The sequence below is a fragment of the Ranitomeya variabilis genome, chromosome 7 (assembly GCF_051348905.1).
Source record: "Ranitomeya variabilis isolate aRanVar5 chromosome 7, aRanVar5.hap1, whole genome shotgun sequence".
NCBI classification, from domain to species: domain Eukaryota; kingdom Metazoa; phylum Chordata; class Amphibia; order Anura; family Dendrobatidae; genus Ranitomeya; species Ranitomeya variabilis.
In genome coordinates this window covers 42,463,701-42,704,583 of record NC_135238.1, presented here as the reverse complement: position 1 = coordinate 42,704,583, position 240,883 = coordinate 42,463,701, and the positions used below count along the sequence as shown (strand labels likewise).

At 46.3% G+C, this 240,883-nt stretch overlaps 8 protein-coding genes, 2 long non-coding RNA genes and 1 pseudogene across 22 annotated transcripts; 4 read left to right on the top strand and 7 right to left on the bottom strand.

Moving 5' to 3' along the window:
* Positions 1–4,752: 4,752 nt before the first annotated feature.
* On the bottom strand, positions 4,753–41,992 carry REXO5 (RNA exonuclease 5). 6 transcript variants are annotated; one of them, XR_013218094.1, is made up of 20 exons: positions 41,850–41,992; positions 39,525–39,693; positions 38,996–39,114; positions 37,560–37,686; positions 37,168–37,279; positions 35,973–36,092; positions 35,553–35,641; positions 34,495–34,610; positions 24,257–24,395; positions 24,074–24,168; positions 22,376–22,478; positions 21,979–22,106; positions 12,356–12,473; positions 11,473–11,574; positions 10,047–10,184; positions 9,512–9,604; positions 9,216–9,412; positions 7,901–8,034; positions 7,398–7,504; positions 4,753–4,903 (listed from the first exon to the last, which is right to left on the bottom strand). XR_013218094.1 is itself a non-coding variant. In XM_077274953.1 (20 exons), the coding sequence occupies exons 2-20, from the start codon at positions 39,663–39,665 to the stop codon at positions 4,855–4,857; spliced, it is 2,250 nt and encodes a 749-aa protein (XP_077131068.1). In that variant the 5' UTR covers positions 39,666–39,693; positions 41,850–41,992; the 3' UTR covers positions 4,753–4,854. The 6 variants fall into 6 exon arrangements, 3 of the variants coding, with proteins under 3 accessions (XP_077131068.1, XP_077131070.1, XP_077131069.1); XR_013218093.1 differs by having other exon boundaries at positions 4,753–4,900; XR_013218095.1 differs by lacking the exon at positions 41,850–41,992 and adding an exon at positions 41,717–41,849 and having other exon boundaries at positions 4,753–4,900.
* Positions 41,887–52,656, top strand: ERI2 (ERI1 exoribonuclease family member 2). Of its 3 annotated transcripts, none has more exons than XM_077274952.1 (10): positions 41,887–41,997; positions 43,013–43,055; positions 43,152–43,222; positions 43,314–43,394; positions 45,193–45,320; positions 45,641–45,797; positions 48,799–48,899; positions 49,951–50,032; positions 50,149–50,237; positions 50,406–52,656. In XM_077274952.1, exons 2-10 carry the CDS (start codon positions 43,033–43,035, stop codon positions 52,086–52,088), a joined length of 2,415 nt encoding a protein of 804 aa, XP_077131067.1. In that variant the 5' UTR covers positions 41,887–41,997; positions 43,013–43,032; the 3' UTR covers positions 52,089–52,656. The 3 variants fall into 3 exon arrangements, with proteins under 3 accessions (XP_077131067.1, XP_077131065.1, XP_077131066.1); XM_077274950.1 differs by having other exon boundaries at positions 41,953–42,052; XM_077274951.1 differs by lacking the exon at positions 41,887–41,997 and adding an exon at positions 42,031–42,200.
* LOC143785818 (acyl-coenzyme A synthetase ACSM3, mitochondrial-like) lies at positions 52,604–64,911 on the bottom strand. 2 transcript variants are annotated; one of them, XM_077274956.1, is made up of 15 exons: positions 64,786–64,911; positions 64,117–64,215; positions 63,458–63,681; positions 63,123–63,333; positions 62,416–62,620; positions 62,198–62,341; positions 61,164–61,320; positions 58,650–58,729; positions 58,354–58,477; positions 57,834–57,914; positions 56,704–56,805; positions 55,753–55,880; positions 54,884–54,983; positions 53,653–53,772; positions 52,604–53,571 (listed from the first exon to the last, which is right to left on the bottom strand). In XM_077274956.1, the coding sequence occupies exons 3-15, from the start codon at positions 63,659–63,661 to the stop codon at positions 53,485–53,487; spliced, it is 1,743 nt and encodes a 580-aa protein (XP_077131071.1). In that variant the 5' UTR covers positions 63,662–63,681; positions 64,117–64,215; positions 64,786–64,911; the 3' UTR covers positions 52,604–53,484. The 2 variants fall into 2 exon arrangements, with proteins under 2 accessions (XP_077131071.1, XP_077131072.1); XM_077274957.1 differs by lacking the exon at positions 64,117–64,215 and having other exon boundaries at positions 52,665–53,571.
* A 20,196-nt stretch (positions 64,912–85,107) lies between these two features.
* On the bottom strand, positions 85,108–160,709 carry ACSM3 (acyl-CoA synthetase medium chain family member 3). Of its 3 annotated transcripts, none has more exons than XM_077274945.1 (14): positions 160,633–160,709; positions 98,512–98,735; positions 98,195–98,405; positions 95,749–95,953; positions 95,516–95,659; positions 94,840–94,996; positions 93,817–93,896; positions 92,714–92,837; positions 92,061–92,141; positions 90,296–90,397; positions 89,554–89,681; positions 88,168–88,267; positions 85,887–86,006; positions 85,108–85,806 (listed from the first exon to the last, which is right to left on the bottom strand). In XM_077274945.1, the coding sequence occupies exons 2-14, from the start codon at positions 98,713–98,715 to the stop codon at positions 85,720–85,722; spliced, it is 1,743 nt and encodes a 580-aa protein (XP_077131060.1). In that variant the 5' UTR covers positions 98,716–98,735; positions 160,633–160,709; the 3' UTR covers positions 85,108–85,719. The 3 variants fall into 3 exon arrangements, with proteins under 3 accessions (XP_077131060.1, XP_077131058.1, XP_077131059.1); XM_077274943.1 differs by lacking the exon at positions 160,633–160,709 and adding an exon at positions 105,206–105,318 and having other exon boundaries at positions 85,140–85,806; XM_077274944.1 differs by lacking the exon at positions 160,633–160,709 and adding an exon at positions 118,818–118,925 and having other exon boundaries at positions 85,192–85,806.
* Positions 116,205–118,811, bottom strand: LOC143785813 (E3 ubiquitin-protein ligase TRIM39-like). 2 transcript variants are annotated; one of them, XM_077274947.1, is made up of 2 exons: positions 118,189–118,811; positions 116,205–118,041 (listed from the first exon to the last, which is right to left on the bottom strand). In XM_077274947.1, exon 2 carries the CDS (start codon positions 117,931–117,933, stop codon positions 116,380–116,382), a length of 1,554 nt encoding a protein of 517 aa, XP_077131062.1. In that variant the 5' UTR covers positions 117,934–118,041; positions 118,189–118,811; the 3' UTR covers positions 116,205–116,379. The 2 variants fall into 2 exon arrangements, with proteins under 2 accessions (XP_077131062.1, XP_077131061.1); XM_077274946.1 differs by having other exon boundaries at positions 118,080–118,219.
* LOC143785814 (THUMP domain-containing protein 1-like) lies at positions 119,011–134,210 on the top strand. Its single transcript, XM_077274949.1, has 4 exons — positions 119,011–119,221; positions 122,197–122,377; positions 131,678–131,926; positions 133,669–134,210. The coding sequence occupies exons 1-4, from the start codon at positions 119,021–119,023 to the stop codon at positions 133,911–133,913; spliced, it is 876 nt and encodes a 291-aa protein (XP_077131064.1). The 5' UTR covers positions 119,011–119,020; the 3' UTR covers positions 133,914–134,210.
* Positions 157,891–159,704, bottom strand: LOC143784915 (E3 ubiquitin-protein ligase TRIM39-like). The gene has a single exon (XM_077273545.1). The coding sequence runs from the start codon at positions 159,613–159,615 to the stop codon at positions 158,062–158,064; it is 1,554 nt and encodes a 517-aa protein (XP_077129660.1). The 5' UTR covers positions 159,616–159,704; the 3' UTR covers positions 157,891–158,061.
* Positions 160,710–167,958: 7,249 nt separating the features above from the next.
* LOC143784914 (uncharacterized) lies at positions 167,959–182,950 on the bottom strand. The gene is made up of 3 exons (XR_013217905.1): positions 182,696–182,950; positions 178,633–178,922; positions 167,959–168,193 (listed from the first exon to the last, which is right to left on the bottom strand). It is a non-coding gene; the product is annotated as an uncharacterized LOC143784914 (long non-coding RNA).
* Positions 182,951–182,974: 24 nt separating this feature from the next.
* On the top strand, positions 182,975–194,786 carry LOC143786196 (THUMP domain-containing protein 1-like; annotated as a pseudogene). Its single transcript, XR_013218246.1, has 4 exons — positions 182,975–183,145; positions 184,581–184,759; positions 192,231–192,476; positions 194,263–194,786. The product of XR_013218246.1 is annotated as a THUMP domain-containing protein 1-like (transcript).
* Positions 194,787–209,598: 14,812 nt separating this feature from the next.
* Positions 209,599–222,855, bottom strand: BRI3 (brain protein I3). The gene is made up of 3 exons (XM_077274941.1): positions 222,590–222,855; positions 214,269–214,377; positions 209,599–210,119 (listed from the first exon to the last, which is right to left on the bottom strand). Exons 1-3 carry the CDS (start codon positions 222,768–222,770, stop codon positions 209,987–209,989), a joined length of 423 nt encoding a protein of 140 aa, XP_077131056.1. The 5' UTR covers positions 222,771–222,855; the 3' UTR covers positions 209,599–209,986.
* A 258-nt stretch (positions 222,856–223,113) lies between these two features.
* LOC143785809 (uncharacterized) lies at positions 223,114–225,992 on the top strand. The gene is made up of 3 exons (XR_013218090.1): positions 223,114–223,278; positions 224,273–224,586; positions 225,248–225,992. It is a non-coding gene; the product is annotated as an uncharacterized LOC143785809 (long non-coding RNA).
* The last annotated feature ends 14,891 nt before the right edge of the window (positions 225,993–240,883 follow it).

The window sequence follows — 240,883 nt, the reverse complement described above, 5'->3', positions numbered from 1 at the left end:
CTCTCAGTGATCACTGTTCTCCTCCAGTAAGCTACCTCCGGACTAGAAGGTGCACACTTTCTAGCAAGTTTTTTTTTTTCCTTGCTAAAAAGCACATCTTCTAATCCAAACACACATTGATGGCAAGTGACAGGTTCTCTTTAAGAGGCTTGTTTAATGCAATTTCTTATTTTTGTCTATAGAATAAACTGATTTTATGCTGGGAAAAAAGAATAGATACTGTCTTACAATATAGTCCTCCACACTTTAACAATGCCCATGGTGCTCTTTATACCTATGATAGCGGTCATGTAATTATGCAAATGCACAGTTAGTGTAACCCCCACCTCGGCACAGGTCCTAACTGTGACCATCACTTGTATAGGAGGACATTTGTGCGTACCGCCAAGAAGGTGGTAGCCTCATCTAATGACATGGCCACTTTCATCTTTATAGAGATAAATAAAAGTGCAGAGTTGGGCAGCTGAAGGTGCTGACTGGCAGAGCAAGGGTGCGATATTATCTATATGTGCCCCCCCTCCCTGACGGGTGCAAGGCCATGTGATCCCAAAGTTAAATCAGGTATGTCATAATGACTAATAGGCTTCAAGGGTTACTGTCACATCTACACCGGTTTCCATATTTTCTAACTTCAGAAGGGCTCTATCACTTCATGCTGGAAATTTTCTCTTGCGGAAAGGTAAATGTGTAACTGAGGGTCCACACACGGCTCATTTACATGATGTACCTGGGGGCAAGGACTATCTGCCTGTATAGTAACACTCCCCGGCAGAAGATTTAGTGGGGATATTTGTCCTATCCTTTCACCCTTTTAGGTCCTTGTATATGAGAACTTGGCCTGGTGACGTGTTCCCTTTAAGAAGGACAGAGGTGCCTAACTGGAAGGCTGCGGCTATGCAAAGACCTGACCCCAATGACTTAACAAGGTGGCGGAGTAAGTAGCCGGACCTGTACTGATGATGACTACCTGCCTTCTACCACTAGAATGTCCTATTTGGGCTGGATCACCATTGCTATTTTCGCCAGCTCCTGGAGTTTGAGTTGTCCAGTTTTGCAGCTCCGCATGATTCCAGTGATGTGTCACCTACTGGGCTGCTTGCTGCTGTTTAGATAAAATCACTCTGGAGATCTAACGGTTCTCTGAATGCTGAGCCCTGTATAACCCCGCCCCCACCCCTGATTGGCAGCTTTGTGCACACTAGAAGAAAGCTGCCAATCAGTGGTGGGGGCGTGGTTACACAGCAGGAGGACTACCCAGCATGAGACAACTAGTCCTCTAGTGATAATCTTCTGCTGATAAAACACTGATTTTTATCAAAGCAGCCCAGTAAGTGACATCCCTGCAATCGGAGTATCTGCAGAGAACCTGCATTGTGGATGATATTTTACTAAATCTTATCCAGATACTGATGGGGAATATAAAATCTGAAGCTTTTTCTCTATGGATTTCAATCTGTGCAAGGCAAAGGGTGAAATCTGCAGCATGAGTTGCTGATTTTACCATTGTTAAAAGGATGTAGCCTTAAAGAGGTTGTCTGGTCCAAATTGCAAAGTGCAGTCACTTGTATGGAACGAGGCCGTGTTGCGACTAGTGACGCGCCCACTGGCCGGGAGTATGTATAACTCTACATACCAGCTGGTCCTGGTTCGGAAATCGGCACAGTGCCTGCACTGGGGGGAGTCCTAAGTCTGCAGTCACACAGAGTGACTCCAGACTTATCGGTGTGGACCGGACATCCCCTTCGAAAGGACTTGTCATCAAAAAATGACTTTTTTTTTAAATATTTTTTTTGTTGAATGCATTATAAATAAATATTTCTAATTCCATTTTCCATATCACTATATATATTAAAATGAAACCATGCCACCCCCCAAATTTAGCAATTTTCATTCTGGAACACTAAGTATATTTGTAGACTCACACTTCTTGCCGTTTCTTTTCAGCAGTCTCGTTATCATCACAGCCAGGGTTACAATTAGAAGTAACATCTTTATACCCAGTAGATATCACAGGATCCACCATTCACAAGAAGTGATGGCACAGCTCACCTCCTCCACTTCCCGTCACAACGACCTTTTGAACCATTAAATTATTGAACTTTTTTTTAATCTACAGTGTGTTAATTTTCAGTGGTATTTAACCTATTCAAATGAATGGGAAATAAGTGTTTTTCCTGCCAAAACTCTGTGCAGAAAAATCTGCTGCAACTACGCAACGTGTGCACATACTTTAAATGGCATGTTCGCATCTGGTGGAATTTTGCAGTATTTTATTTTATTTTTTTATGCATTTTTTCCAGGTGGATTAAAGTCATTTATCAACAGTATATTCTGTACTTACTTTTAGTAACCAAAAACACAGCACAAATGTTTTGGGTTTTCGGCTTCTCGTTACTTTTAATAGGTAAAAAACAAACAAACAAAAAAAAAAACGCTGAAAATTGACACGCTGCACATTTTCAAAGACACAGTGCTCAAATTCAGCCTGGGGGGAAAAAAAAGCCGCGTGTGCGCAAGTTCTGGAATCTCAAAGCTTTTTCTGCCGGGGGAAAAAAGAAACGGTGTGTGAACATAGCCTTACAGTGTCCATGATCCGAGCCTCATTAATGACTGATCCAGTGCTTAGTTACCGAGCAGCGCTACCTCCAATTTCTGGGTTTTCCATTGGTTAAGTAGAGTGTGCAAATTCTCAGGGCTAATGACGATTTTGTAAGGAACGTTCAGCGCCATTGTGGTAGGCGAGGCCGCATCCATCCGCCATACCTGGTAGGGGAGGCCATAAGCGGTAGGCAAGACCGTATTCATCCGCCATACACTGTAGGCAAGGCCGTGTCCATCGTCCCTATGCGGTAGGAGAGGCCGCGTCCGTCGTCCCCATGCGGCGGGAGAGGCCGCGTCCGTCGTCCCCATGCGGCGGGAGAGGCCGCGTCCGTCGTCCCCATGCGGCGGGAGAGGCCGCGTCCGTCGTCCCCATGCGGCGGGAGAGGCCGCGTCCGTCGTCCCCATGCGGCGGGAGAGGCCGCGTCCGTCGTCCCCATGCGGCGGGAGAGGCCGCGTCCGTCGTCCCCATGCGGCGGGAGAGGCCGCGTCCGGCGTCCCTATGCGGTAGGAGAGGCCGCGTCCGTCCGCCATACCAGGATCGCGTCACATGAAGGTAACGCTATTAACACCTGCAGACTGCAAGTCCCTATTGGGCTGGGGACTAATCCCGATATTTTTGCACAGGGGCACCATCTTTAACAAGGTTTATACTTTTATGTTTAAACATTACTTTAAATTGTGCAGTTACCAATTTATTGTTCAAATACAATTTTGCAAAAAGAAGTCTTAATTTTTATTTTGGAATAAATGTCCTTACACAGTGGAGCTGCAAATTGTTCACGTATGGTCTGTTTTCTTCCCGTGATTCCCACTACATTGTTGCACGAGGAATTTTAGTTTACTTAAATATAATCCCCTGCACATGTGATTTATTCTCAGTTCCGCTTTGTAGATACAGAGCTCCGAATCCCCTGCAGAACTGTAGATTAAAATAATAACTGTCACTGCCGGCAGCCACCACAAGAGGGCGCTGTGCGTATGATTTATATTCTGAACTGAATAAAACCGTATACAGTGAGCTCCCTCTAGTGGTGGCTGCAGGCGGACAAAATTTTATAAGTGAGATGGTCCAGTTTAATTAAAAAAAAAAATAAAATTAGTATATTGGTTTACAGTCATAAACTTGAGGCTTTTTTTAAACTTATTTGTGTTTTCTGTAACAGTTTTCAGCAGGCTCCTTATCATCAGAGGCAGGATTACACTGACACACAGGGAGCGCCACTCCCTCTTTCATTTTGCCTTTTAGATTTACTATTTTCATCTGAAATTTGGGGTAATTTATAGTGCAAATCTACTTTTAATTACTGGCCCAAAAATAACCAAAATTATTTAAAAGGGAATCTGTCACTAGGTTTTTCGCTACCTCATCTGTGAGCATGATATGGGGGCAGAGACCCTGATTCTGGCGATGTATTACTTATTGGGCTGCTTGGTGCAGTTTTTATAAAATCTATTTTATTAACTGCAGAACTCTGAATGCTGAGTTCTGTATATCCCGCCCACACCACTGATTGGCCGCTCTCTGTGCACACTGCGAAGAAAGCTGCCAATCAGTGTTAGGGGCGGGGTTACACAGAGCAGTTGACTTGAAGGCACGGGCCACCTAGTCCTCTAGTGATAATCTCCTGTTGACAAAACTGTGATTTTATGAAAAATACACAAATTGGCTCAGTAAGTGACACAGCGCTGGAATCAGGGTCTCTGTCTCTACAATATGCTGAAATGCAAAAACCTGGTGACAGATTGCCTTTAAGAGGCATGTTAAACACCGGTATTAATACACTTTCCTTTCCAGAACACTCTTAGGAAAATTAGGCTACAGGGACATTTTTTCTACAGGCGGCCAATGGTAAAAAAAAAAACCGGGCACAGGGATTTGAAGTATTTTGTGACCAGCATTGACCTCTTGTCTCTAAAAAACAAAAATAATAATGAGTGAGACATGAAGCGCATCCCACCCGGTGGCTCAGATTTCTAGGAAAGTGGACATAGAAAAAGGCATAAAGAAGTTAGGAGGAAAAGTAGTGGCCTGACCTGTGACCCTAGAACAGGAAGTGGGTGACAGCACCGGTGCAGCTAATGGCGCAGAGCGGGTGCTGTAGAGATCATGAGCCTCCCGCTCCAGATCATTCTACACTCGGACACACGTCATAAAATAACTAAGGCTCTGCGGCCCATTTATTATACAGCACTTATGGAAGAACATTCTGTACATTAAATATTGATTCAAATGCTTGCGACTGTTCAATGCGGTCAGCGCTTTATCCCCATCACGCCGAATCCTGGCAGAGGTCCGCTGCTGCTGAAAAGAAAGAGAAGTGTCACACTATGGCGCCCAGGAAGCGGATAGCTACAGGCAGACCTATACAATATATATTCATTGACTGTGCGCCTCTCCACTTTACACCAAAGATCCTTTTTTTTTTTTACTTTTATAGAATTTAAACAAAGGGGTTGTCCGGCCTTGGGGGTACAAGTCTGCAGTCACTATGTGCGCCTGTAGACTTGTAAAGTGCGCACAGTGCAGGCTGTCAGGATTCTCCTATGCTAGCAGGCGCTCTACTAAACGTGATTTCATTCCTATGTGTTGTATCATTGCTCATAAAATGCTCTAAGTCTATAGAACAGCGCCCCTAGTGGCTGGACTTTGCTTAGCATACTTCATTGTACAGGACTGACTGCATACAAGCTTTAGAGGAAGGAAGAGCTTGGTACATTACAATATAAGAAGGGTTTCCTAAAAAGAGTATTAAGGAATAATCAGATATTTATGGCATAAGTGTCTAATAGGTGTAGATCCCACCCAGCGCCAGCGTAGACACCTGGGCAGTTGCAGGGGCGCTCACTCGCCGTTGAGAGTGGCAGGTGACGGGCCCGCCAATGCCTTCAGCTGGATGTTTGTCCTTGGGCACAGATTCAGCTGAAGTATACTGCAGTGCACAGACCCATCAGGTCCGTGCGTAGCAATGTCCTGACTGGCCAGCTGAGTGTAACAGCCGACATCAGCATGCACGTGACTGGAGGCTTGGGAGTGGTTTAATTTTTTTTTTTTAGATTACATAGTGGCCATCATACTACACGGATGACCGTAGGCTGTGCATCATACTACACGGATGACCGTGGGCTGTGCATCATACTACACGGATGGCCGTGGGCTGTGCATCATACTACACGGATGACCGTGGGCTGTGCATCATACTACACGGATGACCGTGGGCTGTGCATCATACTACACGGATGACCGTGGGCTGTGCATCATACTACACGGATGACCGTGGGCTGTGCATCATACTACACGGATGACCGTGGGCTGTGCATCATACTACACGGATGACCGTGGGCTGTGCATCATACTACACGGATGACCGTGGGCTGTGCATCATACTACACAGATGACCGTGGGCTGTGCATCATACTACACGGATGACCGTGGGCTGTGCATCATACTACACGGATGACCGTGGGCTGTGCATCATACTACACGGATGACCGTGGGCTGTGCATCATACTATACGGATGACCGTGGGCTGTGCATCATACTACACGGCTGACCGTGGGCTCTGCATCATACTACACGGATGACCGTGGGCTGTGCATCATACTACACGGATGACTGTGGGCTGTGCATCATACTACACGGATGACCGTGGGCTGTGCATCATACTATACGGATGACCGTGGGCTGTGCATCATACTACACGGCTGACCGTGGGCTGTGCATCATACTACACGGATGACCGTGGGCTGTGCATCATACTACACGGATGACCGTGGGCTGTGCATCATACTATACGGATGACCGTGGGCTGTGCAATATTATACTTTATGAATGAATATGGGGTTGCATTATAATACATGGATGACTAGGGGGGTGCATTATACTTTATGGATGACTGCGGCCTGTGCATTATACTACATGAATGAATATGGGATGTGTATTATACTTTATGGATGATTATGGGCTGTGTATTATACTATATGGATGACTATGGGCTATACATTATACTTTATGGGGCTGCATTATATTACATGGATGACTATGGGATGTGCAATATTATACTTTATGGATGAATATGGGCTATGCATTACTCTTTATCGATGACTATGGGGGTGCATTACACTATATGGATGACTATGGGGGTGCATTATACTTTATGAATGATTATGGGCTATGTATTATATGGATGACTATGGGCTGTGCATTATATTACATGGATGACTGGGATGTGCAATATTATACTTTATGAATGACTATGGGCTGTCCATTATACTTTATGAATGAATATGGGCTGTGTATTATAGTACATGGACGACTATGTAGTAGTGACATCGTTGGCATTGTACTATACCTATTTTTATTTTCTGTGTATCATGATTCGTGGTATATGTTAAATGGGCCCACAGAGACTCTGGCCTGGATCCCATGAAAACCTGGAGCCGGCCCTGATCCCACTTACCAGATCTGCAGTGATTTTGAATTGCATGCACATCTGCAATCAAGTTGGCCAGAGAGATCCCATTCTCAAAATAAATGTGGACCCACCTCTGGGGCTAATTGGGGTCGCCTGCCTCCCCGCAGTTGAGTTCTCCATTGACCATAAGTGCCAGTCCTAGAGGTGGGACTTGCAGCTGTCAGATACTTATGCCAATAATTTGTAATTGTGAAGGAAGAGGCGGTAGCTGGAGCGTCACGGTCACAGCTCGCGGAATAGTTAATATCCAGCAATCTACTCCTCCCACACTCCGCTCCTTATTACCAATCTTAATAACATTATCCAGCGTCTGAGACTATGTACCCATTGTTTCCAGGGAAGACGATGACGCACAGGGTGTTTTCTAGGAGGCTCTCGTACAGCTGGAGAATTCTCTGGTCCAGATCCTTAATAATCTCCGTATAATCCTCCTAGAAAGAAGAAGACAATGTGATTATCACTAGACGATGTGAAAAAAAAAAAAAAAATCATCCGATGCTTATATATTGTCGATGATGTATGCACAGATAGTACTACCTTCCTGTCTCGCTCTATATCATTATATACCGTAGATACTAGGACTACTTCCTCCATGTCAGTAATGTATTACTGCCTCCCTCTGTTCTCTTGTAAGTGACTCGGGCACAGACAGTACTGTCTCCTAGTTAGTAATGCAGGCACAGACAGTACTAGATCAGAGCTGCAGTTCTTCCACATGTTTTCCATTACTCTTCTCTATGTCTAATCTTCCCTCATAATGCTATGACCAGTAACACAGACTGATGGGTACCACAATTCCCACATAAGCCCGGACAAGCGCTTCTTACCCGAGACCCGATCTGTTGGGCAGCTTGTAGCCAGCGATGGAAGTGGCAGGAGGTGACGGCTTTCATGCTCCTCAGTCCTCCGTGTGCCTGTATAAGCCGTACAGCTGCGGCAGCGGCATCCGGGCTGTGAAATCCTGCAACGGGCACAGCACATTCAGCCCGATATATGCCGAAAATCCAAAATGTCATGTGTGTTGGTGAACACTAGTGATGAGTGAGCGTCCTCAGGTGCTAATCGACGGTGTGCGGCGTTATCGAAAAACATGTTCGAGTCCCCGCGGCCGCATGAGCTGAGGCTGTCGATCAGCCGCGAGACAGTCAGCCATGGGGACTCGAACCTATTATTTCAGCCCGCCGAAGACACTCGGGTAGCACCCGAGCATGCTCAGATAACACCTTATCCCACCAGCACGTTCGCTCATCACTAGTGGTCACCTAATAACTACTACAGGCGTCACCCATTACATGTACAATGGGACTGATCTGTTAGTCCAGGTCGCTGCTACTGAAAGGCGTTGTCCCAAAATGGAAACGGCGTTAAGTATTGTGTTTCTGATGATGCAGCAATGAGAGGTCACCCAGTGGGACACCCAGCAGTGGTCCTGAGTGCATGTGTGCGGACGCTCCATTCATTCTCGAGACAGCCGGGTACAGCGCTCTACCATCTCCATCAGTCCCATAGAGAATGAATGGGCAGGACATGCCCTCCCTTCTCAACGTCACCGGTGGTCCTAGAAATTAGATCCCCTCGATGATCAAAAACATCCTATGGATGGGAGAAAAGATTCCATTTTAGGACAAGTCGCCGTATAGAAGAAGCAGGTAGTAGTCATGATTGGGATGATCACCTAAATCCCAGACCCACAGAGCCCAGATCCCCCCTGCTGTGATTAGGTCATCTGAACTGTAAAAAAGGACAGGTCCACTTTCAGACAGGAGTGTTTGGTCACATACTTACATTCCCAAGGAATATAAAGGCCAGAGCGACTTTTCATCGAGCCCTGCATTGTACCATTCCTGTTATTCTTCTTGGAAACATAAAAATCAAAAACTCTGTTACCCTTCCTTTACTCAAGAATGCAGTCCGCGCAGATTGGGAAATATCAGGCTCTGTAGGGATCTACCCGTTTATCAAGGGGACGAATCGCACACAGTTTCCAATGTATTCATTTCCAGGAGGAAGAACAGAGGAACGGTACAATGCAGAGTTCTTAGAAAGGATGCTCCGGAAATATCATTTCACATAGAATGTAAGTTCTGCATTTCAGGTAGAAGCTATCTACATTACATACGGAGGTAACAGTATTTTGCTTGCCGTCGGCTATATGGATGTGTTGGCACAAATACAGATTTGATTTCCTTAAAATTCTTAAATTGATTTTGAAGAAATTCCTCCGTCAAGGGGTTCGCAAATCCGGAGACGTAGATTGTGTTTTCATTTTCTGGATCTTCTCCCATCTCTTTAAAAATGTCTTCATAGTCGAGGGTCCTCCCTGAGATCATCCTCTGCACCTAATCAGCGGGAAGAGAGACACAAGTCAGCGGGAAAGACCCTGGAGGTCCAGGCCAGGGGTCCGGATGAGAGACTTCGCCTGCTCTCCAGAGACGCACCTTTATAGGACTCCCATCAATGCATGAGCCGTTGAGAAGCTCTACAGCGAGGTGTGCCGCTTCTGGGACACCGTACTTGATGCAGACATATGGCTAGGCAGGAAAAGACGAGGTCAGTATGTGGCAATGAGTAGTGATTAGTGAAGGTTCCGGGATAAGGTGTTATCTGAGCATGCTCGGGTGCTAACCGAGTGACTTCAGCATGCTCAAATATGTTCCAGGTCTTGTGGGTTGCATGTCTCGGGGCTGTCTGACAGCCACAACACATGCAGGGGTTGCTTGTTTGGTAGGCAATCCATGCATGTGTTGCGGCTTTCGATCAGCCGCGGGGACTTGAGTATATTATATGAGCACGCTGAAGACTCTCAGTTAGCACCCGAGCATGCTCATATAACACCGATCCCAGCACGTTCGCTCAGCACTAAGTAGAAGACATGATGTCACTACTGTACAGACACATGGATATGAGTGGGAAAGATAATGGAGGCCATAATAAAACGTGACCTAAACCCACCGCACACAGGGCTGTGCTCACCTGACGAGTGCCCGATACCGCGCTTAGTGAGAGAATAGGACCGCAGCTCCCAAAATGCATCTTCACAGACCTCAGGCACACACCGTTCCCAAAAGGCCCGGCAAACACAGTCATCATTTCTCCAAACTTGCAGGTTACCTTAATGATGAAAACATGCACGTAATAAGATGGCAGCGCAGTGATGCGGGGGTGGCGGTAAATGTTTTCCAATTTGAGGAGGACTACAAAACCCAGAGACCAAAAGAGAGACGGCGTGCTGGGAGCAGCATTATCTCTGCAACCAACGGGGCAATGATGGGAGCTGCACCGCCGCCAGCTGGGACCAATCCCAGTTCTGCTTATATTTGGCCGATGATGAGGGTCCTGAGAAAGGGAACACAACCCCACATACACAACTTTTTCAATGAAGGAGTTTGCAAGAGTTTCAGTATGTTCACACTGAGGTTTTGTCTGGTGTTTTTGGATCCAAAACTTTCCAGAAATCACGAGAATAGATTGGAGAGTTAAAGGGATAGTCCGACTCTATGTGAATCCGCACATCTTGTGCACGGCGAGGATTCTCCAGTGGTGGTGGTCTCCGCGAGTGGCGATTTGCATACTTCAGGCCACATTCAGACTAGACTTGTCCGGCCTCACTTAATATACTTGTATTGAGCGAGGCTGGGCCCATCTAGTCGGCATGTGACCGTATACATGCAAATCACATACTTGCAATCACGAGCCCAACGCTTCGGAGCATCCTCACAGTGCGCAGGGTGACTGCAGACTTGTAGCCTAAGGGCGGACATGCCCTTTAAGTGCGCTCTGATCTTTCTGCTGGGTTTTTTCACTGGAAACGTAGGAGGAACTGCACATTTTTAAGGAGGATTTAGAAAGGTTCCGCTTAGATCTGGCTCCAAAAACTCACCCTTCGGGCTCTTCCACACATCCGTGTAATACAGTCCGATGTCAGATCCCAATGCACGGAGTGGGCGTCCAACTCCTGACCCGAGCGGGACAGCTTCATATATCTCTATGGGCGGCCAGTCCGTGTGTTGTGATCCGACTGAATTGAGCCCTAAGAAACGGTCTGCTATTCCATAAACAGCGCCACTCCTGCCCTTGGGCTGTGCCTGGTATTGCAGCTCAGTCAGTTCCACGTGAATGGTGATATGTTACGATACTGAATGTTTTTTTCTAATCCTGGGAAACGTCTTTCAATGCAATCTATGGGTTTCTACTTCTGCGTCACAGACCTCTACATGACGGCGGTGTTGCCCGACACGGCAGATGCTCTCTAGATACATTTAGGGTGCAATTCCTCACCCGATTTGCGCCATTAAATCTTTTTCTTTGGACCCGTTGCACAAAAATGTTGCTGTGTTTGGCGTTTTAGCTCAGCTACAAAATCTTTGTGAAAAAATGGCGCCATGGAGCGAGCGCTTACCTCTGTGCCAGCTGCAGGGACTTTACTGGGAATGCTTCCATGCTGGAAGTGGACGATAGTAACTGGAGAGAGGGGGACAACGCTGCAAACCGTCTCCAGGAGCTGCAAGGAAAATGGTGCATTACTATTCACAAGAACAGAGGAGCGCTGCAGATAGTCAGCGTCACACTAAGGAATCGCCGTCCGTGCACAACTACGGTATATGGAGCCGCCTGATGGAGGCACCATTGTAACGGTACAATTTATATTTGTACACCGATGACCTTCCCAAGTTCCATCTTATTGGTAAAGACTCTGCAGAAACCCTTTAAGGGACTTGCCCACATTCATGAATGACCACAGGGGTCTTCTCGGGAATGGTGCGGGCCCTAGCGGTTGATCCCCAGCTATTGGGACATTATTACCTCTCCACTGGACAGGGTATAACTTCAAACCTTGAGTTAAACCTTCTAAATGCATGTATTGTGTGCTAAATATAAAAAATGTCATTGTTTTGCTCTCACAGGCTCTTTGTTACACCTTGCCATTCCGAGCTGCAGATCGAGTTAACTGAGAATCGGTCAGCGAGCCAGTTTGGATGAGGACTTTGTAAACCATGCCTGTCTTTTCCAAAACTCCATTGTGCCGATTTATGACCACAGTCCACATCAATGTTTGGGAGGAGCTCAGAAAAAGACAGATAAAAGGGTTACAAACTCCCCCATCTGAACGAGCTCACTGACAGATTCTCAGTTAACTCATTCAGCAGGAAAACAGAGAGTCCCAACAATTTTACTGAAACACAATTACAAAAATAATTTTTAACCCAAAACAAATGGAAGCAAGTAGAAAATAAAATTGCCCCTGAAGGTGTCACCAGTGCAGCAAGGGTCTTCGTTCTCACCTCTGCATTTGAAGCACATAACAAGGTCTCAAACTGTCTTGAAGACACAGGGTTTCTCAATCTGTCCCTTGACACGTAAGTAATCTTCTTGCCCGCCTTGTCAAGCGCTTCCAGAAAACTGTAAAATGGCATTAAGAAAATATATAAATCAGTAGATATATGGTACTCAACGTAGGGACACAAAAGCATGGTACAGTCTGCTGCCACCTGGAGGCGGACACTATTATTGCACTTAAATGGTCGCTTTAGAGGCGGCCTGACCCTTACGAGGGCCCTCTGGTATAACAGACAAGGAGTCAGAACGCCTGAATGAGGCAGGAGCCGATAAATCATATCTCATGGCGCTAACGACATCCAACCTGCGCAGCGTCTTCTCAATAGGATGAGATCGTGCCGGACAAAAGGAAGGTAAAGGAATATCTTCATTAAAAGGGGAAAACTCTAAACCACCTTCACGGAAAAAAGATGGAACTTGACTCAACACTACTATATCCTGATAAAGAGAAAGGTAAAGGGCGCGACAAGACCGAGCCGCAAGCTCAGAGACCCTCCTAATAGCCATTACGACTATGAGGAAAGCTACCTTATAAGAAAGAAAAAGCGGGGACATCTCTGATTGGCTCAAAAGCCAGAGACAGAAGAGCCTCCAAAACAAGACTCAGCTCCCAAGGATCTAAGGGGAGTCTGATAGGGAGGCGTAACGTGTGCCACCCCCTGGAGAGATGTCTTAGCTTGGGGTTTAGATGCCAAATCCCTCTGAAACAGAATAGCCAGAACAGACACCTGACCCTTGAGGTGGTTAAGCACCAGTCTTGCCACCAATCCGGACTGTGAGAAGGAGAGCAGAACTGGCAGGGAAAAAAAAGACATTGGTGAAATACTAAGAGTCAGTGATGAGCGGTCATATAGGAGCGCTTAGGAAGCAGCCCAGGGGTGGACAGGATGTCGGGTCTCCACCACAGCTCCAGCCGAGAACCTCCAATGGAGGATGGGAGCAATGAGACAATGAAAAACAGTCTTAGGAGCGCAGGAAAAAGAAACAGACGAGAGATGGTCTTCATCAGGTGGATGTTTTTTCTCCGTGGATCGATCCTCCGTCAAAACGCGTTGTGGTTTAGCCCCATCTCTCGTCTGCGTCTCTTTCCTGCGCTCCTAAGACCGTTTTTCATTGTCTCATTGGTGAAGTACTGGTAGGCTCACACCAACGAAAATAAGCCCTCCAAGTGTGATGGTAGACTGGCAATGAGGATGGCTTCCGGGCGATAATCAGAGTCTGGATGACTGATTCAGGCAGAACTGTTGTCCTCAAAATCGCGACTTCAATAGCCACGCTGTCAAACGAGCAACCGTAAATTTGGATGGAAGAACGGACCCTGGGACAGAAGGTCCGGGTGGTTCAGAAGAGTCCATGGCACATCCGCCAGGAGATGGACAACATCGGAATACCAGGTCCTAAGAGGCCAATCTGGGGCAATGACAATGACTGGAATACCCTCTGCCCCGATCTCCTTGAGAAGTCTGGGTGGAAAACGATGAGGCAGAGAGAACTGGGACCAAGAGAGAGCCTGAAGGTCCCGGTATCTTGCCACAAAGTTCAGCAACTCATGGTTTAGTCTGGATGCCGATAGATCGACATCCATTGTAAGCCACCGCCGACAAACCTGCATGGACACCTACGGGTGACGAGCCTATTCTTCTGTGGGTAGCTACTGACAACTTACAAAGTATCCCGGCTGTCTACCCCTGGTATATGAACTGCCAAAATTAGATGAACCTTGTCCTGTGCCCACTCCACAATCCCTGCAACCTATGCCATGGCGGTGAGCTTTGTGTGCCTCCTTGGTGATTTACATTGGCAGCACTTAGTCCAAGAGTTGTCCATCAGGATTCAATCAGACAATGCTACAGCTGTGGCCTATATCAAACTAACAGACCGACAGCTCTTGGCTCCAGCAAGTTGATTGGGAGAAGTCTCTCCTGACTGCTCCTGACTCCTTGGACTGTTAAATGATGGAAGATTGCTCCCCAGCCAGAAAGGCCGACATCTGTGGTGGGCACTGAACTGTATGGGTGTGGGGTCACTGGAGGATCCCATTCACTTGCAGCAGTGATCGGCGTTCCTGGGGCGGTAGTAGTCACCGCCAATCTTTCGACAACTGATAACAGCGTTTTAGACATCCTGTTTAATTTGGCCACAGAGTGAGCTAAATGGTTAGCGCCTAACCTAAACAGGTCTGAGACAGACCTCGCCTCCAGCTAACACTGCAAAAAACTGAGGAAGCTTGAGTCCAGCAGGCGAGGTACAGTCTGCTGGGGAGGAGCCAATAACAGTGTCAGCCTCCAGGGGGCAGCAGACTATCCCATGGTTCTGTGTCCCCCAATGAGTCACCAACTAAACGCATCCAGTTCAAAACAACGCCAATATTCCCAATTTAGGACCAGACACATTTTTGGAAGGTTTTTTCATACATTTGGTTTTAAGACCTGTAAACAATTTTTGCTATATTTTTTTTTTTTACTAACATTAAGAGAAAATGTAAATACAAATGTGAAATTGTCTGTTTTTCACATTTTTTTTTACAACCACAAAAATACATATTAAAAAGGGCTTTCCACTTTCAGGAAAATGGACCCTGAATGCTGTATTATACCTAAAATAACAAAAAGAGCGGGTCCTCGCCATCACCGGGTCCAGCGCCGGTTCTCCAGTTCTAGGGTGTTTTGGAGTGATGTCACTGCTGCAATGAAAACCCCGAAACACGAGCAGTAAAAAAAGAGCCAGCGCTGGACCTGAGAAGGGGGTTAGTACCCAGATTCTATTATTTTAGGCATTTTGCAGCATTTGGGGTTGACTTACCTGTAAGTGGAAAAACCTTTTAATTCTGTTTCCTATCCGTAATAATTATTTTTATATATCGGACGTGTGGGGTTTTTCTTGCCAGAGGCAGGGCTAGAATCCGCAGCCAACACTTTTTTCCTTTCCTTTTTTTATTTGACATAGTATGCCCCCTGTAACATCATAAAAGAGCCTTGAGGACATGTCAACATTAAACATTTTTTTTAATTATTATTGTTGATTTCCTCTGTAACTGGGGCTGGCGTATTAGGGTGAGTTACAGGGATAATTCGGTCTCCGGCCTCTTTTTGTAGCGCCGATATGTGTCCGGTGTGACCTAGCATCTCCTCCCTTCTGGCATCCGGTGATCACAGGATTTCTAGGACAGGAGGAGGAAGCCTAGTTTCTGCTTCCTAATCTGGACACACAGGTCGCTGTATACAGCGATCAGGAAGGCAGCGAGGGTAATAAACCATCTCTGCCTTCTCTATGGGAAGTCCAGCTTCTTCCTCACTACTGTAGTTACACGATCCCCATACAGCTGCTGACTCTGCAATGATCTTCTAAAACATAGCTGTAAAGTAATAAGACGGACTGCACAAATATTTTAAGTAGCTCGGAGGTCACCAATTAATTAAACGCGTTGTCCATTTTTAAAAACAGGATTTTTGGTTGCTTACCGTAAAATCTGTTTCTCGGAGCCTTCATTGGGGGACACAGGAACCATGGGTGTATGCTGCTGCCACTAGGAGGCTGACACTATGTAAATAAAAAAGCTAGCTCTTCCTCTGCAGTGTACACCCCACCGACAGGAAGTAGGATATTCAGTTAGTGAGAAAGCAGTAGGAGAAACAACGTGTAAACGAGAAAGAATAATATTATAATAATAATAATAATAATAATAATAATCTTCAAATATACAGCGCCAACAAACTTAAGCAGCGCTTTACAGTCTAACAGTTTCAAACACTCAAAGAGCGTTCAAAGAACACAAACGTTAACAGTATAACACAATAAACAGAGCTGTTCAACTTGGGAGGGTGCTGTGTCCCCCAATGAAGGCTCCGAGAAACAGATTTTACGGTAAGCAACCAAAAATCCTGTTTTCTCTATCGCCTCTCATTGGGGGACACAGGAACCATGGGACGTCCCAAAGCAGTCCCTGGGGTGGGAACAGCAGAAAAACTCCATTCAGGTCGGAGGAATCACCACTGCCGCCTGCAAGATCCTTCCGCCTAGGCTGGTAACTGTCGAAGCGCAGGTATGGAGTTTATAACCCTTGGGAAAAGAGTGAACGGAACACCAGGTTGCCGCCTAGCAAAGTTGTAGGGCGGATGCCCTATGGTGTACTGCCCAGGAGGCGCCCATTGCCCGGGGCAGAGTGAGTCTTAATACCAGGAGGAATCACTCTGTTCTTGACCCGGTGAGCCTCCAGAATGGCAGGTCTGATCCAGAGAACAATCGTAACCTGGAGGCCGGCAGGCCTCTTGACCTATCGTCTGGAATGACAAAAAGATAGTCAGTCTTCCTAAAGAAGGCGGTCCTAGACAAATAGATCCTCACCGCCATGACCAGGTATAGCCTGTTCAGCGAACGCCCCAGAGCAGGACAAAGGTGGGAAGGACGATCTTATTCAACTAAAAGGAGGACACCACCCTGGGAAGAAAAGGCGACGAAGGCCGTAAAACTACCTTATCCTGGTGAAAAACCAAGAAATGGGGAGACAGGAGAGAGCCACCAACTCCGAGGCGCGCCTAATGGAGGTGATGGTCACCAGAAAACGCCACCTTGCGGGACAGGACAGTGAGGCCTCATGGGGGGTTCAAGGGAGGAACCCCACTGAGCCTCCAGAACAAGATTGAGGTCCCATGGATCCGCAGGAGTCTGGTACGGGAGAGCCGCATGCGCCACTACTTGAAGAAAAGTTCTGATCTGAAAACGGGATGTATATAAATCTTTGTACCGTGATAGCCAGTAGCTAAGGACCTCTGAAAGGGACTTCAGAAAAAGGATGGAAAAGGTCGCTATCTGACCCTTCAGAGAACTAAGGGCAAGACCAGCATCAAGTTCTGCCTAGAGAAAACAGCCAAAATGGAAGGTTTCAACAGCAAAGCTGTTAACTTGAGCCAACAAGAACTCCGCGGCAGATGGGTCCCTGGTACAGAAGATCTGACCAGACTGGGGGCCTCCAGTGGGAGTCCGCGAGAAGATGGACGATCTCAGCGAACCAGAACCTCCTGGGCCAATGTGGTGTGGTCAGAATGACCGGCACCCCCTCCGCATTGATCTTCAACAGCCTGGGAAGAAAGGGAAGAGAGGAACAGAAAGGGAAGTACAAATTGCGACCCAGGAATGGTCAAAGTATCGGTATCCACAACAAGAGGATCGCGGACTTGGAAACAAACGGTGGAACTTTCCTAAGCAGACGGGCCGCCAGTAGATCCGTGTCCGGAGTTCCTCATCAAAGGCAAAATTGAAGGAAGACCTCCTGAAGCAGGAACCCCTGTCCTGCCGCAAGGCCGTCGCGGCAGAGAAAACACTGCGGCCTAGTAATCCACGCCGGGGATATGCACAGCAGATAGTGCAGAAAACCGTTGCCTCTGCCCAGAGGAGGATATTGGATACCTCCGCCATTGCCAAGAGACTGATTCCCTCCCTGGCGATTGACGTAAGCCAGAGCTGAAGCATTGGACGTCTGGACTCTGACTGGCAGACCTCTGAGAAGCCTTTCCCAGAGACTCAGGGATAGAAGAAAGGCCCCTATCTCAAGGGTATCGATCGGCGGAGAGGACTCTTGCTCCGACCAAAGCCCCCTTCAATGACGGATGGTGAGAAAACGCACCCCAGCCAGGGAGGCTGGTGACCGTCGTCACCACCTGCCTTGGGAGGACCGGACCTGGGGAATGAGAGGGGATGACAGCCACCAGTTGAGAGACTATTAGAATCGGTCGGATTGGAGGATCCAGAGACAGTACAGACGTGTCCCACTGAGGAATGGGCTGCTGAATTGGTTTCAAGTGGAACAGCGCAAAAGAGAACGCTTACGGAGCTGTCACCATGCATCACAGTAACGTCGTAGCTGAACGGTAGGAAGGCAGCCGAGGACCCTGCAGAGAGCGAACTCCGTATGGAGAATTGCCCGCTTCTCAAGAAGAAAAACCCCCGGCGGTGTCGAACAACATGCGTAAGAGGACGAGACGCTGACTCGGAACAAGACAAGACTTTGTTCTGTTGGCCAGCCACCAGAAACGGAACCGGGAGTCGAGGACGATGGTCAGACTCTTCTGGGCCTGAGACTTGATGAGGATGACTTCAAGGTATGGAAAGAGCACTAGGCCCCTGATCCTCAAAGAAATCAGGACATGGAGCAAGGCATCTAGGATATCCATGGAGCACAGGATGCCTGGACTGAAGAGAGGAACTTCATCCTGAAATGCCGCAGGCGGAGCCTTCTGTTCACTAACTTCAGAGACAGAATGGGTCGAACAGCACCGCTCTTCTTCGGCACTACAAGCAGGTTTGAATAGAAACCTGTGAAGCGTACCTGCTGTAGAACGGAAACAATAACCTCCGAACAAAGAGAGAAGGAAATGGACGCAAAGAAACCCGAGAACAGAGGAGGACTTTAGAGGTCGGGATTCGAAGAAGCAATTCCGGGCCGCAAAGCGAACCGTATCTTGTATCCGGAGGATACCACCTCCCTGATCTAAGCGTCCTCCACCGAAGCTGGCCAAACATCCCTGAAAAAGACAGGAGATGCCCGCCCAAACTGGAAGAAACGCTGGGCCGTTGGCACGAGTTATGCCGAGGAAGATCTGCCAGGTCTAGGCCTGGTGGACCAACCATGGGAGTTGCGGGAACGCCGGGAAGGGATAGGCGTAAAGGGAGCCTTTTCTCTAGCCAGACGAGATAGCAGTCTGTGTTAGCTAGAGGAATATTCTGACGCCACAAAACAAAGGACAAAGGGAACTCGTGCCTCCCGTGGCGTCATTAATAATTTGTTCCAGCATGTAGCTAAAGAGACAGGCCCCCTGGAAGGGGAGGCCGGTAAGCGACTTCTTGAAGACAAGTCCGCCTGCTGCGTCAGATGGCCACCATATTGCTGGACGCGTGAGCTGCACAAGCCGCGCATCTAGGGAGGCAGATACTAAATATTTCCCTGCATAGGAAATTTGGTCCGTCAGGTCAGCTAGCTCCCCCGGAGGAGCTCCAGCCGGGGTGCTCTTACAAGGCTGTTTGGTCCATCTATCTATGGTCCCTGAGACCCATGTAGAGGCAATGACCGAGGCACAAAGTAGAAGCAGCCGTTTCAAAGGCTAATTTATCCAGCGGATCTATAATTGTATCCTTTGAACCCATGCCAAGTTGGCAGACAGTCTGGGAACTGACGAGTCCAGAATTGCCGAGGAATCAGTCCAGTTAGCGATGAGCTCAGGAGAGAAGGAATATAGGATGCTGAGACGCTTCCCTGTCTGAAAGCATCTGGTATGGCTCGCATTTCCCCTGGTAAGTACCACTACAAATTCAGTGTGTGGGGCAAAGACCTTGGAAGGTGGTTTGACCGTCTAAACGAAAACCGCCTATTCTGCGGGTTCCGTAGAGGTATCCATGATGCTTAGGGTCTGGTTGATCGCATCTGAAACTTCCTCTGCAAACATGCCCAAGGAAGTCCGTTTCTCTCTCGAGAGAGGAGGGTCAGGAAGAGGGATCTCACTGGTCCAGACCAGAGGGCAAGATGGAGCGGGAAAGAAAGTTGTCAGACGTCCATGGGGCTGATGGTGGACGTCCTGGTCTCCACCAACCGACAGGCTCTGGAGGGCGAGTGGGTGGGGAATGGAGCTGGGACCGAACCTCTAAGCACGCTTGTGTGCTAGGATCATGGTCCTGTTGTCGGATCAGTGAGGATACGGGGTGGCGGTAAATGCCGTACTCATAGTCCATAATGTGGGATTGCAGGTGTGACTGTTCACCCTGTATCCCTTCTTGTGGCCTGAGTTGAACAAGGCTCGTCGGAAAATCCTGTGACCCACTAGCCATTGCGGTCAGTCACGGACACCAAAGGCTTGACATCCTGGTGAGGTCCGCCCCAGACTGAGACAGAAGGAAAGCCCACCCAGGGATAATCATGGGTCTCGGTCTCACCCTTGGTAGGGACTCCTGCAGCTGACAAGAGGAAGCAGGAGGACGGGAACGCTCTCCTTATAGGATTAGGCCTGGGAGCAGACCTACTAAATGATGCCCAAAGGTTAGGGGAACAGGAGAGAGGAGTAATAGACTGCATAGCAGAGTTACTCACAGTAATAGTAGAGTCCTGTAGACTGCTCCCGGCTGTAGCTGCGACCGGCATCATGGCAGAGGTCCAGGGCACCAGCGATGAGACGGCAACCTAAGGAGGATGCAGGGGACCCCGCTGGAGAAAGCGTGTGCTGGCCAATGTGGTGACCGCTGAAAAGGTGCTGGAACGTGCGCCCTCCTGCAAAGTAGCGGCAAGCAGCGGCGTAGAAGTCATTGGCCCGAGAGCACCAAGCTGGCGCCGGTGGGCGGGGAGTAAAGAGATTGTCGGGCGGGAGAAAGCCCGCCCGAAAAAAACGGAAGTGGAGGAGCGCGGTACCGGAAGTAGGCCCCGGCAGAAGCCGGGACCTAAATTAGAGGCCGCCGCCGCCGGAGAGAGACCGCGGCTCCGGAGCAGTGCGCCGCAGAGCAGCGCGGCCGCCTGCCAGGGCCGACAGGGGGAACGAAATTGCCAGGGTCGCGGCGCCGAAGTAGGTCGGCGCCGCCGGATATAGGAGACGCCGCCTCGCAGTGCCGAAGCCCGTAGGAGCCGCAGGGGGAAGTGGTGCCCCTGTAAGAGGTGACATTGCGGCCGCCGAACAGAGCGGCCGCAGGGATGAAAGGGATAGGAAGGGGGAAGCGCGGCGGCCTTTACCGCGCGAGATAAGCTCGTCTAGGGGCCCCTGGGATCCCTATTAAAATAAGATCAGCGCCGCCATAGAGGGTCGTGCAGCGCGCCTATAGGAACTTCTACTCCCCCACACTGTGAGGGTGGGCAGGGAAAGATCTGGGGGATAAAGGGAAATACTCACCAAAACATCCCACGTCGTCCGCTACTAACCTGAGGGGGACGAGACGTCAACGGCTCTGTGATGGATGTCCTCGTCTCCTCCAACCGACAGGCTATGGTGGGCGAGTGGGTGGGGGACGGAGCCAGGACCGGACTTCTAAGCATGCTTGTGTGCTAGGCTCTTGGTCCTGGAGAGGGATCTATGAGGATACGGGGTTGGCAGTACACGCCGTACTCATAGTCCGCTTTGTGGGATTACAGGTGTGACTGTTCACCCTGTATCCCTCCGGAAAATCAGAAAAGAAACGACGCACATTGAGGTAGATAAGGGTCTAATGAAAGACCCGTGTCCACCTCCTACTGACACTAAGCTAAACTGGATATCCTACTTCCTGTCGGTGGGGTGTACACTGCAGAGGAGGAGCTAACTTTTTTATTTACATAGTGTCAGCCTCCTAGTGGCAGCAGCATACACCCATGGTTCCTGTGTCCCCCAATGAGAGGCGATAGAGAAATAACCTTTATATTAGGAAAGACCCCACATTAGCTAATGAGAGGTTGATCCTCTGTTGGGATCTCCATCTATAAAACCTGGAAGAGATTGGTGTCACATGTTTTATTCCCCAACATTGCCATCACAGGGAGCCTTAAATGAAGCCAATAGAAAACAATAGGCTGCCCCCCATAATTCAGGCAGGCAGGGTCCTCCGCTGACCCAGCTCTTACCTGGGTCCTTCTGGTGGCAGGGGATGAAGCATCCCATTTGGTTTAGTCTCAGAGGATTTTGTGTCGTCCGATCTACTATGCAGGTTGTTAGTCTTTAGAAAAATATCCTCCAAATTAATATCTGCAACCTAGAAAAGAAATAGGAACTAAGTAAATAATGAATAGGGACACACACTGCACTGTAAAGTATGGTGGCTCAGTGGTTAGTACTGCAGCACCGGGGTCCTGGCTCAAATCCCACCAAGGAGTTTGTATGTTCTCCCCATGTTTGGTGGGTTTTCTCTCACACTCTAAAGACATACTGATAGGGAACTAACTTAGATTGTGAGCCCCAATGGGGACAGGGATGATAATGTCTGTAAGGCGCTATATAAGTAAGGTAAATAAAGACACTCGCCTTCTCTGGCCCATTCTCAATAAAATACTGAGCCAAGTTCAGAGCGGCCGCGGCATCTTCTGAGGGGTCGTGGCCAAGAGTGCCTCCACATTGAATGTCCCTCCTGCAATAACAACACGTTATCTATGGCGCTAGCTCGGTACTGCCATCGTTACAAGGATTAATCAGAATTAAGCCACGTTCACACGGTCAGTATTTGGTCAGTATTTTACCTCAGTATTTGTAAGCCAAAACCAGGAGTGGGTGAGAAATACAGAAGTGGTGACGTGTTTCTATTAGGCCATGTTCATACAGTCAGTATTTGGTCAGTTTTTTACCTCAGTATTTGTAAGCCAAAACCAGGAGAGGAACAATCAGAGGAAAAGTATAATAGAAACACGTCACCACCACTTCTGTATTTATCACCCACTCCTGGTTTTGGCTTACAAATATTGAGGTAAAAAACTCACCAAATACTGACCGTCTGAACATGGCCTGAATCCATTAAGAGCCACACGTGACTTTGTTAATTTGGTGCATGTTCTGTGTACGCAGCACCAGAAATACTGCAGTCCCTGACTTCAGTGTCATTCCTGGTATACAAAACGCCTGTATTTTAATGGATAGTTGGGCGTTGCCACATCCCATCCCAGGTCATCCAATTTTAGGAAAGCTGATTTAAGCAGGTGTAAAAATGCCGAAAGTTGCAAAAAAATTAGCTAATTTTTTTTTTAGATTTTTCAAAGCTTTTCTGGCATAATGGCTTTGATGGATTGGCTCCTTTGAAGGGCCGTGGAGTCGGTAAGCCAAACCTCCAACTCCTCAAATTCCCAGACTGACTTCCCAGCACTGCCTCACTACTGAGCATGTACATAAAGTGCAGCACAGGCTCATCTCCATGACTCCGACCCCCAGCACTGCCTCACTACTGAGCGTGTACATAAAGTGAAGCACAGGCTCATCTCCACGACTCCGACTCCCCAGCACTGCCTCACTACTGAGCATGTACATAAAGTCCAGCACAGATTCATCTCCACGACTCTGACTCCCTAGCACTGCCTCACTACTGAGCGTGTACATAAAGTGCAGCACAGGCTCATCTTCATGACTCCGACCCCCCAGCACTGCCTCACTACTGAGCATGTACATAAAATGCAGAACAGATTCATCTCCACGACTCCGACTCCCCAGCACTGCCTCACTACCGAGCATGCACATAAAGTGCAGCACAGATTCACCTCCATGACTCTGACCATCCAACACTGCCTCACTACTGAGCATGTACATAAAGTGCAGCACAGATTCATCTCCATGACTCTGACCATCCAACACTGCCTCACTACTGAGCATGTACATAAAGTGCAGCACAGATTCATCTCCATGACTCCGACCCCCCAGCACTGCCTCACTACTGAGCATGTACATAAAGTGCAGCACAGGCTCATCTCCACTAAAAGCCGAGATCCTTAGATACAGAACAGACATTTATAGGGCATTTCATAACTTTCCCAAATTCTTATGAAGACATTTACCGCAGAACCTGCACTGAACACCCATTGTTTCTAGGTCTGGTGTTCCTTTGATGAATGTGACTTCGGATCAGTTATAGCTTACAGTTATATATTCTGCACAGTATTAATATAGAAATGTGACATTAGGGCAGAAATCCAAACCAAGACATAACAAGCCTGTAGGAAGATAGAACGGAAAGCTTTGTACTTTAGTATCACTTGTGCCAGGAACTTTAATCTAAATCTCCTTCCGTGGCATCGTGCGAAAAGTAGCGACGTGTCAATAACATGTGGATGTATCATCTGGAAGAAAAGGGAAGAAAGAATGGTCGGGGTCACTCGGCTAACACTAGATATACGAGCGATGCAATGCGTCACACTCACTGCTTACCTGCAGAGCTCGCAGGTCATTATTTAACGAGTGACCCACCAAGACGGCATTTGGAGGAAGGAGACCTTTTACTTTTTCCTGGATATCCTTCAATTTTGTTTTTACAGGATGAAGTTTCTTTTTATTAATCCCTGAGAACCTGACCAAACGGAAAGGAAACAAATATGAAATATTGCATGGTTTACAAAATAAAAATACAAATTATATCTCTTATGGAAAAGATTTACCTTAATATTAAAAGGATCTGTTTTAGTAACTCAAACCTATGTCCATGCTATTAAAGAGGAACAGGCACCAGATCAAAAGTGACCATTTTTTGCTCTTATTTTATTCCTGCTGCTCCCCTGAATAAACCCACTTTTTTTCCTTAAATACAGCAAACTGTTACAAAGATACGCGCCTTTTTATTTTGTGATCATTTTTATGGTGTTTACAAAAGGGCGTGTCTCACAGAGCAATTATGCAAAGCTGTGAAAGACACGCCCCCGAGGATCCTATGAGGCACGCCCCCTTAGAAAAGACCATAAAGAGGCACATATTTCTGGAACCATATAGGGGATTTGAGGAAAAAAAAACTCGGGAACAGCAGGAGTAAAATATGAGCAAAAGCTGGCCACTTTTTACAGGACTTCTTTAAAGGGAAGGTGCCATGAAAAAAAGGAGATTTTTGTGTACTCACCGTAAAATCTCTTTCTCTTAGCCTCTAATTGGGGTACACAGGACCATGGGTGTTATGCTGCTGTCCACTAGGAGGCGACACTATGCATAATCTGAAAAAGATTAACTGTGGCTCCTCCTGTGCAGTATACACCCCTGGACGGCATCAGCCTTCTCCAGTTTTGTGCAAAAGCAGTAGGAGGAACGTAACATGAATAACATAATTATGCCTGTAAGAAGGCAACTATGTACGAGCTCAAGAAACAATATGAGAACTCAACAGTTACAACAGCCCGGAAAGGGCAACAGGGTGGGAGCTGTGTCCCCCAATTAGAGGCTAAGAGAAAGAGATTTTACGGTGAGTACACAAAAATCTCCTTTACTCTGTCGCCTCATTGGGGGACACAGGACCATGGGACGTCCTAAAGCAGTCCCTGGGTGGGAAGCAATGGACGAATATTGTGCAGACAGGCCCGTATACTTAGGGCACCGCCGCCTGCAGGACACGTCTACCCAGGCTCGCGTCCGCTGAGGACTGGGTATGAACCCTGTAGTGTTTAGTAAACGTGTGTAAGCTAGTCCAAGTGGCCGCCTTACACACTTGTTGTGCCGAAGCCTGGTGCCGAATGGCCCAGGAGGCCCCTACCGCCCGTGTAGAGTGTGCCGTAATACCGGCTGGAAGAGGAGAATTCTTAAGGCGGTACGCCTCTTGTATGGTGGATTTGATCCACCTGGCAAGAGTAGCTTTGGAAGCTGGCATACCCTTGTGGCCGCCTTCCGGAAGGAGGAAAAGGGAATCAGACCTCCGGAAGGACGCAGTCCTAGACACGTATATACGCAAAGCCCTGACAAGGTCAAGCGCATGCAGAGCCTTCTCCACTCTATGAACCGGAACCGGACAAAGGGATGGTAGTGAAATTTCCTCATTGAGGTGGAAGTCGGACACAATCTTCGGGTGGAAGGATGGGACCGTACGAAGAACTACCTTGTCCTGGTGAAATGCCAGGAAAGGCCGTCTGCAGGAGAGTGCTGTCAGTGCAGACACCCTGCGTAGCGAGGTGATTGCCACCAGGAAAACCACCTTCTGGGAAAGAAGGCGGAGCGGGACCTCCTTAAGAGGTTCGAAGGGTGGTTCCTGCAATGCTGTCAGGACCAGGTTGAGGTCCCACGTTTCTAGTGGTCGGCTGTAGGGGGGAACCAATCGGGAAACCCCCTGAAGGAAAGTCCTTACTTGCGGCTTGGTAGCAATGCGCTTTTGGAAAAGCACTGAGAGGGCTGACACCTGGCTCTTAAGCGAGCCCAATGACAGCCTGGCCTCCAGACCCGATTGGAGAAAACCAAGTACTTTGGGTATGGAATAAGGGAGTGGGATCTGGCCACGAGATTCGCACCAGGTAAAGAAAGCTTTCCAGGTACGGTAATAAATCTCGGCAGAGGCTGGTTTCCGTGCTCTGATCATGGTTCCAATGACATCTGCCGAGAGCCCTGCCTGGGTTAGAACCCAGGTCTCAAGGGCCACGCCGTCAAATTGAGAGCCCCTGAGTTCTGGTGGTAGAACGGCCCTTGTGATAGAAGATCGTGGCGGTCGGGGAGACGCCAAGGGGCGTCTGCTGTGAGTTGTACGATGTCGGCGTACCCTGTGCGTCTGGGCCAGTCCGGTGCAATGAGGATGGTTGGAACTCCCTCTTGTTTGATCTTCCTCACCACTCTGGATATCAGGGGGAGAGGTGGAAAAATGTACAGAAGCTGGAACTGGGTCCAGTCCTGAACCAGAGCGTCTGCTCCGAGCGACCGCGGATCGTGTGTTCTGGCAATGAAGTTGGAGACCTTGGCATTGAAATGGGATGCCATTAGGTCCACATCCGGGGTCCCCCAGCGGAGACAGATCTGTTGAAAAATTTCAGGATGGAGAGACCACTCTCCCGAGTCTATTCCTTGTCAGCTGAGGAAGTCTGCTTCCCAGTTGTCCACACCCGGAATGTGGACCGCCGAAAGAACCGACCCTGTGTCCTCCGCCCAGCGGAGGATATGTGACACTTCCCGCATCGCCTGGGTACTGTGGGTCCCCCCTTGATGATTCACATATGCCACAGCCGTGGCATTGTCCGACTGTATCCTGATGTGAGAGGCTGCCAGTAAGTGATGGAAGGCCCTCAATGCCAGTAGGATGGCACGAATTTCCAGGATGTTGATGGGCATGGTCGCTTCCGCTGGGGACCACTTGCCCTGTGCCCTGTGGTGTAGGTGCACCGCACCCCAACCCGTCAGGCTCGCGTCGGTGGTCAGGACCTTCCATTGACCTGAGAGAAAGGATTTCCCCTTTGCTAGCGAGGTTGGCTTGAGCCACCAGTGCAGGGACCTCCTGGTTGACGACGTTAGCTGGAACTCCCTGTCGAGAGAAAAGGGATTCCGTTCCCAGGACTTGAGAATGGCTAGTTGGAGAGGTCTGAGGTGAAACTGGGCAAATGGGACAGCTTCTATTGCCGCTGCCATCTTGCCGAGGACTCTCATGGCAAACCGGAGAGATCGAGGGGGTTGGCGGAGGAGGGTGCGAACTGCAAGTCGGAGAGCCAGTGCCTTGTCCTTGGGAAGGAGCACTAGACCCCTGGAGGTGTTGAATAACATTCCCAGGAAGGTCAGGGACTGACTCGGGGTTGGTGATGACTTTTGTAGGTTGATTAACCAGCCCATGTGACTGAGAGTATCGGTTGTGATTGAAACGCTGAGCTCGCAGTCCTTGAAGGTGGGAGCCTTGATGAGTAGATCGTCCAGGTATGGAACGACTACTATGCCTCTGGAGTGCAGGACGTCCAAGGTGGCTGCCATGACCTTGGTGAACACTCTGGGAGCCGTGGCGAGTCCAAAGGGGAGAGCCACGAATTGGTAGTGGTCCTGGCCTATTGCGAACCTGAGAAACCTCTGATGGGCAGGTGCAATGGGTATATGCAGGTATGCGTCTTGTATGTCTATGGAGGCGAGATATTCTCCCTTCTCCATGGACGCAATGATGGACCGAAGGGACTCCATGCGGAAATGACGGACCCGTACTAGTATGGGCCGTACACTGCCTCCTTTCTTGGGAACTACGAACAGATTGGAGTAGAACCCTCGGAAGCGGTCGGTCGTGGGTACCGGTACTATGACTCCTGATTGACAAAGCGAGGAGACCGCTTGGTGGTAGGCTCGAGCCTTGGCTGGCAGTTTTGGGGGGACAGAGAGGAAGAACCGGTCCGGTGGGTTGGAGGTGAAGTCTATTTTGTATCCGGAAGACACTAGTTCCGTGACCCACCTGTCTTCTGTAATAGGCAGCCAGACTTAATGAAAGAGCAAAAGTCGGCTGCCTACTGGTGTGGTGTCTTCCGGAGTCCGTGAGTCATGAGGAGGAGAAAGTCTGAGATTTTCCTCCTCTGGGCTTAGACTGGCCTGCTTTTGACTGCCAGGTCTTGTCCGACCTTTGCGTCGATCGTGAGTTGTCCCTGCGTGGGGAACGGTTACGATTTTGTACTGGACGTGAGACGGACCAGCCGGAGGAATTCCGAAAGGATCGGAATCGAGTTTGGTTACGCTTCTTGTAAGTGCGTTTAGGTTTCAGTTGGGGAAGAGAAGTACTCTTACCCCCTGTGGCGTTGGATATCATAGTGTCCAACTGTTCACCGTAAAGTCTCCCACTGAGGTAGGGGAGGTGCGTGAGGGACTTCTTTGAGGCTGCGTCCGCTTTCCATTCCCGCAGCCAGAGGATACGCCGAATCGTGATGGCGTTTGATGCTATCCCCGCGACTCCCCTTGCTGAATCCAGAGCTGCATGGAGCATGTAATCTGCTACAACAGCAATTTGAACCGCTTGGTCCGACAGTTCAGGAGCGGATGCTTGGAAGGCTTGTAAATTGTTTGCCCAGGCCAGGATGGCCTTGGCAGGCCAAACTGAGGCGAACGCGGGAGCCAGGGATGCGCCTGCTGCCTCGAAAATTGAACGAGCCATGCATTCTACCTGCCGGTCTGCTGCGTCCCTTAGGGTTGAGCTATCTGGCAGTGAAAGGAGGGGACTCCCCTTTCTGTGCTGCTAGCCTGGAGACTGGGGGATCCACTTCAGGTGGATCTGTCCATTCCTTGGTGTCCTTCTGTGGGAAGGGGTACCTCGCCTCCAGATATTTGCGATTAGCGAATTTTTTCTCAGGCTGTGAGAGCTGTTTTTTTAAGGATCGCCTTAAACTCTGGATGGTTAGAGAAAACCTTAGGCAGCTTCAGAGGTCCTTCAAAGGAAATCTGATGTTCTGGGGCCTCTGGTGGCGGATCAGAAATGTCCAGCACCCGATGGATGGACGATATTATGTCCTCAACTAGCGCTGTATTGCTAGGAGGGATTGGGATCAGGGACCCCTCGTTTCTCTGTCTGAGTCAGAGTCGCAGATGCCTTCGAATCCTGTGTATCACTGAGGCGTCCCCTGCTGGGTGAGCTGGGGAGGAGGCCTTCTCTGGTTGGGGATTGCAGAGATCTGCATTGTCTGTCCCTGGAATGGGATGGTCTAGATGACCTGGAGCTACGGTGTCTCTCCCTAGAGGGGGATGACCGTGTGCTATGGGATGACGCAGATGGACTTGATGTATGGATCCGCTTGCGTCCTGACCTAGACGTGGATGTGCCAGGGGCATCTTGTTCCTGAGTCAAGCTCTCCCGTTGTTGGGTAACGGTCATAGCCGGGGCATGACCCTGCAGAGCCTGAAGCAATGTGGAAGTTAGGTTATCTATAGACTGCGTCATAGATTACGATATCTGAGTAGCCCATTCCGGCGTGGCATTAGACACCGAGGCATTGGCAGGGGCTTTTTGAGGCTGTGACACAGTAGTTTGTATACAGTTCTGACCATGCGGGTACGTGCTACTACTGGGGAGAGCGGTCCCGCAGGCTGTGCAGAATGCATAATAGCAGATCTGCCTGGTTCTCTTGGACCTTGAGCCCTGCATAGTGCACAAAGTGCAGAGGTGCTGCCAGCAGATGGACCTTACAGGGGTAGAGAACCTACAGGGGAGCCTTATAGGTAATATGGATTCACAGCTGAGTAAAAATAACCCAGCTGTGATCTTACCCCACCAGTGTGCCCCGAGGTCCAGCGCCGAAGATCCACAGTCCTGTGCCCCCCGGAGACTGGCTGCCTGGTCCTGGTCCTGCAGACCGGGAGATGCAGGGTTAATCTGCAGCCGAAAATGGCTGCAGAGACAGAGGAGAGAGGAGGAGAAGGGGGCGGAGAGCTGGAAAAAGGCGGCAAGGCTATAAAAAACCCGCCCTTTCTGTCTCGATCCGCCCCTTGTATGACACTGTAGAGTGTCATATTTGTCATCCGGGGGGCGGGCCGGGGGGCGGAGAGGAGGCTGCTGCTTCAGCTAGGCCGAAGCCGGGGCCTAAATTAGATGCCTGAGGCCCAGAAGGGCTCCAGGCCGGCGCGAAAGTCCGGGAGGGGGTCGGATCTGAACCGGACCCCTCCGGATTTAAAGGCAGGATAGCGGTGGGGCTGTAAGCGAGAGGGGAGCCCTGTGAGGGGTCCCCCTGAGGCAGTATAGAGCTGGTGCTGCCGCAGAGACAGGGACGCTGGGAGCCCTGTGTCTGTATGTGCCATGCCTGCCTGCACTCCCCCCGGCCCCAACAGGAGCCCGCAGCTAGGCTGGGGTCCCTGGATGCAGGCGCAGTATGCTGGCCCATTGCTGGGAGCTGTAGGATGCTGCCTGTACAGGCCCTACCTGAGGTGTCTCAACCTAATACCCCCAGAGGGGGATAGGGAGGGTGCTGTTGTCACACCTTCAGGGGCCTTTATCCTCGCCTCGACCTCAACCCAGAAACCAAAAGGAATTGGGGAAGGAGGGGGGTCTCGACTTCGAACCAACACCCGAGGGGCTGGGGAAGGAGCAGCATGGGGAATAGCCATCTCAACTTCAACTGGGCACCCCATAATAGGGGGCCGAGGAAGGAGCCATGCCGGGGGTCTCACAGGAGACCCTCTTTTCTTCATCTGTAATCCCGTCGGGAAACGGAGTAAAAATCTTTAGGTGTGCCTCCTTTGCGACACTAAGCAAAAACTGGAGAAGGCTGATGCCGTCCAGGGGTGTATACTGCACAGGAGGAGCCACAGTTAATCTTTTTCAGATTATGCATAGTGTCGCCTCCTAGTGGACAGCAGCATAACACCCATGGTCCTGTGTCCCCCAATGAGGCGACAGAGAAAAATTTTTTCCAGTGATTGAAAAAGTGCAAAGAATTAATGTTTAAATTTTCTTAAAAAAATATTATCATTTGTTTATAATTTAGTAAAATATGAAAAATAATTTTAAAAGGTTTGGCGTTTCCACTTTTAAACACTAGGGGGAGCAGCTAATGAAATTTGACAAAAACCTAGTGTACAACGAGCTCACATTACTGCACTGCAGTAATTATGGGCGGAGTCTGCTGACATGGCTGTGAACACAGTGAGAAGCCATTTTGTTGGTGACTGCAAAGTTATACTGACAAGAAGACAGTCACCGAGGATGGCAGACAGCAAGGATTCTGGGAGATCTATGGTGGAGGGAGCAGGGTGACAGCAGCACAGAGTATTTCAGGAGAGCAGTGTGCTGGTCTATGGGGGGCACCCTGTTCAGTGCGCGGAGCAGCCAGGGATTGTACATAGTCGCTGTCTTTTATACACATGGATGGACCGTCTGCTCCACAGAAATCCAGGAAACATTTCTGCGGATTGATGGCCTGTTCTGATCCAGACATTGCATGCAAAGACCCCATTCCCCTCCTCAGATCCTGTCTTCTCCATCCTGTCCTGGCGATGTGTGAAAGTGAGGTGAGTCGGGGTGATGCTGGGAAGGAAATGTAGTCATATAGTAATGATAAAAATGAGACCCCTCTCTTCAGCTGCCTTACCAGCCCTCCCCTGAAGGCACCTAACTGGAGGTCATGCTGCCCCCTCTATTACCCCAGACCCGCGTGCAGCTGCTCAGCCAGAACCACCCTAGAATGGGTCCCCTTTCTGAAGAGAATATTGCCATAGTGTTCTCACATAATACCGCCATACAGATCACACAATACTGTCTATAGTTCTCACATAATACCATCATATAGATCGCAAATAACGACGCCATAGTGTTCTCACATAATACCACCATATACTTCACACATAATACCGCCACATGCTTCTCACATAACGACGCCATATACTTCTCACATAATACCACCAGTGTTCTCACAATACCGCCATATAGATCACACAAATTGCCGCCATATACTTCTCACATAACGACGCCATATAGATCTCACATAATACCACCATATACTTCTCACATAATACCGCCATATAGATCACACATAACAGGGGGGAGAGGAGTGCATAGGAGAGGATTAGATACACGGCCCAGCAGTCAGTGTCACACAGGAGAGGATTAGATACACAGCTTAGTCAGTATCACACAGGGTAGGATTAGATACATGGCTCAGCAGACAGCATCACGCAGGAGAGGATTAGTTACACGTATCAGCACAGTATCACCCGGGGTAGGATTAGATACATGGCTCAGCAGACAGTATCACACAGAATAAGATTAGATACACGTCTGAGCAGTATCACACAGGATAGGATTAGATACATGGCTCAGCAGTCAGTATCACACAGGAGAGGATTAGATACACAGTCAGCACAGTAAGGGTACTGTCACACAGTACCATTTCCATCGCTACGACGGTACGATTCGTGACGTTCTAGCGATATCGTTACGATATCGCAGTGTCTGACACGCAGCAGCGATCAGGGACCCTGCTGAGAATCGTACGTCGTAGCAGATCGTTTGGAACTTTCTTTCGTCGCTTGATCACCCGCTGACATCGCTGGATCGTTGTGTGTGACAGCGATCCAGCGATGTGTTCGCTGGTAACCACGGTAAACATCGGGTAACTAAGCGCAGGGCCGCGCTTAGTAACCCGATGTTTACCGTGGTTACCAGCGTAAAAGTAAAAAAAAAACAAACCGTACATACTCACCATCTGCTGCCCGTCAGGTCCCTTGCCGTCTGCTTTCCACTCTGACTGTCTGCCGGCCGGAAAGTGAGAGCAGATCACAGCGGTGACGTCACCGCTGCACTCTGCTCTCACTGTACGGCCGGATCTCAGTCAGAGCAGGAAGCGGACGGCAAGAGACCTGACGGGCAGCAGATGGTGAGTATGTACGGTTGTTTTTTTTTACTTTTACGCTGGTAACCAGGGTAAACATCGGGTTACTAAGCGCGGCCCTGCGCTTAGTTACCCGATGTTTACCCTGGTTACCGGGGACTTCGGCATCGCTCCAGCGCCGTGATTGCAACGTGTGACCGCAGTCTACGACGCTGGAGCGATAATCATACGATCGCTGCGACGTCACGGATCGTGCCGTCGTAGCGATCAAAATGGTACTGTGTGACAGTACCCTAACACACATGGGAGGAGATACACTGCTCAGTCAGCATCACAAAGGATAAGATTAGATTGTCTCTCCCCCTCCCCCACTGATACTTCACTGCTGCCAGCGCTGCTCCTTTCTCCCTCCCGTCCTTGGTCTCCTCCTCCTCCTATATCCGCAGGGCTCCTGCGATTATGCTGGGAAACTGGAGCTCACAGACACACTGTGAGCCCCAGAAAGATGGCGCCGATCTCCTGCCTCTGCTGTGATGTGGACGGCTCAGGGGGCGTTGCCAGATCACAGCAGGGAGCTGCTCAATGCAAAGTATAGGGTCGGATGCCGATCGCAGATGTCTATGCCCAGGGCTGCCGTATTTGCAGAGTGTAAGTGTCGTGCAGCTACACTTACACTTCTGCAAAGCAAAATGGCGGCGCCCAGTGGTTGAAAAAATAATAATTAAAAAAAAAAATTTTAAAGTAAAAAAATGTAAATTTGTATTAAAAATAATGGTTTATATAAACAATCATTTTTAATACCAAAAATAAAATGTGGCACCTTCCCTTTAAGTAACTCCTCCGCCGTCCTTATGAGCCGTACCGTAAGAAAGTACCAGTCAGCCAGTTCTTGTATTACTTGGACAGCCATTCATATACATAACTGGATGCTATATTTCCTTTACAGAGGCAGATCACTGAGGCAGCTAAAAGTTTGCCATGGTAAAACTTCACCTTTACAGGGGATGCTCATAATTAGAAAAATATGGTTGGGCTTTTCCAAAACCAGCGACATACCTGTCCTCAGTGTCTATGCCATGTTGCCTCTAGGCCCCAATCACTACAATGGGGCTGAGCAGCGGCACCAGACACAACCCCCGGACGTATGGAACGCTGTTTTAAGAACAAAGAAGCCGTCTTTTCTTATCCTGTACAACGTTTTATCTATAAATTACTAAAAAGTAGGTGACAAATGAAGGAATAGTAGCGCAGGTCCAGACTACATAAGAGTTGTTTGTAGTCTGTTACCATGGAGATAAGTATTCCAAACAATCGGAGCATCACTGTAAAATAATATGTGGGCCGGCCCAACATTTTAAGTCGTGCCATTTTTGATAAAACTATGCAGATCATACATTATTAGAGAAGAAAGACAAATCTATGGAAAAACAGAGCGAATACCTGGTCATGTAATTTATGATGGGATTGTCCGGCTTCACCAGTTCGTCCATAATACACTGGCCTTGTGCATCCACTAATGACACTCTGGTCAGCTCATTCCCCTTACACGTCATACACTGCGGACAGAAACATTGGCGTAAGAAATCGATAAAACTGCCGAATACGAGTCTCTCAGAGCATCATGGCGTATCAGTACATGACATGGTAAAGCGACCGGCGTCACTCAAAGCTGCAAATCATCCCACAAATAAAAACAAGCCCCCGTACAGCTACCTGGATGGGAAAAAAGTAAAAAAAAAAAAATTGGATCTTGGAAGAAGAGGAGGAAAAAGTTAACTGCAAAAAAACTAAAATTTGCTGCATCTTCAAGGGATTAATATACAACTATTCTGATGTGGATTTTCAAAGTAAGCACGCCAGTATCATCAGGTCTAAGATCTATAGAATAAAGTATACCTTTTGCATTTTGAAAACATGGAGACAGAGGAGCTTTAAATAAGCAAAGCCAAACTAGTGTATTTCAATTTACACTTTTAGTCCTATCAAACCAAGACTGCTGTATATATCTACTGAAAATAAAGAGTGTACAGGGGCTTCCCTAAAAAGGATCAGTCATGTTGGTTTTCAGCAAGCCCGATCCTTAAGCAGTAGGAATGAGCGCACGTGCTGGGATAAGGTGTTATCTGAGCATGCTGGGACCAGGTGTTATCTGAGCATGCTCGGATGCTAACCGAGTGACTCCGGCGTACTCGTATACTATGTTCGAGTCTCCGTGGCTGTATGTCTCGCCACTGTTCGACAGGCGCAACACATGCAGAGATTGTCTGTTTGTTAGGCAATCCCTGTATGTGTTGCGGCTGTCGTACAGGGACTCGAACATACCAAAGTCACTCGGCTGGACCAGAGCATGCTCAGATAATACCTAATCCCAGCATGTTCGCTCATTACTAATAAGCAGCTGTCAATCAATTCTGACAGCATCCCACCGCTTTCATGGTTAGGGTTATGTATTTTTAGTATGGCCAACCTTACTGGCTGCCAGGTCGTTATATACTCGCCATTTCACAATCCAGACCATACAGAGGGCTGCTGTCTGTAGGTTCCTCAGTGCAGTTGGTATGAATGTAATTTTCTGTATCCAACGATCCTGCAAATAATAAAAAAGGGAAAAAAAACTCATACAGTAAAATGTAAAAATAAGGTAAGAAGAATGAAAAAATAAATAAAAATAAAATGATATCTATATGGAATCCCAGCCTTCTCGGGAGCATCACTGGGGACACAAGAGCCATGGGTGTTTGCTGGTTACACCCGCCCGCTGGCACCTTGCTACTCAGTTTAGCTTACTGACACAGAGACCCGTGTTTGCCTCCTGAGATCCAGACTTGGGTTTTTTCTTGGTACAAAGCCATTAAGTTCAATTATTGATATTCCTGCAAAATAAAAAGGTGAGCCGAGAAACTTTACTTTACACTGACCTACAAGTGGAAAATCGTTTTTCTTCATCTCCTCGTCAGTGAGTAGATACCTGGTCAGGCCATGGATCCTGGTTCCATAGTTTTGTTGGACGGTGTCAGGAGAGTTCATGGGTTTTGATCCTGTAATGAAAGGAGACGTCTGATGTGTAACACCTAGAATATGGCATCAGATTTTTATATTTCCGGCCATCTGCTTTGAGGCACTTTATCTTTACAAGAATTTACATATAGTGAGCTATAGCTGTGCTATAAGAAAGCAGTGTATAACACGGGGATCCAAGAAGGACGATGCAAAAGTAAAGCGCTGCCCACTACTCGGACAACCCCTTCTCAATCACTATGTCCCCCCCTTGTAAAACAACAACAACACATATACTCGCATCAGTATCGGCCTTGAATCTCCTGGGACTCACATGACACTTTTATATCACCCGATCCCTGTGCTCAATCAGCGTCCGCTTCACTTTCCCCCTCCTTCAGACAAATCACATATCAGGAGGAAGTAAGAGCAGCAGCAGAATGAAGGAATTCGAAACTAATGGGTGTCTATTAGTGAAGAGCGAATGTGCTGGGATAAGGTGTTATCTGAGCATGCTCGCCTGCTAACCGAGTGTCTTTGGCGTGCTTGAATAAGGTTTGAGTCGCTGTGGCGGAATGTTTCGCGGCTGTTCGACAGGCAATCCTGTTTGTTAGGCAATCCATGCATGTGTCACAGCTGTCGAACAGCCGCGGGGACTCAAACATATTATTCGCACTCCGAAGACACTCGGTTAGCACCCGAGCATGCTCAGATAACACCTTATCCCAGCGCATTCACTCATTACTAGTCTTGCAAAAAATCCGGGCCACCCAAAGACTACAGATACATGAATGCAACTTTACGAGAATGTAGGATAGCGGGAATGACACCAATGTTGCACTGGCCTCCACCATAACCAGATCTCACACCCTGTGACTTCATCAAGGTCTCGGAGTATTTGCTCTCCTCTCGACCACAGGATCAGAACAACCCGAGACAGCATATCACTGAAAAAGAGGAGTCCATAACTGGCCTGGAGTGTCTTCACGGTAATAAATTTGCACTATGTTCTCTTGGTTATGATAATTTTGCACCATCCTTTCTGAATCTCCTTACATATAAAAAACACAATGTTATAACGGTAATGTTGCTGCACACATATAGGCCGTACAATACCTTCTGAGCAGCGAGGATCATCCACGTTGTCCTTCTGGTCTGTAACATCCAGACCGTTTAACCCAAGAAGAGAGGACGTAAAGTCACTGGTCGGAGGCGGCATGCTGAACCGCTACAGGGGAACCGAACAACAAGATGCCATAAATGAGAAAATCCATTAAAAAAGATCTGTCACTTCACCCGCCATGTCTAAACTACCTCCGTTATTCCTCTTTACGAAAAAATTGACAAATGGGCGTTTCCATTTCCCTTCTGAAAAAGGTGTGTCCCCAATCACTGGACAATGTGACTGTGTAAGTGCCTATGTTAGTGGCCGAGCCACCGCCTATATGTCTAAGATCTGCAGCAATAGTCACGGACACTGCTCTCCCAGCTTGTATTTATGTACTTACGTGTCTGAACAATCTCCTGAGAGAATGGAAGTGCAGATAATACTGGTAGAAATGATGCTGAGCGAGATCCTGAAGCACGACCACCATGACTCCTCGAAGACGCTTCTGATGGTGAAGGGTGCACCAGCTACAAAGCAGACACAGAAAATGGCATCACTGGGTCAGGAGCCCGATGTATTCATTATATGTGGCTCCCATCCTCCAGCCACTGAGGCTCAGGCTGCGTTCCCAGCCGGGCCTATGAACTGCGGCGACCTCCCTCCTGGGAGACCACCGCTGGCACAATGAGGAAAGTCTCACAGTGCAGAGTCGAGTTCACTGCAGTTCACCGCTGCTCACTGACGCTGCGCTCGCAGCACCTCAGTCACCAGTGGTTCCCAGCCGAGATGGTCGCATCTTGGCACAGTCCAGGTTGAAAACTATTTATCCCCAGACATGGATTACGGGGACGGAAAGGTATGGTATATTGTTATTTTTGTTTTATTACAGGATATAAGGGTTTCAGTGGAATTAGGTATCAGGTGAGGCTAACTGTGTTTCTTATATTTAAATAAAAAAAATATAGGATTAGTAATGGATAGGTGTCTTATAGATGCTTCTCCATTAGTAATCCGTGGGTTTGATGTCACCAGACAATACAAAGGTGACATCAACCCTACCAATATGAACCTCACTTGCCTCTGCTAAAGGGGCAAGTGGAAAGAGTCAGGTAAAGCGCCAAAATTGGCGCATCTAATAAATGCGCCATTCCTGGGCGGCTGCGGGCTGCTATTTATAGGCTGGGGGAGGCACAATATCTGTGGCCCCTTACCAGCCTGAGAATACCAGCCCCCAGCTGTCTGCTTTAGCAAGGCTGGTTGTCAAAAATGTGGTGGAACCTATGCCAGACAGTTTTGCCTGGCTGGTTATTAAAAGCACAGGGGAACCCACTTTTTTGTTTTAATTATTTACAGAGCAGGCACCGGCTGATGACTACTCCCATCAGCCGCTCTTGCTCTCACTATTTTTTAGCGGCAGCAGGTGTCAGCTGATGGGAGCAGTAGTCCCATCAGCCGATACCAATGACTGGACGTAAACTTTATACCTCCGATCACAGATGCGGGCTCATGCTGTCATCTGACAGCATGGGAACCGCGGCCGTCTGATAGGCGGTGATGATTTGCACATGACAGCGTGACAAACACCCGGTGTTCGGGGGGCCGAACCTGAACAGTGACATGGACTTCCTGGTAACATCTGTGCTCGGTGTCCGTGCCCAAACAGTAGTTGTTCAGTACAGATGCCGAACTTTACTTTTGGGGTTCGCCCATCTCTACTGATAAGTAATAAAAGATACAAGTATGTAGTAAAACAGACAAGTCAGGAGAGCGGACGGGTCCTATTGTGACGTCACATATAATAAAGGCCAAAAACCAAAAGGTTAAAGTTTAGCGCACCTTGCTTGCGTGGCACTGCCCCCTTTTCCGATAGCAGCGTACTTCAGGAGCTGGTGGAGTTGATGCTGCTGAATTTCACAGTTATTACTAAATAACGCAGGCGATAATCTGGGAGATTTCTGTAGAAAAATACAATTATCAAAAACATAATAAAAACGGTCTGAGCAATTTCTTAAGAATTAACAGGTCACTGACTTCTGCTAGCGCCAGCTCTCCTGGGTATAAGATGGCAGAGACCACAACTGCTGGGCAGAGACCAGGCAGCGGCTACAACATAATGACCCAGCATGAGATGCCACAGCAATAAGCCACATGCACGATGGAGTGATGGCACCTCGACGGCGCAGGAGGATTTCAGAGGCGACTTATGGGCATTTTAGTATTTTATCACATCACCTGTGGCAAGGAAAATTCCACACAAGCTTTGTACCCCTCTACAGTCTGCATTTCTAACAATTTCTCCAAAATAAAAATGGACGGCACATTCTAATTCGTTACACTTATAGACATGAAGCCACTATGATGTCACCTTGACCCTCCGTGGGTGGAAACCGTTGATTGCTTCATGGCTCCCATCACCCTCGACCCTTCTCTTCTTGCCGCTGGTCTCTTCTTCTTCTTCATTGCTCAGTGATCTTTTCCGCTGCCTCGAAGACTTGATTTCATGCATTTCTTCCTACAGCAATGGAGAATGTGAACTATACAAGAAAAAACAAACATTACTTGTATCACTAGCAGTCCTGTCTGGATCAGGAATGAATATACAAATCTGGGAAATTAGGGAAACGCTTTCAGATTGGTCAATGTGGCATTAAGACATTTTATTTTTTTATGCCACCTCATAGCTGTCATATATCATCTCAACTTGTATGTTTAAAGGGGCAGCAACGAGCTAACGACCTAACGTCGACAGTGGGCTCATACATAGTAAAGGAACCGGTCACCTTGGAAAACTCTATTTAGCTGCAGATATTGGGCTAATGTGCAGGTGAATAGCACTGCAATGCTGCTCGGCCGCCTTCATTAAATAACATATTTTCTCCTAGGAGCCGCCGGCTTTCAGTTATAGAGGTGGGCATGTATGACTGCTGTCACCGCTCACTACACTGTGAGCAGCAGCTGTAAACACGCCCGGCTTGCTTTGTACAGATGCGCGGCACAGAGAGGTGCTGAAGTATTGGGGCGTCTACAGCTGAACTCACAGTATAGCGAGCGGTGACTGTATCCGCTCTGTGCACGCCTCCATGACTGAAAGCCGGCGGCTCCTGGAGAAAAAAAAAAAAGTTCATTTTGTCCCTGTAGCCTGTCTAAGTAAGGTGGCCGGGCAGCATTGTAATGCTATTTACCTGCAGATTAACCCTATATATGCAGGTAAATAGAAAAAGACTTGCTTTAAAGAGAATCTGACAACACAGAACACTCTTCCCTGGCTGGAAAAGGGGAAAAGACTGAATCCTAATCGGTAATGTGTCTCTTTGTGCTAGTTTGCAGTCAGCCCACTACCAGGACTCCTGATCTCCCTGATTTCAGCAAAGGAGGACTCTTAAAAAGGTTTCCCTTTCAATGCAATTGATCAGCTCTCCACTGGATAGGCGATAACTGACAGATCAGTGTGTCCCGCTGCTGGGATCCAGGAGAGGTGACCAGAGCTGCAGGGCGCATGCGTGCCATGGCTTGTCACTCGATTCAACTTTTCCTGAATGTGGTCTTACGGAGAGGAGGATATAATGGATGACACAAGTCTCTCGATTTGGCGATTAGTGCGCCCCACTCTAAAGCCCCCCATACATTTCAGATAGCTTACGGCTAAATGATTGTATAGCCAACAGCTCTCTCATCCAACCCTTCCATACACAGGAGTGCACATGATCCCGACCACGACGGTCCAGCCTGTAACAGTCCTAATGTATATACATAAGCATGGACCCCACTGCGACAATGCTGCTATGGTCAATAGAAATGTAGGATTGTCACAAATTGGTCGTGACCTATGACCCCACCAGCCGGGATAAGACCACCTGTCTTTGGTGGGATAGTAACAATATCTCTAGAGCAAGCCTAGATTTCTCATAAACCGGTGGTCACTTTATAGGGGCAGCTCAGGGAAAACCTGCCGAGGCTACAGTACTATTACATGGCTTTCATTTAAAGGGGTTTTCTGGTTTTGAAGACCCTCGGCAGCAATTTGTTAAAAATAACCCGTATTTTAGTCACCCACCAGCTGCCGGTATCTGTCTGCAGCCAATCAGTGAGCTGCTCGGCGACTGTGCTCAAGTTGATGGCACGAGACGCTCAGAGCCGCCGAGCTCACCGATTGGCTGCCGACGTGACATTAGTGCTGCAGAGGGGAACAGACCCCACTTGAGACTTTGTGCTGGACCCAGGGAGGGTGAGCAAAGCACAACCATGCTTAAATCAAACTGCAGCCAGGGTTTTCTGACCACCCCTTTAAATAAACGGCTGTCCGTGTAACGATGGCTCCAGTCCAGTCATAAGGATCTGCTCTGGTTCTGGCACATGCTGGGGGTCCTGAGAGGGGGTCCCTCACTGTTATTCATATTCCCTAACAGTACAAGCAAAGGGTAAAGTCTGCACAATTTAGTGTTGATTTCCTGCTGTGCATTTCAGGCTCCTGTGGATGCACATAGGAGAAATCCGCAGCACAATATCTCCAGGTGTGAACGGTCCCTGAAGCAAAAGCTGATCGAGCCTTAAAGTTACCAGAAGATGAAGCGCCAATAACTGGTAGCCGGGTGACAGTCCGCAGCCAGGACCCCGCCGGCCCTGCTGTCCTAGCACCACGGCCCCCAGTCCCCTATTATCCCCCCAATATCGTACACAGCCGGATACGTACAGGAAGCTCCGCAGCGTCAGGCAGTACAGTGTGACTACACGTGCGATCCATCTATCTGCTATCGATTCCACAGCCCGGGAGCAGCCTGGGGACAGACAGGAGCAATCGATGACCGATGTCGGCGCATGATGATGACGTCAAGGAAATGGTGATTACAGCGGGGAATTTGAAAAAAACAAATGTCGCTGCTGCGGGACGGAGAGGTGGGAGAGTCATGGGGGCGGGGATGTGTGGTGGGCGCCTGTGCTGTGTTGGGGGCAGTTACTGCAATATCTCCTGTGTAGGACCGTCGCTTACTGAGTCCTGAGGGGCTCGGAGCAGTCAGAGGCGTCCACGGAAGACACCGTGGAGGTGAGGCTGTGTGGTGGCTCCCTGTTATTGGAAGAGGGGGGAGGGGGGGGGGTCTGACGGCTGCCTCTGTTATTGGGGGGTCTGACGGCTGCCTCTGTTATTGGGGGGTCTGACGGCTGCCTCTGTTATTGGGGGGGTCTGACGGCTGCCTCTGTTATTGGGGGGGTCTGACGGCTGCCTCTGTTATTGGGGGGTCTGACGGCTGCCTCTGTTATTGGGGGGTCTGACGGCTGCCTCTGTTATTGGGTCTGACGGCTGCCTCTGTTATTGGGGGGGTCTGACGGCTGCCTCTGTTATTGGGTCTGACGGCTGCCTCTGTTATTGGGGGGGTCTGACGGCTGCCTCTGTTATTGGGGGGGTCTGAGGCCTGCCTCTGTTATTGGAGGGGTCTGAAGGCTGCCTCTGTTATTGGGGGGGGGGTCTGACGGCTGCCTCTGTTATTGGGGGGGGTCTGACGGCTGCCTCTGTTATTGGGGGGGGGTCTGACGGCTGCCTCTGTTATTGGGGGGGTCTGAGGCCTGCCTCTGTTATTGGGGGGGGTTGACGGCTGCCTCTGTTATGGGGGGTTTCTGACATTTAGGACAATAATACAGGAATGCAGCCTCTAGTAACTTGTTGCACGCTGCCCACTTGTCCCCCCTTATTGCTGCTCTGGGAGTGAGGAGTCAGGACACATCGTTGTTTGATACATCACTGGGCTCCAGTTTTGCTCCAGATTTTGCAAATAATAAATTGTTCACCCTTTTACTGAATCATCTCATTTAGTGTCTAAACGTTTCTCAATTTAGATATTGTTCTTTTTCCTTTCCCAGTTTATAGGCCTGCAGTCAGAATGACCACAAAGGAGCTGGCAAAGTAAGATATGATGAATTCTTCTCTGTTGTTTTGTTGCTATGAGCAATGTTTCCTGGATTTGCAGAATAATAAAATCTCTGCTTTGCTTTCATCCAGGCAGCTCGGTCTTATAAGGAGGAGCTCCAAGTTGTCTCTGAAGGCAAAGAATTCCAGCAGCCCCAAAACTAGTAAGTGTCGCTTCTCGCCTTCTCTTAGTTTTTCAGGGGCTCATGCATTTTCTTAGAGTTGTAACTTTTTTTTTTTCTTTATCTGTTGTAGATCAATTTTTTGACTATTTGATTGTCATTGACTTTGAGTCGACTTGTTGGAAAGATACAAAGTGTTATGGTCAGGAAATCAGTGAGTATTACATAATACAAGAGAGGTCTTTATTATAGGGGTCTTCTCTTTTTAGATTAAATGGGTAGAATTGCAAAGTGCTTGTATAAATAAGCAAGTTTGTAATTTACTTGCTGTTAAAAATCCTCCATTCTCAAGAGGATGTGGATTTTTAACCCTTTGCTTGACATAAAACATAATGGTATGTCTTATTTGGGAACTTGTTGTTCAAACAAATTGACTTACATCCAGATGATCGTGTGGGCACAGGAGCTCCTGCAGCAACAGCCAGTGTTGGTTCAAACGCCATCCCTTGCAGTGCAGCGTGTACAGGTTTATCCAGCCGCCAATAGCAATAGCTGCATTTAGAAGGCTATGAGAGGGAGGGGGCACCCTCTCTCGTGCCACTAGCCTTCCCTCAACGTAATTGAATGGTTTTGATGGTTGTCATGGCAAAGAATGACTTCAGGGTCTGCCACGTATGGTGGTCTGTTAGGCCCTGCCACAACCATGGTCTCACAGGCCTTCAGTGAGTGTAACACTGGCAAGTGTAATACTCTGCAATGCAAAACTATTGCTGGGTATTAGACTACTGATCAGGTAAGTGAAAGTTTAAGTCCCATAGAGGAAATTAAAAAAGAAAATGTTATGCCAATAAAAATGCATTTTGTTGTTATTATTGTGCAAAAATGAACCCCAAAAAAGTACATATTTAGTTACATCTGGAATGACCCACACTATAAAAGTCACATTATTTAACCCATATAGTGAAACAAATACAAAAAATAAGCAACTGTGCTTACCATCATCATATTGCCACCCTATGGATTTAGACCAGAATAAAAAGTCATATGTGAAAAAAATAAATTGTATCATTGAAAACATCATCTCGTCCTGCAAAAATCAAGTACTGACATGGCCCAGTCAACGGAAAAGTAAAAAAAGTTAAGCTTCTTAGAATATGGTGATGCATAATAAATAAATAAATACATTTGTTCTTGGTGTAGAAAAGTATTTGCAAAATATAAGAAAATATATAAATTTGGTGACGTTAATTATACTGACCTAAAGAATAAAGCGGTTTCCTCACTTGCCTGGCACAATGGTGTAAAACACTAAACAAGAAGGAAAACTATTCTTTAACTGCTCTTGACTTGTTCATTCTGCCTCCCAAATATCGGAATAAGGCTCAGCTGCTAGCTATTCTGCGATCTACACTGAGTACTTGCATCAGGGTTTCATTCTAAATCTCTGAAAAAACAGGACTCATACAGAACCCCGGACAGAGTCATTCACTGTCATGAGGCAGATGGAGTTTGCTAAATCCATATTCCCCCTCCCTTCCGAGCTCTACAGGGTACCCAAACCACAGTTATCATTCACATGTGTCATTACTGTAGAGGGGAGAGCCTGCCTAATGTACAAGGTACGTGTCTTCAGAAGCACTAGCTGGGCACTACAATGTATTGGGCACTGCAACAACATATTTGCAATTTTCACTCTGCAACAGCAACTGCTTACTTATTTCTGGAAAAACTGTAGCGTCAAATTAGTCACTGCATCCGCAGATTTACTCCCAGAGGGGGTGTGATTTCTAAAATGGGGTCAATTGATGTGGTAATGGGGTAATTTAGTGGCACTGCTAATTGCACCCACAGAGTATTTTATAAAAATCTGCACCAAAAGTCAATTTACGCTCCTTCCTTTCCGAACCCCTCCGCTGGTAGTATGCGACCACATATGGGGTACTGGCGTACTTGGGAGTAATCGCATTCTGTCATACACTCATGTTATATATGTTTATATGTTCTTATTTCAGTTGAGTTTCCAGCAGTTTTATTAAACACAACCCGTGGAGAGATTGAGTCAGAGTTTCACACGTATGTACAGCCACAAGAGCACCCAGTTCTTTCAGACTTTTGCACGGAGCTGACTGGAATAAAGCAGGTACATGCGCTTCCTTCTCATTAAGGGGTTACTTCCGTACGGCTGACTTCCACATTGGGAAATGAGTGGCCCTGGCGGCGTCACATTGATGGGTTCCTGCCAGGCAGGTATCGTGCACCTCTCCTAGTCATTAGAATAGAACGTGTGCATGTTACCTGACACGGCATCGCTCACCTCTTCATCCCTTTATCACAGAGCCATAATGGAGAAAGGAATATGTATTTTTGTCGGTTGATGTCAAGACTCACATCTGGGTTTGTCTGTCTCATATTTCTTACCTCAATGCGTTTATATAACTCGCTGGTTCTGCTTTATAATAGCAACAAGTGGATGACGGCGTGCCTCTAAAGATCTGCTTATCCCAATTCTCTACATGGATTCAGAAACTTCAGAAGGAAAGGCACATTATCTTCCCTGGGGTCTTACCAACGCCTACGTCCTCCGAGCAGAAGATGTGTGGATTTGTAACATGGTCAGGTACAGTGTAGCTATTATTGTTATCCTATAAATACAGCGGGTGAAATAAGTATTAAACACATCACCACTTTTCTAAGTAAATATATTTCTAAAGGTGCTATTGACATGAAATTCTCACCAGATGTCGGTAACAAGCCATCCAATCCACACACGCAAAGAAATCAAACCATAGATGTTCTTTAAATTGTGTAATAATGAGAAATTACACAGGGGAAAAAGGATTGAGCTAATGATGAGAGAGGTGCAAAAAAGTCATGACACCTGCTGAAATCTATCAGTAATTAGAAAGCATCCTGATGCTTAGTGACAAATAATATCAGTTGGATGAACTGATGGTCTATAAAAAGTTGTCTAATTACCAAGGTGTGCAACACAAGAAACCTCTCATGATGGAAAAAATCAGTGAGCTGTCTCAAGACCTTTGCAACCTTATTGTTGCAAAACATTGAAGGCATTGGTTACAGAAGAATTTCTAAACTCAAGGTTCCACTGAGCACTGCTGGGGTGTGTGTGTGTGTATATGTATATGTATATATATATGTATATGTATATATATATATATATATATATATATATATATATATATATATATATATATATATATATAATGTAAAGCACCATGAAAAAAATGGCGCTATAATAATAACAATAATATATATATATTTTACACATTATACAGCCCCACTCTAACTCCATAAAATACCTTGAGGGAGGTTAAAATTACATAACAAGTTTGATGAATTAGGATATACAGGGCAGGATCTGGCTGTCAGTGTTGTTGCCAGCACATTTATCCTACCCTGATGCCAGGAATCTAATCTAAAGAGGAATCGTCCTGTGCCCAGTCACCCTGTTATAGTCATCAGGCTTCACTCACATCTATAATATAACGCTGGGAGCGTCACTCTGTCCGAAGCCTCTATAGACTGCGCAAGCGCAAGCGCCGGCGCAGTCTGGACCGCACAGAGCGACGCTCCCAGGAGATCGCGGTATGCGTAAGCGCTGAACGCACACCGCGATCTCCACCGGACAAGCAGGGACGAGCCAGGAGGCGGAGGGTGAGTATACTTACCTGACCCGTTCCACCGACGCGCTTCCGGGCCGTGACTGTCCCCCTGCTCCCGGAATCGGCGCCTGCGCAGTCCGCGCTTTCCGGCGCCATTTTCTTGAAGACACATTGCAGTGTCTTCAAGAAAATGGCGCCGGAAAGCGCGGACTGCGCAGGCGCCGACTCCGGGAGCAGGACCAAGAAAATGGCCGCACCCAGCACAGCTGCCGCGCCCAGCACAGCCACGCACAGCCGCCCACAGCAACGCACAGCCGCCGCACCCAGCACAGCCGACCATAGCCGCCCACAGCCACGCACAGGCGCCCACAGCCACGCACAGCCGCCGCACCCAGCACAGCTGCCCACAGCCACGCACAGCCACCCATAGCCACGCACAGCCGCCGCACCCAGCACAGCCGACCACAGCCACGCACAGCCGCCGCACCCAGCACAGCCGCCCACAGCCACGCACAGCCGCCCACAGCCACGCACAGCCGCCCCCGGCACAGCCGACCACAGCCACGCACAGCCGCCGCACCCAGCACAGCCGCCCACAGCCACGTACAGCCACGCATAGCCACGCACAGCCGACCACAGCCGCCGCACCCAGCACAGCCGCCCACAGCCACGCACAGCCCACAGCCACGCACAGCCGCCGCACCCAGCACAGCCACCCACAGCCGCCGCACCCAGCACAGCCGCCGCACCCAGCACAGCCGCCGCACCCAGCACAGCCGCCGCACCCAGCACAGCCGCCGCACCCAGCACAGCCGCCGCACCCAGCACATCCGCCGCACCCAGCACAGCCATGCACAGCCGCCACAGCCACGCACAGCCGCCTACAGCCACGCACAGCCGCCGCACCCAGCACAGCCTCCCACAGCCACGCACAGCCGCCCACAACCACGGACAGCCGCCGCACCCAGCACAGCCGCCGCACCCAGCACAGCCGCCCACAGCCACGCACAGCCGCCCACAGCCACGCACAGCCGCCGCACCCAGCACAGCCGCCCACAGCCACGCACAGCCGCCGCACCCAGCACAGCCGCCGCACCCAGCACAGCCGCCACAGCCACGCACAGCCTCCGCACCCAGCACAGCCACGCACAGCCGCCCACAGCCGCCTACAGCCACGGACAGCCGCCGCACCCAGCACAGCCACCGCACCAAGCACAGCCGCCGCACCCAGCACAGCCGCCCACAGCCACGCACAGCCGCCGCACCCAGCACAGCCTCCCACAGCCGCCTACAGCCACGCACAGCCGCTGCACCCAGCACAGTCACCGCACCCAGCACAGCCGTCCACAGCTGCCGCACCCAGCACAGCCGCCCGCACCCAGCACAGCCACGTCACATACAGCCGCCCGCACTCAGCACAGCCACATACAGCCGCCCGCACTCAGCACAGCCGCCCGCACTCAGCACAGCCGCCCGCACTGATGGGGGCGCAGGATGGAGCAGCACGTGATAGGATGGGGGCGCAGGATGGGAGCACATGACAGGATGGGGATGAGGATGGAGCAGCACATGACACGGTGGAGTGGCACATGACAGGATGGGGGCGCAGGATGGAGCAGCACATGACACGGTGGAGCAGCACATGACAGGATGGGGGCGCAGGATGGAGCAGCACATGACACGGTGGAGCAGCACATGACAGGATGGGGATGCAGGATGGAGCAGCACATGACACGGTGGAGCAGCACATGACAGGATGGGGGCGCAGGATGGAGCAGCACATGACACGGTGGAGCAGCACATGACAGGATGGGGGCGCAGGATGGAGCAGCATATGACAGGATGGGAGCAGCACATACCAGGATGGAGACCATATTCCAATATAAATGCTCGCCACCCGGGTGTAGAACGGGTTCAATAGCTAGTAGTTATATATCTGGAGAAACTTGCGGTGTAGCATTCTCATGTTCGTCATCTGTTGCTGGTTGGTTTCAGACTGGGATCTTGGGGTTTGCTTATTGTATGAATGCAGAAGGAAACAGCTGAGGAAGCCGGACATTCTGAACTCCTGGATTGACCTCCGATTAACTTACAAGGTGAGTTAAATACCCTCAACACAGATGTAGGGGCAGAGATGACATACATATATATGTAAAGGTAATGGAGTGCCCTATGGTCAGGCTGCCTACGGATATTTTCTCTAGTCTAGTGTCAAGCAATTGCTATTTACACTTATACTATAAGAAACATTCTCTTTTCCTGTTCAGAAACTTTTCATGGAATCTATGATGTAAACATAAATATGATTCAATACGATGGTTTAAATATAAGGGTTAACATCTTGCGTTGAGACGTTCTTTGCATTTTAAAGGAAACTGTGATGTAAAAGTTAATAGCGTTCTAAAGCCGTGCAACCGCCCATTGAGGGCCCACTTGCCAGGAGGAAATTAACTTTATTCCTCCCGGCTGCCTCTGGCTTTCAGTCGTAGAGGCGCGGCTTCAGTCACGGCTCAGTACATAGTAAATGGTGGTTGTAACTGCTCCCCGGCACTGACTGACAGCCAGCTTTGTGCTGATGCACTACTGAGCTGGCTATCAGTCAATGCCACCGCATGGTTACAGCCACCGATCATTGTAGTCTGAGCAGTGACGGAAGCCGCACCTCTATAACTGAAAGCCGGAAGAATAAAGTTTATTTCCCCACAGTAGCTGGGCCTTCAGTGCAGCAGCCGTCAACTTTAGAGATCTAATAACCTACAGATTTACCCCATATCTGCAAGTTAACAGTGTTTTTTGACATGACCGGTTCCCTTTAAGCAATATGTCTGCTCATATTTTTAATTATTGATATTGCCTCTATCCCATCATCCTGCAATAAGTACATGCAGCTTATTTAATATGCCGACATTCTACATCATGGTGGTTACATATGCTACCAAGCAACAGAGAATGTGATTAATCAAAGCCCTTAACGAAACTCCAACCTGTGGGTTCACAGCCCAGCAAACTTTGGAGGCTCACACATTAGTAAAATGTCATGTAAAACACCTCATCCACTGGATACAACCCGTTGTATGCCCTAGCAGTATATATGACTCCTTGGTTGCTGAGAAAATAATAAGTCTTGCCTTTAATGTTCCCTTTCAGCTTTTCTACAATCGCAAACCCAAAGGTTTAAATGGAGCTTTACAAGATGTTGGCATTGAGTTCTCAGGCCGTGAACACTCTGGTAAGGTTGTTTTTGTATGTGCATAAAGTGAATGCGGGGTTTGGAAAGAGATCTGATTACAGAACAACTTTTTGTTCATCTATTGTAAGTTTCACATTTTTTTCTTTTCTTTCAAGGCCTAGATGATTCCCGGAACACAGCTCGTCTCGCTTGGAGAATGATCAGTGATGGTTGTGTCATGAAAATCACTAAATCTTTAGACCAGGTCAGTTGGTTTTTCAGGTCTCCATTTTTTCTTCATTCAACTAATCCTGATGAGTAGAAAAATAAAAAATAACTTGTGGAGACAAAATGTGAAGAAAAAAAAAACTTCTGTGGTGTTAATTATTAAAATTTTATTGAAGAATTCTGAGCTTTCTTTGTAAAAAACTAGGCACCTCCTAAATCTTCTGTAAGACCGGGGCCACCATCGGCTGCTCAAGTACATAAATCCAGACAAGGTGACGTCAAACAGGCATCGGCTATAGCTAAAGACGACGGACAAGACTTAAAGGATGATAAAACCAATAATCTGAAATCATGCCAACTACGTGACGATGCCAACCAGGACAGTGCCAAACAACTGAAGGACGTGCCACCGCACCAGACGTTAATAAATGGGCTTTCTACAACACTTGGTAATGATAACAAATACAGGTTTCCCATACGAACATCACTCAGTCCTGTAAACTATGGCATCCAGATTGGAGCCTTCTCCTCTACACCCCTAGATCGTTCGCTATATAACAGAAGTCATGTTTTAATGTCTACTACTGTCCATACGGTGAATGACTGCTCTGATCTGGATATGGATTCCTGCTCAGATTTGTCCATTTTAGCTGAGTGGGAAGAAGCCGCTGTTATAGAGGATTCTCAGCATGAGGGTCCTGCAAAGATGGAGGAACAAGATCTGTTACCAGTTGATTCACCATCATCCGCTGTCCTAATGCTTAGAAATAACCAGGAAAATCAGAATAGCTGCCAATCCATGCACAATATCAGGACTGGAAATCTCCACCGTAAATCTGTGATTTATCAGAGCCCGGACACCACTATTTATAATGTTAATATGAAGAAACCAGCATCTAATGGCTCAGCTTTTAAATTACCCAGTGCATTGGGAAGTAGAAGAAGCTTTCCAGCTCCATCGACGGGAGAGCCTAGAAGAAGCGTCCCAGCTCCATCAACAGGAGTGCCTAGAAGAAGCGTCCCAGCTCCATCAACAGAAGAGCCTAGAAGAAGCGTTCCAGCTCCATCGATAGGAGAGCCTAGAAGAACCGTCCCAGCTCCATCGATAGGAGAGCCTACAAGAACCGTCCCAGTTCCATCGACAGGAGAGCCTAGAAGAACCGTCCCAGCTCCATCGATAGGAGAGCCTAGAAGAAGCATCCCAGTTCCATCGACAGGAGAGCCTAGAAGAAGCGTCCCAGCTCCATCAACAGGAGAGCCTAGAAGAAGCATCCCAGTTCCATCGACAGGAGAGCCTAGAAGAAGCGTCCCAGCTCCATCAACAGGAGAGCCTAGAAGAAGTGTGCCAGCTCCATTGACAGGACACCGTAGAAAAAGCGTCCCATCTCCAACTACAGGACAGCCAAGCAGGATGCCTACCGTGTTGGACTACTTTCCAAAAAGGAAACTTGCAAATGTGAGCTTCTCCTCCCCTCCCAAGAAACTTCCATTTACAATATATGAAGGTAACCGCACATTACCAGTCCCGACTAATGGCTCCCACGTCCTGTCAAATGCAGGATTAAGCTCTACAAATAAACTAAATAAGACAATCGGGGCAACAAAATGGGACCGTATTACCGCTCCGACGTGCCAGTGTGGCCGCAGGGCAAAGAAACTCACCGTTTCGAATATGGGCCCCAACCATGGCAGGGTTTTCTATAGCTGCTCCGTACGGAAGAGAAACGACGAGAACGGCAAAGGCTGTAACTACTTCAAATGGGAGGACACACTGCTGAAAGAGAAGACTTCAAACGCGTCGGCCTGCCTGTCCACCAGTTTGCTTTCTGCTGGGTTTTCTGCTGCTCACAAGCCTTTTTTCAAGCTGAGACCATCGATGAGAACCTAACTTTTACATTTGCTACCATGATCATGGCCTGACGGCGCCTTTATCTAATACCAGTTGACTATGTGTTGTCACGTTACTGGTATTTACCACCAGTGGAAATCCTACACCAGTGGTTTTTAGAACTGATAATGAATTTTGGACTGGTAAAATTATGTGAACTTTGGCCAGGAGTATGACAGCGGCATTGGTGACTTTGTGCCACCCCAATGGCTTCAGTACAAGCTAAGCTCTCAAGACTTGTGACTGGGGATGTTGGGACCGTTAATACCCCCTTTGTGCCCACCCTCATAGAATCAGTGGCAATAGGAACCAATCACAGTAAATCTTAGAAAAAAAATCAGTGATCATAAAAGCCGAGCTCTGCGTGCTGTGGACATGGGGGGGGTCCTGATGTGACATGGACATTGTACGTCTCCTGTATACGTTATTGTATTATTTTAAGCTAATTTTATTGAATGGACTTACTAATTCTGTGTATATCAAGTTCACCTTTTTTTTTTTTCTATAAGTTGCCTGGCATTCAAATGTCATTTTATTAATGCAAAAATAAAAACCTATTTATATTTTTATTTTGCCTTGTGAAATGAATATTTTTCTTTTATTTATTTATTTTTTTTAAATGGATGTCTTCTGGTGAATGCGGTCTTTCCTGACCAAGAACTAAAGGAATTGGTGCCAGGTTTTTGCTCTCCCCATCTTAGAGTAGCATGATGTAGAGGCAGAGACCCTGATTCCAGCGATGTGTCACTTGCTGGGCTGCTTGCTGCAGCTCTGATAAAATCACTGTTTCCACTGCTGCAGATCTAGCAGTTCTCAGAATGCTGAGCGCTGTATAATCCCACCCACACTGATTGGCAGCTTTCTGTGTACGCTGTGCATAGGCAGAAAGCTGCTAATCAGTGCTGGGGGAGGGGTTATAAATAACTCATGAATATGGAGGACTATCTGGCTGCAGGTTTATTCTTTCTCTAATGATTTCCTGCTGATAAAACTATGATTTTTATGAAAAACACAGCAAGCAGCCCAGTAAGTGACACATTGCTGGAATTCCGGCCTCTGTCCCTACATCATGCTGCTCTTAGACTAGAGGTTTTTGCCACCTATTTTATCACCAATACTATTAAGAAAATTTATATTGCATGAATCTCATATCCCAACCATCGGAGTCCTTGGTCTCGGTGTGCTCTCGCTCAGTTATATCGCTCTGGTCTTCTTTGCCTAGGAAGAGGAATAGGGCTTCTCCATTCTTTTAAAAGAAAAAAGAAAACTTGAGTATCACGGTGTTCGTGTGCACATGAGTTGTCAGGATGGTCACATACGGGTGGAGTCGGGAATCTTAAAGAAGACTACTTTATGTATATTAGTAATGGAAAGTTTTGCTCGTGGTAACTGGTCTTCAGGCTTTTCCCCATTCCTTATTTCTCAGCTCATTTCTCCGAATCTTCCCGCTGACTGTTTTGGGCAATTGTTGAACAAATTCAATCTATGAATAATAGAAGAATAATTTCAGGACAAGTTTCAGCAGCTTCTTGAGCGACTGTGCTGGGGTCATGGAGCTACGTACCTTCCTTGGGTACTTGTACGGGGCGGTCACCTTCTTTACATGTTCTTGTAGTTCTTTAGCCAGTGTCTCCTGGTCGTGGCCAGTGTATGCAGGGGACAAGACAACAAAAGCCTTCACCACCTGCACATTAAACATACGTATTGGGTATAAAACAGAATCCTTTGTAGATTTAGGGTACTCTGCCCACCACAAGAAGACTCATTTAGTACCAAACATACTTTTTGGGATATGTGCTGTATTTGATTTAAATATTTCTAAAAACTTTAAAAGGGGGGTTGTTTTTAGATGTAGATGAATTCTTAATTGTAAGGGTTCTCTCCTTTAGGAAGCTTCTGGACCGTTCTTCTAGAAACAAAGGTGTTCCCTATTCTCCCGATAGGTGTTAGACAACCCTTAAAGGGGTTGTCAAGACTTGGGATACAAGTCTGCAGTTAGTCTGTGACTGCAGACTTGTGAATCCTCACAGTGTGCACTGCCAGAAGTTGCTGGGAGCAGATGTCATGTGACGACAGGGGTGCAATCAGGGCACATTCCGACTAGACATGTCTGACCTTGCCCTATACATTTGAGTGAGACCGTGCACGTCTATTTGGCATGTGACTGTATGTATACATATCTCATACTTTCCAACCAGCATCGGAGAATCGTGACGACGTGCACAGTGGTGGATCCCAAGTCTGCAGCCGCACAAATTGACTGCAGACTAGTACCCCCAAGTCTGGACACAACCCCTTTAATGGATGGGCATAGATCCAGCACATTATTTTCTATCTACAGAACCTATTGATCACTACAGGACCCTACTCCTATTGACATGCTGAATTCATTTCATTATTCCAGCATCTACAGACCAGTGAACGATACACGGTGCAGAGGACAAGACCTAGATCGATACCTGTGGTGTGTTGGCCACAATGTCGCTGCATTTTTGTCCATATAAATGGAGGTTTTCAAAGATTTTATGAACCAATGTAATGTTTTAACATCCTTTTCAAGTGTAGGAATACTTTATTTGTAGGGTAACCTCATATTATTGCTTTTTGGGCTGTTTATGAGAGATGTTGAAGTTTCTAGCTGCAGCTTTCAAGCACCTTTTGGTCTGCACAGTACATGTTATAGACCGTAGTTCTCGTTGGACATGAGCATCCTATATTTTGTGTAAATTTTGTTTCATTCCTGGACAAAAAAAAAACATTTTGCTGTATTGTAGATGAGTTGGGTAAAGGGTTACCTCTCCTCTGATCGGGTCCGGACTGCTGACCACTGCAGATTCTACGACGGCCGGGTGCTCTATTAGGGCGCTTTCTATTTCAAATGGTCCGATACGATATCTGAAAAAGATCCATGAAAAAAAGGCTTTGCACGCACACTGCCATTTTATGGATCGGTGATTTAGCACCTATAAAAGTCCATCAACCAACACTGTGCCTCAAATTGAAAGCATTGCATACTACTTGTACATGACGTCTCTGGTTTGGGCCCTGTGCTGCTGTACCGTGTCCGTACACATAGAGCCAAATTCATGATATCTACACTTACACTCAAAACTTTTAGTGCAAAATCTAAATTTTTGTGATCAAGGTATCAACAGAATACAGCTACTCTCATCATATATATAATTATTTATGAAATTCTAGCCCTTTATATCCCCTACACCATCAGATCAAGTCCATATTAAAACCCAACTATGGCCAAGGACCTCTGATGTTCTAAAATATAAAGACAACCATTATACAATTGAATCCTAGTGCCTTCTCCCTGGTGGTTTCCATCTGCTTACAATGATGTTGTCCCATCCATCAATCACGTGACTACTGCAGCCGATCAGTGGCATCGGCACTATTGATTGGAAGCAGTGGTCACTTAGCCGTTGGCTGAGACATCATCACGGAAGGAGAGCGGGACCACTAGAGTGACGACGCTGGAGCAGTGATTTCAATGGGTAAGTAATGTTGACTTCCCTACTCTTGCCTAACTTTTCAAAAATCCCAGGAAATCCCTCTAAAGCAGCGATGAATTACGGTAGTTTGCATGAGGAACGCTTTTTACGTTATACAGATTTGAGAAATTAGGTAGATTATGCTTAGTCCTTATACTTACCCCGAAGATAAAATTAGGTCATCTGATCTTCCAACAAAAAAGAAATAGCCATCTTCATCTTTTATAGCTTTGTCTCCAGTAAGATAAAAGTCTCCTCTGTGGCTTGATGCAGTTTTCTCTGGGTTGCCCTATTTTTTTTTAAATGGATTTATAAATTATCTGTAAAGGCTAAATCATTGTGTTATGTAATGGATTGTGTGCTGTAAATTGCAGTTTAAGCAGGTCTCTTTTACACTTTATTTTTAATTACTTTTTTTTAATCACTATAAAAACCTTTTTTTAAAAGTTAGGCTTAGTTTCTCTCTCTCTCTCTATCTATCTATCTATCTATCTATATATATACATCTCTAATGCTCCAATACAGTGCAAAATAAAGCAACTTACTTAGTAAATGGTCTTGATTTAAAACAGAATTGTAGTTTCCAAGCGATCTCCATGGTAACAGACTACAAACAAAGCATTTGTAGTCTGATCTTCCATTCATACTTTTTTTTTTTTTTTTTTCTTCTCCCTCTGCAGTCCCTTATATTTAGCAGCTTAACAAGGAGTAAGTTAGCAAAAAGTGAGGAAAATGAGAGTATGATTGCAGGCTCAGATGACAGTTGTTTTTTTTTTTTTTTGTTTGTTTGTTTTTTGTAGTCTGTGAAAAAGTCAGCACTCCGTCCTACAGGATGAACGCATGTTTTCTATCCAAAAATCACGTGCATAGACCACGTTTAAAAAATACGTAACCAAACATTTTACGCATTTCGGAATAAAATTCCGTAATTATAGCTGCTTTTTTTTTTTTTGTAGTCTGTTACGATGGAGTCGCATAGGTCTGCGCAGGAGCTGTAGACTCGCAACAATACATTTTCAATGAAAACTAGTTGAAAGATTTTTAAATTAAAATGGACCGGGACTAAAAAAAAAATAGGATGGCAGACATGGCCAAGTTTAAAATAAACCTACTGTATATTGAGAAAAAATACAAAAAGGTCTTTGCGGTGCGATGCGGATTCCAATTTCACCTTCCTGATTTGGGGGTAATATGTTGCCATCAGGATCAACTACCTGGAATGATAAAATGTACATACAAATACAATATTAAAGAGACATAATAAAAAATATTACCAGCAAGACAAACTATTTCACCGTCTAGAATTAACAACTTGTGAAAACCTGTAGAGATGACGTCAGCCACTAAATCAGAGCACAATATGGTAATTAGCACAGATTTATGGCAGTACTGTGGGGAAACACTGCCCCTATTTCATAGATGAAGCCTTCAAAATTAATTTTGATTACATCTGAAATTTATAATTTAACCCACTTATCTACTTTAGAAGAATGCCCATTCCTTCAGGAAGCGATTCTGCTTACCGACTTCTAACGGTGAGTAACGTACACACCATTAGGATCTGGCTTTTCTCAACAATTCCAGTATTCGGCCAGTCAGAATTCTATTGAGAAACGAGGCCAAGGCTCTTGTCAGCACTTGCGGTCACTTGATAACAGCTGAAACCAGGAAGCCGAGATGCATCCTAACTGTGTGTGCATTACACACCGTCAGGATTTGGCAAGCCGAAGATTTCGCCAAATGTGGGCAAACCTTTTGAAGGAGACCTATCAACTGCTAGTGGACATACTCTGGGTATCTTACCAATTAGGCAAGCAATGTTTAGTTGTAGTCGGTCGCTCACACTGCTGTATAACACGGACGATTTTTTGTCCGATAGTATAACATTGGGTTCTGTGCTATCAACATGAGAAAACAATCGCAGCATGCTGAGGGTGCGTCCGATTCTCACGCATGAGAGAGCTTGGAAAACATCGGACGCAAACAATGGAGAAGATGGAAAAGTTAAGTTCTCCATCTTCTCCATACCTGTGCTGCGATTCTCGCATGCCTGAGAATCGAATCAGGCTAAGGTGACACTAATAGTTTGACATTAGCATAATCGGCCTGATTTTCTCGCATGTAAGAATCGACGACCATATGACCCAAAAGTTCTCGAGATCTTTCTATTCATGTTTACTTTGCTGATTTGAGCACAACCTTCAGTTGTCCCATGTTCATACCACCCTAGAGACAGAAGTACCTGGACGTCATAGGATGGAGAAGACTTTCCCATAGAGCCTGGTTTTATTTTCATTCCTTTAAATGTTCCACAGATCAGGACCTAGAAAATAATGGTGGTGATTAGCGGTGATGTTTTATCCCATAAGGCCTCATTTATACTTGCATCTGACGGTGAAATATGCCTCTGATATTCTGCATGGACACTTCCCCACATGTAAAGCATATTTTTTCCTATATGAAACATGTTCAATTAGATGCTATGTAACATAATATACTCTAAGGCTCCAGTATGGAACCGCAAAGGGAGACGGCACTGAATATAAGAGCTTATGATGTGGTCAAGATCAGGGCAGGAGACCCGTGACGGGTTCCTGCACCATGGTCCACACTTGGACCATGATACATGAATGTCTGAATGAGGCTTAGTTTGAGTTTATGGTCTTCAGCCAGAATAGTACCATCAACTCTTGGACTAGTAATATGGAAAATGCCCCAGTACTTGGCTGCAAAAAAAAAAGTATAGTCAAGTTATAACTTACCGTCTCCGTTTGACCATAGCCTTCATAAAGGTCAAGCCCCGTGTTCGCTTTCCATTGTTCCATCACTTGAGGGTTGAGCGGTTCTCCACCAGTCACACAATGCTTTAGAGTCTTAAATTTGTAGCTTTATAAATATACCAAAAAAAAAATCAATGATTATGTATTCATAAACGTAAAAGAAAATACATTCAAAGGGAGGAAGTAGCCGAGAATCGGCGCTCACCAAGGCTTCCCCGAATAATAGCTGTATGCCAGAGGTATCAAATATTTTATACAGTAGTGTACGGTGTACGTACCTTGCAAGGTCGCATATCACCAGCATACGATAGGCGGTTGGAGGAGCACAGTATACAGTGATGGGGTATTTGGCCAATGTCTTCACGGAAAAAAGAAAACTGTTTTAGTTCAGTTCGGGTAAATATATATTCACCTAAAAAGATTATTTCCACTAAATGAAAGATGTATTTCACATCTCCAAGATCCTATCCCAATATGTAGTAGGTGTAATATAATAATATTAGCAAATACTTCCATTTAGAAATGTAGCATAGTATCGGAGAGGCTTTGTAATTTATTTATTTCTTTATCCATACCGAAAAAGTACGGATGACACTGATGGTAAAAACGTAGACATGGATGACACACTGATGGTAAAAATGGAGACACAGATGACACTGATGGTAAAAATGGACACACGGATGACACTGATGGTAAAAAACGGACACACTGATGATACGCTGATGGTAAAAACATACATGGATGACACTGATGGCGAAAACGGAGACACGGATGACACTGATGGTGAAAACGGAGACACGGATGACACTGATGGTAAAAACAGGGACACTGATGACACACTGACGGTAAAAATGAGGACCCTGATGGTAAAAACTAAGACACGGATGACACTGATTGTAAAAAGGAGACACGAATGACACTGATGGTAAAAACGGACACACTAATTAAAATCACTGACACAGGTAGTGTTTTTTCACATGCGTGTTTTATACGGATGTATGAAGGAGGTCTTAGTCATGGCAGTGTTATGCTATGAGGTGCCAGCAGAGCACCCTGGCCGAAATCTCACAGATGCCATCATTGCCAGGGGTTCGGCATGTGCAGTGATTTCCAATTGATGTCTTTCAGCTGAGAAATCCATCTGCACATACGTTGTCCCAGACAATGCCAGCGCCTGTGCAAAATTTCGGGCACAGGAGAGGAGGCAGGTCACTGAAAAAGCAGTGACCTGTCTGTTATGAGCGGAGGATAATACTCAGACTGGCAGAAGAACACCAAGTGCAACATCCAGCCCTGCTGCACTTATGCCTCATTAAACAAGAAAAATAGAACAAAAATTATATATAATGCCAAAGAATTGTCAAGGACAACAGGTATACTCCAAACCATAAATGTGTACACAGAAATAGAGTATAAAAAAAATCCGTTTAAATTATCAAAAGATTTTTTATTAAATTGCATCACAACATCATATTCAAAACGAAAACAATTATATGGACCAAAGAATTAAAAAAAATGAAAGACGCGAACAGTCTAAGGTCAAAAGCAAGCACAAATCATTTGTGGACCGGGAAATTAATCCCTGATAGTGCAATATTTATTGGTGTCTATTAGGGCTCATACTCACTTGTGTGAAATACGGCCGAGTCTTGCATGGTAACACCTGGCTCTGCCGTCTGCACTCAGGAGGGAAGCGTGCAACTCCATGTATTGCTATGCGGCCGCACGCTCCGCTCTGGAGTGCCGGCGGCAGAGCCGGGTTTTAACATGCGAGACTCGGCCGTTTTTCACGCAAGTGAGTATGAGCCCGTAGGGTCACACAGCACACTGGCAACTATAATAAAACCATCAAAATAGAAAAATTTCATATGCCCACACGAAACGCGCGTTGGGGCTGCATGGTCTATTTGCGCACAAGGACTTATATGGGTAAGATCCAATCTGTTGGCACTATGACACTTTGATTCACAGTGATGTGTAGGGTCCCAAATACAAATATAGCACTAATGGCAACTTTAACTATTAAATTTTTCTACTTTGATGGTTTTATTACCAATATTTATTGGTGTCCATCAGGGATTAATTTCCCGGTCCACAAATGATTAGTGTTTGCTTTTGACCTTAGACTGTTCGTGCCTTTCACTTTTTTAATTCTTTGGTCCATATAATTGTTTTCGTTTTGAATATGATGTGATGCAATTTAATAAAAAATCTTTTGATAATTTAAGCGTTTTTTTTATACTCTCTATTTCTGTGTACACACTTATCCCTCATTAGTATAAAACTCCCACTACTGATTACAAAAGAACAGGATTCCCTTTGTGTTAGACGATCCCCGCATGTGTTGCATCTGTCGAACAGCCCCGAGACATGCAGCAACGGGGACTGGAACATTTTTCGAGCACGCCGAAGACACTCGGATAACCCTCGAGCATGTTCGCTCATCACTAATGCCCATTAGTGAAATCACAATGAAGTATTTTGGATTTTAATTCGCTTTTTTTGGATGTAAAACCCTGTTTTAACAACTACTAAAAACACTACTGACATGTTCTCTTTAAAAGGTATGGATGTGGCCAAAAACCACGCTGGCATAAAGTCAAACTACAAATCTGCTCAGTTTTTAAAACTCAATGTCCTGCGTTTTTTTTTCATGAATAATCATTAACAAGCAATTGAGGCCGTTATACATGGCCTTACCCAACCTTTCAATCATATACAGCCACTTTGCGTTATTTGTGAATTTTTTTCCTTACTTTGTACAATTTGAAATACGTTCACCTTAACCTTACCTCCAACGTTAGAGTTGGGTCAAATCGGGGCATGTAATGAGCAAACACACATGAACCTTGGATCCAAGGAGCAAAAACACTGCTCCATGCAGACTTTACCCAACCCGTGTCTGATGAATTCCAAAACACGTCTGATGGCGTTAAGGCCAGCCAATACCTGTATGGGGGAAATACGTACTCAATTATTTTATATCTACATACTTTTTAGTGAGAGACATAAAAGTGAAAGGGAACCTGTCAGCAGAATTGTGCTCAGTAACCTACAGACAGTGTCAGGTCGGCGCCATTGTACTGATTACAATGATACCTTGGCCGCCCCATAGCACGAACATATCATTAACTCAAAACTGAAAATAAAGATTAAACAACAACCACAAGACGGATTTCATCAACCAAGGTATCATTGTAATCAGTATAACGGCGCCGACCTGACACTGTCTGTAGGTTACTGTGCACAATCCTGCTGACAGGTTCCCTTTAAGTACATATAAACTTCATTGTCACTTCCTTCAACCTTATGGACTATGCTGGAAGAGTTATAAATTGTTAAGACTCCCCAATCTCAGACTTTTATTTCCTAAATAGAAGCAAAGTTCTACCATCCCAGTGGAGGCCAACGGAGAACTTTTTGTCCTCTGTTGGGTGAAAGGAGTCCTATGGATACATTTGACGTATACTCAGTTATACCAATCATAAGGCTCAGACACACAGTGCACAAAGCCAACCATTATTTATATGAGACAAAGGCTGCAGAACAAAACAACTTCACAAAGACAAGATCGGGGTGACAAATATGAAGATTATCCTCCTAGGCCAGCTTCAGGTGTCTGATGGCCATCAAACAAACCTGCTAGACCAGGTCCTCTGTTTTAGAAGCATATCGCATGTTTACTCCAATCTTCTTGAGCTTTCCCATGACTAGTTGCCCCTGACCCATTCATAGATGTGTGATGCTTTTGTTGTCTCACCTACTCCTTCAATTTGTAGTTGAGAAGAATCCTAAGCAACTATCTAATATCTTCATGCTTACTTACTTTCCACATATAGTCAGTCCTAGCCCATAGCTGGAGTGATTGTGTTCTGCCATTTTTGGAGAACCCGTTGTCCCACTGGTGAAGAAAATGGTCATTGGATCTGTACTCCTTGTCCTCACACACATGTGCTTGTCACTGGCCGCCCTTAAATAAATGGAAATATTTATTACATGATCCTTGGTGACTCTATCATTACAGGCCAATAGGATGGGACATACATATAGAGATCTTGAAAATTCAGCCACCCTTCTCTCTTTCCGGCCACGGTTATTTTGGTTTTTAGTTCTGGTACTTGGGATGAGATGGCGTCTACATTTGGGGCCAGTTCTTGGCTTGTGATAATGCACCTTGCTTCTGATGTTTGAAGCCTGTACAGAATATCCTTTGCTGTAAGTTGTGTTGTCCCTGGGATTAGAACTAAACCTGTGAAGTAATGGAAACTTTAGATGGAATTCGTTGTAATGGTTTTACATTTTATCTTTGAGGAAGGAACCATCGGACGATGAATTCCTCAGAAGGCAAGCGTCCAGGCCGTAACGGAAAATCTGTTATGAGATCCCCACCCCAAAACCTCATGACATTAATAGGACTACTGTCCTCTTCCAGGTCAAAAGGACCTTTGGGTCCTCTTTTTGCTTGGGTGCAAAAACAATAGCTATAACACTTTCTAAAAATTTTCACTAAGCCATGTATCTTTTAGCTATGTTATAAATTAGCATTTTATCGTTGTATAACACACGGTTCTTGCTGTTTTTGTACTTGAAGCTTTACCTCTTCACAACAATTGAAGAAGGTGAGAACTGTATCACCAGGCATTATAGGAGTATTTCAGAAATTATATATTAATCGGCTGTCGTTCGGACAGGTGGAGAGTCGTCAATGTGTGGTCACGAAGGTGGTCCAGGTTTCCTTTAAGACTACTTACCGGCTCTAATGCACGCAACGTTTAACAGCCACCACTCCGGCACCCGAGGGAGAATCACAATAACTCTGTCCCCTGGTTTTAAGTCACAAGCATCAGACAGAAAATTCGCAACTTTCCTGGAGTGAAAACCCAACTCATCAAAGCTCCATTTCACCTCTTTTCCTTCACCATCTATCCACCACAGAGCAGGATTGGGATTTCTACTGCCATCCTGGGAAAAGACCATCACTATTACTACTTCTTCGAATATCTCATCATATTACGCAGTCCTGTAGAATATACACCCCCAATTTTAGTCAACCTGTGAGGTTAGACAAAGAATCATAGACTATTACCTTATCAGCAGCCGTCCATTTGTCTAAGATGTCACTTGCGAAGTTGAAGTATTCTGGTGGATCCAGTTTGTAACTGGACCTAATATCTTCATAATCGGCGAAAGTTTGAGGGGCAGAAAACTTTTGGCTGTTGCTGATTAATCTGGAGCAGACCCTTGGGGTAATATGGCAGGTGAAGCGTCTTACTTTAATTAGAATTGTCATGACCGACACAGATCTGGACCCTGTCCAAGAAGAAATCACACTTTGTAATAAACTGAATACGAGTACACTAAAAATATCTATGCGTGCTGAAACTCTATCTTTTCACCCTCCTTCACACTTTATGTTTCGAGTCTTCCATGGATCTGCTATCTTATCACTTACATCTGTGGTGTAGGTTGTGTTTAATCCAAAAACTACCAATCCCTTCTCCCAACACAAATAATAAATTTTTGTCCCATGCACAGGGCACAAAGCCCGAATAAAGTCATATAGGATTCATGTGTGATCCTACAATGATGGATCGGGTGTCAAATTAATGGAATTACTCTCCCCTAAAACTGGACACTCCATGCCCCTCTGTGGGTGTCCTATTATTATTGCCCTCCATACATCCAGAGTTTTCCAACTTTAACATTTGGCGGCATAACAAACCCGCATTCATTAGTTATACTCACAGCCTGTCCAGTGAAAGCTTCAGGGCAAACAGATATCCGATTTCTTCTCTATTCTGGATCTTTGTAAATGGTTGTTGAATTTTTAGCCAGAGACGAGGGCTGGCTCACACAGGATCGAGGAGAAAAGGTTAGTTATTAACTAATATTAATCCTTGTTTTTGTCATCTTTCTGATGTCATCTTTCCTTATGTTAAAGAATTTGTTTTACGGCAGCTCCCTAATATATATTTAATATGGCAGAAAAGGAACTTGGTTTTTGTAGAATTATCTGATATTCTGTCAGGGACAGGACATGCTCATGACCCACGTGCCTCAAATTCTGCTGTATAAGGCGACCCTGCTTCTCACCCTCAATAGTCCACTTGTAAGAAATACCATGATCGCGATCAATATCGAATAACACGGATACTGAACAATAACGTCATCAAGAAATACGATTATTGACAATACCAATAGAAAACGCTAAAAATATCAATACAACAATATCCCTAAGTTCAGGAGACGACTCAAAGAAAGCACAACGATAGAAAGTGTATAAAAGTACATTATTTTATATCACAAATCAAATGTGCCGCATAAAATTGATAAAACAAATAAAAAAATAATTACCAATCACAATACTCCAAAACCCAATAATTAACAATCCTGGAGAACCATTGATATACTTACCCGGCCAGAACTAAGTTTCTTCTCCCCTTTTCCAGGGATTCCGTCTTGTCACATCTCCACCATAAACTGCTCCTGCCACTAGTGATGGGTCAGTCGCAAACAAACGAAGGCAAAGAGCCAGTTCCCTGCGGCACCCCAGTGAGAGCCACTAAATTCTCCGAATGGCTCTCACAGGGAGTAAATTCTTGGTTTTTCCTCCACTCATCAATTTAATTGGTTAACTGCAAGTAGGTGGAGTTTCGGTCATGTGTTGGCAGGGTTTCAGCATCATTAACGGAATCTTAAATATTAGTTCACCTATTGCGAACACATATTTAATAGGCATCTATTTTGGTTTAAAAAAGGGTCTCTTTTTGGTGAGCGGAGCCAGGACAACCAGTGCACCAAAAATTGCCAGACTGCCCATCACTACATGCCACATCTGCTTCTCTCACTAGGCGCTGCAATATTTACTCTGCGGGAAGCGCTTTTGATAGAGCTTTTGGATCCAAGATCTCTTCTGTTTGGCTCAGGTTCTGTTCAACCACTGAGGTTAGGGTGGCTAGGACGTGCAGTGTGGTCCAGTTTGGGTGTGTGCGCTGATCAGGCCAATTGGAGACCCTACAAAAGCTTCTAGCTTACTGCTGGAAGCTGCCAGTTATAGCTTTGCGCTCCTCTGTTAAAGGTCTGTGGTTTCGGCTCCTTCTTAGTATTTGTGTTTTCCTGTTTTGACCTCGGCTTGTTTACTGACGTTTCTCTTGCCTGATGATTTTGCACTTTTGCTGCCCTCTTGGTTTTGAACCGGCCACCTGATCACTCCTGCCAGCTTGCACCACTGTACATTATTACGTGACCACAGCCCAGTGGCCCCTAAGTCGTAGCCATTTTAGAGCTGCCAGGTGACTACTGACAGAGCCCCATTACAGGTCTCCTCTCTAAGGATAACTTTTCCCTAGGGCTCCTTCGTTTCATCCCGTTTCCTTATGTCACACTTGGATTGTTTATATCTCCACTAGATGGAGGCTGATTCTAACGCATCGGGTATTCTAGAATATGTATGTATGTACATCGCACTTAGCACAGCCACGTAGTATATAGCACAGCCACGTGACTTGCGAGACTGTATATGGAGGCTATCTAGGGGGCCATCATACAGTATGGAGATTACAGTGTGGGGGTCATTATACATTGTTGGAGCCATCTTTGTTAAATGTAAAGTGGGCACTTATTGTTATAGGGGAACTCAGGTTACTGTGGCTATCAAAGGGGCACACAGGGAATTATTACTTTCTAGGGGCAAAATAGGGACACATATGGCAGCAGCGGCTCAGTATTGGGGTATCAGGGGCAGTAATAGGGACACATACGGCAGCAGCGGCTCAGTATTGGGGTATCAAGGGCAGTAATAGGGACATATACGGTAGCAGCGGCTCAGTATTGGGGTATCAGGTGCAGTAATAGGGTCACATACGGTAGCAGCGGCTCAGTATTGGGGTATCAGGGGCAGTAATAGGGACACATACGGCAGCAGCGGCTCAGTATTGGGGTATCAGGTGCAGTAATAGGGACACATACGGTAGCAGCGGCTCAGTATTGGGGTATCAGGTGCAGTAATAGGGACACATACGGCAGCAGGGGCTCAGTATTGGGGTATCAGGTGCAGTAATAGGGACACATACGGCAGCAGCGGCTCAGTATTGGGGTATCAGGTGCAGTAATAGGGACACATACGGCAGCAGCGGCTCAGTATTGGGGTATCAAGGGCAGTAATAGGGACATATACGGCAGCAGCGGCTCAGTATTGGGGTATCAGGTGCAGTAATAGGGACACATACGGCAGAGGCTCAGTATTGGGGTATCAGGTGCAGTAATAGGGACACATACGGCAGCAGGGGCTCAGTATTGGGGTATCAGGTGCAGTAATAGGGACACATACGGCAGAGGCTTAGTATTGGGATATCAGGTGCAGTAATAGGGACACATACGGCAGCAGCGGCTCAGTATTGGGGTATCAGGTGCAGTAATAGGGACACATACGGCAGCAGCGGCTCAGTATTGGGGTATCAAGGGCAGTAATAGGGACATATACGGCAGCAGCGGCTCAGTATTGGGGTATCAGGTGCAGTAATAGGGACACATACGGCCGCAGTGGCTCAGTATTGGGGTATCAGGTGCAGTAATAGGGACACATACGGCAGAGGCTTAGTATTGGGATATCAGGTGCAGTAATAGGGACACATACGGCAGCAGCGTCTCAGTATTGGGGTATCAGGGGCAGTAATAGGGTCACATACGGCGGCAGCGGCTCAGTATTGGGGTATCAGGTGCAGTAATAGGGTCACACACGGCAGCAGCGGCTCAGTATTGGGGTATCAAGGGCAGTAATAGGGACATATACGGCAGCAGCGGCTCAGTATTGGGGTATCAGGTGCAGTAATAGGGACACATACGGCAGCAGCGGCTCAGTATTGGGGTATCAGGTGCAGTAATAGGGACACATACGGCAGCAGCGGCTCAGTATTGGGGTATCAGGTGCAGTAATAGGGACACATACGGCAGCAGCGGCTCAGTATTGGGGTATCAGGTGCAGTAATATGGACACATACGGCAGCAGCGGCTCAGTATTGGGGTATCAGGTGCAGTAATAGGGACACATGCCAGCAGCGGCTCAGTATTGGGGTATCAGGTGTAGTAATAGGGACACATACGGCAGCAGCAGCTCAGTATAGGGATATCAGGTGCATTAATAGGGAAACATACGGCAGCAGTGGCTCAGTATTGGGGTATCAGGTGCAGTAATAGGGTCACATACGGCAGCAGCGGCTCAGTATTGGGGTATCAGGGGCAGTAATAGGGACACATACGGCAGCAGCAGCTCAGTATATGGATATCAGGTGCATTAATAGGGAAACGTACGGCAGCAGCGGCTCAGTATTGGGGTATCAGGTGCAGTAATAGGGACACATACGGCAGCAGCGGCTCAGTATTGGGATATCAGGGGCAGTAATAGGGACACATGGCAGCAGCGGCTCAGTATTGGGGTATCAAGGGCAGTAATAGGGACACATACGGCAGCAGCGGCTCAGTATTGGGGTATCAGGGGCAGTAATAGGGTCACATACGGCAGCAGCGGCTCAGTATTGGGGTATCAAGGGCAGTAATAGGGACACATACGGCAGCAGCGGCTCAGTATTGGGATATCAGGGGCAGTAATAGGGACACATACGGCAGTAGTGGCTCAGTATTGGGGTATCAGGGGCAGTAATAGGGTCACATACGGCAGCAGCGGCTCAGTATTGGGGTATCAGGGGCAGTAACGGACACATACGGCAGCAGCGGCTCAGTATTGGGGTATCAGGGGCAGTAACGGACACATACGGCAGCAGCGGCTCAGTATTGGGGTATCAGGGGCAGTAATAGGGTCACATACGGCAGCAGCGGCTCAGTATTGGGGTATCAGGGGCAGTAATAGGGACACATACGGCAGCAACGGCTCAGTATTGGGGTATCAGGGGCAGTAATAGGGACACATACGGCAGCAACGGCTCAGTATTGGGGTATCAGGTGCAGTAATAGGGACACATACGGCAGCAGCGGCTCAGTATTGGGGTATCAGGGGCAGTAATAGGGACACATACGGCAGCAGGGGCTCAGTATTGGGGTATCAGGTGGAGTAATAGGGTCACATACGGCAGCAGGGGCTCAGTATTGGGGTATCAGGGGCAGTAATAGGGACACATACGGCAGCAGCAGCTCAGTATAGGGATATCAGGTGCATTAATAGGGACACATACGGCAGCAGCGGCTCAGTATTGGGGTATCAGGTGCAGTAATAGGGACACGTACGGCAGCAGCGGCTCAGTATTGGGGTATCAGGTGCAGTAATAGGGACACGTACGGCAGCAGCGGCTCTGTATTGGGGTATCAGGGGCAGTAATAGGGACACACGGCAGCAGGGGCTCAGTATTGGGGTATCAGGTGGAGTAATAGGGTCACATACGGCAGCAGGGGCTCAGTATTGGGGTATCAGGTGCAGTAATAGGGACACATACGGCAGCAGGGGCTCAGTATTGGGGTATCAGGTGCAGTAATAGGGAAACGTACGGCAGCAGCGGCTCAGTATTGGGGTATCAGGTGCAGTAATAGGGACACGTACGGCAGCAGCGGCTCAGTATTGGGGTATCAGGGGCAGTAATAGGGACACATACGGCAGCAGCGGCTCTGTATTGGGGTATCAGGTGGAGTAATAGGGTCACATACGGCAGCAGCGGCTCAGTATTGGGGTATCAGGTGCATTAATAGGGACACATACAGCAGTAGTGGCTCAGTATAGGGATATCAGGTGCATTAATAGGGACACATACGGCAGCAGCGGCTCAGTATAGGGATATCAGGTGCATTAATAGGGACACATACGGCAGCAGCGGCTCAGTATTGGGATATCAGGGGCAGTAATAGGGACACATACGGCAGCAGCGGCTCAGTATTGGGGTATCAAGGGCAGTAATAGGGTCACATACGGCAGCAGCGGCTCAGTATTGGGGTATCAGGGGCAGTAATAGGGACACCTACGGCAGCAGCGGCTCAGTATTGGGGTATCAGGGGCAGTAATAGGGACACGTATGGCAGCAGCGGCTCAGTATTGGGGTATCAGGGGCAGTAATAGGGACACGTACGGCAGCAGCGGCTCAGTATTGGGGTATCAGGTGGAGTAATAGGGTCACATACGGCAGCAGCGGCTCAGTATTGGAGTATCAGGTGGAGTAATAGGGTCACATACGGCAGCAGTGGCTCAGTATTGGGGTATCAGGGGCAGTAATAGGGACACATACGGCAGCAGCGGCTCAGTATTGGGATATCAGGTGCATTAATAGGGACACATACGGCAGCAGCGGCTCAGTATTGGGGTATCAGGGGCAGTAATAGGGACACATGGCAGCAGCGGCTCAGTATTGGGGTATCAAGGGCAGTGATAGGGACACATACGGCAGCAGCGGCTCAGTATTGGGGTATCAGGGGCAGTAATAGGGACACATACGGCCGCAGTGGCTCAGTATTGGGGTATCAGGTGCAGTAATAGGGACACATACGGCAGCAGCGGCTCAGTATTGGGATATCAGGGGCAGTAATAGGGACACATGGCAGCAGCGGCTCAGTATTGGGGTATCAGGGGCAGTAATAGGGTCACATACGGCAGCAGCGGCTCAGTATTGGGGTATCAAGGGCAGTAATAGGGACACATACGGCAGCAGCGGCTCAGTATTGGGGTATCAGGGGCAGTAATAGGGTCACATACGGCAGCAGCGGCTCAGTATTGGGATATCAGGTGCATTAATAGGGACACATACGGCAGTAGTGGCTCAGTATTGGGGTATCAGGTGCAGTAATATGGACACATACGGCAGCAGTGGCTCAGTATTGGGGTATTAGGGGCAGTAACAGGGTCACAAACGGCAGCAGCGGCTCAGTATTGGGGTATCAGGTGCAGTAATAGGGACACATACGGCAGCAGGGGCTCAGTATTGGGGTATCAGGTGCAGTAATAGGGTCACATACGGCAGCAGCGGCTCAGTATTGGGGTATCAAGGGCAGTAATAGGGACACATACGGCAGCAGCGGCTCAGTATTGGGGTATCAGGGGCAGTAATAGGGTCACATACGGCAGCAGCGGCTCAGTATTGGGATATCAGGTGCATTAATAGGGACACATACGGCAGTAGTGGCTCAGTATTGGGGTATCAGGGGCAGTAATAGGGTCACATACGGCAGCAGCAGCTCAGTATTGGGGTATCAGGGGCAGTAACAGGGACACATACGGCAGCAGCGGCTCAGTATTGGGGTATCAGGTGCAGTAATAGGGACACATACGGCAGCAGCGGCTCAGTATTGGGGTATCAGGTGCAGTAATATGGACACATACGGCAGCAGTGGCTCAGTATTGGGGTATTAGGGGCAGTAACAGGGTCACAAACGGCAGCAGCGGCTCAGTATTGGGGTATCAGGTGCAGTAATAGGGACACATACGGCAGCAGGGGCTCAGTATTGGGGTATCAGGTGCAGTAATAGGGACACATACGGCAGCAGCAGCTCAGTATAGGGATATCAGGTGCATTAATAGGGAAACGTACGGCAGCAGCGGCTCAGTATTGGGGTATCAGGGGCAGTAATAGGGTCACATACGGCAGCAGCGGCTCAGTATTGGGATATCAGGTGCATTAATAGGGACACATACGGCAGTAGTGGCTCAGTATTGGGGTATCAGGGGCAGTAATAGGGTCACATACGGCAGCAGCGGCTCAGTATTGGGGTATCAGGGGCAGTAACGGACACATACGGCAGCAGCGGCTCAGTATTGGGGTATCAGGTGCAGTAATAGGGACACATACGGCAGCAGCGGCTCAGTATTGGGGTATCAGGTGCAGTAATATGGACACATACGGCAGCAGTGGCTCAGTATTGGGGTATTAGGGGCAGTAACAGGGTCACAAACGGCAGCAGCGGCTCAGTATTGGGGTATCAGGTGCAGTAATAGGGACACATACGGCAGCAGGGGCTCAGTATTGGGGTATCAGGTGCAGTAATAGGGACACATACGGCAGCAGCAGCTCAGTATAGGGATATCAGGTGCATTAATAGGGAAACGTATGGCAGCAGCGGCTCAGTATTGGGGTATCAGGGGCAGTAATAGGGACACATACGGCAGCAGCGGCTCAGTATTGGAGTATCAGGTGGAGTAATAGGGTCACATACGGCAGCAGCGGCTCAGTATTGGGGTATCAGGGGCAGTAATAGGGACACATACGGCAGCAGCGGCTCAGTATTGGGATATCAGGTGCATTAATAGGGTCACATACGGCAGCAGCGGCTCAGTATTGGGATATCGGGCAGTAATAGGGACACATGGCAGCAGCGGCTCAGTATTGGGGTATCAAGGGCAGTAATAGGGACACATACAGCAGCGGCTCAGTATTGGGGTATCAGGTGCAGTAATAGGGACACGTACGGCAGCAGCGGCTCAGTATTGGGGTATCAGGTGCAGTAATAAGGACACATACGGCAGCAGCGGCTCAGTATTGGGGTATCAGGTGCAGTAATAAGGACACATACGGCAGCAGCGGCTCAGTATTGGGGTATCAGGTGCAGTAATATGGACACATACGGTAGCAGCGGCTCAGTATTGGGGTATCAGGGGCAGTAATAGGGACACATACGGCAGCAGCGGCTCAGTATTGGGGTATCAGGTGCAGTAATAGGGACACATACAGCAGCAGCGGCTCAGTATTGGGGTATCAGGTGCAGTAATAGGGACACATACGGCAGCAGCGGCTCAGTGTTGGGGTATCAGCAGGATGTGCAGGTTTGTGCAGGTTGGGAATAGATGGTGATGGGGCTGGAATATGAGAAGTGAAATGTGTCTTTGTTGTATTGTCTGCAGACGAGTCCTGGCTGGAAGAGGTTGTCGTGTCGGTCTGGGCCAGATGGAAAAGATGGGAAAAATGAACGATTCTGTCAGAAAGGACGTCAGTGGTAAGACATTATCTGTAATTGTGCTGTGATCTGTGATCTGTTCTCTAGGGCTGGTATCTACCACTGACCATATGGCGGTAATATCCATATTGGTTTTTATATAGATTATCTTCAGTAATCTTCAGCGCGGTCATCTGCTGAGGTTCTCCTTCAGTATTAGGGCGCGTCACCGAGTTGTAATCAAGGTTACCTGGTTAGGGGCCCACTCAGAAGCTTCGCCCTCCCGGACCAAAACCCTAGCTACGCCTCTGCAAACACCCATCAGAATGAGCTCACTGACGGATTCTTAAGGCCCCCCCATACAGAGTAATCTAACGTTTGCTGAACCCACCGATCTCATCAGGCTAGGACGACAGTTTAATATCTATGGGGGCCTTCTGACTTTTTCTTGACTGATGATGATTCCAGGGAGGTAAAGGGTCAGCATGCCTGATTTTGGTCTGCCAATCTATTGTTTGCGCTGAGATAAACCGATGCCAGAGGAATGTTCTCTTATAGGGAACACACGAGCCAGGGCCGGCTCCAGGTTTTTGAGGGCCCAGGATGAAAGAGTCTTAGTGGGCCCCCCCCCTTTAGCACATAGCACGATTCATGATGCACAGATACAGCAGAGAAATATAGGTATAGTACAATGGCAGATTTCACTTACATGAGTGATAGCTATTGTAAATTCTACAATTCATACAGCAGAGGGGCTTTATATAAGTCAACCCCTTATATGCCAATTTTTGTGACCTACTCCCTCTTCCTCAGTTACCAGTAAGCATTTTATTGTTAGCTGAACTTGCTGCAAAGAAAAAACTGCATACATTGAATATGACAATTTTTTAATGGAAAACTTTTTAAAGTAAACATTAGAAAGTATTAACGTAGAACATTTGTAAAAGTGCAAAATGGGTAGCATATAGCACAGCCACGTAGCATATAGCACAGCCACGTAGTATATAACACAGCCCGTGTAACATATAGCACAGCCACGTAGTATATAACACAGCCCGCGTAGCATATAGCACAGCCACGTAGTATATAGCACACAGCCATGTAGTATATAGCACAGCCACGTAGTATATAGCACACAGCCATGTAGCATATAGCACAGTGTTGTGAATTTGCTTTTTGCTCCCTCTAGTGGTTACTAGTTTTTTGACTCTGGTTTTTCTGTCATTCCTTTTATCCGCACCTGGGTCGTTAGTTAGGGGTGTTGCTATATAAGCTCCCTAGACCTTCAGTTCAATGCCTGGCAACGTAGTTATCAGAGCTAGTCTGCTGTGCTCTTGTCTACTGATCCTGGTTCCAGTTATATCAGCTAAGTCTGCCTTTTGCTTTTTGCTATTTGTTTTGGTTTTGTATTTTTGTCCAGCTTGTTCCAAATCTATATCCTGACCTTTGCTGGAAGCTCTAGGGGGGCTGGTGTTCTCCCCCCGGACCGTTAGACGGTTCGGGGGTTCTTGAATTTCCAGTGTGGATTTTGATAGGGTTTTTGTTGACCATATAAGTTACCTTTCTTATTCTGCTGTCAGTAAGCGGGCCTCTCTGTGCTAAACCTGGTTCATTTCTGTGTTTGTCATTTCCTCTTACCTAACCGTCATTATTTGTGGGGGGCTTCTATCCAGCTTTGGGGTCCCCTTCTCTGGAGGCAAGAAAGGTCTTTGTTTTCCTCTACTAGGGGTAGCTAGATTCTCCGGCTGGCGCGTGTCATCTAGAATCAACGTAGGAATGATCCCCGGCTACTTCTAGTGTTGGCGTTAGGAGTAGATATATGGTCAACCCAGTTACCACTGCCCTATGAGCTGGATTTTTGTACTCTGCAGACTTCCACGTTCCTCTGAGACCCTCGCCATTGGGGTCATAACAGTTTGCCAGGCCAGTATTAAATGTTTAATGCATTGCAGAAGAGGGATTATAAGAAAGAAGATTCTGAGTTTTTTTTTTTTTTTTCTTCTTCCCCTTTACCTCAGAGTGGCTATGCTTGCTGCAGACATGAATGTCCAGACCTTGATTACAAGTGTGGACCAGCTGGCTACTCGTGTGCAGGGCATACAAGACTATGTTATCAGAAATCCTAGGTCAGAACCTAAAATACCGATTCCTGAACTGTTTTCCGGAGACAGGTTTAAGTTTAGGAATTTCGTGAATAATTGTAAATTGTTTTTGTCCCTGAGACCCTGTTCATCTGGAGATTCTGCTCAGCAAGTAAAAATTGTTATTTCGTTCTTACGGGGCGACCCTCAGGATTGGGCTTTTTCGCTGGCGCCAGGAGATCCGGCATTGGCTGATCTTGATGCGTTTTTTCTGGCGCTCGGTTTACTTTATGAGGAACCCAATCTTGAGATTCAGGCAGAGAAAGCCTTGCTGGCTATGTCTCAGGGGCAGGACGAGGCTGAAGTGTATTGCCAAAAATTTCGGAAATGGTCCGTGCTGACACATTGGAACGAGTGTGCACTTGCCGCTAATTTTAGAAATGGCCTTTCTGAAGCCATTAAGAATGTTATGGTGGGTTTTCCCATTCCCACAGGTCTGAATGATACTATGGCACTGGCTATTCAAATTGACCGGCGGTTGCGGGAGCGCAAAACCGCAAATTCCCTCATGGTGTTGTCTGAACAGACACCTAATTCGGTGCAATGTGATAGAAAAACCGCAAATTCCCTCATGGTGTTGTCTGAACAGACACCTGATTTAATGCAATGTGATAGAATCCTGACTAGAAATGAGCGGAAAATTCATAGACGCCGGAATGGCTTGTGCTACTACTGTGGTGATTCTACACATGTTATCTCAGCATGCTCTAAACGTATAGCTAAGGTTGTTAGTCCTGTCACCGTTGGTAATTTGCAACCTAAATTTATTCTGTCTGTAACTTTGATTTGCTCACTGTCATCTTATCCTGTCATGGCGTTTGTAGATTCAGGTGCTGCCCTGAGTCTCATGGATCTCTCATTTGCTAAGCGCTGTGGTTTTACTCTTGAACCATTAGAAAATCCTATTCCTCTTAGGGGTATTGATGCTACACCATTGGCAGCAAATAAACCGCAGTATTGGACACAGGTTATCATGTGCATGACTCCTGAACACCGCGAGGTGATACGTTTCCTGGTTTTACATAAAATGCATGATTTGGTTGTTTTAGGGCTGCCATGGTTACAGACCCATAATCCAGTCCTGGACTGGAAGGCTATGTCAGTCTCAAGTTGGGGCTGTCGTGGTATTCATGGGGATTCCCTGCCTGTGTCTATTGCTTCTTCTACGCCTTCGGAAGTTCCGGAGTATTTGTCTGATTATCAGGATGTCTTCAGTGAGTCTGAGTCCAGTGCACTACCTCCTCATAGGGACTGTGACTGTGCTATAGATTTGATCCCAGGCAGTAAATTTCCTAAGGGAAGACTGTTTAATCTGTCGGTACCTGAACATACCGCTATGCGTTCATATATCAAGGAGTCTCTGGAGAAAGGACATATTCGTCCGTCTTCTTCCCCTCTTGGTGCGGGATTCTTTTTTGTGGCAAAAAAGGACGGATCTTTGAGACCTTGTATTGATTATCGGCTTTTAAATAAGATCACTGTCAAATTTCAGTATCCTTTACCGCTGTTGTCTGACTTGTTTGCCCGGATTAAGGGTGCCAAGTGGTTCACCAAGATAGACCTTCGTGGTGCGTACAACCTTGTGCGCATTAAGCAAGGTGATGAATGGAAAACCGCATTCAATACGCCCGAAGGTCATTTTGAGTACTTGGTGATGCCTTTTGGGCTCTCCAATGCGCCTTCAGTTTTTCAGTCCTTTATGCATGACATTTTCCGGAAGTATCTGGATAAATTTTTGATTGTTTATCTGGATGATATTTTGTTTTTTTCTGATAATTGGGATTCGCATGTGGAGCAGGTCAGGTTGGTCTTTAAAATTTTGCGTGAAAATTCTTTGTTTGTCAAGGGCTCAAAGTGTCTCTTTGGTGTACAGAAGGTTCCCTTTTTGGGGTTCATTTTTTCCCCTTCTGCTGTGGAGATGGACCCAGTCAAGGTCCGAGCTATTCTTGATTGGACTCAGCCCTCGTCAGTTAAGAGTCTTCAGAAGTTCTTGGGCTTCGCTAACTTCTACCGTCGTTTTATCGCTAATTTTTCTAGCATTGTGAAACCTTTGACGGATATGACCAAGAAGGGCTCCGATGTAGCTAACTGGGCTCCTGCTGCCGTGGAGGCTTTCCAGGAGTTGAAACGCCGGTTTACTTCGGCGCCTGTTTTGTGCCAGCCTGACGTCTCACTTCCCTTTCAGGTTGAGGTGGATGCTTCGGAGATTGGGGCAGGGGCCGTTTTGTCGCAGAGAGGCCCTGGTTGCTCTGTTATGAAACCTTGTGCCTTTTTCTCTAGGAAGTTTTCGCCTGCCGAGCGAAATTATGATGTGGGCAATCGGGAGTTGTTGGCCATGAAATGGGCATTTGAGGAGTGGCGTCATTGGCTCGAGGGTGCTAAGCATCGTGTGGTGGTCTTGACTGATCACAAAAATCTGATGTATCTCGAGTCTGCTAAACGCCTTAATCCGAGACAGGCCCGCTGGTCATTGTTTTTCTCCCGCTTTGATTTTGTTGTCTCGTATTTACCAGGTTCAAAGAATGTGAAGGCCGATGCTCTTTCTAGGAGCTTTGTGCCTGATGCTCCTGGAGTCGCTGATCCTGTTGGTATTCTTAAAGATGGAGTTATCTTGTCAGCTATTTCTCCGGATCTGCGACGTGTGTTGCAGAGATTTCAGGCTGATAGGCCTGAGTCTTGTCCACCTGACAGACTGTTTGTCCCGGATAAGTGGACCAGCAGAGTCATTTCCGAGGTTCATTCCTCGGTGTTGGCAGGTCACCCGGGAATTTTTGGCACCTGAGATCTGGTGGCCAGGTCCTTTTGGTGGCCTTCCTTGTCAAGGGATGTGCGGTCATTTGTGCAGTCCTGTGGGACTTGTGCTCGAGCTAAGCCTTGCTGTTCTCGTGCCAGCGGTTTGCTCTTGCCCTTGCCTGTCCCGAAGAGACCTTGGACACATATCTCCATGGATTTCATTTCTGATCTTCCGCTATCTCAGGGCATGTCCGTTATCTGGGTGATATGTGATCGCTTCTCCAAGATGGTCCATTTGGTTCCTTTGCCTAAGCTGCCTTCCTCTTCCGATCTGGTTCCTGTGTTTTTCCAGAACGTGGTTCGTTTGCACGGCATCCCTGAGAATATTGTGTCAGACAGAGGATCCCAGTTCGTTTCCAGGTTCTGGCGATCCTTTTGTAGTAGGATGGGCATTGATTTGTCGTTTTCGTCTGCTTTCCATCCTCAGACTAATGGACAGACGGAGCGAACCAATCAGACTTTGGAGGCTTATTTGAGGTGTTTTGTCTCTGCTGATCAGGACGATTGGGTGACATTCTTGCCGTTGGCTGAGTTTGCCCTTAATAATCGGGCTAGTTCCGCCACCTTGGTTTCGCCTTTTTTCTGCAACTCTGGTTTCCATCCTCGCTTTTCTTCGGGTCATGTGGAGCCTTCTGACTGTCCTGGGGTGGATTCTGTGGTGGATAGGTTGCAGCAGATCTGGAATCATGTGGTGGACAACTTGAAGTTGTCACAGGAGAAGGCTCAGCGCTTTGCCAACCGCCGCCGCGGTGTGGGTCCCCGACTACGCGTTGGGGATTTGGTATGGCTTTCTTCCCGCTTTGTTCCTATGAAGGTCTCCTCTCCCAAATTTAAACCTCGTTTTATTGGGCCTTACAAGATATTGGAAATCCTTAATCCTGTATCTTTTCGTCTGGATCTTCCTGTGTCGTTTGCTATTCACAATGTATTTCATAGGTCCTTGTTGCGGCGGTACATTGTGCCTGTAGTTCCTTCTGCTGAGCCTCCTGCTCCGGTGTTGGTTGAGGGCGAGTTGGAGTACGTGGTGGAGAAGATCTTGGATTCTCGCCTCTCCAGGCGGAGGCTTCAGTACCTGGTCAAGTGGAAGGGCTATGGTCAGGAGGATAATTCCTGGGTGGTCGCCTCTGATGTTCATGCGGCCGATTTAGTTCGTGCCTTTCATGCCGCTCATCCTGATCGCCCTGGTGGTCGTAGTGAGGGTTCGGTGACCCCTCACTAAGGGGGGGGTACTGTTGTGAATTTGCTTTTTGCTCCCTCTAGTGGTTACTAGTTTTTTGACTCTGGTTTTTCTGTCATTCCTTTTATCCGCACCTGGGTCGTTAGTTAGGGGTGTTGCTATATAAGCTCCCTGGACCTTCAGTTCAATGCCTGGCAACGTAGTTATCAGAGCTAGTCTGCTGTGCTCTTGTCTACTGATCCTGGTTCCAGTTATATCAGCTAAGTCTGCCTTTTGCTTTTTGCTATTTGTTTTGGTTTTGTATTTTTGTCCAGCTTGTTCCAAATCTATATCCTGACCTTTGCTGGAAGCTCTAGGGGGGCTGGTGTTCTCCCCCCGGACCGTTAGACGGTTCGGGGGTTCTTGAATTTCCAGTGTGGATTTTGATAGGGTTTTTGTTGACCATATAAGTTACCTTTCTTTATTCTGCTATCAGTAAGCGGGCCTCTCTGTGCTAAACCTGGTTCATTTCTGTGTTTGTCATTTCCTCTTACCTAACCGTCATTATTTGTGGGGGGCTTCTATCCAGCTTTGGGGTCCCCTTCTCTGGAGGCAAGAAAGGTCTTTGTTTTCCTCTACTAGGGGTAGCTAGATTCTCCGGCTGGCGCGTGTCATCTAGAATCAACGTAGGAATGATCCCCGGCTACTTCTAGTGTTGGCGTTAGGAGTAGATATATGGTCAACCCAGTTACCACTGCCCTATGAGCTGGATTTTTGTACTCTGCAGACTTCCACGTTCCTCTGAGACCCTCGCCATTGGGGTCATAACAGCACAGCCCACATAGTATATAACACAGCCCACGTAGTATATAGCACAGCCATGTAGTATATAGCACAGCCCACGTAGTATATAACAGCCCACGTAGTATATAGCACAGCCTCATAGCATGTAGCACACAGCCATGTAGTATATAGCTGTTAGAATCTGTTTAGTTTGTGACTATCTGCCATTTTCTTGTGGTGTTCTGGCTGCTGGTCTTTTTCCTCTGGTGCTGGGTTTGTCTTTGGTCAGGTGATTGTATCACTCTTTATTAACCAGCACCTGCCTCCCAGTCCTTGCTGGACAACAGTGTTAATCTGCTTTAGTTCTGGCTAGGTGCTTTGCTTTATCTTCTGTGTGTGTAATTTGTGCAGTACTAGGAGTTCTGATTCTGCTAGTCTTAGTTTCTATCTTCTGTTTGTATCTGCAGCCTTCTCTGTGATTTTTATTAGGAGGTGACCCGTTTTTGTACCCAGTCCTTAGATCTTTCAGGGAACCCCTTCCCCGGATCTATAGGTCTTCGCTTGAGATTAACCTAGGATCGTCAGTGGGTCTATTCGCAAGGAATGGGTCGCCCACTCCATTGTATGGTATCAGCCTAGTTTCAGTGCAGGGTCAGTTTTCCCCCCTTCTATCCTAGTTCTGTGTTGCAGTTCCGTAACAATAGCACAGCCCACATAGTATATAGCACAGCCCACATAGCATATAGCACAGCCCTCATAGTATATAGCACAGCCCACATAGCATATAGCACAGCCCACGTAGTATATAGCATAGCCCATGTATTATATAGCACAGCCACATAGTTTAGAATAGCCCACGTAGTATATAACAGCCCACGTAGTATATAACAGCCCACGTAGTATATAACACAGCCCATGTAGTATATAACACAGCCCATGTAGTATATAGCACAGCCATGTAGTATATAGCACAGCCATGTAGTATATAGCACAGCCACCAAGTATATAGCACATAGCCATGTAGTATATAGCACAGCCCACATAGTATATAGAATAACCTGCATAGTATATAGCACAGCCCACATAGCATATAGCGAAGCCAAGTAGTATATAGCACAGCCTGCATCTCCCCCCCCCCCCGAGAATGGCCCCACAGTCCAGTACTCACTGTTATAGTAAAAAAAAACACCCTCACCACCTCTCCTCGTGCCCGCGCTGCTCCCTGCTCCTGTCACACAGTCAGTGCGCGATGATGTCATCGCGCACCCGCAGTGTCAGAGGCAGACCGGGAAATGATGGGAGTGGGAGCGTCAGCAGACACTCTCTCCTCTATCATTGCTTTGAACTGTACCGGCAGATGCCGGTATAGTTCAATGCGGCGGGGGAGTCTGCGCTGGCGGCAAGCGGGCCCCCCTGCTTCACAGGGGAACCATAGCGGCTGCATGATGTGCCGCTAGCTGAGGGCCCCTGGGGGCCCAAGGCAGCTGCCTGCCCCTAACGCCGACCCTGCACGGTACCGTGAATGGGCCCCCCTCATCTCGCCAGGGCCCCGGCACTTGCCCAGGTGCTAACACCGGCCCTGACACAAGCACTCGACAGAGTGAGCGTTCCTGTGTACTGAGGAGTCAGGGAAGAGCTTCTGGCCAAACAGCTGGCAAACTATCATTTACCCAACAGCTATCTAATCTGTATGGGGCTTCTAAGTTAAACTCATCCTGAGTTGAACACCTCACCAATTGTCTAAGTAAATCTATTTCTAAAGGTGCTATTGACATGAAATTCTCACCAGATGTCGGAAACAACCCATCCAATCCGCACAGGCAAAGAAATCACCATAGATGTCCACAAATAAAGTTACCGTATTTTCCGGCGTATAAGACGACTGGGCGTATAAGACGACCCCCCAACTTTTCCAGTTAAAATGTAAAATCTTCTTAAAAGTCGGGGGTCTTCTTATAAACCGTGTCGTCTTATAGGGCCGGTGACTTTTGTGCCTTTTGGGGGGGGGGAGTGGGCCTGATGACGATGAGGGGGCGTCTCACAGGAAAGTGAGTATCCCCCATTACCTCATTGTATCGCTGCAGCGTGGGGTCTCTGCTGGGAGCGGCGGCTGCTGCTCCTCATTGTGCCGCGTGGGTGCTGTGGGGCGGCGGCTCCTCTTCTTCAGTGTGGGGCCTCTGGGCGGCGTGGGCGGCTTATCTTCAGGCAGTCGGGGCTCCTCCGGTATCTCCTTAAAGCCCGGAGGCCCTGCCGGCAACTCCATCGGTGCAATGCAGTGGCCTCCGGGAACATGGCCGCTGCTCAGATTCAGATCTCGTCCCTAGATCTCGGGAGACGAGATCTAAATCTGAGCAGCGGCCATTTTCCCGGAGACAGCTCCATTGCTGCTATGCGGTGCATGTTCCCGGAGGCCACTGCATTGCACCGATGGAGTTGCCGGCAGGGCCTCCGGGCTTTAAGGAGATACCGGAGGAGCCCCGACTGCCTGAAGATAAGCCGCCCACGCCGCCCAGCAGCACAGAGGCCCCACACTGAAGAAGAGGAGCCGCCGCCCCACAGCACAGCCGCCGCCGCCGCTCCCAGCAGAGACCCCACGCTGCAGTGATACAATGAGGTAATGGGGGATACTCACTTTCCTGTGAGACGCCCCCTCGTCGTCATCAGGCCCACTCCCCCCCCCCACCCACCATATACACCCGGCAAGGCGATACCCGGCGTATAAGACAACCCCCGACTTTTAAGAAGATTTTCAGGGGTTAAAAAGTCGTCTTATACGCCGGAAAATACGGTATGTGTATTAATGAGAAATGATACAGGGAAAAGTATTTAACACATAAAGAAAGAGAGGTGCAGAAAGCCATGGAAAGCCATGACACTTGCTGAATTCGCTCAATAACACAGGTCAACAAAAAAAAATTTTTTTTCTGGTGTCCAAAATATTTTAATGAATTTGGGGTATTTTTGGGGTGCTGATTCTGAATATGCTATCAGTTTTGCAAGATTGGCTCAAGTTTTTGAGATTTTTGGTATCTTATTTATAGCACTTGTTGGTAAATGCGACGTATCATCTCATTAATTTCTTTGGATTAGTACTTGAACTGAGCAGTTCTCAATATAGTTTTGTGTTACACACTGCCAAAACATAGAAGAAACATAACAGACTTCGTAAAAAAAGTGTATTTTGCCTATTTTGGGGTTATGCTTGGGGACCACACATAGTGTGCAAAGCATGTATCGAATTATTACGAAAATGGAGCAAAGGACAAAGAAAAAGCTTCAAATTTGGTGTTCCAATGGTGTGGAGAGAGCAAAAAAATCATCATGATGACTGTTATTTCTGTGCAGTTAATGCGCGTGTAGCAAATTACGTCTTTTTTTTACACATTTTACGAAAAATCTCAAAAACTTGAGCCAATCTGGCAAAACTGATGACATATTCTGAATAAGCACCCCAAAGTTACCCTAAATTCGATGAAATATCTTTGGCACCAAAAATGCTGTTGACCAGTGCAATCCTGCCACTTTGTGACAAATAATATCAGCTGGTTCAACTGATGGCCTATAAAAAGGTGCCTCATTAGTAAGGTGCCACGCAAGACACATCTCATGATGGGTAAAACCAGTGAGCTGTCTCAAGACCTTCTCAACCTTATTGTTGCAAAACATTGATGGCATTGGTTACAGGAGAATTTGTAAACTACTGAAGGTACCAGTAAGCCATGTTGGGGCCAGAAGTGGAAAGAACATAATTTCACCATAAACTGGCCATGACTAGCTGCTCCCGGCAAGATTTCAGACAGAGTAGTTAAAATAATTATCAGAAGAGTTGTCCAAGAGCCAAGGACCACCTGTGGAGAACTACAGAAAGACTTGGAATAACCAAGTACATGCACGAGGATAGCATGTATGCATGATCACCTCACAAGACTTCATTGATGAGCAAGAAGCATGTTCAAGCGCATTTAAAGTTTGCTCAATAACGTTTAGACAAACCTGTGAAATACTGGGAGAATATAGCTTGGTCAGATGAGACCAAAACTGAACTGAACTCTTTGGATGCCATAATACACACAATGTTTGGAGGCGAAGAGACACTGCATATCACCATACTAACAGTGAAGTTTGAAGGTGGGAACATCATGGTGTTTACGAGGATGATGAAGATGAAACAAGGGTGGACATTTCAGCAAGACATTGATCCCAAACACACAGCCAAGGAAAATCTCAATTGTTTTTTTGAGAAAGAAAATAAAGCTGCCAGTATGGCCTAGCCAATCACCTGACCTGAATCTAATAGAAAATGTATGGAAGGAACTAAAGCTCAGTGTTTATAGAAGGAGCAAACGGGACATTCAGGATGTGAAGAGTGTGTGGAAGAATGGGACAAAATCACACCTGAGCAATGCCTGCGACTAGTTTCTCCATACAGGAGGCGTCTTGAAGCTGTCATCACCAACAAAGGCTTTTGTACAAAGTAAATTTCGATAAGCGTGTTCAATACTTTTTTCCTGTGTCATTTCTCACTACTACATATAACAATTTATAGACATCTATGGTTTGATTTCTTTGCCCGTGTGGATTGGATGGATTGTTACTGGTATCTGGTGAGAATTTCATGTCAATAGCACCTTTAGAAATATATTTACTTAAAAAATTGATGACGTGTTCAATACTTATCTCACCCACTGTATATATAAAGGTGTCCGTATCCTTTAATACATTTCTTAATTGGTTATCTTTGTTTAGTCTTCTATGCTCACGCCCGATTATCAGCTGCAATATGACTGGATATCCTTGTTGAAGCACCTCACCCCAATAACCAATAGATAGCCGTCAGCCGAATGATCATCTCTCCCAAGTACCTCATACACAGGAACGCTCAGGTTGGCCAAACCTTCCTGAGTTTTCTATGACAGCTGCTGCCAGAACCATCCGACAGTGGCCTGTCTCCTGGAGAATAAAAGGATCGTCCATCAATCGCAATGCTGAATCCTTCTTTTCTTCATGGACATCCTCTGAGGGATGGACAAGAGACTCCTATACATATTAGAGGGTTAGACCGACATTAGTCTAATGTGCATTGGGGCTTTTATTAATGTGGCCCTTTGTTTGAATTGTGTACCAAAATAAAAGTATACTGGTTTTGATGGTTATACTCCATTATGTAGTATTAAAACTATATACTTGCCCACTCTGACACCATTTCTGAAAATATGTATAATGTCTGATAAAACCTTCCTCGGACTCCACCACCTCTGTATCTAGTCCCATGACTGTGCTGAAGGGAATCGCCAAACTCTGGAGGAATATTGAACTTTGATGCTCCTCATCTTCATGCCTGGTCTGGTTCCTCAACTTAGGGGCAGTTGAACAGGCTCTGGTTGGTGGTCCTCATGGGTCTTTCGTCTCTTTTCCCTATCACCAGGACAAACTCCACGAGGTGAAGGGAACATCTACATAGCACCTGTTCCCTTAACAACAATGGCCATATAAAGCCGTAATCCCTTTAGATGTTACACCACATGACCTCGCCACTGTCCCTTGGGGCACTTGACTGGTCACTGGTCTGATCCCTAGCTGGTGAATCCAGGAGTGAGAAAACTATCGTATGGTAATGCTAAAAAGAACGACCCAGATATAGATTTCCCAGTCAGTTCCTGATGGTGCCATTTGTTCACATTTACAGTCCATTACTACATATTTTACTTTTAGGTCAGAGCAGGATGACAACATCTTGGTGGTGCCACTCCTGTTGTCTGGTACCATCGTCTGTGACATCTTCTGGATCCTGCTGACTTATCAAGTGTACGGTCACTTGAATGGGACAAAGCTACATTACCCAACATAGCTTCTACTAAGTGTGAAGAACGGTGGTGTACAGAGCATGGATGATGAAATGGTGGTCAGAGGAGATCTTCAAACATCTTATTGCCGGGAGGGATGCCACGAGGATAGTTATAAGTTTTGAAGAACGCACATATCCCTGATAGTCAATTTTCTGGATTGTAATTATTGGGCTAACCATTACTAGACAATGCCAATATTTTAGAAGTTTACTTTTTTTCACAAATAGGTATTTTAAATTTCAAAGTATTTAACTTTTTTTATTTGAAAGGAAAAAATATATAAAAAAAAAGGTGAAGGAAAAAATATTTATAAAACATATAATTCATGTTGAGATTACAGGATAACTATACAGTAGCAGGTAAGCCAGGTGTAACAATATGGAGTCAATAAAGGACGAGGATAATAAAAATGCAAATCACCGATAGGAGGATACTCCTAGGGGTCGGTATCTGGGCATTAAAAGTGATGGTGGACCCAACATATTAAAATCTGTGAGCACATTTCAGGGCAATGATTAGAGCTCTGTGATCCTCAACCCAGATTCCACGCAGCGTTGGATTGTAGATCTCGAATCCATAGAGACCAGACTCTTGAATCCTTAAGGGTAGTCATTAAAAAAACCTCAGGAATTAGTAAACCAAAAATGTTATGATGGTGTCCTTTGGAACCCGAGTTGTCAGGATGGTCACATACAGGTGGTCAAGAATCTTGAAGAAGACTACTTTATGTATATCAGTAATGGTAAGTTTTGCTCGTGGTAACTGGTCTTCAGGCTTTTCCCCATTCCTTATTTCTCAGCTCATTTCTCCGAATCTTCCCGCTGACTGTTTTTGGCAATTGTTGAACAAATTCAATCTATGAATAATAGAAGAATAATTCAGGACAAGTTTCAGCAGCTTCTTGAGCGACGGTGCTGGTGTCATGGAGCTACCTACCTTCCTTGGGTACTTGTACGGGGCGGTCACCTTCTTTACATGTTCTTGTAGTTCTTTAGTCAGTGTCTCCTGGTCGTGGCCAGTGTATGTAGGGGACAAGATAACAAAAGCCTTCACCACCTGCACATTAAACATATGTATTAGGTATAAAACAGAATCATTTGTAGATTTAGGATACAATCTTTATATACAGAACAAAAGTTAGAAGGTAGCAATGTGAAGGTATATAGGCTTATAATAAGGCTTATAAAAGAGAAATTAGCTCCATTTTGCTGAACTTGAAGAAACTTTAAAAATCCATGTCAGAATACCTGCATAATGTTTTTTTTTAAGTAAGCACAATAGCCCCATCACGCCTAGGACATCTACTGTATTTAATACTATATGCAGTCTGCATTGTGAAAGCCGTTTACCTTTCATAGTTTTAATTGTTCTGCACAATGTTTGTTTACTAGCAACTGTTCTTGGTATTGCAGATTTATATAGGCATCAGTTCAAGACGTTGATTAAACCTCCACCATATTTGACTGTAGGTATTGTGTTTTTTTCTTTCTAGGCCTCATTCCGGTTTCAGTCTTTTAAGGCTTGGCACCATAAATACTATTTTCCAGCTTACAAATCTACAGGTCCTTCTCAAAAAATTAGCATATAGTGTTAAATTTCATTATTTACCATAATGTAATGATTACAATTAAACTTTCATATATTATAGATTCATTATCCACCAACTGAAATTTGTCAGGTCTTTTATTGTTTTAATACTGATGATTTTGGCATACAACTCCTGATAACCCAAAAAACCTGTCTCAATAAATTAGCATATCAAGAAAAGGTTCTCTAAACGACCTATTACCCTAATCTTCTGAATCAACTAATTAACTCTAAACACATGCAAAAGATACCTGAGGCTTTTAAAAACTCCCTGCCTGGTTCATTACTCAAAACCCCCATCATGGGTAAGACTAGCGACCTGACAGATGTCAAGAAGGCCATCATTGACACCCTCAAGCAAGAGGGTAAGACCCAGAAAGAAATTTCTCAACAAATAGGCTGTTCCCAGAGTGCTGTATCAAGGCACCTCAATGGTAAGTCTGTTGGAAGGAAACAATGTGGCAGAAAACGCTGTACAACGAGAAGAGGTGACCGGACCCTCAGGAAGATTGTGGAGAAGGACCGATTCCAGACCTTGGGGAACCTGAGGAAGCAGTGGACTGAGTCTGGTGTGGAAACATCCAGAGCCACCGTGCACAGGCGTGTGCAGGAAATGGGCTACAGGTGCCGCATTCCCCAGGTAAAGCCACTTTTGAACCATAAACAGCGGCAGAAGCGCCTGACCTGGGCTACAGAGAAGCAGCACTGGACTGTTGCTAAGTGGTCCCAAGTACTTTTTTCTGATGAAAGCAAATTTTGCATGTCATTCGGAAATCAAGGTGCCAGAGTCTGGAGGAAGACTGGGGAGAAGGAAATGCCAAAATGCCTGAAGTCCAGTGTCAAGTACCCACAGTCAGTGATGGTGTGGGGTGCCATGTCAGCTGCTGGTGTTGGTCCACTGTGTTTCATCAAGGGCAGGGTCAATGCAGCTAGCTATCAGGAGATTTTGGAGCACTTCATGCTTCCATCCGCTGAAATGCTTTATGGAGATGAAGATTTCATTTTTCAGCACGACCTGGCACCTGCTCACAGTGCCAAAACCACTGGTAAATGGTTTACTGACCATGGTATTACTGTGCTCAATTGGCCTGCCAACTCTCCTGACCTGAACCCCATAGAGAATCTGTGGGATATTGTGAAGAGAAAGTTGAGAGACGCAAGACCCAACACTCTGGATGAGCTTAAGGCCGCTATTGAAGCATCCTGGGCCTCCATAACATCTCAGCAGTGTCACAGGCTGATTGCCTCCATGCCACGCCGCATTGAAGCAGTCATTTCTGCCAAAGGATTCCCGACCAAGTATTGAGTGCATAACTGAACATTATTATTTGATGGTTTTTTTGTTTGTTATTAAAAAACACTTTTATTTGATTGGACGGTTGAAATATGCTAATTTATTGAGACAGGTTTTTTGGGTTATCAGGAGTTGTAGGCCAAAATCATCAGTATTAAAACAATAAAAGACCTGACAAAATTCAGTTGGTGGATAATGAATCTATAATATATGAAAGTTTAATTGTAATCATTACATTATGGTAAATAATGAAATTTAACACTATATGCTAATTTTTTGAGAAGGACCTGTAATTAAATATTACAGTGTTAGAGACAAGCTTTCGCCCACAGTTACCTCTCCTCTGATTGGGTCCGGACTGCTGACCACCGCAGATTCCGCCACAGCCGGGTGCTCTATTAAGGCACTTTCTATTTCAAATGGTCCGATACGATATCTAAACAGATAAGAAATTAAACTGTTTAAAGTGACCTTTCAGAACTCCCCATTAATTGCTTCACTATGTCATTAACTTGTGCTTATATACAACAGCCAATCAGAAGCAGCAGCGCCTCATTAGGGAGCAGCCTAAACTAACGATGAGTCAGGGTGTGTGTCTTAGACTACTAAATATTGTATACTCTGCCAAGAAAGCTCACCGATATCTTCTATATTACATAGACTATTGCATCATCCTAAGGCCTGTGATTTGGTGCATGGTATGAAACCTCAATGTGACCTCAATATGGCCCCACTGACATTATATTTCTGAAATGAATCTCAAGTATGGTGGTCAGAATGGGGCCTTACAGTGACCCAGGATAATATGCAATGAGACAGATTATTAATTTTAAGAGGAACATACCTTGACTTATTTTACTGCTACATGATCTGTGGGCAAACGGCTAAAAACACATGGTGCACACAGCGCCATATACGCGCTATCATTTGCGGCTTTCTACTCATCTTTCGCATTTTAGAAATGTGGCTTCAAAACTTGTCGGAATTTAATAGAAAGTCACGGCCACCAAAGAGTCCAACAACTTTACCATGTGTAAAGACAAAAATGGCACAAAATCTTTGCCTGTCCATAGCGGGAATAGATTTATTTTTTTGGCTTTAAAATGGAATCTATCAGTAGGATCAAACCTCAAGAGTCATCTATATGGGCATGTAGGTCATTGTAAGGTGGATAAAATTATACTTTGAAATCCACTCTCCGATGTTTTATTCCAGAGAAAGCCATGTTTTTCTTAATATGTAAATGAGCTGTTAAGATCTATGGGCCGGACATAGATCTATATGAGAATCTGCTTCCAGAGATTATTATAAATGACAGAGGGCATTGCAGGTGTGAAACACGTAGATCAGGAGAGCAGACTGTCAGTCATTACATGTCTCACACTAATAATGTCCCCTTTAATTTATAGTAAGCCCTGGAGGTAGATTCTCAGGGAGATCTATGTCCGGCTCATAGATCTTAACAGCTCATTAAGAAAAATATGGATTTCTCTGGAATAACACATCAGATTGCAGATATCAAGGTGTCATTTTATTCAACTTCTTATGACCTACATGCCCATATAGATGGCTTAACGGGGTTGATCCTACTGACAGATTCCTGTGAAGCATTTAACTACTATCAATTTTTACAAACATTAAGGCAAATCTTTGATAGGATGCTTCTGGACAATTTATCGGTAGACTGTTTCAATCCATTGTGTGTAAAAACAAAGTATTTACCCTGAAGACAATATAAGGTCGTCTGATCTCCCAACAAACCAGAAATAGCCATCTTCATCCTTAATGCCTCGGTCTCCTGTAAGGTAAAAATCTCCTCTTCGGGTTGAGGCCGTTTTCTCCGGGTCGCCCTATTGCCAATGGATATTATACATCATCTGTAAAGGCTGAATCATTGCATTATGTATTGAATTGTGTTCTGTAAATGCAGATTGGAGCAGATTCCAGAAGCTAAACCCACATTTAGTACTCTTTTTATAAAATGTCTTAAAAAATAAATCACTGTAAGCGCCCGTTATACAATATGTCTATCTTTGCTGCCAACTTGTTTGCGCTGCTCCAATGAAAAATAGAGCAATCTGTGCAAAAAAAAGCTATTAAAAATGTCCTACAGCTTCTATGCAGACATATAGGTTGCCATGGTAACAGACTACAAGCCAAGCCTGTGTAGTCTGATCCTGCAGTCACACTACAAAAAATGCAGCAAAACACAGTACATGCAAATATTGAATATATGAATTTTGTCTTTTATTTCTTGCTAGCCTATCATTATATGTAATCCATAAAGAACAGATAGAACGGAGATGGACTGCAGAATCAGACTACACAAGGCTTTGTAGTCTGTTGCTATGGAGATACCAATGACTATTTGCAATGTTGCTTCATTATTCATATAAGATGGATTAGGACAATAAATAAAATGGTTCCGAAGGCAAGCACAGACATGTTCTGTCAGTAATCTTACCGTGTATTGAGAAAAAAGACAAAAAGGTTTTTCAGGTGCGATACGGATTCCAATCTCTCCTTCCTGATCTGGAGGTAATACGCTGCCATCAGCATCAACTACCTGGGATGGTAACAAATAATATAAATTAAACGCATATAATAAAGAAATTTAACCAACAGAACCTTTCGCTTCCATGCCGGCTGCTTTCTATTTAACCCAATGACCACCTTGCGATTTTTCATTTTTTGCATTTTTGTTTTTTGCTGCCCTTCTTCCCAGAGCTATAACATTTTTATTTTTCCGTCCATATGGCCGTATGAGGGCTTGTTTTTTTGCTGGACGAGTTGTACTTTTGAATGACACCAATGATTTTACCATATAGTGTACTGGAAAATGGGGAAAAAAATCCAAGTTCTGTGAAATTGCAAAAAAAGTGCAATTTCACAATAGTTGTTTGGGTTTTTTATTTACCGTGTTCATTAAATGCTAAAACTGACCTGCCATTATGATTCTCCAGGTCAGTACGAGTTCACAGACACCAAACATGTCTAGGTTCTTTTTTATTTAAGAGATGAAAAAAAGGTCACCGTTTTCCGAGACCTGTAGCGTCTCCATTTTTCAGTCTCTGGGGCTGGGTGAGGGCTTATTTTTGCACCTTGAGCTGACGTTTTTATTGATACCATTTTGGAGTAGATACAAAGTTTTGATCGCCTGTTATTGTATTTTAGTTCAGTGTTGCGGTGGCCCCCCCAAAAAAAACGTTATTCTGGCTTTTTTATTTATTTTTTTTATTTTTCATTACGCAGTTTTCCTATTGGATTAATTTACTTTATATTCTGATAGATCGGACATTTCTGAATGCAGCGATACCAAATATGTGTATTTTTTTATTTTTTTGTTGTGAATGTGGCAAAAGGGGGGTGATTTGCACTTTTATGTTTATTTTTTTATTTAAACTTTTTTTTTTTTACCTTAACTAGTCCTCTGAGGAGACTGGAAGCTGCGATCATCCGATCACCTGTGCTACACATAGCAGGGCTACAGTGGGCAGGGGTTGATAGGAGAATTACAATGACTGGCACAGGGGTCTTCTACAGACCCTTGGTTGTCATGACAACCCATTGACACCCTGCGATCATGTGACACGGGCGCCTATGGGCGGGTCTTGTGACACTTTCGGTTAGCGAGAGTTAAATGCCACTGTCAGTGATTGACAGCGGCATTTAACTTGTTAACAGCCACGGGTGGACCGCGGATCCAGACGCAGCTGTTAGAGGCCCATGACAGCTGATCAGAACCAGCTATCAGGTGCAGGGAAAGAAGCGGGCTCAGTGCCGGAGCCCGCATCAAATGTCGGGACACAACTAAGGTCATGAAGGGTTTAAACTCTTAATAGTCAGTTTCCAGGAAGTCAAAGTCAGAGGCAAAATTTTTAGGCTGGAGAATCATGAAAAAATGGGCCAACTTCAGGACAAAGTAAATACAGGCAAAACAGGGGTAATCAGACTGCAGATAACCAGAACAGTATTCACTATTACTGGCAATGGAAACTGACTCTCAGGAGTTAAAATAGAGCACAGAACTGCCAACAAGGAGAAACACTAACAAGTCAGAAATTAAAAGCCAACCTTCAAGGCTGGGAGGAACCACAACACCCAGGAATAAAACAGGGTTGCTGCCTGTCACCCTGTATCGCCTGTCAACCAAAGTAGACACTGGAAAGAGGCAACGACATGGATATTACAATTATCCCATGTTCACACTACCCTAGAGGCATAAATACCTGGACGTCGTAGGCTGGAGAAGCCTTTCCCATAGAGCCTGGTTTTATCTTCATTCCTTTAAATGTTCCACATACCAGGACCTAAATAGTAGTTTCTGTAGTTAGCTGCATGCAATTCATTTACTCTGATATTTAAAACTAAATAGGACCGTATTCACACTCGTACATGTTGGATTGTGGGGACATAGTTCAATGAGATTGATATGTAAAACTATAAAGGCTAGAAAAAAAAAGCAACAGATTCAGAATTCTGTACTACCATCTTTAAATCTTTTTAAGCATAGCACTAGTAAGGCTGGGGTCACATTGCGTTATGGCAGTCCATTAGGGGCATAACGCGGTGTAACGCAGTCCGTTAACGCTGCCATTAATCAATATTTTGGGCGCATCGCCAACACATGCCATAATGGGCATGCGCTAGGGATATGCCATCATTCTGTGACGGAGCCTCGGACGCGGGTTGCAGGGTTTCCGGGTCCGTTAGCGCTAGCGCAGATAGAGCATCTGCTAGCTCTATCTGCGCTAGCACGATCGCATTTCGGCACTTGCGTTAACGCATGCGTTGAACGGACTGCAGTAACGCAATGTGACCCCAGCCTAACAGAGAATGTACTTAGCTGGCTCTAATAAAGTTTTATCCAGTTACAACTTACCGTCTCCGTTTGGCCATAGCCTTCATAAATGTCAAGCCCCGTGTTCGCTTTCCATTGCTCCATCACTTGAGGGTTGATGGGTTCCCCGGCGCTCACACAATGCTTTACACTCTTGAATTTGTAGCTTTATGAATAAAGCAAAAATAAACAAATCCATTACAATGAGCACAGTAATAAGGAACCCAACCTTAAAGTATAACCACAGGAACATTCATTACATGGGTAGACAGGGCTGCAAACTCCATTCAGACGATTTTGTATGAGAACTATGAATTTCCAATTTAACCCAATGGTTATTATTAAAATTGCTCCTTCTACAAATTATTTGATTCAATATTTCTCTAAGGCTGGGGAATAACCAAATACAACAACAGGTATTGGTGCCATTGAGGAGCTGTGGTCAAGAGGTAAAGATGCAACAGCCCGGTGAGAGAACCTGCTGTATAAATGATGGCATCTAAAAAATCAACTGGATTTTACCAAAGCTATGCAGACCTTTTAGATTTATTAGATAGTCTCTTGATATGAGGTTTCCCATACTTGGTGTGGACCTATTAGGCTGATACGGACTTGGTGTTGGGCTAAAACAGGGGAGCAAAGTCTAAGGGAATGCAGTTTCTTCACCTCAAAACTTCCACAAGGATGTGTGGACTTTCCCACAGGGAATCCCCATGTTGCAGCCCCATGAGTAGTCACTGTTAGCAATGGCTGACTTCAATATGGACTCATCATGGCAAGAAAACAGAGAGGTACCATCATCACATGGGTCGATGTCAAAGAAAGAGGCAGACAGTAAGTAGAACACCTTAGGTCAGTAGAATGTTGAGCAACGTGAGAAGACCACCTAAGAAGACATTGGTGAAAGAACATACGCTGAATGTGTAGACTCCTTAAGAAAGCAAAAGCCAATACTCGTACATGTAGAACATCAGCAGGAGACCCAGCAAGAGGACAGCAGTGGATCCAACAGAAGAGCATCAGCACGTACGACCAGGGCAGGACAAGTGGGATACTAAGCAAGGGATGGGCCATGACCATTCCAAACCTGAGCTTCACAGACATTTTTCTGATATTTCAATCAGTAGTATTCTATATGTACCTACCTTCCAAGGTTGCATAACACCAGCATACGATAGGCGGTTGGAGGAGCGCAGAATGCAGTAACGGGGTAGTTGGCCAATGTCTGCATGAATAATGAAAGCTTCCATTATGCTGCTATTCAGGTTATCAGCTGCACACTATTTGGTTTAGAATTTGATGACTTTTATACAAATATAATATTTCTGTTCACACATAAGAGTAATCGACTTAAAAAGTGAAGTAACTTTGTAGAAGGACTGCGTTACGCCTGGGACTAATTCAATATTACAGTCCATGTTACAGTCTGGATCTGACAGATCTCAATCCAACATAACCTCAACACAGCAAACATGCTGTCTAGGAGTTGTGGTAGCACAGAGAAGAAAATATCAGGTAAGTTAGTAGAGGGAGGAAGAACATAAAGTTCTTTATACAAAAGATTTGATTTCAGATAAAGCAAGAAACAGTGGACGGTCACACTGGTGTTTTGGAGTTGTGTGGGGGTGATGTGATGGGTAGAGGAGTATAATTGTGAAGATGGACTGACAGCCAAATCTGCTGAGAGTTTGTCCAATAGGGGCAGTGTATAGAGAAGACAGGAGATGAACCCGACAACATCATCTTTGGGGAGACTCACTGGCCTTTATAGACATTAGACGTTCGGCTGAACCCTTCGATACCTGCAGGTTTGACTGACGTTAGTCTAATGTGTATGGGAAGTCTAAGGAGGCGGTAAAAAGTATGAAGCGGTCATTTTTGTAATTAGATTGTGAGGAGATGACAATGGTGTCATAGGCTTGTTTGGCAAGGTGAAGGGCAGGGTTATAAGTTTAGAGCATGAACTAAATAGAGCTCATCTGCAGACATATGTGACTTTTAGCATAGGAGATGGAGACTTGTGCCATAAGTTTTGGCACCTAGGGGCACTTCTTCAACAAAAGCACTTTCAGAGTCATTCTCCAAACACTAACATTTTTATAGATTTTCTGGTGCTTTGTGATATTTTTCCTCCCTCTCTATAATAATGACTTGCTATCTGAACTTACCTCCAACATTACAGTTGGGTCAAATCGAGGCATGTAATGAGCGAACACACACGAGCCTTGGATCCAAGGAGCAAAAACACTGCTCCATGCAGACTTTGCCCAACCCGTGTCTGATGTATTCCAAAACACGTCGGAAGGAATTAAATCCATCCAATACCTGTATGGAGGAAATGGGTTCAAAATTATTCTGTAAATTTACTGTATATTTTTGCATATTTTTTTCAGTGACATCAGAGACCTGCTGTTAGAACCCAGCACATATAACATTGTTCATGGGGCCATGGTTGCCAATCATTAATAATCAGGAAAAAAAAAGAACTTTACAAGAGCAGATCAGAATTTTTTTTCTTACCAAGATCACCTTGGTCCTACCAAGCTTAGCTGGGCCTGGCATCTGCCCGAATGTGCTTGACATTCACCCTACTTTGGATATTGCAGTTGAGGACAATTTATTGCCTTTGCAATTAATTAAAAGCGTTTTTTTTTTTTTCAGGACATTTTCCCTCATTTTTTGCCAGGTGCAGCTCAGTTCTGTTCATTTAAATGGGTCTGGGCTGAAGTACCCGGTATAGTCACTAGAAAATGTATTTGGGATTCAGTCCCTCACCGATCGAAAGAATAAGTCATCAACTTATTGTCCCAGAACATCCCTACAATTTCTTGTATATTTACTTACTTTCCATTTACCGTCAGTCCTAGCCCGTAGCTGCAGTGACTGTGTTCTGTCATTTTTGGAGAGCCTGTTGTCCCACTAGTGAAGTAAATGGTCATTGGATCTGTACTCCTTGTCCTCACACAAATGTGCTTGTCATTGACCGCCCTTAAATAAGTGTGAATATATCGTTAATTACAATTTATTACATGATCCTTGGTGACTGTATCATTACAGGCCAATAGGATGGGACATACGTATAGAGATCTTGAAAATTCAGCCACCCTTCTCTCTTTCCGGCCACGATCAGTTTGGTTTTTAGTAATGGAGCTTGGGATGAGATGGCGTCTACATTTGGGGCCAGTTCTTGGCTTGTGATAATGCACCTTGCATCTGATGTTTGTAACCTGTGCAGAATATCCTTTGCTGTAAGTTGTGTTGTCCCAGGAATTAGAACTAAACCTGTGAATTAATGGAAACTTTAGGTGAAACTTGTTACAATGGTTTTATATTTTAAGTTTAAGGAGGGAAACAGCAGACTTTTGCTTTCAAGTTCCAAGACCAAAAAACAAAATTTATAATTGGCCTCAAACCATCCACATTTTATTCATGGTATGGATGTCCTATTTGGACACCCTCAGAGACTGGGTGCAAAAGTAAAAAGTTCCTAGGGCCAGAACACTTGGCACAGGCAGACGATAAAATGAAATGTGCCTGTATCACTTCTTATGGGGGCTAGAGTACAACGTTAACACCATAGTGTATTTTTTATTTTTACATAATTCGAAGTTTTCGTGACTTTAGAATTAAGGCTCAACTTTTGGAGAACCTTTGAGAAAGGTGAGAACCTGGTTGCACCAAATATTAAAAGGATTGACTTGAAACATTATAGCTTTACTCTTTAGACCATCCTGATGCTCTCCTGAGTTATGAATGCTCCATAGTTCCGTGTAGGCGACACATGTAACTTACACTATCTTACAAAGCAAATTGCGCCAAATGTCTCTGTCTTCCTCCAATACCCAACTACTCGTGGTTCTATAATGGACTATCCTAAAACTCAATGTAGACAAAACCGAACTCATCATCTTTACCCCATCTCGCGTATCCCCCCTACCTGATCTATCTATTATGGTAAACAGCATCATGCTCTCTCCTGCCCTGTCCCTCAAACCGCACGTCCAAACTCTTGCCACTTCCTGTCGCCTCCAAGTCAAAAATATTGCCAGAATCCGTCTCTTCCTCAGCCCACAATCTACCAAAACTCTTGTGTGTGCCCTCATCATCTCCCGCCTCGATTACTGCAACACCCTCCTCTGTGGCCTACCCGCTAACTCTCTTGCACCACTCCAGTCTGTCCTCAACTCTGCTGCCCGGCTAATCCACCTCTCTCTTCACTACTCCCCTGCTTCTTCCCTCTGCAAATCCCTCCACTGGCTCCCATTCCCCCAACGAATCCAGTTCAAACTACTAACACTGATCTACAAATCCATCCATAACCTTTCCCCTCACTATATCTCTGAACTAATCCCCCAATATCTTCCCTCACGTAATCTCCGATCCTCCCAAGACCTCCTACTCTCCTCCACACTTATTCGTTCCTCACACAACCGCCTCCAAGATTTCTCCCGGATATCCCCCATCCTCTGGAATTCCATGCCTCAACACGTCCGACTATCCACCACCCTCGGATCCTTCAGATGGAACCTGAAAACCCATCTCTTCAGGAAAGCCTACAGCCTGCAATAACCATTCTGCCGCCTCGCCATCGTCAGAGCCGCCTCACCACCACCAGTGCTGCACACTGACCTCCTGTCTCTTCCCCATAATCCCAGAGAATGTAAGTCGGCAAGGACAGGGTCCTCTCCCCTCTGTACAAGTCTGTTATTGTAAATTTGTTTGCTGTAAATGATATCTATAACGCTGTATGTAACCCCGTTCTCATGTACAGCACCATGGAATTAATGGTGATATATAAATAAATAATAATAAGATTAGCTTCCAGCTCTCGCCAATTGAATTCTACTGATCTATTTTCTTCTGTTATCAACCCAACTCATTTTATGGCTATGTTTACCTGTCGGATGCCCACCAAGACATTCTTTCTGGTCACCATTGGGATTGTAATCCGCTTGCTTTCACCCTTTGCCGATCCATCCAATATTTCTGTATGTTTCCTCGTTAGTGTGTTTTGGAGAATCCTGTCATTGGAGGTATTATCATTATTATTATTTATTTATATAGCACCATCGAATCCATGGAGCTGTACATGAGCAGGGGTTACATACAAATTACAGATATCACTTACAACCATCAACCATTGCTAACACTGTCTTCTCTGGGTTAGTGACCAAGGGATTCACTATAGAAAAGAAAGTCCACACTTCCTTTTCGACGTTAAGGGTGAAGAATGGACAATCCTTTAGTCTCCACTCCATGGTTTACTACTACTACTTTCAAGACCTCCATGTGGTAGACAAACCGGCTGTAGTCACATCCCTTTTTTTTAGCGATGCTGCTCCTATTTCCATTCCTCAAGTCTCTACTTTTTGTTCCCCATGAAAAAAAACTGTCTGGCAACATGGTTTCCTTGAGATTTCAGGTGGTTTCACCGCTGGGCTCAAGAGCATTGCCAAGTCTTCTGAGCTTGGGACATCTCCTCTTATTCTGAAAGTCTCTAAGTATGCCATTAAGACTACTTACCAGCTCTAATGCACGCAACATTAAACAGCCACCACTCCGGCACCCGAGGGAGAATTACAATAACTTTGTCTCCTGGTTTTAAGTCACAAGCATCAGACAGTAAATTGGCCACTTTCCTGGAGTGAAACCCCAACTCATCAAAGCTCCATTTCACCTCTTTTCCTTCTCCATCTATCCACCACAGAGCAGGATTGGGATTTCTACTACCATCCTGGGAAAAGACCATCACTATTACTACTATATATCATTAGTATATTACAAAGTCCTGTACCATAGGCATCACCGTATGGCCTGAGAGAGGAATCATAGACTATTACCTTATCAGCAGCCGTCCATTTGTCTAGGATGTCATTTGCGAAGTTGAAGTATTCTGGTATATCCAGTTTGTAACTCGACTTAATCGCTTCATAATCGGAGAAATTCTGAGGGGCAGAAAACTTTTGGCTCTTGCTGATTAATCTGGAGCAGACCCTTGGGGTAATGTGGCAGGTGAAGCCTTTAACTTTAAGAAACATTTTCATGGCAGACACAGAAATGATCCCTGTACAAAAAGAATTTGATTTTGAAAAAGACTGGATATGAGTAAGCTAAGAATATCTTTGTGTGCTAGAAAAAAACAATGTGTGGAACTTTTCTTCCACAGAATATACACGCCAACTCTTCCAGAATATCTGAGCGGTTCCAGAAATAGAGGAGACCTCCGGGACTCCTGAAGAAGCGTGCAAATCTCCTGAGCGCCACCTAAACCCCTGGGAAACCTCCAGAAATTGGAGTTTCTGGAAGGTTTCATGTTGCTCACACCTAATTGCTGCATCATTAGATGTGGCCCCAGTTCCCATTTCTGCTTTGGAAGTGGTGTGGAGGGCAAAGACTTCGAAAAGGAGTCACCCACTGAAAAATCTTCCCGCGAACACCATATTTAATGAACTCTTGGTGAGCCGACCTAAATAGTTATCGAATACAGTCTGACTGAAAAAAAAATCAACATATGTCTGGATGCAAAATCCACCAAACAAAAAATGCATAAACAGGGCGGCACAGTCTCAATCGTAGAGGTTATCTCCAGACCGCTACCTCTTATCTGGGTGCTAGGCAGTGATTGGTACAGCCATACAATATTCGACTCTAGGTGCTCCTCAGAAAAAAAGTGACCATCTGTATAATCCACAAATAAGGAAGGATGAGGGCACTCACCAGTCTTCAAGAAATTCAAACTTTTATTGGCAAAATCTCCAGATAAAATTCATGGCCGGGAATGACGGAGCCGAAGGTCGTGTGAGCAGGGGAGATCAGGGACGACAGCAGTTTCGCGCTGTGCTTGCGCTTCTACGGGTCAATTAGTGTAGGGAGAAGACAGCGGAAATATAATGCCGGCCAAGACACCTCCCTCCACCACCAAAACCCTCCCACCAACCTAAAATACACTTACTTTAAAAAGCACATTTAAAACAACATCATACAATATGTATTTACCTACAAACTACGAATAATGGCTGTAAATGTGATCCAAATTAGTAATCTCGCACGCACAATTACATGCACGATTAAAAAAAGCAAAATAACAATACCTAAGTTATTTGTGTCATAAATGGCATCTTCTTATATAAATTTCAAAGCATATCATCTAATTTAATCGTCACTTCAATTAGAGAAATATCGAAAGATCTACCGTATCATTAAAACCCAAGGGTCCCATCACATTACTGCGCATGATCCATCTCGCCTCGGCTCTGGGAAGCAGATTATCTAAGTCGCCCCCTCTGGTTGGTAATCCGACTTTCTCGATCCCCGCAAAGGTAAGACACTCCGCACTGCCTCCATGTCTCTCTCTTACACGGGCAATCAGGCGCAAGCACAGCGCGAAACGGCCGTCGTCCCTGATCTCCCCTGCTCACATGAGCTTCGGCTCCGTCATTCCCGGCCATGAATTTTATCTGGAGATTTTGCCAATAAAAGTTTGAATTTCTTGAAGACAGTATGTCTGGATGCGTTGGAAGTAATAAAAATGAATTACCCATGCACCCATGGGTGTGCTTATTACGCGCTACAAAATTGAACCCTAATACTGTGGTACACCAGAAAAGGGTTATTACAAGCCTCTATGACTTTAAAGCAATCCTTCACCCTCCATTTGCTTTCTACTCCATCCTCCACTCAAATACAGTTACGTCCATATATATTTAGACAGAGACATTTTTCTAAATTTGGTTATAGACATTACCACAATGAATTTTAAACAAAACAATTCAGATGCAGTTGAAGTTCAGACTTTCAGCTTTCATTTGAGGGTATCCACATTGAAATTGGATGAAGGGTTTAGGAGTTTCAGCTCCTTAACATGTGCCACCCTGTTTTTAAAGGGACCAAACGTAATTGGACAGATTCAATAATTTTAAATAAAATGTTCATTTTTAGTACTTGGTTGAAAACCCTTTGTTGGCAATGACTGCCTGAAGTCTTGAACTCATGGGCATCACCAGACGCTGTGTTTCCTCCTTTTTGATGCTCTGCCAGGCCTTCACTGCAGTGGTTTTCAGTTGCTGTTTGTTTGTGGGCCTTTCTGTCTGAAGTTTAGTCTTTAACAAGTGAAATGCTGCTCAATTGGGTTCAGATCAGGTGACTGACTTGGCCATTCAAGAATATTCCACTTCTTTGCTTTAATAAACTCCTGGGTTGCTTTGGCTTTATGTTTTGGGTCATTGTCCATCTGTAGTATGAAACGACGACCAATCAGTTTTGCTGCATTTGGCTGGATCTGAGCACACAGTATGTCTCTGAATACCTCAGAATTCATTCGGCTGCTTCTGTCCTGTGTCACATCATCAATAAACACTAGTGACCCAGTGCCACTGGCAGCCATGCGTGCCCAAGCCATCACACTGCCTCCGCCGTGTTTTACAGATGATGTGGTATGCTTTGGATCATGAGCTGTACCACACCTTCGCCATACTTTTCTCTTTCCATCATTCTGGTAGAGGTTGATCTTGGTTTCATCTGTCCAAAGAATGTTCTTCCAGAACTGTGCTGGCTTTTTTAGATGTTTTTTAGCCTTTTTATTCTTGATGCTTATGAGTGGCTTGCACCGTGCAGTGAACCCTCTGTAGTTACTTTCATGCAGTCTTCTCTTTATGGTAGATTTGGATATTGATACGCCGACCTCCTGGAGAGTGTTGGTCACTTGGTTGGCTGTTGTGAAGGGGTTTCTCTTCACCATGGAGATTATTCTTCTATCCTCCACCACTGTTGTCTTCCGTGGGCGCCCAGGTCTTTTTGCATTGATGAGTTCACCAGTGCTTTCTTTCTTTCTCAGGATGTACCAAACTGTAGATTTTGCCACTCCTATTATTGTAGCAATTTCTCGGATGGGTTTTTTCTGTTTTCGCAGCTTAAGGATGGCTTGTTTCACCTGCATGGAGAGCTCCTTTGACCGCATGTTTACACAGCAAAACCTTCCAAATGCAAGCACCAAACCTCAAATCAACTCCAGGCCCTTTATCTGCTTAATTGAGAATGACATAACGAAGGGATTGCCCACACCTGTCCATGAAATAGCCTTGGAGTCAATTGTCCAATTACTTTTGGTCCCTTTAAAAACAGGGTGGCACATGTTAAGGAGCTCAAACTCCTAAACCCTTCATCCAATTTTAATGTGGATACCCTCAAATGAAAGCTGAAAGTCTGAACTTCAACTGCATCTGATTTGTTTTGTTTAAAATTCATTGTGGTAATGTCTATAACCAAAATTAGAAAAATGTTCTCTCTGTCCAAATATATATGGACCTAACTGTAGGTGTTTGGTCTTGGTGTTTTCAAGATGGCTGCCACAGTGGCATGGAGAATGCAGTGATGAGTCTAAACCACACCTTTCCTGTGTAATAGGGAAGGCCGGGGAGAAGAGAATAAGACTTTCCACTGTACTCCCTATGGCATTACGGCAGCCATCTTGGAATCAATGGCAATCTGAGCAAAGAAGTTAGTGGGAAGAAAATATAGGGCACAAGAGGTGGGTGGCACTAAATATGAGACGTTTAAGTCCCAGGGTTGAGGGTTGCTTTAATGCAGTCTTCTTTTCTGATTAGTTAATAAAAATGTGCAGTTTATTACCGTGTTGTTTACATCTACTACCACCACTCCGATGGGTCTACTCGCTCTTATGCAGGGACATCCCTTTAGTCCTGATCACACATCCATCTAGAAGGTTGTGAGGTTAGGGAAGGTAGTTTATAAATGGGCCACAGCTACTTACATTCTTAACCTAGGGATATATTAGTCCCACCACTGGCTCCTCCGCCCCAAGCCCACCCAGAGCAGCTCATGCACGGAATAAGGCTTCATCCATTTTTGGCCAGCATTCAGGAATTGTTTACAAATAATCGGGATATTTTGAACATTTGATAGGCGGCAGCCCAAGGATAGTCAGAGTAGTCTAGTCAGCTCATGTCAGGTAGTTACGACCGATACAACAAGACCTTAACCAAGTAACCTACTGGTTGCAGGAAGGAGGACTGCGGTAATGCCCATAGGGGAGCTGCCATATGCTTAGCGGATGAAACAAAGTTGAGGATGTGTAGGAAGCTACACTGCTTAATTATGGCAGAGGACTCTGCAGAGCCGGATGCTGGAGACCCGACTTTATAACCCAGTGGTACCACCTCGCTTCCTGTGCTGCCAGTGACTGCTTGTAAGCTTAAATCTTTACTATTTCGTCAGAGTGGACGTCCACCCTCACAGAGCATTGATGAGGTGCAGCCAGCATGTGATACAACAAGTCATGTCACCACGGAGAACAGCGGCACTAACATAACTGAAACGGCGCTGCAGCAGGAGTGGAGTATACACTGTTTTTATTCTACAGGTTAAACTGGAATTGTCCACTAGTGTTATTATTATTATTTATTGTTATAGCGCCATTTATTCCATGGCGCTTTACATGTGAGGAGGGGTATACATAATAAAAAGTAGTACAATAATCTTAAACAATACAAGTCATAACTGGTACAGGAGGAGAGAGGACCCTGCCTGCGAGGGCTCACAATCTACAAGGGATGGGTGAGAATACAATAGTGTCTAAAATATAAACTTTTTTGGGTCGATTTATCAAGACTAGTGTAGCGCACACCACTTAATTTTGCATCTCTTCTAAGTGGTGTGCACCTCCATGCTCTGCGCTAGAAATGTTACTACAGTCAGTGACTGGATAAAAAAGGCTGACATCCCTGATGAATCTGACAGAGGGGTAGGGGATGGGTGGCCCTCCCCAGCTCTGCCAACATATAGCAGGGGTGGCCCTTCCCAGCTCCGCCGAAATACAGCAGGGATGGCCCTTCCCAGCTCCGCCAAAATACAGCAGGGGTGGCCCTTCTTAGCTCTGCCAAAATACAGCAGGGGTGGCCCTTCCCAGCTCCGCCAAAATACAGCAGGGGTGGCCCTTCCCAGCTCCGCCAAAATACAGCAGGGGTGGCCCTTCCCAGCTTCACCAAAATACAGCAGGGGTGGCCCTTCTTAGCTCTGCCAAAATACAGCAGGGGTGGCCCTTCCCAGCTCTGCCAAAATACAGCAGGGGTGGCCCTTCCCAGCTCCGCCAAAATACACCAGGGGTGGCCCTACCCAGCTCCGCCAAAATACAGCAGGGGTGGCCCTACCCAGCTCCGCCAAAATACAGCAGGGGTGGCCCTACCCAGCTCCGCCAAAATACAGCAGGGGTGGCCCTTCCCAGCTCCGCCGAAATACAGCAGGGGTGGCCCTTCCCAGCTCTGCCAACATACAGCAGGGGTGGCCCTCCCCAGCTCCGCCGAAATACAGCAGGGGTGGCCCTCCCAGCTCTGCCAAAATACAGCAGGGGTGGCCCTCCCCAGCTCTGCCAAAAAATAAACAGGGTGGCCCTCCTCAGCTCTGCTGAAATACAGCAGGGGTGGCCCTCCCAATCTTAGTCGAAATAGAGAGGAGCTGATTGAAACTGGTGAGAAAAGGCCCAATTCTTGCAGATCGGGACTTACACAAAAATGTTACGACTTTTCAAAGCTTTACACCAGTTTCCTGGCATAAAAGCTATGATGAATCAGACAGACCTTTTGGCTCAGCTTCATCATTGTTGTTTTTCCAGTTTTCTGGAGTAATTTGCTCAGTTTAGCAGTCAAAGTATTTGCACCTTGCCCGCTATACATTTTGCATCACTTTTTTGGTTCTCTTTCTTTGTTAAGTCTTTTTCCTCAACAAGTTTACTTATCCAGACATTGTAGACAAGTTCATTAGCACCTCACTCCAGAGCAAGGTTTCTCGAGCAGTTTTTAAATGCATGTATTCGCTCCCCGTCTTTGAACTGAGCTTGCATCTTTCTTGGCAGATGATGGCTGTGTTATTGAGCCATCACCTGACTCGAACAGCCACAGTCAACCTGTGACTGCGTCATTTACAGCGAGGCACATGGGAAGGTGCAGCGTTCTAACCGCCAATCGGTGCACCCCGTGACGGGATTGCAGGTTGCTGTTGGGGTGGAATCACGGTCAGAGGTCGGCTGGCGATCCTCGTACGGAGCCTGTGACTGTCATTTTTTTTAGGAGACCGTGATTTTTCCTATATACAGCAGTATCGTGGTATAAGTTGTACATAGTACAAGCGATCAAACGATTGCAGGTTCAAGTCCGCAAAGGGGACAACAAAATACAGCAAAACAAAAAAAAGTCCAGTAAAAAAAAAAAAAAACACTCATAGGTCTATGTTGACGGAAAAATATAAAAAGTTGGGGGGAAAAAAATGCCTTTCCGGGAAAAGGGTTAAAGTGCAGTCATTATTCCTCATTACACAATGAATAAGCCCTTTAAGAGATCTTCCATGAAATCAGTGTTTTTTCCCCGCTTACTAGGTGTAGACAGACGCCTAATCGCAAACAGCAATAGAATTGCTAAATGGACGACTAGACTCTCATGCAGGAAACAGTTCCCCATACATTGGGGGTGTCCGCTTTCAAGATTTTGGTGAAAGGAGGATCCCACAAATATTGGCTGTACTCACAGTCTGTCGAACCCCACCAGACATCCGCTCCCACTTCCCTATACTTCCTGTAACTGTTTGTGGAATGTCACGGAGTGGGAGGCGTGGGAGAGCGAGGCTGTGACTGGGTGGCCCATACTCTGGGAGGAAGGGTTAGTTACTATTAACTATTCTTCTGCTGTAAAGTTAAATCAATAATCCGCGCCGTCATCACATCTTGGACATCCTATATTAAAGAACTGAATTTTCAGCAATTCCCTAACATGTTCTAACTAGCAGGAAAGGAACCCGGTGTTTGCCGGATTATTAAATATTCTAAATTATAAAAGGGTAATTAATGCTCTTATAAAAGTAAAACAAGTGCAAAATAAAATATTAACACAAAATATGTCAATATACCTGGCAATTAACGACTTTGTCCAATACTGATTTATTTGTTGTTTAGACATCCCACAATGCTGAAAATTAAATATATACTGTATATGTCATACTCTACAGATTCATCGCCGCTGTTCTCCAAGCACTGCCCAGGTTGTTGCCGCTCTTGGTCTTCCTCTCTGGAGGAGCATGTGGCCGCTGCAGCCGATCCCTGTCTGTAACGGGTGGACAGTTCCTCACTGCAGCGGTAAGTGATTGTGCTGGAAACAAGTGTCAAATTCAGTAGTGTGGCATGGTGGGGCGACAGGGGCAGAAACCCTTGCACCAAAATCTATGGGGGCTCAAAATTTCATCACCCCAAACATCAAATGATTGGGACCAGTAAGCAGTGCTTCTTCCAACAATGACGCAGACAGATTTGCAAACTTTGTGGATCAGATGGAGGATATTGATTGAGGAATGGAATACATGGTAGCAGAAATACACAATCTAGTATACTGTATGTTGTACACTTGTTCACATTATTCTCATCTAGACTATTCAAACTCTCTACTTATCGGTCTCCCTCTTACTAATCTGTCCCCTCTCCAATCCGTCCTGAATGCATTAGCCAGGATCATATTCCTGTCCCAACAGCTACACCGATGTCTCTACCCTGTGCCAGTCATTACACTGGTTGCCCATCTTTTACAAAGTGCAATATAAACGTATCATTCTCACCCACAAAGCGATCCAGAGTTCTGTACTGCCCTACATCTGTCTGTGTCACCCTACTCGTGCCCTTCATTCCACTAATGACCTAAGAGTAACATCCTCAATGATCTGAGCTTCCAACCTCCATGACTTCTCATGTGCTGCACCAATTCTCTGGAATGCACTTCACAGGACAATTCAATACATTCCAATACCCAGTTTCAAGTGTGGCTTAAAAATACATTTCTTTAAATTGGCCTATTCCCATTTGTCCCTTCCAAAATTTTCCTCCAAATCGGGTCCCATGCATCAGCTGTTTACACATTCTCCATGCACTTAGCAGTCCTCTGTGTCTGTACTAGCGCACATACTGGCTGGTGACCGGTTCATGCAGCGCTATTGGAATATCCTATTTATTATATTGAGGGCTGGACCATATAATACAAGCACTTTTTATCATTTAGCTTTTGAGCCTTCTTTATTTCCTAATGGATTGTAAGCTTGCGAGCAGCACGACCCTCACTCCTCTTGGTATATGTTCTTATTGTCTGTGCAAGTCCCCTCTGTAATGTGAAGTGCTGTAGAATATGTTTGTGCTATAGCAATATAAAATATATTATTATGAATGGCTTGCGATATGTATACTCCAGTATACACCTACTTGTTAATGATGAGCGAACGTGCTGGGATAAGGTGTTATCTGAGCATGCTCGGGTGGTCACCAAGTGTCTTCCACGTGCTCGAATAATGTGTTCTAGTCCCCGCGGCTTCATGTTTCGCGGATGTTCGCCAGCCACAACAGATGCAGGGATTGTCTAACAAACAGACAATCCATACTTGTGTTGTGGCCACGAGACATGAAGATATTATTCGAGCACGCCGAAGACACTTGGTTAGCACCCGAGCATGCTCGCTCATCACTACTACTTGTACTATATTTTTCTGCGTTCTGACCCCATTATTGTATTCTGATGATAGACTTGCAGGGCAATGTCAAGGAACTGGATTTCTTCTTTCTCTATCCCCAAAAGCTCTAAATATTTGCTTTTGGCAAAAATGGAAGCAGGCACGTTTAGGCGAGCTTCACTGCGGGAATGAAGAACTGGATTTTATACCTTGAAAAAGGCACAGATCTGGCGCAGAAACGCGTTGACATGAACAAAAACTTAAGGAATTCCAAGGCTCTTCATTCCTGCAGCGCAACTCACCTAAATGTGCCGCGTTCCATTTTTGCCACTCTACCCCATTTCCTCCAGCCACAAGGCAGCAGCCGCGGCTTCCAGGCTTTTATAGGTGGTGTGCCTGCATACATCTTTAGGTGAGTGCTACCATCACTTATACCTATCCCTTACCAGACAGTATTGCCCTATTTTGTGTGCGCTCATGTCCCTCTGCAGACCTTCTAAATATTTGCTCTCTATATTAGTTGTTTCTAGGAATAAGAACATAATTAACCTTACAACTATACTGTAGGCCAGATCCGACTTAATGTCTAACATCCAAATTCTTACAAGAAAGACGTTAATGATAAACTATGTACAGCGTTACAAGAGTTCACGTGAACGCTCAATGTGGAGCAAAGCATAATAAATAATGGAAGCGGTGCACCAGGCGTGGACGTGCACCCCAACGGCGGCCAGAATCGTGCAATGGATTCACCGAGCCGCTCTGTTCCGCCTGATCTATCACACGTGGGCTTCCTCCTCGGCCTTCCATCTGGCAGGGGGTCTGGGAACCGCAAACATCCGGTGAGGCACACTCCAGTGACGAGATGTGCCCAATTCATTAAGTGCTGTGCTCCTCTTAATGTGTCGCATCTTTTACTCCTCCATGCCCATCGTTAAGACCACTGTATGAAACGCCAGTCTTAGCGAATCAGCCCAGTGTCTTTCTACAATATGTTACCCAGACAGGAGGGGGCAGTATACAGTCATCAGTAAGTCTTGTATTACACATATTTACAGGAATTGCAACGTGCCAATAATAGCATTCTACCAATGTAAATAATAATGTTACTATAGTATAAACACCTCTGATCTTTTTTAAATAAATTCCTTTACTTAAGCAGTGTCTCCATTGTTAAATATGCAGATCTATAAAAAAAAATATTATCATTACCAAGTAACCTGCTGAGAATATTGTCTTGGCATCTGAGCTCAGACACCTTGACGTGTGTTTCGCACCCTTGCTTCTTCAGGAGTGGAGAAAAGAATAAAGAGGTTGTCCACTACTTTAGCTTCCTTTGGATAGGTCATCAATGTCTGATCGGTCGGGGTCCGAAACCCAGCACCACCACAGATGAGCTGTCCTAGGTATCGGCCAGAAATGCTCACTTGCAGAGTCTTCTGATCTGCAGCTGGGGACTGCACATCTGCCTCATTGATTTGAATAGGAGGCAGATGTGTAGTACCCTGCCGCGGACACCATCACAAGACGGCCAAGCTCCACAAATGAGTATCTCCGGCCGGTCGCTGGCACCAAGAACATCTGATCGGCGGGGTTGCTGGGTGTTGGACCCCAGCCGATCACACATTGATGACCTATCCTATGCAAGCCAGGGCGTGACCTCCTTTCCTTGAGCTGGAAATTGCATTTAACCCCTTAATGACAGCCAATACGTATTTTATCTGACCTGAGATATAAGAGAATAGCCTCCCCATACAGGTGACAATCCAGCAGCTGTCGGCTGTCCACTATAGCTGACAACATGCTGCATCAGCCACGATCAGTGTTTGCACCGTCCAAATCTGTTTAACCCCTTAGATGCTGCTGTCAGTAGTGACTACATCATTATAAATGGTTAACAGACTGTGGGGGCTTCCTCCTAATCCCAATTGGTGCCCTCAGATCATGATTGTATGGTCCTGATGTTTACGATTGACAATTCATGACCAAATTCTGGCCTAAGAGTCTGCCGGCTGTTGTAACCTGTTCAGAAGTTAGAGGCATTTAGGTGGCAAAAATGCACATTGTCATTTCTGTCATGTCACTTTGCATTAATTCCTGAAAAGCAACTGAAGGGTTAATAAACTACCTGACAGCAGTTTTCAAAATGACAGGGGGTGCTGTTTTTAAAATGGTATAACTTTTGGGGGGTTTATATGGGACCCCTAAAGGCACTTCAAACATGGCGAAGTACCTAAAAAAATAAATTTTGTAAATGTAAAATTTTGTAAATTTCCTTGAAAAAACGAAAAATTACTGCTACATTTTTAAACCTCCTAAAATGCTAACAAAATAAAAAAACATTTTACAAATGGCGCTGATGTAAGGCAGACATGAGGGAAATGTTATTTATTAATGTTTTGCTGTGGCATGACCATCTGGATTAAAGAGATAATCAAAGTTTGAAAATTGCTAATTTTTTAACATTTTTCTCAAATTTCTGATATTTTTTTATAAATAAACACAAAACATATCGACCTAAATTTACCATTATCATAAAGTATAATGTGTCACGAAAAAAGAGTCTCAAAATCACTGGAATTTGTTGAAGCGTTCCAGAGTTATTACCACAAAGTGACACTGGTCAGATTTCAAAAATTTGGCTCTGCCACTTTCTTAAGGCTGGTGCACCCGGGTCCTCTGTCTGCCCTTATTCACACACTGAGGTCAACTCTGACACATGGTAAGCTTTTTAACCCCTTCCTGACATCCGACGTACTATCCCGTCGAGGTGGGGTGGGCCCGTATGACCGCCGACGGGATAGTACGTCCAGCGCGATCGGCGGCGCTCACGGGGGGAGCGCGGCCGAGTGTCAGCTGCCTATCGCAGCTGACATCCGGCACTATGTGCCAGGAGCGGTCACGGACCGCTCCCGGCACATTAACCCCCGGCACACCGCGATCAAACATGATCGCGATGTGCCGGCGGTGCAGGGAAGCATCGCGCAGGGAGGGGGCTCCCTGCGGGCTTCCCTGAGCCCCCCGCAGCAACGCGATGTGATCGCGTTGCTGCGAGGGTCTTACCTCCCTCCCTGCCTGCTCCAGACCCGGATCCAAGATGGCCGCGGATCCGGGTCCTGCAGGGAGGGAGGTGGCTTCACAGAAGCCTGCTCAGAGCAGGCACTGTGAAGCAGCCTGCACTTCTCGCAGATCGGTGATCTGTCAGAGTGCTATGCAAACTGGCAGATCACCGATCTGTATTGTCCCCCCCTGGGGCAAAGTAAAAAAAATTTTTTCCAAATGTGTAAAAAAAAAAAAATATTCCAAAATAATGAAAAAAAAAAAAAATATTCCCATAAATACATTTCTTTATCTAAATAAAAAAAACAAACAATAAAAGTACACATATATTTAGTATCGCCGCGTCCGTAACGACCCGACCTATAAAACTGGCCCACTAGTTAACCCCTTCAGTAAACCCCTTCAGTAAAACAACGCTTTATTATCATACCGCCGAACAAAAAGTGGAATAACACGCGATCAAAATGACAGATATAAATAGCCATGGTACCGCTGAAAGCGTCATCTTGTCCCGCAAATAACGAGCCGCCATACAGCATGATCAGCAAAAAAATAAAAAAGTTATAGTCCTGAGAATAAAGCGATGCAAAAATAATTATTTTTTCCATAAAATAGTTTTTATCGTATAAAAGCGCCAAAACATAAAAAAATAATATAAATGAGATATCGCTGTAATCGTACTGACCCGAAGAATAAAACTGCTTTATCAATTTTACCAAACGCGGAACAGTATAAACGCCTCTCCCAAAAGAAATTCATGAATAGCTGGTTTTTGGTAATTCTGCCTCACAAAAATCGGAATAAAAAGCGATCAAAAAATGTGACGTGCCCAAAAAGTTACCAATAAAAACGTCAACTCGTCCCACAAAAAACAAGACCTCACATGACCCTGTGGACCAAAATATGGAAAATTTATAGCTCTCAAAATGTGGTAACGCAAAAAATATTTTTTGCAATAAAAAGCGTCTTTCAGTGTGTGACGGCTGCCAATCATAAAAATCCGCTAAAAAACTCGCTATAAAAGTAAACCAAACCCCCCTTCATCACCCCCTTAGTTAGGGAAAAATAAAAAAAATGTATTTATTTCCATTTTCCCATTAGGGTTAGGGTTAGGGTTGGGGCTAGGGTTAAGGCTACAGTTAGGGTTGGGGCTAAAGTTAGGGTTAGGGTTGGGGCTAAAGTTACGGTTAGGGTTTAGATTACATTTACGGTTGGGAATAGGGTTGGGATTAGGGTTAGGGGTGTGTCAGGGTTAGAGGTGTGGTTAGGGTTACTGTTGGGATTAGGGTTTCAGTTATAATTGGGGGGTTTCCACTGTTTCGGCACATCAGGGGCTCTCCAAACGCGACATGGCGTCCGATCTCAATTCCAGCCAATTCTGCGTTGAAAAAGTAAAACAGTGCTCCTTCCCTTCCGAGCTCTCCCGTGTGCCCAAACAGGGGTTTACCCCAACATATGGGGTATCAGCGTACTCAGGACAAATAGGACAACAACCTTTGGGGTCCAATTTCTCCTGTTACCCCTGGGAAAATACAAAACTGGGGGCTAAAAAATAATTTTTGTGGGAAAAAAAAGGATTTTTTATTTTCACGGCTCTGCGTTATAAACTGTAGTGAAACACTTGGGGGTTCAAAGTTCTTACAACACATCTAGATAAGTTCCTTGGGGGGTCTAGTTTCCAAAATGGGGTCACTTGTGCGGGGCTTCTACTGTTTAGGTACATTAGGGGCTCTGCAAACGCAATGTGACGCCTGCAGTCCATTCCATCTAAGTCTGCATTCCAAATGGCGCTCCTTCCCTTCCGAGCCCTCCCATGCATCCAAACGGTGGTTCCCCCCATATATGGGGTATCAGCGCACTCAGGACAAATTGGACAACAACTTTTGGGGTCCAATTTCTCCTGTTACCCTCGGGAAAATACAAAACTGGGGGTTGAAAATTAATTTTTGTGGGAAAAAAGTTTTGTTTTATTTTTACGGCTCTGCATTATAAACTTCTGTGAAGCCCTTGGTGGGTCAAAGCACTCACCACACATCTAGATAAGTTCCTTAGGGGGTCTACTTTCCAACATGGTGTCACTTGTGGGGGGTTTCTACTGTTTAGGTACATTAGGGGCTCTGCAAATGCAATGTGACGCCTGCAGACCATTCCATCTAAGTCTGCATTCCAAATGGCGCTCCTTCACTTTCGAGCCCTCCCATGCATCCAAACGGTGGTTCCCCCCACATATGGGGTATCAGCGCACTCAGGACAAATTGGACAACAAATTTTGGGGTCCAATTTCTCCTGCTACCCTCGGGAAAATACAAAACTGGGGGCTGAAAAATAATTTTTGTGGGAAAAAATTTTTGTTTTATTTTTACGGCTCTGCATTATTAACTTCTGTGAAGCCCTTGGTGGGTCAAAGCGCTCACCACACCTCTAGATAAGTTCCTTAGGGGGTCTACTTTCCAAAATGGTGTCACTTGTGGGGGGTTTCAATGTTTACGCACATCAGGGGCTCTACAAACGCAGCATGACGTCCCATCTCAATTCCTGTCAATTTTGCATTGAAAAGTCAAACGGCGCTCCTTCCCTTCCGAGGTCTCCCATGCGCCCAAACAGTGGTTTATCCCCACATATGGGGTATCAGCGTACTCAGGACAAATTGTACAACAACTTTTGGGGTCCAATTTCTTCTCTTACCCTTGGGAAAATAAAAAATTGGGGGCGAAAAATAATTTTTGTGAAAAAATATGATTTTTTATTTTTACGGTTCTGCATTATAAACTTCTGTGAAGCACTTGGTGGGTCAAAGTGCTCACCACACCTCTAGATAAGTTCCTTAGGGGGTCTACTTTCCAAAATGGTGTCACTTGTGGGGGGTTTCAATGTTTACGCACATCAGGGGCTCTACAAACGCAACATGACGTCCCATCTCAATTCCTGTCAATTTTGCATTGAAAAGTCAAACGGCGCTCCTTCCATTCCGAGGTCTCCCATGCGCCCAAACAGTGGTTTATCCCCACATATGGGGTTTCAGCGTACTCAGGACAAATTGTACAACAACTTTTGGGGTCCAATTTCTTCTCTTACCCTTGGGAAAATAAAAAATTGGGGGCGAAAAATAATTTTTGTGAAAAAATATGATTTTTTATTTTTACGGTTCTGCATTATAAACTTCTGTGAAGCACTTGGTGGGTCAAAGTGCTCACCACACCTCTAGATAAGTTCCTTAGGGGGTCTACTTTCCAAAATGGTGTCACTTGTTCAATGTTTAGGCACATCAGGGGCTCCCCAAACGCAACATGGCGTCCCATCTCAATTCCAGTCAATTTTGCATTGAAAAGTCAAATGGCGCTCCTTCGCTTCCGAGCTCTGTCATGCGCCCAAACAGTGGTTTACCCCCACATATGGGGTATCGGCGTACTCAGGACAAATTGTACAACAACTTTTGGGGTCCATTTTTTCCTGTTACCCTTGGTAAAATAAAACAAATTGGAGCTGAAGTAAATTTTTTGTGAAAAAAAGTTAAATGTTCATTTTTATTTAAACATTCCAAAAATTCCTGTGAAGCACCAGAAGGGTTAATAAACTTCTTGAATGTGGTTTTGAGCACCTTGAGGGGTGCAGTTTTTAGAATGGTGTCACACTTGGGTATTTTCTATGATATAGACCCCTCAAAATGACTTCAAATGAGATGTGGTCCCTAAAAAAAAAATGGTGTTGTAAAAATGAGAAATTGCTGGTCAACTTTTAACCCTTATAACTCCCTAACAAAAAAATTTTGGTTCCAAAATTGTGCTGATGTAAAGTAGACATGTGGGAAATGTTACTTATTAAGTATTTTGTGTGACATATCTCTGTGATTTAAGGGCATAAAAATTCAAAGTTGGAAAATTGCAAAATTTTCAAAATTTTCGCCAAATTTCCATTTTTTTTGCAAATAAACGCAGGTAATATCAAAGAAATTTTACCACTATCATGAAGTACAATATGTCACGAGAAAACAATGTCAGAATCGCCAAGATCCGTTGAAGCGTTCCAGAGTTATAACCTCATAAAGGGACAGTGGTCAGAATTGTAAAAATTGGCCCGGTCATTAACGTGCAAACCACCCTTGGGGGTGAAGGGGTTAATATTAGATAGTGTAGGACCGTCCTGAACAGGGTCACTTGCTGATAGTGGGATGTCTTTATGGGATGTCTTATGCTAATTTTTTTTTTTTTTTTTTATCAAAAAGTGTTACCAAGAATCCTGTGTTATTTAAATGCACTTTTGCTTTTTACTTATTTAGTTACAGCAGAGTTTGTTCATTTTGCTTCTTGTAGGTTTTGTATGATTTATAGCCAATGTGAACAAGCGTGTATGTGCTGCTTGTATACCAACTTAAACCAAACTCAATTTTTGTGTTCAATCAGAATAGTATTGTTCTTCTGATTAGCTATGTCGCTTACCCCGTGCACAGGGCATCGTAGTAGCTTAGGTATCCATGGTTATGACATCTCATAGTTGCTAGTGGTTTTGACCATGGATACCTAAGCTACTGCAATGCCTTGCACATGGGGTAAGAGACATAGCAAATCAGTAAAACTATACTACATTTTTGATTGGAGGTATTTGCTATTATTATTACACCCTCCACATATTGGGATAGTATCCTGGAGATGGGAATACCCATTTAAAGCTACGTGACAAATTAAAAAAAAAAAAAAAATCTAAAAATACAGAAAGATGATAGATATCCTGCAGGTATATTTCACCCGCCCCCCCCCAACATATTTTAAAATTGCAGTCTGTAGTGCCTTTTATGTGGATTTTATTGTACGGTTTGTTTGTTTTTAGCCTTGTTTAGCCTAATAAATTAATGAAAAAACAACGTGGTCCCACCCCCCATTGTATGAAACCAGCAAAGGTAAAGCAGACAGATGTGTCCTGATATTATCAGGCTGGGAAGGTCCCTGGTTATTGAGCCCCTCTCTGACTAAAAATACCAGCCCTCAGCCACCCCAGAAGTGGCACATCGCATTAGATACGCCACTCCTGGAGCTTCGCCTTCACTTTTACCTATTGCTCTTGTGCGTTGGCAATTGGATAATGGTAGTTGCAGTTGATGTCAGCTGTGAATTGACCAAAAACACAGCTGCCATCAAGTCCTGGTGTTAGTAATGGAGAGGTGTCTATCAGACACCCCCTTACTAACCCAGTACTAAAAAGTAAAAAAAATAAACATACTTTATTTAAAAAAAAACAAAAAACACCAATACCTTCTCTGGTTCACCTATCTATATGTTTAAGACTTTTTCCCCTCGGTTGTCAGGAGGTTCTGGCAGTGCAAATTCCTGGCTAATTTAAGATAATCGGACGCCATACGGAGTCTCCGTGTGCTGTCCATTTTTTTGTTGCACCCATTGACGAGTCTCAATGGTTTTACGCAGCATGATGCTATTCTTTTCCGTGCGCTGAATACAGGTAAGAAACAAATAGCAGATCTGCACTGACGCATTTAATAATATTGGTGCGATTTTTTTTTTATCACATCAAACTCAACGTATTTAGATACAAGTGTGAGCGAACACAAATACTGATGTAAAATACTGAACGTGGCCTAGTAGACAAACTGATCACACATCACTTGGGTTCTCTAAAGCTGCCATGGAGATCTATAAATTTAAAGGGCGTTTTCCCATAGTGATATATAGTTAGAATAGGACATTGCTTTCTGATTGGTGGGGCTATTGTACCCCCTGAGAATGAAGGGGGCCACAGTGCCGAGTCCCTTCCCTTTTTACCTTTAACAGTGGTGCTCATGACCACCTGATGAGCACCCCCATCCATTGTGGCCGACTGGCTGTACTGCAGCTCCTGGCTCCATGGGAGGATCGGTGGGAGTCCCCAGAAGGTGATAACATATCCCAGCACTCTTCCAGATATAATTAACCATTTAATGATTAACAATTATCAATAAAGACAATTCACCCAATTATATTTCCATTTCGTTTCAATCATTTATTCTTTATCTGATCAAAAGGCAAACAAAACCCAAAACACTACAACAGTAAAACTCCCGCCATGAAAACCCCCACACACATTATATTATTAGAGGACATTGCGGATAACACACTATATACAGATGAAGCAATGTAACAAGAAATAACGTAATTTTGATGCGACTGGCCTCAGCTTGTTATTTTAACAGAGGCGCCATCTTCCAAATACAAGATAACATGTAGGGGTTCAGTGAAGGAAGCAGTGAAGGTGTATAAGTGTGTGACGGGGTCACTTAGCTCATAGAAGGACAGATGCCCGGCCTCATAGTCTAAGAAGACTCCCAGTTTTGGACATTGTGGCTTTACACCGAGGCTTAATATGAATGAGTTGTGACTTACGTCATATGATTCCTCAGACATCAACAAAAACCAAGATTTAGCATTTAGTCTAACATCAGAATTATATCCTACCCTTTCTACACTGGGATAACACATTCCGACTTCGCATTCTCCTACCTGGTTCCACTCTACCTCCCAGTAATGTCTTCCTAAGGAGAGGCCACATCTGCTTAAAACATGGGAGTAATCCATAAATCTCACTGACGATTCTGGTCTGTCCTGTTCTTCTGAATCTGTTGCCGTTTTCAGATCTTCTGATATCTTTATACAGTTATAAGCAGTGTCCACATCCAGCAACACGTCTGGAACTTGGATCCTGAGCTCTGAGGTTACATAGGTGACAATATCCCTCATGGATCGGTGTAAGGTCAATGAGATCAGACCCTCATCCAGATCCTCCCCACAGTCCACATTCCCATCATCTCCCCAAGTGTCCTCATCATCTTCATACCCTGTAATATCACTTTCTTGTAATAGTCGTATTGGGTCAGTGACACGACACATCTCCTCCATATAATACATTTTCTTGGACAGCTCTTGCTCCTGAACTTCCAACGTCTGGATCAGCTGAGATATCTTGGACACAGCCTTCTTCTCCTGCCTGAAGACCTCGCTCAGTGCTTTAGCTTCTGCAGTATCCAGTTGTTTCCTAATGTCCATAAATAACTTGCTGATGTTCGCCTTCTTAACAGAGGCTTTCCGACGGATAGCCCACATATAATCCTGCAGATTTAGGACTCTGGTCAGAATTTTAGCTCTTTGTGGGTACAGATAATTAATATATTTCACCAGTTTCTCCTTTCTCTTCTCAGAAGCCTCATCTAGAAGTTCCATCTTGTGACCCCAATGTTCACCAACCAAACAGCAAGACACACACAGACAAGCCTCGTCCTCCAGGCAGTAATACTCCAGGAGCTTCTTGTGGAGAGAACATTTCTTGTTGCCAATTGAGAGAGTGGGTTCTATTAATTTGTGATCCATCGTCTTATTGTGGACAGTCAGGTGTTTGCCACACAGAGAGTTCTCACACTGCAGACATGTTCTTACAGCCGGGGTGGGGGAATCGCAGTAAGCACAAAAAATTTGGGGGGGTTCCTCAGGCTGAGAAGATATGAAATGCTCCACTATATTCGACAGCTTCCTGTTCTTCTCCAGGGTCGGACGCTCCAGATATTCTGCTCTGCACTCCGGACAGGAATATGCTCCGGTTACCTCCTGTACATCCAGAACTCTCACAACACAGAAGTAGCAGAAGTTGTGTCCGCAGCTCAGGTATACGGGATGTGTAAAGAGGCTCAGGCAAATGGGGCAGTTCAGCTCGTCCCTCAGCTCAGCAGACGCCATTGTAGTGTGAAAGAGCCACAAAGCGGAAGCTAAAAAGATTCTTGATTTGAGAAGGCCGGAGAGTTAAGTCCTAAAGCTCTGCAGTGCCCAGGCTAGACTACTCCTCACCTAAGCTTCTGTAGGACGCAGACTAGACTACTTCTCACCTAAGGTTCTGTAGGGCCCAGGCTAGACTACTCCTCACCTAAGGATCTGTAGGGCCCAGACTACTCCTCACCTAAGGTTCTGTAGGGCCCAGGCTAGACTACTCCTCACCTAAGGTTCTGTAGGACCCAGACTACTTCTCACCTAAGGTTCTGTAGGACCAGGACTAGACTACTCCTCACCTAAGCTTCTGTAGGACCCAGACTACTTCTCACCTAAGGTTCTGTAGGACCAGGACTAGACTACTCCTCACCTAAAACTCTGCAGTGCCCAGGCTAGACTACTCCTCACCTAAGGTTCTGTAGGACCAGGACTAGACTACTTCTCATCTAAAGTTCTGTAGGGCCCAGGCTAGACTACTCCTCACCTAAGGTTCTGTAGGACCAGGACTAGACTACTCCTCACCTAAGGTTCTGTAGGGCCCAGACTACTCCTCACCTAAGGTTCTGTAGGACCAGGACTAGACTACTTCTCACCTAAGGTTCTGTAGGACCAGGACTAGACTACTTCTCACCTAAGGTTCTGTAGGGCCCAGACTAGACTACTCCTCACCTAAGGTTCTGTATGGACCAGAACTAAACTACTTCTCACCTAAAGTTCTGTAGGGCCCAGACTAGACTACTCCTCACCTAAGGTTCTGTATGGACCAGGACTAGACTACTCCTCACCTATAGCACTGTACGGCCCAGACTACTTCTCACCTAAGCTTCTGCTTGGCCCAGAACTACGCTACTTCTCACCTTAAGCTCTGCAGTGCCCAAACTAGACAACTTCTCACAGCACTCGTGGTCCTAAGTCTCCAGCAAACACGTGCATTGCCGCTTCCGGTTAGGAACTTCCGCATTGTGCTTGTAAGACCCCGCCCCTTCCGGTGACGTCATATCTAGCTGCCGCAACTGCTCCCCTACAGACGCGGTTAATTGTGCGCGTGCGTGCAGCCAGGATGAGCGCCGAGGTCCAGAAGGGGAAAAAACGGGGAAAAGCGCAGTATGTGAGCAACGCCAAGCGGCAGCGGGGAGGCCGGCAGCTGGAGGCGGGCATGCAGGGCATCCTCATCACCTGCAACATGAACGAGAGGAAGTGCGTGGGGGAGGCCTACAGTCTGCTCAACGAGTACGGAGACCTGCTGTACGGCGCCGAGAAGGTGGGTGACGCATGCGCCAAGTGTGTGTGCGCGCGGGCTTCTATCCCACGTGTGTTACTACAACTCCCAGCGTGCCATTACAGCTGCATAGTGTGGGCATGCTGGGAGTTGTAGTCCTGTGACAGCTGCATATGATTCGTTTTCTCAGCCGCAGCCTTGGGACCTGTGCACACTGCAGGGATTTACTGACCAATGTGAGCGAGGCGCATTCTGCTCAGTGATTTTTTTTTTTTTTTCCACAAGAACAAAAATCCACGGATTGTTTTCCATTGCATGTGACTTTAGTCATAGACCCCGGTTACTTGCGTCAGATGCAGATTACTGCTGATCGGTAATAACCCTGTCATCCCTGCACCAGTCCGTCATTGTTAGTTTCATGCCTGTAATTTTAGATCTGTACTTTGTATGTCATCCCCTCCCATGGAATCAGTGGCGCTCTAGAACAATGATTTCTGTTCGGCTGTCACGCTCCCCGCTGCCGGCCAGTCCGAGCATTGCGGTGCAATAACGTCCGAGGATCTTCCCTCCCTGGTCGGAGAGATCTACCTTCTCCACGCTCCATTCTGAGTGATTGTCTGCTCTCCTGTGTACATGGAGACCCAGGGCCGGTTTTAGACAAAGTGGGGCCCTAGGCAAAAGTTTAAAATGAGGCCCCCAATGCTCACATACATATTGCACCATGACGCTCACACATTTTGGTTGCATTTACATGCATTGAGTTCAGACAGTTCGATGCGTGCGATTGACAACATTGAAGTCGTTTGGCTCTTGTTTCTCGGCCTCTTTACACCGTCTGAGGATGAATGATGGGGACAGAACACTAGTAGATCAATCTGTCCCCATATAGTATAATGTTATAAGCAGCAGGGCTGTGTATATATACACACACATACACACACACACACTCTAGTCTGTTCAACCAATATTTTAAAATGTGCATGGAACACACACACTATCGCTGTATGTTTATATAGAATAATGCAAAAAATTATATATATATATATATATACACACACACACACACACAGGCACGCACTTATATACACACATACATACATGGCACGCACTTATACACATATATGGCACGCATTTATACACATATATGGCACGCATTTATACACACATACATACACACTTATATATACACACACACACACGGCACACACATACACACTTATACACACACATACACGGCACACACATACACACTTATACACACATACATACATACATGTACACGGCACACACTTATATACACACACATACATATATGGCATGCACTTATACACAGACACATACATAGCATTCTTATACATACACACATACATAGCACACACATTATATATATATATATATATATATATATATATATATATATATATATATATATATATATATATATATATATATATATATATATACACACACACACACACACACAAACACATGGCACGCACTTATATACACACATACATACATGGCATGCACTTATACACATATATGGCACGCATTTTTACACACACATACATACACACATATATATACACACACACACACACCACGCACTTATATACACACATACATACATGGCACGCACTTATACACATATATGGCACGCATTTATACACACACATACATACACACATATTTACACACACACACACACCACGCACTTATATACACACATACATACATGGCACGCACTTATACACATATATGGCACGCATTTATACACACACATACATACACACTTATATATACACACACACACACACACACACACACACACACACACACACACACACACACACACACACACACAGCAAGCAAAGACACACTTATACACACACATACACGGCACACACATGCAGCACAACAAATGCTCATTTGATACATGTGATTCACATAAGCACACACTACACATGACACACGCTATACACATGACACACACCTTTATGCTGGAGGGAATGAGATGATGCACACTAGCAGATGCAGCTCCTCCTGCTCCCAGCAGACACCTTTCTGCCCTCTCCTCTGCTGGGACTGCCGACAAGAGCAGGAGTTGCTGACAGCAGGACAGGAGCCATCGTCACCAGGAGCAGCACACACAGTGGGACGGGTGCTCTTTACTTATCTGCCGGCTCAGGTTGTTACTGGTGCTGGGTCTCTCTCCCTTCCCCTCAGAGGCTCTGTGCAGCAGGACAGGGCACTGGCCAATGAGCGCTTCTATCACGCTGATGGGGGAGGTTCAGCGGCCGCTGCTCCTGTGCTTCACTGCAGGCTCCTATTTTACTGCTACAAACATTCCCAGAGTACATGGCCTGTGGTGACATCACGGTCACATGGCAGGTCACCTGATCGTGATGTCACTACAGGTCCTTAACCAGTCTCTACTCGGAAGCTTCACTGATAATGCTATTATCAGTGAAGCTTCTGCTGTAGATGCTGGGGGCCCCCAAGGGACTGGGGCCCCAGGCAGCTGCCTAGTCTGCCTGGCCCTAACGCCGGCCCTGTGGAGACCTGTGTGGGGAGAAGCCGGCGGGGGGATTTTCAAACTATCATTTCTCTGAAATGCTGCAGTGTTTCCCAGTAAATCATGGCTGCCTGTAGTACGGGCAGCATTAATCTAATGGCAGCTTCTGTTTAAAGGTTTGCAAGCCATCTACAGTGTTTCATTGCACAGAAGTTTTCTTAATTAGTCATTTTCCATTCAAGTAAGTGTCTTCACTTTATGATCAGTGTAGAGCCGCCCCCTCTATCCCTGCACGGCCCCCTATCTGTGCAGGGAATAGCAGCCGGCCCCGTTCACTTGGGAAAGACAGCGCTGCAGCTCTCTGTACGGTGTATGGAGTAGGTTTTCAGTGTGGATTTCTTGGCACAAGTCTGCTGCTCCGGGCCTGCGCCGATGTCGTGCATCCCTAAATTAAAAGTAAATGCTGTTGCTGGATCTAACTTTTCTTTTTCTCCATTGACAGCTCTGTGATAAAGGAGACAGACTCTCGGGCAGCGAAGAGGAAGAAGATGATGACGACGTTGAAGCCGCTTTGAAGAAAGAAGTTGACCAGATTCGTACATCGACTGAAAAGAATTTACGCAGATTTCAGTCAGTAGAAAGTGGCGCTAATAATGTTGTTTTCATTAGGACCCTGAATGTAGGTAAGATCACGTCCTTCCCCCTCTACATGACTGTTGCTGGAGAGGTGGATTCGCCTGACGCAGACCTGTTAGCAGAAACTCCTGATCTCTTCCATACTTGTTAATGGGGTCGTATTCGAGGCAGGTGGATGGATTTCTTCAAGCCGTGTTTAGAGCAATGAGGCGTTCAAGGAAACTTCTGCAACCGATCTGTTTCCAGGCGCTGCATCCACTGCAAAATCAAAATCTGCCCCATATGCTGCATATTTACTGCAGACTTTAATCCCTGTATTGCAAAGGCCAAATCCACAGCGTAAATTGACAGGTTGTGGATGTGAAGGCCAGAGCGTTACTCAATTCGCACTTTTTTTTTCTGCAGCTTGTGAATGAGGTTTCCTAAAATCTGATGTACCACCCTGATACTGTGCACAGCAGATTTTCCCATTTTTATTCAGCTTTTTTCTACAACCCATGTGAATATACCCTAATAGAAGGAGGAAATAAGAGCCATCCTTATACTAGAGAAAAACTCAAAAAATATTAAATTCAAGGTCCTGGGAAATCAACAAGAGCAATACAAATAACCTTAATCCCTATTGATATTCAAGATAAGACATAACTTTAATCAATATCTTTAAAACCATGAAAGGACAACCACAGTCAAACACAATAACCGTGCTCTCTAAATATATCCCTGTCACAGTACCTATGTCACACTACCTATCAGCGGAGGTTGGCACCCTAATACACAAACGAGATTGGCGCCCCCGCTCAGCTTCGGCTGCCCCTGAATCTCCTATAGTAGCCCTAAACTGGTGTCTTAAGGTACCATCACACTGAGCAACGTCGCAGCGATATAGCCAGCGATCTGTGACGTTGCAGCGTCCTAGGTAGCGATATCGCTGTGTTTGACACGCAGCAGGGATCTGGATCCCGCTGTGAAATTGCTGGTCGCTGCTGGAAGGTCTGAACTTTATTTGGTCGCTAGGTCGCCGTGTATCGCCGTGTTTGACATAAAAGGAGCGACGCCAGCAGCGACAGCGACGAGGATAGAGAGGCGTGTTTTATTAAAAAAGGAGACGCCCTCATCCGCGACGACCTGAGAGGGAACTTACAGCAAAATCTATTGATGATGGCTCGGCGTTAATATGTGTCTTGCTTGAAGAGCAAGAAGAGATCCAATGAAGACGCCAACAATATACTGTGTATGGCGATTACAGACAGGATGCTCCCGGGAGAAGAGGATCGTAGGTGGAGGGGCGTTCTGAACAGGACGCTGGAAAGGCACAACGGGACGATAACGCTTGCAAATATACAAGTTCTGCATCGCTGCAGAGTCGCGGTTTATATTACAGGACGCCGACGCGTCACATCCTGGGGGTCTCCCTATACTAAAACACGCCTATCTGGCTACACTACAACGCCCCTTTGGGTGTGTCAAGTCAATACACTCTGGCTGTTTGACATGGAGCGAGCAACCAGAGACAGCGATAAATTGGTTGCCGCTACGTCACTGGATCGCTCCTGCATCGCTCTGGCGTTGGTGTGTTTGACGTCTCTACAGCGACCTAAACAGCGACGCTCCAGCAATCTCGTTTCGGTCGCATCGCTGGCTATATCGCTGCGACGTTGCTCAGTGTGACGGTACCTTTACTTGGGCTAACGATTATACAACACAGAAAAATAGATAAACAGGAGATAGAGGATAACAGAACCGATAATGGCTGATACTTGCCAAAATTTAGACTGTGCCAGGGTGAGAGACACAGGCAAAACAGTGCAAAAGTGCTCTTGTGTACATTAATAGCCTCACTATGCTGCTCCCTGCTTTCACATTACTGCCTAACTGTGGGGGTTGGCACCCTGCTGTTCAGCGGATATGGCACCCCCACTCCGTGACGGCTGTCCCTTAGATGCCCTATGAGTAGCTGTGTAGGCAGAGAAATGTGATATAGACATTAATAGCCATAACTATCACAAAGAGGTGGAGATATCATTTCAAGCTCAGACAAAATTGTCTGTTAATATCAATGCTTATAGATAAATCATAACAGCAAGAGAGGAGAGATACTCATCATCATCAGATGTCCAAACACGCCTCAACGCGTCTCACCTTCACGGATCATCAGGAGGCCATGGTATGTGGATGCTTCCACATATGCTTTAGAAGCATCCACATATCATGGCGCCATAGCGCGCGCTTTTCTCTTCCTCTCTCCTCGGCAGACGTCGTTCCTGTAAACCACGCCCCCTTCTCGGTTTTCCCAGTCCGGCTCTCTTCAGCGCTGGGCATGCCTCCTTCGGATTGGACGCGTTCGGGCGGGCCACGCCCCTTTCAGCATACAACCTATCAGGCCGTCAGTTTCTCTTACGGCCAGCCACACCCCCTTTTTTCCGGCACGCTCTATACACGCGCCTGTTTACAGCAGCCCGTGCTTCTCTGGTGGCATGTCTGTCGCGTCGCATGGCCAAGAGGGCTTCTTCTAAGCGGGGGACACAGGTTCCTGCACTGCTGCTGCGCCTGGTGTCTGGTAGGCTTTGCTATTCTCTCCCGGCCTGTACTTCCATAAGCAGCATTGCATCCTGCTTCAGGTATCATTCACTCTCCACCTATGCCCAACCCTGCAGGGGCCCCCGGCTATATCCCCACAGTGATTCACTACACTTGTGTCCGTTGTAAGAAAAAGTGGGTTTCAGGCCAGCCGTCTCCTTTCTGTCCGTCCTGCAGTCCTTCTGTCATGTCCGTCCCTCAGGAAGTCCCTAATGCTCGGGATGAGTGCACTCTCCCGGAGTGGGCTGTCGCCATGTCTGTCAGTCTCTGACTTGACTAAAGTGTCCCAGTCCCTGGTTCAGGTCCTGGAACGTATTCCGCTTCTAACTACTACCGCCACCAGTGCCACGAACGCCTCACACGGCGATCCGCTCGCACCTGACCATGACCCTCATAGGGCCAGACTTGAGAAAAGATCCAGGAAGAGGTCTCTGTCTAGATCTTCATCCAGTTCACCGGATCCCACTGCGTCGGCCGGAATACCCCTCTCTGCCCGTTCCCCCTCCTCGCAGGCGGACGTCGGGTCAGATGTAGCGTCTGTCGGAATCTGACTCGGATGCAGATCAGACCTCCAGGACGCAGGATATGGTTGATAGCCTTATTTCGGCTATTATTCAAACACTTGAGCTTAAAGAGGAAGAGGCAACCTCTCAGGACATCTCCGTTTCACTCAAAAGGATGAAACGTCCCTCTAGAGTTTTTCCCAATCACAAAGAGTTTGGCAACACTATATCTAGACACTGGGAACATCCCGGTAAGCGCTTTCCCGGAAGGAAACCTCTGGACACTTTATATCAGGGGTGTCAAACTGCATTCCTCGAGGGCCGCAACCAGGTCATGTTTTCAGGATTTCCTTGTATTGCACAGGTGATAATTTAACCACCTGCACAGATGATGATTCATGCACCTTGTGCAATGCTAAGGAAATCAAGAAAACACGCATGGTTTGAGGCCCTCGAGGAATGCAGTTTGACACCCCTGCTTTATATCCTTTTGATTCAAACCTTGTCAACAAATGGTCCGAATCACCTAAAGTAGATCCGCCTGTGTCTAGATTATCCTGGCAGACTGTGTTGTCCATCCCTGACGCGGCGTCTCTAAAGGAACCCACAGAAGGGCAAATTGAGACTTTAACCAAATCAGCATTTGAAGCTTCTGGCGCCTCTCTGCCCCAATTTCGCCTCTTCTTGGGTGGCAAAAGCTGTATCGGCCTGGGCCAAGATCCTGCGTAGAGGCATCGTAGCTTCGGCTCCTGCAGAGGAGCTAGCTGATTTAGCGGATCAGATTGCCCACGCAGGAAAATATCTCTTAAATGCCTCCCTTGATGTGGCCGCTTGCTCCGCAAGGGCTAACAGCAACATCATTGCCATTCGCCGAATTCTTTGGCTGAAGGCGTGGAACGCAGACCCCGCTTCTAAATCTCTCACTAGTCTGCCTTTCCAGGGCTCCAGGCTCTTTGGCACACAGCTGGACCAAATGATCTCTGACACCACGGGTGGTAAGAGCACTTCTCTACCTCAAGCTAAGCCTAGGCGACCCTTCAACAGGAAGGGACCCTAGTCCTTTTGCCCCTTTCGGTCCTTCACCTCCTCAGGTAGTGCCCCTCAACAGGACCGGTCTGCCACCCAAGGGGAACGTAAGAAACCTGCCTTCAGGCCTACCCCTCCCTGGAGAGCTAAAAGCCGCTCCTCTAAACCCTCCGGATCTCACGGCCATTGGTTTTCTTCAAAATGACTGATCACCCCCACCTGGAAATCTTTCCAGGGTGAGAGGCAGGCTTCTTCTGTTCACAGAGGCTTGGTTATCAGTGGTCGACGACGCCTGGGTCAGGGAGATCATCACTTCGGGCTACAAAATAGAATTTTCTTCGCCCCCAAAAAGACGTTTCCTCCTCTCCCTTCCACCCAAACAGCCCTCCCATGTCCCAGGGCTCCTCAGGCCGTCGCTTCACTCCTCGCCTCAGGGGTAATCGTCCCAGTTCCTTACCATGAGCGGTTCCAAAGAAAGACAGCTCTCTCCACCTGATTTTTGGACCTCAAGCAGTTGAACAGTCTCCTCCGGATTCAGCACTTCAAGATGGCGTCTATGCGGTCGGTGATCGCCTCCATGGAACCGGGATAATTTCTATGTCTCTGTGGACATCCAGGATACGTACCTACACATTCCTGTTTGTGTACAGCATCAGAGGTTCCTTCGTTTCGCGATCCAAGAGCAACATTATTAATTCACAGCTCTCCCATTCGGCCTGGCGTTCGCCCCCAGGGTCTTTACGAAGGTAATGGCGGCGGTCATGGCCATCCTTCGATCAAAGGGGATTCTTATAATCCCCTATCTTGACGACCTCCTGGTCAAGGGTCCGTCTCGCCGGGACTGCGCCCAGAGTCTCCAGATCGCTCTGGACACGCTAGTCCGTCTAGGTTGGATAATCAACAAGCAGAAGTCCACCTTGATTCCAACCCAACGCCTAGAATTTCTGGACATGAAATTCAACACCATTCAAGCCCAGATCTTCCTCCCAAAGGAGAAGTTCATGTCTCTTCAGCAGGGCATCAAAGCTCTGAAGCGCTCTACCCCTATGGCTGGGCATGAGGGTTCTAGGAAAGATAGTAGCTTCCATGGAAGCAGTACCTTATGCTGAATTTCACTCTCACCCTCTCCAGCTGGCCCTTCTGTCCGCTTGGGACAGTAGCCCACTTTCCTTAGACCGCCCAGTTCGTCTCCCTCTCAATGTGAGGCAATCTCTCACTTGGTGGACGCTGTCCACCTCCATCTTTTGAGGGAGGTAATTTCTCCCCCTCCACTGGCAGGTCATCACCACCGACGCCAGTCTCCAGGGGTGGGGTGCGGTTTTTCTCCATCCCACAGCTCACGGCCGCTGGAATGTTCAAGAGACACGTCTCCCGATCAATCTCTTGGAGATTAGGGCAATCTTCCTGGCCCTTCTCCGCTGGCAGTCCCTCCTCATGGGAAAACCGGTCCGCATTCAGTCGGACAACGCCACAGCCGTGGCTTACAAAAACCACCAGGGAGGGACTCACAGCCAGCAGGTCATGAGGGAGGTGTCAAAGATTCTACGGTGGGCGGAGAACCACGTTCCCTCCATATCGGCCATCCACATCCCAGGGGTGGACAATTGGGAAGCAGACTTCCTCAGCCGTCAGGGGATCGTGTCGAGCGAGTGGGCTCTTCTCCCCGCCGTTTTCGACCAAATTTGTCAAAGGTGGGGCGTTCCGGATATCGACCTAATGGCCCCCCAAACAAACCACAAGGTTCCCCAGTACGTCTCCAGGTCTCGGGATCCGATGGCTGTCGGCTGCGACGCCCTCGTGACTTCGTGGGCCCAATTTCAGATGCCTTATCTGTTTCCGCCTCTTCCCTTGATTCCAAGGGTCGTAAAAAAGATAAAGATAGAGGGGGTTCCTGTTCTCTTAGTAGCTCCAGATTGGCCTCGGAGGGCCTGGTATGCGGAGCTAGTGAACATGCTATCGGACACTACCTGGAGACTCCCAGACCGTCCGGATCTTCTATCACAAGGACCCCTCTTCCACCCGAATTCTGTCTCTGAATTTAATGGTATGGCCGTTGAGGCCGCGGTCCTGAAGGACCCAGGCTTTTCCCACAGCGTCATACAAACCATGATAAAAGCTAGGAAACCGGCATCTTCGTGTATCTACAATAGATGTTGGATGGCCTTTTTCCGCTGGTGCGATGACAACAGTTTTTTCCCTATGGTCTTTTCCCTTCCTTCAGTGCTTGGTTTCCTCCAAGCAGGTCCGCTCATTGGACAGGATTTGGTGATGGCTACGGTAGACCTGAGGGGAACCTATTATCATGTGCGTCGAGTGTTTTCCAAGATTATGGTGGAGGCGGTAACCTTATCTGACAAGGGATTTCCATCATCCCATATTTAGACGACTTTCTCGTTGTCGCTCCATCCATCCCTCGTCTGAACCGGGATGTGACAAAAGTCCTGGAAATCTTGGAATCCCTTGGGTAGATCCCGAATTTGGAAAAATCGAATCTCCATCCTTCACCAAAGAAGAAATTCCTGGGAGTTCTTCTGAACTCGGCGAAAGGAACGTCCTTTTTGCCCAGAGAGCGTCAGCTCGACCTCATGCACAGGAACTCCAGATTCAGAGACCAGAAGACGCCAACCTTAAAAGACTCAATGTCAATTCTGGGATCACTGACATCGTGCATTCAAGCAGTCTCATGGGCTCAGGCCCATACAAGAGTCCTTCAGTCCCATGTTCTGCTGTGCTCAAGAAAATGCCAAAATGCACTAACCAGTAAAATTCCCCTTCCCGGTCACGTGAAATCCTCTCTCTTATGGGGCTAAACGACCAAAATCTCCAGTGAGGAGTCAGCTAGGATCAACTTCCTCTGAGGATACTCACATCAGACGCCAGTCAGAGAGGCTGGGGCACTGTGGTGGAAGGGTCTCTCTTCCAGGGGTTATGGCACCCAACAATCAGGTCCAGCAGCTCGAACATGAGAGCTGAAAGCGGTAGAGGAAGCGCTAAAAGCTGCATCAGTCCTCATCTGGGGACATCATGTATATGTATTTTCATACAATATGACCACAGTGGCCTATCTCCGGCACCAGGGAGGCACGAAATACGCCAAACTTAAATCGACCGCTGCAAGGATTTTTTCTGGGGCAGAAAAACATCTGTTGTCCATAACAGCAGTATATCTGAAGGGATTGGGAAATACCCAGGCAGATTTTCTCAGCAGAAAGGATGTCCACCCGGGAGAATGGTGTCTGAACCAGGAGGTCTTCTTGTCCCTGGTATCAAAATGGGGGAGTTCCGAGGTGGACCTGTTTGCCAATGGTCAAACAAAAGGGCAAGAACATTCTTCCTCCTCAGTCCCGAGTATGGAGCACAGGGGATAGATGCCTTTTCAGATCCTTGGAAATTCAACCTGGCATATGCCTTCCCACCAATTCCATTGTTAGCAAGGACGCTGCAAAAAATCTCATCAGATCGAGCCACCACGATTCAGATTGTGTCCATGTGGCAAGCAAGAAGCTGGTAGGGCGCATTGATGGGCATGGATCAGGAAGGTCCACTTCCTCTGCCCCAGGAGGTCAATCTTCTTGAACAAGGTCCCCTATTACACCCGGGTTTACACAGATTGAACCTTGCGGCCTGGTTACTGAAGCCAAAATTCTAAAAGCCAGGGGCCTCTCCGATGGGGTAATACAAACTCTCCAAAAGAGTAGAAAAGCAGTAACCATTATCTATTTTAGGGTTTGGACTTGGGAGTCACGCCTAGTACACTAAAAGTACAGGTCTCAGCTCTTAGTTCCTTTTTCGATCAGGATTTAGCTGCCTGTCGCTGGGTTTAAACGCTTCATGACCTCTGCGGCTATGATTCGTCCTAGACTTCGTAGCCAAGTTCCCCCCTGGGACTTGAATCTGGCTCTTAATAGTTTAACACAGGAACCATTCGAACCTCTCTCATCTTTGGATATAAAAAACCTGACCCTTAAAACTGTTTTTCTACTAGCAATTACTACCGCTAGGCGTGTAGGAGAACTTCAGGCTCTATCAATACAAGAGCACTATTTAACCATCACTATGGATAGCATTATCCTTCGGTTAGATCCCTCCTTTATGCCTAAGGTAGTCTCAGACTTCCATAGAGGTCAGGATATCGTGCTACCCTCATTCTGTCCAAATCCCTCCAATGCAAAGGAGGAAGCCTTCCACACCCTGGATGTTTGCAAGGTGGTCCTTTTTTACCTCCAGCAAACTGAAAGCTGGAGGATTGACCAGAACTTATTTATCCATTTCTCAGGATGGAATAAGGGCAAAAAGGCATCTAAGAGTACGATTGCTAACTGGATCAAGCAAGCCATCTGCCGAGCATATACATCACAGAATTTTTCACCTCCTGTATCACTGAAAGCCCACTCTACTCGTTCTGTATCAACGTCATGGGCAGAAACAGGGAACGCATTCTCCGAGTAGATATGCAGAGTCAACACCTGGTCGTCGGTCCATACATTCACCAGGCACTACAGACTATTTTTCAATTGAGTCTTATCATTCGGCAGAAGAGTTCTGCAGGCTGTTGTCCCTCCCTAAGAATTTAGTCGTTGGTATTACTCCGATACTACTGTCGTGGAAGGTGACTGGAGAAAATAGAATTAGACTTACCAGTAATTCGGCTTCTAAGAACCTTCCACGACAGCACTAATTTCCCTCCCTATCTGATATTCTTATTGGATGATTTCTGCATTTGAGTGGTAAACATGCTACTGTGTCCAGAAAAAAACCACTGGTGGTTGCAGGAAGGGGAGGGTATTTATCCTCTTCTGTTTCCTGTCCCCCATTAGGGCGGGGAGACATCCTCCGCTACTGCTGTCGTGGAAGGTTCCTAGAAACCGAATTACCGGTAAGTCTAATTCTATTTTTTTCTCTGCTGTTATCAGGGGAAACTGTAAAGAAAAATAGGAAATATATATATATTTTTTTTATTCATTTACATCCTCAAAGGACTGCTAAAACATTAAACCATTTTCCCCTTCCCATTGAAACTTGCCTTTTTCTTTTTTTTTTTTTTTTTGGTTTTCTTCTTTTATTATATACAATGTGTCTCCCATAGTGTTAAATGACCTATGGGGAGCATTTGAACATATTGAAATGTTTTTTGGTTTGTTTTTTTTTGCTGATTCCCTCTAACCGGGGCTAGTATTTTTATTTTTTATTTTGTCATAAAACATAACATCTATTTTTGATATTTGTGATGTCTTTTTTCAGAGCCAGAGAAGTTAGTTCACCACATTTTAAAGGATCTGAACACTACGAAGAAGAAGAAGACACGGGTCATCCTTCGTATGCTACCAGTCACCGGTACTTGTAAAGCTTTCCCCGAGGATCTCAAGAAATACGCAGAGACGTTCTTCCATCCTTGGTTTAAAGCTCCCAACAAAGGAACGTTTCAGATTGTGTATAAGGCAAGAAATAATAATCATATGACCAGAGAGGAGGTCATAAAGGACCTGGCAGGTGAGAAAGCATGGCGGCATCTGTGTGTAGGATCATGCCATCCTCACGTGTCATATGTGTTGTATTATAGCTGTGCAACCGAAGCTGTCCAGACACTTGAGAGCGTGAACAAAGATTATGTAGACTGCTTTAATTTCCCAATTAGCAGGGAACATGAGAAGGGACAATATGATAGAGTTGTTGTGGACAGGGACAAGTTGGCATTCAAACAGGTAGGTGGCACACCCAGTGAATTAGTTAGCTGGAGACGGGTGCTAGTTCCTCTGAGCTCCTGTAGACCAATAGTCGGAAGAGTGAAGGAACTGGACACCTAAAGGTACGTGGACGTGCTCCAGATGGGATTTATTGGCAGAACTGGATATCCAATCGTCACACCTCGGTAAGTACAGCATTCGTTAACATTTCGGATGCAAAATCCTTCATCAGACGTATAGGCTCACTGCATATGGGTTAAGGCGATCCAGGGTGCTGGGTGGGCTTCCCCCAAACAGGGACAACCACTATCAAACCATATCGAGTCACCCTGGACCATGGATTCTCTTAACCTATATGTGGTGAACATAGCCTGTACATCTGATGAGGGGTTTTTCACCCAAAACGTTAGGTAATTGGATATCCGATCCCGTCAATAAATCCAATTTGAAGAATCTTCACGTGACTTTTAGGTGTGAAGTTCCTTCACTCTGTCTACAAGTTGGCATTGCAGTCATTACATGGGATCCTATAGCAAAAAAGATCACAAGGCCCCTTTATTTTGATAACTGGTCTTTCTTTCCCCATTTGCAGCTGCTGGACAATTTTCCTTTTCCCCTACTTGCCATCACATTGCTTTGAGGTCCCTGCTGGATACCACAAGCTGTAGTGACTGCTGCACTCTTTATAAAATATTAATGGTGGTACGAGATGCTGATGGGCACAGAGTTGCTTACTGCTTTACCCTCATTCATTTCCAATTTTACTGTCTCATTTGTACTTCTTGGGTGGGCCATCACTTTTTTGTCAGTGGGGGTCAAACTGCAGGGACCTGCAATGATTCAAGAGAGTGATTGAGCAGAGGTATTTCTCTGCACTGTGGCGCTCTGTGACCCGCTCTGCTGGCAATTGCAGCACAGCTCAGGTGAAGTAAGGGCAACACTTTAAAAATGACTCCCATACTGTGAATCCAGAAAAAAAAAATCAAAACCACCAATGCCAGAATTGCTGTTTTTGATCATCTCATCTTTCAAAAAAGAAATATGTTCCAAAATTCTGAAAACTGCGCAAAAATACTAAGCCCTAACAAAACTGTCTGTGTAAAACTTACGGCTCTCAGAACAGCCAAGTGTTGATTTTTTTTTTTTTAAGTGATTTTTCTTGTGTAAAAGTACTAAATGTTAAAAAGAATTGTCTTATTAAGTATCGCCATAATTGTATTAACTTGTACTATAAAACTATCATTTATCTGACACTGACTGTGAATGCCATTAAAATTAATTCTAATGAACACTGAGGAAGAGGATTCATATTTGACTTCCCAGGGGAGCATTGCATGGCCTATAAGTCTCCATACACCAACCTGCCACTCTCCAAAAAGAGAAATGTTAACACTTTTGACTACTTTAAAATTACAAAAAATTAACATAATCACTAAAGTTGCTCTTTATGGTCAGTTTTTAATTCATTATGTTTGAACAGAAAAGTCAAATGTTCCTGTTTTAGTTAGATTTTTCTTCTGGATTGACTGACACGGTTTTATGTTTCAGGACTGGTTGGGAACCTGAATCCGGAGAATAAGGTGGACCTGACCAATCCTGAGTTCACCATTGTAGTGGAGATTATCAGGAACGTCTGCTGCCTGAGCGTGGTGAAAGACTATACCTTGTTCAGGAAATATAACCTACAGGAGGTGGTAAAGAGCGCCAAAGAGGAGAAACCACAGGAACCAGCCGGGGATGTGGGAAAGGAGAAAACAGAAGAGCAAAGCAACGAAGACCCTGCAGTGGTCTGAGACGCCTAAAAACCATGTACATGTGGAGCCCGGAAGGAATCAAGTCAGCAAAAATCCAAGCACAAAAAATACCCTGTATGTTGGTTTAGTAACATAAACCCCTTTAGCTGCTATTATTTTCCCCTTTGTACATTTTTGCCCCCTCCTTAGAGCAACGCTTGAAATTAGTGATTTTCTGATTTTTTTAGTAAGGTTATGGTGCACAAGGACAATCTGGTCATTGTGTTGCTTTCCAGTTATGTTTACTATGACATAAAAACTGGGTTCCTGTGGGAAAATAAAATTTTATTTTTTGATTATTTTGGGTAGGTTTTAATTTAACAATGTGAGTGATGGATCTGTAAGCCAGAAACCATATACTGCATCAGAAGACGTAGTCAACGGAGCATGTCCATTATCATCTGATGGGGGGGAAAAAAAAATTTTTGCGCTTTATCTCCAAATTAAAAACCTAAGGGAAAAGTGTCAGGAATGTCATGTGTCAACCCCCAACCTCACGGACACACCATTGACGTCTCATACAGTATCTAATGCCATTTAATGATTGGTTTGTGGTCCTTCCTGTAGTTCATGGGACCAGTCTGCTCTCCTAATTTGTCTGTTTTACTAAACCCTTGTTTTTCCCATGACATTGCCACGCTTCAGCATTTTATTTTAGAAATGTTTTCTCTTTGCTAGTCCTCCTGGAAATGTATGAATAAATGGGCTCGTCGGATAGTAATAGGTCTGTTGTCGCGGGGATGTCATTTTATGAGGAATAGAAGTATTCACTAACTTGGGTGTCATGGACTGGCAGCAACTGAACAGCCCCGAACTCATCAGCATCTTAACCCCTTCACGACACGCGCCGTACTATTACTGCGCATGTCGTGTCTCCCCCTTTGATGTGGGCTCCGGCGCTGAGCCCACATCAAAGTCGCGACATGTCAGCTGTTTTGTACAGCTGACATGTGCGCGCAATAGCGGCAGGTGGAATCGCGATCCACCTGCCGCTATTAGCTAGTTAAATACCGCTGTCAAACGCTGACAGCGGCATTTAACTACCGCTTCCGGCCATTGGGCCGGAAATGCGCGCATCGCCGACCCCCGTCATGTGATCGGAGGTCAGCGATGCGTTGGCATGACAACCTGAGGTCTCCTTGAGACCTCCATGGTTGTTGATGCCGGCTTGCTGCTGATGATCGCTCCTATGTAGCAGAGCCGATCCAGTTGTGCCAGCTTCTAGCCTCCCATGGAGGCTATTGAAGCATGGCAAAAAATATAAAAGTTTAAATCACCCCCCTTTCACCCCATTCAAAAAAACCAAAACACATATTTGGGATCGATGCATTGAGAATCGCCCGATCTATCAATTAAAAAAAGCATTAACCTGATCGCTAAACGGCGTAGCAAAAAAAAATTAAAAACTCCAGAATTATGTTTTTTTGGTCGCCGCGACATTGCATTAAAATGTAATAACGGGCGATCAAAAGAACGTATCTGCACAAAAGAGGTATCATTAAAAGTGTCAGCTCAGCATGCAAAAAAAAGCCCTCACCTGACCCGAGATCCCAAAAAATGGAAACGCTACAGGTCTCAGAAAATGGCCCCTATTTGTTTTTTTTCTTAGCAAAGTTTGGAATTTTTTTTTTTCACCACTTGCATAAAAAATAACCTAGACATGTTTGATGTCTATGAACTCGTAATGACCTGGAGAATCGCAATTGTAGGTCGGTTGTAGCATTTAGTGAACCTAGCAAACAAGCCAAACAAAAATCAAGTGTGGGATTGCACTTTTTTTGCAATTTCATTGCAATTTCACCACACTTGGAATTTTTTTTCCCGTTTTCTAGTACAAGACATGGTAAAACCAAGGCAATAGTGTCGTTCAAAAGTACAATTCGTCCCGCAAAAAATAAGCCCTAACATGGCCATATTGACGGAAAAATAAAAGTTATGGCTCTGGGAAGGAGGGGAGCGAAAAACGAAAACACAAAAACGAAAAAGGGCTGCGTCTTGAAGGGGTTAAAGGCGTTATCTGAGACTCTAGTTTTACTATGTGCCTAAGAACTAAGAGGCAGGTGGTTGCTAACTACCTGCCTGTTGTGCCCGGTGCTGACCTCTGCCGGTACAGAGTTTTCACCGACCGCTCCTGCTGGCGATTCAGCAGCTTCTGGTGATGTCACGACAGCAGAGCAACTCTTCTTCCGCTCTGCTCTGTGGACTGGCTGTAAATCAGCAGAATGTCAGCAGTCAAGCCGCTTGCAGAGCAAAAGAAGAACTGCTGTGCTGATGTGGAGCAGCTGAACCACCGGTAGGAGCAGTTGGTGGCCGCTCTGACCCTGCGCCCGGGTACAACAGGCAGGTAGTTATCAACTTGCCTGTTTTTTTTTCTTCACTGTGGGTCTAAAGACTAAGTCCTGGACAACCCCTTTAAGCGTATATAAGCCTGTTGAGTTCGGGTCAGAAGAAAAGTGGCCTGTCTGGACACCAGTCTGTATTCAGAACGTGAATCTGGCCTTTACCCCCTTTCTGACGTCCTATCCCGTCAAAGTGGTATGGGCCCCTATGACCACCGACGGGGTAGTACGTCATCACCGATCAGCTGCGCTCACAGGGGGAGCGCGGCCGATCGGGGCTGGGTGTCAGCTATCACAGCTGACATCCGGCACTATGTGCCAGGAGCGGTCACGGACCGCTCCTGGCACATTAACCCCCAGAACACTGCGATCAAACATGATTGCAGTGTTCCGGCGGCATAGGGAAGCATCACGCAGGGAGGGGGCTCCCTGCGTGCTTCCCTGAGACCCTCAGAGCAAAGCGATGTGATCGCATTCTCAGAGGGTCTCCTACATCCTCCTCCCTGCAGACCCTGGATCCAAAATGGCCGAGGTGGCTTGCAAGCGCCTGCTCAGAGCAGGCGCCGGCAAGCCTCCTGCAGTGCCTGTCAGATCGCTGATCTGACACAGTGCACTGCAAATTGTCAGATCAGTGATCTGACACTATATATTCATGCCCCCCCCCCCCCAGTGCAAAGTAAACAAAAAAAAAACTACATAAAGAAAAAATATATATATTGTTCCAAAAAATATATTTATCTAAATAAAAAAATACAATTTAAGTACACATATTTAGTATCGCCGCGTCCGTAAAGACCCGACCTATAAAACTCCCACTAGTTAACCCCTTCAGTGAACACAGTAAAATAAGAGGCAAAAAACAATGCTTTATTATCATACCACCGAACAAAATGTGGAATAACACGCGATCAAAAAGAGGGATATAAAAGAACATGGTACCGCTGAAAACGTCATCTTGTCCTGCAAAAAACGAGCTGCCATACACCGTCATCAACGAAAAAATAAAAAAGTTATAGTCCTCAGAATAAAGCGATGCAAAAATAATAAGTTTTTATAGCATAAAAGCGCCAAATCATAAAAAAATAAGTGAGGTATTGCTATAATCGTACTGACCCAAAGAATAAAACTGCTTTATCAATTTTACCACACATGGAACGGTATAAACGCCCCCCTCCCCAAAAATAACTTCAGTGAGCCATTAAAAGGTATCAACCACTGAGGACTCTCAATTCTAAATATTTTTCTATCTACTGGCTAACACGGTACCAAGATATATTTCTTCCCCTCCCCAAAAAAAATTCATGAATTGCTGGTTTTTGGTCATTCTTCCTCACAAAAATCAGAATAAAAAGTAATCAAAAAATGTCATGTGCCCGAAAATGTTACCAATAAAAACGTCAACTCGTTCTGCAAAAAACAAGACCTCACATGACTCTGTGAACCAAAATATGGAAAAATTATAGCTCAAAATGTGGAGACGCAAAAACAATTTTTTGCAATAAAAAGCGTCTTTTAGTGTGTGACGGCTGCCAATCATAAAAATCCGCTAAAAAACCCGCTATAAAACTAAATCAAACCCCCCTTCATCACCCCCTTAGTTAGGGAAAAATAATAAAATAAAAAAATGTATTTATTCCCATTAGGGTTGGGGCTAAAATTAGGGTTAGGGTTCGGATTACATTTACGGTTGGGATTAGGGTTAGGGGGTGTATTGGAGTTAGGGTTTGGGGTATGGTTAGGGTTGGTGTGGAGAAACGGGGTCAGTGGGTGCTCTCATCCGCTGGCTTGGCTGTCTTTAGCAAGACTGCATGGACCAGGGCTCATACCACTGAACGCCCGCTCTATATCCCGATGGGCAATACACTACACAGACAACATAGGTTTAAGGTTAAATCAGTGTGGCAATACTTTATTGAACCACAACACACAATAGCAAACAGAACAATCTCCGCAATTACCCCACCATAGTGCACATGACAGGGTCTTACTCTTCCGTTGTCTCGCCGGGATAATGGAAGATGTTATATCAGAGCTCCCAGGGTCGCTATTCCACCTGTGAATATACACACAGAGAAGAGATATTGACAAACGTAGGAAGATGACAGAAGAGTCCGTACAAGGTCAAAAGCCAGTTGACAAGATGTCCGAGCTCCCAGGGTCGCTATTCCACCTGTGATACACACAGAGAAAAGGTAACAACAAGCGTAGGGAGATGACCAAGAATTGTCCATACAAGGTCCAAAGCCAGTTGACACGAGAGTCACCACCTGGCTTATCTGACCATCTCCATGGAACCAGGCGACCAGCGGGTCCCAAACCTGGCTTTCTCCAAACATATCCATGGTTCAGAGATGGTCACTGGATCAGATCTGTGTCCTTTCAACCGAAGCCGAAAACCCCTAGGTTGTTTCCTATAGAATCCTAGATCAGTGTCCCTCGTGATGGTGCCATGATGAATTGGCTGCTGTCCTTTCTCTTGTCTGTAGTGTGGTTCGCAGAAGGTCTGGCTGGTAGCTCTGTCTTACTTCAGTCTCCCAGGATGTGATCTCTGAGTCTTTTTATACCCAAGGCATGTAAGCTATTTTTAGTATTACCCAGGGTCCTTCAGTCCCAACATCAAGATAAGGTAAACAATGGTGATGGGATCAAGTAGCACTATTAACATATCAGCACACATCAATAAACAAAGCTTAACACACTATGTACAGTCACTATTACAGACTTAGGGTACGGTCTCACAGTGGCACTTTGATCGCTACGACGGTACGATCCGTGACTTTGCAGCGATATCCTAACGATATCGCTGTGTCTGACACGCTACTGCGATCAGACACCCCGCTGAGAATCGTACGTCGTAGCAGATCGTTTGAAACTTTCTTTCGTCGCTGGATCTCCCGCTGTCATCGTTGGATCGGTGTGTGTGACAGCGATCCAGCAATGTGTTCGCTTGTAACCAGGGTAAACATCGGGATACTAAGCGCAGGGCCGCGCTTAGTAACCCGATGTTTACCCTGGTTACCAGCGTAAACGTTAAAAAAACAAACAGTACATACTTACATTCCGGTGTCTGTCCCCCGGCGTTCTGCTTCTCTGCACTGTGAGCGCCTGCTGGCCGGAAAGCGAGCACAGCGGTGACGTCACCGCTGTGCTTTCCGCCTGGGGCTGAGACAATGCAGAGAAGCAGAACGCCGAGGGACAGACACCGGAATGTGAGTATGTACCGTTTGTTTTTTTAACGTTTACGCTGGTAACCAGGGTAAACATCGGGTTACTAAGCGCGGCCCTGCGCTTAGTAACCTGATGTTTACCCTGGTTACCAGAGGACCTCGGCATCGTTGGTTGCTGGAGAGCTGTCTGTGTGACAGCTCCCCAGCGACCACACAACCACTTACCAACGATCACGGCCAGGTCGTATCGCTGGCCGTGATCGTTGGTAAATCGTTTAGTGTGACAGTACCCTTACACAGTATGTTAGATAGTATATCAGTTGACAAGTCTGTCTTCTTGACGCACCAGACATAAACACTTAAATTCACAAGCCAATATACAGATAAAAAGCCAGTTCTTTTGGTTTACAAAAACATGGTTGTCTGGGAAATTAAGATACAATCTGGTTTCTTCACAGTTGGGGTTAGGGGTGTGTTTGGGTTAGGGTTTCAGTTAGAATTGGGGGTATCAATGTTTAGGTGCATCAGGGGCTCTCCAAACGTGACATGGCGTCCGATCTCAATTCCAGCCAATTTTGCATTGAAAAGTCAAACGGCGCTCCTTCTCTTCCCTGCTCTGCCATGCGCCCAAACAGTGGTTTACCCCCACATATGGGGTATCAGCGTACTCAGGACAAATTGCACAACAACTTTTGGGATCCAATTTCTTCTGTTACCTTGAGAAAATAAAAAATTGGGGGCGAAAAGATAATTTTTGTGAAAAAATATGTTTTTTATTTTTATGGCTCTGCATTATAAACTTCTGTGAAGTACTTGGTGGGTCAAAGTGCTCACCACACATCTAGATAAGTTCCTTAGGGGGTCTACTTTCCAAAATGGTGTCACTTGTGGGGGGTTTCAATGTTTAGGCACATCAGGGGCTCTCCAAACGCGACATGACGTTCCATCTCAATTCCAGTCAATTTTGCTTTGAAAAGTCAAACTGCGCTCCTTCCCTTCCGAGCTGTGCTGTGCGCCCAAACAGTGGTTTACCCCCACATATGGGGTATCAGCGTCCTCAGGACAAATTGCACAACAACTTTTGGGGTCCAATTTCTCCTGTTAACCTTGGTAAAATAAAACAAATAGGAGCTGAAGTAAATTTTTTGTGAAGAAAAGTTAAATGTTCATTTGTTGTCAAACATTGCAAAAATTCCTGTGAAACACCTGAAGGGTTAATAAACTTCTTGAATGTGGTTTTGAGCACCTTGAGGGGTGCAGTTTTTAGAATGGTGTCACACTTGGGTATTTTCTATCATATAGACCCCTCAAAATGACTTCAAATGAGATGTGGTCCATAAAAAAAAATGGTGTTGTAAAAATGAGAAATTGCTGGTCAACTTTTAACCCTTATAACTCCCTAACAAAAAAAAATGTTGGTTCCAAAATTGTGCTGATGTAAAGTAGACATGTGGGAAATGTTAATTATTAAGTATTTTGTGTGACATATCTCTGATTTAAGGGCATAAAAATTCAAAATTGGAAAACTGCGAAATTTTCGCCAAATTTCCGTTTTTTTCACAAATAAACGCAGGTAATATCAAAATTTTTTTACCACTATCATGAAGTACAATATGTCACGAGAAAACAGTGTCAGAATTATCAGGATCCGTTGAAGCATTCCAGAGTTATAACTTCATAAAGGGACAGTGGTCAGAATTGTAAAAATTGGCCCAGTCATTAACGTGCAAACCACCCTTGGGGTAAAGGGGTTAACGAACATGTCAAGATGGCTGATTAGGGGTTCTTCTCCTGTTTTTGCAGTGACTGCTACATATTGAACCAAGCTCTGCTGTTCAGCTCTGTTCATTGTTTATGTGCAGCCCCCACCTGACACCCACGCCAATCTAATATTAATGACCTATCCTGAGAAATGGCTCATCAATATCAAAAGACCTGACAATCCCTTTTACAAAAAAAAAAAAAAATGTAAGAGGTGCTGTAAAATTTAACGTTAATAACGTTCTAAAGCCCCAGTGTCTTTAGGCTGCTCTGCATTATTTCACTATGAGCCAAGCCCCTTGCTAAAGATCATAAAAAGTAGCCCGAAATAAGATGGCCCAAGTCCCTGTATGGCGGATTAAGGGCTCATTTCCACATGCGAGTCACACGTCCGTATCTCGCATGTGGAAACCATTCTCTGGCGCCGGCACTTTGGAGCGGAGGGTGCAGCCCCATGTGTTCCTATGCGGCCGCACGCTCCGCTCTGGAGTGCCGGCTCCACAGCTTGGTTTCCACATGCGAGATACGGCGTGTGACTCGCATGTGGAAATGAGCCCTTAGGCTGTATATATTCTATGCATTGGAATCCATTTTATAAACCATATGCTCACTGTGAGTTCCCCAATAACTTGGCTAGTAGTTGAAGCAACTTCGGCCTTGTCCATCACTCATCAATTAATTGCGTAACTGAGATGACAATTTGAGGCCGTGGAGTTGCAGCTCTTGGCAAATTGGTGACAGCGGTGGGATCTGTGTGATTTTTTTTTTCCCTGTTGTTATCCTTGACAAACTGGTGGAAGCTGTGTGATTCCTCCTGCTGTTATAATAATCATCTTTATTTTTAATATAGCGCTAACATACTCCGCAACGCTTTACAGTTTTGCACACATTATCATCACTGTCCCCCATTGGGGCTCACAATCTAAATTCCCTATCAGTATGTCTTTGAAATGTGGGAGGAAACCGGAGTACCCGGAGGAAACCCAGACAAACACGGGGAGAACATACAAACTCCTTGCAGATATTGTCCAAGGTGGGATTAGAACCCAGGACTCCTTGACAAACTGGTGGGATCTTCATGACTCGCCCAGGTGTGCTCCCTGACACTGCTGTATATACATCACATAGGAGAAACTGTGACTCCTGCATACATCACTCAGGAGACACTGACAGCTGCCTACAACTCATAGGCTGGAGCGCAGAGCTCGCTAAGCCCCTCCAAAACAGAATGTCCTGATGCTGACTGTTATGATCTGGTGGTTTAGGAGCAACATGGAACGAGCTCTGGAGGAGGTGGTACCTGTACTGACCGCAGTTCCTGAGCTTAACACAACACTAAAAGTAGCCGTGGGATGTTCCTGTCACTCCCTAGACACCTCGTCACAGCCGGAGGACTAACTACCCCTAAAGATAGAAACAGGAAAGCTATCTTGCCTCAGAGAAAATTCCCAAAGGATAGGCAGCCCCCCACAAATATTGACTGTAAGTGGAGAGGGAAATGACATACACAGAATGAAACCAGGATGTAGCAAAGGAGGCCAGTCTAGCTAGATAGATAGAACAGGACAGAATACTGTGCGGTCAGTATTAAAAACTAGAAAAATCCACCACAGAGTTTACAAAAATCTCCACACCTGACTAAAGGTGTGGAGGGTAAATCTGCTTCCCAGAGCTTCCAGCTTAACTGAATAAATCCATACTGGCAAGCTGGATAAGAAAAAATATAGAAAGTGCAGAACGATTAAGCCCACAAAAGTGAACTGCAAAAGAACAAGCAAGGACTTATCTTTGCTGAACTGGTCAGAATATCAGGGAAATCCAAGCAGAGATGTGAATCCAAGCAGGAACCATTGACAACTGGCACAGGCTGAAGGATAGAACCAGGTTAAATAGCTGAGCCAGAAAGACAATCAGTGGAAGCAGATGCTGACTGCTAAATCCAAGAAGCAGCCGTACCACTTAAAACCACCGGAGGGAGCCCAAGAGCAGAATTCACAAAAGTGCCACTTACAACCACCGGAGGGAGCCCAAGAGCGGAATTCATAACAGTACCCCCCCTTGAGGAGGGGACACCGAACCCACACCTGAGCCCCCAGGCCGATCAGGACGAGCCAAGTGAAAAGCACGAACCAAATCGGCGGCATGGACATCGGAGGCAGCAACCCAAGAATTATCCTCCTGGCCATAACCCTTCCACTTGACAAGATACTGAAGCCTCCGCCTCAAAACGAGAATCCAAAATTTTCTCAAGCACATATTCCAACTCCCCCTCAACCAACACCGGGGCAGGAGAATCAACCGAGGGAACAACGGGCACCACATATCTCCGCAACAAAGATCTATGGAAAACATTATGGATGGCAAAAGAGGCTGGAAGGGCCAAACGAAAAGACACCGGATTGATAATCTCAGAAATCTTATAAGGACCAATAAACCGAGGCTTGAACTTAGGGGAAGAAACCTTCATAGGAACATGACGAGAAGATAACCAGATTAAATCCCCCACCCGAAGCCGGGGACCAACACACCGACGGCGGTTAGCAAAATGCTGAGCCTTTTCCTGAGACAACATCAAATTGTCTACCACATGAGTCCAAATCTGCTGTAACCTGTCCACCACAGAATCCACACCAGGACAATCAGAAGGCTCAACCTGGCCCGAAGAAAAACGAGGATGAAAACCAAAATTACAAAATAAAGGCGAAACCAAAGTAGCCGAACTAGCCCGATTATTAAGGGCAAACTCGGCCAACGGCAAGAAAGCCAACCAATCATCCTGATCAGCAGACACAAAGCATCTCAAATAGGTTTCCAAGGTCTGATTGGTTCGCTCAGTTTGGCCATTTGTCTGAGGATGAAACGCCGAAGAAAAAGACAAATCAATGCCCATCCTAGCACAAAAGGCCCACCAAAACCTAGAAACAAACTGGGAACCTCTGTCAGACACAATATTCTCCGAAATGCCATGCAAATGAACCACATGCTGAAAAAAACAATGGAACCAAATCAGAGGAGGAAGGCAACTTAGGGTAGGTTCACATTGCGTTAGGGCAATCCGTTTAGCGCTAGCGGATTGCGCTAACGCAATGTTTATTTAGGGGCCGCGTTCAGGGGTCGCGTTAACGTCCCCGCTCTCGCAGATCCCCGATCTGCGAGAGCGGGGAACGGACCTCGGGCGCGCCACGGACGCTGCAAGCAGTGTCCGAGGCGCGTCACAGAAGAACGGCACATCACTAGCGCGAGCTGAAAAAGGCACGCGCTAGTGATGCGCTGCAGGCGAAATTTACATTGCTGTCAATGGGTGCGCTAACGGACCCGTTGCACGGCGTTAATTGCGACATTTTCGCCGTGCAGCGCTGTCCGTTAGAAATCACCCACTAACGCAATGTGAACCTAGCCTAAGGCAAAGGTACCAAGTGGACCATTTTAGAGAACCGGTCACAAACCACCCAGATAACAGGCATCTTCTGGGAAACAGGAAGATCCGAAATAAAATCCATGGAAATGTGCGTCCAGGGCCTCTCAGGGACCGGCAAAGGCAAAAGCAACCCACTAGCGCGGGAACAGCAAGGCTTGGCCCGGGCACAAGTCCCACAGGACTGCACAAAAGAACGCACATCCCGCGACAAGGAAGGCCACCAAAAGGACCTAGCAACCAAATCTCTGGTACCAAAAATCCCAGGATGACCAGCCAACACTGAACAATGAACCTCAGAAATTACCTTACTAGTCCATCTATCAGGAACAAACAGCTTCCCCACTGGACAGCGGTCAGGTTTATCAGCCTGAAATTCCTGAAGCACCCGCCGTAAATCAGGGGAGATGGCAGAAAGAATCACCCCTTCCTTAAGAATGCCAACCAGCTCAAGGACTCCAGGAGAATCAGGCAAAAAGCTCCTGGAGAGGGCATCAGCCTTAACATTCTTAGATCCCGGAAGATACGAGACCACAAAATCAAAACGGGAGAAAAACAGGGACCATTGAGCCTGTCTAGGGTTCAGCCGCTTGGCTGACTCGAGGTAAATCAGCTTCTTATGATCGGTCAAGACCACAACGCGGTGTTTGGCTCCCTCAAGCCAATGTCGCCACTCCTCAAATGCCCACTTCATAGCCAACAACTCCCGATTGCCAACATCATAATTGCGCTCCGCAGGCGAAAACTTTCTGGAAAAAAAAGCAAACGGCTTCAGCAAAGAACCATCAGAATTCCTCTGAGACAAAACGGCCCCTGCCCCAATCTCAGAAGTGTCAACCTCAACCTGAAAAGGAAGAGAAACATCCGGCTGACGCAACACAGGGGCAGAAGTAAATCAGTGTTTAAGCTCCTGAAAGGCCTCAACAGCCGCAGAAGACCAATTCGTCACATCAGCGCCTTTCTTCGTCAAATCGGCCAGGGGTTTAACCACACTGGAAAAGTTGGCAATGAAACGGCGATAAAAATTAGCAAAGCCCAAAAATTTCTGAAGGCTCTTCACCGATGTGGGTTGAATCCAGTCATGAATGACTTGGACCTTAACAGGATCCATTTCTATAGACGAGGGAGAAAAAATAAAACCCCAAAAAAGAGACCTTCTGAACTCCAAATAGGCACTTAGACCCCTTCACAAATAAAGCATTATCACGAAGGATCTGGAATACCATCCTGACCTGCTTCCCATGAGACTCCCAATCATCGGAAAAAATCAAAATATCATCCAAATACACAATCATGAATTTATCAAGATAATTGCGGAAAATATCATGCATGAAGGACTGAAATACAGAAGGAGCATTAGAAAGCCCGAAAGGCATCATAAGGTATTCAAAATGGCCTTCGGGCGTATTAAATGCCGTTTTCCATTCCTCACCCTGTTTAATACGAACAAGATTATATGCCCCTCGAAGGTCAATCTTAGTAAACCAACTAGCCCCCTTAATCCGAGCAAACAAATCAGAAAGCAAAGGTAAGGGGTATTGGAATTTGACCGTGATCTTATTAAGAAGGCGATAATCAATACAGGGTCTCAAGGAGCCATCCTTCTTGGCAACAAAAAAGAATCCCGCTCCCAATGGTGACGAAGATGGGCGAATATGCCCCTTCTCCAGAGACTCCTTGACATAACTCCGCATGGCGGCATGCTCTGGCACAGACAGATTGAAAAGTCGGCCCTTAGGGAACTTACAGCCAGGAATCAAGTTAATAGCACAATCACAGTCCCTATGTGGAGGAAGGGAACTGGACTTGGGCTCATCAAATACATCCTGGAAATCCGACAAAAACCCAGGAACTTCAGAAGAGGGGGAAGAGGAAATTGACATCAAAGGAACGTCACTATGAACCCCTTGACAACCCCAACTAGTCACAGACATAGATTTCCAATCCAGCACCGGATTATGTTCCTGTAACCATGGAAAACCCACTACAACAACATCATGCAAGTTATGCAACACCAGAAAACGGCAATCTTCCTGATGTGCTGGAGCCATACACATGGTCAGCTGTGTCCAATACTGAGGTTTATTCTTGGCCAACGGTGTAGCATCAATGCCCCTCAAAGGAATAGGACTCTGCAAAGGCTGCAAGGAAAAACCACAGCGCCTGGCGAATTCTAAGTCCATTAAGTTCAGGGCAGTGCCTGAATCCACAAATGCCATGACAGAAAAGGACGATAATGAGCAAATCAGGGTCACAGATAAGAGAAATTTAGGCTGTACAGTACTGATGGTAACAGACCTAGCGACCCTCTTAGTACGCTTAGGGCAATCAGAAATAACGAGCAGAATCATCACAGTAAAAACACAGCCTATTCTGACGTCTGAATCCCTGCCGTTCTGCTCTAGTCAAAATCCTATCACGTTGCATAGGCTCAGGACTCCGCTCAGAGGACACTGCCATATGGTGCACAACTTTGCGCTTGCGCAGGCGCCGATCAATCTGAATGGCTAGAGACATAGATTCGCTCAAACCAGCAGGCGTGGGGAAGCCTACCATAACATCTTTAATGGTTTCAGAAAGACCCGTTCTGAAAATTGCTGCCAGAGCATCCTCATTCCATTTAGTGAGCACAGACCATTTTCTAAATTTCTGGCAGTATAATTCTGCCGCTTCCTGACCCTGACATAGGGCCAACAAGGTTTTTTCTGCATGATCCACAGAATTAGGTTCGTCATACAATAATCCGAGCGCTTGAAAAAATGTGTCTATATTAAGCAATGCCGGTTCCCCTGATTCAAGGGAGAATGCCCAGTCCTGAGGGTCACCACGCAGCAGAGAGATGACAATTTTAACCTGCTGAATGGGATCACCAGAGGAACGGGTGTTATGGACCTGGTGGTTAGGAGCACCTGGAATGACCAGATAGTCAAACTGCAAAATAGAGCGAGCTCTGGGAAGTGGGAGCTCTGCTGACCGCAACCCTAATCCTATTATCACACACACTAGAATTAGCCGTGGATCGTGCCTGACTCTGCCTAGACGACTCTTCACAGCCTGAGAGGTAACTACCCCTAAAGAGAAATAAAGCCTCACCTTGCCTCAGAGAAATACCCCAAAGGGAAAGAGCAGCCCCCCACATATATTGACTGTGAGTTAAGAGGAAGGCACAAACACAGGAATGAGACAGGTTTCAGCAAAGGAGGCCAGTCTTACTAAATAGGCAGAAGATAGATAAAGGGATCTTTGCGGTCAGCACAAAAACTACAAAAAGCCATGCAGAGTGAGCAAAAAAACCCCCGCACCGACTCACGGTGCGGTGGTGCCACTCTGCAACCCAGAGCTTCCAGCTAGCGAGAAAATATCATGATAGCAAGCTGGACAGAAACTTAGCAGGTACTCAGAAATATATTCAGCACACAAATGAACAACAAATAAGCTTAGCAGGGACTTAGCTTCCGCTGGAGTAGACAGGTCATGAGGAGATCCAAGTGAGATCTGAACCAGTACTGATACATTGACAGCTGGCATCAAGTAACGATCTGAGCAGAGTTAAATAGAGGAACCAGCCCAGTCCTAAACGATGCAGCTGAAGAAGCCACTTCAAGACCAGCAGCTCCACTTTCAGCCACCAGAGGGAACCCACGGACAGAACTCACAGAAATACCATTCCTGACCACAGGAGGGAGATCGAGAACAGAGTTCACAACAAACGGGGTTTCAAAGCAAAAAACAATTTGCAGTTATTTTTAAAGTTCAAAAACTTGGACCTGTCCCCAAAAAACAGGTCAGGCGTTGGAATTCTAGGCTCTAAAGCCGGAGTCTGGACAACATAATCTTGGATACTCTGTACCCTTGCAGCAAGTTGATCCACACGAGAAAACAAACCCTGAACATCCATGCAAGCGCCAAAATCCTGAACCACCCAGAGATTGAGGAAAAAAAAGCCAAAACAGACTGCAGAAAAAAAAATGGCTCAGAACTTTTTTCCAGCAGCTCCACTTTCAGCCACCAGAGGGAACCCACGGACAGAACTCACAGAAATACCATTCCTGACCACAGGAGGGAGTTCGAGAACAGAGTTCACAACAGTACCCCCCCTTGAGGAGGGGTCACCGAACCCTCACCAGAACCCCCTGGCCGATCAGGACGAGCCAAATGAAAGGCACAAACTAAATCGGCAGCATGGACATCGGAGGCAAGAACCCAGGAATTATCTTCCTGACCATAGCCCTTCCATTTGACCAGATACTGAAGTTTCCGTCTCGAGATACGAGAATCTAAAATCTTCTCCACCACATACTCCAATTCTCCCTCGACCAACACCGGAGCAGGAGGGTCAACGGACGGAACCATAGGCGCCACGTATCTCTGCAACAACGACCTATGGAACACATTATGGATGGCAAAAGAAGCTGGAAGGTCCAAACGAAATGACACAGGATTGAGGATTTCAGAAATCTTATGAGGCCCAATAAAATGAGGCTTAAACTTAGGAGAAGAAACCTTCATAGGAACATAACGAGACGACAACCAAACCAGATCCCCAACACGAAGTCGCGGACCAACACGGCGACGGCGGTTAGCGAAACGTTGAGCCTTCTCCTGTGACAATGTCAAATTGTCCACTACATGAGTCCAAATTTGCTGCAACCTGTCCACCACAGAATCCACACTAGGACAGTCCGAAGGCTCAAACTGCCCTGAAGAGAAACGAGGATGGAAACCAGAATTACAATAAAAAGGAGAAACCAAAGTAGCCGAACTGGCCCGATTATTAAGGGCGAACTCAGCCAATGGCAAGAAGGTCACCCAATCATCCTGATCAGCAGAAACAAAGCATCTCAGATAGGTCTTCAAAGTCTGATTGGTTCGTTCAGTTTGGCCATTTGTCTGAGGATGGAAAGCCGAAGAAAAAGACAAATCAATGCCCATCTTAGCACAAAAGGACCGCCAAAACCTCGAAACAAACTGGGAACCTCTGTCAGACACAATGTTCTCCGGAATGCCATGCAAACGAACCACATGCTGGAAAAACAACGGAACCAAATCAGAGGATGAAGGCAACTTAGGCAAGGGTACCAAATGGACCATCTTAGAGAAGCGATCACAAACCACCCAGATGACCGACATCCTTTGAGAGACAGGGAGATCTGAAATAAAATCCATGGAAACATGCATCCAGGGCCTCTTCGGGACCGGCAAGGGCAAAAGTAACCCACTGGCACGAGAACAGCAGGGCTTCGCCCGAGCACAAGTCCCACAGGACTGCACAAAAGAACGCACATCCCGTGACAAGGAAGGCCACCAAAAGGACCTAGCCACCAAATCTCTGGTACCAAAAATTCCAGGATGACCAGCCAACACCGAACAATGAACCACCGAAATAACCCTACTAGTCCATCTATCAGGGACAAACAGTCTCTCTGCAGGACAGCGGTCAGGTCTATCCGCCTGAAACTCCTGTAGAACCCGCCGCAAATCAGGGGAGATGGCAGACAAAATTACCCCCTCTTTGAGAATACCAGCCGGCTCAGAAACTGCCGGAGAATCAGGCACAAAACTCCTTGAAAGGGCATCAGCCTTCACATTCTTAGAACCCAGAAGGTATGAAACCACGAAATCAAAACGGGAGAAAAACAGTGACCATCGAGCCTGTCTAGGGTTTAACAGCTTGGCAGACTCGAGATAAGTCAGATTCTTGTGATCCGTCAAGACCACCACACGATGTTTGGCGCTCTCCAGCCAATGTCGCCACTCCTCGAATGCCCACTTCATGGCCAACAACTCCCGATTGCCAACATCATAATTACGCTCAGCAGGCGAAAACTTTCTAGAAAAGAAAGCACATGGCTTCATCACAGAGCCATCAGAACTTCTCTGAGACAAAACAGCCCCTGCTCCAATCTCAGAAGCATCAACCTCGACCTGAAAAGGGAGTGAAACATCTGGCTGACAACACAGGGGCCGAAGAAAAACGACGTTTCAGCTCCTGAAACGCCTCAACGGCCGCAGAGGACCAATTCACCACATCCGCACCTTTCTTGGTTAAATCAGTCAGTGGTTTGACAATACTAGAAAAATTAGCGATAAAGCGACGGTAAAAATTCGCAAAGCCCAGGAATTTCTGAAGGCTCTTTACAGATGTAGGCTGAGTCCAGTCATAAATGGCCTGGACTTTAACTGGATCCATCTCGATAGTAGAAGGGGAAAAAATGAAGCCCAAAAAGGAAACCTTCTGAACTCCGAAGAGACACTTAGACCCCTTCACAAACAAGGAATTAGCACGAAGGACTTGGAACACCATTCTGACCTGCTTCACATGAGACTCCCAATCATCCGAAAAGACCAAAATATCATCCAAATATACTATCATGAATCTATCCAGATACTTTCGGAAGATGTCATGCATAAAGGACTGGAATACAGATGGCGCATTAGAAAGCCCGAATGGCATCACCAGATACTCAAAATGGCCCTCGGGCGTATTAAACGCGGTTTTCCATTCATCGCCCCGCTTAATCCGCACAAGATTATACGCCCCTCGAAGATCTATCTTGGTAAACCAACTAGCCCCCTTAATCCGAGCAAACAAATCAGACAATAGAGGCAAAGGGTACTGAAATTTGACCGTGATTTTATTAAGAAGGCGGTAATCTATACAAGGTCTCAGAGAACCATCCCTCTTGGCCACAAAAAAGAACCCCGCTCCCAACGGTGATGGCGACGGGCGAATATGCCCTTTCTCCAAGGACTCCTTTATATAGCTCCGCATAGCAGCATGTTCTGGCACAGATAAATTGAAAAGTTGGCCTTTAGGAAACTTACTACCAGGAATCAAATTAATAGCACAATCACAATCCCTATGAGGAGGCAGGGCACTGGACTTGGGCTCATCGAATACATCCTGGTACTCCGACAAAAACTCAGGTACTTCAGAAGGAGTGGAAGAAGAAATTGACAGCGCTGGAACATCACCATGGGCCCCTTGACAACCCCAACTGGACACAGACATTGATTTCCAGACCAATACTGGATTATGGACCTGTAGCCATGGCAAACCCAACACGACCACATCATGCAAATTATGCAACACCAAAAAGTGAATATCTTCCCGATGTGCAGGCGCCATGCACATGGTCAACTGGGTCCAGTACGGAGGCTTATTCTTGGCCAAAGGCGTAGCATCAATTCCCCTTAATGGAATAGGATGCTGCAAGGGCTCCAAGAAAAAACCACAGCGCCTGGCATACTCCAAGTCCATCAAATTCAGGGCTGCGCCTGAATCCACAAACGCCATAACAGAGTAGGATGACAAAGAGCAAATCAAAGTAACGGACAAAAGAAATTTAGGCTGTATAGTACCAATGGTGACAGACCTAGCGGACCGCTTAGTGCGCTTAGGACAATCAGAGATAGCATGAGTGGAGTCACCACAGTAAAAACACAGCCCATTCTGACGTCTGTGTTCTTGCCGTTCAGCTCTGGTCAAAGTCCTATCACATTGCATAGGCTCAGGCCTCTGCTCAGAGGACACCGCCATATGGTGCACAACTTTCCGCTCCCGCAAACGCCGATCGATCTGAATAGCCAAGGACATTGATTCATTCAGACCAGCAGGCGTGGGGAACCCCACCATAACATCCTTAAGGCCCTCAGAAAGACCCTTTCTGAAAATTGCTGCCAGGGCACACTCATTCCATTGAGTGTTGTGAACTGTGTTTCTGGGCTCCCTCTTGTGGTCACTAATGGTATTGTATGAGTCATGTCTTTCTGCTAGCCTGGGCTTCAGCTGTTTCATTAAGCTGTGGGTGTTCCCTATTTAGTCCTCCTTTGGACTCAGTCTCTTGCCTGGCATCAATGTATTCAGTTCTATTTGGTCTCCTCCTGATTCCTTGCCATCTGACTCTTTCAAGAAAAGCTAAGTCCTGTTTGCAGTCTTTGGATCACTTGCATTTTCAGGGTTTTTTTGTCCAGCCTGCTCAATATGTGATTTTCTAGCTCGCTGGAAGCTCTAGGGTGCTGATATTCTCCCCTCACATCGTCAGTCGGTGTAGGGGTTCTTGAATATTCAGCGTGGATGTTTTTGCAGGGTTTTCTGCTGACCGCATAGTTCACTTTCTATTTTCCGCCTATCTAGATTAGTAGGCCTCACTTTGCTGAATCTAGTTCATCTCTACGTTTGTGTTTTCCTCTTGCCTCACCGTTATTATTTGTTGGGGGCTTTCTATATCTTTGGGGTTTAATTTCTCTGGAGGCAAGTGAGGTCTTATTTTCCCTCTAGGGGTAGTCAGTTCTCCGGCTGGCTCGAGACGTCTAGAATCAACGTAGGCACGTTCACCGGCTACTTTTAGTTGTGTGTTAGGATCAGGTATGCGGTTAGCCCAGTTTCCACCTCCCTAGGGCAGTTCCTATGTTTTTGCAGACTTGCCAGAGATCCTCTACCATTAGGATCATAACAATTGAGTAAGCACAGACCACTTTCTAAACTTCTGACAATACATTTCACCATCATCCTGACCCTGACATAGAGCCAGCAAGATTTTCTCTGCCTGATCCACAGAATTTGGTTCGTCATAGAGCAATCCAAGCGCCAGAAAAAACGCATCTACATTAAGCAATGCAGGATCTCCTGGCGCAAGGGAGAATGCCCAGTCTTGAGGGTCACCACGCAACAAGGAAATAATGATCTTTACTTGTTGACTAGGGTCACCAGAGGAGCGAGGTTTCAGAGCAAGAAACAGTTTACAATTATTCTTGAAATTCAGAAACTTAGATTTATTCCCAGAAAACAAATCAGGAATTGGAATTCTAGGCTCTAACATAGGATTCTGAACCACATAATCCTGAATGCTTTGTACCCTTGCAGTGAGATGATCCACACAAGAGGACAGACCTTGAATGTCCATATCTACACCTGAGTCCTGAACCACCCAGAGATTTAGGGGAAAAGAAAGGCAAAGCACACTACAGAGAAAAAAAAATTGTCTCAGAACTTCTCTTATCCCTCTATTGAGATGCATTAACACTGAGGCCAGCTGTACTGTTATGGACCTGGTGGTTAGGAGCACCTGGAATGACCAGATAGTCAAACTGCAAAATAGAGCGAGCTCTGGGAAGTGGGAGCTCTGCTGACCGCAACCCTAATCCTATTATCACACACACTAGAATTAGCCGTGGATCGTGCCTGACTCTGCCTAGACGACTCTTCACAGCCTGAGAGGTAACTACCCCTAAAGAGAAATAAAGCCTCACCTTGCCTCAGAGAAATACCCCAAAGGGAAAGAGCAGCCCCCCACATATATTGACTGTGAGTTAAGAGGAAGGCACAAACACAGGAATGAGACAGGTTTCAGCAAAGGAGGCCAGTCTTACTAAATAGGCAGAAGATAGATAAAGGGATCTTTGCGGTCAGCACAAAAACTACAAAAAGCCATGCAGAGTGAGCAAAAAAACCCCCGCACCGACTCACGGTGCGGTGGTGCCACTCTGCAACCCAGAGCTTCCAGCTAGCGAGAAAATATCATGATAGCAAGCTGGACAGAAACTTAGCAGGTACTCAGAAATATATTCAGCACACAAATGAACAACAAATAAGCTTAGCAGGGACTTAGCTTCCGCTGGAGTAGACAGGTCATGAGGAGATCCAAGTGAGATCTGAACCAGTACTGATACATTGACAGCTGGCATCAAGTAACGATCTGAGCAGAGTTAAATAGAGGAACCAGCCCAGTCCTAAACGATGCAGCTGAAGAAGCCACTTCAAGACCAGCAGCTCCACTTTCAGCCACCAGAGGGAACCCACGGACAGAACTCACAGAAATACCATTCCTGACCACAGGAGGGAGATCGAGAACAGAGTTCACAACAAACGGGGTTTCAAAGCAAAAAACAATTTGCAGTTATTTTTAAAGTTCAAAAACTTGGACCTGTCCCCAAAAAACAGGTCAGGCGTTGGAATTCTAGGCTCTAAAGCCGGAGTCTGGACAACATAATCTTGGATACTCTGTACCCTTGCAGCAAGTTGATCCACACGAGAAAACAAACCCTGAACATCCATGCAAGCGCCAAAATCCTGAACCACCCAGAGATTGAGGAAAAAAAAGCCAAAACAGACTGCAGAAAAAAAAATGGCTCAGAACTTTTTTTTCCTTCTTTTGAGATGCATTTAATTCATTTCTGGCCAGTTGTACTGTTATGATCTGGTGGTTTAGGAGCAACATGGAACGAGCTCTGGAGGAGGTGGTACCTGTACTGACCGCAGTTTCTGAGCTTAACACAACACTAGAAGTAGCCGTGGGATGTTCCTGTCACTCCCTAGACACCTCATCACAGCCGGAGGACTAACTACCCCTAAAGATAGCTTTCCTGTTTCTATCTTGCCTCAGAGAAAATTCCCAAAGGATAGACAGCCCCCCACAAATACTGACTGTGAGTGGAGAGGGAAATGACATACACAGAATGAAACCAGGATGTAGCAAAGGAGGCCAGTCTAGCTAGATAGATAGAACAGGACAGAATACTGTGCGGTCAGTATTAAAAACTAGAAAAATCCACCACAGAGTTTACAAAAATCTCCACACCTGACTAAAGGTGTGGAGGGTAAATCTGCTTCCCAGAGCTTCTAGCTTGACTGAATAAATCCATACTGGCAAGCTGGACAAGAAAAAACATAGAAAGTGCAGAACGATTAAGCCCACAAAAGTGAACTGCAAAAGAACAAGCAAGGACTTATCTTTGCTGAACTGGTCAGAATATCAGGGAAATACAAGCAGAGATGTGAATCCAAGCAGGAACCATTGACAACTGGCACAGGCTGAAGGATAGAACCAGGTTAAATAGCCGAGCCAGAAAGACAATCAGTGGAAGCAGCTGCTGACTGCTAAATCCAAGAAGCAGCCGTACCACTTAAAACCACCGGAGGGAGCCCAAGAGCAGAATTCACAAAAGTGCCACTTACAACCACCGGAGGGAGCCCAAGAGCGGAATTCACAACAGCTGACACTGGCCAGCGATGGATGCAAGCTAGCTCTGCATGTCCCATGGTCTTCATTTCAATAGTGATTGCTGTGTGTGCGCATGCTTGTCAGAAAACTCAAACAACTGGCAAAAAGAAAAAACAGGGCTGGTGGCCCAAGATCAAATGACTTTGGCAGAGGTTCCCCTCCCTGCACCTCAGGTACCTTAGCTGTAAGACTAAAACGTGGCACACTGTATTGTTGCTTGGCGGTGCTCCAGAGTCGCCATCTGTTGCATTCACATGTGTGATTTCACTGGAATTTCAGAGGCTGTATACAGAGGGTGATAAAACATACTGCATAAGGTCTATATATACAAAATAGTTCCAACCAATTTTAATTGCAATCCTTGTAAAATACTAAAATTACTTGCAGGTAATCATTTTTTTGGGACCCATGACAGCACACCTGAGAGAGTGGTCCACCCACCAAGGACAAGAAACCTACTGAAATAGAAGGGCAGCACCTATCCCCTGCATCAGTTGGGTTACAGAGCATGAGAGGACGTCCATTAATTATATATGCAACCAACACCGTTCTTCATTTCACGCATCCGTATGCAGCATGATGCAATTTTTTTCCTTGCGTTGAATAGGTGATAAAAAATAGATCCGCACTGACGCATTGAATAACATTGGTGCAAGTGCAATGCAATTTTTTTTATATCACATTGCACTCAACGTATTTAGAAGTGTGACCAAACACAAATACTGATGTAAAATACTGATCAAATACTTAACATGGCCTAGAATAGACAAACTGTTCACATCACCTGGGTTCTCTAAAGCTGCTGCGGAGATCCATAAATTTAAAGGGCGTTTTCCCATAGTTAGAACAGGGGTCCTCAAACTGCGGCCCATGGGCCGCATGTGGCCTGCCAAGGATATTTATTTGGGCCCGGCTGACATTTAACTTCACTACAGTTCAATGCTGGCGGGTCCTGTAATCGCGGGCAGAACGTTGAGAAAAGGCGATGCGCAGCCCTCCGTATGCAGCACAGACCACGTGATTGTCTTACTGCCGCCTGCGCGGCCTGATGATGTCACATCACCTGTGCCAGAAGATGGAGTCGAGCAGGCGCCTCTTCAGAGCAGCGGGGTACATAGGTGAGTACTGTTTTGTTTTTTTTTATTTTAACGCTGGGTCGGGACTGTGCTGCCTATTGGGGACTATGCTGCCTATTTGGGACATTTACCTGCCTATTGGGGACCTGTGCTGCCTATTGGGGACTCTCACACCACAACAATCTGAGCCTGATGTAAAAGCAGAGTTCCTCCAATACGGGCACTGGTGAGGCTGAAAGGATAATGACTGGCAAGGCTGCATTGATGGGCAGTGCAGTCTGTATGTCTCTGTGTGGGAAACTTTATTGCTGGTATATTGTTTTTGTAGCTCTTTATAAATATTGGTATTTTACTAATAGCATTTTAGAAGCCCTAGGAAAACATGATATCAAGAAAGAGAACAATTGCTTCACTTGTTACAACTAGCAGTGACAAATATGGAACCAGACATTAACCATCTCATTAGCCAAAAGCAGGCCCACAGTTCCCATTGAAATACCGATGTGAGTTTGTTGATTTAACTTTACTTGTTTTCCACTTTAAATATTGTATTTGTTCCGGTTTTGTTCTTTACTTCAAAATAAGATATGTGCAGTGTGCATAGGAATTTGTTCATAGTTTTTTTTTTTAACTATATTCCGGCCCCCCAATGGTCTGAGGGACCGTGAACTGGCCCCGTTTAAAAAGTTTGCGGACTTCTGAGTTAGAATATGACATTGCTTTCTGATTGGTGGGGCTCTTGTACACCCTGAGAATGAAGGGGGCCACAGTGCTGAGTCCCTTCCCTGTTTACCTTGCACGGTGATGCTCCTGACCACCTGATGAGCACCCCCATCCATTGTGCTGACTGGCTGTACTGCAGCTCCTGGCTTCATGGGAGTCCAGAGGCTATGATAAACTAATTCCAAAGACATACTGATAGGGAATTTAGATTGTGAGCCCCATCGGGGACAGCGATCATAATGTGTGCAAACTGTAAAGCGCTGCGGAATAGGTTAGCTCTCTCTCTATATATATATATATAAAGATTATTATTAATGCTGCGGCCCCTCCATTGTCAGGATTGGTGGGAGTCCCCAGAAGGTGATAACATATCCCAGTTATGTTCCAGCACTCTTTCAGATAATTGTTAATCATTAAATGGTTAATTCTATCAATAAAGACAATTCACCCAATTATATTTCCATTTCGTTTCAATCATTTATTCAGTATCTGATCACAAGAAGGCAAAAACAAAAAACACTACAACAGTAAAAATCCCGCCATGAAAACCCCCACATACATTATACAGTATTATTAGAAGACATTGCAGATAACACACTATATACAGATGCAGCATTGTAACAAGAAATAAGGTAATTTTGATGCGACATCGATGGCACCGACCTCAGCTTGTTATTTTAACAGAGGCGCCATCTTCCAAGTACAAGAAAACATGTAGGGGTTCAGTGAAGGAAGCAGTGAAGGTGTATAAGTGTGTGACGGGGTCACTTAGCTCATAGAAGGACAGACGCCCGGCCTCATAGTCTAAGAAGACTCCCAGTTTTGGACTTTGTGGCTTTACACCGAGGCTTAATATCAATGAGTTGTAACTTACATCATATGATTCCTCAGACATAAACAAAAACCAAGATTTAGCATGAAGTCTAACATAAGAGTTACATCCTTCCCTTTCTACACTGGGATAACACATTCCGACTTCGCATTCTCCTATCTGGTTCCACTCTACCTCCCAGTAATGTCTTCCTGAGGAGAGGCCACATCTGCTTAAAACATGGGAGTAATCCATAAATCTTACTGACGATTCTGGTCTGTCCTGTTCTTCTGAATCTGTTGCCGTTTTCAGATCTTCTGATATCTTTATACAGTTATAAGCAGTGTCCACATCCAGCAACACGTCTGGAACTTGGATCCCAAGCTCTGAGGTTACATAGGTGACAATATCCCTCATGGATCGGTGTAAGGTCAATGAGATCAGACCCTCATCCAGATCCTCCCCACAGTCCACATTCCCATCATCTCCCCAAGTGTCCTCATCATCTTCATACCCTGTAATATCACTTTCTTGTAATAGTCGTATTGGGTCAGTGACACGACACATCTCCTCCATATAATACATTTTCTTGGACATCTCTTGCTCCTGAACTTCCAACGTCTGGATCAGCTGAGATATCTTGGACACAGCCTTCTTCTCCTGCCTGAAGACCTCGCTCAGTGCTTTAGCTTCTGCAGTATCCAGTTGTTTCCTAATGTCCATAAATAACTTGCTGATGTTCGCCTTCTTAACAGAGGCTTTCCGACGGATAGCCCACATATAATCCTGCAGATTTAGGACTCTGGTCAGAATTTTAGCTCTTTGTGGGTACAGATAATTAATATATTTCACCAGTTTCTCCTTTCTCTTCTCAGAAGCCTCATCTAGAAGTTCCATCTTGTGACCCCAATGTTCACCAACCAAACAGCAAGACACACACAGACAAGCCTCGTCCTCCAGGCAGTAATACTCCAGGAGCTTCTTGTGGAGAGAACATTTCTTGTTGCCAATTGAGAGAGTGGGTTCTAATAATATGTGATCCATCGTCTTATTGTGGACAGTCAGGTGTTTGCCACACAGAGAGTTCTCACACTGCAGACATGTTCTTACAGCCGGGGTGGGGGCATCGCAGTAAGCACAAAAAATTTGGGGGGGTTCCTCAGGCTGAGAAGATATGAAATGCTCCACTATGTTCGACAGCTTCCTGTTCTTCTCCAGGGTCGGACGCTCCGGATATTCTGCTCTGCACTCCGGACAGGAATATGCTCCAGTTACCTCCTGTACATCCAGGACTCTCACAACACAGAAGTAGCAGAAGTTGTGTCCGCAGCTCAGGTATACGGGATGTGTAAAGAGGCTCAGGCAAATGGGGCAGTTCAGCTCATCCCTCAGCTCAGCAGACGCCATTGTAGTGTGAAAGAGCCACAAAGCGGAAGCTAAAAAGATTCTTGATTTGAGAAGGCCGGAGAGTTAAGTCCTAAAGCTCTGCAGTGCCCAGGCTAGACTACTCCTCACCTAAAGCTCTGCAGTGCCCAGACTAGAGTACTCCTCACCTAAAGCTCTGCAGTGCCCAGGCTAGACTACTCTTCACCTAAGCTTCTGTAGGGCCCAGACTAGAGTACTCCTCACCTAAGGTTCTGTAGGACCAGGACTAGACTACTCCTCACCTAAAGCTCTGCAGTGCCCAGGATAGACTACTCCTCACCTAAGGTTCTGTAGGGCCCAGACTACTTCTCACCTAAGGTTCTGTAGGACCAGGACTAGACTACTCCTCACCTAAGGTTCTGCAGGGCCCAGGCTAGACTACTCCTCACCTAAGGTTCTATAGGACCAGGACTAGACTACTCCTCACCTAAGGTTCTGTAGGACCAGGACTAGACTACTCCTCACCTAAGGTTCTGCAGGGCCCAGGCTAGACTACTCCTCACCTAAAGGTCTGCAGTGCCCAGGACTAGACTACTTCTCACCTAAAGCTCTGTAGGGCCCAGACTACTCCTCTCCTAAGGTTCTGTAGGACCCAGACTACTTCTCACCTAAAGTTCTGTAGGACCCAGACTACTTCTCACCAAAGGTTCTGTATGGACCAGGACCCAGACTACTTCTCACCTAAGGTTCTGTAGGACCCAGACTACTACTCACCTAAGGTTCTGTAGGACCCAGACTACTCCTCACCTAAAGCTCTGCAGGGCCCATACTATACAATTTCTCACCTAAGGTTCTGTAGGACCCAGACTACTTCTCACCTAAGGTTCTGTAGGACCCAGACTACTTCTCACCTAAAGCTCTGTAGGGCCCATACTATACAACTTCTCACCTAAGGTTCTGTAGGACCCAGACTACTTCTCACCTAAGGTTCTGTAGGGCCCAGACTATACAACTTCTCACCTAAGGTTCCGTAGGGCTCAGAACTACGCTACTTCTCACCTTAAGCTCTGCAGTGCCCAGACTAGACAACTTCTCACAGCACTCGTGGTCTCAAGCCTCCAGCAAACACGTGCATTGCGCTTCCGGTTAGGAACTTCCGCATTGAGCTTGTAAAACCCCACCTCTTCCGCTGACGTCATCTCTGAGCTCTCGCTGCCGCAGAGGTTATTTGTGCGCAGGCGCGCAGCCAAGGATGACCGTCGAGGTCCAGATAGAAGGGGAAAAAACGAGGGAAAGCGCAGGGTTGTGGCTAAATCCAAGTCGGCTAAAGGACCTGGTCCCTCTGCCGACTGGGAAATAGCCTGCTCTCTGTGAGAAAGCTAAATCCAAGTCGGCTAAAGGACCAGGTCCTTCTGTGCACTGGGATTTAGCTTTCTCACACAGAGTGGGCTATTTCCCAGTCGGCAGAGGGACCAGGTCCTTTAGCCGACTTGGATTTAGCCTGCTCTATATAAGAATGCTAAATCCCAGTAGATAGAAGGACCCTCATTGTATATAGATATATATGAATCTTGTCTTGTGATTTTTTGCAGTAATATTGAGCTGCAGCCTGGATATGACATCTGATTACACTTTTATTTATATGTGACAATTATACGCAAGAATTTTCCCCGTAATCCCAGTGTGTACAATATTCTGCAGCAATCTCATCCGCGTCCCGTTTTATTTACTGGTGATCATTTTTGTAGATCACACAACCACAGATTTTTTCCATGCATGCACCTAGGAGTGTTTTAACCCTCGGGCGATTTTCCGTTTTTTTTTCTTCCCATAACTTATTTATTTTTCCATCCACATCGCCGTTGTGAATTTTTTTTATTTTGGCGGGACGTTCTTATTGATACCATTTTGGCGCGGATACCATGTTTTGATCACCTCTTATTTCATTTTATTACAATGTTGTGGTGACCAAAAAAAAGTAATTATGGCATTTCTAGTTTTTTTCTCGTTATGCCGTTTGCTGATCAGATTATTTTACATTTTGATTGGTCAGACCTTTCTGATCACGTCAATTCCAAATTTATTTTTTTTTAAATGGAGCAAACGCGATATTTCTTTTTCTGATATTTTTATGATATATGATGTAACTGCATCATGCGTTGTGAAGGGGTTAATACTATAATTATTGGCCAAATGGACCAGGTCCTTCGGCCGACTTGGATTTAGCCTGCTCTCTGTGAGAAAGCTAAATCCAAGTGGGATAAAGGACCAGGTCCCTCTGAGTGTTTTAATACTAGACCTAGCAGGCTGAAGGACCAGGTCCTTCTGCCAACTTGGATTTAGCCTGCTCTCTGTGAGAAAGCTAAATCCCAGTCGGCTAAAGGACCAGGTCCCTTGGAGTGTTTAAATACTAGACCTAGCAGGATAAAGGACCAGGTCCTTCTGCCAACTTGGATTTAGCCTGCTCACTGTGAGAAAGCTAAATCCAAGTGGGATAAAGGACCAGGTCCCTTGGAGTGGTTTAATACCAGACTTAGTAAGCTAAAACACCAGGTCCTTCTGCCCACTTAGCTTTAGCTTGCTGTATATAACAAAGTCTAGTGGGCAGCGCAGTCCACCAGTGATTCCCCAATCTGATGCACTGTAATGATTCCACTAGTTCACTGTCGGACTTCCGTACCGTAGTGCCCCTGTGTCACGCTGGGGGCAGTCCGGCAATCCAACCTACTACAATGTTTCCGCCAGGTTATGCGTATTGCCGGTCACTGTGCTCCTTGAGTTCACCTCAAGTGACAGTTGACAGCTCAGAGGGTCTGTGATAACCACAAACTGCAATCTCCAGTGACCTCAGAGGTGGCGGCTTCCATGCCCCCCTTAGTGTGTGTACGCCGGATATGGGGAGGGGTCACGTTTTATGATGTCACTGTGGCTTCTGTATGTATTGGAGCAGGGGATCGTCTTGGGACCTTGATGATGATGATAAATGGGTGAAAGAGGGTGTCTGTTTTTATATTTTAATTACCGTACATGTTTTTAATGTGTTTCTTTATTTTTACTTACAGTGTTAGTAAACGGGGTGTTTCATAGACACCTCTCTATTACTAACCCTGGGCTTGATGTCAGCTGTGATTTTTGACAAATCACAGTTGTAATTATACTTACAGCCCTGGCAAAAATTAAGAGACCACTGCAAAATGTCCAGTTTGTCTGATTTTTCTCTTTCTAGGTATATTTTTGAGTAAAATGTAAATTGTTCTTTTATTCTATAAACGTCTGACATGTCTCAGAATTTTCAAGAAATAAATTTAGTATTTTTTTCTAACAAAGAAAAATGGTCAAAATTAAAAAAAAACAGTGCTTTCAGACCTCAAATAATGCAAAGAAAACAAGTTCATAATCATTTAGAAACAACAGTACTAATGTTTTACCTCAGGAAGAGTTCAGAAATAGTGATGAGTGAACGTGCTTGCCACTACTCGTTACTCGCCCAGGTATCAGTGTACTCGGCGAGCAGCGAGCATTTCCGGTATTATTCGGCGGTAACTGCAGTCTCCACCCAGAAGTTTTAGCGGACTTTAGAGACCCAATCATGGTGCAGAGATTGTCTGCCAGGCCATGAAACGCGGCAGCCATCTTTGTTGTGTCGTGCAGTGATTGGCTGGGCCGTACAGCATCATCCCAAGTATAAGAGACCTGGTGCCGCCCTGCTCGCCGCATTCTGTTCCTGTTTCAGCGAGAATAGGGAGAGCTGCTGCCGAGATAGGGTCAGAATCGTGGTTTTAGAGTGTAGGTCTGCAACTCTTACATCCACAACTCCTCAGAAACCAAAAGTCCTTTTTAGGGCTAATTTGTGGGTCCCGATATTGCAGCACTAGGTAGGCAGGGCATAGCATATCCACATCAGTGCAAGGCCTGCAGGCACTGTATGTGCGTCCATTGCTCCCACTGCATCCCTCCCAAAGCTCCATAACTGCCTGCAGCTGCAGCTTATTTACTGTCTATATATTTATTTTTCCTTCATTTTTTTCAAAAATCCCCCCCCCCCCCAAAAAAAAAAAATACAGTCTGTTCTGTCATACTGAGGCCTGTTGAAAAGTTATAGTTTGTCAGGCATACGTAGCATAGTTGTCTGTGCGACCCTTGTGCTCCCTTTTTTTTGGTGTTTTAAATTCACTGAAAAAGGCCTCATATATCTGCGTGCTCCATGTTTGGTCATTGGAGGCCGGTGTACTTATTTTTTGACTGTGTGATAGTCAAATTCTATACAGCACTATTTCGTATCAAAAAAATTCAAAGGCTACAGATTTGCCAGTGTGGTGTTTCCGTTACAGCCGTCATATATCTCTGTGCTCCAAGTTTGGGCATTGGAGGCCGGTGTACTTATTTTTTGGCTGTGTGATACTCAAATTCAATACAGCACTATTTTGCATAAATTAACTTAAAAAAAACATGAATACAGTCTGTTAGGTCAGGCTGAGGCCTGCCTGGTGTTTGGGTTTGAAAAATCATAGATTTGCAGGCATACTGATCACATATTATTTCGCTACTAATAAAGACATTTGTGTTGAGCATTTGAAATAGTGCAGTAGTCCATTTAAAATGGTTAAGGCAAGAGGCAAAGGACGGGGAAGTGGACGTGATGGTGCATCCATAGGATGAGGCCGTGGGCAAGGTGAAAGTGGGCAACAACAAAGACCCACATCTTCTCGCTCGACATTCCTGTCCCAGTTTCTAGGGTACCGCAGCACACAACTATTGAAGCCAGAGCAGTGTGTAACGGTTGTTGGTTGGATAGCGGATAATGCTTCCAGTCACTTAGCCATCACCACCACCACCTTGTCTTTCACACGGTCAAGTCTGAGTAGCCGTGAGTGAGGCCAGGATATTACTCACCCTGATCCTCCTTCCTCCCACCATGCCGAGTACCCTGAGACAACTGATCCCACACTTGGACACTCTGAAGAGCTGTTCAGTTTTCCATTTCAAGATTCAGAAATCTCTGCAGGTCAACTTGAAGTGGGGAAAGATGAGATCGCATGTAGAGCTGCCCAAAGCTTTGACCAGCCCCAGTCACACGAAGGCAATGGTGGGAAAGTGTCACAAGAGGTGGACCATGATGAGACCTAATTTCTAGAAAGTCAGGAGGAGGAGCAAGGTGCACATGTGGAAGACGAGGTGGTGGATGTCATAGTAAATGACCCAAGCTGGCAGGAGGACATGCGTAGCGAGGACAGCAGCACAAATGGGGAAGGAGGCATATCCCCCAACAGGCAGGAAGAAGCATTGTGGTGGCCACAGACAGAAGGCGTGCATCCGTTCCCTGTAACACCAACATGAGTGAAGTTGCCATTCCACCTGTGAGATCTTCCCGAGTCTGGCTATTTTTTAAAGACTCTGCCGATAACCCTAAACAGGCCATTTGCAGCACCTGCCATGCCTGCTTCAGCAGGGGTAGCAAAACAACCAGCCTGACCACCAGCATGATCAGGCACATGCAAGCAAAGCACCTGACTTTGTGGGCCGAACCCCAGGCTCGAGGACCACTGCATGCTGGTCACACCACTGCTTCTTCCACTGTTTTGCATAGAAGCCAATCCCTAGTACACCGTGCATGTGAAGATGCCTCTAGCCCTGCACCTCTTGTGGCCCACAGTCAAGCAGCACCATCAGCAAGCCCGTCCACGTCCTTGACCCAGCACAGCATTCAGTTGTCTATAACCCAGTCTTTGGAACACAAGCAGAAATACCCAGCCAACACCCCACAGGCCACAGTCCTCAATTCTATTATTTCTCTTCTGCTTGTGCTAGAAATGCTGCCTTTTAGGCTTGTTGAGACGGAAGCATTCCACAACCTGATGGGGCGGTCATCCCAAGGTACTCGGTCCCCAGTCGCCACTATTTCTCTCGGTGTGCCGTACCGGCATTACACCAGCATGTGTCCCACAACATTACCCGTGCCCTCAACAATGCTGTTACCGGGAAAGTCCACCTAACCACGGACACGTGGACAAGTGCTTGTGGGCAGGGACGGTACATCTCAATGACGGCACACTGGGTTAACATAGTGGAAGCCGGGACCCAGTTGGACCTTGAGATGGAACACATCCTCCCCACGCTGAGGATTGCTGGCCCTATGTCAATCAGGGTTGCCCCCACAGTCTACAGCTCCTGCACCTCCTCCTCCTATTCATCCTCCATCTCTGAAATCAACACATCAGTCAGAAGCTGGAAGCACTGCAGCACTGCCTCAGCCAAGCGGCAACAGGCTGTGCTGAAGATAATCTGCATAGGTGACAAACCGCACAATGCAGAAGAGTTGTGGACAGCGCTGAAAGAGCAGTCAGATGTTTGGATGACACCGCTGAACCTACAGCCAGGCATGGTCATGTGTGACAATGGCCGAAACCTGGTGGCGGCTCTGAGGCAAGGTGAGCTCACACACGTACCTTGCTTGGCCCATGTGCTTAATCTCTTGGTTCAACGTTTTCTGAAAAGCTACCCGGAGCTGCCGGATCTGCTAGTGAAAGTACGCTGTCTGTCTGACCATTTTAGAAAGTCAGCTACAGCTTCAGCCACCCTTGCCGTGCTTCAGCAGCGTTTTCAGATTCCAGCTCACTGACTATTGTGTGATGTCCCCCATCCCCACGCGCTGGAACTCTACGCTGCATATCTTGGAAAGGAGCAGAAGAGGGCCGTTGTTGACTACCAACATTAACAAGGCCGTCGAATTTCAGGTCAGACTCCACACATAAGACCTCAGGAGTGGACATGGATGTCAGACATATATAACATCCTCCAAAACTTTGAGGACTGCACTAAGATGGTGAGTGGCGATGATGCCATAATTAGCATCACTATCCCGCTTCTCAACATTCTGAAAAACTCTCTGCTCACAATCAAAGAGGATGCATTGCAGGCGGAGCACGAGGACATGGAGCAAGGAAACATACAGGGGGATTACACTCAGCCCAGCCTCATGTCTTCTCAATGTGGATTGGTAGGCAATCAGGAGGAGGAGGAAGAACAGGAGCTACTTTCATGTGCTATAGATGGTACTACAAACACATCTGTATTAGCTTCTGTTCAGTGGGGATGACCTGAGGACAGGGAGGAGGAGGAGGAGGACAGCATCGTCAGTCGTCCTGTTGATGAGGACACGGAAGTCTTGCCTGATAGCAGTCTGGCAGGCATGGCTGACTTTAAGTTGCACTGCATTTCACGTGACCCTCGGATTATCAAAATTTTGGGTGACACTCATTACTGGTTGGTGACACTTCTAGACCCACGCTACAAGGAGAACTTTCAATCTCTTCTGCCTGAGGCAGAGAGGTGTACTAAAATTTTGCAGTACCACAGGGCCCTTGTAGCGGAATTACTTAGAAAATTCCCATGTGAGAATGCTGGCAGCAGACTTCAAGAGTTTGTTGTACAACCAAGGACTCCAAGCAAGAGAGAGACAGAAGTACAATCCAGCTCAGGCAGGGGAACAATGGCCAAGTTCTGGGACAGTTTTCTCAGACACTCCCATCGTGGCGGCACAGAGGCAAGGGGTGCTGTCACAAGAAGTGCAATGTTTGGGAAGATGGTGAGGGAGTACCTTGCAGATCGTGCAAACATCCTCCGGGATTCCTATGTGCCTTTGAATTATTGGGTATCCAAGCTGGACACGTGACATGAACTGGCTGTCTACACCTTGGAGGTCCTGGCCTGCCCTGCTGCTAGCGTTCTGTCAGAGAGGGTTTTTAGTGCCGCTGGTGGAATTATAACAGAAAAGCGCATCCGCCTGTCAACTGAAAATGCTGACAGGCTGACTCTTATAAAAATGAACAAGGCCTGGATTGGGAAAGACTTCTGTACACCACCAAGTGAAAACAGCAAAACATAACCTCAAATACATTCTCTCTTTTGGGGAGGCGTATTCTTATGCACCTCTTCACAACCCAACATGGGTATACGCTTACAGATTTGGTCTGTTTGTTCTTATCCTCCTCCTTATCCTAATCCTCCTCCTCCAGAACCAATATATCACCAGCGTGAACGTGGTCTGTACGGTGCATTTTGGCCAAGGATGCTCTGATGGCACTCTTTTATTTTTTTTTAAAAAGGACAACACATTGGGGAACTGGGCATGACATTACATTGGGCTGACTTCTTAACTTGCTCTCCTGCAATCTAAAATGTTCCTGCCACTAGATCACCAGGGTAAACATGCTCAGTACTGTTATAGGCCGTTAATATTTGGGCTAGGGGCATGCGATGGCACTAGTGTACTTTTAAAAAAGGTACTGTCGGGGTCGTCACGACAATAACCCTCATTCACCAGTCATCCCAAATTAAAGTATGAGCAGAGCATTTGGTACCGGGTAAGAATGAGTCAGACAAATAGCTGGTTCAATCTCAGTTGATGCTCGTGCGTCTACCAGTATCGGCCACGATCACAGCAACTGCGTTTATTTCCGGATACACAGTACTATATTGTGTGTTAGGAGAAGGAATGCATTGGGCGGGGTTTAAGCAGTATATGTCTAGTATTCAGTCTTTCTGATTTGTCCTGATGTCTCCTGGCGAATCCTCCTTTCTTCACATTCCTCAAGTTTCAATTTAAGAAGAAATGATACTTCTTTCCTCAGAGACAAAAAGTAGGGCAAAGGTGAATACTGGCAGCCATTTTAAATACAATTACATCTACATTAGCTAGCAGATGGGAAAAACTTATTGTTTCACAGTATAAGAATACAACAGTACAAAAAGTGTATGAAGATATATCTTTTCACCTTGACAGTACCCCCTTTGGGGAATTGTTTGGCAGATCATGCACTGCATTACAAGTCTCAGAGACCCACACCACTACATTGGCCCTAATTCTTAACTGTCTCCTGCAATGTCTCTTCCTTATCTCCGACAACATGACCTGGGTGAACATGCTTTGTATTGTTATAGGCCCGTGAAGTTTGGGCATGGGTGGCTGTGATGGCAATAGTATATTTTTAAAAAAGGTACCCCCCATTGGTGAAACCACATCCTTGATAGCAAACACTTCACATTTGTGTACCTTAAAGAGCTCACTGGAAAAGCTCCTTTTTGTGTTGCCTGGTTGCGCAAATTGGACACAATACACTTCATATAAATTTGATAATGCAATGATGTTAGTTTGGCTCAGTAGTTTATTACAAATATTTCTTTGTCCACTATATTAGTTTCTCTCCTTGAGAGCGATAACTTTGGCTGCCTCAAATGTACAAATGGCGAATATACAAATGGCGATTTGTAAACAAGATTGAAATACTGTACACCGAATGCATTCAGACAATCACATAGCTGCATGTCTTGTAAAACATTTACAAATGTGACAGACAATGCTCATAATGCTCATAATGCACCATGTTGATAAATGTTTGTTTTCTCACTTCAGAAACAGTTTGAAGCCTCTATATGTTTGCTGTTTGTCGTTGTAAAACATTAAGGTTTACTGAAACTCTGCCTGTGGTGGTTTGATCTAAATCCTTGTGGTTTTTATTTTCTAGTGGTTTATGGCCACTCGTCTGATGACTCCATGATATCTCAGTTTAATACACCCGTGAAAGCTGGTCACTTGAAGGTCTGGGTGAAACTAGAGTTACTACATAGTGTAAATCACTATATAAGACCAGAGAAACATGACTAAGACAGATACCAAAACTGGGGTACCTGTACATGTACAGTGTGCTGATACCTGCATAATTGGGGACGCCCATGCAGTGTAGGTAATCTCAAAGGGGTTCTCTGTCTTGGTGTTGCTTCTCGGATATTCCAGACGGATGATATTTAAAAGCCTCTTGGTGATGATCTAAGTAGACTGTATGAAGTTAATCTTCATATATACACGTAATCAGTATATCTATGTAATCCTTATATGTAATCATTAACTTTTGTATGTTATTGGTAACATATACAAAAATGTACGCACTCACACTATTCAATCTTAATATTCCTTGATTTTTGTAGTTTGCAATGAAATTGCTTTGTATTGCTAGGATTAGACTTTTTTAAAGCCGTATCTGAACCTTAGTGTTAAAAACATGGCAAACACAATTGCCAAATTTCCTGTAAATAATTCTGCAAAGAGGGAACCATCATACCATAAAAAATACGAGTGGATTTTCATGGGCACATCCAGTATGTGTGTTCCAAGGCCTAATGGGGTGCATATGACTATGCAGCAGGGCTGGCCTTGCCGCCAATGTGTAAAACAAAGGAGTACGGAGTACAAAATGCATATTGTGAAGTGGATTTTCATGGGCCCATCCACTATGTGGGTTCAAAGGCTTATTGGGGTGCATATGAATTGGTAGCAGGGCAGGCCTTGAATTCAATGCAACACTTTTTCAGGAGTCCCCCCTGGACATCTTATGACAGGGGTACTGTGGTGCGTCGTAATTCTTGGCAGCCCATCCACTCACAGCATAGGCTACAACAGCTTAGGAGACCCACTGTTTCATATTGGCCCTTTAAGAAGATTAATGCCGCCTGATGCCAGTAAAAATAGGCTCTGTGACTTTCAGAGTCCCTCCTTTATAAATGAAACAAGATGGGTCTGCTTATGTGTCACACACCACATGGCCAGTTAAATGTTACAATGACATTTCCCAGTGAATGCATTTGTAGTGGTTGAAAGCAATGTTAAAGTTGAAAAACGCTTCAAAAACGCTGCGTCTGAACTAAGCCTAAGGCTGCCGTCACACTAGCAGTATTTGGTCAGTATTTTACATCAGTATTTGTAGCCAAAACCAGGAGTGGAACAAATAGAGGAAAAGTATCATAGAAACACGTCACCACTTCTGCATTTATCACCCACTCCTGGTTTTGGCTACAAATACTGATGTAAAATACTGACCAAATACTCCTTGTGTGACGGCAGCCTAAGAGGGAGAGGAAATTTTCGGCCTGGGGTTAAATATTTGGCCTTACAGGCCAGCAAAACCCATTTTGGTTTCGTTTTAATGTGTTTTTTGTGGCACCAGGAAAAATGGCATGAATCTCGGAAAAAAATTATTAAGGCTGTGAACTAGGAGTCAGGAATTTTTTCAGGGGCGATCCCCATGATGTTCCTGTGTCTTTTGAGCAGTGTTTCCATCATTTTTAGACCTTAAAAGGACCCCCGGGGGAGATCGTAGTAAAAGTACTTGGGTCTCCCATAGACTTATATTGGGTTCGCTGTTCTGGCTGAGTACCCGAGTATTCCAATTTGCTCGACCCCATCACTATTCAGAAATTAATATTTTGTGTACTAACCATAATTTTTAATCACAGCTTTCATGCATCTTGGCATGCTTTCCAGCAGTGTTTCACACTGCTTCTGGCGCAAAAATGTAAGCAGTTCTTTGTTTGATGGCTTGTGACTATCCATCATCCTCTTGATTACATTCCAGAGGTTTCCAGTGGGGTTCAGGTCTGGAGAATGGGCTGCCCATGGCAGGGTTTTGATGTGGTGGTTTCTTAATTTTGGCCAGAGCTGTATATATTACCCCAGTTGCCACTGCACACATGCAATCAGGAAGAGCTGAGTCGATGCTCAAGAATTAGCGCTTCTTAGGGTATGTTTCCACGGTCAGGAAACGCTGCTTGTTTGACACTGCGCAGAGCTGCAGCGTCAAACAAGCAGCGTCCAGATGTTCCAGCATAGTGGAGGGGATTTTATGAAATCCCGTCTCCACTATGCGTGGAAACCCGCACGCGGCGGCCCTGCGACTCCGGACATGCTGCGCGTCTTTTTGGATCGCAGCATGTCCGTACACCTTGCAGGGACGCAGCGTCCCCGCAAGGCATATCACAGGGCCCTATGGGAGCGAGCGATCATCCCGGATGTGAAGAGTTAACACATCCGGCATGATCGCGTCGCAGAAAGGGGGCGGGGCTTCGCCGCTGCGGCGATACCGCCGGCCATCCTGACAGTGGAAATATACCCTAATAGATGCTCCATTTCTCGTGCGGCTGAGGACTAGTCTCATTAGTGTTGGTAGGGGCCAATATCCATGGACCTTCACAGCTTTTTAATATCAGCCCTTAGCTGTCTGTTTTGCCGTAGCTGGTTATTAAAAATAGAGGGGGCCCCAATTAATTTTTTGGATGAGTCCACCCATTTTTTAATAACCAGCAAAGAAAAAGCAGACAGCTGTTCACTGATTAATAAGCTGAAAAGTTAAATCTTTATTGGGCCCTTCCCAGCATAATGAGACCAGCTCACAGTTAATGTGGTCTCGTACTTTCGCATGGTAAAATGGGGGTAGTAAGCGGTAAAGGTGAAAAATAGAACAAAAAGGGGGTAAGCAGGACAATAGCCCTGAAAACAAATGTGGATAGTAAGATCACTTAAAATAACAGAGAATAAAAAGTAATAATAATCTTGAAAAAAGAGGCATAGGTCCAAATGTAGGAGGAGGTGTAGTAGGTGGATGAGCTTGAGGCGAATGTGGCGATGAAGGTGGAAGAGGCAGGGGATGAGGTATCCAACAGTTTTTTGGAGGATTTTTTTTTTTTTAGGGACAGCATTTAAAAGAACATAGTATAAAATAAAAAAGAACAATGTAGATACAGTAGTCGGATGTCCTAGTGGAGGAGGAGATGTAGGTGGACATTGCAGTGTAGGTGGAAGAGGCAGGCCATTATTTTGGTGGATTTTATTTCTCTTCCTCTTTGGTAAGGCCCCAAAATAAAACAAATGGCAAATAAAATATAACAATGTCTGGGTGCAGATGGTACCTTTGTCTGGTTTGCCAAAGGCAAAGACAAGTCCTGTGGACTCCACTCCTGGTTTCTTTTAATGAAGGCGAGAGTGGCCACGTTGGCTTTGGACAGGTGGATGCGCCTATGTGTGATATCCCCTGCTCTGATAAACAAATGTTCCAACATTACACTTGCCACGGGGCATGCCGGCACTTCCAAGCCTAGGCCATGTGTCCAGTTTGGAAACCAAGAAGTTAAATGGGCAGACCCAACTTAGTACATGCAGACGTGTGGACATAGACATGTACTCTTCCACCATGTTGTTATAACACTGGCACCTGGTTGTATAGACCGTATCAGATGGTGGTGCTGGATGCCGTGTCATGCTGATGAATGTTTTTCACATTTTAGCCATGTTAACCTTCCCCTCTGAGGTGGTGCCACAGCTGCGTTGGCGACTTCCTCCTCCTCTGCGTTGTGTTTCTTCTGTCAGGTGGGAATGCCGTCAGTAGTGCCTCTACCAGCATGTGCTTGTATTCACACATTTTGCCATCCCGCTCCAGTGACGGAACAAATAATGGTACTTTGTCTTTGCAGCAGGGATCCAGCAGGGTGGCCACCCAGTAATCAGTAAGGAAGATCTGGGCAACTCTGCGGTCGTTGCGCAGGCACAGCAGACTGTATTGGCTCATTCCGCCCTCTCTCTGTTGGAGTCCCTCAAGGCTCTGGCCTGGGGCCCCTACTTTTTTCCATCTATACCCTTGGCCTAGGATAACTCATAAAGTCCCATCGCTTCCAGTATCACCTGTATGCTGATGACACTCAGATCTACCCCTCTGGCCCAGATGTCACCTCTCTGCTGTCCAGAATCCCGAAGTGTCTAGCAGCCATATCCTCCTTCTTCACCTCTCGCTTCCTAAAACTCAATGTAGACAATACCGAACTCATCTTTCCTCCATCTCGCGTATCCCCCCTACCTGATCTATCTATTATGGTAAGCGGCATCACGCTCTCTCCCACACCTGAAATACGCTGCCTCGCGGTAACTCTCGACTCTGCCCTGTCCATCAAACCGCACGTCCAAACTCTTGCCACCTCCTGTCGCCTCCAACTCAAACATATTGCCATAATCCGTCCCTTCCTCTGCCCTTAATCTACTAAAATGCTTGTGCATGCCCTCATCATCTCTCGCCTCGACTACTGCAACATCCTCCTCTGTGGCCTCCCCGCTAACTCTCTTGCACCACTCCAGTCTGTCCTCAACTCTGCTGCCCGGCTAATCCACCTCTCTCCTCCTGTTTCTCCCCTCTGCAAATCCCTCCACTGGCTCCCAATTCCACAACGAATCCAGTTTAAACTACTAACACTGATCTACAAAGCCATCCACAACCTGTCCCCTCCCTATATCTCTGAACTAATCTCCCACTATCTTCCCTCACGTAATCTCCGATCCTCCCAAGACCTCCTACTCTCCTCCACACTTATTCCTCACACAACCGCCTCCAAGATTTCTCCCCAATATCCTTCATCCTCTCGAATTCCACGCCTCAACACGTCCGATTATCCGCCACCCTTGGATCCCTCAGATGGAACCTGAAAACTCATCTCTTCAGGAAAGCCTACAGCCTGCAATAACCATTCTGCCGCCTCACCACCACCAGAGCTACTGCACCCCCGACCTTTTGTCTCTTCCCCATTATCCCATAGAACGTAAATCCGCAAGGAAATGAAATTTCAACTCATAGCTGTCAAACAAGTTTATTACAAGATGAATAGTTAGAAATAAAAAAGAGAAATATATAAGTATGCATACATACAAATCAATAATAAAGAGTTTTAGAAATCAAAACAATGAATTAAACATTAAAGACAGATTAATAACAAAAGAAAAACACATTTTTTACCAAAGTCCACTGTGCTTTAGCTGCAAAAATTGTATTGTGGTGCTTAAAGGCAACCTGTCACCCCCAAAATCGAGGGCGAGCTAAGCCCACCAGCATCAGGGGCTTATCTACAGCATTCTGTAATGCATTCTGTAATGCTGTAGATAAGCCCCCCGATGTATCCTAAAAAATGAGAAAGAGGTTATATTATACTCACCCAGGGACAGTCCCAGTCCTGTCCGATGGGCATCGCAGTCCGGAGCCTCCTATCTTCATCAGATGACGTCCTCTTCGTGTCTCAATTCAGTAGACAGCGGGATGCCATACAGAAATAAAAACGATCACAATTGTGGGTATCCCCAACGTTTCGGCATCAAATAGCCTTTCTCAAGGGGTATCAGTTTATTTGTGATGCGACCAACAAGGTGAAAGGCTCCCGCTTAATCTTTTCAACGTCCAGAACAAGGCTCCAAGTAAGGACAAAATGCTGCGGTCAGGTTTTGTCCTTGTCATTTTGTCCTTACTTGGAGCCTTGTTCCGGACGCTGAAAAGATTAAGCGGGAGCCTTTCACCTTGTTGGTCGCATCACAAATAAACTGATACCCCTTGAGAAAGGCTATTTGATGCCGAAACGTTGGGGATACCCACAATTGTGATCGTTTTTCTTTTCTGTATGGCATCCCGCTGTCTACTGAATTGAGATAATAAATATACATTTACTGCTGAAGATTTATGGTGTGCCGGAGTTATCTATAATACAGGTCCTTCTCAAAAAATTAGCATATAGTGTTAAATTTCATTATTTACCATAATGTAATGATTACAATTAAACTTTCATATATTATAGATTCATTATCCACCAACTGAAATTTGTCAGGTCTTTTATTGTTTTAATACTGATTATTTTGGCATACAACTCCTGATAACCCAAAAAACCTGTCTCAATAAATTAGCATATTTCACCCGTCCAATCAAATAAAAGTGTTTTTTAATAACAAACAAAAAAACCATCAAATAATAATGTTCAGTTATGCACTCAATACTTGGTCGGGAATCCTTTGGCAGAAATGACTGCTTCAATGCGGCGTGGCATGGAGGCAATCAGCCTGTGACACTGCTGAGATGTTATGGAGGCCCAGGATGCTTCAATAGCAGCCTTAAGCTCATCCAGAGTGTTGGGTCTTGCGTCCCTCAACTTTCTCTTCACAATATCCCACAGATTCTCTATGGGGTTCAGGTCAGGAGAGTTGGCAGGCCAATTGAGCACAGTAATACCATGGTCAGTAAACCATTTACCAGTGGTTTTGGCACTGTGAGCAGGTGCCAGGTCGTGCTGAAAAATGAAATCTTCATCTCCATAAAGCATTTCAGCCGATGGAAGCATGAAGTGCTCCAAAATCTCCTGATAGCTAGCTGCATTGACCCTGCCCTTGATGAAACACAGTGGACCAACACCAGCAGCTGACATGGCACCCCACACCATCACTGACTGTGGGTACTTGACACTGGACTTCAGGCATTTTGGCATTTCCTTCTCCCCAGTCTTCCTCCAGACTCTGGCACCTTGATTTCCGAATGACATGCAAAATTTGCTTTCATCAGAAAAAAGTACTTGGGACCACTTAGCAACAGTCCAGTGCTGCTTCTCTGTAGCCCAGGTCAGGCGCTTCTGCCGCTGTTTATGGTTCAAAAGTGGCTTTACCTGGGGAATGCGGCATCTGTAGCCCATTTCCTGCACACGCCTGTGCACGGTGGCTCTGGATGTTTCCACACCAGACTCAGTCCACTGCTTCCTCAGGTTCCCCAAGGTCTGGAATCGGTCCTTCTCCACAATCTTCCTCAGGGTCCGGTCACCTCTTCTCGTTGTACAGCATTTTCTGCCACATTGTTTCCTTCCAACAGACTTACCATTGAGGTGCCTTGATACAGCACTATGGGAACAGCCTATTTGTTGAGAAATTTCTTTCTGGGTCTTACCCTCTTGCTTGAGGGTGTCAATGATGGCCTTCTTGACATCTGTCAGGTCGCTAGTCTTACCCATGATGGGGGTTTTGAGTAATGAACCAGGCAGGGAGTTTATAAAAGCCTCAGGTATCTTTTGCATGTGTTTAGAGTTAATTAGTTGATTCAGAAGATTAGGGTAATAGGTCGTTTAGAGCAGAGGTCCCCAACCTTTTTTGCACCAGGGACCGGCTTTAAGCAAGACCAGTTTTCCATGGCCCGGTGGGGGTGGGGCAGGGGCGGGGCTTTGGTCATATGGGGGTGGGGTTATGGAGGGATGGAGCTTAGTGCATACTTATCATATAATTATGACATTTATAATGAGAATGTGATTCAACTTACCATAGGTTCAGAATGAGTGGGAGCACCATGCTTGTTTCCCTGGTGCTTTGCACCATTATTGCCCCATAGCTGTGCCATATAGTGCTCTGCACCATTATTGCCCCATAGCTGTGCCATATAGTGCTCTGCACCGTCCATTATTGCCCCATAGCTGTGCCATATAGTGCTCTGCACCATTATTGCCCCATAGCTGTGCCATACAGTGCTCTGCACCATTGCCCCATAGCTGTGCCATATAGTGCTCTGCACCATTATTGCCCCATAGCTGTGCCATATAGTGCTCTGCACCATTGCCCCATAGCTGTGCCATATAGTGCTCTGCACCATTATTGCCCCATAGCTGTGCCATATAGTGCTCTGCACCATTATTGCCCCATAGCTGTGCCATATAGTGCTCTGCACCATTATTGCCCCATAGCTGTGCCATACAGTGCTCTGCACCATTATTGCCCCATAGCTGTGCCATATAGTGCTCTGCACCGTTGCCCCATAGCTGTGCCATACAGTGCTCTGCACCATTGCCCCATAGCTGTGCCATATAGTGCTCTGCACCATTATTGCCCCATAGCTGTGCCATATAGTGCTCTGCACCATTATTGCCCCATAGCTGTGCCATATAGTGCTCTGCACCATTATTGCCCCATAGCTGCTGCTGCAATAAAAAAAAAAAAAAAAAACATACTCACCTGTCTTGCTTGCAGCTCCTCGGCGCCATCTTCCCGGCGTCTCTCCGCACTGACTGATCAGGCAGAGGGCGGCGCGCACACTAGTGCGTCATCGCACCCTCTGCCTGCAGTCAGTGCGGAGAGACGCCGGGAAGATGGAGACAGCGCCCGGCGTGTGGAACGCGGACAGGTGAATATGCGATACTTACCTGCTCCCGGCGTCCCGCTCCTTCTCCCGGACAGCTGGTCTTCGGTGCCGCAGCCTCTTCCTCTGTCAGCGGTCACCGGCACCGCTGATTAGAGAAATGAATTATGCGGCTCCGCCCCTATGGGAGGTGGAGCCGCCTATTCATTTCTCTAATGAGCGGTCCCACGTGACCGCTGAACAGGGGCGCCGCGGACCGGCTGAAAAACCCCAACGGCCCGGTCCTGGTCCGCGGACCGGCGGTTGGGGACCTCTGGTTTAGAGAACCTTTTCTTGATATGCTAATTTATTGAGACAGGTTTTTTGGGTTATCAGGAGTTGTAGGCCAAAATCATCAGTATTAAAACAATAAAAGACCTGACAAATTTCAGTTGGTGGATAATGAATCTATAATATATGAAAGTTTAATTGTAATCATTACATTATGGTAAATAATGAAATTTAACACTATATGCTAATTTTTTGAGAAGGACCTGAATATTGGACTCTTTTTCTCCAGAGCACCCCTGCCTAAGTATAGTGAGCACCCTTGACTTTTGTTTTGGTCCTCTTCGTGTCTTCACGCTGCGGCTCCAGCACAAAGTACTGCAGTGTGCAGGCCCCTCTGACCTTTCCAGGCGCCTGCGCACCACAGCGTGAAGACAAGAAGAGGAAGTCATCCTATTAAGATGGGAGGCCCAGGACCGGACCGCGACTTGGATCGGACCGCGACTTGGATCGGACCGCCAGCGTGAGTATAATATAACCTCTTTTTCTCATCTTTTAAGATACATTGGAGGCTTAACTACAGCATTACAGAATGCTGTAGGATAAGCCCCTGACGCTGGTGGGCTTAGCTTACCATCGATTTTGGGGGTGACAGGTTCCCTTTAACAGGGGGAGACGGAGAGCGGGGGAGACGGAGAGCGGGGGAGACGGAGAGCGGGGGAGACGGAGAGCGGGGGAGACGGAGAGCGGGGGAGACGGAGAGCGGGGGAGACGGAGAGCGGGGGAGACGGAGAGCGGGGGAGACGGAGAGCGGGGGAGACGGAGAGCGGGGGAGACGGAGAGCGGGGGAGACGGAGAGCGGGGGAGACGGAGAGCGGGGGAGACGGAGAGCGGGGGAGACGGAGAGCGGGGGAGACGGAGAGCGGGGGAGACGGAGAGCGGGGGAGACGGAGAGCGGGGGAGACGGAGAGCGGGGGAGGGAGACAATTTAGTAATTATACTCATCTATCTGACATTATCAGACGCCCACAGTGTCATCCCTTTGGGTCCTCACATGGATTGTGGGGGCACCGCCATTCCACTTGGTGAAAAGAAGTCCAGTGATGAAATGACATCTGCAGGGAGGTCACTGCTCTGGGGGGCACAGGATGGGGAAAAGTCACAATACCTAGAATAAAACAGAAAAAAAATCATGCAGAAAACTGGATACAAGTAGTGGCTGACACCAGTGGCCACCGGGCTAATACTGACCAGCACAGAGTGCGAGGGGAGAATAAAGTCAGGGATCTGGAGACATTGTTGTAAAGCTGCTTCGCTCCCAGAGGTCATAGCTCAGTCATCAACCTGACAGCATGTGTCCCCAATAATATTAATGAGAACACATTTTATGTATATTAAAAAAACAAAAAAAAAAACAAAAGAAAACAAACAGGACCGACCCCTCACCACCAGGCAGAGATTCTCATGCTAAGTAATATCAATCCCTCAGATCTCCATCATCATTCATCCCCTCCCCTGTTCGCCCCCACACACGTAGCACTATACTTTCCTGCACCCCCCCCACCGCAAGTGACATCACACACACTGACCTGCACACCACACAGACCCATGCGAGTAACATCAGCCCCATTCTCCCCAGGCAGCCCCATGCAAGCACCCCCCCCATTCTCCCCAGGCAGCCCCATGCAAGCAACATCACCCCATTCTCCCCTGGCAGCCCCATGCAAGCAACATCACCCCATTCTCTCCAAGCAGCCCCATGCAAGCATCACCCCATTCTCCCCAAGCAGCCCCATGCAAGCAACATCACCCCATTCTCCCCAGGCAGCCCCATGCAAGCAACACCCCCCCATTCTCCCCAGGCAGCCCCATGCAAGCAACATCACCCCGTTCTCCCCAAGCAGCCCCATGCAAGCAACATCACCCCGTTCTCCCCAGGCAGCCCCATGCAAGCAACATCACCCCATTCTCCCCAGGCAGCCCCATGCAAGCATCACCACCCCATTCTCCCCAGGCAGCCCCATGCAAGCATCACCACCCCATTCTCCCCAGGCAGCCCCATGCAAGCATCATCACCCCATTCTCCCCAGGCAGCCCCATGCAAGCATCATCACCCCATTCTCCCCAGGCAGCCCCATGCAAGCATCACCACCCCATTCTCCCCAGGCAGCCCCATGCAAGCATCACCACCCCATTCTCCCCAGGCAGCCCCATGCAAGCATCACCACCCCATTCTCCCCAGGCAGCCCCATGCAAGCATCACCACCCCATTCTCCCCAGGCAGCCCCATGCAAGCAACATCCCATTCTCCCCAGGCAGCCCCATGCAAGCAACATCACCCCATTCTCCCCAGGCAGCCCCATGCAAGCAACATCACCCCATTCTCCCCAGGCAGCTCCATGCAAGCAACACCACCCCATTCTCCCCAGGCAGCCCCATGCAAGCAACATCACCCCATTCTCCCCAGGCAGCTCCATGCAAGCAACACCACCCCATTCTCCCCAGGCAGCCCCATGCAAGCAACATCACCCCATTCTCCCCAGGCAGCCCCATGCAAGCAACATCACCCCATTCTCCCCAGGCAGCCCCATGCAAGCAACATCACCCCATTCTCCCCAGGCAGCCCCATGCAAGCAACATCACCCCATTCTCCCCAGGCAGCCCCATGCAAGCATCATCACCCCATTCTCCCCAGGCAGCCCCATGCAAGCATCATCACCCCATTCTCCCCAGGCAGCCCCATGCAAGCATCATCACCCCATTCTCCCCAGGCAGCCCCATGCAAGCATCACCACCCCATTCTCCCCAGGCAGCCCCATGCAAGCAACATCACCCCATTCTCCCCAGGCAGCCCCATGCAAGCAACATCACCCCATTCTCCCCAGGCAGCCCCATGCAAGCATCATCACCCCATTCTCCCCAGGCAGCCCCATGCAAGCATCACCACCCCATTCTCCCCAGCAGCCCCATGCAAGCAACACCACCCCATTCTCCCCAGGCAGCCCCATGCAAGCAACATCACCCCATTCTCCCCAGGCAGCCCCATGCAAGCATCACCACCCCATTCTCCCCAGGCAGCCCCATGCCAGCAACATCACCCCATTCTCCCCAGGCAGCCCCATGCAAGCAACATCACCCCGTTCTCCCCAAGCAGCCCCATGCAACATCACCCCATTCTCCCCAGGCAGCCCCATGCAAGCAACATCACCCCATTCTCCCCAGGCAGCCCCATGCAAGCAACATCACCCCATTCTCCCCAGGCAGCCCCATGCAAGCAACATCACCCCATTCTCCCCAGGCAGCCCCATGCAAGCAACATCACCCCATTCTCCCCTGGCAGCCCCATGCAAGCAACATCACCCCATTCTCTCCAAGCAGCCCCATGCAAGCATCACCCCATTCTCCCCAAGCAAGCATCACCCCATTCTCCCCAAGCAGCCCCATGCAAGCAACATCACCCCATTCTCCCCAAGCAGCCCCATGCAAGCAACATCACCCCATTCTCCCCAGGCAGCCCCATGCAAGCAACACCCCCCCATTCTCCCCAGGCAAGCAACACCCCCCCATTCTCCCCAGGCAGCCCCATGCAAGCAACACCCCCCATTCTCCCCAGGCAGCCCCATGCAAGCAACATCACCCCATTCTCCCCAAGCAGCCCCATGCAAGCAACATCACCCCATTCTCCCCAGGCAGCTCCATGCAAGCAACACCACCCCATTCTCCCCAGGCAGCCCCATGCAAGCAACATCACCCCATTCTCCCCAGGCAGCTCCATGCAAGCAACACCACCCCATTCTCCCCAGGCAGCCCCATGCAAGCAACATCACCCCATTCTCCCCAGGCAGCCCCATGCAAGCAACATCACCCCATTCTCCCCAGGCAGCCCCATGCAAGCAACATCACCCCATTCTCCCCAGGCAGCCCCATGCAAGCAACATCACCCCATTCTCCCCAGGCAGCCCCATGCAAGCATCATCACCCCATTCTCCCCAGGCAGCCCCATGCAAGCATCATCACCCCATTCTCCCCAGGCAGCCCCATGCAAGCAACATCACCCCATTCTCCCCAGGCAGCCCCATGCAAGCAACATCACCCCATTCTCCCCTGGCAGCCCCATGCAAGCAACATCACCCCATTCTCTCCAAGCAGCCCCATGCAAGCATCACCCCATTCTCCCCAAGCAAGCATCACCCCATTCTCCCCAAGCAGCCCCATGCAAGCAACATCACCCCATTCTCCCCAAGCAGCCCCATGCAAGCAACATCACCCCATTCTCCCCAGGCAGCCCCATGCAAGCAACACCCCCCCATTCTCCCCAGGCAAGCAACACCCCCCCATTCTCCCCAGGCAGCCCCATGCAAGCAACACCCCCCATTCTCCCCAGGCAGCCCCATGCAAGCAACATCACCCCATTCTCCCCAAGCAGCCCCATGCAAGCAACATCACCCCATTCTCCCCAGGCAGCTCCATGCAAGCAACACCACCCCATTCTCCCCAGGCAGCCCCATGCAAGCAACATCACCCCATTCTCCCCAGGCAGCTCCATGCAAGCAACACCACCCCATTCTCCCCAGGCAGCCCCATGCAAGCAACATCACCCCATTCTCCCCAGGCAGCCCCATGCAAGCAACATCACCCCATTCTCCCCAGGCAGCCCCATGCAAGCAACATCACCCCATTCTCCCCAGGCAGCCCCATGCAAGCAACATCACCCCATTCTCCCCAGGCAGCCCCATGCAAGCATCATCACCCCATTCTCCCCAGGCAGCCCCATGCAAGCATCATCACCCCATTCTCCCCAGGCAGCCCCATGCAAGCATCATCACCCCATTCTCCCCAGGCAGCCCCATGCAAGCATCACCACCCCATTCTCCCCAGGCAGCCCCATGCAAGCAACATCACCCCATTCTCCCCAGGCAGCCCCATGCAAGCAACATCACCCCATTCTCCCCAGGCAGCCCCATGCAAGCATCATCACCCCATTCTCCCCAGGCAGCCCCATGCAAGCATCACCACCCCATTCTCCCCAGCAGCCCCATGCAAGCAACACCCCATTCTCCCCAGCAGCCCCATGCAAGCAACACCACCCCATTCTCCCCAGGCAGACTCCAACTTACCTGATCTATGACTTTGGAGAATGACCCCCATAATACCCCAAATCTTGCACAAAAATCCTCGAAATCCAGCCATGACATCCACAGCCTCCTCCTGTCTGCTCTGCTCTATGGAGGAAGAGGCAAATCCTGCACAAAACACTCCAAAACCAAATCCTGCACGAAATCCCGCCATGACATCCACAGCTTCCTCGTGTCTGCTCTGTCTGTTCTATGGAGGAAGAGGCGCCGCCCCTTCCGGTCACATGGGCAGAGGTCCTTTAGCCGACTTGGATTTAGCCTCTACCGAAAGCGCAGTATGTGAGCAACGCCAAGCGGCAGCGGGGCGGCCGGCAGCTGGAGGCGGGCATGCAGGGCATCCTCATCACCTGCAACATGAACGAGAGGAAGTGCGTGGGGGAAGCCTACAGTCTGCTCAACGAGTACGGAGACCTGCTGTACGGCGCCGAGAAGGTGTGTTACTACAACTCCCAGCATGCCATGACAGCTGCAGATAGTGTGGGCATGCTGGGAGTTGTAGTCCTGTGACAGCTGCACATGTTCTGTTTTGGGATTTTCGGACCAATGTGAACGAGGCGCTTATTCTGCTCAGTGATTATTTATCAGCAATCCTCAGCTTGTTTCCCATGTCCTGTGGATCCTAGACCCCGCTTACTTGCACCGGATGCAGATTTACTGAGGATCAGCGATAACGTACAATACATACCGGTGTATAGATTCTATGTCACATTAGTACGTGTTATGAGTATTAATATATTACAATAGGTGGGCACTAGGACCCCCGCTGATCGCTGTAGCGGCCTCTGCCGGACCCCGTTGGATCGCAGTGGTGGTCGCTCGTGCCTCTGCTCCAGTCATTGTCTATGTACAGCCTGGGGCCATCTCCGGCACTCAGAGCCACAGTCTCGGAATCTGAAGGGGGTCCTGGCAGTCAGACCCACATCTATCTACTCTGAGAATAGGTGATAACTTGCGATGTTGGGAATAGCCCTTTAAAAATGGGATCCTATAAGAAGATCTTAAAGGTGCAGATGTCTAGCCAATAAGAGAAGTGATGGATAAAACACAGATTGGAGAAATATCTACACTGACCCGGGGGGTCTCGTCCTGAAATCTCCTTTTTCCACTCTTGTCGCTGTGGTCCGGCACCGGTCTGAACAAAGATGGAGGGATCCTGGGTCTGGTCATAGCCTGGCGTGAGAGACCCCCTTTAGAGCGACTGTCAGCACTAAGTCTCGGCGCTTCATGGTGCGGCCGATCGTTTATATTCACCTTCCACCTTCTTGGTTTCTCTCCATCTCCGCCCCCCTCTTCTTTAATTGACAGCTCTGTCTTCAAAGAGCCAGAAAAGGGTGGAGAAAAAGCTGGCAGGAAAGTGATATTTAAATGTTTGCCCCCCCGCCATGATGCACCTGTCTCATGTACTTGTCATTCTCTGCTGACAGTCACAGCATCACAATATGACACCCTTTCTACTCGGTTTGGGTCTGACTACCCGGACCCCCAAAAATCATGAGAAGAGTCAGACACCCGTTTAACTTGGTTGAGGATTTCAGTGCAATACTCGGACTGTCCAGCGGCTCTCCCGACAGCTTTATGTGCTCCTGCAGACTGTAAGCCCTGCCTCTCCCCTCTGCACCAGTCTGTCATTGTTAGTTTCATGACTGTAATTTTAGATCTGTACTTTGTATGTAATCCCCTCCCATGGAATCAATGGTGCACTTGGAAAAGGCAGCGCTGCAGCTCTCTGTACGGTGTATGGAGTAGGTTTTCAGTGTGGATTTCTTGGCACAAGTCTGCTGCTCCGGGCCTGCTCCAATGTTGTGCATCCCCAAATTAAAAGTAAATGCTGTTGATGGATCTAACTTTTCTTTTTCTCCATTGACAGCTCTGTGATAAAGAAGACAGACTCTCGGGCAGCGAAGAGGAAGATGATGATGACGTTGAAGCCGCTTTGAAGAAAGACGTTGACCAGATTCGTACATCGAACTGAAAACAATTTACGCAGATTTCAGTCAGTAGAAAGTGGCGCTAATAATGTTGTTTTCATTAGGACCCTGAATGTAGGTAAGATCACGTCCTTCCCCCTCTACATGACTGTTGCTGGAGAGGTGGATTCGCCTGACGCAGACCTGTTAGCAGAAACTCCTGATCTCTTCCATACTTGTTAATGGGGTCGTATTTGAGGCAGGTGGATAGATTTCGACAAGCCGTGTTTAGAGCAATGAGGCGTTCAAGGAAACTTCTGCAACAGATCTGTTTCCAGGCGCTGCATCCACTGCAAAATCAAAATCTGCCCCATATGCTGCATATTTACTGCAGACATTATCTCCTATATTGCAAAGGTCAAAATCCACAGCGTAAAATGACAGGTTATGGATGTGAAGTCCAGAGTGTTACTCAATTCACTTTTTTCTATTCGCCACGACAGCACCCACTGAGAGAGGGGATCCGCCCCTGGGAACAGGAAACCTACAGAGAGATAAAAGGGGCGGCCCCCCCTCGCTCCTCAGTTGGTTTCCTGTTCCTAGACGGGAACCCACAGAGAAGACTCTATGGAGTTGCTATCAAGAGGAAGACCCGCCTGGACTGCCGCCTGTACGACTCTGCTGAGCGGCAGGGGCTCCAGAGCGGGTAAACAGAGACGGGGGGATGATCCTGTGGACCCCTCATCTGCTGAAGCCATCAACAGTCTCCCTGCTGGGACACTGTTGTATGAGGCCACCGATGTTGCGGAGCGGCACCTACCTCGTCCAGTCCGGGGCAGGTAGGAAGATATGCTCCTGGTGGAGCTGCGGTAGGCTGGCGTCTCCCCGGGGGTTTTTTTGTTCCCCTCCTGGTCCCTCCAGAGTGAAGCTAACAGGGCTGCAGGTACAGCGCTAGAGCGTCTTCCAGCGTGTAGCAGAGACGCCGGCGCATGCGCAGTAGCAGCGGCGTCCCGGAAATGCTTGGTTCAACTTCCGGGGTCGCGGGGGCAGCCTGGGCTCGTCTATGGGCGCAGCGGTTGCCGGTAATTACTGCAAGCATCTGCGGCTGGAGAAGGAGACTGCGGGCCACACACCTGGGATAATCGCTGATCTCCTCTGTTGATCAGGTATAAAAAAAAAAAAAAAAAAAAAGGGGAGTGCTTTCTCAGCTGTGAGGCACAGGCTGTGCTATATAAGGCAGTTTAGAGCTCTCCTGGTTGCGCAACATGTCGTCCCAGGAGGATATCGAGCGCCCACTGGAGGATTTAATCCTGCCTAGTGGTGATGCCAAAGAGAAAGGCAGTGGACACTCAAAGAGGAGTGACTCCACTGAGAAATCGGTGAAAAAGTCAGGCCGCTCTGCACCAAAAGCTGATCGTACAACCCGGCAGACGGTATTTAACCTTACTCCTGGGTAAATGTGTAGCTGGCTTTATGGGGGCTAATGGTAGTTTCTCCTGCTTCTATCTTATAGGGTAAGCGGACGGAGAAATCTAGGCACAAGCAGTGTGCGATGTGTAATGAGCCCCTGCTGGACTCCTATATTAAAAGATTATGTCAGAGTTGCATAGATTACACCTTGCAGCAGGAGAGTTCGGTCAGGATGAAGGAGATTCGTCTCATGATAAGGGAAGAACTTCAGTCCTTGGGTAGTAGTCCGGCGGTGAATGTGGGAAAAAGAACCAGGAAGGCGCCTTCTCCTGCAGCAGACACGTCAGCAGAAAGTGGGGAGGTCAGCTCAGACGTTTCTCAAAGATCGGGCTCCTCGGATGACGAGGATTACGTCTGTTTCCCTACAGACAGTGTAAATAGTCTGATTAAGTCAGTGAGGGGTACTATGGGAGTATCAGAGTCTAAAGAACCTCAGACACCTCAGGACGCTATGTTTGCTGGTCTTTCGCAAAAGAAAGGCCATGTATTTCCAGTGAATCAGGCCATCAAGGACCTGGTTAAACGGGAATGGAATAAAGGACAAAAAGGGTTTGTGCCAGTCTCATGTAAAAGGAGATACCCCTTCGATGATGAGGACTTGACCACTTGGTCCAAAGTACCTAAAGTGGATGCGGCTGTGGCATCCACCTCCCGCCGTTCCTCCCTGCCAGTCGAAGATGCAGGTTCATTATCAGATCCTATGGACAGGAAATCTGACACAATACTTAAAAAGTCATGGGAGGCCTGTGTAACTGCCTTTAAACCTGCAATTGCAGCCACATCTACTAGCAGGTCTATGCTAGTTTGGCTCGACCAGCTGGACCAAAACATTAAGGCCGGAGTATCCAGGGAAAAATTGCGCTCCGCTATTCCTTTAATTAAGGGGGCTGCGGCATTTATTTCTGATGCCTCTATTGACTCACTCCGTCTAGCGGCCAGAACGGCCAGTCTTACTAACACGGCTCGTAGAGCCTTATGGCTAAAAAACTGGAAAGGAGATGCCCAGTCCAGGTCCAAATTGTGTGCCATACCCTGTCAGGGTGAGTACCTCTTCGGAACAGTGTTAGACGAAATACTCACTAAGGCGGGTGAAAGGAAGAAGGGGTTCCCTAATCCCTTTATTCCTTCTTACAGAAGGGCGTTCAGGAAGCCACCATTCGGCAAGAAGGGAGGCTTTAAAGACCGATGGAATAATAATAAGGAATTCAAACAAAAAGGAAATCTATTCAATAAACGTCCCTTTAAGCCAGCGGATAAATTCCGTTGACCCGGTTCTGCCAGTGGGAGCTAGACTTCTACACTTTGCAGAGCAATGGAAGGAAATAACGGTCAATCCGTGGGCCATCAATTTAGTTTCTTCAGGCCTCGCTTTAGATTTCATCCAAACACCTCCGAATTCCTTCCTTCTTACATCCTTAAAATCTAGGCCTCAGCAGGAGGCCCTTGAAACGGAAATTAAATCCCTCATATCCAAACACGTATTAATAAAAGTACCACCATCCCAGATAGGGAAGGGCTTCTACTCCCCCTTATTTCTAATTTCTAAGCCGGACGGCTCTTTCAGAACCATAATCAATTTGAGAAAATTAAATTCCTTTATAAAACCCAGAACATTTAAAATGGAATCTATTCGTTCAGCTATTAAAAATTTGTTTCCAAATTGTTACATGGTAGTATTGGATCTTAAGGATGCTTACTACCATCTCCCCATACACCAGTTACACCAAAAATTTCTCCGGGTAGCAGTGGTTATAGAGGGGCAGGTCTGTCACCTACAATACCGGGCTATGCCATTTGGGTTATCCATGGCTCCAAGGGTTTTTACCAAATTACTATCAGAGGTAATGTCCTTCCTACGAGTAAGGGACACACTAGTAATTCCGTATCTAGATGACCTGTTGATTGTAGGTAGAGATTCCCTACAGTGTGAGAGGAGGTTGGGGGAAGTAGTATTTTCTTTGCAAAAACTAGGCTGGATTATAAACTGGGAAAAATCCAGGCTCCAGCCTGTGACATGTCAGAAATTTCTGGGGCTCCTATTGGACTCAGTTGACCAGATATGTAGGCTTCCTGATGAGAAAAAGACCACCATAATACATAAAGTGAGTATAGCCATCAGTAAGCGTAGTATGTCATTGAGGAATGCCATGTCTTTATTAGGTTCCCTGACTTCTTGTCTTCCCGCAGTCCAATGGGCGCAATTCCACACTAGACAGCTACAGAAATTTGTATTACAAGAGGACATTAGGAGGGAAGGGAAGCTGGATGACACAGTCGTTCTAACGTCAGATGTAATACACTCCCTTGCATGGTGGTTAGATTGGGGCAATCTATCTAAGGGAGTTTTATGGGTTATCACTTCATCCACTAACGTTACCACGGACGCTAGTCCCGATGGCTGGGGAGCACACTTTCAGGATCAGGTAGCCCAGGGTCTCTGGTCTTATGCAGAGCTTGAGAATTCCTCTAATGTAAAAGAGTTGAAGGCTATATTTTATTCCCTGCTCCACTTTCTCCCTCAGCTGAGAGGCTCTCATACAAGGGTCTTCTCCGACAACACAACCGCAGTGGCCTATCTGAACCGTCAAGGAGGTACTCGGTCAGAAAATCTTATGGGAGTTGCTTCAGACATCATGGAGCTAGCCGAAGGTCACCTACTATCCTTGTCGGCAGTTCATATCAGAGGCATAGACAATCTTCGTGCAGACTTCCTCAGCCGCCACACTCTGCATCAGGGGGAATGGATGCTCAACAGGAAAGTGTCCAAGTTGATAACAGCCAAATGGGGTGTACCCCAGATAGACTTGTTCTCCACACGAGCAAACCGTCAGGTGAGGATGTTCGCCTCTCTATGCAGAGAGGACAATCCAGACATATTCGATGCCCTCCATATAACATGGGCATTCGACCTAGCCTATGCATTCCCTCCATGGAATCTACTGCCAGTGGTCATAAGAAAGATAAGGGAAGAAGGAGCAAGAGTCCTTCTGATAGCCCCATTCTGGCCCAAGAGGCCATGGTTTTCGTGGCTCAGAGCGATGTCAATTTCAGACCCCTGGATTCTGCCTCAGACCAAAGACCTTCTATCTCAGGGGCCGTTCCTACATCCTCAAGTAAAAGGAATGAACTTGACTGTCTGGAATTTGAGAGGCAATTACTAGAGCTTAGAGGGTTCTCAAGGGGGTTAATAAATACCCTCATGAGGAGTAGGAAGCCTTCCACTACCAGTATTTATGTTAGGATTTGGAAGAAATTTCTTGAATTCCATACTGCACAACTCTCTTCGGAAGTTCCTATATTCTCAATATTAGAATTTCTACAGAAGGGTCTGGACTTGGGACTCTCGGTTAGCACATTAAAGGTCCAAATTTCGGCTCTAGGAGCTCTGTTTAATTCTGATGTTGCAGGCAATAGATGGATATCTAGGTTTATTTCTGCTTGCGAGAGATCAAGACCTATTAAGGTACCACAGATTCCACAGTGGGATCTGACGTTAGTCCTGGATGCATTGACACAAAGCCCTTTTGAGCCTCTTCAGACAGCCTCTTTGAAGCATGTCTCATTAAAGACGATATTACTAGTGGCATTAGTATCTGCCAGAAGGGTGAGTGATCTCCATGCCTTATCAGTAGATCCTCCATTCCTGTCAGTGACTTCTGACAGAATAGTTTTAAAGACAGATCCATGTTATCTCCCTAAAGTAGCCACTAGTTTTCATAGGTCTCAGGAGATCTTGTTACCTACCTTTTATGAGAACCACTCGACTCCAGAAGAAGCTAGGCTTCATACCCTAGACGTTAAAAGAGCTATTCTAACCTATATAGAAAGAACTAGGGACTGGAGGGAGAGTAGGGCTCTCTTTGTGTCTTTCCAGGGGAAAAACAAAGGATCCAGAGTCACAAAGTGCACACTGTCGCGCTGGATCCGGGATGCTATAATCTTGGCGTACAGATCTAAGGGAAGAGATCCTCCTCTGCATATCGGAGCACACTCCACTAGGGCCGTGTCGACTTCCTGGGCAGAAAGAGCGAACGTGCCAATACACCTTATATGTAAGGCTGCAACTTGGTCTTCGCCTAATACCTTCTATAAGCACTATAGACTAGACCTATCTGCTGCTTCTGATCTAACCTTTGGGGTATCGGTTCTCGGCTCAGTTAACCCACCCAATCTATAATCTCTGTAAATCTCTCAGTGGGTGCTGTCGTGGCGAATAGAAAATATCGGATTACGTACCGGTAATGCTCTTTTATAGAGCCCACGACAGCACCCATTCGATTCCCTCCCTTTTCTTTATTTAGTTACACGTGGTGTCTTATAGGGAGATGTATATAATAGAGTAAGATGATATGATGTTGTAAATATGTATATATAACTAAACCTGTTAAACTAAAAAACCTGGCGGCGGTTCCTCCTTATTCTCTGTAAAACAACTGAGGAGCGAGGGGGGGCCGCCCCTTTTATCTCTCTGTAGGTTTCCTGTTCCCAGGGGCGGATCCCCTCTCTCAGTGGGTGCTGTCGTGGGCTCTATAAAAGAGCATTACCGGTACGTAATCCGATATTTTTTTTTTTTCCCTGCAGCTTGTGGATGAGGTTTCGTAAAATCTGATCCACAACCCTGATATTGTGCACAGCAGATTTTCCCATTTTTATTCTATTTATTCAACCCAGCTCTAATCGCTGCTGTTAACCATTTAGATGCTACTATCAATCTGACAGCAGCAGATAAATTAAGTGTTGCTGGTGCACACATGCATCGGCTCCCATTGGCCCATCATGATGCACCGATAGGCTATCATGGCAGCTGGAGGTCTGCTGACGCTTCATTGGAGGTCGCGATTTACAATATATACTGCAATATTGTGGTATATAGTATAAGCAACTCAATGATCGCTGAGTCAAGTTCCCTAAAGGGGAATACAAAACATAAATATATAAAATTAACCCCTTTGTGACATGTGCCGTACTAGTATGGCGCATGTCACATCTACCCCTTTAATGCGGGCTCCGGCGCTGAGCCCTCATCAAAGACAGGACATGTCAGCTGTTTTGAACTGCGATTCACCCGCCGCTATTAACTAGTTAAATGCCGTCATCAAACTCTGACAGCGCCATGTAACTAATGCTTCTGGCTGGAAATGCGTGCATCGCTGACCCCCGTCACGTGATTGGGGGTCAGCGATGCGTCAGCATGACAACCAGAGGTCTCCTGCAGACCTCTATGGTTGTTGATGCCAGATTGCTGTGAGCGCCTCCTTGTGGTCGGCGCTCATAGCAGTGTAGTAATTCAGCTACAAAGGGGCGATCTGAGCATCGCTCCTATGTAGCAAAGCCGATCAGGCTATGCCAGCTTCTAGCCTCCCATGGAGACTATTGAAGCATGGCAAAAGTAAAAAAAAAAAAAAAATGTTTTCAAAAATATAAAAGTTTAAATCGCCCCCCCTTTCACCCCATTCATAATAAAATGTTAAAAAAAATCAAACCTACACATATTTAATATTGCCGCTTTCAGAATTGCCCGATCTATCAATAAAAAAAAAAAAAGATTAACCTGATCGCTAATCGACGTAGCGAAAAAAATCAAAACTCCAGAATTACGCTCACATACAGTGCTAAATGACCTTCGAGGAGCATTTGTTCATATCAATACCTTGTTTGTTTTGTGCAGATTCCATCTGTTACAGGGATATATCAGTTTACGAGCTGCGTAGCGGAGCTTTTTCGGTTTCTGACTCTCAATACACCCAGTGATCACATGTTCACTGGGTCCGGAGGAGGAAGCACTGTTGGTACTTCCTAATCTGTACATATAAGGGCTAATTCAGTGCAGTGTGTACAGAGATCGAGTTAAATAAACCATGTTTATCTCTATGGGAAGTCTGGCTGTGTCTGACAGCTGCTTCCCACAGCGACATGATCTCATGCAAGATGGTTAGACTGCAATGACGTGTCAGAGCGTCAGTGCCGGGACGAGTGTGGACTTCCCGGACATGTAACGTCTATGGGCCGCCCAGAACTAGTTATTCAACCCATATGGTAAATGCTGTAAAGAGGAAGAAACAAATAAAAATGGCAAGATTGTGTTTTTTCAGCCACAACACTTCCCTTCTATTTTTAATATTTGTGATGTCTTTTTTCAGAGCCAGAGAAGTTAGTTCACCACATTTTAAAGGATCTGAACACTATGAAGAAGAAGACACGGGTCATCCTTCGTATGCTACCCGTCACCGGTACTTGTAAAGCTTTCCCCGAGGATCTCAAGAAATACGCAGAGACGTTCTTCCATCCTTTGTTTAAAGCTCCCAACAAAGGAACGTTTCAGATTGTGGATAAGGCAAGAAATAATAATCACATGAACAGAGAGGAGGTCATAAAGGACCTGGCAGGTGAGAAAGCATGGCGGCATCTGTGTGTAGTAGCATGCCATCCTCATGTGTCATGTGTTATATTATAGCCGTGCAACCGACGCTGTCGAGACACTTGAGAGCATGAACAAAAAAATATGTAGGCTGCTATAATTTCCCCATTAGCAGGGAACATGAGAAGGGACAATATGAAAGAGTTGTTGTGGACAAGGACAAGTTGGCATTCAATCAATCAGGTAGGTGGCATGCCTAGTGAATTAGTAAGCTGGAGACGGGTGCTAGTTCCTCTGAGCTCCTGTAGACCAATATTCGAAAGAGTGAAGGAACTGCACACCTAAAGGCACGTGGACATGCTCCAGATGGGATTTATTGAAAGAACTGGATATCCAATCGTCACACCTCAGTAAGTACAGCATTAGTTAACATTTCGGAAGAAAAACTCATCAGACATATAGGCTCACTGCATATGGGTTAAGGCGATCCAGGGTGCTGGGTGGGCTTCCCACAAACAGGGACAACCACTATCAAACTATAGAGTCCTGCCGTGTGTGAGTCCTTGCTATAACTGGATACTGGTTGTGCCCTTTTGGGGTAAGCCCAACCTGCACCCTGGATTCTCTTATCCTATATGTGGTGAACATAGCCTATATGTCTGATGAGGGGTTATTCACCCAAAACGTTACGTAATTGTATATGCGGTGCCGTCAATAAATCCAATTTGAAGAATCTTCACGTGACTTTAGGTGTAAAGTTCCTTCACTCTGTCTACAAGCTGGCATTGCAGTCATTACATGGGATCCTATAGCAAAAAGATCACAAGGACCCTTTATTTTGATAACTGTTCCTTTTTTCCCATTTGCAGCTGCTGGACAATTTTCCTTTTCCCCTACTTGCCATCACATTGCTTTGAGGTCCCTGCTGGATACCACAAGCTATAGTGATTGCTGCACTCTTTATAAAATGTTAATGGTGGTACGAGATGCTGATGGGCTCGCAGTTGCTTACTGCTTTACCCTCATTCCTTTTTCAATTTTACATTGTCTCATCTATACTTGGGTGGGCCATCACTTTTTGTCAGTGGGGGTCAAACTGCAGGGACCTGCAATGATTCAGAGAGTGATTGAGCAGAGGTATTTCTCTGCACTGTGGCGCTCTGTCACCCGCTCTGCTGGCAATTGCAGCACAGCTCAGGTGAAGTAAGGGCAACACTTTAAAAATGACTCCCATACTGTGAATCCAGAAAAAAAAAATCAAAACTAAAAACCAGTGCCAGAATTGCTGTTTTTGATCATCCCATCTCTCAAAAAAGAAATGTTCAAAAATTCTAAAACCTATGCAAAAATACCAAGCTCTAACAAAATTGCCTATGTAAAACTTACGGCTCTCAGAACAACAGCCAAGTGTTGTGTTGTTTAGTTTTTTTAAAGTGATTTTTATTGTGTAAAAGTACTAAATGGTAAAAAGAAAAGTCATTAAGTATCGCCATAATTGTATTAACCTGTACTATAAAACTATCATTAATCTGACACGGTCAATGCAATGCTGTAAAAAAATGAATTCTAATGAACACCGAGAAAGAGGATTCATATTTGACTTCCCAGGGGAGCATTGCATGGCCTATAAGTCTCCATACACCAACCTGCCACTCTCCAAAAAGAGAAATTTTACAACTTTGACTCCTTAAAAAAACTTACTAAAATTGCTCTTTTCTGTTCATACAAAATGAAATAAGTGACCAAAAAGTCAAATGTTCCTGTTTTTTAGTTAATTTTTCTTCAAGACTGAATGACACGGTTTTATGTTTCAGGACTAGTTGGGAACCTGAATCCGGAGAATAAGGTGGACCTGACCAATCCTGAGTTCACCATTGTAGTGGAGATTATCAGGAACGTCTGCTGCCTGAGCGTGGTGAAGGACTATACCTTGTTCAGGAAATATAACCTACAGGAGGTGGTAAAGAGCGCCAAAGAGGAGAAACCACAGGAACCAGCCGGGGATGTGGGAAAGGAGAAAACAGAAGAGCAAAGCAAAAAGGACCCTGCAGTGGTCTGAGACGCCTAAAAAATACTTACATGTAGAGCCCAGGGGGAATCAAGTCAGCAAAAATCCAAGCACAAAAACTGTGTTGTTTTAGTAACATAAACCCCTTTAGCTGCTGTTTTTTTCCCCTTTGTACATTTTTGCCCCCTCCTTAAAGCAGCGCTTGAAATGAGTGATTTTAGTAAGGTCATGGTGCACATGGATGATCTGGTCATTGTGTTGCTTTCCAGTTATGTTTACTATAACATAAAAACTAGGTCCCTGTGGGAAAATAAAATGTTTTATTTTTTTGTTAATTTTGGGTAGGTTTTTATTTAACAACTAGATGGTGGCCCGATTCGAACGCATCGGGTATTCTAGAATATGCATGTTCACGTGGTATATTGCACAGCCTACATAATATATTGGCCAGCCACGTAGTATATTGCCCAGTGACGTAGTATACAGCACAGAGCCACGTACTATATTGCACAGCCACGTAGTATATTGCCCAGTGACATAGTATATTGCACAGCCCACGTAGTATATTGCACAGCCCACGTAATATGTTACCCAGTGACGTACTATATTGGCCAGCCACGTAGTATATTGCCCAGTGACGTAGTATACAGCACAGAGCCACGTACTATATTGCACAGCCCACGTAGTATATTGCCCAGTGACATAGTATATTGCACAGCCCACGTAGTATATTGCACAGCCCACGTAGTATATTGCACAGCCCACGTAATATGTTGCCCAGTGACGTACTATATTGGCCAACCACGTAGTATATTGCCCAGTGAAGTACTATATTGGCCAGCCACGTAGTTTATTGCCCAGTGACGTAGTATACAGCACAGAGCCACTTACTATATTGCCCAGTGACGTAGTATATTGCACAGCCCACGTAGTACAGTGCCGGCAAAAAAAATCTTTACAAGACTGCCAAATAGCAAAACCGGCTGAGCTGCACATAGCAACCAATCAGAGGGCAGCTTTCGCTTTACCAGAGAAGTGAAAACTGAGCGTTGATTGGTTGATATTTGCCACAAAGCCAGCTTTAATATTAAACAGTTTTTTATCATCTCCCACATTGTGTACACTTTTAAAAAGTGAAATTATGATGTGGATTTTATATGTAAAGATTTTTTTTGCCGGCACTGTATATTGCCCAGTAACGTAGTATATTGTCCAGCCACGTAGTATGTAGTATATTGGTCAGCCACGTAGTATATTGGCCAGTGACATAAAATAAACATATACTCACGTTAGTCCTGGCTCCTGTGTACGGTGCACGCGGCAGCTTCCGGTCCCAGGGTTGGTATGACTGAGCGCAGGACATGTGACGTTGCAGTCACGTGACCGTGACGTCATGGCAGGTCCTTCTCCCTTAACACCGGAACCTGCCGGCGGACAGGACGTGACGTCGGGGGTGAGAATAAGGTTTTTTTTATTATTATTATTATTTGTAACATTAGATCGTTTTACTATTGATGCAGCATACACAGCATCAATAGTAAAAACTTGGTCACACAGGGTTAATAGTTGCGTAACTGGAGTGCGTTACACCGCGCTCCGGTAACGCTGGCATTAACCCTGTGTGAGCGCTGACTGGGTGACTGGAGGGGAGTATGGAGCGGGCACTGACTGCGGGGAAGAGCGGCCATATTGCCGCCGGACTGTGGCTGTCGCTGATTGGCCGTGGCAATGGTCGTGGGCGTTTTGCCACGACCAATCAGCGACTTGGATTCCATGACAGACAGAGGCCGCGACCAATGAATATCCGGGACAGACAGAAGGACGGAAGTGACCCTTAGACAATTATATAGTAGATGTGAATGATGGATCTGTAAGCCAGAAATCACAGACGGCACCAGAAGACGTGGTATACAAAGCAGATCCATTATCATCTGATGGGGGAATAGTGTTTTTATTCGGACTCCCATGACAGCACTACGAGAGAGGGGATCCGCCCTTAAGGAACAGGAAACCTACAGATACAAAAAGGGCGGCACCTCTCCCATGCATCAGTTGGTTTCCTGTTCCTGAAGGGACTGGATTCCTACAGAAGTTTTTTTACGGGTTTCCAGGCCGGCCGGACCGATTCTGGTAGCGAGGGGGTCTCCTACCTCGGCCGGTGCGAGTACCTGATGTGGTCACGGTGGCCCTGGCAGGGCGGCACGGCAGTGACTAAAACAGCAAGGAGCGGTCGCCAGGGGGTGTCCGGTCTCCAGGTGCCAGCGTATGGTGAGTATGAGTCCCCTCGTGTGCTGTGGGTCTCCCTGCGTGTTGGGGCGGTGGCAGTATCCGGGAGGCGCTGACCGGAGTTCAGCTGGCCGGCCTCGGCGTCCCACGATGGCTGCAGCGTTGATAGGAAGCGCTGTAAGCTGTGGTGACGTCGGTTGGCGGAGCCGCCGACGACTTCCGGGTCGCGGAGCTCCTGCGCATGCGCGGGGGCTCCAAGATGGCGGCGCCCACCGGGATTTCATGCCGCTCTCCCTCAGAACGCCGGAGGATCCCCCACAGCTGCGGCAAGGCGGGAAAATCATTTTGAACGCTGGGCAAGGTGTGCTGTCCGAAGGAGGGGTCTTTATAAGGAAGCTCCAGCGGCGTGTTCCTGGCTTCTGTCTCCAGTTTACTGAAGATGGCGTCTGATCAGGATCAGCAGATTGCACTGCTGGAAGAAGCATCCCAGAAGCCTAAGAAGGAACACGAAAAAAGGAGCGATAGTTCAGGCCGCAGAAGCTCCTCCAAACAGGGGTCTGGAGTGTCAGCCAAGAAGAATCCCCCTCGTACTTCGGTATCTCTCTGGGTGTGGGCAGCCACTGGTAAGTGATCTCCGAGAAAGTTCACTTAGTGACTAGTGTCCCCTCATATGTTTTATGCAGGGAAGGAAAAATGTCAGTAAGACGAAGCATAGGGAGTGTGCCATCTGCGGGGTTCCCTTGCCCGACTCACACCCTAAAAAACTATGTGACCCCTGTATCCAGCAGACGGTGAGGTCCTGGAAGGAGGGGAGGGGGTATGGCATGTAGTTCTTATACACTAGTCTGCCTTACTTATCCCCTTAGGTAGCGGAAGAATCCTCTTCTATTGCGGCCAGTCTAAAGGAGATGGTTAGAATGGAGGTTAGACAGTCCATTAAGAACCTTTCACAGACAGGAGGCTCTAAGCAGAGAGCTCAGTTGACGTCTGATTCATCTGTGGATAAGGAAAGCGAAGAATCGGACGATTCAGCAGCATCATCCTCCTCCTCGGAAGAAGACGCTGCTCGGTTTTGCTTACCCTTGGAGAGAGTAGACAAATTAATAAAGACAATTAGAGGCACAATGGGTATAGTAGAACCCAAGCCTCAACTCTCTAAAGAACAAATGATGTTCAGCGGCTTAGAACAGAGAAAGCGCAGAGTTTTTCCCCTGAATGAAAAGATACAGGAACTTATCAACAGGGAGTGGAGAAAACCAGAAAGAAAAGGCTCCTTACCACCTGCGCAAAAGCGTAGATACCCTTTTGATGACCCAGCAGTGGGTAACTGGGAAAAGGCCCCGAAACTGGATGCGGCAATTGCCAAGGTAGCAAAGCGTTCCTCTCTCCCGTTTGAAGATATGGGAACGCTTAAGGACCCCCTAGATAGGAAAGTGGATACCTTCTTAAAGGGAACCTGGGAAATGGCAGCCGGCTCCTTAAGACCTGCGGTGGCGTCAACATGCACGGCAAGGTCAATGATGGTCTGGCTAGACCAGTTAGAGACCCAATTAAAACAAGGGGCCTCTAGAGACTCTATTATCGCGGCTTTACCAGTAATCCAGGAGGGGGCGGCATTTTTGTCAGACGCCTCAATTGACTCCGTTAAGTTAGCAGCTAGAGCAGCGGGGCTGTCTAATGCTGCAAGGAGAGCCCTATGGTTGAAATGCTGGCCTGGGGATATGCAGGCGAAAGCAAAGCTCTGCGCTATCCCTTGTAAAGGCGAGTATTTATTCGGGCCTACCCTGGATGAACTCCTGGAGAAGGCAGGTGACGATAAGAAAAAGTTTCCCAATACCTTCAATGCATACCGTCGTCCCTTCAACAAAAGAAGGTTCAGTCGGGGAGGGAAGCGCGCCTTCTCACCGGGCAGAGATCGATCCAGATGGGATGATAAGCGAAAACGAGGTACAGGTCTCATGTTTCGCCGTAACCCGACGGAAAACAAGAAACAAGAACAATGACTAGCAATCCCAGTGGGAGGGAGACTGTTGCATTTCTCAGCAGCATGGTCAGAAATCACAAACAGCGTTTGGATAAAAGACACTGTTTCCCATGGTCTCAAACTTGAATTTGTCCAGGCTCCACGGGACAAGTTCAAGCTAACACCCTGGCGCTCATCTCCCACTGAACAATTTGCCCTGGAAGAGGAAGTGAGGACTCTTTGTTCTAAAAATGTGTTGGTGGAAGTACCATATTCTCAGACAGGAAAGGGGTTCTACTCCCCCCTCTTCCTAATCCAAAAACCAGATAATACTTATAGAACCATTATTAATCTTAAGGGTCTCAATAAGTTTCTGGTAAAGCATACTTTCAAAATGGAGTCCATCAATTCTGCAATAAAAATGCTCTTTGAAAATTGTTTTATGGTAGTGGTGGATTTGAAAGATGCCTACTATCATGTACCCATTCATACTGATTTTCAACAATACCTGAGAGTAGCACTGATAATGGAGGGTAGGATTCAACATTTTCAGTTCAGGGCACTCCCCTTTGGGATAACCTCTGCTCCTAGAGTGTTCACTAAAATAATCGCAGAGGTCATGGCACATTTAAGGGAGTCAAATGTCCTTATAATCCCCTACTTAGACGATTTTCTCATTGTCGGGAACTCAGTGGATCACTGTCTGTCACAATGGGAAATTACTAAAGCTAAACTAGAACGTCTAGGTTGGATCATAAACTTCGAAAAATCTAAGTTACAGCCTCTAAATATGCAAAAATTCCTGGGGTTAATTTTGAATTCGGTAACACAGCAGTGTCTTCTCCCTGGGGAAAAAATAGCGCTAATCCAGAGTTATGTGTTAAAAGCAATTAAATCACCCTCCATGACACTTAGGCAAGCAATGTCCCTACTGGGGTCACTCACATCTTGCATCCCCGCTGTTAAGTGGGCTCAGTTACACACCAGATCCCTGCAAAAAGAAGTTTTATTCCATGACAGAGCCCTAAATGGCGTATTAAATGAGAAATTAACGTTGGGGCCTATAACACTGAACTCCCTCAGGTGGTGGTTAGACATACAGAATTTGTCAGCAGGGGTGCCCTGGATAGTAAATGTCACCCAAGTAATAACCACAGATGCCAGCTCTTCGGGGTGGGGAGCTTATATGGGGGACATGGTGGTTCAGGGACAATGGGAACCCTTCACAACATTCTCATCCAATCAGAGGGAATTGTTGGCAATTGAATTGGCTGTTAAAGAATTCCTCATATATCTACAGGGCCAGCACGTCAGAATTCTGTCGGACAACAGAGTGGCAGTCGCCTACATAAACCGGCAAGGGGGAACACGGTCCGAGACTTTAATGCAGATCACGGATCGCTTGTTCCAGGTGGCAGAGCTCAATTTTCAATCTTTGACGGCTCTCCACATCAAAGGAAAGGAAAATATAACAGCAGATTCCCTAAGTCGAAACACGCTAAGACAAGGAGAATGGTCTCTCAACAAAGACATTTTCAATCGTATCAGCCACAGATGGGGTCAACCAGTGGTGGACCTGTTCGCCACCAGAGACAACAGGAAAGTAAAACTCTTTTGCTCTCTGAATCCCAGGGAAAATCCCCTGGCGGTGGACGCTTTTCTAATAAAATGGGATTTTCCGCTGGCTTATGCCTTCCCACCACTGAATCTGATTCCTCTAGTGGTGAGAAAAATCAGAGAGGATCGAGCAAAAGTTATCCTTATTGCCCCCTTTTGGCCCAGAAGAACCTGGTTTGCCTGGCTCAGGACGATGTCTGTATCGGATCCCTGGGTACTGCCAGAGATCCCGAATTTACTCTCTCAGGGACCGATCTCCCATCCACAAGTGGCAGCGCTCCGTTTAACGGCGTGGAGTTTGAACGGTCACTGTTAATAGATAAAGGCTTCTCTCCGAACCTGGTAGAAACGCTCCTAAAGAGTAGAAAGCAAATAACTACAAAAATCTACTCTAGGACTTGGAGGAAGTTCTTGTCCGTTTCTAAATTTAATATCCAAGAAGGGGTGCCAATACAACAAATCTTAGAGTTTCTACAGAAGGGGTTTGAGCTAAAACTCTCTACTAGTACCCTTAGAGTACAGGTCTCAGCTCTGGGTGCCCTGTTTTCCTGTAATATAGCTAACAACTATTGGATAGCGAGGTTTATGAAGGCAGTCTGTAGAACTAGACCAGTGTATAAAGATAGATCAGTTCCGTGGGATTTAAATTTAGTTTTATCCTCACTAACAAAACCCCCCTTTGAACCTCTACACGAGGCCTCGATTAAAATGCTGACACTTAAAACAGCCTTCCTAATTGCCATAACCTCAGCTCGCAGGGTAGGGGATATCCAGGCACTTTCCAGGCTTCCCCCATATACAGAGTTCCTGTCTGACAGAGTAGTCCTTAGACCAGACCCAGCATATCTACCAAAGGTAGCAACAAGGTTTCATAGGTCGCAGGAAATAGTTTTACCATCCTTTGTTCCTAATCCATCCAATCCTAAAGAGCAGGAGCTTCATACGCTAGACATTAGGAGATCTCTCCTACAGTATATTTCAGTCACCAATAGTTGGAAGAAGGATGAGGCACTGCTTCTTTCCTTCCAAGGTCCAAAGAAAGGGTGTAGAGTGTCAAAATATTTACTGGCTAGATGGATTAGGGAAACTATTACTATGGCTTATACAGCGGGTGGGGGGCCAGCTCCGCAGAATCTAAAGGCACATTCCACCCGAGCCATGGCGTCATCCTGGGCAGAAAGATCTGGAGTGTCGGTGGAACAAATATGTAAGGCGGCCACTTGGTCATCCCCTTCCACGTTCTTTAAGCACTATCGGTTGGATTTGGGGTCCTCCTCTGATCTCACCTTTGGGTTAAGGGTGCTGCAGGCTATAGTCCCTCCCTAAGGTAGCTTACATCTCTGTAAATCTCTCGTAGTGCTGTCATGGGAGTCCGAATAAAGCATTAAGCTACTTACGGGTAGCGGCATTTTTCGGAGGCCCATGACAGCACCCTTAGTTCCCTCCCTATTTCACGTGGGGGTTGCACTTCCTAATTTGTATATAGTATGTAGATTTCACGTATGGTGTCTAGCTTCAATTTAATAAATAATTTTTCGTTTTCAAATTGTATATAATGTATGTTTGTATGCCACTAACCGCGGTAGTCCTCTCAAGGCTCTGAAATACAACTGATGCATGGGAGAGGTGCCGCCCTTTTTGTATCTGTAGGTTTCCTGTTCCTTAAGGGCGGATCCCCTCTCTCGTAGTGCTGTCATGGGCCTCCGAAAAATGCCGCTACCCGTAAGTAGCTTAATGCTTTCTGTGCTTTATCTCCAAATTAACCTAAGGGAAAAGTGTCAGGAATGTCATGTGTCAACCCCCAACCTCACAGACACACCACTGATGTCTTAGAGTATCTAGTGCCATTTAATGGTTGGCTTGTGGTCCTTCCTGTAGTTCTTGGGACCTGTCTGCTCTCCTGACCTGTCTGTTTTACCAAACTCTTGTATTTCACGTGAAATAGGCAGGCTTCAGCATTTTATTTTAGAAATGTTTTCTCTTTGCTAGTCCTGCTGGAAATGTATGAACAAACTGACACGTTGGATAGTAATAGATCTGTTGTCTCTGCATTGTGGCTACAGTCTGACAAGGTCACACACTATTGAGGAGACATGGTAATATTAATTTGTCAGTTTCTTCCATTCTTTTTAAGAATAATCAGAGGAATAGCACAAAACAATGTAAACCTGCTCCATCATCCTCATTTTATGAGTAATGGAGGTATTCACTAACTTGGGTTTCATGGATCGGCAGCAGCTCTCCAGACCTGAAGGCGTTATCTGAGACTTTAGTTTTACTACGTGCCTAAGAACTAAGAGGCAGGTGGTTGCTAACTACCTGCCTGTTGTGCCCGGTGCTGACCTCTGCTGGCACAGAGACTTCACAGACCGCTCCTGCTGGCGATTCAGCAGCTTTTAGTGATGTTACGACGGCAGAGCAACTCTTCTTCTGCTCTGTCAACAGGGAGTGACTGCAGACGTCCTACTGATTAGTAGCTGGCTCCCCACTGTCTAACTGCGGGGAGCTGTCTGTAAATCAACATAACGTCGGCAGTCAAGCCAGATGCAGAGCAGAAGTGCTGATGTGGAGCAGCTCAACCACCAGTAGGAGCAGTTGGTGGCCGCTCTGACCCGGCATTGGGTACAACAGGCAGGTAGTTAGCAACTACTTGCCTATTTTGTTTTTTTGTTTGTTTTTTTTCTTCTCTCACTATGGGCCTAAAAACTAAGTCCTGGACAACCCCTTTAAGCATATATAAGCCCTGGGCTTTTCAAAGGTGTTTGATATGGTGTCACATGAAAGCTTGGTGCATAAAATGAGAGTAATGGGACTCAGTGATTGAAAACAGAGGTTAGTGAATAAAGGGAACTGGTCACCAGTTTTGTCCTGTGTCAACTAAAATTATTACCGTACCTTAATCAGCGCCTGGGCTGCAGTCCATTAATCGTTATATAACCCCCCGACTCCACCTGTATTACACCTCCTAAAAACGTTTAAAGTTCTCCCGCGCTGTATGTTAATCCTGTCGTTTCTGCGGTCTCCATCTCTCCACCCGGCTGCTGATGGCCGTCCTCTGGCTCCAGTAAGCTGGGTAAAATCTCGCGCCTGTGCACTATGCTCCGTCCTACTGCGGGCAGAATCGGAAACATAAGCACGCATGCGCTGTAGTAAGGCAGAGCATAGTGTGGAGGATCGGGCTGGCGATTCCTCTGCACAGGATTTTGCCTAATTACAGCAGGAGGACGGCTAGCAGCAGCAGGGAGGAGGGATGGAGACCACAGAAGTGACGCAGCCTCACTTTTTAACCCCTTTCCGACGTCAATAGTATGCCAATTTCGGACTCCCTCACTCCAGAAGCCCTCACAAATCTATCTACAGAAACACCTTGAAGTCCAAGACCTAAAAAGGACTGGATCTTTACCTGCCTTGGTCTTGATTCGTGTATTCTCCATCCAGCCCAGCTTTTCTAAGATGTTCCTGACTTCAGAGTATCCTGAATTCGAAGAAGGACTGTCATCTCGGCTATTACTTTGGGGAGCCATAGCTAGGCCGAAGGGAAGGGCTTTGAATTAGAAGAGTTTTATTTCCCCTGTACAAAGGCGATTCAGAAGTTTTTGGTGGCTTGGATGTATCGGGATATGATGTATGCATCTTTTTAAGTCTATAACCACCATGTAGCAGTTCTGAAATAGAAGCTTTACAGCCATCCTTATTGATTCCATCTTGAAGGCCCGGTTACTTTAGGAATCTGTTAGGTTTCCTAAATTGTTTTTTTTATATAAAAAAAAGTGTGCGGGGGGAGGGGGATAATAAAATCCCTTTCCATTTTCTGCTGGTACTTAGCTCAAAACCTGTTTCATGACTAGACTCAGAACTTACAACGCTATGGGAAGTTGTTCCCCTAATGACCTCTTGAGGGGGGAGGGCGTCAGCATGAAGGTCCCCCTGGGAATATGAGAAAATTTTAACTTTATTTAGGCCTGTCATTATTTCGAATATACAGTTTCTGCAAGAAATGTTTTCCCAGGCCTGGATTAAGAGGGAAAGCCTTCCCCTACTCGTGGATTGGCGTCATTTGTATTTTTCCTGTTCTTATCCTCCCATCTTCTTGTTTCTCCTGGGGGCTGTCCTCTACTAAATTTTCTCCTCCGAAAGGACCCCCCTCTTCTGGTCTGGCAAGAAAAAAAACTGGGAGAGCCCTTCTTTTTATCTCCAGCGTTTTTGAGTATATCATCTAATTGAAAGATTGACCATCGCAAGGGCTACAGCATAGCCTATTTTGTTTTTATTTAAAGTCCCCTGGGCAGCCCTTTATCCACAAGGCTCACCTAGCCGCGTTGGACAGACCTGCAGATCTTGCTGCTAGCCTCACTGAATCTGCTGAGGCGTCTGCTACAAAGGCTGCCGCTCCCTGAATCAATGGCAGGTTAGCCATAGTTTTACCTCTCGGGGGTCTTATCCTCTAATTATTCGAACAAGCGAGAAGTGAACGTCTCCGCAATTGCAGGTTTCAAAAAGCCTGGTACAGCTTCTCACGTGTTCCTTAAGTACCCCTCTGCCTTCTTATCCAGAGGGTCCTGCAAGACAACAGTGTTCTCAAAGAGAAGGGCAGATTTTATTTTAAGATTTCAACACTGCTTTGTCTATTTTGGGGATTATGTCCCATATCTCCGAATCCTTATCTTCAAAAGGATATTTCCTTTTTGAAGATGAGGGCAAGGCTCCCCTCTTCTCTGGCTTTCTCCTTGTTAATAAGCATATTTATCTAGTTATTAACTGGAAAGGTAGGACTTTTCCTTTGTTCCAAATCCTCAAACATTACGTCTTCTAGGAATCTAGTAATTTATTATTCTTTAATCCCTTCATGACCTATGCGGTATCCACACTGCTCAAAAAAAATAAAGGGAACAATAAAATACCACATCCTAGATATCACTGAATGAAATATTCCAGTTGCAAATCATCTTTATTCATTACATTGTGAAATACGTTGAGTACAATAAAACATAAAAATGTTCAAATGTAAATTAACAGTGATGTGCCATGAAGGTCTGGATTTGGAAGGATACTCAAAATCAAAGTGGAAAATCAAATTACAGGCTGATCCAACTTTAATGGAAATGCCTCAAGACAAGGAAATGATGCTCAGCAGCGTGTGTGGCCTCTATGTGCCTGTATGACCTCCCTACAATGTCGGGCATGCTCCTGATGAGGTGGCGAATGTTCTCCGGAGGGATCTCCTAGATCTGGGTTAAAGCATCAACCAACTCCTGGACAGTCTTTGGAGCAACGTGGCATTGGTGGATAGAATGAGACACTGTCCCAGTTGTGCTTGATTGGATTCAGGTCTGGGGAACGGGCAATTAGTCCATATCACCAATGCCTTCATCATGTAAGAACTTTTACACACTTCAGCCACATGAGGCCTAGCATTGTCATGCATCAGAATGAACCCAGTGCACATGGTCTCAGAATGGGTCTGAGGATCTCATCTCGGTACCTAATGGCAGTCAGGGTACCTCTGGCTAGCACATGGAGGGCTGTGCAGTCCTCCAAGAAATGCCTCCTCACACCATTACTGATCCACTGCCAGACCCGTCAGGCTGGAGGATGTTGCAGGCAGCAGAACGTTTTCAACGGCATCTCCAGACTTCTCACATGTGCGCAGTATGAACCTGCTCTCATACGTGAAGGGTACACGGTGCCAATGTCGGATCTGCCAATCTTGGTGTTCTCTGGCGAATGCCAAATCCCCCTTCACGGTATTGGGCTGTAATCACCCTCATGGAGTCGTATTCTGACAGTTTGAGCAAACACAAGGATGTTAGAGGCCTGTTGGAGGTCATTTTGCAGGGCTCTGGCACTCCTCTTCTTGTTCCTACTTGCACAAAGGAGGAGGTAGCGTCCTGCTGCTGGATTGTTGCCCTCCTACGTCTCCCTCCACGTCACCTGGTGTATCTGCTCAAAGCTCTGGACACTGTGCTGACAGACACAGCTACCCTTCTTGCCACAGCTCGCGTTGAAGTGCCATTCTGGATGAGCTGCACTCCTTGAGGAACTTCTGTGGGTTGTAGACACCGCCTCATACTACTGTACAACTAGGGGTGAGTGCAATGACAAAATGGAAAAAGTGACCAAAACAGCCAAAAAGTATTTGAACAGATAAATGGTCTGTGGTCACACCCTGCAGAACCACGCCTTTACAGGGGTTGTTTTGCTAATTGCCTACCATTTGTACCTGTTGTCTGATCCATTTGCACAACAGCAGGAGAAATTGATTTGACAATCAGTGTTGCTTAATAACTGGACAGGGTGATTTCACAGAAGTGTGATTGACTTGGAGTTACATTGTGATGTTTAAGTGTTCCCTTTATTTTTTTGAGCAGTGTATATATCATAGATCGTGTCCCGGCATTTGTTGTGGGCTCCGGAGGTGAGCCCGTATCTTTCCCAGCCCATGACAGTGGATTTGATCAGCTGCCATGTGCCCTTAACAGCCGCAGGTAGAATCGTGATCCACCCCAGGCTGTTAGCAGCAGAAGACCCCTGTACTTATTGCCAATCTGCTATGAGCGCCGCCCTGTGGCCGTTGTTCATATTAAATAATCATTTCTGAAGTGCTGCTATGTGTAGCACAACAAACTAGAAGATCGGAGACTACTGAAGTAAAAACAAAAAGGAATACAAAGTTTTAAAAAATATATCAAGTTAAAATCCCCCCGATTTAAGATAAAACAAAACACATATTTGGTATTGCGGTGTTCAGAAACGCCTGATCAAAATATTACAAGAATTTATTCGATTGGTAAATGGTGTAACAAGAAAACAACAACAAAAAAAAACTCCAGAATTACGTTTTTTTTGTTGTCGCAATAAACACACCAACGTGGTAATAATATAAAAAAAAAAAACGACGCAGAATTAAGTCCACACCCAGCCCCAGATCAAAAATGGAGACACTACGGGTCTTTGAACTTTTTTTTTTGTATTTACAAATTTTGCATTTTCCCACTACTTAAATAATAAAGAACCTATACATATTTGGTATGTAGCAAGTGTAATCATAGTAATAATAGCAAATACCTCCGATTAGAAATGTACTATAGTTTTTCTGATTCGCTAGGTTTTTTTTTTCATGTGCAGGCATTGCAGGACCTTAGGTATGCATGGTTACGACCACTAGCAACTTGTTAACTGTCAATATATCAGTGGTGGTAACCATGGATACCCAAGGTCCTGCGATGCCTGCACATGAGGAAAGAGACGTAGCGAATCAGAACTACCGTATATTACATTTCTAATTGGATGCTGCTGCTACTACTACTTTCATGCAGGTCACTCACCACCCTCTGTCACACAGGTCACTCACCACCCATTGTCGCCAAGGGTACCAGATTTGGAGGCCGGACTGGGATGCCAGATTGATCCTCTCTTGACGCCGAGGAGTCCAGAGTGCTCCTCTGGCTGGGTCTGCTGCCGCTCCTGCCCCTCAAGTGACTGGCCACACTGATGAGGCTGCTGCTGATCCTCCATGGTAATCAGGCAGGAGAGCCGGAGCACAAGCGCTCTACCTGTGGTCAGACCGCATTTTGAATGAGGGACCAAGGTGTCTTCCTCCTGAACATGTCTTCTCCGGCTCCACTGGAAGAGTCTTACTTCCGATCACATGCCCCTCTGCGTGACTCCCCAGGGGGCACCCTCTCCCAGTGTGCCCTGCTTCAGTCCCGCCAGTGGAGCGTACTGGTGGCGCCATCTTCCCGTAACGCCGCCCTCCCTGACGTCCCCAGGCGCGCCAATTTCCTGTGCTTGATTTGAACAATCGCTCTGTGCTGATCGTGGATTTACTGCGTGAATTCTTTACATATTTAGGGCCAGATTCATTATTGCTTTTGCACCTGTTCTTTCTGAATATTTAGTGTTTTGCATCTCCTTTTTGTTTGCGCCATATTCATCTTTTCATATGAGCCTTTTTTAATGTCTATTTTATATTTGTTTGCCCATTTCCTTGTTTTGTTTTCTGCAACTGTGGGTGGAGTTGAGGTTCAAGATTTTTTTTTTTTACTTCTTGAAAAGCCTTTGATTCAGTATTTTTTTCTTTGCAGTTTAATACCTTTCTTTTTAATATAGCACCTTAAGAAACTTGTCAGAATCACACTGAAATGGATCCAAAATATACAACACATGGATGCACAAAAGGGAGGGCAGGGCACCCGTATCACACGAGGGCCGGGCTGCCAAGTTGACTGGCCTATACTTCCTTTCTGCAATTTACCTCTTGTTATGAAAGGAACTATACAGAACTAAATATATGGTAACCAGTGAGATACAGGCAATCAAGCAAATTTTATGAACTTTATCTGTTTATCGGCTGCTCGTTTTAAGGGCGCAGTCAGACGACTGTAACATGGATGACTATCACAACAGTGCATGGACTGGCTGGCAGCTCTCCGTAACCAAGTGTGTCAGCCTGTATTTCTATGCAGGCTGTCACGTTCAGTTCAGGATTGCTGCTGGCCAGTCCGAGAATTACAATGCGACCATCATCCGTGTTACACTGCATAGAAATACAGGCTGTCACGCTCAGGCCAGGATTGCTGCCGGCCAGTCCGAGCATTGCAACGCGACCATCGTCCGTGTTACACTGTATAGAAATACAGGCTGTCACGCTCAGGCCAGGATTGCTGCCGGCCAGTCCAAGCACTACAACACGACCATCGTGCGTGTTACACTGCATAGAAATACAGGATGTCACCCTCAGGTCAGGATTGCTGCCGGCCAGTCCGAGCATTGCAACGCGACCATCATCCGTGTTACACTGTATAGAAATACAGGCTGTCACGCTCAGGCCAGGATTGCTGCCGGCCAGTCCGAGCATTGCAACGCGACCATCATCCGTGTTACACTGTATAGAAATACAGGCTGTCACGCTCAGGCCAGGATTGCTGCCGGCCAGTCCGAGCATTGCAACGCGACCATCATCCGTGTTAGACTGCATAGAAATACAGGCTGTCACCCTCAGGTTAGGATTGCTGCCAGCCAGAGCATTGCAACGCGACCATCGTCCGTGTTACACTGTATAGAAATACAGGCTGTCACGCTCAGGCCAGGATTGCTGCCGGCCAGTCCGAGCATTGCAACGCGATCATGACTGCGCCCTTAAAGCGTATCCAGACTTCAGCTGGGTCTTGGATCACATCTGGACTTGTACAATGGAAGTGGAGAAGCAGGACACAGCATCCCTACAATTATTAATCAGATTTTTGTAAATATAAATGGAACCGCAGTGTATGGCAGTACAGATCTGGCGGTACAAAAGGTTTCATAGATTATATATTCATTTTAATGATGACAAACTTTAGAATTATCACAGTGCTGCCTTGTTTTACTATAAAATATTTTTTTTTGTTTCCAAAGACATTTTACAGATTGAAATTTGTCTGAATTTAACATATATACAAATATGTGATGTGAACACAAGCGACGGGGACTTGTCTTCATATGACATGAACACAGGGCAGAGCCGGGATCTTGGTACAGTCTCTGAAGGCACTGGTGTATGGAAGCCTCTCACTTCCACGTGTCTCTATGGCACAGAGCTCCCCTCCCCCACCCTATGCTGAACAGAAGGATATACCGGACCACCACCCACATACAATGATGCTATTCAATTAAAGAAAAGGATTGTGCATTTAGAAGGGATTGAGAAAAGTAGGATATACAAAGTGTTGTCTTTTTGATCCTCTTAACCAAATGTGGCTCCGCAGTTGGGACATCTTCGTTGTCTCAAAGCAAAACAGAACAGGATTCCGACTGGGAAGAAAAACACGGCGCAGAAAATCCCCAGGCAGGTGAAGGAATCCTCCAAAACGCCAACCCTGGGGCAAGGAAACAACAAAAAACACAATTCGTTACTCACAATGCAAGGTCCATCATGCTTTGCCATTAACCTCATGCATATATATAATATATATATATATATATATATATATATATATATATATATATATATATATATATATATATATATATATATATATATATATATATATATATAAATAAATATATATATATATATATATATATATATATATATATATATATATATATATATATATATATATATATATATATATATATATATATATATATATATACACACACACACACACACAGTATATATTTTATTATTTACAGTGCCTTGCAAAAGTATTCGACCCCCTGAAACTTTTCACCCTTTTCCCACATATCATGCTTCAAACATAAAGATACTAAATATAAATTTTTGGTGAAGAATCAACAACAAGTGGAAACCAATTGTGAAGTTGAATGAAATTTATTGGCTATTTTAAATTTTTGTGGAAAGTCAAAAACTGAAAAGTTGGGCGTGCAATATTATTCGGCCCCTTTAACTTAATACTTTGTTGCACCACCTTTTGCTGTGATTACAGCTGCAAGTCGCTTGGTGTATGTCTCTATCAGTTTTTTACATCGAGAGACTGAAATTCTTGCCCATCCTTCCTTGGCAAACAGCCCGAGGTCAGTGAGGTTTGATGGAGATCGTTTGTGAACAGCAGTTTTCAGCTCTTTCCACAGATTCTCAATTGGATTGAGGTCTGGACTGTGACTTGACCATTCTAACACCTGGATACGTTTATTTGTGAACCATTCCATTGTAGATTTTGCTTTATGTTTGGGATCATTGTCTTGTTGGAAGACAAATCTCCGTCCCAGTCTCAGGTCTTTTGCAGACTCCAACAGGTTTTCTTCAAGAATGGTCCTGTATTTGGCTCCATCCATCTTCCCATCAATTTTAACCATCTTCCCTGTCCCTGCTGAAGAAAAACAGCCCCAAACCACGATGCTGCCACCACCATGTTTGACAGTGGGGATGGCATGTTCGGGGTGATGAGCTGTGTTGCCTTTACCCCAAACATATCGTTTGGCATTGTTGCCAAAGAGTTTGATTTTGGCTTCATCTGACCAGAGCACCTTCTTCCACATGTTTGGTGTCTCCCAGGTGGTTTGTTGCAAACTTTAAACAACACTTTTTATGGATATCTTTGAGAAATGGCTTTCTTCTTGCCACTCTTCTATAAAGGCCAGATTTGTGCAGTGTACGACTGATTGTTGTCCTATGGACAGACTGTCCCACCTCAGCTGTAGATCTCTGCAGTTCACCCAGAGTGATCATAGGCCTCTTGGCTGCATCTCTGATCAGTCTTCTCTTTGAGATGAAAGTTTAGAGGGACGGCCGGGTCTTGGTAGATTTGCAGTGGTATGATACTCCTTCCATTTCAATATGATCGCTTGCACAGTGCTCCTTGGGATGTTTAAAGTTTTGGAAATCATTTTGCATCCAAATCCGGCTTTAAACTTCTCCACAACAGTATCACGAACCTGCCTGTTGTGTTCCTTGGTCTTCATGATGCTCTCTGTGCTTCATACAGAACCCTGAGACTATCACAGAGCAGGTGCATTTATACGGAGACTTGATTACACACAGGTGGATTATATTTATCATCATTAGGCATTTAGGACAACATTGGATCATTCAGAGATCCACAATGAACTTCTGGAGGGAGTTTGCTGCACTGAAAGTAATGGGGCCGAATAATATTGCATGCCCCACTTTTCAGTTTTTGAATTTCTACAAAAATGTAAAATAACCAATAAATTTCGCTCAACTTCACAATTGTGTTCCACTTGTTGATTCTTCACCAAAAAGTTACATTTGGTGTCTTTATGTTTGAAGCATGATATGTGGGAAAAGGTTGAAAGGTTCAAGGGGGCCGAATACTTTTGCAAAGCACTGTATTATTATTATTAATAATAATAATAATAATAATAATAATAATAAAACAAATCTTTACATATATGCAAACTTCATCTACCAATTTTTGTGAGTGCACGGACTTTCGACTTACCACCAGGTGGCGCCATGAGCTGGATGAAATTTTCTATTAGGGAGCATTTTGGGGGGATTTTTTTCTATAATGTTCACTTTGGACCCTTAATAAGATGTGAAATTAATACTTCTAATTGTGTAGATCACAAAACTGACGGAAAAAAAAAAAATGGGAAAAAGAGATCCCCCTGAAGTGACCTCATTCATTGGCAATATGGGTTTGCTGAGAGAGAAGCGTGTGCATGTCATACACAACGCAAGCACTCACATGATGGGGGAAAAAAAAAAAAAAAGGAACAATGACTTCTTCCTCATGTCTGCTTACAATGCACTTCATCTGCACATCATAAGACCATATTCTGGCTGCATTTATTCAACGCTGCTGTCTATTGTGACTGTTACATTTACCATTCCCCCCCCCCCCAAAAAAAAAAAAAAAAAAAAAATCAATTGCCCCTGATCATATGGCTGATGATATGGCAGACCTGCAATGCTCATACTGGGCTATCATACGGTGACTATCACCGATCTAATAACTTACAAGATTGGGAATCACTTTAAAGTGTTCCTCATACTTGGTGGGAGTGCCTCCGCTCCTGAGGTTAGGGAAGGGGAGCGCTCCCGGCCCAAACTGTGCATTCTCCCCTGAACTTCACTCCCTCATTTCTATAGAGACAAAGTCGCACTAAAACTGGCTTGGATCAGGTGCTAAAAGCGAGACCCAACCAGCTCTTACAAGCTCTAAAGAGCTTGTAAACACGGCGCGAGTTCAGCGACTGCTGCTAGGCCGTCCACAGAGGTGGCCGAACAGAAAATTATTTTTAATAACAGGTAAAATGCAAAGTTACTGCTTTTCACAAGCACTCTGCTTATTTGGACCATTAATGAATATGTTAAAAAAAAAAAAAAAAACACATTAAAATTATGCAATTTTATCTCAACTATATAGTCCGTGAATTCTCCCAGAAATGTGAGGAATCAGACTCCTGCACTGCCAGCAGATAAACAACTGAATGTGCAGGATATTTATGGCATTAAATTAGTTTATTAGGGCAAGTTCATGTGAAAGGCCGAGCTGCAAAATCTGCAAGTGTAAGGCCGAAATTCACTCCCAACAGAGTCCGATGGGAAAAAGGTGGCATATAAAATACTGAATATGATTTTACTCCTTTTATTGTGAAACCCAAATATGGATTTAACAATAAAATAAATAAGTTAAAGCGAACTTGTCATTAGGATATTAGACTCCTGGTCCTCATTAAAGCCATATCTTGATTGTAAAAGTTTTTGACATCTTCGAGAAATCCAGCATTGATGGTGCAAGTGCAGGGGGCATACACTATACCTCCATATCTCCTGCCTCCCTCGGCCTCTGACGGACAGGTCACTTTACGCTCAGTTTCCTGCCCCCACTGCTGGAGATTTCGCGCAGGCAGCATAATTGCCTTAAGAAGGGGGGGGCACATGCACAAATCTATAGTCCGGCTCTTGCCATGTCATTAGGAGTTTACGGACCCTTCTGAAGAGATGGATCTCAGGTAGTGGAGGCGGGTTACTGAGGAAAGAGTGACCTGTCGGTCAGAGACCGGAGGCGCGGGAGGAAAAAGGAGGCAGGAGAGCTGGAAGTGCAGCGTCTGTTCCCCCCCCTGCACTTGCAACTAAAATTTCTATGCTGGATTTCTCCAAGATGTCAAAATAAAAATGTACTACTCAAGGTATGGATTTAACAATGAATTATGGTTGTTTACTCCCATGCCATTAGATAGGGGTTTAATATCCTGGTGACAGGTTCGCTGTAAAGGGGTATTAGCATTTCGGTAAGTGATGGCGCACTGCTGGGATATGCCGTCACTTAATGGCTGCTTGGAGTCCAACATTTGGGGCTATCACAGATCCCAAGATTGAAAGCCACCTAGCTGGGAGCCGGTCTGTGCAGGGGAAAAACTGGGAAGGAGACGGTTTTTCGGTGCACAAATTGCACTTTCAGCCATATGACTGCTGGGAGCGTCTCAGCACAGAGGAAAATCTGTCAAACGGATGAAACCATCAGTAAAAAAAGAACTTGCTGTGGACGGCAGCGCCTGCATTTGTGTACGTCATCAGATGTCCGGTAACTTACCTGCATGCTGGACACCCTCCGACTACGACCACAGAGGTCATTGCTACCGCTGGCTGCTGTTGGATAACGTACGGGCTGGGGTAGGCAACATGCGACGTTCCCATATATCCTGAAATTAAAGACAGTATATCGTCAGGTCACTAGATTTCATACACAATCCTGGAGAAGAATGCAAGTATTTCTTCCTACGGAGAACCAACAAGTTCTCACTCGGGTGTAAGCTCGCTATCCACGGGGGGCCGCCGTGCCATTTTCACGATGAGTGGGGGCTTAACCAAGTAACTACACTTTTATAGGATACCTAACCCCTGTCTGCAACACAGATTTTTTCAGTTCTTCACGTGTGGGAATTATCAGTACGATTCATAAGCATAAACCTCTTCTCCTCGCATCCCATCTCCAAGAAAGAGCTATTAGTAGTCATTTCCATGTATTTGCCAGTGACAAAGTGAGGAAGTTAAATATTAACATTACAAACATTTAGCAACGTGTTACACCAATAGGTTATGGCGGAGGCGACAGAACCCGCGCTCCGGGATGGATACATGACCGCAGGTAGCATCAGTCACTCGGACCTGTAAGTGGAGAGTCAAGATGGCATCCAAACATCAGTCCCAGATGTGCCACATGGTGGGCAGACACACCGACCAGGGAAAGACGTTCCCACAAACCTCAAACAATTCAGATGGCTGAAAACGGTCTCCCGATTCTACTAAAAATCAACCAAACCCGGAGATAGTCTAAAGCAATGGACAATTAGATCACAGACGTAAGCACTGGCCAGCGGATCTCGCGGGGAGGTCACCAGACACTTCACATGTTTGCTTCCTCAAAAGAAAACAGGTTTGTGTTTCTATACGCCTACATAGGTCAAACATGTAGATTCTGCATCCAGATTTTCTAGGGGGGGGGGGGGGGGGGAAATGTATACCAGCGGTATCTAAATGTTCTTGTCACTGGTCCTAGAAGACCAAAAGCAAATCCCATGGTAAAAAGGTTTCTTGCCAAGTCTTAAAGGGGGTTTTCTCCACAAACAAAAGTTCATTTTAATCAATAGATCTTGGAATAATAACAATTTCCACAATTGGATGTGTATAAATAAAATGTTCCTGTGCTGAGATAATCTTATAAATGTGCCCCTGCTGTGTACTGTGTAATGGCTGTGTCTGACCGGGTAGGAACATGGTCTGATCATACCACATCTCCTGGGCAGGGGGGAAAGTATACAGATGGACAGCAGGGGATTGAACATTAGTCTATCTGTATACTTTCCCCCCTGTTCAGGAGATGTGGTATGATCAGACCATGTCCTTTCACCGTCAGACGCAGCCATTACACAGTACACAGCAGGGGCACATTTATAAGATTATCTCAGCACAGGAACATTTTATTTATACACATCCAATTGTGGAAATTATTATTATTCCAAGATCTATAGATTAAAATGAACTTTTGTTGGTGGGGAAAAAACCTTCAAAGACACCCCCCACAAATATACATACACATGTAAACCCCATAATATATATTACACATATGCATGCATATGGGGTTTATATATGTGTGTAATTGCATCTTTTTCTAACAAATATACAGACAAAAATCACATTTTTTTAAATAGTGTGTGTATGAATAACATGTTATACAGACTCAAAAGGGCGATTGTCTACATATCCGTAGGACATGCTAGAAATATCTAATAGATTTGGGCCCCACACCCATCTCCGTAACAAGGGTCCCAGACCCCCACCCTTCCTGGTGAGGCGGCCAACGCAACTCGGAAAATAATAAATAGATTTGTTTTTGCTGTGGGACTACACAAAATATACGAGCGCACTTGTGAATTGCAAATTCCATCCTACGGGGGAAGTCAAATCTTAAGAGAAAATTAGAAGGGGCACTCGAGGAAGAGATGTTATAAACACTGACGGGTCGAGAGGATTGAAGCATAACCCCCATAGACGCTGGACTTGGCACAATGGGCATGGGTTTTCAGTAGGAAGGGGGCGTAGGTTCTTTAAAAGCTCTGAACAATTACAAGAGGAGTTTGGGATACCCCAGAAAACTGCAATTAAGGCAGGCATCTAACACTAAAAATAAACTATCTCCTATAATAACTAGCGAACACTCAGTCATTGACCCCATTGTCTTCTCGGACTCTAGTAGAAGGCTAATTTCATGTAGCTATGAACAACTATTGTTAATTAAGACAGAGAAATACAATGGAGCGTAAGTCGAACTGGGAAGCCGAGCTGGGAGATATTTCTTTGGAACAATGGAGATCCTTGAACTAAGGTTGTCTTCCTGTGAATCTCAAAGACTACCACAACAATGTCTTGTTCATTGTCTGTACAGAACCCCAAGCTTCCTCTTGAAAATAGGTGCCTGCTCAAAAGGCAAAATGCCCAAGGAGTGATAGCGAGAATGGTCACCTAATACATATGATGTGGGAATGTGTTTTGATAGAAGCCTTTCGGAAGGAAGTATTGGATCTTGAGGAGAGACTATTCGGGGTGAGACTGGAACCAGAGCCCAAAAAACGTACACTGGGTCTCTTGGGGGGAAATATGGACATAGGCTCTCCAATATCTCTGGTTACTTTTTCAGGCATGTAAACTACTGGTATATCATTGCTTAGATTCTAGCCGTCCAACATTAACAAAACTTAAGAAAATGAACAATATTATATTTATGGAGAGAGGAGTGCACCAGAAGAGAAACGCCATGCAAAAATATGAGTCGATGTGGGGACCCTGGTTGGATATTCCCAGTTTGCCTTCCTATGTAATAATAAGGCCTCTTTCACACATTGTGTCTAGTACGTGGTGACAGTTTTCACACGTACTGGAAATACTGACACATGTAGACCCATTAATTTGGGTCTGTGCCCATGTCATTGTGTTTCCAGAGACCCTATGTCCTTGGGCAAAATATGACGACATTTCAGTTTTTTTTTAAAAAAGGTGAATGAGCTGCTGCGAGCTCAGCATCAGTGACCTCATCAAGGTTACTGCCTGTCACGGAGGCTGCATTCCCAGCCGGGCTGAACTGCGGTGACCTCAGCACCGTGAGAAAAAGTCACTGAGTTCACCGCAGATCTGCGCTTGCAGCAGCTCATTTATCAGTGGTTCTCAGCCTGGACGGTCACATCTTGGCACCCGTCCAGGTTGAAAACTTAATCTTCGGACATGGATTACAGTGTGGGACACAATGTGGTTTTTCCTGGCTGGTTATCAAAAATACAGTGAAACCCAAGCTGATATTTTATTTATTTATAGCGCCAGCTGATGAATACTCCCATCAGCCGCCACCTGCTCTTATTGTTATTAGCGGCAGCAGGTGTAGGCTGATTGGAGTAATAGTTGCTGTTATCAGTTGAATATAACTCATCATTCTCTCCTGCTTTCGCTGATCGCTGACAGAGCAGGGGAGAATGATGAGAGCCGTCTTCAGCACCGGGGAACAGCGCTTACTGTACCGCTGCTTCCCAGGCACCGGTATGTGTGGTACTGATGCGGCACACGGTTGCTACATGTGTGCTTCAAGTATTACACACACAACACATCTCCGGTACCGGAAATATCAGGATGTCTGAAACCGGCCTAAGAGATAGAGCGATCCTTTCTATTCCCCGTCCTCTTACACTTGGGCCTTGAATGAAAGAGAAAAGGAAGGAAGGAATAATCGAAATTAGAACCCTTCAACAGAACAGTCAATGAAAATCATCTCTCGGTTAGGTGGATGGATATTGTTACTACCAATTCATGTTGCTTTTGATTAATTGACCTCTATAGATACACAAATGCCATGACTGACTTCCTTGAACTAATCTGTAAACATGTCAATATCTCACGATATTGTTTCCTCTTCCTGTTTGAAAAAAAGGGAAACTATATGCAAAGTGTTTAATAAAAAAGGATCTGATTCCAGACAATGGGCATAAGTCACTGCCGGACACCGCTAGTGGCAGCCCCTTTTAAGCGACCACCAGCCATAAGTAGTGCAGAGGTACTGGTGCAGTTTGAACAATTCTGATAATTTAAGTGGTTAAGGCAAGCGATCCCAGCGGCACAATACCAAAGACTTGTGGATGTGCAGTCCTATCCCGGACATTCACATATGTTAGTGTAGAAAAGCTGGAGATCAGTGCGAAGAACACTATATCAATAGCCGTCCTCTAGGATGAGCATGTGATAGCCAAAGGTCATATGACTTAGGAGATAACGCTCCTAATCTAAGAGCTAAAGTGAAAGGTTTTAAAGACAACAATCAGTATTTGTAACTAATGACGTCTCACAAGGTTAGGGAGCAGTCAGAGGGCCCTATAAATTGGACCTAAATCGGAATGCAGTGCTCGGACTGGCCGGCGGTTCTACCTACCAGAGCGTGACAGCTTCATGCATTTCTATGTAGCCATCTCATTCGGTTAAGGAGAGCTGCCAGCCAGTCTGCGCACAGCTTTACGATCTCGGTCCGATTTATACAGGAGTCTGATTTGGCCTTTAGTGCGAGAATAACTCAAAACGGGGTATATTATTAAATCAAGGAGAGGGTCTGGGCATTTGCCTCAGTTTTGGGCATCTGTGGGCATCCCAGCTACTGGACCCAATATAAATTTCCTACCATGTTGCCCAGACCAGTGTACAAGTATATCTATAGATGTCATATATGGCGGAAACTGTGGGATGAATGCCCCTTTAGTACACAACAGCTCTTCTCATTTTTCAGACCCGCGTGGCAAGTCATTGCGCCTCTGCCCCATATACGTTCATGGCAGATTGCCTTCAAGGACATGGTCTCCTGCGACACCAAATAAGTGGAGCCGTGTGTAAAGGGGGCTGGTTGGCACATATCAGTATTTAAGCCAGTCCTCTTCTCTGTCTCAGCTAACTAAGCAGCCTGATGGCCCCTTCACAAGGAGACAAGGATCAGCGGGGACCCGGGTTGGAGCGACTACTAGGCTGATAGAACCACAACAGAAAATATATAACTTGCTAATTACAGTGGATTTTGCCATTTTTTATGTTAGCCGCTTGACCCCTTTCACGCCAACGTGAAGTACCTAACCTCTCATCCCCTACACAAGTGGTGTGCCCTCACAGAATGTCTGCTGAGGAAGCCAAGGAGTTTACTATAAGGGTAGGAGTGACCAGACCCCTCAAAAAGCTTAATACTCGTCTATGGCGGAGAGATGTCTTTCCCTCCCTGAAGGTCTTGGCTGTGGATAAAGCTTCAAAAATTCTACGAGAAACGAGGACATCCCCAAATCCATCCACAGATATAGGGTACATTCTGAATAGTTTAAGGAAGGACAAAGCCAACTTTTTATAATTAGGACTATTGTAAATTATACAAAAAAAGACAAAAAGGAGAAGTCCAGTGGCCCAACTTCACTATAAATCAATTAAAGGGAACCTAACAACAGACACTGGCCACGTACTTTGAAACAAGTATTGAAAAGCCGCCCCGGAAATTGTGCATGATGGATGACTAGTCCAAAACAGGTCCCCAGCGGCTTCTTCCATAGACTGCTATGTCGACCCATATGTCTGTGCGTAAGAGGAGACTTGTCAGCCATGGGAAGGTGGAGAGGAGAAGCCACTAGGGCCTGCTTTGGATTAGTCATCCGAGATGCATAGTCTCCAACAGGCTTATTAAAAAATGTTTTTTTCTGAAGATGCCTCAACCTTTCAGAGTAAAACATTCGGCTGGAATAACACAGCCAGTATCTGATTCATGCTGCCCATGGTTCAGATGCCATAAACCTACTGTCAGAAGCAAGGAACGATGGTCTAAGACAGCAGTTGGCCAAGCATATAAGACCATTAATGGAGTGAGATGAGACCCCACCTTGCTAGCTGCTTATCTCCGACAGGGAGAAAGGATCAGACATGCTAAAATCCAACATGCCCAGTCCTCCTTTCCCTAGACATCTGTTTTGGTGGGGATTCTAGTGACCCCATATACACAATATTTATGACTAATATCGACAAATTTGGCGCGTTCAGCTGACTTTTACCTTTCGTGAATGGGCAGTCTGCTGCCGAATAGTCTCTTATGTTTGGAAGAAGCTGAAAACAAAGCTATAAATGCTTCGCTGGTCCCTTTTAGAGCGGCCACCCGACTGATATATTACTGAAAGTGTATGGTTAGCTAAAGGCTAGACTTCCAAAACCATACAGTAGCCGTAGTTTTGGGTCCATGTTTCCAACGCAATTTGGACATGGATCTTCAAGAGCTGAACGAACCGCATTACAGGCGTATATGTGACTTTCTGTTTGGGTCAGGAAACCCACGGACGGACCAGAAAACAAGGCTGCTTACATGGCAGTGTAAATCATTAAAAAAAAAAAAAAAAAGTTCTGCCACCTTCTATCAGTCAGTGAAAAAAGGATGGCATCCGAGTGCGGTCGGATAATGGCCACTGCCCCATAGACTTTCATTGCTGAGTTTGATCAGTCACATCTGTGTGATTTTGCATGGAAGACAGGGCCTGAGAACAGCCCCATAGAAAAGCATAACTACAAGTACTATCTATGAAAAAAAACGGATAGCACTCACTGATGTGTGAACGAGCCCTTAGACACAAAGTGTCCATTATGATTAACTATTGCGCCGAAAAGGGCCCATTACACTGCTCTAGTAGAGGGGCCTCTATCCTGTCTATGTTCTCAAACCTCTGCCCTTATAAGCAGCAACATGTCTGCACTAATGGACAATATATAGTAAGGACTATTCACTGTGCAATCTGAGCACCCACACGGCGGCGGCGGCATGTCTTCTCTCTGCCGGCTGTGATCCTCTCCTCTCTGTGGTCCATCAGCACCTACTGATAATAGACCAACCACACTTTCCTCCAATTGGGATCATTCCTTCTACCATTCCTGCATTCACACATTTACCTTCACATACATCTTCCCACCAGAACACACCTCGCACAACCCTCAATCAGTGCGGTAGATACACGGGGGAGGGAAGGATACGCGGCAGATACACGGGGGAGGGAAGGATACGCGGCAGATACACGGGGGAGGGAGGGATACGCGGTAGATACACGGGGGAAGGACGGATACGCGGTAGATACACGGGGGAAGGACGGATACGCGGTAGATACACGGGGGAAGGACGGATACGCGGTAGATACACGGGGGAAGGACGGATACGCGGTAGATACACGGGGGAAGGACGGATACGCGGTAGATACACGGGGGAAGGACGGATACGCGGTAGATAAACGGGGGAAGGATGGATACGTGGCAGATACACGGGGGAGGGAGGGATATGCGGTAGATACACGGGGGAGGGACGGATACGCGGCAGATACACGGGGGAAGGATGGATACGTGGCAGATACACGGGGGAGGGACGGATACGCGGCAGATACACGGGGGAAGGAGGAATACGCGGCAGATACACGGGGGAAGGACGGATACGCGGTAGATACACGGGGGAGGGACGGATACGCGGCAGATACACGGGGGAAGGACGGATACGCGGTAGATACACGGGGGAAGGACGGATACGCGGTAGATAAACGGGGGAAGGATGGATACGTGGCAGATACACGGGGGAGGGAGGGATATGCGGTAGATACACGGGGGAGGGACGGATACGCGGCAGATACACGGGGGAAGGATGGATACGTGGCAGATACACGGGGGAGGGACGGATACGCGGCAGATACACGGGGGAAGGAGGAATACGCGGCAGATACACGGGGGAAGGACGGATACGCGGTAGATACACGGGGGAGGGACGGATACGCGGCAGATACACGGGGGAGGGACGGATACGCGGTAGATACAAGGGGGAAGGACGGATACGCGGTAGATACACAGGAGAGGGAGGGATACGCGGTAGATACACAGGAGAGGGAGGGATACGCGGCAGATACACAGGAGAGGGAGGGATACGCGGCAGATACACGGGGGAAGGACGGATACGCGGTAGATACACGGGGGAAGGATGGATACGCGGCAGATACACGGGGGAAGGACGGATACGCGGTAGATACACGGGGGAAGGATGGATACGTGGTAGATACACGGGGGAGGGATACGTGGTAGATACACAGGAGAGGGAGGGATACGCGGCAGATACACGGGGGAGGGACGGATACGCGGTAGATACACGGGGGAGGGACGGATACGCGGTAGATGGATACATTAGGCACATGATAGATAACGGAGGACACATTATACTGACAGATGACAGCCATCTCCATAGTTACAGGCTATGTAAACACTATGTAGACAGGAGCACACTGTATAGAGTCTGTATAGACAGATGACCGCCACAAGCCCACACAGGTCCCGGATACCCACCGCTGCCCGTGGCCGTGGGGTAGCTGTACGGGTATGGCGGCGGCGGGTGGCCGCTCTGGGCTGCGCTCTGCGGGGCTCCCGGGATGGAGCCGTAGTTCTGCTGCTGTCCGTACTCGCAGCCCCCGGTGCCGGCCGGGCTGTACGCCGGGGGTCGGTCCTGCAGGAGCGGCTTGCTGTCCATGCTGTGCGCCCTCCCAATGTGCTGCTCCGTGCTGTACTGTGAGTGCGGCCAGTCACAAGACTCAGGTCATGTGACCGCTCCCAACTGCCTGACTCTCCTCGGCAGGAAGCTCGTCTTAAAGCGACAGTGCCGCGGTCTGCAGGCCGGCTGTACCTGTTACTCTGCAGAGGAGGAAGTGTTGGAAGGGTTAATGTCACTGGCTGCTGACTTCTGTGCTGGAGGAGAGGAGGTGTGCACTGTGCAGAGCTGAGGTGACATCATGGGAGAAGCCCTGTCCCAAAAACACAATAAAAGTCCTGTAAAATCTGCCTTTCTGAAATCTAACCTTGAAACCTTCTCCTAGGCTCGGATTCTGCTAACTAGTTGCTGCCATAGTCGCTGGAGCCAAGTCCTAGTGCTCCATACATCCTGCTGCCTGGTGGTGTCATTGTGTCAGGCTCTGAGACACCAGGGACAATAGTGAGGGGAGTCTTCGTTGAGCGGGGGCGCCACTTGCATACAAGTTAGGGTAAGTTCACACAGGGCGTTTTTTTCTGCAGCAAAACCTTATTTCTTGGCAGGAAAGAAGCTGCAGCAAAAATGCAGGTTTTGGTGCGTTATTTGTGTCTCTTTGTCCATGCTAATGGCCCTGACTTTTCTGCAGAAAAAACGCTGCAAATAATGATACCTACGTTTTTGCTGCGTTTTTTCAACACCCATTCAAGCCAGTGGTTGAAAAACGCTGCAAAAACGCAGCAAAACCGCTGAAAGAAGTGATCTGTTCTATGTCCTAAAAACGCATCTTTGCTGCCAGGTTAAGGACTCTTTTGGAAAAAGCCAGGGATCTGGGCATTATTAACCATCAGGAAGTTACATTTCTGTGGGTTGAATGTCCTATTACAGCCATAAGAGCCTTCTCAGGCCGCCTGGTCGGCCGATTGTGGCCAGTATCGGCAGTCTTTGTGAGAAGGCCTGCATATACGTGGATTATTTCTTACAGCCCCTGGTGAAGAATTTGCCATCTTTCGTGAAGGACTCGTCACACTTTATCAGAATCTGTCGGAGTCTCAAATTACCATCTGAGGCCATATTGGTCACGTGTGACGTTGAGTCATTATACTCAAATATAAGTCACGAGGATGGCATCTTGGCGGTTTTATACTTCTTAGATCAAGTGGGGCACTCGGATAGGATGCATGACTCCTTGGTGGTTGATTTACTGGATTTTATCCTGAGACATAATTTTTTTCTGGTTGACAGAACGTATTACTTACAGACCTCGGGGGTGGCCATGGGGGCCGGATGTGCCCCGGCCCTGGCAAACCTCTTTTTAGGATGGTGGGAAGCCACTACAGTCTATCCATCATTGGCCTTCAAAAACAAGATCTATCATTGGTCACGCTACATAGATGACGTGTTTTTCATCTGGGTAGGGACAACAGAAGAATGTTGTAGATTTATTGAATCTTTAAATGTGAATACACACACTATTCCGCTTACCTACGCCATGTCATCTTCTACAGTTACTTTTTTGGATCTACAAGTGTCGATTGAGGAGGGGGGCTCCATCTCCACAAAATTATTTCGGAAACCAACGGCCACCAACAGTCTGCTGGATTACAGGAGTTTCCACCCACAACACACTAGGAATGGAGTGCCTATTGGTCAATTCCTTAGAGTGAGGAGAAATTGTACTGCTGATGTGGACTTTCGAGTTGAGGCACATAAACTAACAGATCGCTTTAAGGAAAGACACAATCCGCGTAGGAGTATCTCTACGGCGTTCCAGCGAGCGAGGCTCCGTACTCAGGATTCCCTTTTGGAGACTCCTACCAAGGTGCGTGATAATAAGCCTAGGTTTATCACCAGCTTTAACAATAATTGGGGCAGCATCAGGGCCATTTTACAGAGACATTGGGGCATTTTGACAACTGATCTTAATACCTCCGGAGTGGTGGGAGAGCAACCCTCGCTTGTAACTAGGAGAGCCCCCAATTTTAGGGATCTCCTGACCAGGAGCCACTACAGGAGACAAACGACGGGAACCAATCGGGGTTTTAGACTCCGAGGTTCCTTTGCATGTGGTGGCTGCAACATCTGTTCCCATATGGTGGCCACTAGGGACATCTTTATTAATCCCCAGGATGGGAGTAGACACAAGCTCCAATCCTATATTAATTGCAAGACTACCTGTGTCATCTATGCCTTGATCTGCCCTTGCCAGTTGGTATATGTGGGCCAAACGTCGCAGGAATTGCGGTGTAGAGTCCAAAAGCATTTCTCCACCATCAATCTGGCTTCCAGCGATTTGTCCAAAGGTAAAGCTCTTACCCCTGTAGCGGCACATTTTTTGGCCCACCATGCTGGTCGGGTTTTAAATACAAAGGTGGTGGGTTTGGAACAGATTCAGATTTCTAGTAGGGGCGGCCCTTTCAAACTGTGTTTGCTACGTTCTGAGTCCCGCTGGATCTTTAACCTTGGTTCTGTTACCCCAGCAGGTCTCAACGAGGAGCTTTTGTTCACAGGATTCCTGGGATGTGAGCGGCCTATCTCCTTGGTATTGCTTTGAGGACTGTTTAATGGAATATTCCGGAGAATGGATGTGTTACGGAATCTCTTAATTGGGCCTAAACTGAAGACTCTAGGAATTATTGCTGGCTACTTCTGGACTGGATTTGCTGGGCTCCCTTGGTCCCTGGCCCTGGGGGATTGCCTCTTATCTAGATGCCATGTATATGGGCCTATTACTGCTGGACGTTAGCCTTTACTGTTTTGCTGCAACTATCGGCAATATAGGCATTATATAAGATATAGATTATGGCTTTATTTGCTATTTAGAATTTGTTGGTGTTTTTGGCTCATGGGGTATCATGTCTGGCTCTGTAAGAGGGGATTTCCCTCTTTGTTTCCGGCCTTGCGCTCCCCTTTTGATTTGGTGTGTTTTTGGCTCATGGGGCTTCCCCCTTTTAACAACAACCCTTTGGACTTTAATATACTGTATTCCGTGGGCTAATGAATCAGGCCCCCTCTTTTTATAAACTCTTGGGGCCTTGGTTTCAGGTAAGGTAGGCAGCCCTTGGTGAGAGGTGTTAATTTTGCAGCGCTAGTCAGGGTCCTTGGGCTATGGTGCAATATCTAATCTGATCTTTTATGTATACTAATTTCACCTTGTTATTTATATGCTTAAGGTGTTTATATGTATGTCTTTGTAATTTAATAAAGATGTCTTTATAATATATGCTTATTGAGGCACTGTATGCACCTTATGTTGATTTTTCCTAGGACTGTGAGGCTGCCTGGGTATGAATGTACCCCCGGGGGTTGAGTGGTGCATGCATGAGTGAGGGTGGATGTTTCATCACCGCCGTGGGGTGTCTATACACCCTTTGGAATGTGCACTGTATGATGCTTTGAGACAAGCTTCTTGTCTCTTACGGCGTTATTGGGGTTGGATTATTGTTTTATTGTTTGTCTATGTCTATGTAGGGGGGGTGCTCTCCTCCCCCCCCCCCCCCTCCCTTTTTCTCTTTCTGACCCAGGGATATGTTGTGATGGGGTTTCAAGCTGGCTTCATATCCCAGTTATCCCAGTCCGTTTTCATTGCCCCCTCCCATATATGTGTGTCACTCATTTGCTTCTTTTCATTTCATCCTTCCCCCTTAGATTTGTATCCCATCAGGCTTGCCCTCCTTTTTTGGGGTGTGACCCCTTTAGGTCACTTAGTTGTTCCAGCCCGATATACACCGGCCGTGGGCGTTGCTCATCTGGTGCATGCGCCGTCAGGCCTATCATATATGGTGTGGCCGGGCCAGCGCATGCGCAGTTGCGGTTCTGTGCGCGTCCCTTGGTCTACATCACGCATGCGCGGTCGGCGCTTTACTGTCTCCTGTTCAGCTGCTTCCGTCGCACATGTGTGCTGTCAGGTTTGATCATAATTTCCTTATTTAAACAGAGGACGAGGTGTACGCCAATATCTCCCCTGATGAAGCCCTATCAGTGAGGGTGATACGCATGGGGATGCATTGGCCTTCGTCCACTTCACCTCTCGGCCTGGGGACTTTTTGTCCCGTGTTTGCTGCACACTGGGTAATTTAACCTTATGGTCCCTGGGACTCTAGAGGCTTTCATTATTATATGATTTATCTCTTGCCATATTTGATGTTTTTTTGTGATAATAATCTGTGAAATTATTTATGTTGCCATTTTGGTTGGCTATTAAGTATGTTATCATTAGCCCCATGAGCCTATAGGTATAGAGGTTGGTGTTCAGGCATTATACTGTATAGCATACATAGAGGTGTCAATATGTACTATATTGGATATGGATAAGGTTTTTGTGCTGTTTTTAAATATGTTTTAAATTGTGAGGTGTGCCAATAAAAACCTCTTTTTTCATATATGGTCTACTGGAATATATATAATTATGTGGTGTGCATAATTCGCGTGGTGCTGTTCTTGTGCTTGCTAAAAACGCAGCAAAGCACAAAATCCTGATCACACGAAAAAACTGTGTGTGCATGAGATTTCTGAAATCTCATAGGCTTTGCTGGTAATGGAAAAATGCAGCTGAAAATTAACATTAAAAAACTGCAGCAAAAATGCCGAGTGTGAACATACCCTTAATGTGCCACCCTCCGCAACATGGAAGGGACTCATTTAGTAGGGACTTGAAAGGGTGAGCTAAAGTTTAGTTTAACCCCTAGCAACAATGTCCCCCCCTTCTCCATTAAAATCAATGTATTTCACTGCCTGTTGTTTTGTGTGACTATTGTCGTGGCCCTTAGCCCTGCAGTTGTGTTTCATCCCAAAGGGTGTTATCAAGACAACTGGCTGGTAATTGCCATTTTTTGTCCCCCTTGTCCACCTATCGCACCAATCTACCTCCTTTTGTGAGATTTATTATGCACGGTATCAGATTATTGCTCCTTGATTAGGCCGCTGTGTTGGGAGATATTGAGTGGTTTATATGGTGCCGGTCACTTTTAGTCCATTTCTTCAGGTGATCAGGGCCTCTTAGGGACCTTTAGGGTGAGCAGCCGAGGAGCGGGAGTGCCGACCTCTGCTGGCAGGCAGGGTCTACTTAGGGGATAATTGGGTGATTTATACATACTCCCCCTCCCCTTGATTTTTTTCGACACAATAGCCGGCTCTAGGTCAGGTAATTTTGGTTCCCTGGTATGATTTCATATATGTTGTTTAATATTTAATAAAAGGTGATTTTTAATGGTATTCTTTTTTTGGTAAGTTTTTTGTGGTGCAGTATCCACAGTTTTGGTGTCTCACCAGCAGCGCAGCACACACTGGTCTCCTCATCACCACCGGTGAAGCTGCTGCCACAGAGCCGACATCGTGGGGATGGCCCCGATCACATCAGACAGTGCTGCCCCTTACTCTCCAATAAAATGGTGTTGTGCGGTCTGCGCATGCAGCCTGTCAGCCAGAGCAATCAACTGCAGCCTGTCAGCCAGAGCAATCAACTGCAGCCTGTCAGCAAGGGCAATCCAGTGCAGTCTGTCAGCCAGAGCAATCAACTGCAGCCTGTCAGCCAGAGCAATCCATTGCAGCCTGTCAGCCAGAGCAATCCACTGCAGCCTGTCAGCCAGAGCAATCCACTGCAGCCTGTCAGCCAGAGCAATCCACTGCAGCCTGTCAGCCAGAGCAATCCACTGCAGCCTGTCAGCCAGAGCAATCCACTGCAGCCTGTCAGCCAGAGCAATCCACTGCAGCCTGTCAGCCAGAGCAATCCACTGCAGCCTGTCAGCCAGAGCAATCCACTGCAGCCTGTCAGCCAGAGCAATCCACTGCAGCCTGTCAGCCAGAGCAATCCACTGCAGCCTGTCAGCCAGAGCAATCAACTGCAGCCTGTCAGCAAGGGCAATTCACTGCAGCCTGTAGGCCAGAGAAATCCACTGCAGCCTGTCAGCAAGGGCAATCCAGTGCAGCCTTTCAGCCAGAGCAATCCACTGCAGCCTGTGAGCCAGAGCAATCCAGTGCAGCCTGTCAACCAGAGCAATCCAGTGCAGCCTGTCAACCAGAGCAATCCACTGCAGCCTGTTAGTCATAGGCACAGTATATACCGTACATACCGTGATGCCACTAGGACGAAGGCAGCGTGCTGAAACACGCGTTGGGGAGGGCACCATCCAGGTAACCGGGATCTTATGAGCTTAGTAAGTACATGTCTATCATGACCGCATTATATTTACTTATTTCTATTAGTCTCTTTTCCCATGTGCCAACACTTGCTGTTATTGACAGTGACACCTAGTGGTATTTTTGTACAGTTCAGCCTAATTACTATTTCAACTCTCTTGCATATGCACTTTGGCTTGCACACTATCTGCACATTAGCAATTTCCGCATTTGTCGTTATCACTTTTTTATGAATTTATATTTTTTATTATATTTTTTTACCACGTCTCTTGCACTTTATATGTGGCAATTACTAAATATAAAATTTCTAATCCTGGTTAGGTTCGCCCTTTATATATTTTAAAAATATTTTCTATTGCATTTGCTCTATTCATGTTATAAATCTGATGTATTATTATTTAATAAAATTTTCATGATTTTATACTAATTACTTTGGACTTTTTGATCGGGTTTTTTTTCTTTCTGTTTTTTCTTTGGCTAATTTTCCCGATTGTCCTTCATTATTAGTCTTGCTCCCTTAACAGATACTATTACATAGCGGTACTACTAGTATTTTTATTATCATTATTATCGTCACCACTACTACTATCATACTCCACGCTGTATAGCCATATTTGTTAGTTCTATATGAAAAAATTATTTTCTCTTATCTAGGGTGGCACCCTCGTTCTGGTATTTTATTCTAATGTTACAGTTGGCAGAGAGGTCAAAGGTCATGGTGTCTAACCTGCTCCCCAATGCAGCAACACAGGAGCCACTAAACCCTCAGATGTCTGTCCAGCCTCTGTGTGACCAATCCCACTGAAGGAGAACTCGTCATCTCCTCTCGTGGCTGCCTGTTCCACTCATTGTTCGTCCTCACTGTCACCCATCTAATATCTAATGTGTATCTTCTCCCTTTCACTTTCATCCATTGCTTCTCACGTTTCCATGTGCAAATGAGAATAATGATGGCCCCTCTACACTGTGACAGACCCTCAGATATTGGGCTCTTCCATCTGATAGAAGGGAACGGCTTTCCTGACAGAATAAGTCTAGGAGACCCGCTCCTTTGTAATGGGACAGTTCTTTTAGGAGGCCCTCCTCCATGTTTCTTCCAAGGGGGGATTGGGGTGCGTGCAAATTTGGGTCAAAGTGGCCCTTGCATTCAATGCATAAGGAAACAGTATGGCAGGACCATCTGAAGAATGGGTTTTCCTGTGGCCATCCAGTACCTGGATTCAAAGGCTTCTTTGGGGTGCATATGACTTGATAGCAGGGCAGGCCTTGCATTTAATGCAACATTTTTTCAGGAAGCCCTCCTGTACCTCTCATGAAAGGGGTATTGGGGTATATAGTAATTCTGGGCAGCCAAGCCACTCACTGCATAGGCAATAGCAGCATAGGAGACCCACTACTTAATAATGGCCCTTTAAGAATATTAATTCCGCCTGATGCCCCTCTAAAAATAGGCTTTGTGACTTTAAGAGTCCATCCTTCATAAATGAAACAAGATGGGTCTGCTTATGTGTCACCAGGGCCGCCATCAGGGCATGACAGCCATGACTGGCGTATGGGGCCCGGTGAGCAGAGGGGGCCCGCATCGGGCCCCGTCTAATCTGCTCACCAGGCCCCCCCTGCAGGCGCTGCGGCCCCCCCCTGCAGGCGCTGCGGGCCCCCCCTGCAGGCGCTGCGGGCCCCCCCTGCAGGCGCTGCGGGACACTATTGACGTGCAGGCCTGTGCCCGCACGTCAATAGTTAACAGCCGCCGCCAGCCAGTCGGAGGCTGGCAGCTGACTTCAGCGGCCGCAGTGCGCAGTCGCACTTCGCCGGCGTCTGACGTCATTGTCAGCCGCCGGCGAGTGCGTCCTTCACCTGCGTGGAGGAAGTGAGGTTCCCCGCCTCAGGAGCACACGGCCAGGTAAGAACTCGTTTTGTTTTTTTTTTGAGAGCGGCGATCCCAGGGGGGGTGGGGCCCGGGGCAGAACGCTGGACACGCTGGGGCCCGGGGCAGAACGCTGGACACGCTGGGGCAGAAAGCTGGACACGGGCAGTATGCTGGACACGGGGGGCAGAGATGCTGGACACGGGGGGCAGAGATGCTGGACACGGGGGGCAGAGATGCTGGACACGGGGCAGAGATGCTGGACACGGGGGGCAGAGATGCTGGACACGGGGGGCAGAGATGCTGGACACGGGGAGCAGAGATGCTGGACACGGGGGCAATATGCTGGACAAAGAGGCAGTATACTGGGCACGGGGGCAGAATGCTGGACACGGGGGGCAGAATGCTGGACACAGGGGGCAGAATGCTGGACAAAGGGGCAGAGATGCTGGACACGGGGCAGAATGCTGGACACGGGCAGTATGCTGGACAAAGGGGCAGAGATGCTGGACACGGGGCCGAATGCTGGACACGGGCAGAATGCTGGACACAGGGGCAGTATGCTGGACAAAGGGGCCGTATGCTGGACAAAGGGGCAGAGATGCTGGACACAGGGGCAGAGATGCTGGACACAGGGGCAGAATGCTGGACACAGGGGCAGAATGCTGGACAAAGGGGCAGAATGCTGTACACAGGAGGCAGAATGCTGGTCAAAGGGGCAGAGATGCTGGACACAGGGGGCAGAATGCTGGACAAAGGGGCAGTATGCTGGACAAAGGGGCAGTATGCTGGACAAAGGGGCAGTATGCTGGACAAAGGGGCAGAATGCTGGACACAGGGGGCAGAATGCTGGACACAGGGGGCAGAATGCTGGACACAGGGGCAGTATGCTGGACAAAGGGGCAGTATGCTGGACAAAGGGGCAGTATGCTGGACAAAGGGGCAGAGATGCTGGACACAGGGGGCAGCATGCTGGACAAAGGGGCAGCATGCTGGACAAAGGGGCAGTATGCTGGACAAAGGGGCAGAGATGCTGGACACAGGGGGCAGAATGCTGGACACGGGGCAGAATGCTGGACACAGGGGCAGTATGCTGGACAAAGGGGCAGAGATGCTGGGCACTGGGGGCAGAATGCTGGACACGGGGCAGAATGCTGGACACAGGGAGCAGAATGCTGGACACAGGGGCAAAGATCCTGGACACGGGCAGAGATGCTGGACACAGGGGCAGAGATGCTGGACACAGGAGCAGAGATGCTGGACACAGGGGCAAAGATGCTGGACACGGGCAGAGATGCTGGACACAGGGGCAGAGATGCTGGACACAGGGGCAGAGATGCTGGACACAGGGGCAGAGATGCTGGACACAGGGGCAGAGATGCTGGACACAGGGGCAGAGATGCTGGACACAGGGGCTATGATGCTGGACACAGGGGCTATGAATGATGCTGGACACAGGGGCTATGAATGATGCTGGACACAGGGGCTATGATGCTGGACACAGGGGCTATGATGCTGGACACAGGGGCTATGATGCTGGACACAGGGGCTATGAATGATGCTGGACACAGAGGCTATGAATGATGCTGGACGCAAGGGCTATGATGCTGGACACGGGCTATGATGCTGGACACAGGGGCTATGATGCTGGACACAGGGGCTATGATGCTGGACACAGGGGCTATGATGCTGGACACGGCCTATGAATGATGCTGGAGACGGGCTATGAATGATGCTGGACACAGGGTCTATGAATGATGCTGGACACGGGCTATGAATGATGCTGGACACAGGGGCTATGAATGATGCTGGACACAGGGGCAATGATGCTGGACACAGGGGCTATAATGCTGGACACAGGGGCTATGATGCTGGACACAGGGGCTATGAATGATGCTGGACACAGGGGCTATGAATGATGCTGGACACAGGGGCTATGAATGATGCTGGACACAGGGGCTATGAATGATGCTGGACACAGGGGCAGAATGGAGATATGGGGTATGATGAAAGACATGGGGGCATGACTGGAGACAGATGGGGAAGGATTGGAGACAGATGGGGCATGATTGGAGACACTGGGGGCAGAATTGGAGACAGATTGTGCAGGATCATGGGGCAGGATGGATACGATGGAGACAGATGGGGCAGGATGGGGAGATCATATGGTGCAGAAAGCATACTCATGAGGGCAGGATGGGAGAACATATGGCTGACGCCAGGAATGAGACACACGGGGGCCAGGATGGGGAATATTATTACCATAGGGACTAATTAAGGGATATTATTACTGCAGTGATGTATTTATTTTTTGAGGACAATGTTTTAAATGAGGGGGCGGTCCTGTTACTGCGTAGAGTGACACTATGTCGCCTCTTTTTCTTTATGCGGTGTAATGTAGAAGTTGGGAAAAATTAAGTAATGTGTTCTACAAGTGGAGCTCGAGATAACTCTGTTATTTCCTGCAGAGACGAGTCCTGGCTGGAAGACATGATGGCGGTCTGTGCTGGATGAAAGATGAAGGACTTCACCTAGAGACGTCACTGGTAAGTCAGTGTTACCTATACACTGATACTATACACTGTATACTATATACAGAGCTCCTGTGTATAATTTCACTAGTGATCACTGTATTATCTGTACACAGACACTGCATACTAAGTACAGATCTCCTGTGTATAATGGCACTTATGGTGATAGTGTGGTGCTTTTTTTTATTACTGATCAGAATTGTAGTATTCAGTCACTATGTGGTGGTAATATGTGGTCTGGACATGGTGTTGCGGTATTTGTCCCTTGTATGTGATATTATTCGATCACTGTGGTGGTAATATGCGGTCTGGTCATGGTGTAGCGGTATTTGTTCTTTGTATGTGATATTATTCGATCACTGTGGTGGTAATATGTCATCTGGTCATGGTGTAGCGGTATTTGTTCTTTGTATGTGATATTATTCGATCACTGTGGTGGTAATATGTCATCTGGTCATGGTGTAGCGGTATTTGTTCTTTGTATGTGATATTATTCGATCACTGTGGTGGTAATATGTCATCTGGTCATGGTGTAGCGGTATTTGTTCTTTGTATGTGATATTATTCGATCACTGTGGTGGTAATATGTCATCTGGTCATGGTGTAGCGGTATTTGTTCTTTTTATGTGATATTATTGGTCATTTTAAAAATTTAAAAATAAATAAAAATATACCTAAATTGTTTTGCATATTTTAACAAATATTTAATAGGTTACAGCAGAGTAGGGCCTCACCAAAAGAGTCTACCGTGTTATGGTGGCGGCTTACAAAAGCTGCCGGCTATATGTGTGATCTGGTGATGGGAACTGTTAGGGTATGTGTCCACGTTAAGTAAACGCTGCGTGTTTGACGCTGCGTGGGGCCACAGCGTCAATCCCGTCTCCACTATGCGTGGTAACACGCACCAGGCGGCCCTGCGACTCCGGACATGCGGCGCTTCTTTTAAGATCGCAGCAGCGATGATCCCGGATGTGTGCCATGAACACATCCGGCATCATCGCGTCACAGTAGGGGGCGGGGCTTAGCGCCGAGTGGGTTTGCCGCTCTGACGCAACCGCCGGCCATCCTGAAGGTGGACCCGTACCCTCAATGTGTGATTGGTGAGAAGTGGAGTTTTTCCAAGAGAGAGCGGTGGGACTGTGGACAGTTCGAGGGGTGGAGCGTGGAGGCGGGGCTGGGGTGGAGCCTGGGCGGAGTCTCAAGAGGGGCCCCGAAATTTTTGCCAGTATGGGGCCCCGAAATTTTTAGTGGCAGCCCTGTGTGTCACACACCACATGGCCAGCTAGGGTTGTTAAATGTTACAATGACATTTCCCAGTGAATGCATTTGTAGTGGTTGAAAGCAATGTAAAAGTTGAAAAACGCATCAAAAACACTGCGTGTGAACATAGCCCAAGTGGTGAAGGAACATTTGGGTCTGGGGTTAATTATTTTGCCTTATACAAAAGTCATTACTCTGGAAAGGATGTGCCTTAACATATTTCCCAGCAAAATCCATTTTGGTTTCGTTTTTGTATGTTTTTTGGTGCACCTGTAAAAATGGCGTGAAACTCTGACAACATTGCTTACAGCGGTGACCTAGGAGTCAGAAATGCTTCCAGGGGCGATCCCGATGATGTTCCTGTGTCATTTGAGCAGTGTTTCCATCATTTTCTGACGTTTTTAGACTGTAAAAGGACCCCTGGGGGGGATCGCAGTAAAAATGCTCGGGTTTCCCATAGACTTACATTGGGCTCGTTACTCGGGTCGAGTACCCGAGTATTTCAATCTGCTCGACCCCAGCAACGAGCACCCGAGCATTTTAGTGCTCGCCCATCACTATTGATGTTACATTTCCTTTCTGAGAGAAAACAGCTGTAAAATAGGAATTTAAAAGTTCGGCCTTCTCAATATCCTTTCTTACCATTTCATCATTTTCTTCCTGTAAAAATCTTATAGCATCTTTGACTTTTCTTTTACTTTTGACATATCCCTAAAATCCTTTTTTATTGCGTTTGACGTCTCTTGCAAGCCTTAATTCATTGTCAGCTTTGAGTAATCTGATTCATGCCTTGCAGGTTCTGCAGACTGCATTATATTCTTCTTTATCTTCTTTAGATATGCCTCCCTCTTTCCATTTGATAAACATTTCTTTCTTCCTTTTTAGCATGTGTTTAAGTTCTGTGTTCATCCATCCTGGTTTCCCTAAATGCTTCCTATTCTTCCCTCTTTTTGGAATTGTTAACGATTGTGCTTTGAGAATCTCATTTTTCAAGATTTCCCATTCATCCTAGACATTTGTGTCCTTAAGGATATCCAGCCATTAGATCCCTCCGATTCTCTTTCTAAGGCCTCTTTCACACTTCAGTCATCTGGCGTCAGTCAAAATCCGTCGTCGTGACGGATCCATCAAATGTAGTGAAAAACGGAAACTACGGATCTGGTTTTTCGACAGATCCGTATAGCGGATCCGTTGAAAAATCAGATCCGTTGCATCCGTTTTTTTATCCGTTTCTTCGACAGATCTGTTTTTTATATCTCCATGGGATGCTCTCAAACGTGATTGGCTACTGGAAAATAATGGAAACCTACAGAACAGACCAAAAGTTTGGACACACCTTCTCATTTAAAGATTTTTCTGTATTTTCAGGACTATGAAAATTGTACATTCACACTGAAGGCATCAAAACTATGAATTAACACATGTGGAATTATATACTTAACAAAAAAGTGTGAAACAACTGAAAATATGTCTTATATTCTAGGTTCTTCAAAGTAGCCACCTTTTCCTTGGATGACTGCTTTGCACACTCTTGGCATTCTCTTGATGAGCTTCAAGAGGTAGTCACCGGGAATGGTCTTCCAACAATCTTGAAGGAGTTCCCAGAGATGCTTAGCACTTGTTGGCCCTTTTGCCTTCACTCTGCGGTCCAGCTCACCCCAAACCATCTCGATTGGGTTCAGGTCTGGTGACTGTGGAGGCCAGGTCATCTGGCGTAGGACCCCATCACTCTCCTTCTTGGTCAAATAGCCCTTACACAGCCTGGAGGTGTGTTTGGGGTCATTGTCCTGTTGAAAAATAAATGATGGTCCAATTAAACGCAAACCGGATGGAATAGCATGCCGCTGCAAGATGCTGTGGTAGCCATGCTGGTTCAGTATGCCATCAATTTTGAATAAATCCCCAACAGTGTCACCAGCAAAGCACCCCCACACCATCACACCTCCTCCTCCATGCTTCACGGTGAGAACCAGGCATGTAGAGTCCATCCGTTCACCTTTTCTGCGTCACACAAAGACACGGTGGTTGGAACCAAAGATCTCAAATTTGGACTCATCAGACTAAAGCACAGATTTCCACTGGTCTAATGTCCATTCCTTGTGTTCTTTAGCCCAAACAAGTCTCTTCTGCTTGTTGCCTGTCCTTAGCAGTGGTTTCCTAGCAGCTATTTTACCATGAAGGCCTGCTGCACAAAGTCTCTTCTTAACAGTTGTTGTAGAGATATGTCTGCTGCTAGAACTCTGTGCGGCATTGACCTGGTCTCTAATCTGAGCTGCTGTTAACTTGCGATTTCTGAGGCTGGTGACTCGGATAAACTTATCCTCAGAAGCAGAGGTGACTCTTGGTCTTCCTTTCCTGGGGCGGTCCTCATGTGAGCCAGTTTCTTTGTAGCGCTTGATGGTTTTTGCCCCTGCACTTGGGGAGACTTTCAAAGTTTTACTAATTTTTCGGACTGACTGACCTTAATTTCTTAAAGTAATGATGGCCACTCGTTTTTCTTTACTTAGCTGCTTTTGTCTTGCCATAATACAAATTCTAACAGTCTATTCAGTAGAACTATCAGCTGTGTATCCACCAGACTTCTGCTCAACAAAACTGATGGTCCCAACCCCATTTATAAGGCAAGAAATCCCACTTATTAAACCTGACAGGGCACACCTGTGAAGTGAAAACCATTCCCGGTAACTACCTCTTGAAGCTCATCAAGAGAATGCCAAGAGTGTGCAAAGCGGTCATCAAAGCAAAAGGTGCTACTTTGAAGAACCTAGAATATAAGAGAAAACTTCAGTTGTTTCACACTTTTTTGTTAAGTATACAATTCCACATGTGTTAATTCATAGTTTTGATGCCTTCAGTGTGAATGGACAATTTCCATAGTCATGAAAATACAGAAAAATCTTTAAATGAGAAGGTGTGTCCAAACTTTTGGTCTGTACTGTATATATTGAGTGTTTTAACACCCCATCTTTGAGAGGTTGTAGAGCAAGTGGCAGAAATGGAAGGAGTTCTAGCAAATATTGTGACCATCTATGCGGATTTTGCTTTTGAGGCCAATAGGCAGGCTGGCAGGCTTCTTGCTTGCATGCTTCTTGCTGGCACATTGAGGAATGAAGCCACATGGCAGATTTATATAGATTTGGGGCTGTCTGGCCAATTGGCTACTAAATACAGATTTGGAGCATGCTCAGTGTAAGAAAATGGACTCCATCTCTGGATTCCATCATTTGACGGAATCCAGCGACGGATCCTGCGCCCATAGGCTTCCATTCTAGCCAACAATGGACGCCGCTGGATCCGTCGCTGTCCCACTTTTCGACGCAGACAAAAAACGTTACTTTGTCCGTCCTCTCCAGATGACAGATAAACAAATTCCAACGGATCCAGCGCACGACGGACGAAACGTGAGGCCATCCGTCATAATCCGTCGCTAATACAAGTCTATTAGAAAAAGACGGATCCAGCGGGCAAATTCGCTGGATCAGTTTTTTTCACAAAACGATGGATTTTGACTGAAACAAAAAGACTGAAGTGTGAAAGAGGCTTTAAGAGCACCTGAAGATGCAGGAATCCTGTCAGTGTGCCCCCTGTGTGCTCAGCGGAGCCCCCTGCCCACGAGTGGCAGTGACTAATGTGGCTCTGCCAACTTTCAGCTGATGTGTGTGGGAGCCTTTATGTCTGGTGCGCAAGTGGACTACAAGATAAGGGCGACAATGAGGAAGTGCAGCCCTAGAAGATGGAAATATTAAACATTTATAAATGGACATTAAAGGGGTCCTCAACTTCTGTGGGTGACTGCCACCACCAGAGCAGCCAATCAGTGGCCTTGTGGGTCACCACCGCTGCCACCAGTACAATCAGTGGCCTCATGGTCACCACTGCCGCCACCAGTGCAGCCAATCAGTGGCTTTGTGGGTCACCACCACCAATGCAGCCAAACACTGGCCTCGTGGGTCACCACTGCCACCACCAGAAGGGTTTAGTTTAGTTTTTTTTAAATTAGTAGTTGGCATACCCTTTAAGACTGTACCGTACTGGCTCCAAAAAACATGGTTTAAAAGGGTTGTCAGAGATAAAAAATGCTTTTCGCTGATTGGCGATTAGCTGCAGAGGTCACATACACTGTAGTTGTGACATTGCCTTAGACTGGAGCAGTGGCGGAGAGGCAGCACTGGACCTGGGAAAGGGGAGTATAGGGAAGGCAGCACTGGACCTGGAAAGGGGAGTATAGGGAAGGCAGCACTGGATTTGGGGAAGGGAGGTATAGGGGAGGCAGCACTGGACCTGGGGAAGGGGAGTATAGGGGAGGAAGCGCTGGACGTGGAGAAGGGGAGTATAGGGGAGACAGCTCTGGATTTTGGGAAAGGGAGTATAGGGGAGGCAGCGCTGGACCTGGGGAAGGGAAGTATAGGGGAGGCAACACTGGATTTGGGGGAGTACAGGGGAGGCAGCGCTGGATTTGGGTGAGTATAGGGGAGGCAGCGCTGAACCTGGGGAAGGGGAGTATAGGGGAGGCAGCACTGGATTTGGGGAAGGGAGGTATAGGGGAGGCAGCACTGGACCTGGGGAAGGGGAGTATAGGGGAGGAAGTGCTGGATGTGGAGAAGGGGAGTATAGGGGAGACAGCTCTGGATTTTGGGAAAGGGAGTATAGGGGAGCCAGCGCTGGACCTGGGGAAGAGTATAGGGGAGGCAGCGCTGGATTTGGGAGAGTATAGGGGAGGCAGCACTGGATTCGGGGAAGGGGAGGCAGCGCTGGACCTGGGGAAGGAGAGTATAGGGGAGACAGTACTGGATTTGGGGAAAGGGAGTATAGGGGAGGCAGCACTGGATTTGGGGGAGTATAGGGGAGGCAGTGGTGAACCTGGGGAAGGGGAGTATAGGGGAGGCAGCACTGGATTTGGGGGAGTATAGGGGAGGCAGCGCTGGATTTGGAGGAGTATAGGGGAGGCAGTGGTGAACCTGGGGAAGGGGAGTATAGGGGAGGCAGCACTGGATTTGGGGAAGGGGAGTATAGGGGACACAGTGCTGGACCTGGGGAAGGAGAGCATAGGCTACGTTCCCACAGTGAGCTTTTGGTGAGTTTTTGATGTTGCAGAGTTTCTTCAGCATTTCTGCACCCATTGAGTAAAATAGGTTACTTGCCTTTTTTTCTATAATATGCAGTGTACAATACTCACCAAAAACTCATTATGGGAACGCAGCCTTAGAGTCCTTCGCTACTTTTGTGCTGCAGGGGCAAAGTTGTCTCAGTTAACAGCATCAGAGACTACATACGGCAGTTTGGGCCAATGGCTCAACAATACTGCTTGCCCATACTACCGTCATTCATCAGAAGAGCACAGCACCCGGAAAGTAAGAAGCCTGGAGGCCGGAGAGCCGTGCACTCCTGAAGAACAGGACATCCAATTAAAATGAATCCGTCATCTAATCTGAGAGCAACATGTTGTAGGGGCAGAGACCCTGATTCCAACAATGTGTCACTTGCTGGGCTGCTTCCTGTATTTTTTTTTATAAAAATGACTGATTAATCAGCCGAAGATTATCACTAGAGGACTAGTAAACCTTCTGCCATGTAGTCGTCTATATTCATAAACTCTATATAACCCTGCCCCCACCACTGATTAGCAGCTTTCTGCCTATGCAGTGTACACAGAAAGCTGCCAATCAGTTGTGTGGGCGGGGTTATACAGGGCTCAGTATTTAGAGAACTGCTAGATCTGCAGCAGAGATTTTACCAGAACTGCAGGGGAGGTGAGTTTATCCGTTATTTTTTCATGAGGGATTGAGAAGGGGGTGTCCGAGTAATGGGCAGCCCACTTAGGGGTATGTGAACATGACGTTTTTTTCAGGCTGTTACGCTCCGAAACTGGCGTCAAAACAACGCTCAGAATACACTGAAGAGGCTGAACATATACGTATGTATGGAAAAATCACTCGCTGTTCACATGGTCAGGCTTTTGAGCGTCTTTTAACCGTTTCAGGTTTTCAAACAAGCCAGGTGGTGATTTTGGCATTTTTCTGCACTGAAGACGCTCCGTAGTTTACAATACAAGTCATGGCAAAGCACAAAAGAGGCCCGTAAGTCGCATCATAATGAGAGTTTCCTTAGCGTTTTTTTGCCTTTTTGGAGAAGAAAAAAAAAATGTCAGCAACAAAAAATAAAAAAAGTCGAGAACACATCAACGCAAACTAATTTTTGGTTTTTTTTTACAACGTTCTGATTATTTTTTTAACCACTAAAATTTGGTATTGCCGTAACTGAAGTGACTGGAAGAATCACGCTTCCTTGTCACAAATAAAGCTGTAAAAAAAGACTCCCCCCCGCAA

Coding starts and splice junctions, on each gene's coding strand:
- BRI3 (XM_077274941.1), bottom strand. CDS start 222,770: ATGGACAGCAAGCCGCTCCTGCAGGACCGACCCCCGGCGTACAGCCCG. Junction 214,378..222,589: donor CCCCACGGCCACGGGCAGCG/GTGGGTATCCGG, acceptor CTTTAATTTCAG/GATATATGGGAACGTCGCAT. Junction 210,120..214,268: donor GGAGGGTGTCCAGCATGCAG/GTAAGTTACCGG, acceptor TCCTTGCCCCAG/GGTTGGCGTTTTGGAGGATT.
- ERI2 (XM_077274950.1), top strand. CDS start 41,965: ATGTCGGCGCATGATGATGACGTCAAGGAAATGGTGATTACAGCGGGG. Junction 43,223..43,313: donor TTCCAGCAGCCCCAAAACTA/GTAAGTGTCGCT, acceptor TATCTGTTGTAG/ATCAATTTTTTGACTATTTG. Junction 48,900..49,950: donor ACCTCCGATTAACTTACAAG/GTGAGTTAAATA, acceptor GTTCCCTTTCAG/CTTTTCTACAATCGCAAACC.
- LOC143785818 (XM_077274956.1), bottom strand. CDS start 63,661: ATGACAATTCTAATTAAAGTAAGACGCTTCACCTGCCATATTACCCCA. Junction 58,478..58,649: donor GTGATATGCGACCTTGCAAG/GTACGTACACCG, acceptor ATATTTATAAAG/CTACAAATTTAAGACTCTAA. Junction 57,915..58,353: donor GCTATGGTCAAACGGAGACG/GTAAGTTATAAC, acceptor ATTATTTTCTAG/GTCCTGATCTGTGGAACATT.
- LOC143785814 (XM_077274949.1), top strand. CDS start 119,021: ATGAGCGCCGAGGTCCAGAAGGGGAAAAAACGGGGAAAAGCGCAGTAT. Junction 119,222..122,196: donor TGCTGTACGGCGCCGAGAAG/GTGGGTGACGCA, acceptor CTCCATTGACAG/CTCTGTGATAAAGGAGACAG. Junction 122,378..131,677: donor CATTAGGACCCTGAATGTAG/GTAAGATCACGT, acceptor GTCTTTTTTCAG/AGCCAGAGAAGTTAGTTCAC.
- ACSM3 (XM_077274945.1), bottom strand. CDS start 98,715: ATGAAAATGTTTCTTAAAGTTAAAGGCTTCACCTGCCACATTACCCCA. Junction 98,406..98,511: donor AATGGACGGCTGCTGATAAG/GTAATAGTCTAT, acceptor GTCTTTTCCCAG/GATGGTAGTAGAAATCCCAA. Junction 89,682..90,295: donor GTCTTTTTTCTCAATACACG/GTAAGATTACTG, acceptor CATTGGCAATAG/GGCGACCCGGAGAAAACGGC.
- REXO5 (XM_077274953.1), bottom strand. CDS start 39,665: ATGCATGAAATCAAGTCTTCGAGGCAGCGGAAAAGATCACTGAGCAAT. Junction 37,280..37,559: donor TCAGGAGATTGTTCAGACAC/GTAAGTACATAA, acceptor GTTCCCCTGTAG/CGGTTCAGCATGCCGCCTCC. Junction 36,093..37,167: donor TGATCCTCGCTGCTCAGAAG/GTATTGTACGGC, acceptor CTTTCATTACAG/GATCAAAACCCATGAACTCT.
- LOC143785813 (XM_077274947.1), bottom strand. CDS start 117,933: ATGGCGTCTGCTGAGCTGAGGGACGAGCTGAACTGCCCCATTTGCCTG.
- LOC143784915 (XM_077273545.1), bottom strand. CDS start 159,615: ATGGCGTCTGCTGAGCTGAGGGATGAGCTGAACTGCCCCATTTGCCTG.